This window comes from Neolamprologus multifasciatus, chromosome 7, assembly GCF_963576455.1.
Source record: "Neolamprologus multifasciatus chromosome 7, fNeoMul1.2, whole genome shotgun sequence".
Lineage (NCBI taxonomy): Eukaryota > Metazoa > Chordata > Actinopteri > Cichliformes > Cichlidae > Neolamprologus > Neolamprologus multifasciatus.
The window spans coordinates 45,785,103-46,031,677 of record NC_140445.1 but is presented as its reverse complement, the minus strand read 5'-3'; the positions used below and the strand labels follow the sequence as shown (position 1 = coordinate 46,031,677).

Below are 246,575 nucleotides of genomic sequence, written 5' to 3'. Positions count from 1 at the left end.
AAGTATTAGACAAACAATTAAAAGTTCATGTTTTTCAACTATTTACTATAGAAATGTGTGATTTGAAATAAACCTACTCTCTCTACATGAGGAGATGCTTAAAAATAACAAAAGCTTTGTGTTCAAAGATGATGTTCAGATTTTATGCTCATCAAGTCCAACTCATCTCAGTTAGCAAGAAGAGAATGCATCCCAAACAAGAGCTCAGCTCTCAGACAGTTTTAAATGTTCAAAGTCTTTTAATATATGATATACAGTTGGTAAGTACAGCAGGGCTGTTTTTGTAATCGCGACCTGACCCAACTGTGTTGATACAGTTTTGACTTTAATTTGAGTTCAACAAAAGCTTTGTTTTATTATTACAAAACCAGACAAGTTATAGCACTTGATGATTAGGTTCAGTCTGAAAATGAAAATACATAAAGAGTGGCCAACATTTCTTAAGTTGTTTTTGTCTTGGCTTTGGCCTGGTAAGTGTTACAGGGATTGGTAATGTGGATAGACAGGCTGTTTTAAAAACATTTCATTAGGCCATTTTCTTCACTTAAGATGAAAGAATATAAAAAAGCCTAATGAAATGTTTTTAAAACAGCCTGTCTATCCACATTACCAATCCCTGTAACACGTACCAGGCCAAAGCCAAGACAAAAACAACTGATTACTGTTCCAGGTAAGTCTGGAGTCAATAGATCCTTTTATAGCGATGTAAAAAATGCGGATCTGTTGAGCACCGTCAGTTAGAACAATAGTTTGTTGTGAACCAGGTAGCGTTTAATTAGGTGAAGGGTTTTGTGTAGATCGTTTTTCTTTTTTATTCCTTTTTTCACAAGAGTTTCACAAGAGGATGTGCTCCAAATGCTCAAACGGAGGACCAGACTGATAATAGTTGTGATCTTTGTTTACAGCTGACTTGTTTTTTCAACTTCTGAACCAAAATAGTTCGAAAATAAATTGAATAATAAATAAATAAGTAAACAAAAATAAAGACAAGCATTTTTTTGTGTTTAGAATAACGAAAAATAACGATTTCCGTATTCATTGGACACAAGTATTTGCCTTGTTAGAAGCCACACACACACACACACACACGTGTTCCTAGTTCCTTACATTCCTTACATTGAATTCATGTTCAGGAAATGGTTCAGATGAGTTCTGATACTATGGCTTTTGCACAATAGCAAACCCCTCGCTCACTAAATGTTTTACACACCTCAACAGGGACCAACACTACAGGTCTCCCTCTGCTTTCGCTTCAAAAACAATGAATGAGGCTTTTGGAGGTTTAACAATCGGAACGTGGCTCCACAGAGAAACGAAATACACGCAGAAATCAGTGTGTCAGCCTGCCCACCACTCAGCACCCTTCACACACACGTACACGCCAGGTACAAAAAGTTGCGCTGCTTTTCTTCATTTCTACAAAGTCCACCAAACAAAAAGAAAACACACACCCACACTTTCTCCGAACACACGGCTCCGCCGCGACGAGACAACACGAAGCGTTAAAGTGAACAAGTCTTACCAGCGGCAGCAGAGAACAACTGGAAGGCAGTCAGCTGCTCACTTCCTTGTTTCCGCTGACTGAAACGGCTACTACCTCTCTCTTTACTTCTGAACTGCCTGTGAAGTTGTAAACGACATTTTAAGTTCACGTGAGGTCAGTGCTGGCGCTTGGCTGCTGCTGCTTCCTTCCTCTTTTTCTCCTTTTTTATTCGGAAGGTATCGTTTGTCAAAGCTGTGACGTTACTCCCACCTAGCGGCCGAATTGTGCATCGCTGCAGACAAGGTGAGATGAATAAAAGGGTATAGTCTAAAAATTTTATATAATCTGCACAGCAATGATAGAAGAATTGTTTAATGGATTTTTAAAAGTATACAAAAATTAAAAATTGCGCTTAAAAACATAAATGAAAATTCAGATATTTTAAAAGCTTCTTTTTCTTCCAGCCGCTCCCTCTAGGAGTCGCCAAAGGTCGATCATTTGCCTGAATCTCACTCTATCTTTCCTGTTCTTTCACACGAACAGTCTGCACGTCCTCCTTAACTACATCCATAAATGTTTTCTGTAGATTTGTGGATCAGAGAAGATTCATGGATCTTCTGATCTTCTTGTGGTCTTTGTCTTTCCCTTCTGCCTGGTGCTCCATATTGTCCTTCCTCTGTACACGTCCAAGCTATCTACATCTCGGCTCTCTAACCGTGTGTCCTGAGCTGTCCCACTCATTCCTAATCACCTGGTCACCCTCAGTGAATATCTTAACATCTTCAACTTTTCCTCCAGCTCTAGTCTCCTGTATTTTTGTCAGTGCCACCATCTCCAAATCACACATCACAAGTCTCCCTACTATCTTGTAAACCTTTCCTTTTATTCTTGCTACTATCTTTCTGTCACAAATAACCTCTGACATCTCCACCCACTCCACCCACTCCACCCTGCCTACAGTCTCATCTTCACCTCTCTTGTCCACTGTCCATTGCTGTGGATGGTTGATCCCATGAATTTCATCCACCTTCACTCATTCTGTTCCTTGATGCTTTCCTCTTGCGTCTGTGTCCATCTCTGTCACACACATGTTGTTCTCAGTTTAGACCATTTTTGGGCTCCTACATTTCATCACAGTACCCATAAAAACAACTATAAAAATACCAGTAATAATAATGTAGTTTAGTTTTATTATTAACAGAAGGACTTGTCATTAAAAGCTTAAATCAGACTTTTGTTTCTGCAGTAGAAAAAAGATGAGGGTGTAGGTGGGAGGTAATTTCATGACAAAAAGCAGTGGTACAGATTTAAAACACATTTTAACCTGAATCACATCACCCAACAGCCTCCCTTTACCAGTCATCGTCCCTACATTTAGAGTCTCTACTATCACATGCGTTTCCTTCTCTCTTGATGCCTCCTGACACACTTTCCTCCTCGTCTCTTCCTTTGTTGGCAGGCCAGGCTCACATTTACACCTCCACTAATATTTAATTAAGAGTCCCTTACCAAGTTGCACCTCGACCAGACACTTTTGGTAGCCATCCGCGGGCTTCTGGCATTAATCTCGTGTGACTATTTAATGATTCTTCTCAGTTAGTTTCCCGGCACAGACCCAGCTTTTAACCATTAACCATTTTAACCATTTTAACCAACGTTTGGGATCATCGTCCTGTTGAAGCATCCAGCTGTGTCTAAGCTGTCGATTTGAGGTGAAGTTAAAGAATATGGAAGTATTCCTCCTTCTTCATTATTTCATGGATGGAAGGATGGATTGCATGCTTTGAGTTATATAACACACGCAGATTTTTAATTTCACTTTATTCCACAAGGCTGTCAGCTAAAATATGATGCAAGCTTCACATGTATTACTTCCCAATCCTGCAGTTCTCTTTGCTTCCCATGAAGTTGTTCCCAGCATGAGACCAGCACCGTTCACTGCCAGACAGCCTGGTGAGGCTGATGTGAATCTGGCAGCCTGTCAAGAAAATGTGGAGAGTCTCTCTGCCCCATCATGCAGCAGAATAAGGGAAGCCAGTCTGTGCAGTATAAGGAAGTAGTGTTCACTAAAACCAGTAACCACCACTCCCTCCTTCTCTCATCTTCTCTCTCACCACCTATCCAGTGTTCAAAAATCTCTTTTTTTACCCAATGGAAATTATGAATTGCGTGTAAAATAAATAACTAAATGCACTCTGAAGAACTCTGTCTCCACTGATTCGGTAAGCTCACTCTCACTGAAGGTTATTTTGTATGCTTTAAGTCACGTTTCACTTGCAAGGAGACAAAAACCAGGAGGGAACTTTTTATTTGAAAGACTTCTTTGCTAAAACGTCATTAAACTGTAAGCAGTAAAGTAACAGTGAGCATTTACAGAGGAGGTGGTTAAATGTGTGCACTGAGGCCAACTTAGCTTAATGTCGAACCAAATAATTAAAAAAAAACATCTTGGATACTTCTTCTCATGTCGTTTTCTTGCATGGGTAAAGACTGTGAACAGTCATTACTGACAGTTAAAGAGGTGAATGGGTTCATCAAGCCTCTCTGTGTGCTACCTTCTCTCCTTTTCCCCCAAAGATTCCCTGAAATGAGCGAACATTTTGTTATCGCTCTTCATTCCGTCGCATTTCCTTTAACTTTATCTTCATACATGACAACACTGATATTTCTTACTGTGTTTTAATAATGCAGCAGTGACAGAAAGAATCACCTTTGTTCTTTGTTTTTTTAAAAACATCAAAAACAGTTTAATAGTCAACAAATACAGTACAGTAGAACACAGTGGTTAAAATGTCAATTAGTGCATTTTAGTATAGTATTGTAATTATGTTTTAAGGTAGTAAAACACTGCTAATCCATGCAGATGAGTAAATATTAAAGGAAAAAGGGATTCAGTGGCTCTATTTGCTGAGAGAATTTTCAGTTCATTTGGAAGGAAGGGTCACAGCAAATCAATACAAAGATATTGCAGCAGGCACAAAGGGGTCACTGAACAGTTGGATGAATATGAAATTAATGATCATGTGAAATCGCCTTTGCAGTCACCTGATCTCAATTCAACTGAACATCTATAGGAGAATTTAGTTAAACATTAAATAACATTCTCCACCACCATCATGAAGACACCACTGAAGGAAAATGTGTTGGAACGACGATGCTTCATCCTCCAAAACAGTTCCAGAAACCTGGAGAATCTGTGCCTAAGTACAAAGTTGCTCTATCACCTCAATAAGACCCTTTATGTTAGTATTTTCTGTAGTTTTTCACCCTGCTGTGCCATGGTCCTGGATATTTATCCCAGTGGGTTTTTGTGTGTGTGTTTATTTTAACAGCGTAATTCTCCTGTAATTAAACTTAATTCCAATGTATTTTAGTTGAAATTACAATGTAATTGTATTACGGCGTGCGTATAAGTAGCCTAAGTTTGCCTGTGTAACCAAAATATAACCACTTAGTTATCTTACTTTTGAACTGTGACATGGTATGAAACCATGCTGGAAGATGCACAGATTCTCACCTTGATTGTTGAAGGGAGCTGATCTTTGAGGACATTAGCATGGTTAGCGTATTCCTATATACTTTGACTGAGACAAAAAAAAAACGGGGGGGGGGGGGGAGAAAAATAGTCAACTATCATCCATCTAAACATAAATGGTGCAATTTTCGTATCGGTCAGCATTTCCTCTTTAAGTCCGTAAATCATTAGTATCCATGTTTTTGTTTATTTTTATTTTTTTTTTTTTAAATAGGTGACACATTTCTTTTTCTCAGCAATTAGGAATGGGACTGCAGCAAACAGTTGCACCATAAAGCTACTTTTTTCTCTTTTCCTAGAAGTAGACTGTGCTATGACATAGCACAGTCTGTTAAGGAAAATTACAGAATGGTAAAAACGAGACCTATCTGTCCATTTTTTGCCCAGATGCACTCACTAGAGCTATCAGTGTGGGCACACAGACATGCGTACATGCATTTATATTTAGCAAGTAAGGCCTGACAGATATAAAGCAGCTATTCACTTCTACAGAGTGCCTGTAAAAATGTAGCCCTCCCACTTGATAGACTGCAAGAGACTGTGTCAACACACACACACACACACACACACACACACACACACACACACACACACACACACACACACACACACACACACACACACACACACACACACACACACAAAACCCCATGTTCTTAACAGATATCAGGAGGAGGTGGGCAGCCAGGACTGGTTGAAAGAAGGCCTTATGACATGAAGCCTTCACTTTCACATTAGACACCTTTGTTCCTTAGCTCTGGCCAAATAGAGGAAAAGATGTGTCTTTATATATGGGTCATTGACATCACATGCATATTTTTGTGTCAAAGCATATTTAATCTGATACACAGTTTAGACGTCTGATAGATAACCTTAGTGTAAAATTATTAATTTCATTAAGTGTTGTTTCTTCCTCACTTCCTGGTTGCATCACTTGACTTTTCCAGCTATTTTTACTTTAAATGTGCTTTTATTAAGGTACCCGCACTAAGTTTGAATTTTTAAATAAAATAAAGATTTTTTTTTTAGATAACTTAAGGTTGTCCTAGTTTTGCATTGGTTGTACTTCCTGACTTAGAAAGTGTACCAGTCTCCATAAGAGCTGAATTTAGCCATTTTTAACCTTATTTAAGGGAGTGATACAAATCTTATCATAACCCCATTAAAACCCTATGAGCTCATCTGTCTGATGAAATACGCTTTTCACTGTTATTATTTTTTAGAACTTATCTTAGCAATTAAAAAATCTAAGCAAAGGTTTTTATTTTGATTTTAGTGTCATTTGAAAACCATTTTTAATCATCTTTGTCAACAGAAAGTGGCCCCACCTGACATTTTTGATTTTAGGTTTCAAAGCATATAAGAATATATATTATGTGAATGCACTGAAAATGTATTGAAACTGCTAACATTTCACAGGATAAACCCCTACAAGTCATGCCTTGAAGTTATTTTAAACATAAATCATGCATTCAGACATAAATCTATGTATGTTTGGCAGAGTTGATGCCATCTACTGAGCAAGAAGTGACATTGCGGGAAATACTGCTCAGAAATCATAGTGTCTGAAGATAAGACCCATGGTACGCAGTTGGCTGATCCAGACAAAGAGACACAAATCCATTTGGGGTTGTTTGCAACATAAACGTGTATTAAGTTAAATGTATGGAGAAATCTTCTATGACAAACCTTTGGTTGATAAGGAAGCAGCTGAAAAAATGTTCAGACATTTCTAAACCATCCTGGCTTTGAATTTTGTGAGTGGAGTTTAAATGATGTCCTGGTGTTTGTGTGAGTTTTCTCACACACTTAAACTGATGTCAGATTAGATTTACTTTTGGTGAAAGAATCAGAAAAAACAAAATGCTGGCGTGCGTCCAGCTTGACAACATCAAACATCAAAGTAGAGCATCAATGATCAAAACACATTTTGGAGGCGGACTTCATCATTTACTGTACTTCTGTAAATTTGTAACCAGCAATCTTGCATAAACATAGAGTACAAGTAAACAATCTGAGGCGATGGATTGTCAAACATCCTAAAAGTCACATAGTTAAAATGTTTATAACATGAAATAAATCAAATAATGGTGTGGCGTTTAGCACTGTTGCCTCACAGTAGGTCCGTTTGAATCCACCATCTGGCTGGAGCCTCTCTGTGTGGGGTTTGCATGTTCTCCCTGTGTCTGCTGGGTTCTTTCGGTTCACCCTCACACAGTCCAGAGACACGCAGTTAGTGGGGTTAGGTTAATTGGTGATCCTAAATTGGCTGTAGGTTTGAATGTGAGTTTGAATGGTTGTTTGTATCTATGTGTTAGCCCTGTGACAGACTGGTGATCTGTCCAGGGTGTGCCCCATCTCTTGTCGTATCACAGCTGTGTTAGACTCCAGCTCGCAATGAGCCTTAATTACATACGTGGAAAAAAATTTTTTAATCACAATTAAATCAAATCACAATTGTTTACAAGCAGCCAATTAATGAACACAAAGAGCTCTTCTGCTTGATGATTTCCTGGCATGCCTACAGTATGTTATTGTTTCTCCAAGCTGTCGCCTGACCCCAGGATGTTGCTGAGAAATACCATATGACACCATGTAAGCTGTTGCGGAACAGATATGCCATCTGGTTGTGTCTGGATCCTAAAGAAGTGTCATTAGGCACCCATGCAGAGAGACCTGGAAAGCCTGTAAATGTTCATCTATTTCTTAACTGTTTACCAGTCTGTCTTTCTCTGTCTCTGTCTCTGTCTCTCTCTCTCTGTGTGTGTGTGTGTGTGTGTGTGTGTGTGTGTGTGTGTGTGTGTGTGTGTGTGTGTGTGTGTGTGTGTGTGTGTGTGTGTGTATTTAAAGCCAGCAGAGTATGGACACCAGTTTAACTCTGTAAACTGTAGAGTTGTTCCATGTCAGGACCTCTCATATACAGACCACTGACATTTATACAGTAATATATTCTACATAGGATATTTGCAGTTGCAAATTAGGTCCTTGTGCAAAACCAGATGTGTGCATTTATACTGCTGCTTAAATCACAGTGTTATTTTTACACTCATTTACAAGCATTTCTAATTTAGCAAGTTTTATTTTGAAAGTGTTTCCTGACTTTTATATGTAGGGGCCATTAGGTTATTTAGAGGTTAAAGCTCCAGCTACATTTGTAGCATATAGAACAACACCATAGTTTCAGGTATCTGTGCACCTTGGATGTACGTGAAGGTCCACCAGAAACATCTACACTAATTTGTACTAAACAAACCTGATCAACATGTAAAACTCGATCATTTCACATATGTAATAAATACAATGTACAATGAGCAACACAACTAAAAAAAAAAAACAGTGCACAAATGTGTAAAGCTAACAAAGGAAATGTTTATTTATTACTGCAATATTTATCTCATCTTTATTTATCACTAAATATTTATCTGAACTGACCAAAAAGAAAAAAAATTGCAAATTGCAATGAAACATCACTCTGCATCCCATCTTTGATCATGGTCGAACCAGAGGACCACAGCCAAATTGTTTTTTCTCTGACACAGATTGCTCTTCCACATGAGCAGCATGAGTGAGACTGATCAGTAACCACTGTGTTAAAGCAGCACCGCTCACTCTCTAAGTGAGTGGTGTGTGCTAAACAAAGTTTGTGTTCTCAGATTTAGAAAAGTCTTGTTTAGAATGACATTTGAGGGACTTTAGCAGTTTTGGAGTCCTGCTGTTGGAATTAGCTTCACATATTTATAATTGTGTGCAGTTTAATTTTTTGTGGAAAAAAAAAGCTGCAACCTTCAGCCTAATGAAGCTACAGTAAAAGTCCCGTGATCACAAACCCAGGAGGACTTGTAATTTTACCCAAAAGTTTAGTCCAAATTTCCCCATTAAATAGTGTGAATCTCATGCTTATAGAACACATGTCAGGAGATCATCTAAAGATGTTCTGGGAATACGCAAGACTCAGATGGAGGCTCCAGGTCAGAGTTTAACGCATTTATTTACAGTGAATTTTCAACAACAATATTCAAAGAACAACAGTAGTGACTGTCCCAGTCTCCCTTCAGACTCCTCACAGATTCCAAACAACAAGTAGCTGCTCCCTGCTCAGTATCCACCAGTCCTCCAAGCAAACCTGAGCGCTAGAAAAGCAGGTAAGAAAAACAGCATGAAGCGACTTCAATGAGGTCATCAGAGCCAGGTACATAATTTCCAACAGCTGTGCGGAGACGTGTGGGAAGTGTAAACCATGGCTGCATCCTATCAGTGCACCTCATACACACAGATACAGAAGCGAGCAAAACCAAACCAGAGAGACAGACAGAATGGCAGGTCGCACAAGGACTGAGGGAGGATGACGAAATCATTAAGTCTAAATTATAACATAGCCTTACTTTAAGGCAGCAACAAACTCAAATTCTTGCCTAGATCTTGGCACATTCATTTCTGATTTCTCAGCTGATACCCTTCGACACAATTAACCGTTAAACCTCCTAAATGGTGCAAACTTCATTAGCCTGTCTACTGTTGCCACTGCCTCACCAAGCCTCTTTGCAACCCAGCTCTATGCCAGCTCCTTGTTTTTCATGCTGTGTCTGATGCATTCATTGTTGGTGATCACTGATTTGTTCTGTGCGTTATGCTATTCTGCAAACCTATCAAAGAAGAATCTGTCGATATATATACCCACAACAGTCATCACCATATGTTTCAGTATAAGCATACTGCAAGAGTGTGTGAGTGGGTGCATAGGCAGTTTTGCCTATGTGTGAACAGAAAATCCACGAACTTAAACAAACGTCTCAACACTTTTACAAAGCTTGAAATTTGTCACCCCCAAGAAGAAGCCTCAGTCTGGTTGATCCCATCTGAAAATCTGTGTCAGCAATATTCCAGCTTGTTTCCAGCATGCGGCTGCTCATATTTGGATCATTTGAGCCTGAGAGAGAAAACACAAGCGTCTCTGTCTTGACCACCGTCATCCACTCTGAGAGGTCTTTCAGGTGTACTCTGTGCTGCGTAATGCTTCTAGCTGAAAGTCTTCCCTCACAGAGGCAGTAAATGAACTGAAACAAGCCACAAGCGAGGGTTTGACAAAGACGCACAGACAAATTACACATGAACAAACACAAAAACAACCATTTTAGGTGAACATGAATCTCTGGTTAAGTTAACTCATAAAACAAATTGACCAAATTCCTCATGCTTCTAAGAACAAAAGGGACATTCATGCCACATTTAGATATTGTATAAGCTGGCAAGCAACAGGATATCACAACAATTTAAAAAGTAATGTTACTGATTTTTGTGAGTGAGCAGATACAAGAACACGCATTCTCTTTACGACCCAAACTGTGAAAACACGCTGTGTGTTTCTGGAGACTCTTATGTGCTTTTATTATAGTTAGCTCGACACATAAAGCCCATACTGTACATTCAGAGCTTTAACAACTTAGTAAAATTTCAGACAAATTTTTTGCCACAGAAAAAACACAAAAGTGTCTCACTTTCTGCAGCTTCCACAAGGACAATGTTCTGACCTTAAAGCAAAGAATCAGAGCATTGACTAAAAATCTGTTAAAACCTCTAAAAGAAACAGTTTCAGGAAATATCCAAACACCAGACTGTAGGTGCAAACGCCATCTTCCATATTCTCACCATGTGATAATCTCAGACACATTAATCTCACAACAATCCCGTATGTTATTTGTTCTTTTTTGCTGTGTTCAGCCAACAAAACATGCAGTAAAGTCATGGCTTTATACTTATGAGATGTTAGAATTGGCAAAACGAGTTAAAAAAAAAAAGTGAATCAACACAAATGTGAGCATGGTGTTTAGCAGCACCGTTGCCTCACAGCAAGAAGGTCCTGAGTTCAACTCCACCAGCTGGCCGGAGCCTTTCTGTGTGGAGTTTGCATGTTCTCCCTGTGTTTGTGTGGGTTCCCTTCGGGTACTCTAGCTTCCTCCTACAATCCAAAGACCTGTAATTAAGGAAGTTAGGTTAATTGATCATTCTAAATGGCCCAAAGGTGCAAATGATTGTCTGTGTTAACCCTGCAACAGGTTGACGACCTATCCAGGGTGTAACCCCACCTATCACCCTATGGTAGCTGGGATAGGCTCCAGCCTCTCCCGTGACCCTGATAAGGAAGAGAATAGATGGATGGTTTTCAAGATTTGACTTCTCTCTCACACTGGTAACCTGTGACTGCAGCTGCTGCAGAGCTTGTCTTACATCTGCTTTTACAAGAACAACAGCAATGAAGACTTGGCACTTGGTCATTTATACAACCCAATATGTTTGGTACATTTTAGCTGTGGACAGTATACAAGAATAATGCAGCTTCTGAGTGTAAAAGCTTAAGGTAAAGACATACAATAATACAGTGAAAACTCCAGTAATCAGACACCCCCTAAGAGTAATCACTTGGCGACAGTGGCAAAGAAGAACTTCCTGTTAACAGGTATTTTCTTACTGATTACATCAAACCCTTAATATATTATTGTTGAAATTCTGCCAGATAATCCTTCTTGTTTCAGAGAAATGTGGCACACTAGTTGTTTCACAATATCATTAAAAAAAAAAACTAGACATAGCAGCTTTTGTCTTATGGTTTGAGCTAATGTTCCTTTGCCTGACATTTTTCTCTTGTGGAGCATCTGTAGAGGTTGGCTCACTAGCACTCTTGGCTGCTTTTACCATGAGAAAGGAAAAGTCATACACACAAATCACTACTTGTTTATCTTCTTATGAAAACTACCATTGTAGGCAAATTTGGAATTCCCAGAACTTCTGACTTAGGAAAGACTTCAGCAACTTTTGTTGAAGTATGTTTGCTCAACAGCTTTCCAGTAGAGCTAGTAGGCTGCCAGTATTAGAAAATGTTGTTGAGCTATATATCTTTAAATGTTGGGAAAATGTGGATAAAAAACATTGTGCATCACAAGGCAAACTTTCCCTGAATATAAAAAGCTGCAACATAAACCTATAAAATATATTGTGAGGCATCTCTATTTTTGCACTGCTCTTTTTGATATGTCACCATCTAGCAGCTAATTCATATGAATGATGGCGAGTAAACGTGATGCCTCTATTTCATCTGTGTGCTGAACAAACAGAGTCTGCAAATAAGCGCAAAATTAGAGCAAATCAGCTGTTAATAAATTCTCCTTTGAAGATGTATATGGTAAGTGTGTGTCAGTGAGTGCAGGGAACACACAGCCAGTATTTACGGCTCTGAATAGCGTTTGGTGGGAGACGAATGGGAGGCACGCCTTTCCTCAACCTCAGACCAACATTAGCATGTTTAACTTGAAACCAAATGGACGCAGACACCAGCGGCAGACACAGTATATGCTGTGTGCATTCATGCATACATGGAAACACACATTCACAGTTTATGATTTGTTTTTTTTTTCCTTTTATCAGAAACCTCGCAAACACCTGTTACTGTTACCAAATATACTATTTAACCTCTCTAGCATTATTACAGAGAATATTCATACATAATGTTGTTTTAACAACTGAAATATAAAAAACTTGGTTGTTTGTTGTTTGAAGTGGGTATTTGGTTAAGCTTTTCTTTTTTCTTTTTTTCATTCAGGACGTCTCTCATTGGAGATTTGTATTTTGTACGTTTTGGGATTTGTTAACCCTGTCATGTTTGGCCTTGGTATTCATTCAAGGGAGTTTTATGTTTCTCTTCGATGTTTCTGTACCCTTCTTCATGTCCAGGCTGTATTTGTCTTTTCTCTGTGTTCTGTCTTCAGTGTCTCCGGTTGTCTTTCTGATCTCTCTGTTTGTTCCTTTTGTCTTCTCAGTCTGTCATGTCTGTTCATTCCCTAGTACCAGTGTCAAGTTCACGTGTCTCAGCCTCAGTCTTGGTGTGCGTTACTTCCTGCTTTATTTTGTACGTCCCCTGTCTTGTATGCATATGTTCAATTTTGCTTCCCCGGCCTCGTTAGTCAGATTTAGTTCATCTGTGTTCCCTGGTGTGTTATCTGATGTGTCTATTTGAGCCCTCAGTCAGTCAGCCTGCCTACCTGCATATCCATCTGTCCATCCATCCATCTGTCTGTCTTCCACTCATCCACTGACATTTTTTCCCTTCTCATCTTCAGTTTTTTCACTAGTTTTCCTTTTGGCTGATTCAACACACGAATGGCCTGAGGATAAAAACTCCTCTTGAGCCTCTCTGTTTTTGTTCGGATGGTGCGGAACCTTCTGCCTGATTTCAGAAGCTGGAAGTTTGTTGCTGGGATGTGACGGGTCCTTAAAAACCTGAGTTGCTCTAGTCCAGCATCTCCTGATGTAAATGTCCTGTAGGGAAGGGAGAGCAGTCCTGCAGCAGCGTTCTGCCATACGCATCACTCTCTGAATAGCTTTTTTTATCTTTGACACAGCTGTTTCCATACCAGGATGCGATGTTCTGTGTGAGGATGTTCTCCACAGCGCCTGTATAGACCTCTACAGGCTGCCAGTCTTGAGACCCACTTGAAGCACTTTTGACTCAAAGTCACAGTTAACCATTCACTCAGATACAATACCAGAAGTTCTCACCTTAAACACAGCTGATTGTTCACCTTAACAATCAGCTGGACTGGCCACATAACACTCATGCTCTGTATAAGAAGGGCCAAAGTCGGCTCTATCTGCTGGGCCGACTGAGATCTTTTGGGTGTTCACAGTGATGGCTTCTGTTATCTTTTATGCAGTTGTCTGCTGGCAGAGGTAGGAAGTAATAAAGTACAAATACCTTGTTACTGTACTTGTAGAATTTTCAGATATCTGTACTTTACTTGAGTATTTGTATTTTTACGTATTAATGTTATTTTTTATTATTATTATAGCACAAGGTTCAGTTACCTATGCAAAAGGTAAAGATAAAAATAGATGGTACAATTCTCCTTGGAGTAGCTACTTATTACTTTCTTACTTTGGGCATAGATCAGAATCTGTACTTTTTCACTTTTACTTGAGTAAAGAAGTTGATTTTTTTACACAAGTACCTGAACGCTGAACTTCCTTTTGCCACCTCTGTCTGCTGGGGAGGTGTCAGCATGCAGATGGACAGGAAACGGCTTAATAGACTGTTAGAGGGCCAGCTCTGGCCTGTCCAGTCCCCTAGACCCCACAGAGGAGGTGGGTGAGAGGAGGACATCAGCCAAGTGAATGCCCGTTATGGACAACACCTCCCAACCCCAGCACTATCGTAAGTCCTTCATCCTGATAGCAGCCAGACGGTACCATTATCCACACAGGAAAAATGCCATTAATAAATGCATGTGCATAATTATCACTCCCACTACACTTTATGTACATAAAATCTAAAAAAAATCTTGGTGTATTTTAATGTATTTAATAATCCATCTGTACATTATTTTTTGCACATGATTTGTTTTCTTTATTTTTTTCTATTTTTATTTTTCTAATATATCTCTAACAAGTGAATTTCCCCAGTGTGGGATTAAATAAAGTTTGTCTATTCATATAGTGATTTATTCTATACATTTTGAGCACACACACACACACTCAGTGCTAATCTGACACTGAACAGACTGATGACTGATTTACTTCTTCAGCTTTGATATTCAAGGCTGTTTGCATGACCTCACCAACTGGCAGGAGGATCCCACATCTCTCTCTCTCCACTCCTTTCCCTCCCTCACTCTTTCCAACATCTAAATGTGTGGCAGAATTTGAATAGAGCTTCTTTCTGCACTCCTACACAGGCAGGAGCGAGAGGCCCCTGTAGTCGCTGGCACTGGGAGCGTTGCAGCATCAACGGTACGTTTTACAACTCACCACTGGATGCTCTAGCGAGGAATTTTGTAAAGAGGTTTCAGGGGATACTTTGACATATCCTCCTCTTCTTTGGGGGGACAGGTATTGATTCAGGTACTCTGATGCCTAACCGAAGGTAACTTTCTGATTTTTTCTTTCAGTAGTTTTCTCAACTAGTTTGTTGATAATAACTACTATGACAGTGATGTAGATGACTACCCACTACAGTGGGCACAGAAGGTAATGCTAACGTGATTTTGGACAGTATTTCATCTTGATGTGACAGAAGTTTGGAGACTTCTGTGCGGTTTTCAGTCAATTTCTTTTAAATCTGAGTGATTTTTTAATGCTTATTTGTCATTTTTAATTCCATTAAACTTTATTACATTGTTGAAGAATGTTTTAAAATCATATTTACATGTTTATACAGTAGTGAGTAATATTTTAATTGTTTGCATTATGGGACCCATCACACACTGTATCATGAAGTGTACTAGGCTGCCGATCAGTGTCAGAGTCAGTGTCAGCTCTCTTTGTGAGTCAGGAAAACCTAAATATTGTGCTCACTTGTTGTTTTCAGTCATCATTTAGCCCGGTGGTGTTTACAGTTGGTGGCTTGTGTCTACTAGGCAATTCAGGTTTTTTAAAGACTTTTTTTTTTTTTGGGGGGGGGGGGGGTTATCATGTAATAAACTAGGGGCTTAAAATAAATTGATTCAACTATACCTATCCAGGGTTCAACAGTGATATTGGCCCAAAATATCATTTAATAAAATACTAAAACGCACTGCAGCACTGCTCATCTAAGCCCTTATATAACATAATATATTGTTAAAAAAGGTTTGATTTTTTTTTTTTTTTTTGCTAGAGTTTTGGGTCTCTGCGGTCTCAAGCACAAAATATGTGAAGGATTGTGTATAATTTTTCTAAAATTCCTCTTTCATTCAAACTCTTTGTGGAGCTGTTGATAAGAAAACCACTCTGTGTTTGGTTATTGGTATTCCTTTCCCCTGGGATAACACTTATAGATTTATATAGGACATTAGTGTTGTAGAGCGACATCCTGTTACTATGGTTACACCAGGCTGCATGAGTGCATGTTGTGAATTGTAATTCCCAGATGTCGAGATGAAAAAACAATTGACAAAGAGTTCATTTAAAGCAAACACCTTTACACTCTGCATTATTAAACAGCAACTTACATTTGAGACTTTGGAGTTTCTTCCTGATGTCAGTCTGTCTGTATATGTGTCTACTTGTGCATATATATGTATGTGTGTGTGTGTGTGTATGTGTGTGTGTGTGTGTGTGTGTGTGTGTGTGTGTGTGTGTGAAAATATCACACATTTAACTATTTCTTATCTCTTAAACTGGTGACTACGTAAACATGTATTAATGCATCCAGAAACATCTGAGAATCTTTTTTTTAGCTCCCCGCACTTTTCACTGAGCAAGAGTCGGTGTGTGTGTTCTCAAACACAGGCCTTACAGTACGTATCCATAGGTGCACACACTCCCGTGCCTTTTCTTTACCAGGGGCATCAGACGTGTGCTCCAACACATCCCCTCAGTGATCTGTGAGTGTTGCTCAGTGTTTCTGTGTGTGCTGTCATATCAATGTCGACTCTGTTCTCCTGCCGTAGGGCTAGAGGAGAGTGGGTGGAGGGTGACGTTGTGGTGGTGGTTTTGCGGGGAGGGGGCTTCCCTTGTGTTTACCTTGGCAGGGTTGTGAATATTAAGGCCCCGCCTCTGTCCGTTGATGGAACAGACCAAGGCCTTATTGCCCTCCACCTCAGCTGGGAGCAGAACATACCACAGCGGTTGTACAGGGGAGCTGCAGCCACCCCACTGACTGAATGGGCACTCTGTGGTGGAGGGAGGAATGACTCGTTTGACCTGGGCTGGCAAAGTTTGCTCACAAATGTGCCACAGTTTAAATGATGCATTTAAAGGGCGCATTAAGATCTGCTGAGAGATTGGGTACTAAGCAACAGAGAGGCAAGGTTTAGGCTGGTTTGGCTAGAGAAATGGGCAAAGACTTTGCTGGCTTTCTCTGTGCCGATCCATTGTGAGAGTTTGTCGATTGTTGGCTGCTTTTGGCTAGTTTCGTGCAGTGCTGGAAAGACCACCCCGACTGTAACAAAGATGTGATATGCAATAAGATTCAGTGCTCATTTATCTAAAGAGTTATACTGTGTTTTTAAACTCTCATCAAGAACTCTCCTGTCATATATACATTGTGAGAATGGTGGATGCCAACGTTTCAGACAGTGAAGCCAGTTTATGCTCCCTGCTAATCCCTGGGCTTCAGACTGCTCTAAAAATTTTGAAGCAGTTTTTTCCCTTCACTTGGCTCCGTGTGATGTCAAAAAGAGCAGATATCCTTAATGTGGTCATCTAAGCCCCACAGTTCCTGTTGTGAGCACACAAGTCCCACCCACCCACTTCTTGAGTGAGGGGCAGCCAGTCAGAAGAAAGATGCCTTAAAGAGTTGAGGAGCTAAAAGGTCTTTTGTCAGGCAGAGGATAACTGAGGTCCTGTAAGGTTAAAAAAAAAAAAAGAAAGAAAGAAAGAAAAAAGAAAAAAGAAAAGCCAAGCTACTCTAGTAGAGTCCAAGAATTAAAAAAAAAAAAAAAGCTTGACGGATAATAGCTCCCTTTAATGACACTGCACTCTGGTGGAAAGTTTTAAAGACCGTCACCCTTTTCACCACACTTGGCATCACTGTGAATTATGCACCGCGATGACTGCAAGACAAGAAACTAAGCCAGGAGAAAACAGGCTTTCCAGTTGCTGTTTAATTGCTTCTTTTTCTGGAATATTCATACCTTGGCATCATTTTGATAATAGAAACAGACAAAAACAGTAACTGACTAACTAAAAAGAGTCATACGGACATTTAGATCCAACTTTTAACTGTAACTACTTATATGCAAGCATTAATAAGTATATGTTAATTAGAGGGGTTTTTGGGAATCAATCTGAGAAACTTGTAATGTGGTAATAAGTTATGAGATTACTTTGTTAATTCTGATTCTGATTAATTATAGAATTTTAATAATCTTAACAAAAACATTTCTGCTGAAAATAATCCGGTACAAGGACTGGAATGAAAATGGGTAAAAAAAAAAACCAGCTAATACCAGAGGGGAAAAAAGGACCTTCAGAAACCTGGAGAGCTACTTCTCAAGACCTCTTTTTAAAAAATTACAAGAAAGCCTCATAATGAGGGGTGACATATAGTATGTGAGAGCAACTAGAAGAAGTCTGGAAAGCTGGAAATCAGGAGTCACTCAGAAAGTCAATGACACCAAAAACAAGTGAAACGGCACTCAGAGAAAACATCCTCCACCAACGTCGAGAGATGCAGCCACATTTTTATGAAGTTTTTTTTCTTTGCCTTTACCTCTTGAACAAGTTTAATGAAAAGACTTATGGACTGAGCATGGCAAAGCCAAAAGTAAAGCAATCCTGGGTGGATTTGTCTGTCTGTGTGGTATTTTGTGTTTCCTCCAAAACTGAGCCAGCATTCACCCCCAGACAGATCTCAGACAGCGGGAGAAATGTTAACGCTACTGTAGGAAGGAATAACACCTGACACATAAACACACATGCAGACACACACTCAGCTGTATAATGTATCTGCAGACAGATACCTCTAATATGTCTGAAAATTTGAAAATTTGTCAGCTCACAGTAGCTCTCTTTTGGCCCATTCCAGAGGCTGTCACTCAGTAGTCAGTCAGCAAAGGCTTTGTGACTGTGAGCTTCAGGTTTATTGGTTGTAAAGGTCTCTCTGTGGCTCCTTGGAAGGAACTGGGAGCATTCGGCCGCCTGTCTTGGGGCTTGTGAAAGCAGCACAATGAGGGTTCAGTGGGGACTTGCAACGGTTCTGCCTGTTTGACCGTGCTTCACGTCAGAGCAGTGGAAAGTTGAGGAAAAATAAGCAATGAGGTAGTTGGTGCTTGACAGATGTGAGTTTGTGATACTGAAGCTCATGTTGTTTGGCTGAAATTGTATCGTGCCTGGCTTTTCTAACCTAAAAAATAAACAGAAACAATATATATATATATATATATATATATATATATATATATATATATATATGAGGAGCTGCATTTAGATACTTCAGGAGTAAATATTTTTGTGTTTGTGTGATGTATTGATATAGTTGGACCTCAAATTAAAGTTTACGGTATGTCATTTAGCATTTGCTAATCAGTGAAAGGCACAAAATAAGGCTGAGGCTATTTGTAATTACATTTGCAGTTATTTAGTCACGAAACTGAGTACTGTGTCAGTTTTATTTAGACCTGAATTAACTGAATTACATAACAAGTCAGTGTAACAAAAATGTTGCCGCAATTCACCCCGAGGAGAACATGAATATCTGTCAGTCTGTCTGTAAAAGAAGACTGTGGCCAGTGTGGTGTTACAGTTTGGTTTGGGAGTACAGCTTTGAAGCCTGAGAGTTTTGCTTTTTGCCTGTCCTCATGTTGATTTTTAGAGGCAGATATGTCTGCATATAAATAATAAAAATGGGTACTGAATTATGTGCTAGCTTGGAAGGCAGGAAACATCTGTAGACTGTGTAGACTTGTGTGTTTTGCTGCTAATTAGCCCTTACTTATGAGTGAAATAATAATATGATGTCATTTATCAAAATAACTGGTGCATGATACCCTATTCAGTAAGTATCAGTCCAACAATGTTTGATCCCCTTCAAAGAAAGTTTCGATAATGCTGCTTAACAACAGCTAACAGAGGCTAACAATTGCAACAGCGCTTACCAACAGAAAAGTACTGTATACACAATAACTTTAATTCAACAGGCAACAGTTTCAAACAAAGCTGAGAGGTCCAGTTTAGTGTGTTTTTAGCCAGTCCCTGAAGTGCCTTGTGTGTGGACCATAGATAAGCAAAAGTTAATACACTTTAAAAAGATTAATTATATAAAATTCACTCTTGTGGTCATAAAGTAGGATTTAGTGATAGAGATCAAAACAGTTTAACTATACATGGCTACAAACTGTATTCCTGCTGTAAAGTTGTTCATTTTAACACAGAGATCAATTGGGAGCCAGCCTTAAGTGACCATGTGAGGGACTGTTGGGCATGATTCAAAGTTACAGATGGCACACGCTAAACACATTTACAGGCAGACACGTGCACAGTGCAGACAATATAACAGTTTTGCTGAAAGAAAAGTCTTCATTCAACATTCATTTTTTCACAAATGAAGAACCTTTTGAGATGAATGATTCATACTTCCTACTCGCTGTCTGAAGTTATTTTAGCTCTAAACACATTTATGTGACCAGACACAGAGGGTCTTTCATTCCTCAGTGAGCATTTCTAAGTGATACTGCAGACTCATGATGGCCTATTTCCATTTTAGCTGATGCAATAAATAAAAGTGCTGGATATAATGAATAACATGGAGTATATGTGTACAGCTTGGGGGAAAAACGCAGCGGCATAGAGAGGCATAATTAAATCCTCAATTCACTCTAACACCTGTGTCACCACTTCACATGTATTTCTGGTCATAAGATTTTAAAAGTGTGTGTCATTTTATATCCCGTTTTACCCGACTTGTGAACAATAAATAATGCAAAAAATTGTAAAAAGGCTATGAGCATGTACACAAATGTGATTACAATGTTGGCTGTTCTTCAGGTAACAATGACCCCCTTGTTTCTGCTGTGTGTGTCCTTACCACTCATCTGGGCAACAATATCTTCTGAAGACCATGATAGTAAGTGGCCAAAATTTAATTGCTCCTCTTAATGCCTCTTGCAAACTTTTTTTTTCAATTTTGACCCCTTAAAGATACTTTTTGTAAATACCCTTTGAAGAACTTTCACCACCAGGGGGAAGCATTTTACCAGCAGTTATATTAAAAGTTATGACCGTTAATGTTGAATGGGAGGAAAGTCCATGACAATTTGCACTGTTTAGGGTTCAGTTGTATTTGACCAGAAATTTGAAATTTGAATTCAAAATAAAAAGTAAATAATATTTTTTGTTAAATACTGGTATGTCTTTGCCCACCCTAAGAAAGTAATTTATTTTGTACCAGATAGTCTACTAGTCAGCCTTCTTTGGGCAAGACGTTTGCTAATTTATAGTCATGTTGTACTTATGTACCAACTTTGTGATCTTTATAAACCTTGATATATTAATGTTCTGATGGTCATTTTTGATTTGAATATGAATGATTCTGTTTGCACATTCAATTTCAGAGAGTGTCGTGTACTGTTCGCCTTAGAGACCTTCCGTTTTTAAAATGAAATATTGATTTGCTTTTAGAACAAAAGGGAAACTGTCTTATACAACACACCACAAACATACAATTTTTCCCGAGAACATTACCCGAAACCCAAACCCTACAAGTCCCTTTTCTCCCCCCTCCACACCCCCCCGCCCTCCCTACCAACACATATCACCTTTGCAGCATAACCATAACATTCCAATGACACTACAGGTTAACATAATGAGCAAGGAGGAAGGTACAGAGACCTTCAGTTTTGTTTTAGATTTCTGATACCTTACTTATTTGTGATGACACGTCCCCCCCCTTTCCCCACTGGTCCTTAATAAGCAGTCAAGCCAGTATCATTATTACGCTTTCCGTGAGGTTTCAACCTTGTCAGTGCCACAAATTGTTTAATATTGATTCGTGGTCTGTACTGTCTTATGTTTTGAAATGTCTCTTGTTGCTTCATCTGTCTTACTATTTCACACTTTGCATGAATTTAACAGATGTTTATTGTGGTCCCAGATTTTTTGACCTGACTGCAATCTCTACACAGTATATTAAATTGCACCTCGAACAATTGTGCCTATCTTTATCCCAGATGTTGAAAGCACATTACATGTCAGCATCCCTGTGGAGATGCCTCTTCGTCCTCTCCTGGGGGGAAAGGTGGAGGTGCCATGTTACTTCCTGGATAAGAGCCTCAATGACACTGGAGCCCTGACCATCGCCACACTCTCCCACCGCATTAATGGACCCTACATCACCAAGGACAAAGTCGACACCATCTTAGTGGCATCGCAGGGCAAAGTTGAGGTCAAGCAAGATTATTTGGACAGAGCGATGTTGGTTAACTACCCGCTGTTTCCCACTGATGCCACCCTGGAAATGACAGAGCTTAGGTCCAAAGATTCTGGCATCTACCGCTGTGAGGTGACACATGGCATCGAGCACAACTACGATACTGTGGAAATGCAAGTTCAGGGTATGATGAAACCACTAACAGCTTGTCTTTAAAAGGGTGTAATGCAGTAACTAATCATGTTTGTGCATGTTTCACTCAAAGTGAAAGTTGCCAACAATATGCTTTTTTTTAATCTGAGAACTGCCCTCTGCTAACTTTATGTGTCTCATAGGTATTGTGTTCCACTACCGTGCCATCTCCACACGTTACACCTTGACATTTGAGAAGGCCAAGGCAGCCTGTATCCAAAACAGTGCCACCATTGCTACCCTAGCCCAACTGCAGGCTGCATATGATGATGGATTCCACCAGTGTGATGCTGGATGGCTTTCTGATCAGACGGTCAGGTAGTGTTTACCCTTTTAACCATCAAATGTTGAAAATACTTATCACAGTTGCAGAAGATTGAAGAATAGCCAAGCACTCAATGCAGAGAAAGTACAAGAGTACAAGAAGAGCAGGTCCATGATGAGATTCTGTCTCTGTACCTGTACCGGTCCAAATTATAAATCCTGATTCACTTTGATGTTAGAAAAGTCCAGTAAGAGGTTTAATGCTTTTATCCTTAACAGCTTCAGAAGAAGTCATGTTCAACCATTGCCTAAGATTTCAATGTGCAAATAAGGCAATGAAATCAAGAAAAGTATTTTGTATGTGGAGGTAAAATTCCATAGCAGTCATCATAAATGTTCAAATATTGGACTTTAACATTTTTATCCAAATCAGAGATGATAAAGCAGAACATGTTCTAAGATTTGCTGCTTTGAGGTGGAATTAGCCTCAGGCAGCTCTATAGTTCAACAACACAGGTTTTGGCATGAATGACTACGGTCAATTTAGAATCACCAGTTTACCTACCACAAATGTCTTTTAGTTTAAAACTGAAAGCAGGAAATGGGTGGATGGATAGTTAAATTTAAAAAGTGTCTACTTTGCTGGGCACAAAACCACTTAGAATATTTACCTGCAATACGTTTCTCAGTTATTTATTTTCTTTCCTCAAGGTACCCCATCCATCATCCACGAGAACCCTGCTACGGAGACAAGAGAGAACTTCCTGGTGTCAGGACCTATGGGGTGAGAGACGTCAACGAGACCTACGACGTGTATTGTTTTGCTGAAAAGATGCCAGGTAGGCTAAGCAAACAAGGGCAAGTTTTCAAAGCTCCCCATGATTCACAGAAAACCTCATAGCATAAATAACTGCATCCGTTCACATCACTGTGCTTTCCTCTCTTCTTCTATCCTCCTTGCTTCCAGGCAGAGTCTTCTACTCTATGTCTGTAGAGAAGTTTAGCTTCTACGAGGCAAAAGATCAGTGTGCTAAACTTGGTGCCAGACTTGCCACCACAGGAGAGCTTTACCTCGCCTGGAAGAATGGTATGGACGTGTGTAATGCTGGCTGGCTGGCAGACAGGAGTGTACGATACCCTATCAACATCGCCAGGCCTCAGTGCGGAGGGGGCCTCCTGGGAGTGAGAACCGTCTACCTGTTCCCCAACCAGACTGGGTACCCCTATCCAGACGATCGCCATGATGCCATTTGCTTCCAAGGCAAGTACTCTAGGAACTCTAGTACCCTAGGCTGGTATCATGTTCTTTTGATTGAAAGGTGTCTGTGGTCTGCTCCAAGCATATCAACCTGTACTGTGGCAAAACAACCCTACGTCTGATTCAAATCTCTAGAGCCCATAATTCCAAGAGGCCTGGTCATGGATGATTTTGGTTTTTTGGGGGGTTTTCTTTAGCTGTTGAGTTATTTTTGGTTTAGAAAACAGGTCACATTTGTATTATCACTGTCAGTAGATGCGAAAGTTAAAGGCACATCCCATTATTATATTTTGGGTACTTGGAGACCGACCTTTCCATCAAATGGTATGCTCTTGGGTTGAACTTGCAGAGGTGGCCAATCAAGCTACTTTTATATTGGTTTCCTTAGAGTTTATAGTGTTTAAATCTATTCACCTAACAGCAAAGAGACCCTAATACCTAGGTTTGAAACAGGTTTCACATCTCTTGCTTTAGGTTGTGATCACTAGCACTTAAAATGGCACTGCTCATTCTAATTTTGTCAAAGTTTTATGTTAAATACTTCTATAATATCTCCTTTATGTTTTAGACACAGTTCCAAATACAAAGCACTGTTTGCTTATTTAAATGCAAATTATGAGAACATCAGTATTTCCCTGCCCTTATTCTTTTACTTGACTATATTGCTCTTATACATTTAATAAATATGTGAGGTGTTTTTCTAACTGTATGTGTAAATGTCTAGATGTGCTGACTACTAAGGCCATAATAATTTGTCAGTAATGCAATTTTATTTCCTTAGCCGATGAAGACAAAGATGCTGTGCCTGGGCGGACCACTCCATTCCCATACATTGTTACTGTGGCGCCTCCTGCTCAGGTGCCGGGCATCATCCCTTCATCTGAAGAAGAAGAGTCCAAAACTGGGGAATAGTACTCTGCCCCACTACCTATACCTCCAAGTATGACAGATGTAGATGCTCCTATGGCTCCGACTGGTACGCACTTACACGTTATAATCAATAACAACATCCTCTGGAACATTTTTTCCCTGCATTTTAATAGGAAATTTCAGAGGACGACAATACAAGTACAAAAAAGTGAGGTTGCCACTGTAATCCTGTAATCTTGTCCCAGGTGTGGTGTTCCACTATCGACCCATTACCGGTCGGTATACTCTAACAGTTTTTGAAGGCTCAGCAGGCTTGCCAGAACATTGGGGCAGTCATGCCAGTCCTCAGCAGCTGCAGGCAGCCTTTGAGAAAGGTCTGCATCAATGTGACGCCGGCTGGTTAAGCGACCAAACTGTCCGGTGAGACATGTAGCATAGATATATATCAAAATATACATTATCTTTGTCATACAGTACAGTGAGTTTTAGTTTGAAATGTTTTACATTGGACTCCGGATTGCAGCCCTCATAGTGACATCAAAAGAAATTAAAAAAAAAATTTCATATCATAATTTTTATTGTACAGCAAACCATGTCCTTATTAAACTGCATGTACACTCTCTTTCTTGCTCAGGTATCCAATTGTGTCACCCAGAGAAAACTGTGCTGGTAACCTTCTAGACCTCAAAGGAGTCAGATCCTATGGCCTGAGACCAGCCACTGAACTCTATGATGTATACTGCTATGTTGAACGTTTGACAGGTGAGGAGCTTTAATCACTCTGAGGACATCAAACTTCCACTTCTGTGTCCTCTACAACACTCTAGACAAAACTGTAGCATCTTTCTAACAGACTGTTTAACCACTTCTGACTGTTTGTACTTTCTGTTAGGTGTGGTCTTCTTCACCACTGACTATGGCAGATTCTCCTATGAGGAGGCTGTGCATCACTGTGAGAAACTTAACGCCACCCTGGCCACTCCTGGGGAGCTCTATGCTGCCTGGAATCAAGGACTTGACCAGTGCAGTCCCGGCTGGTTGATGGACCGCAGTGTCCGCTTCCCTATCACAACCCCCAGGTCTCACTGTGGAGGCAACCAGGTGGGAGTCCACACCATCTACGCCTACCCCAACCAGACAGGCTTCCCAGTGAGGACTTGCAGTATGATGCCTACTGTTTTAGAGGTAGGAATGGGTTAAGTGTGGATTCATTTATGAGCAAAAAAAAGCATTAATTTCATTATTTTCACAAATAAACCATTGATTTATATATTTCAGTTGCATTTTTTCTCAGAATGATTGCTTCATGTTTATTGAGGGTGAAGAATCCTTTTTTATTGCATGGAAAGACAGAGTTCACTGAGGCTCATTTGAATAGAAAGATGCATTGTTAATCAGATGTTGAGTTGGCAATAAACCCTGAACATTGCCACTGTGAATCTTGGTGTGTGCTATTACACTGGGAAGTTATTTAAAAGTAAGAGATACAGTGGTTTGAATCAATTACTGTAGGATCAGTTGTTGATGGATACCTTAAAGATTGGAAAAGTAAAACATAATTGATAAAGAGGTAAACATGTGAAACAATATAGATGTGATCTTGTTGTATAGTCTGTAATGTTGATATTTGATGTTTTACACTTTTATTGTAATGATACTGAGACAATGTTTTATCTGCATGTTTTAGCCATCCCAGAAAACTTCATCTGCTCACTGCAATTTGTTTCTTTCAGCTGAAGTTCCCGTTGTTTATGTTAACAATGAAACCAGTGTAAATTTGACCACAGTGACTGAGGATGTTATCAACAAGACAAGAGCTATCACTGATAGCACTGGTAAGACACATGCATGCAAATAGCACTTTAAAATCCCTGCTCTTTTCTTGGCTTAGTATTACAGTTGTAATGTTTGGTATACAAAACAAAAACTCACAAAAATAAATGTAATATGGCCCTGCTTTCTACTGTGAATGCAGGTAAAATTTCTTAATGGAGATATTCTTCAATGTTCTGATTTTAAACCTTACTTTGTTTGCTTTTAGTTGCAACTACTGTAAACTACAATGAAACTGAAACCAGTACAAACATTACTGATATTGACTTTGTCAATGAGACCATCATCACACCTCAACAAGTTATTCCTACAGGTAAGACAGCCATAAACAACTTCAATCAATTAAATCAACTGACTTAATGTTTAATTCTACCTATTAATGTCTTGTGTCAAAATTTTGATGTAATAATTTAATACCAGGACTCATTTTTAAAGTCGTGAAGAGTTTGAGATACTTATTGGAGTTATTTAAATACAAACAATTAATATATTAGGTATTTTGTTTTGTTGAATGTCACATATATGTGTTACTAAATTGTCTAGTAATCACTTCTAAAGCCATTAGAGTATAAGCCTTATATAAAACATTTCTTATTAGAAAGTAATACAATAGTTTTTGTCAAACTAAACACAACAGGTAACTTTTCTCACTAAGCTACAACAAACTAATTCTTGGATTCTTGTCTGGATTCTTACGATTCCCTACAGTCAAAACCATTCCGGTACCAGTTGATTTTTCGGGCTCTGGTTCAGCTGAACATTCAGCCAATGGAGATTTCTCTGGAGAGTCTGGCACCTCCACCTCCAGCGGTGATGGATCTGGGTCAGATGTGGAAGTCAAGTTTAGTGGAGACAGTGATGTCTTCTCTGGAGACCAGTCTACCTCTGGAGAACAACAGGAGGCAGAAAGGGGAAGTGTTGACATCTTCACATCTGGAGAACCTGATAGTGCATCTGGAGATCTGGGTAGTACATCTGGAGAACCTGGTAGTCCATCTGGAGATCTTGGAAGTGCATCTGGAGATCTTGGTAGTGCATCTGGATATCTGGGTAGTGCGTCTGGAGATCTTGGAAGTGCATCTGGAGATCTTGGTAGTGCATCTGGATATCTGGGTAGTGCATCTGGATATCTTGGAAGTGCCTCTGGAGATCCTGGTAGTCCATCTGGAGATCTTGGAAGTGCATCTGGAGGTCTTGGTAGTGCATCTGGAGAAACTGGCACGGTATCTGGATCTGGGGAGGGGTTTGACAAAGAATACTCTGGTTTCATTACATCTGGATCAGGTTTTCCCAGTGGAAGTGGGGACACCAGTGGCAGCAGCGGAGACTCCATAATAATCATGTTAGATGGAAAGATGGTGGAAGTTTTACAAACCCAGCAAAAGGCCACCGAGCAGGAACTAGGCCGCGCAGGATTTGATATCTTGGAATCAAGTGCATCTGGGTCAGGAGGTATGTCTGCATCAGGTTCCCAAGAGTTTTCAGGTCGCATTGACTTGATGATCCTACCATCTCTGGAGAAAGAGTTGTCTGGATATCCCATTGGATCAGGGTTTCACAGTGGCTTTTCCAGTGGTTTTCCATCTGGTTTTTCTGGCAGTGGCTCTGCCTCTGGACACTCTTTGCAGCATCACGATGATGTTATCTACTTAACAGATGATGAAATGGTAGAAATGACTTTTCCAACACTGGTACAACATCCTGAGCAGGGCAGGGGTGTGGTGGAAATAAGTGGGCAAGGAAGTGGTTCAGGGAACAGCATTTTAGATCAAATCTTGCAGCCATCAGGAAGTGGCACCACTCTGAATTTGGAGGAACTGCAGATTTATTCAGCTTATGATCAATCAGGACATGAGGAAAAAGTCCAGGAGGGGAGCACACCCTACATCAGCCCAACCACAGTACCATCTGTGTCTTTAGTCACTCCTGCTGTTGTGGATGAGCCAGAAGTGAAGAAAGGTATGTTCTTTTTGTCTGTTGACATAGCCAACATTTTGGGAAAGAACCTTATTTATCAAGCAAAGTAACTGCATAATCACTCATGTTAAAATTAATGCCTATTGTTCCTCGCTATAAACTTAAGTAGACACCAGTGATCCAAACCCATGGAGCTTAGGATCTGAGTCACTAAACAACAGCACGCAAAACTAAAAGAGTTGAAGAAGCCAGATATCTTTAGTGAGACGTATATTTGTTTATTTGCTTTTAAGATTTTTGTCCAAATGTGTGTAGCTGTGCAGGACTGTCCCGATGACTGGGTGGAGTTTATGAGCAGCTGTTACCGGCACTTTACAGAGAGAGACACTTGGGCTGAAGCTGAGAAACACTGTCAGGAACTCAATGCCCACCTGGTCAGCATCAGCTCCCAGGAGGAGCAGCAGTTTCTCATCTGTAAGTAACTGTTGGAAAGATGAGTGACCAGCCTTCGACATTATACAGGGTGGGCCATTTATATGGATACACCGTAATAACATGGGAATGGTTGGTGATATTAAAGTTCTGTTTGTGGCACATTAGTATATGTGAGGGGGCAAACTCCTCAAGATGGGTGGTGACCATGGTGGCCATTTAGAAGTCGGCCATCTTGGATACAACTTTTGTTTTTTCAATAGGAAGAGGGCCATGTGACACATCAAACTTATTGGTAATGTCACAAGAAAAACAATGGTGTGCTTGGTTTCAACGTAACTTTATTCTTTCATGACTTATTTACAAGTTTCTCTTTGTTCACAGCCATTAACATGTCGAATAGGTTAACACGTGAGAAGCGGATCGAAATTGTATTGATTGTATTAACTGGGTCATTGCAGCAGATTTCAATGCAAGACACCCTACGAGACCCCCCATCTCCCATGCTACAGTTAGCAAACTGCTTGCTAAGTTTTGTGAAACTGGTTCAGTGTTGGATTTGCCAAAATGTGGACGCAAGAAAACTGTCACTAATGAAGAAACATCAGTGGCTGTCCTAGCTTCATTCAGCAAGAGCCCACAGCGTAGCACTCGCTGCATGTCACTGGAGAGTGGCATTAGTCAAACATCCCTTCGGCGGATATTAGCTACTCACAAATGGCACCCTTACAAACTCCAACTACTGCAGCATCTCAACGAGATGGATGCCTGTGCTGGCAATTCTCCTGCAGTGTTGCTATCGGTGTGTGAAGAGTGGGAGAAGAGAGTTGCATTGACAATCCAACACGATGGGCAGCACATTAAACACATTTTATAAGTGGTCAGAAACTTTTAAATAAGTCATGAAAGAATAAAGTTACGTTGAAACCAAGCACACCATTGTTTTTCTTGTGACATTACCAATAAGTTTGATGTGTCACATGGCCCTCTTCCTATTGAAAAAACAAAAGTTGTATCCAAGATGGCCGACTTCTAAATGGCCACCATGGTCACCACCCATCTTGAGGAGTTTGCCCCCTCACATATACTAATGTGCCACAAACAGGACTTTAATATCACCAACCATTCCCATGTTATTACGGTGTATCCATATAAATGGCCCACCCTGTACAGTACTGTAAAGAAGTACTTGCTCCGTTCCTTATTTCTTAATTTCTTTGCATATTTGTCACCCTTACATGTTTCCAATCATCAAAGAAATTTTAAAATTAGTTAAAGATAAGTTGAGTAAATGCAAAAGGAAGTTTTTTAATTGATGATTTAATTTATCAAGATTAAAAAAGTACTTCCCTACGTGAAAAAGAAATTGCCTCCTTATGAAATCATGAATCATCAACATGCAAGCATACCACAATCTAAAGAAGCTGAAGAAAAGGTGGGAAACAAAGTCACTGACATCTATCCTGAAAGGGCCACAAATCCATTTCTAAGCCTGAACGATTGTCATTATTGATTAATTCTGCTGTCTACCAGAAAATCCTGAAATCAAGTCAAGTTAATTTATTTGCATAGCACATTTAAGTATAGTAGACCAAAGTGCTGCAGAGCAAGTAAAAAGTAAAGAAACAGTCCAAATGATTTAATCTGTGCCCTGATGCTCAAGTGCATTTGTGATATAAATATCAAGTATCCAAATACGTTTTCACAGGACTGTATTTGCTGTGAGACAAAAGTGGTAAACCACTGCATCACGTCACATCAAAGGGCTATCGACATAAAAGATGGGAAGGTTAAGTCATATTTGTTTAAAAGGCTAAATTGACGTTGTCACTTCCCAACAGCTAACGGTGAGGAATATCAATGGATTGGACTCAGTGACAAAGATATGCAGAATGTGTTCCACTGGACAGACGGGAGTCCCCTGGTGAGTTTGGTTAGAGATTCAGTTGTGTACTCAGGAAGCCATAGCCTTGACAAACCTGATCTTTCTCAATCATATATATTTTTATGAATTTTATGGAGATTTTGTATAGCTGGAGAATTCTTACTTTTTACTTAATTTTAAAGTTTTGTATTGGCAAAATATTGTTCTGTAATCCTTTTAGACCTTTGAGAACTGGAGGCCCAACCAACCAGATAACTACTTTGACTCTGGGGAAGATTGTGTGGTTATGATCTGGCATGAGGGTGGACAGTGGAATGACGTGCCCTGCAACTACTACCTTCCCTTCACCTGCAAGACTGGACCCGGTCAGTTTACTTGATTAAACATCTCCATTACTAAAATGTTTAGCTTTCTGTTTTTAGAGGTAATGTCAGTGAGGTAGCTTTATTTCCAGAAATCATAACTGAAAAACATTGCAAGCACAAAACTCTTGATGCGCAGTAGGGATGGGAATTGATAAGTATTTAGTGAATCTGATTCCATTATTGATATAACTTTTTCTTAAAAATAATGCAGGAGTCCAAGGAGAAAGCAATTCCTCATACGTTTCTCCGTAAAATGACCCGAAACACACTGTCTCACAATTACCATTTAACAATATAAAGCTGAGGCTATAGTCCAACACACCAACACAAATCTCTATTCCAATGAGGACACACATACAATCTTTTTCTTAGCATTTAGATTCAAACACAAAACTGACACCACAAAGCGAATATGAAAAGCTGAAGTTGTGTTATCAGCATGATGCAGTTGTTTCTGTCCTGAATGCAGTCTCCACTTTACCATCTCGCTCTTGTCATTTTGTGCAATAAAAATAAAAGTATCCATGTTGAAGACTGCATCACTACCTCAGGCACACAAAATCAAATGAGCTGACTGCAAGTGCAAGTGGTCTCAATAAGTGGGATCTGTAGGCAGGCACGCAAGCGATTCCAAGGAATTAGACTACTGGGAACCAATTCTGTATACAAGAACTGTTCTCGATTGTTATCTGTAATCAGTCATGTTAGCCATGTTTTAGAGTGAACCAGGAGCCTCGATTACACTATGATAACACCAGACTTTATTTAAAATTGTTAGCTCATTGAAATATTGTTTTTGTTTTCATTGTTTATTTATCTCTGTCAGTCATGTGTGGCTCTCCCCCTGAGGTGGAACATGCCCAGCCGATGGGCAACATCACACCACGCAGCCCTGTCAACTCTATAGTCCGCTACCGGTGTGACGCAGGCTACAAACAGCGCCACCTGCCTGTCATACGCTGTATGAATGACGGACAATGGACAGAGCCGCAAGTGGAATGTACAGAAGGTGATTTATCATCCGTTTCTAACTTGAACCTAAAAGAGTTGGGCCTTACAGTCACAAAAAGAAAAACAAACCTGGCAGACTAACATAAAAAAAACAAAGGCCTAAACATCATAAAACAATGCATTATAATAAAATTAAAATTAGTTTTTTGTAAGACCCCTGATTGAAGACACTTGAACAAGGAACCTTTACAGTTCTTTGGATCTGGCTGAGTTTGTAGTTGTGTGTTAAATAGTTATGGCACAGTTTCAGGGAGCTGCTCTGGTTATGGCAGCAAAGTGATAATGGAAGTGATGCAGCTCTTAAGGATAGGCCAGAGGCACTTGTTTTTCTTGAAAAATATAATTACACAAAATAATTAAAAGACCACAAAAAAATGTTTGGAGTCTAAATAAAAAGCAAGCAATGGCAAGTTTAGTTAGAAAATTGCAATCCCAGACTATGGGTGCATCAGACTAACACACATGCCTGCTAGTTAGTTACTGTATCCAGTAATAAAATACTTAATTTTGACAACTTTCAATACTTAAATTGTACAGCTACACAGAAAAACATATTATTAGTTAGATATGTGTAATTATAATTCCCCAACAGCGCAATCATTGTGGGAAGACCAAGGTCAGTTAAAGTTTAAAAGTGTGAGTTGTTTAATTAGCTACAGTCACCAAAATCGCTTTTGTATCAGGGTGTTAGCAAGTTTATTTTTGGATTAATGTTTGCATTTGAACATGTGGATTTATGGGAAGTGACTGTTTTTTAAAGCCAGCTTCAAAATCTAATACGCATCTGTGCCAAGATATTAATTAATCTCTTGGATGAAGCATAGCCTGAAATCTGTATTTTAAATCTTTATGCAGTACTTTCTAAATGTAGACAATACACACCACCCTTGTAAGAATCATAGTTTGTAAGTTACAGGGCTGGTTGTCCATTTCAACCAAAAGAAATCACTAAACTGACCTTGAAAACCTTGTTGGATGTAAGACAAATTTTAACATATTGTTAACATGACCCCACTCTACACCCCTACCAACAAATTCATTCAAAACTTTTTGAGCTATCATGTTTACAGATGCATGGAATGAGATATGGAATCAAACTGAATTAAACCTCTAGCTCTGGGTGTTCCTAGTGTTTTAACTAGGAATGCAAAACCAAGGCAAACAGAGAATGTATATCTCAAGTGAGGCAGGAGTAATGTTTTGTGCACAAAAAGTGTACCTCCAGTAACACTGACACTCTACCATTACACCGATAAAGATTTTCTGAAATTCATTTCTTAACCACACCACTGACTGCACGATAATTCTTAAAGTCTTCTGGCAGCTCATATTTATATGATGAGCATGTGTACCTTTTCTTCTGCTCAGCTGGTGCCAGCCATAACAGGCTAAACAAAAGATCCCTCAGGAGAAGAAGTAAAGGAGTGAGCACCCCGTGGGAGCAGAGGAAACTGCCCTGAGCAGCACTGAAAGGACATACAACAGAGAGCCACAAAGGACCCCTCGTGTAAAGACGCATGGACACCAATGCAAATGCCTGACCAAAAAGATAACATGCCTTCCCCTACCATGGATATCCACCAACTGAAGCACATTTAGACTGATAGTGTAACTAACTGATGTTTTGGGTCTTTAACAGTCACTCGTCAACTTCTTAAGGCACTTTTCTTTGTATTTATAACATTTAATTTATAGCTATTATCCGGTATTTAAAAAAAATCTTAACACAAAATATTTTCTGCAATGTGCTGCCAGCACTGCAGACAAGGTCAGTCAGATGAAACTGTCCGTCAGTCAAGAGAGGCTGAAGAGTAACATGCAAAGTCCAAAACAGCCCAGTACATGTGGTTGACTCTCTGAAGTCAAATTCATTGCTAGTATAGGGTAAGTGTTTTCCAAGATCTGTGTTTCTTTCCTTTTTCTGTCTTTTTTTGTCTTTGGATCTAAAGACAGAATCTGAGTGATTCGGAGAACTGAAACAAACCTTTTTTTTTTCTTCCAATCTACATAGACCAGCACAGTGATGATTAAATCATCTGGCTGTGACAGCCGTTCAGAATGCAGTAAAGTCATTTCATCTGAATTGAGGAGGCTTTGAAAATTTGAATTTTCTTTCTTAAATATAAGTAAAGTCTTGGCAACACATTGGTACAAAAGAAATCAATTCTTTAATCCTGTAGACCTGTGGTTCTCAAACTGGAAAACACCTTCTTTAGAAGTCAACAAAGGTTCCACCCCCCAAAAAAGTCAGGATTATCACACCAGCTAACTCTTGTTTCATTTTTTCCAAACTAATATTTTTAAATACATTTTAAAATCAAAACAAACAAAAACAATAAACAATTAAAAAAAAAAAAATTCTTTCATTTTAGTTTAAATTCAGTTTGACTATAGTTTGTCATCCATCCAGTGCTGCCATAATTTGAAATCATCTTTCAAGCCTTAAATGATTTTGTCACAACCTCCTCAGTGCTAACACATCACCACAGCTTCAGATATACTGAAATGAATGTGCTGTTGTATTTGGTAACGAGAAAGTTCATGATTGAAGTGCAACAATCCTGGACTGAAACAGCAGGCACTCATGCACTTTGGAAGTTTTTGCTCATTTCTTTGCTTATCATTTGAATCCAGTGCGCCTTAAATTAAAAAAAAAAAAAAAAAAGTCACCTCAAAAACAGCGCAAGCTGCCATCTGCTGGTGGAAAAGATGCTCTTATTGTCTTTAAAGTTGGGTAGATTTCTTAAAGGCAGTCCTTAACTTCTGTTGTTGTTTATTTTGTTTTTTTTTTTTAAATATTTCTTACTGTAAATATTCTCAGCAGAATTCTCTGAACAGCAGGATCTGTCATAACTTACAACGCGCACGCAGTTTAATTGTTTTGGTTTATTCATCATCTACTTTTTTGTCAGGTTGTTAGTCAGGTAACTGGAAAGTTACACCAAACACATGGGCGTTTGACAGCCACCAGTACAGAGGAAGAAACAGGCTGTTTTTTTTCTTTGGTTTGTTTATTTTGTGGAGGTTTCTGGCTGTGTGTCAAGTAACAGGGTATTATCGACAGACATTCTTAAAAAGAATAAATTAGAAGCAGCAGAAATTATGAAAAATAATTACATGTAGGGTTCGTTTTGGGGTGGATGAAACGATTCTGAAATGTTGACCATGACCTGTTAAGGTCAAGATTTGCTTCACCTCTGAGACATTGCAGTTATTTTAGTGCATATGTGACCTTTTACAGATCAGCTCACAAACACTGAAACCTCTTAGTTACTCATGGACACGCATACAAAAGTAGATCATGGAACTCACAAAGCAAATGCTTACACATTTTTAGGTTTTTTTAAATAACATTCAATTATATGAATGAAATCATTGATGCTCCCTCTGTACTGCAGTACTGTACATAATATGTGCAAAGCTCAACCTGAAGAGTGAGTCTGTTTCAGTGTTTGTGAACTACTGGTTCTTCCAACAACTGAAATATCTTAAGAAATAAAGCAAAATGATCACATAAACGTAAATTCTGCTGTAACTGTTCAGATCCCAACTTCTGATGTGAACATACAGTATACCGTAATGTGCTGTACTGAATAAAACTTGGAATCATCTGTCTCCTGGAATTTGTGTCCTATGCTTAATGATTCAAGAGTCATCAACATTTTCTATGTTTGAAATTTTTTTATTTTTTATTTTTGGTCGTTTTTATGGAAGCATCCTTCCCTTAAGCGGTCGAATTTGAGGTGAAGTCTCTGGAGCCAGAGGCACAACCTGGCATACAGTTTGTTTTTACCTTCCTGTGGAAATACACTGTGAAAAAAAGCACACGATAAATAGCTCCTTCATCGGCCACTACAGCAGCTACCTTCATCACAGTAGTCACAGCAAACAGATCTGCTCTGTGTATTTCTACCAGGCAGTGTAGCTGTGTGTATATTTCAGGCATGTATACACATCCGTGTGGTGAGTCTGCCTTCGTGGTTACACGATACATATGTGTGCAGTGATCTGAGGTGTACGTTCCAGCCTGTGCAGGCATGAAATCTGTATGTGTCCACTCAGGTAAATAGGATGTTTAAAATCCAGTGGCAGCATAGTCACTAGAACGTCTGTTCCCACCCACATGCAGGAGGGCGTAGCGACATGTTTGACTCCACTCATCTAAAAGCACATAGTGCCCAGACAGAGTGGCGCATGTTAGCTTTACATAAGGTGCCTGTTTTGTACGGCTCAGGAACCCATTTCAACTCTCCCGTTTGAAGAGTAAAGTGAAACTGAATCGGCACCTAGTGAGCAGACTTCGTAGTGGTTGTTTGCAATCTACAACAAACAGGAAATTCAATGAACAAATCATAGAAGGTGTTTCAGAGTTGCAAATCACACAATATTAAAGGATATCCAAAATATTGAAACATAACTAAGAACCACTCATTGCCTTTCACACTTTCCTTATTTTCTGTCATATATATATCTACATCTATATGTATCTATCTATATATATATATATATAGATATGAAGTGGGGGAAATGATTACTTGGTCCCCTGCTGAATTTGTAAGTTTGCGTCATTGATTTGCTCATTTACAATAAAAAAAATTTAATCTGATTTTTATGGTAGTTACAATTTAATAAAGAAAGATAAAATACCTACTCAAAAATCCAGAAAAAAATGTGTTACATAAAAGTTAATACATTTATTCGCATGTCACTGAGTGAAATAAGTATTTGAACCAGACAGAGTTCAGTCTCCCACTGATTGGCTGTGTCTCACATCACAATCAATAAATCATCAAGTATAGATAAAGCACAACTGTCCACAGAAAAATGCTGAGTATGATCCAAAGAACACCATCCCCTCAGTCAAGCACAGAGGTGGAAACATTATCCTTTGCGGCTGTTTTTCTGCTAAGAGTACAGGACGACTTCATCACATTCAGGAGCCAAAGTTGGGACCACATACCGTAAAATCTTGGCCGAGAACCTCCTTCCTTCAGAGGTCTAAAGATGGATGCGTCTTCCAGCATGACAATGAACCAAAACATACTGCCAAGGCAACAAAGAAGTGGCTAAAGAAGGACAAGTTAAAGTCATGGAGTGGCATAGTCACCAGACACTCGGCCTCAATCTTACAGAAAATCTATGATACGTATGCAAACCTGGTGAACACCTATAAAAAACATCTTCCTACTTCCAGCGGTTGCCATCAAGGGTTTCTGCACCAAATACTAAGTTGAGTTTTCCGTTGGGGATCAAATACCTTTTTCTCTTAATGACATGCAAATAAATTTATAACTTTTATATATTTTGTGTGTTTTCTTGATTGTCTATCTCTCTCTCTTAAAATGAAACTACCATAAAAATGAGAGAATGTTCATTTCTTTAAAAGTGAGCAAACTTATTTCCCCTTCTGTATATTCCTTTAATGGTAAATGGCCTGTATTTGTATAGCGCTTTTACTAGTCCCCTCTAGGGACCCCAAAGCACTTTACACACTCAGTCATCCACCCATTCACACACTGGTGGAGGCAGCTACAGTTGTAGCCACAGCTGCCCTGGGGCAGACTGACAGAAGCGAGGCTGCCATGTCGCACCATCGGCCCTTCTGGCCAACACCAGTAGGCGGTAGGTGAAGTCACTGCCCAAGACCGAGACTGTCCGAGCTGGGGCTCGAACCGGCAACCTTCCAATTACAAGGCAAACTCCCAACTCTTGAGCCACGATCGCCCTTTGCAGCACTAGATACTCATAATAAATAAAGCCAAAGTTTCAAATGATGATATGAGTATGTGTAAAGGTAATCTGTGAGTCAAAGACCTATGAGCTGCTTCACACTGTCCTAAATGTTCAGCTTCTAACACTCTTTTTCTATTCTGTATCCCCCTGCGTGAATCAACACCGCATCACGATGGAGGGGTTTGTGCAAGATTTCATGAGTTATGGCCAACTTGCCCCTGATACGGTCTCCCATGTCTCCCTGGCGGTGGGGCCGAACAAAGAGTGATTCAGCAAATCCTGGTGAGTGGAACAAATCAAGGGTCCAGTGTACCCTGCCTGGACATGGTTACTGAGGTCCTACCATCAGGGGAAGTGGTATTCTACATACACCGTTGACAGTGGAGATGGGACACTCCTGACTTCGACCGAGAATATAGTTAGGAACAACACCTTTAGGAGATCCTCAGTACCATGCCTTCTTTACTGTAAGCATAGTCTGGGGAGGAAGTGGAAAAATCACCCATCACTGGTGTTGAAATCGCTGATGTAGTTAAACAATTGAAAATGTTAAGGTAGGTTTTTTAACAGCGGGATTTAAAGGAATTTGTTTAAGTAACACCACCCACTTAAAAAAAATGTTACTCAAATGAAAGTGTATTCACAGCAGTATTTTTATTAGTTTGTAGAAAGTAGTACAAATGCACAGACATAATGAAAACAAAAAAGGTATGTTTGTATGTAAATATTATTTAACAATGAACATAAACAGGGTAGTGTAATACTGAGAACCAGAACTTCCTCCTCCAACAGAGAACACAATTCTTAATCAGCCTTTAAAAATAAAAAGAAACACATTATATTTGTATAAAATGTTCAAATGTAAGACAGAAAACTGTGGACCAGCTGGAAAGATCTTAGAGGGGAAAAAAATCTACTCCCTTAACCATTAAGATGCTCCACAAAAGTCTGTGGTTGTGGTATAAAGCTATTACAACTGGTTATTTTTTAATCTTTTATTGTTTTGGATAAAGGGTCAGTGCAAACTTCTGAATTATATGGTTGAGAGCTATGATTGGACACCAGTGAAATAATTTGGATGGGAAGATGACTTTTCTGAGTCTGTACACCTTCCCTGAGCTTGAAATGAGTCATCAAATGAATCAGTGTTGGTGGTGGATCAATGTCAAAAACCTTCAACCAAATTTCAAAATAGCTGCAGAAAGTTCAAAGTTAAATTAGCAGAGATGGAAACTGACAGCACAAATCATTTAATTGCAGGAATAAACAATGGCCTTGTGCAATTTACTGCAAGATTTTGCTGTGATTGAGACATGTTGCACTTAGTGGCAAACAGTATATGAACATTTGCTTGTCTGGGTACTTTCATGTTGTTTGGTATCAGGCTGAGTTTATAGTCAAACTTACTCTCTGCAGGTCAAATAAATGGTGCCTCCAACTCTAATGATATATGTACACATCTTTTTTTGTGCTAGGTATTGCCAAAGTCCCAGTGCTGGGACTTTGGCAATACCTAGCACAATGGGTGAGCCTTGAGACAGTGGTGATAACCCCAACTAACACCTCTGAGATAAACTGGAAACCCAGCTGTGACCACAGACATATCACCCTCTGTTGTGTACTAAACAGGAACAACTGTCAAATGGATAGTGACAGGTGTGATGGAAAAAGAGTGAATGCTCTTGCAGCAACATAATAACACCCATGATTTCGGATTTACATGTTTAACAATGACATGTCGGCAAGACTGATGTCCACAGTTAGTTTAACAGTTGCTTCATGGTCAATTGTGTCACTGGTCTATTTGAGATGGAGAGAGATAAACCAAATTCCATCACTTTAAAATAGCTCAGAGAGGAATAAACTGGCTAACTGCTAATTTGCATCCAGGCTATATCTAATGCTAACCTCTCGAGCAGAGCTTTAACCTGCTTCACTATTAGTATGGTTTAATTTGTCCCGTGTTAAAACAGAGCATCTACCGATAACAGTAGACACCGAATTTCAGGTACTGAGGGGGGAACCCAAAACTACGCACACCTGGTTGTGATGGACCACAGTTAGCCCGGGCCTTTGTGATAGGATAACGGACACTTCCATCAGCCAACCAGCCTGCATCACAGTGGTCCAATCCCATCAGCTTCCATGCAGCATACAGCTGGCCCACTTTGGCAATCTGACTTCCATCACTGGAACAAGCCTGGATCGCTTCAGTGAAGTTGAGCTTGGTTGTGTTCTCTAAGAAGTAAACTGTCCCTATCCAGAAGAGAATAATCATTGAAGAAACTGTAATGACCTGGAATTTTTAGATGTAAAAAAATGAACTCAAACATGCTCATACTGACCCTTAACAGACGCAGCGAAGCAGAAAGCGTCATATCGGTGAAGGACACGGTCTCGTTGTCCATAGCTCCGTAGACCAGGAGCCAAGTTCTTGCCCCCACAACCATCACGTGGGATTGTGATTGGATACTGCACTGTGCCATCAGCCAACCAGCCAGCATTACACCAGTCTAGCCCCTCCTCCCATGCTGTAAAGAGCTGCTCAAATGTAGCCAAAGTAGCGTCCTGATCCTGGCACTCTTTTTGGGCCCTGAAGAAGTTATAATGGTAGCGTCCTTTCTGAGAGTAGTAAGGAAACACCACACCTGTATGTGAAGGAACAATGTATTACAACAGTTTGTCAATGAGTACATTTCTTTTTAATTCAACATAATCAGAAAACCCCAAAATACAACTCAAATAATTCTCATTTCAAATCTTAAGTATATTCTGAAATGTAGAGTTTCGAAAATCCTCTTTTCTTTCATTAGTGACTGGCAAAAAAATAAAGTCAGCATTTTTCATTTTTGTTTTGCAAATTAAAAAAAAAGATTGTTGGATGGAAATAGGTTACATTTTAATCCCATTTATAAAGTGCCATTTCACATGAAAACACCTCCAAGTAGGGTAGTAGTCCCCCACAGCAGTCATCAACAACGCAGAGTGGGCATATTCCACCCTGGCCTCAGATGTGGAAGTGCCATTTCTCCCCCCAGCCGCTTCACACACAGCTCAAGCTGGAGCCTATCATTTGATTATGCTAAAAAAAAATCATATCATCTATAAAGGGTAGAACTAAGATCCTGAGACAAGACACCCTGCGCAGCATGACTGTGCCTTGATTATGTGACAAAGGACAGGTCTTGTGGAGTCCAACATGCACACAGCTATACCACAAGTTTCACGGGAAATGTACGGTCACCAAAATACATTATTATATTCTTAAAATACATCTACAAACAAGAGCACCTTATAGCCTATGAAGCTGCTATGAAAAATAAATCCACTTATTCATTGTCCCTTTATGGTGAATCCTCTCTTAAGCTTTCACTTTGTTTAACAAGTTAATGTTTATCACAAACTTTGTCTGCATAAAAATAACAAAACTGCAAGTTCAGAAGTGAAACACCAGAGACTGTGCAGCAGCAATTTTCAGTCCAATCTGATACTAGATACTAGATGAAACTAGATACTGTTACTGTTAATCTATTTGATGATTTCAAATACTATTCCGATGCTGGGTGTCTCTGGTACTCAGGACTGTTGAAGGCCCTAAAATAATATGCATAATCTGCTATTCTATGGTAATGTGATTAATTAAATATTTGTTTTGCAATATGTACTGTTGGACATCAAACAGAACTTGATACTGGGCTCAGATTTTAAACCCATTTATTGAAAATTGCTCATTCAGCATATAAGACTTGGGCTTCATTTCACTTATTTTGTACATTTTATATGGTCCTATGGAAATGTTTTCAAATATAAAATTAATTCATAATTTAGGAAACAAGTAATAATTTACTTTTTTGCTATTATTAGTACCATATTAGTACCATTATTATTTGGAAGCCTAGAGCCTAATCCAGCTATACGGTAGGGTGAAACCATAGAGAGGTCTCCATTCTAACACAGATGATTGATTTGATTGATTTATGATTTTACTGAGTTCAGCTCCCTCTTGCTCTGGGAACCAAAAGTCCACAGCATTTTTTGTGGCCCCCACAAGGATTAATCCAACCTGACTCACGTTGAGGCCCAAACTCATTGATGCAAACAAAAATCTTACCCCGTAGCTCCAGATCCACTGTCACACTGTCATCCTCCAGGCCATCAATCACTTCACAGCGATATCTTCCTGTGTCGTTGACCTGTAGCTCATTGATTACTAGAGACATGTCCCCTGGCGCTGAGCGTCGCAGGCGCACGCGACCACGGAAGCTGCCGTAGCTGCGGTGGCGGCTTCCCATGGCAACCATAACCTCAGTCTCCTTGAAGAAGGCATCAGCAGAAACTTGTGGAGTCATGGTGTTGGCAGGCAACCAGGACCATTTGACACGGGTCTTGCGTGGTTTAGTCAGTTCAGGCTCATAGTGGTAGTGACACGGAAGGGTGACAGTGCTCCCCCTAGTGGCTGACACTGAAGACTGAGGGGATTCCACGTGGAGACGAATCCCATTAAAATAGACTAGAAAAGTCAGAAGAAAGACAACATGTTAAAAGGCCGAATCAAAGCAAACAGAGCTAGTCTCAATGGAAGGTTTTTATCAAAATTTACCACCATCACAGCAAAATAAACTTGTACCTTCCCCCGTTGTCCTCCTGTATGAAGTCTATGAAGGTCAATTGTGCATTCACCCAAATGGTTTATATGATTAGCCTGTATTTTACAGATAAAAACTATGATAATCAATGCACAGTCGGCATGCATGTTTACCATTTGCCAAATTATTTTGAGTTTCATAGTAACAATGCAAATCTGATTACACGATACTCAAGTCTGTAAAGTCTGTTTAGAGTTACAGAAACATGGATGTGTTTACCGAAATGTGGACAAAAAGAAGATAAAAGAATATTCCAAAAACACATATTACATGTAACACAAACACACATCGCTCACTTCTAACAGTATTTGTTTTGTTAGCCCTGGATGACGGCCTGTAAATTCATAAATTACAGCTGTTTTCCCACATCCTAATTAGTGCCGACCAGCTGTGTGTTGATGCATGTACCACAGAATGTGTTAATCATGTCCACACAAACACACGGACAACCTACTCTCTCCGTGTCCATTCCCGTTGCTGATGTCCTGGTAGTGAAAGCCGTTCGTGTAGCCGAGGATCCTGCCCTGACAGCCCGGCAGCAGCAGGAGATACACGCAGGTGACCAGAAGGAGGCGCGGTAGACTGAGCATGGCTGCAGCAAAGCTCATTCAGCTCCTTCAGCTTAAAAGCTGTCGAAAATACCCAACAGGACTATCACAATTAAGCTGAGCGCCACAGATTAAACGCTCTCAAACGATCTATTTGTGTCTGTGTTTGAGAAAGTTACACACTATCGGTTAAAACGCAAGTCAGAATAAATTAATAAGATTCATTAGGAAAGTTTGATTATTCGCGTAGAAAAAAAACTGTCTGCGAAACACTTTCAATGAATTTGTGTAAAAGTACTCTCATTGATCCTTTCACATTTCTTGGCGTCAAATAAAGCAAATACACAGACTGAAGAGACGGAAGAAACTTTCCCTAACAGCTCAGTCGTTAGACAAATGCCGACAAATCTCTGCTCGTATTAGCTTAAACTTTCCTGAGTAACAGAGAACTATAAGCCTTCTTTTATCTTCACGAAAACATTAAAGGTTTCAGCTCTGAAATGATTAGTACAAACCGGCTATGTATAAGTAAAGCCTTCTGTTTTACCACCTGAATAAAAAATAATGTTCATGGGACCAGTTATAAAATACAAAAATAATCCAAATCTCACTCACAGAAAAGCAGTTGTCCGCTGAGCGTGTCTTCGCTTCACTTACTCCTCATCCTCTGTTTCTGCTCACCGCGGACCGTCCTACCAGCCAACCAGTCAGGGGGAGCGCGCGCCAACGTCACGAGCTGAGGCATCCCCTTTGAAGTGAACGGCGCTCGAGCAAAGACCTCATCACCGATGAACCAATGAGATCGTCCTGCAATGGAGACACCGTCGCCGCAGCACGTTATAACTTTTTCTACTGACTCTGACGCGTCAACACAAGAGTGCCAAACTAATGCTAGTGCATGCAGCCTAGTTTGCCTTTGCAAGTGAGCCAAACTGCTAAATCCATTGCTTAAAAGCCTTTTAAAAGAGAATATGTCTGTGTGTAAGTATAGAGAAACTGTTTTCATATTAAATGGAAAATACATTTGGAAAGTTGGGTCAACACAAGTGAAGTCATCGATTTTAAAATAAAACACGAATAAACATGTAAAAGCAATCAGAAGACTTCCTGGTTTAAAGCACAGAGAACAAAAACGGGTTTTAAAAAGGTTGGGATGTGATCGTGATTTACTACTGCAAAGGCCTGATCTTCACCATGTTTTAACTTGGACACTGTGAAAACTATGAGCATCTGTTTTGCAGACTTCAGTGATCTAAAGGGAGTGTCCAGAGTTAAAAGACCAGGGCATCGACGAGGTATCAGCCTCGCATGTTGTAATAAATGTGATAATATCCAACATGTTTTGATTGTAATCCCTTCATTGCACCTCTTAACTTCCCAGATTTCCTTCGGGGGTTTCATTTTAGCTTCCACATAACTCCTTTCCTCCACTTTAAGTTTAATTTTGCCTATTTTCTGTGTCCTAAAAGTAACAACTAGGCCACATTAATATTGTTAAAAAGAAATTTAAAAAACAACTCTAGCTTTCTAAACTGCCTTGGATTAGAAGCAATATTGTAGCCTACTGTTATAATATTTCTTTTTCAACTTAATTACTTTTAAATCAAACTTCTTGCTTTATTTTCATTTTATTTTGTAGCATTTTATCTGTCTAACCTTAAGTAACCCTGAGTAGTGAAGCAGTTTTGCTTGAGACAAGTTATCCAGTAAGCAGTTCAAACATTTTGACCATCTCACACAATTTCAACAGTAAAAGGTTGCATATACATTCTTATCCAATCCAATCCAATTTTATTTATTAAGCACTTTAAAATACCCAGCACAGGAAGTGTACAGAATCTTATGTTTATGATGCCACATGGAATAAGATCCTAAACAGTAAATATGACTGCAGCACACACGCAGTGTACTGCATCTTGCATACAGATGGAGCCTGCTATTTGACAAAAAAATTATAGGGGTCAGTTCAGTCCAGTCAACCTCTTTAAGACCTCACAAAAATGTGCTCAAATCCAACCAGACAAACCCAAAATTTAAAATAAAACCAAAACCTGATCTGTTATTACACAAATGTAGCTGTGTAATAACAGATAACAACTATGTTATCTGTTATTTCGCAGAGTTTAAGTATAGCTTGAAGACATTGTAGCTTCATGTAAGCATTCATTCACATAATCACAGCTAAAGTTTAGAGCAAATTCAAAACAGAGAAAAATCCTCAAAGCCTAATTAAAATTTAACTGTGCAGGTAGATTATATTTGTAGTAGTCAGTGCAAGCTCTAAAGAAAAAAAATCCTCAAAATCTTGTGCCTTTAAAGAAGAGCAAAACAAATAAGTTATTTATATCTTATTAACACCTACAGACATGTAAAAGCTGCCTAGTCTCTGCAGTATTGTAAAATTAGTCATTGCCAGTTTGTGGATTCCTGTATAGTGAGGCTGACAGAAAATATTCCATGCCATGTTTGGCCCTGACCTCAAGTAAGACAGCAAATATTGCCATATGAACTCATATTTCAGTCACTAGCTGAAAACAAAAGGAGACATTGTGGAAAACAAGAGCAATTCCAGTTCTCCACTGAGGCCTGTAAAATGTGCCGCCTGAATATCTGAGTGAGGGCTGACGGTGCATATGGAAGCTGCCCTCTTGACACTGCTACACGGTGAACCTTAAAACTGCTCTGGCACGACAGCACCATCCTTCAAATGATCTCCAGTACACAGAGTCCCTTCAAAAAAATAATCTTCTGCACGCAATGCTTTCCTCTGTGGGCCGCCCTCTGCAGCCACTGATGTTTTTCTAGTGACTTCACTAACACCCAGCCGGCATAACAGAAACCCAAGCCCACCACTATTCCTGCAGATGGTGGTGGAGGGGCGGGGGGGGGGGGGGGGGGTAGTGGATTTAGGGATGTTGAGGAAAAAGTTGACTCAAATCCCTGGAAAACATTAAAAGAGTGGATTTTAATGAGTAAACAATATACATGCTAGTCATACAATTTGTTTGTTTACCACAGTCGCCACACTGAGAATGACACTGAGGGCCAGACATATGTAGTTTAAACACATGCTTTCATTTTAGTCAAAAAATGTATGTCTCAAAACTTTTTCACATGCAATTTGGTTCACATGAAATGCCCAGTACAAAAAATTTATCAGCTTTTTTGAAATATGGTTACTGTATGGAGAATTTAACCAAACCAAATCCATTCAGATTTAAAAGCAATATAATTAAATTCAGTTTTTTTATACAGCTCCAAATGACAACAACAGTTACCTCAAGCTGCTTTATATTGTAAGTTAAAGACCTGACAATAATACAGAGAAACCTCAACACAATCAATCAGATGACCCCCTGTGAGCAAGCACATGGCGATTGTGGGAAGGAAAAAAGCCCTTTTAACAGGAAGAAACCTCTGGTAGGCAGAACCAGCTCAGGGAGGGGCGGCCATCTGCATTAATGTTTTTTATGTTCTTGTACGTGTATTTATTTCTAAAGTTCACATAGTTTAACTGTTATGTACATACCAGCCACAAAAGTTGTGACTTCATCAGTCTGAGATTGATTGTTGATGCCTTTCTGAAGCCTCTACACATCAATATCATTACAAAGGTTCCCAGCTCTCTCAAAAATGCTTCCAGAATCAACCCCTTTTTTGCATTACTGCTTAAAGCTAACTAGTATACAAGTAACTGGTATACTTAACTGGTAAGATAAGAAAGTTACCATTAAGAAAGTGCACTTTTGTAAGTGGAGGAACATTAACTGGACAAATCTGAGTTTTGACTTGATAATGGATCCCCAGGTCTGTTTGATGGCCATATTAGGCCCATATATACACTAAAAGGAGATAATATACTTTTGGAGTCCAAATGTTGTATATGAATTATCAGTTCATTCCTGCAATAAATTTTTTGTAATTAAGGTAATACACACACACACACACACAAATCGGTGTTATGGTCTCAGTGATGGAGAAAACAGAAGAAAGGAGGAGGGTATTCTTTATTACCTCTAAATGGTACCATTTGCATACATGCATGCATGTAATCATTCTGTCTGTAAACATGATAGCTCAAAAAGTTTTGAATGAATTCTGATAAAACTTTATAGAGGTGTAGGGCAGAGTCATGTAAACAATCCATTAAAATTTGTTTTACATCCATCAATGTTTTTAAGGTCAAGCTAACGATTTATTGGTTGAAAATTGACATTGTCAACAAATAGAAAGTACAAAGTAAGCATTTAAAATATCATCACATTTGACCCTTGACCTCTAGTTCAGGATCAATAAATTGATCTGAAGGTCAACCTGATAATAATGATATATGGAGCTATTTAAAACTCTACTTCTTACTGCCATTGTTTGCATTGACAGCTTAAAATCATTTAGTACATAATAAATGACGATTCTATGCATCATGTTATTTTACAATGACATTATAGTTGATGTATGACATCAAATTATGGTAAGAAGTTATAACTGTTTCAGTAAATAATCATTTGACTCCATGTACAATGTTAAAAACAGAATAAACTTGTGATGAAAAGCTTTTTTGACTTGATATTTATTACTAGACATTTAAACAAATTAACTAAACAATGAAATAAGTGTTACACATTCACTACATCCACATAAATAAAAAATAACTGTAATCAGAATTATGTGAAGTATATTAAAATGGGTTAGAACCGGCAAAATAACAAAAGCGTGCACTTTGTGCTTGTTTTAACTGCACTACAAACTTTTTAAAAATGTATATTTAATTACAACGCTCCTCCCTTAAAAGGAAATTCTGCCCAGAGAGTGAGCTAGCAGATGTTTGCGCTCTCCAGGTGCTGGATGTTTTCTCAAGTCTTCAGAGTCTGACATTGATGTAACTGCTAATTTCTAAATTTTGATGTAATGTTGCGTCTTCTTTTTTTCATGTAGCAACATAACTGAGATCAACAAGATTAATATTGGATTGCATTTATATAGCGCTTTTCTAGGCACCTAAAGCGCTTTACAATTCCACTATTCATTCACTCACTGGTGCAGGCAAACCACAGTTGCAGCCACAGCTGCCCTGGGGCAGACTGACAGAAGCAAGGTTGCCATATCATGCCATCAGCCCCTCTGACCAACACCAGTAGGCGTCAGGGTGTCTTGCCCAAGGACACGACGACCAGGACAAAGAGAGCTGGGGGATCGAACCACCAACGTTCCGGTTACAGATGAGCTTCCCAACCCCCTGAACCACGGTCGCCCGTAAACAAGAGTTTTAAAAATCATGCTAAACCACAGATCTGTGTGACAGGGAAGTTTGACAAAAATGTTTTGTCACAAGTAACAGTCAGGAATTATGAAATATATTTTACATAATTTTACAAAACCCTCTTTAACTGCCCTTTTAGAACTTTCAGAATGTCTACTGTACATAAAAGAAATGGTTTAGGTGCAAAAAATACTAATGGAGGCATTAAAAGGTATTCCTGTATAAAACATAATGGCAACATTAATGACCTTAACCTTCAAGCTCAGTTGCTTTAGTGTTATTGATTCATTCTGTGAGAATCCCAGCATGTTAGCAAATCACTTAATTGCTCTGAGACATTTGCATTGAGATATTTCATTTCAAACCACAAAGGGCAGAGAATAACCAGAGTCACGCTTATTGTCTGGGAAAAGAAAAGTGAAAGGTTTGCCACCAGTGTTAGGATATATGGAGAACTGTGCCGGAGAACAACACACAGCAATCCATGAAGCTTTCAAGGAGCATACATTTTCACTTTGCAACTTTCTAAGAACTCACAGGCATTTCAATGTCAGTTTGAATTTATGTATCTTTGCCAGCTATTCAACTGCAATAATATCACAGTCATGGCTGATAATCATCTAATGGCAGAAATCCCAGATCCGGATCACCAGGAACATTTCATCAGTTGTGGTTTGCCCACATGCCAGTAAACCCTCATCCTGTTCCTCCTCCTCCTCCTCCCTTCTTTCCAGCCACAAACCAAACTACTGCTTGTTGTATTTGAGGCAGTTATGTTATTATTCATGTTACATTCACATTATTGCCCAATGTCATGAAATACTTTTTTTTTCAAAATTTTCACAGATTTTTCATATTTGTATGTTCCCCCCTATAATAGGGCTTTTTTGTACTTATTTCTTGCACTCTCCTTATTTTTCTACCATTGCCTTCACTATGTTCATTACCATCAGAAATATACTCTGGTTTCAACGTAAATATTTATCTTGGGCTCAAAAGCGGGGATCAGTTTCTTTATTGGGACTGCCGTTTTATAGTGTGCAACAACAAAAAGTGAATTTCTACCTCATCTGTGAGGCTCCACAGTGGGCTGCTTCGAGGAACAGCACACAAACATGAACTGAATGACAGCAAGCAAGCAGATGTTAAATAGGTATAAGTTTACCCTATAATTACCTATACCAAATTGTATCAACATCAGGAAGAAAGAACATGAGAAGCACGAGAAATACCAAGGGGGGAGAGAAGAGCTAGAGGAGATGTGGAAGGTGAAGGCAACAATGGTCCTCAAGGTAGGTGGGTGGCTAAAACAGCTTAGAGACCCTCAAGCTCCCAAGCCTCAGGTAGAGGGCACAAGCTTGAAGGACAAAGACCACCCACAATGACTGTCTAGCTGATATTGTAACTATGTATATATGACATTAAATAAGGTGACCTTAAAGGGATTGTGAAAGCTACTACAAAATGTGCAAACAATGCCATGGTATACTCTGTCAACGATGTTACAACATCTCACACAACAACTCATGTTGAGCAAGAGTCATTCATCTTTTATAGAGCGTGAACATACATACTTGCAATTGTTGGGATTCTTTCAGTCTGGACCAAAAAACACAGAATGAAACTGACTAACACTGGCACCCAAAAGTAGCTCCAGTGGTGTTTCCAGATAAGTGTTTTGAGATCCAGGCTCAGTATTTTCTCAGAATAAAATCGAAGCTCCTTCAGTTTTTAGCAGCAGTCCGAACAGTCATCAATAAGCTCCTACAATCCAGAAAACCTCTCCTCAGTGTCATGCTAGTTCATGCAGCCCCCACTCTCAGCCAGCGTGACAGACATTTCTCTATCTGTCTCTAAGCCATCATCTCAGTGTGTTTGAAGAAACCAAAACAGTGCTCTTCCTTAAAAAAAAAAAAAGATCAAAGGTTTTAGCCTGGGGCCCCAAATGCCATCAGCCCCTATGAAATGCTGGGAGACTGAGGCTTTTTCAGGGGTATAATTTCAGCAAGGCAGCAACATTCAGGCCCAGAGGTGAGCAAAGCTTGGACCCAGAGCTCCGGGAAACAACATGAAAGAGAAAAGGACGGCTGTGTGGGTTTAAGTTTGTGGTGTTCGATGGAAGAGCCAAGGAGATGATGGTGTCAGTATTAGCAGTCACTGTCATTAACAGTGACTGCTCACGGAAAGGGACCGTTAGTCACAAGAGACATGTGAGAGAGACGGTTTCAGTGTGACTGTAGTGATTAGAGACGAAGGCTTCAGTAAAAAGTCTGACAGGAGACTGAAGCGCAGGGCTTAAAGTGACAGTTTCCAACTTAATTAATAGATAGAGGATAAAATGAACTGCAATAACAAATAAACACTACAATTTCTTATGTTTTTATAACACACAAATGCAAATTCAGCACCAATTAAACATAAAATGCCAAAATAAGGGGAACATCCCTGTATAAAAGCCCTTCATCACATGCCAAATAAATACCTTCTAAGATTTATTTTAGAAGAAACAACAAAGCTTTCCCACTCTTTATAGATAACACTCCCAGAGAAGTTGTCTGTGTTGTTACAGACCTGATTTAAAATAGCAGTTGTTTTCCAGGAGTGGATCCTTCCTCTTCAAACCAAATGCGGTGCCTCCAGTTTCCTGCCAGCTTTGGCCAGATGCCACACTCAGCTTTTCATACCAGGAAACTAAACAGAGGGAAGTGGCAGCACAGATGCTGATGGGGAAGCTGCTAAGTGCTTGTATTTTCCAAGACAACTCAGGAAGATATAATTTATTTTCATTCCTAAAAAGTTGATTCTGTTCATCTGGACGTAGCGTTTCCTGATGAACAGAATCGACTTTTTGGGATTTCTTTATCTCCATGATTGACCATGCATAAGGACAATAGACTTTCTTGTGTTTTATGACCATGATAATGAGGTTGTATGATGTTTTCTAATACTAACGGGATAATCAAGACAACAACAAGAAATGCAGGTGATTTTAGAAAGACCATCTTAAAAAAAAATAGGATCACATTAATAAAGGATATCGTCACACATGAAATTATCGCTTCACTGTCACTTCAGCAATTAAGATTTTTTTGTTCAATGATGCTCAAATATATACATACACCTTCAGGAATATTTGGTTAAAGGCCCGTTACCAAGTTTCACATTGACCAGCTGATTTGGTACCCATCAACAACCGTCTGCCGTAATACTGTCTGGATATTTGACCTCTTCTCTTGACTTTTCTTGACCTTGAACTGTCATGGACCTGATTTTCAAGCAAAACCAAGAGTTTTCACTAGGGTTGAGGTCTGGGCTTATTCCACTTAGGGCCATTCCAGAATTTTATCATTAGCCTGCATTCCAAAACTAGATTTGATATGTGTTTGGGACCATTGAGTTGGAACACCCAACTGTGTGCAAATTTCAACTGTCTAGCTGTTGTTGAGGAATTTGGAGACAGTCCGTCTACACTATTCCATCCACTTTGTCCAGTGATGACCATCATGCTACCACCACTATGCTGGTACAGCTGGTGCAGTCTTCTTAAATGTGAAAGTTTCACCTTTTTACTCCTCCAAAGATACCTCTTGTCATTGTGGCCAATTACCTAAATATTTGTCTTGTCTGATACAAAAGTCTTCTCCTGAAGGCATTTGGCTTGTTCATGTGGGGAGCTGAAAAGCATAAAGGTGTTGATTTTGGAGGAGTCTTGGTCAGCACCGACTCAGTCAGTAGTGATTAAAAGTCACTTTAGTCTGGACAATGACAATGGCATTCGAGATGTTTTCTGTTCATGGCAAGCTCGAGCCTTGGTGGCTCCTGGGTTTTTCCTAACTAATCTTCTTAACTAATTTCAGCATGCTCCTAAGTACCATAAGTTATATCATTAGTTCTGCCATTTTCCTCAGTATCAATTTTCATTGTTAAAAATTAAATGTACATCGGGCACAAGCAATCAAAAATAACTTATTCATTAAAAATTGTCAGTATTACTGAAATATCTGTAGACTGTGCTGTTCTTCCATGATGAAGATCCACACTGACAAACAGGAGAAAATCACAAACCTAAAGTGGTTTTGGAGTGTATCGGGTGGATTGAAAACAGAGGGGAGATTAGCACTTTTTTCACAATTTTAAAATACTTTTAAATACAATTAGCACTCCTTTATCCTAGACTGGAAAAAATCAAGCACATGGAATTTTCCACCTCTGCCACAAATTCTGAGCATCCTACAATTAAATGTTGTTACTCTTGCTGAGTCATACAAATACCCAGGAATTTTTGTTCACAGTAGACTTTGATTCAGAGTTCATACGGTTCATGAAAAGGTTTGATAACAGGTTGGAAAAACCTCCTATTCATTCCTTCTCTCAAGATTCTCTTTGTTTGTTTGTTTTTGAATTACTCATAAAATTATGAAACAGTTCCAGAAAGATTAAAGAGGTGGGGACGGCCCTACTTTTAACTGATAAACCTTTGAAACTGAGCCCATCTTGGGAGAAAACAAAAAAGGCATGACACGGCTCTCCTATTAATAATCAACTTGCAATATAATATTTAATGTTCTCAAGAAAATAACAGAAAGCCTATTGGCATCCAGTTAAATGCAATTTATTTATAGTGTGGTTTTCAGCAGTGGTGGAAATATGCTGTGTCAAGAAAGCCCCTGTGATGTCTTCAAACCACATTAAGTTCTTCTTTCAATTAAGTTTTAAACTCATTAAAACTGGTTTCATATACCACGCACCTTTAAATGTCAACAACTTCAAACTGCCCTTGAATTGGAGATTTAGCCCCCACGTATAGGCTTAATCATCTCATGTTTTTATCATTCTTTTAACTGCATTTATTAACACATTGTTTACTCTGTTCCGCATTTTTTGTCTGTTGTTTGTGTTTTTGTGACTCATTTTTGTTCTCAGGTCTTTCCTGACAAAGACATTAATCTCGCTGATTAAAAAAATGGGATCAATTTAGGGATTTTGAAAGTACTCTAAAGGTTAATAAGTAAGAAATAACTTGTAAAAGCAAAGTATTCCCTCCAATAAAAATGTTTGTGTATTAAGAAGTAGATATATGTGGCAAAAAAACCCAACAACAATCCACTAAATAGCTATCTGTGCAGAGAAAGCACAATAGAGGTGAGGAAGAAATGTGTTGGGGTTTTTTCTAGAGGGGAAACAAAGGAGACAGGTTCTCAACTCACACCATAACTGCCAGCAAGATCAGAGGGAAAACAGCTGGCTTACTTGGGAGGGCTGGTCGTAACTGGATTTACTGCTTTTTTTACACAATTAGCCAGAATTTAATGGTTAAGCACAAAAACCATAGTATTCAGCTAAATTTTATTATATAGGAGCACTTCACAACAACAATCATCTGAAGGTTTTGCTGGAGTAATTTTCCACAACATTTACCTTTTGTTTTTTCAGTTCTAGCAAAAAAAAAGCCCAAACCGACAAGAATTTAACCGCCACTGTGTCACCATGTGAATGTAGTTTCATATGATTGCAATTATGTGGGTCAAACCTTAGAGGGATTTCCCTACTTGGGAGTGACCTTCACAGGCTGTAATGAGAAAAGAAGACATGCCCTCTTTGGGTGACGATACATTTAAAAAGGCAGAGTGGTAAAAAGAAAGACCCTTGGGGTGTTTAAATGCTAAACAGGCAAAAACGACCCTCCACGCTCCTCATCTTTTGATCTGCCACCTTTTAAAATGGAAAACAGGTCCAATTAATTCAGCATAATGTAACCTAAGTCTGCCACCCAAAGACAGATTTAAAGGTTGCTGCTGTAACATTCAAGTAACCCCCAGTCAATTCATTATGACAGTTTTTCAGTTTTCTTTATTTATTCGTTCATTTTAAAAGATACAAAGGCCAAACACAAGGTCCTCTTAGAAACACAAGACTGGAATAATTTTTTTTTTTAAAAAAAGCTTCAAACCAGCCAAAATTCAGAGATCAACAGTCAGTAACTCATAATACATAAAACACATCAATATCATCAGTTTCTTTTTGATCAATCAGAAAAAAAGCCAGAACAGGGGAACAAGATATGTATAACTTCAATGCTGATGACTATCTAGAAAAAATATGTCACCAATAAAGTGGAAACTTAAACTGAGCAACTATTAACCAATAAAACGCATGCAGACGTGGATAAGAGGGCTGCCTGGAATCATCTGCGCCGATAATAAATACTGTACAGTGTACTCTCCGCGACCTCTCAGTGGCACTGCTGTCCCCTCATGCATTTTTTAGGGATCCTGAATTAATATTTATTGTCATCAAAACTAACACAGTATAATATTGCACAAGCCCATAATTCATAATTCATGGGGTGGAAAGGTTTAGAATACTGTGACAGGGTGGCAGAAAGCTGATGATATGGAGGCTTGTGTCATGTCCAGTGGAAGCGTTAAAATCAGCTTTAATTCGGTATCTTATCAGCAGGGCTGCAGCTTTGAACTGGAGGCATAATGCTGGACCCAAAGTAAATGATCTGCTGCAAACATTAGCGTCTACCAATGCAGGCAGATCCCAGTACAAACGTACTGCGTATATGAATGTTAAACCCAAACCCCTTCCCCCCTACACACGCACACACACCACTTTCAAAACTCAGTTTAATCCAACAGACACTGAACTGCAAACTTGATTTCTCTGCTGCTTACCTCTACACATAACAGCAAAATCTATGTTTGTTCTTCAATGCACAGCACAGTTTTGTTTTTTTGGTTTTTTTTTAATACTTTCAAAACACAAACATAAAAGTGCCATAAAAAAGTGAAACTGTGTGAACACGACTAGAAGCAGGGCCGAGTGAGTGAGTGAAAGAGGAGAGTTCAGTAGCATTTGCTGTACATTTGGAGCAGATCTACCTTGACCTGAGACGACATCCGTTTAGTTTTAGGCTTGCATCTGGTAATACATATATTTACTGATTTAATACTGTTATTTCAGTAAAACATAAGTTGAGTAGGGGGTCCAGATCTGAGACTTTTATAACCAAACCACAAATGTGACTTTATAAAAGTAAAATATATCTGCTATAGCTAATAACACATGAAAGACTGCAATAACTAAAAAAAACAAAAAACAGTGATCTTAAATGTTTTGAAAAATTTTATCCCCTCTAATGACTGCAGCATGTGTTTGAACGATTTGCAAATAAAGAAAAAAAAGTGTTTTTTTCTTTCATATACTAATTACCGGCAGCACGGTGGCACGGTGGTTAGCACTGTTGCCGCACAGCAAGAAGGTCCTGAGTTCAATTCCAACATCAGGCTGGGGTCTTTCTGTGTGGAGTTTGCATGTTCTCCCCGTGTTTGTGTGGGTTCCCTCTGGGTACTCCGGCTTCCTCCCACCGTCCAAAGACATGCAGCTTGTGGGGATAGGTTAATTGGAAAAATCCAAATTGTCACTAGGTGTGAATGTGCGAATGAAAGTGAGTGTGAATGGTTGTCTGTCCCTGTGTGTTGACCCTGCGACAGACTTTGTTTAAAATATCTGATCCCAGGTGTCTCCTCAGGTATTTTAGATCACAAGCGAAGTGACTCTATAGGTTTGTAATGATGGAGACTTAAACACATTTGATTCCTCTTTCTGTTCTGTGTGTCAGCACCAGTGCACCATATACTAGATTTTTATAAATACAACAACAACCTGAGGATGTGCTGGCAAAAAAATATGTGTGGATTGCATCCAGGTCAAGAATTTACTCTTGTACAAAAAAGGAACACTATTCTGTTAGTGGCTGCTATACTAAAGCTTGGAACTAGATATTAAATAGATATTAAATATCTTGCCCTGAAAGGAAACAAAAGGTAACAAACTAAGAATTTTACTCTTTAAACCACTGGCGAGAAAGACTAGTACTACTCTAAGACTGACCTTGAAATTTTCAGTCTCACTTTTTTTTTGCCCAGCAAAATAAAATATTACAAGCTTTTATTTTATTAAAAAATAAAAGTAAATTTGGTCATTTTTTCAAATAAAAATACATTTAAAAAATCTGGTTATTTGCCAATATGTTAATCATATATTAATTATTAGATATTATGTTCAGAATAAGTTTTGTCCATAACCCTCAGTGTAACTTCAAAAGATAATATATATTCTGTGTTTCTTCGGGGGAGCTCAAGGTTAATTTAAAGGACATGTGCAAGCTGTTTTAATGGAGCGTATATACATCACCAGCTGTGGGTCTCGGAGGTTCCACAAAGAACTGATTTAAGATCAGAGTCCAGGTAGCACCAACTGGTACAGCAGCAGTCCTGTTACCCCTGACCTCAAACACGGGGATTAGGGACACAATTTTATTTATATTTTGCCAATAGATTGGATCATATCTGTCCATAGATCTGCTTCCTGAAAAGATCCCAGATTTGGTTCAGGTGGAAAAGATGAATGATCAGTTCAGGAAACAAAAACAGAGGGCACACGTGGACTTCTGGTAACACTGGTTAGGGGCAACAACTCCCACCTCCGGCCAGCCAGGGTTTAGGTCGTGGTGTGCTACTCTGGTGTTTGCTGCCCTCTAGGGCTGAGAGCAAGGCAGTGCAGGTGTGGCTCAGCAGGGAGAAAGAAAGGAGGGAATTAAGAGGGAAGGGAGGAAAGCAAAGAGAGGGGAAGGAGGTAGAGAAGAGGAGGTGGGGGGGGGGGGGGGGCAACGCTACTCGTCACAGCCCAGAAGCTCCATTCGCAGGGTGATGTGGTCATGCCACTCCCACGGCAGGATGCGGACGTATCGGGTGTAGAACGGCGGCTCAAAGATGTTCTTTTTGTGAACGTTGTTGTCGCTGTTGCCTGGGAAAATCTGAAGAGAAGACAGTGATAAATTAACACAACAGTTTCACATGTTGTTGCAACAGTAAATGTTAATTCTAATTAAAACGCCCTTAATTTACTGTGTAAAGTTATTAAGCTCCATTAAGATATTTTAGTTGCAAAAGTAAAAAGGAACATGGGATCTAAAACCATTGTCAACATAAAATACAAAATTCAAAATGAGATCATAAAGTCATAAATGTTTTATTGATTAAATCAGAGCCACGCCTCAGTGTGACCTAATCTGGCCGTATACTGCCTGCATCTGCAGATCAATTGATTTTTTGGCTGTAATGAAAAATGAATACACACAGAAGACTAATCAGTCCCAGTGACAGCATAACTGACTCCAGATGCAGACAAGTACATCAAATACAGATTTTGTTGTTATTCAGTTTTTTGCTTTATTTAATTATTTACTGATTACAACAAACACATGGTTAAAGTAAGAGCTGTTTGGGTACCATGACTGGAAGGTACACAAGATTAGGCAGATGGTTTTAATGTTGTGGCCAGTCTAGGTGTGTTAAGTTTTACTCAGTAATTAGAAGAACATTTAAATTAATTTTGTTCCCCTGTGCTGTTGGACCGACCTTGTCTGTCTTTGTGGTCTCGTCCTTAACTATGGTCCACAACTGTCCATCATCACTGTGGGCGACTTTGAAGGCTGTGACAAACTGGACAGAGCCAAAGTCTTTGGCTCCCTGTGTGATGATTCCTGTGATCCTCTTGGTAGACTGAAGGTCAACCTGAGGTCATAGACAAAAAAAAAAAAAAAGAACCTTTACATGAGTAGAATGCATTAAATAAAAGCCAGTGTGCAACTCTGGCCAGTCTTCTCCCACCTGTATCCACTCAGATCGGTTGTTGGTAGCAGCAGTCCAGGCGTTGGTCTTGCCCTGTTTGTCCAGCCGGGCGTAGTGAGGGTGCCAGGTGAAGGCCTCGATGCCCCAGGTGCGGAAGGTGCTGGAGGCTGTAATCTGGCGATCAGACACCAATCTGGACTTCATGCCCATTGGCTCTGAACAACCTGAAGCGTTTGAATACACTGTGGAGGTGAGACCAGGCAGAGAAGAAGAGACAAAGGAAAGAGAGAAAGAAAGAAAGCATGATAGACAGAAAGAAAGAAAGAAAGAAAGCAAGCATGATAGACAGAAAGAAAGAAAGAAAGAAAGAAAGAAAGAAAGAAAGAAAGAAAGAAAGAAAGAAAGAAAGAAAGAAAGAAAGAAAGAAAGCATGATAGACAGAGGACGGACAGGAAGCAGCCCAAGGCCAGCCAGTGATGCGAAGCGACAGACAAATGAGCAAGGACAAAATGTGGGTGTTTCTCAACCGTTTGTTGCGGCTGGTGGGAATCATTTATATTTCATAATGTACTGTCCTAACCCTTAGACCAACTACATTTCTTCTACAAGACAGTCTTGCTATTTAGCTGCCATTTTAGGCTAACAACATTGGGCTTTTGTCTAAATGAATGTTTTAATTTCATGGGGACATAAAATCATATACTTGGAGTGCCTGGCTCAGCTCACCAGAGCACTGCCATGTTTGTTCACACCAAGGATAAAGCAAGCTAAAAAAAAACACTACATACACTTGCCTTCATCTTCATTATGAATACTATTAGTTATGCCCACCAACCCGCAGTTTAAAATTACATGAGCTTCAACTCTGAGCATGCAACAAGATGAATGGCTTATTAGTTTTTTGGTTTTGCTTGGCCCAAAGATTTCTACTTTTCTTTGTTCTATAACGTCTCTGCTCTTACCCAATCACACCTGAGGCTGACAAACACCCACTGGATGAGGAGAACATTAGGTTTTACAGTGACTGGAGGTCCACAGTATTCTTACTTTATGTAATTTTACATGTGCAGAATAAAGATCTTAAAAAAAGAAAAATGCGTGGAGCTCAGTGTAATATTTAAAGGCTGTAACAGACTTATAATGAGTGATGGGTTAGTGGAACAGCTGAGCATGCATGTTAAATGAACAGGGGTCAAAGCTGCATGAAAAATATTTAGCACAAGCAGCTGAATATTAAAACAGCATCTTTACAATTGAGCTGATTCACTCAACAGCGTTAAAGCAAGTCAGTGAATGTTAAACAAACAGTGCTAGATTAGGTAATGAGCATTTTGTATTAAAGTGAATGTGAAAGTATTAGTATGTTGTAAAGTGATTAAACCAAAAACACACGCTGGTCGAGATCTCGTGTTACACAACTGTGGAATCATGCAGAAACTGAAGTTCAGTGGAAGAAGAACACACACTGATAAGAGACAACAAAGAGAAACAGATGTCTGACAGTGCAACGAGGCCAGCAAGACTGAAAGAACTACACTGGCTTATGATAAAAGGAAAAGAAAGATGAATATGCTTCTACTGAAATACAGAAGACTTCAAAGAACCACATATTACATCAGCCTCCTGGGGTGACAACATTGGGACGAGGAATATGATGAGTCTTTTACCAATTAGCATCCAATATGTTGTGGTATATATAATCATATGGTTTTAATAAATTCTTTAGGGAACATCTTAGACTCAGACAGCACACAGCTGCGTTCAGAGCTGGCAAACAGTATTACCCTGCGCATGACATCGTTTGATCATGATTAACCGCTCAATGCAAAACTGAAATAATTAGTGACAAAACATAGGAGATAAATGCCAGCAGAAAAAAGGCTGTTGGATTTCCCTTCCTGAAAACTTCCTCCCACATTAAGCCTGCATGTTAAAAAGCTTCTTTCAGTCACTAACAAACCTCAATAAACTGAGAACCTAACACGTGTGCGCGGCATGTGTACAGCGGACGTTTTCTTTGTGAATTTACCGTTGAGTTCACAGCCCACCAGCTCCATGCGCAGAGTGCAAGCCTTACGACACACAACGGGAATGATGCGGATGTACTGGGCAATGATCGGGGGGTCAAAAATGTTAGTCTTGGTGCCGTCATTGTCCATGTTCCCCAGAAAAACCTAGGAGAGAGGTGGGAGCAAGCAAACTGTGTCAACTGCACCATCAGGTGAGTGTTAGCAACCATTGTTAGCAGATTTGTGACCTATCTTGAATAAACTTCTGCTTTCAAGCTGATGCAGTCAAAAGTGTGCCATTATAGTAACCGTAGAGTATTACCAGATTTATCTGTGTGATGTGTGATATATTATTTATTTGTAAAGGAAAGTCTTTTACCACTGTGGAATCTGTCTTGTTTGGAACAGTTACTGCAATTCTAACATAAAGCAATGGAAAACAGACTTTTCAACTACAATACTGTGTGTTTTATTCTTCTGTTGCCTTACATAGTCTTTTCTCTGTCCATCTGTTCTGTACATGGTGTATGTCCTGCCGTCCAGGCTGGAGGCCACCTTGAAGGCCTTGATAAACTCAGCTGTGCCCATGCGACTGGCGCCCTGTGTCACAATTCCTGTGAAGCGCATCTTTCTTTGCATGTTAATCTGGAAATGTAGAAATGGATGATGGTAAGATGAGTCTCCCTTCCCTTTAAATCAAATAGTTTTCAAAATCTCAAAAACATAAGAGGTAAAATTAAGCAGTCCAAACAAAAAGCTCTGCATACTGCGAGAATATGTTAAAGGTTTATGATTGAAATGCATTTGTTCTAAATCTCGATGATTCCAGACCCTAATTTCTCACCAGCCTTTATTTATTATTGTCAGTCTACATGGTCAGTTTTCTAACTGCCTGCGTTACACTCATAATCTACTGTATAACTATTCTCACTTGTATCCATGGGTTCTTGTCATGTGCAGCAGCACTCCAGGCATTAACCAGTCCCTTGTTGTGGAGGCGGGCAAGCTCAGAGCCCCAGCGCTGCAGGCCCAGTAGGCTGTAGCGGACTGATGAGGCTGAGATCTGTGACTCGGCAATGCCTCCTCCCTCCATGCCGAGAAGAGAAATACAGCCTGAAGAAAGAGCCTGGGGTTAGGTTAAAGTTTATTTCCATTTCATTTCTGTTTCTGAGATATGGAGCTGAATAAACATTATGTCACAATGCAGTCTTCACGTTCTTCACGTGGTGTGAAGCCTATGAGATAGTTTCACATGTACTACGCCTCACTCCCCAGTATCATACCAGTCTTGGGGTCTGATATGTCAGCAGTGCTACTGCTGCCCTGCGTGGCTACCTGCTGATTCAAATCCTTCACAACCCCAGCATCCACCCGTACTAGTAATCAACCTAATTTAAATAGGTGACATGTCTGTGTTGGTAATGTAATTGGCAGCTAGAGGCCAAACTCTATAGAAGATTTTCTGCTGTTGCTTTTTAATTCTTCACTTATAACCAAAATTGTGTTTTCTTTGACAACAAAACTGAAATTAGTTTATTATTTATTTATTAAGTCCAAGTGAATGTCTGTATCAAATCAGTACCAACAACGCATTTCTCAAGTATCATATTCAGAAGAATTGGCTCAAGGGATGAAGAACTCCCCCCAAAATTCTGCATCTGACAGTCACCAATGGAGAGGAATGTAAAAAGTCAGTATCTGGTCTCACACACGTGATGTGTATGCATAACTTTTACTAACCTGAACCATAAAATCATTAGGGATGCAGAGCACTGAATCAGCCTAATTGAACAAAGTATTGATTTTGCATTTTGAACAGACCATCTTTATGTTGAGCATTGATCATCATAAAACCCCAGCAGCTTGGCCACCATCCCCTATCCTCTTTAGTGTCGTGCACCTCCTTTAATCACGGTGCTTCTGTTACATTAGCATTAATAAAACTAAGAAGATATGGAGTTTTTTTTTATTGCCTCAAAGCATTTTGTCATACCAAGTGCTTGTCTGACACTTACGAAGTTGGCAGTGTTTTCCTACATAAGGGGAAGGGCAGTGGCATTTGAAATCTCCATCCAGGTCTCTGCAGGTACCGCCATTCTCACATGGCTGTCCAGCGCAGTCATTTACATCTACAGGGAGATAAATCACAGTCAGTGTTGTTACAGGACAGGTCAACTATAGGTAAGTTTAAAAGCAGATTACGGTTAGAAGTGTGAGTGAGTTGCATATCATGCTTGAGAAACAGATTTCAATATTCAATCATCTGATTTACAGTAAGGTCACCTCATGCTGTGCCAGCAGAACTGGAGCTGTAGAGAGGTTAGTGAGACGAGCTTAGTCCTTAGTCAGAAAATGCAAACTTGATAGAGATATTTGACATCAAAGAGACTACTGCACATGAGATCATGTGTTTAAGGTGTAGATTATAAAACAAATCTCCCAGAAGTAAACGTGTCTTTATAGGAAATCTCTGACTCCATTTCTGGATGCTCAAAGTAGAATAGATGATCTTCTGGAGAATCATTTCAGTGCCTTGAATGTGTTCATTTTGCTGTGATTCTTTGCATCACCTCTTGATGGCACCCTTACAAACATTATGCGTCCCACTTAAAAACTGTAGCACATGAGTCAGAGAGGACAAATCAGCAGAATGAAAATGGGACTAAACTCCTTTTCATCTCACCCACCACAACTGTCAGTGTGACTAAACTGGCACTGAAGGCACTCTATATTGACCACATTCAGGACCAAGGCACGAATGATGCTGGTTGTACAGATGACTGCACACAAAAAGCAGAATTTCAGACCAAATCTCTAAAGCTTTAATCCTGAGTGCTTGTTATTACGCAGGGAAATGCACGCAAACAACTCAGCACGTTGATGTAATGTTTCTAACCAACAAACACGCACACACAGCAGCATCTTCCTGCCCACATGCTCTCTCTATAAATAGCACTGTGTCCAAACATTCATTTTCAAACGTCACAGGAGGAATATAGTCATTTTGAAATGTGCATCCGCAAACTCTGGATAATGAGGTCCACAGCTGTGACACTTCTAGCTCGGGGAGCTCATGCTACATCACATAAAACCTACTATTTTAGCAGCTGAATATTTTAAACATCAGGCTCTGCATGTTGCAAATAGGCTCTTTGATCTCTTTGTTGTTGTGAAAAAAAAAAAAATGTTAGCAGCTACCTCTGTCTATATCCAGGCATGCTGGTATTTCCTGTATCAGAGCACTTTTACATTTTACTAGAACAATTTATTACAGCATAATTGTTTTTATTATTATTGTTGTTTTATTTTTTTACATGCACTGGATCGTTACAACATTCGAAACTACAGAAACAGAAAAAAGGAATATAAAATAAAATGTGTAGGATGAATGTAGCACATGGTGTATGAATACTTGCACTTTGCTAATTCATGGGTAGAAACAGTCAAAAGTTAAAGGTCAATCTTCCATTTTTATTTACTTTAAAACTTATTTAAAATCAGACAGCTGTTTTCTGGGGCGAGAGGCTTTGTGGGGACAAACTGAGTTCTTGTCACAAATAAGTGAGATGATCTGTGAGGTTTCAAAGAAAACAAACCAGACAACATTAGTAAGACAAACTCTTGTCAAGTTCTGAGGAGCGTCAGCTGGTGGCCCTCCTCCTGTAAGAGGATTGAGGACCAGGAGGACCACACAGCCTTGTCAGATCCAGGCGCTAATCCATTTATCCATCTATCTGATAAAAGGGGGAGGAAAGAAGAGAGGGAAAAAACAGGCAAGGGAAATGTTGCAAAATGTATGACCTGCACGACTAAAAGAAAAACAATACTGACTGTTCTGTGTGTAGTAGCATCCCAGTATCAGCTCACTGTTTGAGCATATAGATTTTAGTGGGATGAGTGCGTGGTAGCTAAACAGGTCAGCTCTCCATGGCTGGAATCCAACAAACCCTATCACGTTTAAGGGAAACGGCACACTACCACAATATTTAGAGTGTCAATATCCGTCTCAGCATGAAGCGAAAACCAATAGAGATCTCACGTGGCTTGTTTGAAATCTGACCCTGATCGAAGCACAGCCAAGGTCTGCTGGCAGCGCATGTGGTGATCAGCAAAGCTGTCTGCATCCTGGATCTGTGCTGCAGCAGGGTGGGATGAGGTGCTAGCTTGCGTCTGACAGTCCAAACCTGCTTTGGAGTTGCTCTTTTAAAAGTGTGATGTTCTCCATACCTCACAGTGTGAGACTAGACCTTACAAGGTTCTCAAAGTGAGCTCTGAAACTAAATGATTGATGTGATTTTACAACAAAACAGAAACATTCTCCACAAAGACAAAGAGTAGCAACACACCAAGGACGTTACTTAAGAACCTTCTGAAACTTATTTATATGAAACTGCTAAACTCAGTATAAATGCTAGCAACTTTCAACCTTATGATTTTTATGAAATTTAGCACAACTATTAAACAGGACCAAAGTCATTTATTCAAACTAAAGCCAACATGAAGTGACAAGATTACATATTTTAATCACTTTTCATACTGTTGCCATGGTACAGTAACCAAGAGCTGCTCTTAACCCCAGCGGCATTATTAAATTAAAAAAAGGCTGAAATGTGTTATTTTCCTGTGTGCTGTGAACTGGACAGACTGTTATAGCACAGCCTATAATAGATCTGACACACGATAACACCAAAGCTTCTATAGTGCAACATTTTACTATCTATATTACTGCATCTCCACCCTTGTATGATGTATTCATTATTCATGACTTCATGTTCTTGTGGCTTAAAAGAAAAAAGAAAAGAGAAGGGGAAGTTTGACGGATTTCAAGGTTCCCTGCAAAACCCTTCTAAAGTTAGAAGTAATCTAAAGTTAAACACCACATTATATTTACATATTTACACAAATGTGGTTGGTGTACTTTCTTGGGGATCTCGGGCAAAGCCACTAGACTTACTACAATTTCAAATAAAAACACAGCAGGCTCCTCTAACCTATCATAACTTCATGGGTGAATGCCATAAGTCTAGTTTTTTTTAAAGCCTACTTGCTTAATAAAATTTTAAGTATTACTCAAATATGTATACTTATTTAGTGGACAGAGAATGTTTTACTTTTGACAAAGAAATTCCTTTTAGTTTAAAAATAACTTAATGTCAAGAACTAATATAAAAAAAAATACATAATTTTACTTCACTTCATCCATCCAAGCTGTAATGTCTTTATTTTCATGGAAGCAACCTCTATGGTTAATTGTGACTACCCACCCTTACTAGTCTGTTTGTTTTTACCTGTGAGGCTTCAGCCTCTTATCAAAACACCTGACAGCTGTGTCGTGATTCTTAAGATCATGTAGTGATTCCACATAAGCTGCTTTGAGTTCCTATTAGGTCAACAGGGCTTCTTAAATGCAGACTGTAGAGAACCAATAAATATATGCCAGGCACAACAGAGTTCACGACGGCACAAACACACATGAAACACACACCCTGTATTCCACAGGGGGCATGTGTCCCAGACTGTCCGCACCACCACATCCTGGGAGGAGTTGAAAACTCTCCCAAAACAAATGAGAGATCAGAACACTCATAGACACACCCTTTTCTGGCCTCCGCACTGATTTCCAAGAAGTCGGAATAACTGTTCGGAAATGTGGGATTTAATGAATGTAAGAAGAAAAAGACTCTATGTACTGTTTGCATTAATCTGCTTCGGTCTGAAGTGAAAAGCATTCAACATCCTTCTCTCTCTCTCTCTGCATCTCTATATTCCACCTACCCCCCTAACACACACACACACACACACACACACACACACAAAAATTCTGTACAACCCATAAAGGCTTTTAGGCCAATTTGACAGGACAATCAGAACTGCTGCAGTCAGACCTGAGTAGTGAGTGTGACATTGTAAGGAGGGCAGACTTAATTCACTGTTCCGCCTCCATGTTTGCTTTTTCACCCGGCAACAGAAGCAGCGCTGACGTTGCTAGCACTCAGCATGGACCGCCACTTTCTGTTGGCTAGACTGGCACGAGGGATAAACCATGTGTGTGTGTGTAAGTGTATGCTAAACAGTCTGTACATGAGATTATAAGCTGCGTGCGGTTGTTCATGTGGGATGTGCAGCCCACACGTGATTAAGCTGTTTTCCAGTAGATTTCTTGTTCCTTTGATGTGTTTCTCAAAAGAATTTTAGGCTGCGAATCTTGAAGTGGAGTTGAATGGTGCCATTTTGTACCCCCCATTCCCCGATCAGCCAATCTTCCACTTCCTTTCTGTTTCTATTTATAGTATTTTTTTCCATGCAGTAGTTTGTGTGAGAACATCATCTCCTACATCTGGCTTTCAGTTTGCTGACACCTGCTTGTCAGGCTTTGAGCTTGACTGCTTTCTGATTAGCACCATCACTCCAATCACAGACTCCCATGCATTACCAATCCTATACAGCCTCACATTTCTGAATATTTTATTTTTCTGAAGTTCTGGCCTCATATTTCTGTCTGAATGTGCAAGTGTAAAGTGAATGTGAGAATGTTGGCTAAATGTTTAACTACACTACATCCCTGGGTTCACCACAGTCACCGGTTTTCTTCTTCGAGACTCCTTCTGCTTCACACAAACCATAGGAGCTGGCTGCCATGATAGTTACTCCTTGCCCACACACAGAGACATATTTTAGAGCACTTAAACTGTCAAAGAAGTCATCGGAAGCTGTAAAATGAGGGGGGCCTTTATGACCCAGCAGTCCTCAGGGGGGCTCTCAAACAGACATGGTCAAATAAATTCCACTCCTCATTATCCCTGAGGCATCATCTAATTAGTGTAAATGCCTGCCCCGTGGAGGGCTCATACTCTGGCAGCGTAGATAACATTAACTGCCAAATGACTTGTGAATGTATAGATTTTGATGAGCTGTGATTTGTGGTTTTTGAGGGGAAAAGAAAACAGAAACAGATTCCTTGGGTATGGTTTCTTAAATGAAAAAAAGAATGTCTTGAACCTAAATACACTCTGGGGACTGTAAATTAAAATAGATGAGAACTTGGAAGCAACCTAATTGAATCAGAATCAGAATACTTTATTGATCCCTGGGGGAAATTATTTTTTTTGTTACAGTGCTCCATTATAAACAAACATTAACAAGACAGACAATACGCTAACTAAGAATAGTCTCAGCGGGAATGATGCACAGCTTCAATGATATCTGAGCAAATGTTTTAGTATAACAAGACCCATCCCATCAGGGTGGTTGAACTGATTAAAAGTTGGTGGATCTAATGCTAAAATGATATCACTGCTGTTTTTGTGGTTGGCCTTGATTCATAAAGGACTATTTGTGCTGAGTTAGAGATAATGCTGAACTCAGCGGTTCCTTGTCTATAAGTGTATCTGTGAATGTAGCCAAATTCCTCAGCCTCCACATGCAGCCAGAGTGAACAGAGAGCAGTTGGATCCAAGAAGGAAAAGAGATAAGTGATAAGTGCAGCAAACACTCCTGTTTTCACTGTTACCTTTCTTTGAATTTAAATCTGCACCTTGGCCACCTAGGACAGAAAAGCACACAGGTTCACACAAAAATACACTTTGAAGGTCTGACTTGCAAATGAGCTCTTTGAGCATGTGTGGTAACTGTCACTCTGCTGCCTTCTCCTGCAAACAGTAACCATCTGTCTCTGTGTGCAGGGGTGGAGGCAGCTGCAGGAGCGCAGCACGTTCCCATCCTTGTTTCGACTCTTTCAGGCTGACCCTGTTTAAAGCAACCTAGTCTGAGTGACGTCTGAAAAAGGATGACAACTGTCGGTCTGGTGACCAGCACTCACAGCGGCTGTCTCCATGTTAGGGTTGATTGATTGATTGATTGAATCTTTATTTTGAACATGTTAAAAAAGTACAACAACATAGAATTAAAAGAGACAAATAAACAAAGCAAAACAAAAAAGAAAACGAGCAACCACAACTACAAATATCTGTCATGTTCAAAAAGGAGCAGGAACTGTATCACATTACACTGATCAATGTGGACGTCATTACACGTGCCAGTTAATGGCATGGCAAAGTATGTACTGCTGGTAAAAAAAACAAACAAACAAACACACAATAGTAGCACAGTGGCAACACGGAGACTTAGGTCTGCTTATTACAATTTTCTCCACAAGTAAGCATCAGTAGAAGTCAAAAACTGTTCCAACACCCACTGTTTTTCATTTTCATTCATAGTTGGCCTTCATTAAGTTGAGTTATTACACTACAGCAGCTCTACAAGGCCCACAAAAAGCCTGCCAGTATTTTATATTTGCAACCTACAACAGTCAAGAGGGAGCACAAACTTACTGTTCTGGCAGTGAACTCCATCAAAGCCTGGCTGGCATTTGCAGACATACTCGCTGAAGACATCACCTCGGCGGGAGTGGCCCGTCACCTCACAGATGGCATCATTCTTACATGGATTCGGGTTGCAAGGTCCTTTGGGTATTGAAAAAAAGAACCAAGTTTAACAGAGTTTAAGCAGTGTTCTATGTAATTTTTTATGAAAGGGGTTTAACCTTGATTTAACAAAATTAAACTTGGGCTTCTGAAGTGGGGTATGCCAGAAAATGTTTAAGGAAAAACTAAGCAGTAAACTGTGAATCAGTCATCCTGCAGAGGCATAACATACCAGACTCAGTCTCATTGCAGGTTTCTCCAGAGAAGCCATCAGGACAGATGCAGATGAATGGAGACCCTGCCCCGGTCACACAGGTCCCACCATTAGTGCACACGTTCACCTCACAGAAATCACCTGCATACAGAGTGGAACGGTGGCAAGTTGAGTACTGCATTTAAAATAAACTACTCTGCACAAGAATTGATAAAAAAGTACGTTCTTCTAGTGGGGAAATTGAATTAGATTTTTTTTTAATGAAGCCAGCGGTGGTTTATTTGCTTTTATTTGCATTTATAAATGCTTGACAGTTTACTTTTCCCCCTCAGCAAACATCTGATATCTCCAGGAGAATATTTCAGGACAGAAAATATGCTCACATACAGTAGGCAGGTTTAGCATTGGCTTTATTCGTCTTTACAATGAAGAAGCTATCCCTTTTTCACAAAGGAGTAGCTCCACATGTTAACATATTTTTAATAACAGATGCCTTCCTGACACAACCCCAATTGGATTTTTTGGTCTCGTCTTCCTTACAACAGGGATCTTTCACTGTTAGGCATATGTCCAAACCACCACACTATTAGTATGTTTTTACTAATATTAAATTTTTGCTCATTTTTTAGCATTACAACTATAGTCTGAAGCCATTCAGTAAGAGTGTAACAACAATTAAAGAACTAAAATGATGCTGTTCAGGTTATCATATTTCCATTCTATTCCCATATTGTGTTTCTGAAGAGTAAACACCATGCTGCAGGCTGGAAGTGAGGGTTTTAAAAAGCTGAGTAAGCCATCACTACACTGTAAACACCACACAAACACTGGATGCTTCTACCAGAGTGTAACTGCTGCCGAGCCTGGACCTGACAATCTGGCTGCTCCCTGGGCATGAGGGAAATCATGTCAGTTAGTGCTCGGCGGAGGGGGAAAAAAAGAAACAGAGGGTTTGTTGTGGTGTTTTAAGAGCATCATGACTGAATCAGGTCTGATTCACTCGTAGAGTTTTAGTCCAACAAAAAAGGGACGCCTCCTATTCAAACTATGTGTTACTTCTATTTGAGAATTACACCAGTGAAAAAAGTACAGTGAATTAACAATGAGCAAATGGGTATTTTACTTCCTGCATGCTCTATCAAAGCGCTTTTTCCTCCTCCTAAAGCAAACTTAGCGAGAAAGCATCTCACACAGCTATCAGCCCTTTATAGGGTTTAAATAACAAACCACATGTAATGACAATTTTCTGCAAATTGATACATAGTATTTTGGAAATCAACTTTAAAAATTACACCTCTATATAGCTATTTTGACACTTCGAATAATACAGAGGAAGTCAATGATTTAGTGTCTTATAACACCCAAGAAGACAGAGATGCCTTTTTAAGCAAACACTTTATCATCATTTAGATAATTGTTAAGGAAACTGAGGTTGGACCCCTTGGGACAAACTTGTGGTTTAATCACCACAGAGTCTGCCATACAGGCTAAGAAAGGAGTTCTGACCCTGTGTTTTGGTGGAGGAAATAAATATTTTTCCCCGCCTTCTAATATAAAGTTAAAGAACTGCATTTTAGCTATGCTGAAGGTATAATTATCATAGGCCACAGGGCCATAGCTAAAAATGGTATTTTGGAGAGACTAAATTTAATGCACAAGGCCGCATGCTTCTAATGCAATCACACACATCCTTGGTTGTTCTTAAAAACAAAAACAAAAAACAAAACACAGAGTAACTTATTCAGTGCAAACTCTAGCCAATGTCGGAAGCACTACTCTTCAATGTGTACAAATGAATATTGTGTAGTCTGAGTATTGTGTGGTCACTTATGACAATATGGACCTCATTTGTTATTACCAGCAAACAGCACTGAGGGAATTGCAGGAATCAGATCCATTTTACAAACATCCTGTTTGACTGTTTATCCATGAAGTGCCCAGCCCACAAATATCCCGGGTTATCTGTGCTGTATCCAGTGTCATGGCCCTCGAGTGCTTTCACATCTCGTGGGATTCTTAGGAAACAGGCCTGCCTGGCACCACTAACAAATCCTTATCAAACAAAGTTGCTGCCTGTTTATCTTTGGGAAGGAACACATCCTCCCTTCCTCTGGAAACCTAACAGATAAAAATGAATAACAAAATATGTTTACAAAAAATCAAATAAAGTTTGCAACAATCTGCATTTTATCTGTCTGTTTGTGGTATGACTTGACTTATTCAGCTGAAAATCTGCCTGGGTGTATTGAGGAAATTAAATTAATGACGCATCAAGTTAAGGTGGTCCGCAAAGAGGCAGTGACCCAACCTGAAAATAATCCCTACAATGACACCGTTGTCACCGAGTGAAATGAGTGAAACTTTTGTTGTTCACACCTATTCATTTTAAGTATAATCAAATTGAAGAGTCACAAAGCAACCAGATATAGAACATATTGTTATATGCTGTGCAAATGCAACCACATGAACCCCAAACTCTGTTATGCTCTTCCAAGATACTTAAAGCTTAAAAATATGTTTAAGTTAAAAGTTTTCTGCACTACAAGAGTACAGATATAGATGCATAATATTTGCTACAGTTATTAATGCAGTGAAAAAACAAAAAAGTACACCACTTCTACAAGTACCCAACATGGTCTAAACCACAGTGACAGATCAGGAAGGTATGTGGAGTTATGTTTGGCTGGAAAACCCATTTCCACAGGGCATTGTTTCTCTCACTTTTTATGAGTCACTGTCTGTGCCTGTCCCATGATGCCCCAGCCCTAGATTGCGGTCCAAACAGGGAGCTGGCTTTGGTATGAGCGTCTGTGATAAGTGTTGTGTTTACTTGGGGGGGGGGGACAGATATTTCCCACATCACAGAAGGAGAAACCTTTACAGTTAACCAGCAATCTCAGTCAATCCTCTGTACCCTCTGATCACAATACAATTCAGATGGATAGACAGGAAAGAAAATGAGCACTTAACAAGGATGAGCAGGCTCCACAACAAGGGACTTTTTGGACTCACTGCATTTAATGTGCACCTTGAATGAGGAAGAAGACAGAGGAGTCATTTGAGGACATTAGGAATGTGGTGGACAAACTGAGGACACTTAATGAGTCCACATCAAAGAAAAAGAAATTGAGGTAACATAAAACTCTGGCCTCCGCACTGATGTCCGATCCATTTGTATTCTAAACGTAATCATTTGTGGGGACTGTACAGAGCATGCCATTTGCTGTGTGCACGAAATACACATAGCCAAGGGCAAAAAGTTTCTTTCATCCGAATTACCCCTGAGTTATCAAAGGAGACTTGGAGAAAAAAAAACAGTGGTGCACAAAACATAATACTCTTAGACAGGTTAAAAAGACATTAAGGAATTACTTTATTAAATGTATTCAAAACAGGAGCTATCTGCAGCCAGATGGAAGTAACTTGACTGTGGTCTGAGGGGTGATTAGTCTCATAAGCTGTATGTTAAGTGCAAAGAATGAGCGAGATCTGTCAGAGGTCAGGGGTTTGGAAGTCAATAATCTCAAAGGCAATGTCTCCATACTGTTGATATGCATGGTGAGAACAAAAAAACAGAACAGAAAAAAGAAGCGGACATGGAAAGTTGTTTTAGTGCAGGACAGAATGCAGCAAGGCACTGATACCAGTGTGTTACTGACGATATAACAACCTCATTTCTGGACCCAGGCATCTCCTGGACCGTGTGAGGCTCACAGCATTTCAACATGATGCTGTCAATGTTTCACTGTGGATATCATGCTAATACCAAACCATGCAGCAACATATTAACGACCTCATGTCGTGGATCTCAGACGTTCTCTGTGGGGTTTTTTGTTTTGTTTTTTGTGTTCTTGCCATATGCCATAAGCACTCGTCCACTGTGGACCCTCAACATGTAGTTCTATTGAGAACCCTCCAAATGTTACTAGTATTTAGTTTTCTGGCTTTGTTTACATGCAAAGTTATATAAGTGCTGTACTTTTTAAAAACAAAATACTTAACCTTTACATCAAAAACAGGCTCACCTTCAAATATCATCCAAATCTACAAAAAACAGATTTAAATACAATCATCTTTACACGTTAACTAACTGGTTCATTTACCGTTAACGTCTCATGCCACTAAACCTAGCAAGCCTTGGTTTACTTTACTTTACTATAACACCTAGGAGAACAGCTACGCTGATTGTTCTAATGGAGCTAAAAGAATTCAGACCATTTTTTAAACTTTCAATGGCGTCTCAGTGCTCATTTTCTATTGGGAATTGGAGGACCATTTGGACTCAGAAATGGCTAATGGTGTTGGTCTTAACAACTGGACTGAAAAGGTCCTGTGGTCTGAAAACAACAAACATGCTTTTCGCTGCTCTGACGTCCACACACTGGCATGCCAGGTCATACAGGCTGGCAGGCGAGTGTGGGAACTCAGTGTACCAGAAGGAGAAAAGCTTACATCATGTCCAAACACACACACACACACACACACACACACACACACACACACACACACACACACACACACACACACACACACACACACACACACACACACATATACATCCAGCCCTTGTTAAAACAGTTAAGGATGTGCTGAACTATAATAAAAATGCCTGTAGTACTGAGTGCTCAAGGAGCAAGCAGGGAAAACCTAAACACACAGGAAGTGGATGTGTTATGGCTGCCCAAAGAAGGTCCTGTGATAACCCAAGCCTTTTCAATATTAAGAATCAGCGGGACTCCAGCTGCAGGTGAGGTTTCTGTAATCTGCATTTGCTATTCTAGAGCACAGCCATCTGCTACTGCTCCCAAGAAAACAACAACGAAGGCCAGCCGCTAAAAATACACACTCAAACACACAGGCACACACGAGTCATGCACCATCAACAAAACAACACGCTCGTCTGTAGCTGACTACAGCTGAAATAGAGATAATAACTCCATAGTAACAACAGTCTTAACTGGATTACTCATTGGAGATGTAACCTTTGTGGCAATACCGTCAATAATTTGGCGTTCTTTTCTCCGACCATATGAATACAAAAAGTTTGTGTAAACAACTCCTGATCTTGGATGCAAATCCCATCAATTTTCTACTTGGCTCCAGTGCTGAATGCACAAAAGACAGCGTGTAAAATATTCAGCATGGCAGATTGGAAAGTGGGGCGACAGACACTAATAACGTGTCCCGAATTAGATGATATTCCATATTGTTATGAAACATTGATTAAGGAAGCTATTCAAAATTCATATGGAATTTTAAAAGAAAGAAAGAAAGAAAGAAAGAGCCTGTCCTGTCCCCAAGGGATTTGGTGGGAAAAGGAATAATAAAGTCGTCACATGCTGAAGCAGACAGCCGCCCAAGGGGAAGACCCAGAACGCGCAGATGGTTAGACGGAGCTTTGATATGAATGAAGATTTCCGTCACACATTCATATCAAGGAGATGAATAAACTCCAAAAGCAAAAAAAAAAAAAAAAGGATATAGAATATATAAAAACAGATGTTGTCCTGCAAAGCTCTGTGTTGGACCAATGCACAGCCATGCCAGTCCCCTAAGACAAAGGATGTGTATAAAACACGGATGTAGCTTGTGAAAAGTGAACCAAACTGAACTGTCTTAAATCTGTACTTTTTCATGGCCACCATGGGAGAAACTGATGAGTTTTCATAAATATTCCCAGTCCTATAGAAGTCTATGGGAAACACTTTCCTGGTGAGTTTATATTAAAAAGCAAAAAAAAAATGCACTGTTATGAAAAGCTGTTTCTTTTATATTACTATTATTATTTCAACACAACAATGCAGAAAAAGTGAGAACAGGCTGGAAAAAGATACTTGGGTAAAAGTAGTAATGATGTAATCAGAAAGTGTGTAAAGAAGTCCAGAATACAATAAAAGATATTCCATGGGCTATATGTTCTTTAATACAAAATAAGATGTTAATAAATATTAATAAATATTAATAGCAGAAAATTATTAATTATATATACAGTGGGGCAAAAAAGTATTTAGTCAGCCACCGATTGTGCAAGTTCCCCCACTTAAAATGATGACAGAGGTCAGTAATTTGCACCAGAGGTACACTTCAACTGTGAGAGACAGAATGTGAAAAAAAAAATCCATGAATTCACATGGTAGGATTTGTAAAGAATTTATTCGTAAATCAGGGTGGAAAATAAGTATTTGGTCACCTCAAACAAGGAAAATCCCTGGCTCTCACAGACCTGTAACGTCTTCTGTAAGAAGCTTTTCTGTCCCCCACTCGTTACCTGTATGAATGGCACCTGTTTGACCTCATCATCTGTATAAAAGACACCTGTCCACAGCCTCAACCAGTCAGACTCCAAACTCCGCCATGGCCAAGACCAAAGAGCTTTCGAAGGACACCAGGAAAAGAATTGTAGACCTGCACCAGACTGGGAAGAGTGAATCTACAATAGGCAAGCAGCTTGGTGTGAAAAAATCAACTGTGGGAGCAATCATCAGAAAATGGAAGACATACAAGACCACTGATAATCTCCCTCGATCTGGGGCTCCGCGCAAGATCTCATCCCGTGGGGTCAAAATGATCATGAGAACGGTGAGCAAAGATCCCAGAACCACACGGGGGGACCTGGTGAATGACCTGCAGAGAGCTGGGACCAAAGTAACAAAGGTCACCATCAGTAACACACTACAACGGCAGGGAATCAAATCCCGCAGTGCCAGACGTGTTCCGCTGCTGAAGCCAGTGCATGTCCAGGCCCGTCTGAAGTTTGCCAGAGAGCACATGGATGATACAGCAGAGGATTGGGAGAATGTCATGTGGTCAGATGAAACCAAAGTAGAACTTTTTGGTATAAACTCAACTCGTCGTGTTTGGAGGAAGAAGAATACTGAGTTGCATCCCAAGAACACCATACCTACTGCGAAGCATGGGGGTGGAAACATCATGCTATGGGGCTGTTTTTCTGCCAAGGGGACAGGACGACTGATCCGTGTTAAGGACAGAATGAATGGGGCCAAGTATCGTGAGATTTTGAGCCAAAACCTACTTCCATCAGTGAGAACTTTGAAGATGAAACGAGGCTGGGTCTTCCAACATGACAATGATCCAAAACACACCGCCCGGGCAACAAAGGAGTGGCTCCGTAAGAAGCATTTGAAAGTCCTGGAGTGGCCTAGCCAGTCTCCAGACCTCAACCCCATAGAAAATCTGTGGCGGGAGTTGAAAGTCCGTGTTGCTCGGCGACAGCCCCAAAACATCACTGCTCTTGAGAAGATCTGCATGGAGGAATGGGCCAAAATACCAGCTACTGTGTGTGCAAACCTGGTAAAGACCTATAGTAAACGTTTGACCTCTGTTATTGCCAACAAAGGTTATGTTACAAAGTATTGAGTTGTATTTTTGTTATTGACCAAATACTTATTTTCCACCCTGATTTACGAATAAATTCTTTACAAATCCTACCATGTGAATTCATGGATTTTTTTTTTTTTCACATTCTGTCTCTCACAGTTGAAGTGTACCTCTGGTGCAAATTACTGACCTCTGTCATCATTTTAAGTGGGGGAACTTGCACAATCAGTGGCTGACTAAATACTTTTTTGCCCCACTGTATGTATATATATATATATATATATATATATATATATATATATATATATATATAAAAACAATCCTAACTAAATTATTCAGGAAAGTCTCTTCGTGATTTTTTTTCTGCAACTTCGAAGAAGGAACATCATCACTTTAACAGGAAATTAAACTCCTTGTTGAGATCAGATATCTCACATTTAGTAAGACCAATATCTACCTGATCTATTAGCAATTATCTCAGACTCACAAGAAAATTTGTAAAAGGAAATTATTCATACACACCTGCCAACATGCACAAGTTATACACATACGCACACAGTGTCCTGGCTATATTTAGCCCTGGTTCCGTCAACTATCCTAAGTGGTCTTGTCATGAGAAAAAGATTGCCTCAGCTCTGACAGAACTCAATTTTCCACTTGTCTTCCATCAGCAGCTAATGAAGAAGACAACCAAAGCACAACCTGCTGAAATGAACCTAATCAGGTCAAATGCAGAGTGGGAAAAATCCACTCAGCTCTTATTATGGCCTCTAAACATTTTGCATGACACAGCAGCAACACATTCATTTCAGTTTTAGCAACAGATGTAGAAAAGTTCCTGAAACATTTGTGCAATACTGCACCTGGGATAAGTAAGAGTAGTTGTTTATTATCCATTAATTTCACTATCCTTCAAGTCTGAAAAAATATGGTTCTCTTAACTACCAAACAGAACATATCTTCAATTATGTCTTGCTTTTTCCACAGCATGTGTTTCCACACAATTGATGAGCGAAAGCACTAAATCTACAAAACAATAAAATAAAACTCACTAAGAAGCACTAAGCACAATGTGTAGTTTGGATGTTATATTATAAGCAAAGCATAATGCATAAAGTATCTATTATAAGATTCATGTTGGCTCGTCACCAAACACAAGCACCATAGACACAGCCAAGGCACACTCTGTTTCTTCTGGCTCAAAACAGCTATTTGAGGGGAGACTTACAAATAACGGCAGCACGGTGGCACGGTGGTTAGCACTGTTGCCGCACAGCAAGAAGGTCCTGAGTTCAATTCCACCATCAGGCCGGGGTCTTTCTGTGTGGAGTTTGCATGTTCTCCCTGTGTTTGCGTGGGTTCCCTCCGGGTACTCCGGCTTCCTCCCACCGTCCAAAGACATGCAGCTTGTGGGGATAGGTTAATTGGAAAAATCCAAATTGTCACTAGGTGTGAATGTGCGAGTGAATGGTTGTCTGTCCCTGTGTGTTGGCCCTGCGACAGACTGGCGACCTGTCCAGGTTGTACCCCGCCTCTCGCCCTATGATAGCTGGGATAGGCTCCAGCGCCCCCCGCGACCCTGAAAAGGATAAGCGGAAGCGAATGGATGGATGGATGGACTTACAAATAACAGCTAGTTCAGTCCACAATGAGTCTTTGCTACTTTGACAGGAAACAAAAGTGTAATTTCCTGATATTTCTAACTATCTTACAAAGAAAAGCATGGTTTATGCATGAGTAAACTGCAATTTAAAAAGTACAATCCTGGTGATTTACCTCTGGCTCTGAACGAAATCTCTGGTGGGTGTCAAAAGGCAGGAAAAACTCTTGACACAGAAGTATTAGGCAGATAGTGAAACCATGACAAGTACAACAGTCATGCTATACTGTGAAAAAAAGTAGCCACTTCTACGCTTCTATTTTTAAATCAATCTAACTCTGTTCTTTATTAGTTTCTTGTTATGTTTTCCAACATATTTTCAAATACATCTGTAAAGAAAAAGAAACTGCTTTGACCTCTGATACTGAGTTTCAATCCCTCAGGAGGAATAAGCCAGTGGCTCACTGACAGCTGAATAGACTATAAATCAAAATGTTTAATCTGGAAAGCAATGTACTATTACACAACAGTAATCCAAGTTATGAATTTCCCTTTTTTTCAATATGCAAATGGTGGAAAATGATCCTTTTTTTCCTTCCTTTTTTCACATTTGGAAAATACACCATCATACCAAGGAAAACACATGTGACTCCTTTTCCATTTGTGTGTGAGCAGAAATGGAGGCAGTGGAAGTCAGGCCATTTCAGCTTTTGTCCATCGGCCTAAATGTGTTTGATGCGTGGAAAAGCAAACAAAGATAAGCGCCAATGGCATAAGGTTAACACTGGATAAGTATAATAGCCGACGTAAGTGTGTGTATGCTTCTCTATTTTTAAAAAAAATTAAAAAAAGGGGGGGGGGAGGGGGTTGTCAATGCGCACATGAATGCCTCCAAGCGTTGACTCTGTAAACCATACAAAACCTGGAACACATTTAGATCTAACCAGCTACAGACGGTTAGTTGTTTTTATGTTTTTACAACTGCAATCCTCCCATTTCACAACCAGCCAGTGTCCCACTCACCACATTCCCACACGTCCTGTCCACTTATTCAAGGATCGCTTGAACTTGCACCTACAAATGCCCGCAGCTCCATTATTCTGGCGATGAAGTGAAGGCACCACTTGTGCCGGGGTGTGATTAGCGCGCGCACACGCACAAAAAAGGGGGGAGATAGGGGGGAAAAAAACTCTGAGGTGTCAACAACTAATTTATACTGTGTAAAATCAGAAGTGACGAGAGGGGAAGCAAGCAACCAACTCAACTGAAACAGTCACGGTACTGGACGCTGTGGGCTGCGGTCTGAGCAGTAAGGACTGTTGACAGTAAAGACTGATAGTAATAGAACAAATGTTAAAAGAGGGCGAGAGAGAAAGAGATAGGCAACTTACCGTTTACCCCAAACACCAGACAAGCTGTAAAAAGTTGCAGCCAAAGGAAAAACCGCGTCTGTTCCTTCATACTTCTTGTTTTTGTCAGCCGTTAAATAGCTGCAGTTTGTTAGTTTGAAGGACAACTGTATGGTTACAGTGCAACGACAGTCTGGACGTTGTTGCTACGGCGGCTCGAGCTTGTTGTTCGGTTCTTACTCCCAGAGAGCAGGCGTGGAGAATGAGCACGTGTACCTCGGCTCTCGGCCAATCGCAGCCTGGCATTTAATTGTAACCCCCGCCCCCGTTTAAAAAAAGTCACTAAGAAAAGTAAATTGATCTGCTATGGAAACAAAAGAAGCTGTTTACATTTTAGTAACATTTATGTATTACGAAGGTGAATAGGTCTGCCAGTCCTTGTAGTAAAATGCTTTTCTCTGAGTTTGAGGGACATCACAGCACCAGGAACCACGCATCTTTATTTTGACTTCAGATATCAAGCCAACAGCAGTAGTGAACTTCAAGAACCAACTTCTGATAGCATCACCTTTGGCCACCAAAAGGACGTCCTTAAAATCACACTCTTCCCTTGACAAACAGTTTGATTACATTTTCACACTATATGAGAGTTACAGCTAACAGGGACAAAAAGAGCAACGCGTACTGACAGAAAAGTTCAGGATATACTCAAGAACTCAACTCATTATTACTGCTGTTGGACAGAAGTAAGCTCACTGACCCTTTGACCCAAATTAGACTTTATCAAAACGTTTTACAGCCTTCTCCAGAGTAAATAAACATGGACACATATTGACAGCTAAGCTAAACAGCGGTGGCCAGAGTTGTTTACGCCACAGAGGCCACTGTAGCTACGATTATTCAATTCAATTCAATTCAATTCAATTCAATTTATACAGTGCCAAAAAGTCACACAAAGGTGCTGTGTATTTTAAGATAAAGATCCTACAAAATACAGAGAAAACGAGGTGACTTCCTATGATTAAGCACTTGGTGACACTGGGAAGGAAAACCTTCCATTTAACAGGAAAAAAAAACCCTCTGCCAGAAACCAGTTTGAGGGAGGAGCAACAATGGGTTGGGGGTGAGTGAGGTGAACTGGGAGGTGTAAGAAAACAGAATGTATTTTACTGTAATCTACAATCTGCTGAACTCTAGTGGTAAGATTTTACTAACTTTAACAATTCAATCAGCATGCATTAGCATCATTTGGTTGTTTTATGGCTAAAGTGAGATTTGCTGTATGTGAATTCATTATACATAAATAACAGCTTTATATGATTACAACAGGATGGATAACAGATGGGAAAAGGAGCTATAATCATGTAAGGCCTAGACCACAGCATTAAAAAATTTTTTTTAAGTTTTTGCTTTAATTGTAATGTATACATCATCTATATATGATATATGAATATGGTCTAAAGTGTCAGATTTACTATAGCATGTGAGAGAGTTCATTGATTCTTAATGTTCTGAATAATGTTTCTTGTATCCAAAAATGTTTGAAGCACACTGAAATATTTTATAAATATTTGTAATATTTAAATGAGGCCCATTTTTCTTCTAAAACAGAATTTACATGCATTTAATTTGCGTCATTATCGTCACCATCAGTACAGCTGTCACTCTTTGATGGAGCCCTGTTGATGAATTGCAAGTCTATTCACAAAAAGTTCTGGGAAAATTTCCATGATGTGCCATGCACGAAATTCTCTTCTGACATGCAGATTAAGGCCAGAGCTTTATTGTATCAAGCCATCTGTGGGTGTTTCTGGAACTGGGATCCAGCAGTGGGTCACAGTTGATTTTTGAGCTGTCAGAGGGAGTGGGCGTGAGACAAATAATTGTTTTTAATAGGTGTGAGACTAAGAGTGATGTCCAGGAGTGGAGATTCTATCAAGCTCCCAATCTTTCACATTTATCTTGTGTGGATAAATGTAACTTATTTGTGTCTCTTTGTACAGCTCCAAATCTGGGCGACTAATGCAACTACATTTGTTTATGCAACACTGCATCTATTTTAGAACTCCAGTGCCTGTAATTGATTTTTCTTTCCCTGCTAATACCACACTTTGAGTGGTGGTGCAAAGTTAACATTAGCAAGAAAAGGAAATCCCCAAATGGTCATTTTTCCCATTAAAATGCTATCTTTAAATTTTAGAGATTGGTGTTAAGCTTCTCTTGTAGTCTCACTCATTAGTTTGAAGAGCAGCAAGTGAAACATAATGTGATTATTGTCAGGGTCTCTATCATTTCTAATTGATTAGAGGGTGAACTGAGAGAAAAAATAATGATAAAGGAGATTACACTTCTCTTTAAGAGGTAAGTAAATGAGGTAAGTTTTAATATGAACTGCAAAAAATTACCACTTCTCTCTGAAAACACCAATGGCACTGTATCATGTACACATCAGGCTGACTGACATTTATCAGTGGTCACTGTGGTGTGTGTCTCAGCAATGACAAATTTCTCAGATGTTCCTCTTCCATGCGACAAAGCTTCTTCACATGACTGACCTTCAGTTAATATGAGCTGGGTTAATCATCACAAGATGACAGTTAAATGAAAATTTAATGAGACAGGACCCTGTTTGATCTTAATCCGCATTGCAGAGAGTAGCATAATCCTGTAAACTCAAATCTTGAGAACATGTGATACCCTTAAAGGGAAATGCTACTTGGCGAATTTGGCACAGGATTCATGAATGTATAGCTGGTATGTATCAGTGATGTTTCACTTCTGTCTCCCACACAGAAACAAGAAAAATTGGCCAAGATGTCTTTCACTTCTGTCTCCCATTTGGAAATGAGACTGAGGATTCATCATAAACAGCACCAGATATAAAGAAATGAAAATGATTGATAGGAGTGGAGATGAGCAGAGTTTCATTTTGACATTCTTAGTTTGTACAGCTGTGTATGCTCACAAGGCTCAATGATTTTTTGCCAAATGGGGCTTTCTGGTGTATGTTGGACTGTGGAAGATATGCACGTGACAATAATTGATGAATGTATATATTGCCAAAAGAATTCTATTAATATTAGTTGTTTAAGTTTACATCGTTGCATCATTGTCACATAAAGTATGCTGAAAATCACATTTCTTAGAATTTATTTGAAAGAGTTAAAGATTTGGGAGATGTGATGAAATGTATGCAAAAAGTATTGAGAGTGTGTATGTTACCAATCTGTAAAACTATACTTTTTGATGTCAAAGTTAAAGCCATGTCATCAACACGTTAAAATAAACAAATATTCACTTATTATACATGGATATATTATATATTAGTAGAAACAACATTTAAAGCATGGTTAAGCCGCTATGAGAATATACAGTCACTGATTTTGACCCACGACAGTTTCCAGTTAATCAATGGCGCCCTCTTGTGGCTAACACACTCAGTGCAAAGCTCAGACAAATCGCTAGAAAATGAATGACATTTAAACTAGAGGAATAACGTTTGTTGGATTTAGTTTTTCTGTTTGTATTATTATTATTATTATTATTATTATTTGTCAACGTAAGCTAGGTTTTCAGTTAAGTAGGAAGTAAGTGGCTATGTTTGCTGTACTGCCTTGCTGGTATAATCGGAAATTTCAATTTCTCAAAGCGAAGGAGGAGACTGTGACACCGAAATGGAGAGTTTCATGTATTATATTATGACTATACATGACAGGTCTAACAAGTAGAACGTAAAATAAGATGGACAAAAACGTTAAAATAAAACGTTAAAAAATGGAATATACATATTTTCATTCGCAATTGTAAATTTATCATTTCGTTGCATTTGGGATTGCAAAAAGTCGGAGCTTTTTCAGGTGGCATGAAGGCATCCTGAGCGAGCCGCTGGTCAGTCAGTTTCTCCGCTGTAAACAGGCGGTGTTAGAGCGTCAAACTTCGGGTGGGTCCGGGAAAAACCTAGTGAAACTTCAGAAAGTGTAATGGTAAGACCATACTTTTTAATTTTATGCTCAACCCATATTGCGTTCTTTACGTAAAGTGCCTGTTGTGTTTGGTCGACATCTGACAGAAAAAGTTTTACCTGAGTGACGTGACAAAGGCAACAAACTGAGGCACTTTTAAGCTAGCAGGCATTTTCTTCTAACCTCCCTATTTCTCGTTTTGTGTAATTCATATGCGTCACGTAACCGCACCGCAAACCACATATTGCAAATTACTCGTGTTTGTGTACTCTTTTGTTGGTTTGCCTTGGCCATTTAATTCAATGAGATGTTACTTGCGTGTTTTCCCAGCTCTGAATGAAATACTTTCTTCTGGCAGCAAGGTGAGTAAAAACCGTCAACATTAATAGATGGTGTCACTGCTGGATAACGATCATGTCTTCAGTGGATTTTTAGTAATTTATTTATTATTTTGAGATTTCATACTAGACTCTATTGAAAGATCAGATGCCAATATTTCAGTTTCATTTATGAAATTTAACTTTTGTAAATGTACTGTGTAAAAATAATCCATTTGCTGTAAGCTTTTTGCTCGTGTAAATTATATGTTTATGCACACACAGCGGATCAACTCACACATATACAATGACCACCACGGAGGGCGGTTACGTACACACCTTTGGCCCAGAGCTGCCTGCCATGTTTGATGGTGTGAAGCTGGCGGCGGTAGCTACCATCCTCTATATCATCGTCCGCTGTCTGAACCTCAAGAGTCCCACTGCACCACCAGAGATCATTTACCAGGACACCCTGCTCAGTCACTACCTGCTCAAGACCTGCCCAATGCTGACCAAAGAGTGAGCAATTTTAATATTATATTAAATGATTTGCGATGGCACTGGGATGACTGGAATGTGGACTTAATCATGAACTCCCGATTCTTACCTTAGATACAGGTACACCATAGACTCATCAGGCATAACATTATGACCACCTGCTTAATTTTGTGTTGGTCCCCCTTTTGCTGCCAAAATAGCCCTGACCCATTGAGGCATGGAGTCCACCAGAACTCTGAAAGTGTGCTGTGGTATCTGAACCAGCAACAGATCCTTTCAGTCCCGTAAGTTTTGAGGTGGGGCCTCCATGGATCCGATTTGTTTGATTTGTGGCATTATCCTGCTGAAAGAGGCCACAGCTGCCAGGGAATACTGTTTCCACAAAAGGGTGTACAGGTAAGCAACTCACACACAGCTGGCCATCCACGTGATGTAAAAGAAAATGGGATTCATCAGACCAGACCACCTTCTTCCATTGCTCCACGGTCCAGTTCTGCTGCTCACGTGCCCATAGTTGGTGCTTTTGGCAGTGGACAGGGGCCTGACCATACGGGCCAGCCTTCACTCCCCACCTGCATCACTGAGCCATGGCTGCCCATGACTCTGTCGCTTATTCACCACCGTTACTTTCTCTGAACACTTTTGATAGATACTGACCACAGCATTCCAGGAAAACCCCACGAGAGCTGCGGTTTTGGAGAAGCTCTTACCCAGTCATCTAGCCATCACAATAATCAAACTCGCCCAAATCCTTACCTTGGCACATTTTTCCTGCTTCTAGCGCATCAACTTTGAGGACAAAATGTTCACTTACTCCCGAAGATATTCTGCTCATTAACCGGTGCCATGATAATCAGTGTTATTCACTTCACCTGTCAGTGGTCATAATGTTATGCCTGATCAGTGTATTTATAGTGTGAGCACAGTGTATAATATACACAACATACAAAAATCTTGAAAATTTAACAACAAAAGTAAAAGAATCAGAAAACAGTCATCCTGAAACTGTTCCAACTCTGTTCTAAGACGTGGTTTGCATTAAAGTTGGTCAGTTCCAGATTTTGGCTTACATAGATTTGAATCCCACTCTCACAGGTCCTCGAGTCCTATGTTGAACTGACTGAACCACTGCTTGTGTGGACTTCTGAGGTCTTTATCCTGCTTTATGTGACTCATTGTAGGGGGGGGTCAGAAAAAAGCTGTTATTGGCCAGAGTCTCCCAAGAAGGACTAGATTTCCTAAACACTGTAAACAGAGCCTGGAGGAGCAGCAGTCTTTTCAGATACGTTGTAAGGGAGAGATCCATTCTCTCAGCCCAGCACCCACAGAGGCAGGCAGTGGCTGAACTAGGAAACATAAGAAAACCATGCAGTGTTGTTGCATTATAGAAGTTTAGGGGGATTTCAGCTGTTTGGAGATATAGCATCCATTCACAAATGTCCTTTCATTTCTCTTACTCTGACCATAACGTGAATAAACATGCCATTTGTTCTCTGGTGGAATGAGCCAGGAATTACAATTTATGCTGAGCTAATCCATTAGTGAAACTGTAATTTTCCACATACATGGTAGGAAAAAAAGCTTCCAGAGGGGAAAAAAAACTTTAGAATTCTTTTTTGGAGGAAATTTACCAACCTTTCTAAGCATTTTCAATACATTTGAGTCAATATCTATCTATTGATAGAGAGACAGGCAACAGTGGATGGATGGATGGATGGATATCCTCATTTATTTAGATAGGGGCCTCAAAATAAATGCCCCAATAGCAGCCATCAATTGCTGCTAAGTGGTTGATCCATAGTATTCAGATTATATCAGAGATAGTCCACAGCTTCATCTGCGTTGTAAAAACCTGGGATCTACATTACTTTCAGGGCTGCGTTGAACACTGAAAGAACTTAGCAAAACATTTATTTAAACAAAAACAGTGGTGCGTTGAACATCCTGTCCTGTTATGTAAGTGTTTCACCTAGAGTGTGCACTGGCCATGATAAAAATCTAGCTAGCGGTTGGGTAACAGTTCTGACTCACTCACCAAAGATGACAAAACATACCTCACACCCCTTCCAATAATGTTGCACAACTATTCAAAGAAACATGTCATTCATTAGAAGGAGTGTCCGTGGATGGGCTAAGCTAATGTAGCCCTAATTTACTTACCATCCTAGTGAGGTTTGGCGATTTCCTCCAAACCTTAAGTTTACTTTCAGTTTTTTTAGGTTGTTTTTGTTTTTCTGTAAAGATTCTGTTTGCACAGTGGGTGTGCTGTTTTTTAGTACATGCTATGAAGTAGATAAAGATAAGGAAAATTCTCAGCTGTTTGTTTTTGGACAGGAAGGAGCGGTATGTTGGCCAACCGCATACCTGATGTGAACTTAATTTCTTCTAAATGTTATTTGGCTTCATATTTTTGGCACTCTTCATATTTAAGCACTCTGGAGTCATGTAATTTGAACACCTAAAAAAAAAAAAAAAGAGCACTCTCAGAGTTCAGTCAGACTGATGATCTTCTGAAGCATCTTCCAGTTACATAATATGGGCCTTGTACTTCTTTTCAGATACATTCCTCCCTTGCTGTGGGGGAAGAGCGGTCACATCCAGACGGTGCTCTACGGGAAGATGGGACGTGTCAAAACTCCAACGCCCTGTGGGGTTCGCATGTTCCTCCCAATGCAGGATGGTGCTACAGCTACCTTTGACCTCTTTGAAGCTATTGGAGCCCACACCACTGGAGGTCAGAGGCAAAAACTACTTTGTTCCTGTTAAACCACCAAATCAGTTGGTTTTCGGGGTATTTAATTACACAACGGCTGATGTGCTGGTACTTAAAGAGCTCCCTGATTGTTGTTTAGTTGAGGTGCTTTTCTTTTCATTTCATTCCTCCTGAGTTTTATGTGCTTGTTTGGACCGAGAGAACATCAGTCTCATGTAACAAGCAGCCCCTGCTACACTTTGAGCGAGCAGCGACAACTTTAATGAACTCCCTCGAGGAACGATGCCAGCAATGTAGTTCAGCGGGGTTAAATCCGCACACACACTACAGTGCACATGACATCGACTTTTACACAAGCTCATGACTCCAATTTAAATGTAGTTGCACATCCAGACTCTTTTGTGTCTTTGTGTGGGGACCAGATGACATTACCATGGTAATCTGTCCTGGGATTGGTAACCACAGTGAGAAGAACTACATCCGGACCTTTGTGGATTATTCCCAGCGGCAGGGTTACCGCTGTGCCGTCCTCAACCACCTGGGAGCCCTGCCTAATGTTGAGCTCACCTCGCCACGCATGTTTACATACGGTAAAAAGTTATTGCCACATTGTCTGTTTTTATGATATTTTTTAACATCACTTGGATGAAAAAAAAAAGAACATTATAATGTGCAATCCTGCCAAAATCAAACTTTTGACAAATAAAACCAGATTCCCAAGAAGCATAATGTTATAAATATATATTAATCTGTCATATCAAGTATATATTACTGCTATACATTTGTAAAAGCAACTCTTTTACTTTCAGGTTGTACCTGGGAGTTTGGAGCTATGGTGGACTACATAAAACGCACTTTTCCCCAGACTCTGCTGGTGGTCGTGGGGTTCAGTCTGGGAGGAAACATCGTCTGTAAGTTCCTGGGGGAAAACCAGTCAAACCAGGACAGAGTGCTATGCTGTGTCAGCGTCTGCCAGGGTTACAGCGCCCTCAGGTTGGTAAACTGACTGAAGGATTAACACAATTAAGACTAATGGGTCATGTTGTTGTCGGCGTTGCTCTGCCGTCACGAGTGAAACTGAGGTGATCATGTTGAACTCTGATAAATACTGAAACTGGGTTTATTTACGCTGAAACACAGGAAAGAAAGGAGACTCAGAAGACTCTGTTATATCAGGATTATCAGAGCTTTGAAAAGAAAAAGAAAAAAGCATCCTAGGTACGGTTCCAGTCAGAGACTTTGTTAAAGAAGAAGACAGCACTCAGTGAAACCTAAATTGAATCTTAGGGAATTCTGCTGCGGCAAAGATGGTGATAGAAGTACAATGTACAAAGATGGTGATAGAAGTACAATGTACAAAGATGGTGATAGAGTTCATTTCCAAGGGGGTAAAAATGTTAATAATGCCTCTTTAAGGGGAATGTCCGTAAATTTCTTAAGCAGTTTTTATCAGCTTTGACTAGTGATCTTCTACATGCAGATTTTGTGTCACAGGGACCAAAAAAATGAGAGTTAATTTAGCTGTTCTTTAAATCAAGTGTCCAAATAAGTTCCTAAAGTTGTTTCCCAATGGTTCTTGTGAGATTTGCTTCAAGAAAGTATTACACGTTGTCATGTTGCCATTCACCCTGCTTCACTGAGTGAATGAGTTAAATGCAGAGAGGAATTTCCCCACGGGGATGAATAAAGTAATAAAGTATACATTATTCAGAGGGATTATTTCTGTGGTAAACAACATTCAGTGAGTGGTAATCATTTGGCAGCATTGAATTCACTTAAGTTTTTTTGGCGATTAGACCAATGAGCCGTCATAGCAGGCTGTCAGCGCTGATAGGCATTATGATGCCCTGATGGGATTGAAGATGGAGGATTGGATGGAGCTTTGAGTGACCAGGGGGAGGTGGGTTCCACCAATCAGAGTCAAGAGGCATCAGAGGAAAGAAGATGATTGGATTAGAGTAATGATGTCAGCAGTGAATTTGAAAGCGTGGAAGTGATGAAAGAAATAGACTAACAGCCAAACATCCATGAAAGCAGGCAGATGAGTGATTACAGAGCTTTCTTATTGAACTGAGGCATAAGCGTCATTACTGCGCTTGTATATGATCGTATTAAGCGGACCCATTACATTTGTTTTGGATTGCTTGTAGGTACTGATTGCAATATTACGTTGTATAACTTAACTTAAAGTTTTGTTTTAAGCAGCACCATACTAGTGTTGGGATTAAATAATTTGCAGTGTTGATATTTACAATAGTTAAAATATAATAGTGATATGATGGATCAGACTACTGCTGTAGTGACTTTAGTTTGTAATGTCGTTCCACAGTATGTTTGTATTCATGTTCATTTGCTTGTGTGTGTTTAGGGCTCAGGAAACTTTCCTTCAGTGGGACCAGTGCCGGAGGCTCTACAACTTTATGTTGGCGGAGAATATGAAGAAGATCATTCTGTCGCACAGGTGGAGCAACACAGCAGTTATTGATTAATGGTTACAGATACGTAATACTCTTAAATTTGATCAGAATGTCATTTAGTCATAAAGTACTGCAGCTTTATTCTGTTCTGTAGCTCAGACACAAGCTTGAATCTTTTCTTTGCTAATTGTTGGCAGACACAAAATGTTCTCGATTATCTCTGTCTGATAGAGTGTAGAAATTCTTAAATCTTAGCGTAATTCTGAAATTCCTAAATCTGTTATCTAAAATGTAGATCTGTGAGTCATTTGTGGAGAATCAGATGAAAAGCACTTCTCAGCCAAACAAAGTCACCCGCGTTGGTTTTGTCTAAATGTCATATTATTAAACAGGGACAGTTTGCTGGCCATGCAGTGCAGCAACATTGGCGATGGAGAGCTGAACAGACTGTATGCAGCCACATCTTTGATGCAGATTGATGACAGCATTATGAGGTGAAATATTCTGGGCTTTGAATATGATGGGTTGCTCTAAATTCTGTGGGCCATCTCTTTAACTATGTTATCGCATCATCTTTCACTTCAGAAAATTCCACGGTTATGACTCACTGAGAGAGTACTATGAGAAGGAGAGCTGTGTGCACTACATCCACAAAGTGAGTGACAAGTACCTATCCGTGTATGTAACAGAGCTCAACACATCTGTCCCTCTATTACTACTTCTGCAATGACTTCATGTTTGGACTACTGTTAAATACTGTTGGTGCTATATTTATTGTTCACCTGATCTAGCATACTTGGATAGCAATCATACATAATTAAGTCCAGGTGTGGTTGAATACTACTTCTCTTATCACTGTTATATTATTCTGTTATAAAAGTGTAATGGTAGACAATATAAAATGTGGGCGCAGCTTCCAGGTTTGAAAAGTGACATCAGCACAGAAGTGCCAGTGATGGTTACTTCTATCTTTTGTACTGTCTGCACTAATAATGTATAAGTAGGTATTCTAAAAAATTAATAAATAAACTGGACTACTCTTTTTTACAGATCACTGTCCCACTCCTCCTGCTAAACTCCTTGGATGACCCACTGGTTCATCCATCACTACTGGCTGTTGCACGCACTCTTGCAGGTTTGTGGTTTTTGTCTAAACTCCTTCTGCAGTGTGAGTCAGTGGTAGTTAAAGGTTGTCTTTGTAACAGGCTAGCTTAAAGCTGGCTGCCATGATAAGTAGCTACCAATTTGCCCACAGGCAAACAAGAAAGATGGCTCGTGGTATGTTTTAATTATAGATAGCTAGCAGTTTATTAGAATAGAAGAATTGAATAGTCACTTGATTCTATTCTATTCTAACAAGCTAACAAGGATTCCTCCTAATAACACCTGTAACTGTGTCTATGTTTGATATTTGGCATGTATGGTTTTATCTAGTGAACGTGGTGAAGTCTTGGCCAGTGGGCATGTTGAAGTAAAACTGGATAGGGCATTCACAGAGCAACCTTTGTTTTAATTTTGAAGAGTTCCTCAAGCTAATTTTTTTATCACTGTTGTTAACTATGTAATGTTTTCTTAGCTACCTAGCATATGTGGCTAGCTGGCTATTCAGATTTCCTCCTGCACAATGCTTGAAGAAGCCAGGTTTGTTTGTTTTTTGGGAGGGGCATTGTGATTGTGTTGTGTTGTACTGGAGGCAGGCTGTTGGCGTGTCTAACTTGATGTTAGCTAGTCATCAGTCAGTAGTTAAATTGTAACAGAGAAGAGGAAATATGCACTGTAATGAATATGAACATTACAACCTGCGGATTTACATGGAACATTTGAGTCTTCAACATAGAAAACATGTTGTTGAAAGAAACTGAGAAAGTCAAGGAAAGTCCTTTTTTTAAGTTGTTTTACACTAAGTTTAAAATATGCTTCCATACAAAACCTTTAATAACAAATATTAAAGATATTATTTCATGGCATGCAACATAGAGGTGATGTAGAGTCTGGTGAAAATGCTGTCCTCACAGTGGTGCTAACTCAGAGCAACATGAAGTGAGTTAACAGGACACTCGCAACACAGTCTTAAGTGTTGATAAAGTCTTGATGCAGTTATCTGCTCAACACACCCTCCCCAGACAGTCTTGTTGAATTTTTCAGGGCCATGTGATCCACCTGAGCTGTTGGGTTATATACAGGGACCTGTGTGTGTGTCTGGCCTCAACCTGCTGCCTTGTCTTGCCTCACATGGGAGATTCTTGTTTTGTAAAAGTCTTTGTCATGTAAAGTTTTTACGCTTCAAGTAGTCATGAATTCTATTTCTTTAAATTTTTGTCTACTTTTCTACTGGTTCTGTATCAAGATTGAAGTTATAATCTGTGCAGTCAGTTTCTTTTGAAAAACATGATCATCTTCATGGTTGGATATTTGGACTCGTCACAGCTTTGGCGTCATTTAGCTTCTTAAAAATTGGTCTTTGACGGGAACAGATTTTTGGTGAACTGAAACTTTATACTTCTCTCTTCCTAACTGTCTTCCCCTTTTAGAGAAAATGCCCAATGTGGTATTTTCCCTGACTCAACATGGGGGCCACATGGGCTTTTTCGAGGGAGCTGTTCTGTTCCCTCAGCCCCTCACCTGGATGGACAAGGTCATAGTGGAATACACCAACGCCATCTGCCGCTGGGAGAAGAAGCAGTCGGTCTGTCGGAGTAGCAGCGAGTAGGACATGAACTTTTTGTATGGAAGCACGCAATACCACTCTGCGAGTTGCACTTACATACAAGTCCAGAGACAAACGCACAAAGACAGCTTGCTGTACCTGCTCAGCTTCAGCACTTTTGGCCTTACAGCTACATGATTCTGGAACTTGTAGATGATTAGACAAGGCAGCCTGAGTGGAAGTGGTTAAACCAGATTAGAAATAAAAACCTACAGAGGTGATCGCACAGGTGAGTGTAATGTGATCCCAAGCAGAAGTGTTCCTTCTGCTTTTGTTCTTTTTTATCTCTCAGGTTAACAATAGTTTGCCCTCTGCTGGTTTTTGGCAGGTACTTCTTTCTTTATTCTCTAAAGCAGGGTGTGTAATTTGAATTCTGCCATAAGAAAGAAAAAAAAGGTGCACTTTTTTTTTTCAAGTTTTCAAATAATATTTTAATGATGTTTTGGTTCTGTCCTGTTCTGAAGTCCTTTAATTGAAATAGTGCATTTTCACTAAGAGGATGTTGCTGTTTATTAAAGAAAAACATCTGATAAGAATGTGATTTAATCTCTCAAATCAGGTCATGTTTTACAGATATTTTTTGGTAGGTTTTCATACTCAATTTTCTCCAGTGGACTATCAGTCTGCATTTAGGGTAGACAAAAACAGACCCAACTGAACATTTCTGGTTTGTTGAAACATGTACTTGTAGACCCAACCATTCGATGAATCAATCAATTTACTGTAAAGCCTCCTGGTGTAGAACTCTGGTTACCCAAAAATTATAAATAACTAATAATTCCCAGCGTAGAAATAATTTAACTAGAAGTGACAGGTGTGGTGGCTGTTTACGGTATGCTTCGAAGGTGATAACATTTTGAATGTGTCTCTTCTTGGTCACGATTATGTTCCATATACCAGGCGTGGCTTCAGTTTAAACACTGTAGTGACTTAATATTAAACTTTAGCATCGAATACCTTTTGAGGGAGGATGTTGTTGTTGTTCATAGCTGTTCATTGCTGCCTACTGGATGGTGGTGTTTGCAAAATAAAATTAAAAACAGTTAAGAGTGTCGCTCTATTGAAGATGATTAGTGTCACTGACAAAAAAGGAGAGGGGGGTGGATTTTTTTTTTTTTTCTGATTTGTGAGAAAGAAACAAAAAACACTCCTGTACTGTCATGGTACTGTAAATTTCCACCAGAATTATGTGATTTCAAAGGTTTCAAACACCAGCTAAGCTGGTGAGGGCACAAATGCAATGTTTTTGCTGTTTTGGTTTGCTTGTTTTTAATATTCTGAGCTCTTATTATCATGTTAAGGACTTTTGAAGTTGGTCAGTTTCCTGTGAGCTACATTCTCAGTGGACTCCACCCAGTCTATGTAGCCTCCAAATTATGCAACTTATATCTGCTCTGCAGAAGTCAAATGTCATGCAACAGCACCACAAACATGTCCTGACTTTTTCACTGTTTGCTCGCACTTTATTGTCTTCAATGCACTATGTAGAGTCATTGACAATTAAAAGTAAATGAACACATTTTTATTGGTGTGATATTATAAATTAAGACGTTTCAATTGTCTTTTCTCACAGTCATTTTCTGATGGGGTATTGTGCATAGTGTAAAAAATTACTCTTCATTAACTTGTTCCTGGATGAATGAGTTTTTTCAAGTTACTTGACAAGATTTTTCTTTTTAGTCTCATTTCACATAACAGGGGCTTGTCTGCATTCTTGAATATATGATTATGATGTATAAAATGAAGGAAAATGTGGGTGTTTTCATGGTGCGCAGCCTGTTTACAAGTGATTTTCACATATTGTTTCCTTTTGTGTATTTCTACATCAACAAAGTCACATCACTTTGCATTTATTAACAGTTTATTGTACATGTATTGACATTGTTATTGGTGCACCGGATAGCACAATGGGTCAAACTTTATTATACCTTACTGAAGAAGTCTTAAAAAAAAGAAAGAAAGAAAAGCAGGAAAAAGAGGCACTTGTTGGAATACCAGCCTTGTGCAAGAAGATGATCGGGGGTAAGAGGTTGGGTCCTGAGAAAGCTGGGGCCTGCCAGTAATAAACCATCTGTGTGGGTGAATTTAAGTCCAGAGAAAGCACAATTTGACAAAACAGAGACATAACATGTGGTGTTTAGAGCTGGTCGGGATTGGCAGTGTTTTTGCACAATGGAAAAACACTGCCAAAAAGTAAATAAATACAAACACTAAAATGTTCACTGTAATGAGTTAGAAGTAAGTTTTACTTATCATAGGACTGACTTTCAAAGAAAGACAAGCAAATACATGAAGTGTATGCACTCTGTAGTTATTTGGAGCATGTATGGCACTTTTGATGGTCATCAACTAGAAAATTGAAACTATACGGTGTCACCTGGATGGCTTGTCTAGTTTTTGTCTTGAATGTGCTTTACCAGGACCTCTGCAGTACAATATCATTTTACCTTCTAACACAGTCACGACTTTCATTCATAACTTTAGTCCCTACAGCCACACAGCTAGATTGGGCGTTGATTCTTCACAGTCTATAGGGTTTATAATACGTAAAGGCTCTCGACCTCATTGGCAAAAGGACTTGATGTCTAGTCAAACAGCTTGGCTGCTGTGGCCTTGCCGTCATACTTGGGACCTTTTCCGTCAAACTCGGCAGGGAGAATTTCGGCATCGAACTCCTTGTAGTAATTTTCCAACTCGTCTCCGTGCACGAACACCTAAAACGAACATCCGCAACTGTTAGAGATGCTTAAAAGTGTGTGCTATCCTTCAGCAGCCAAATGTCAAATTCATAAATTAATTTAATATCCTTGTATCTAATATCCAGACTCCAACGTATTGCTTAAGCGCACCATAAAACCAATTTTTAGAGTGGCATTATGGTTATTAGATTCAGCTCTGTTAATCAGAGTGAAACCCACATCAAAATCCTTTCAGAAGCAAATTGAAGGATCCAGACCAACACATTATTGAATTAATACAGTGGTACTTGACTGTCGAGTATGTATGAAAGTCTTGTTTTATTAGAAAAAATGCAAAACTGTTTTTGCTACTTTTTGCCAAGCAGGTTCATGTCAAGTCAGATGCTGTCACGTTGCATATTACAGCTCTCCTGCACTCAAACCAAAATATAAAGGATATCTTGAGCTTGGCATGATGATAGGTTTATATATCAGAGACTTAAGGGGCAACAGTGGTCACAGTTTGCATTGCAAACCCCCTTAATGTCTGCCATTAATGCTCTCTACAAGGACTAAAACCAATCTATGTTGTCATTGAATCTGATTTATTTGACTCACTCTCTCCAGCAGCTTGCTCTTCATGAGAGGTTTGACCACATTATAGGTGGTAGTGAAGTACCAGGGCTGGTGGATAAAGTGCACAGCTTTGAAACGGGCAGGGAATGAGTCCTGGTGGAACACAAAGAGCAAGATGAAGGGCAAGGAATCTATAAATCCCATCATAAATGAATGACAAGTCAAAGTGTTGAAACTTTGTTTGACTACTCTATTATACAATGGTTTTTGAGCTTCTCCTCTAAAGTAATTCAACCAAAATAATGAATTCCCCCCCCCCCCCCCCACCCCACCTGTAACATGTCCACCATCTTTTTGAGCTCAGTGGGTTTGATTCCTGATGCCTGCTGCATGGTGAAGCCCTTGAAGTTTTCAATGATACAGAATCCATTGATTTGAGTTTCCTCGTTCTCTAGAAGCTTCTCAAGTATCACACAGTAGGCGCGCAGGATCTGAATAAGCACAGACAAACATGTTTTATATTTATAGTATCTTCTAGTAAGCTCCTGTCAGAGATGGGACAAAAATACATAAGCTTCCTGTGTAATAAAAGAAATGAGTCACCATACCTCATCAAAGGTGATCTCCTCGTAGTCCCAGTTCTCGATGTTGAAAAGCAGGACTACACGGCCGTATTTGTCTCTGCTATGCAGGATGCCAGGGTAGCCAGCCTCGATGGTGCTGCGCACGGCCTCAGGGGTCAGGTTCTCAAACAGCTCGGGGTAATCCTTCCTAAAACGCACATAACCTGAGTAGAAGCACAGGAAGCCTATTAGATTACATTTTATCTTTGAAAAATGCTTTTTTTAACTACAGGTGGTAGATTTTTATTTATTTTATTTATTTTTTTTAACCTGGATCCTTATGATAAAATCATATGTTTGTGAGGCTACATGACTTTTCAGAATTGATACCATAATGACGCTTAGATGCACAGAGGAAGAAATGATGTGCATGTATTTAGATCTGCCACTTTCAGCCGCTGATTTTGAACATTTTACCCTTCATAAGGTCGAAAGCCCTGGGCACGTCGTACTTCCTGGCACGAATGAAGCGGGTCAGCATGTTGTCTGGTTTCTCCCCGAAGGTGTCCTGCACCCCCTTGGCCAGGTCATCACCACCTTCTGCCTTCTCCTTAATAATTGCTCGCAACTCCTTCACTGCTGACACCCGCTTCTCATCGGTCTCATTCAGCTCATCCTTGGCCTGCAGAGAGGAGCCAGTCCAGGCAGTTAGTTCACAGATTATATTTGAGTGGTCCTGGTTGTATAAGGGTTTATTTTCATAAATATGGTCGATGTTTCATTTCACTTATGCCCTTAAAGTTGGTCGTACTGATCAAACCATTGTGTTATACCAGATACAGGGTGATAATTTAGATAGGATAGGGTAGTGGTCTAACCACAATTAAGAATGACAAGCCAGCTTTAACCTCCTAAGACCCGAACTCTTCCATGGCATGCATTTTTAATCTTTGGTATTTGGGCTGATTGGAACCCGATGAACGTAAAAACAAAGAATCACCAGATTTTTTTTTTTTTTTTACTTGATTTTTTTTCCAAGAAAGATGAGAGCCACATATGAGGATATTTGTTTTAAATTTTGATAAAACAGAGGCAGTATAATGTCCTCGTAAGTGGACATCAGGCCCTTGTAGAGCAACATTTAGTATTTTGGTCTAAATAACCCAAAATGTGATGTCCACATATGTGGATGCCAGGTCCTAGGAAGTTAAAGTCACTGCTTCCAATTTGTAACTTAAGACAAACAATTGGAGGGCTACAATCCCAAGTTTTACATTTCTGGTGCCACCTATTGTTGTGAAAGGGTATTGCACATCCTAATGAAGCCTTAATGTTTTTTCCCAATTTGGAACACCAATACAATAGATGTACCTTCAAAAAACTGGACATTGTTAATAAGTAAACCATTGAAAGTTGTATATTCTCAAACTTAAATTTTATTTATGAAAACAAACTTCAATTTAGAGTCATTTATCTAGCGTAAAATGGGGTAAAGACGCTACAATAATAAAGGGATAATGCCAACAATCAGATGACTCCCTATGAGCTAGCATTAGGCAACAGTGGGAAGGAAAAACTCCCTTTTAACAAAAGGAAACCTGGAGGTTTTACTGGGGTTGTACTGGCATTGCATTGCAATTCCTTTGTTTGTTAAAGAGTTTTTTGTCCTGATGTGACTCTGATGAATCTTGATCTTATTCCAAAGGTTTCTTTGATCACCTTCTGCATTGTGTAGTCTGGCACGTTGGTGCAGGGTCCAAAAACTGGTCCATGGTCCTTGACGGTCAGACGCTCCAGCTTGGCCCTGAGCGCCTGCTCCTCCTCTGACACCATACGGTAAGTTCCACTCTGAGGACAGAAGATATTATTACAGCTTGTCATGGTTGCTTATAAATGTTTATTTATAGTGAGAAAATCTATTGGTCCTGTAATCTCAAATTCCTCAAAAAACATTTAAAGACACTTAATCAGGGAAACAAATGGACTAGTAAATTTACAATCAAACGACCTCCCAAAGTCCAACTTTATATATAGTTGGGACTGGATCAAGTGACCCTGAATCCTCCCTTAGTTTCTTAGTTATGCAGCAATAGGTGCACATGATGCACAAAGTGTTTCTTTTTTATTCACTTCTTTAAACTCACTACGTGTTCATGTTTATACACAACTTTGCATTTAATCTTACTTCTTAGCCTGCACCTATCCACTCGAACTCCGCGCTCCTCCAGTCAGATGCTTTTATTAGTTCCACGCACCCAGTTCAAATCTAAAGGTGACAGGGCTTTCTCCAATGGCCTTGACTTGACTAATCATTAGCTATTATTAATCTCTGGCTCTCTTCCACAGTGTGTCTTTTGTCCTGTTTTCCTGCCCTCACCCACCACCCTCACTGAGCATGGTTCTGCTGAAGGTTTCTTCCTGTTAAAGGGAGTTTTTCTTTCACATTTTTGCCAAGTGCTTGCTCATAAGGGTGGCCTGGTTGTTTTCTCTGTATTATTGTAGGGTCCTTGCCTTACAATATTGAGGTAAATGTTGTTGTGATTTGGAACTAATTGAACTGAACTTAAGGGCAGTGGGTGGTGCAGTGGTTAATGCTGTTGCCTCACAGCAGTAAGGTCCTGAGTTTGACTCCACCATCTTGCCGAAGTCTTTCTGTGTAGAGTTTGCATGCTCTCCCTGTGTTTGGGTGGGTTGTCTCGGGCCTCCTCCCACAGTCCAAAGACATATGGTGGGACTTTAGGGTAATTGATGATTCTAAATTGGTCATGGGTCTGAGTGTGAATGAGTGGCTGTTTCTCGGTGTTAGCCCTGTGACAGACTGGCGATGTGTCCAGGGTGTACCCTGCCTTTCATCCTATGATTGCTGCGATAGGCTCCACCACTCTACACCCCCAACACCACCACCCCACCCCACTGCAAAATAAGGATAAGTGGAACTGATCTCAATTCAAAGCTACTCTAGTTATGGTCAAGAAATGAATATGGAACTGAGCATGCTATATCCACTTTAGTAAAGATTAAATGCTTTAAACCAACAGACAGAATTGTGCTTTTGAACACAAACCCAAGTAGGCCCTGTTCAGAGCAAACATTTTATCATAGTAAGAAGGCACAGGTATGATTACCATCATTAAAAATGGATGCATTCCACTTAGGTGTGCCATTTCCAGGATCTTGACATTATGGATGTTCACTGGCTTAGTGGCACAGGTGAATGAAGCACATTCATTTTTAATGGCAGCAGTGTCACCTGTCAAAATTGCTGTAATGGGGGAGACTAACTAAAGATGTTGCAGTTTGTTATAATGGCTGATGGAAAACAGTTTCCCTGTGAGCACAAAGATGTTTATGTTTCACGTGTCTGCAGGAAAACTTTTAAGTTGCGCAGCACTTTGGATAAAAGCCAAGTACCTCGTCATGTCAATTTAACTCTCTCACAAGACTGGGTTTTGCTGTGTGAGCTTTAAAACACGTCTAATCCACGTGAGACAGGATGCCTGTCCACCAGTGTTGCAGGTCCGCAATCAATAGACTTCAGTGTTTTGGTTAATCTCCCTCACATGAGTCCTGCAAAGCTTGTAAATACATGGTGAGGACCACTATTCGACCTGAAGCAGGGATCAGAGATTAGCAGCTAAAGAAACTGTGGCTATCGCTGGTGTCTGTAACAATGGGCCTTTGGGAAGTTTTGAGCTGCAGCTGAATCCATCTGAGATGGAGAATAGATGTTTGTCCTTATGAATGCTGTCCTGTTTGTCTGTTTAAGAGTGTAAAAGTGGAGATACTCACGACTACAGCCATGTCTTCTCTTTAAAAATGTCCTTGTCCTGTCTGGAAGAAAAGAAGAGGTAACTTGTGATTCTTATCAATCCCACTTAAATCTTAAAAACTGGCACACTGTAGTCCATCTAAATCCCTTTTATCCCATCCTCTCTGCTCTCACACGGTACCTTTTTGGCTATATTTAGCTTTTGCCAATCCTGGGTGACTTATCAGGAGAGTTAAGCTTGACAGCCTTTTAGTTTCATAATCATTAGGCTCACAGTGGGTGTCGATGGGCAAAATGTGAGATATAGAGCAAGAAAATCTTTAATTGGTACAATGGTGCATACATATAGGCATACATACAGTATAATACAGCATGCAACCACTTGATGAAAGAGATTTGAACAAATGTTGAATAGCTAACCTAGTTGCGGTCGGTTAATTACTTGAAAGAAAATTAAAGTGCAGTCTAATAGTCTATTAAGCATTTATAAAATAGATTCATAAAGACCAGCAACATCCATATGTCTTTGTAATACCATGCTACACAGCCCAAAGCTGTGGTATCACGAGTGCTTGCATTTTTATGACTCTCGGTCTCAGTGGAAACGCCTCAAACCTAACCACTGTCAGCCCCATGATGCACCCACTGCACAAGATTTGAGCTGGAATGATCTGCTTTTAGATACCTCGAGATAAAAGAGAAACAAGGCAGCAAAACATCCATAATTTCATCCTACTACATAAGATGAAGTCTGTAAAGCTGAGCCAAATCCACTGCCTGGTAACAACAGGAGTTAAGGAACTGAATACAACTGGAAGCATCATCTGAGCAAAGAAGGCCGATTCCTACCTGAGGCAGACGTGAAGTAGCTGGTGGGGAGTCACAGGGGTCTGTGCTGAGAAGTGTCGATGGGACCTATGATTTGTAGTGTTGGGATTAGTCACGTCACAGCAGATTACACCCAACAGGCTCCTATTTCTTTTCAATCAGTGTAAAAGAGGCAGTGAGTGTGGAAAGGGGGGGGGGGGGGGGAGGGTAGCCGTGATGGGGTTGCTTTTTTAACCAATGGTGGACGGGCTCCGGTGATGAAGGGCAGGGCCAGGATGATGTAAAGTTAAGTGTACCCTTCAGTTCAGAAGTGATTTAAGGAGAAGAGGGATTTGATTGCATTCCGAGGAGACTTGAACGGAGTGAACAGTGACCATTGTGAGTGCTGAGTCCCCAGGATGAACACACTGTGTTCAAATGCTCTGTTTCACATGTTTGGAGGTATAATTGAGAAGACGTGGTTAGTCTGGTTCTGTCATATCGCTAACTAAAGAACCAGCAATATTATCTTAAAGGGAATGCATAAGGGATTAATCAGTTTATCAATTAAGCTTTTACAGCTTTATTAGGACATTTGTTTCTTTACGTGGCAAACTTAAATTGCATAATTTATCACATTTCATGCAAGTTGTTGGGGTTGAGCAGAAACCCAGAGAGCTGAAAAATTAAGCCACCGCAACAGTGCAACTAAATTACAATTTCTCTGTTGGCCAGTCGCTGAACTGAACACCTCTGTGTTTGTGCTGTTGGTGGCTTCTTGAAGAAATGTTAAAATAAATTATCTGACAAATCACAAGACATGCCCCTTAAACCTAATAACAAGCATTTGCAATAACTGGAAATGAATCTTTTACAGCGCTGTCGAGGACTTTTGGCCCACTCATCTTGGGAGAATTGTTGTAATTCAGCTACACTGGTTTCTGAGCCTGAGCTGCCTTTTTAAGGTCATGACACAGCATCTCAATCAGATTCTGGTCAGGACTTTGACTAGGCCACTCCAGAATTTTCATTTTGTTTTTCTGGATTAATGGTAATGAAAATTTGCATATTAATGATCAAAAAACTGATCTCACAGCCCGTTGTTTGCCAGGGAGCTAGTTTCAGTCGTCATGCAAATATTATGTTCATAAGGTTGGGGAAGGCTGCAGTCAGCTGAGACTGAAGAAGTCACTTGGATGAGTAACGAAACATTTCTCCCACTGAAAACTCTACGTCCAAATGAACAGAATGAACTTCATGGGATTTCTTTGGAAATCCCAAACCCCCCGTAAACCCATGACACCTTAGAATATGGGGTTCCATGGTGCTAATGACATTTAACTTGTCTTTATTTAAAAATCAAGGGGTTGCTTTCAATTGAACTCTGTGCTATCATCATACCAAACCCTAAAGAACTCTTAAAGGCCTTCAGACAAAACATTTTATTGTCCATGAATTAGTAAAATGTTTTTTAACCACTATAAGAAAGATCATCTACAAGAGGTTTATCTTTCAAACTGCAGGCAGTTTGATTTCCTATCCCAGCAATTTTATCCCTAAGTGCAGATCGTCTGATGGAAAACAGTCTCCATGAACCCCAAAATTATCTCGGGGTACCTGCAGGTAACTATTACAACTTTTGGTCTCAAAGTACATGTGTTCATGATCAGAAACTGCAAAGTTTGAGGTGCATTATAGGTGTGCCAAGAAAAAACCGTTCTTGTACCAAAACACACTTTTCTACTAAACGTACAGTACATGCAAAGAATACACATCTAGGAAAATAATGTGCTGTAAAAATAGTAATGCATCAGTGGAAATGTGTCTCTAGTTGTTTCAGTGGCTCAGCGACTCGAAATAGTGTTTAAAGGTCATGGGAGGCCATCTGTGCACACTCTGAAGCTGTCTTGGAACAGGATAATAAACTCAAGTGCACTCGAAACATTATCCAAGGAAGTGAATTTTATATAGAAGAGTGGTTACTAATCTGAGGAAGTTGATGCAGAAATTGCTGGCCAATTTTGCATAACTCTGTGATTGTATTTTCTTGCGATGTTTAGTGTATCGCCTTCATCTGTAGGTAACATTTCAAAAAGGTTCATATGGTTGATCATCCTCTGAATGTTGCTTTTACTTTACACGTGAAATACTCAGGAAATCTTATTGCTATGACGGAAGACGACCAAGAGCAAAAAATAAAAGCAAAAACCGTCAGACACGTTTTCTCTATTGGGTATGTCACACGTATGGAATAAAGGAAGCAGCTAAGATAATAAGGTTCAAAATATACACCATTTTCATGCATATCTGCACACACAAGCCCACAGATCTGCCTGTAGACATATGTGCAGCCACAGAAGATCTTAAACTTTCCACACTGCTCTGTGATCTGATTAGTTCTCATGCACACTTGTGTGCATGAGAACTAATCATGCAACTGTTTCATGCAACTGTTTCAACTAATCATGAACTGTTTCATGCAACTTTGCATGAAACAGTCACTTTCTTCATTTTGCTAGACCAATATCAAAAGTTATCTTTATGCAGCACAGTGAAGCATGATCAAAAAAAAAAAAATTATTGGCGCCAAAAATATTTGATTTCATTTCTCTGTTCAAACATGAATAATCTTGTGTTTTAGCTAAACAGAATGACCCCGACCGTGTTAACGTCACTGATGATGCTATGACAAAGGTGCAGGCAGCCAACCAACCAGTAATCTGCTAATTCAGGCCTGATCTGCTAAATAAAGCGATTTGTGGAGCAAAATTAGATGGATTGTGCAAACAATGCTGTGCTCTGTTCTTCCCTTGTTGCCTGAGCTTTAGGGCCAAGTCCAGCCTTTAGGGGTGTGTGTGTGTGTGTGTAAAGACGCTTGAGAATTAAAGCATAAGATGTAAAAACATATGTACAGCTCCACCTGCAGCTTACTGCACTCGCCTACATAAAGTAAGTTGTGCACATTAGTTAAATCGCTGTCTGGAAACAAGTATGTTTCCTTTTGTTTGGCTTATCCTCTAAAAACAGCTTTTGACAAGTTAAATGAGGATACTGGGCCAGGTTATGGAAGGGGTTTTGTAACCTATTTGGCCAGGGTGCCATTACATCATTTCACATGCTGAGCCTGTATTTGTGACACTTAATAGTCGGTCTGAATGATCCCCAAATTATTTCCCAACACTTAAAGCGAGATTTCATTATGTAATGCTACTGGTGCTAACAGAAACCCACAACCTGAACTGATATGACACAGTGTGCTTAGGAAACCAACCTGAAAGAAGAATGTAGGTCTTTCATCATCAGGGAATGACTTTAGTGAGGCTGGAGGTGTCTGCATTGTGAACTTCTAAAATTATCCTCACAAGCACTAATATCAAACAATGGGACTTTTTGTTTTTAAACATGATGCAGTTTTATTAGGACATTTCAGAGCAGCTTACAATGTGAGATGATCAAAATACTAACCGAACCCTGCTAAAATCAGTCCACATGACCAATATCAGCTCATAGTAATATTTGTGATTTCCAAGTGTTTCTATCAAGGCAGTAACTAACATTTCAAAAGCAGTCATTCATCTTGTGTTTTCAAGAACAGCTACATTTATGTCATCTTTTCCAATTAATAGATGAATTTTTCAAATAAGAGCAGACACTTGTTAGAGAACTGCAAACCTCAAACGCAAGGGCACCAACTCTTACTTTATAAATACAATCAAGTCTGGAACGACTCATTTGATCAACCATTTCTACAGACAACCAAAAATCTTTTGTTAGAAGCTCTGAACATGTTTAACATGTTAAACGCAATAAGTTAGAAAGTGTTTTTGTTCCACATTTTAAAGTTATTTCTCTCCAAACTGATTCAGGACACCTTCAATTTAACATTTCTAACATTCATTCAGATCGGACTTCCATTAACTCTCTGAACCTGCTCTGATGACTACGAACATCATCACGCAAAAGGAGGTATTTCCCACTGTCCCACCATTACTTTTCTCCTATTGGCCATCAGCAATGATGTCATCCGGCCAGTACTCGTCCTGCATGTAGTGCTTTGATGAGGAGAAACTTGGCTCGAGTGGAGCGTCGTCATCCCTCAGCTTGTTCTGCACCTCCTGCTCCCACTCCCCCTCCACCAGCTTGTAGAGGTCGAGCGCAGCATGAGCATCCTCCACTGAACAATGACCTCGCTTCCCAACCTGAGAGAGTGATAGGATCCACAGGGTTACAACTACAGTTACACGAGCATTTTACTAAATCTAGTCTCAGATACCAGAAAATAACTTCAGTGAAATGAAAAATTGGAAAATTGTTCCTGAAAGGAACAATTTTCCAAAACAGCCACTCATCACTTGTTTTAGAGCGTCCTCTCATCTCAAACTCCCACCTGTATGCTCCTGTTCAGCAGCTTATTTGCCAGCGTTCTGAGGGAGGGACAGCATTTACTGGGGAAACCGGCCAACCGACTGAGGAGACGCGTTGTACTCGTGTCCCTGACCATGTGACAGGGATGAAGGATGTCCAGTGCCTCAAAGTCATTATAAATGGAGTGGCCCACGACCACTTTGCCTTCAAGTATACTGAGGATCTAAGGGAGAGAGTGAGAATCCATGCAAGGGAACAAGAAGGAAGATACAATTTACTTAACATTTAAAAAAAATTTTTTTTTAGACTGTAACAGATTCAAATACGTTTACTGAAGTAATTCCAGAATTCAGGGATTCGATTTCTGCTGTCATGCATTTCATTTGTAATCTGATTTGCAGATCCAGTCTCTCTCAGCTCTAGCTTGAAGTCTTCATACTGATGTCCTGTGACAGACTAAGGGCTCTAAACTCATCATCATAAAGTCAAGTGACAATGTTTTAAGTGCTCGTGCGCTGCAGCAGTGCTGTTGTGGAAGGAAAGCTCGACTACACAGTCTGCATTTAACTTTGTTTTCTGTGAAATGCTTTTATATTTTTTTAAATCTGTTTCCGTCCTCCTGTTTTGCAGTTCTCACTACGTTCTTCTTCATTAGTATTGAGCTTAGTCTTGGCAGACGACATAAGCGGTACTGTCCCGATTAGCTTCCAGTAGTGCATTGCATTTCCACATTTCTTTTTCAACATGTTAAAATAGACAAATAAAGAGCAAGACCAAGTATGCTTACACTTTCAGCCTGCTACTACACAAAAAAAAGAAGAAAACAGTAAAAAAAAGCATCACTTTTAAATCATCGAGATTTAAACTTGGCCAAGATTTTTAGTTAATGCACCTATTGTGTTCATTTGAGCATCACCCTATCGCACTGCCGGTGGGGTGACGATAACACCAAGGTTATCGGCTGAAGGATAAAAATTTAAAGTAAGGATTCCACTATCTTCAAATAAAAACTCAAGTCGGGCACGTGATAGAACAAAAGTCTGATATACAGTGTGTCGTCCCCCCCCCCATGATGACAGAGTGTCCTAAAATGGTTAAACTGAAGTTTTTCTCCTCAATCCACCAGATTATCCCAGGAGAACAGAGTCTCTATTTCAGAGCCCAGGTTAAATCTTTCATCACTGTTGTCTACAAACACTCAGACGTACCTCTTCTCTGGCTTGAACGAAGGGTGTGGCGTTGAGGAGATGATGCCTTCGGATGCCGCTCCAGCGAGTCCTGAAGTCTGTGACAGGCTGACAGGGTTTCACGTATTTATCATACAGCACGTTCCCATGATAGTCCAGGATGCTGCAGCGGGCCAGCTCACTGCAACGTCCTCCAGACCCTGTCCCCACCATCTCACAGTCCAATGCCACCACTGTAGTCGGGCAGGAGCTGAAACATGGCGAACTTCGACCACTGGCTGGAGGACTGGCTTCAGAGGAGAAGCCACTGTCCATCTCCCAGCGTTCTCCAAGGGCCGCGATCACAGAGTGGTGGTTAGCTGTTCCAGACACTGATGTATGTTTGGATAGATCAGTGCTTTCAGAGTTCAAAGCGCTTTGATTTTCCTGTTCTGGAGCGCTCATTTTAGACCTTTTGATCAATACGTTTGTATCAAGTGATTCATGGTGGGCGTCCGTTCTTTTCATCTTCATGTTGGCGATTATCCTCTTTTCCTGATGCCTCTTCCTGGCTCTTGCATTCTCCATGGCACAGAGCACCATGGCTTTTTTACACAGATACCGATAATTGCTGAGAAGACCTCGTGAGGAGGCTTTTCTCCTGTTTGATGACTCTGCCATCATTGATTCGTGGAACAGTTTTCACAGTCATGTCTGAGGAAATAACACAAAAGTCAGGATAGTGATCACCATTATTTAATGTGGCTCATCATGAACTGCAGATTATTGAAATGACGTGAAAATGACTTTAAAAATTGTTAATGAACTATTCCTGTACAATACACAGTGCATGGGGACTGACAAGTCATTAGCCGGTTAGCATATCCTGGATAACCCAAGGAAAACACCAGGCACAAATTAACACCATGTTTCACATGCAGTTTAGTTCCATCCTTTGCACAGCTTCCCTCTTTATCTGCTTTTTACACAGCATCAATAGAACCAGCAATATGAAGCAGGTCTGGTGGAATACCAAGCACCATCTTAGGAGGAAATGATTGGCTAAGGCAGGACCACACCCAGTGTAATTCCTAATACTAATACAATAACCAGAACTTCAAATTTCATCTGGAATGACCTGAAACTACAGACTTTGAGCATGAGTAGGAGAGTGGATATCTTGGAGAAGATGAAGCTGCAAGGCAGGAGGAAAAGAGAAAGACCACAGAGTAGATTAATTATGTAGTGAAAGAGGACATGCAGAGAAAGGTCTGAGGTGATAAAAGAGGATCCTAGGAATTGTGTGAAATGAAGGGAGATGTGGTGATCCCTAAATGGACCAGATCAAATACGGGATGAATGAATTAATAAATGCTAATGTAAGGCAATTTGCGTACTTGCTTCACTTTTCAGACCCATAGGCTGTATCGATGTTCTGCAAACATGAGGAATTCTTCATGTTTTTAGGATTGGAAGTCGCATTTTTGGTACATCTGAAAGTGAATTTTAGCTAATGCGAAAGTAAATCACTTTGGTATAGCCCCGGTTTTTACTCCATGCGCTATGAAGACAATAAGGCAAAAAAGTTTGAGACTAACGTATTTGATACCACCTGAACATCGTAATTCTCCAGCCACAATAATCTGGACACGTGGGCATACATACGGGTGCCTTTAAGGGCCATATACTTGACACTAACACATTACAAACACCCCATAAGTGCAGAGTTTGACTCTTCTTAGTGGCATAAATATGATGGCGGTGTCAAGTTAAAGTTTAAAAACTTTTTCCCCGCCAGTCTTCATGTTGATAAATAATAAATCCAGCATACAATTCAGGCTGTATATACAAAGCACCCATCATCCAAACATCATCCGCCTGGAAGATCCGGATATGGCGAGGCCTTGATAGATTGTAAAAGCTTACAGTTGTTTACAAAAAACGCGCTTGGCACTTATGAAATCAAACACTAGCCGGTAACATTTCAGAAAAAAACTGAAGCTCATGTACGACGAGTTTGCATGTGACTAAATTCAGCTGGAAATTCCACGTATTTAAACACAGTTTGTCTCTCGGTTTGAAAAACCCAGCGAGCCGCAGAACGTTGCGTTAAAAATAAGACACAAGATAGATTACAAGCATAAACGACGTATTTCTGAACGCTGACAAACACGAGAAATGAATTGAGAAAAAGAGTAAAAATATCTTACGTTACCTTCTGAAACAGCACGTGTAGGATCTGAACATGCCCGGACAAATCTCCTCTACTCTCTAATCCCATTGGCTCAATCTCTTCTTCTTTAGTTTTCTCAGACAAACTCACATGCGGAGTCGCCGCCTATTGGTTGGGTGCGTACCCATGCTTTGTCTAATATTAAACTTTGTTTGATGATGTAAAACATGTAAGCGTGACAAATATGAAAATAAATACACAAGAAAAATTTGAGAATCCATCAGCGTCTTCATTTCCTCCAGAGACTCTGGGTTTTTGCTATTTGCAGCAACATCAGCAATCAGTTTTTAATGGGACTGTATGACTTTGGGAAAGGTGTACTGTACTCCGATCTCCTACGGGAGATGATAAAGTGAAAGTAATTCGGACCGCTGCCAAAAACACATGAAAAAAAAAAGAATGCAGATTTTAGCATTAGCTACCTGTAATATAGCCTAAGGGTTTGGAAATGTCCCATTAACAAAACACCTCCCTTTCTTTGCACTCAGTGGAGAGGTACTAAATCTCATGTGAATCCCACATTAATTGTACAACTATAAATGTCCCCCTTTACAAAATGTGGTGGCATTTTCCTTTGTGATGAGTTTGTCATCCATCTCAATTTTAGCTTCCATCTAATCAAGGTTAACATCTAGATTTCCAACATGTGAACTGTACCCCTACAGATCAGTAAATATCAGAAAAATGATGTAGATGCACTGATTATTTGGCTTATATTTATAGTGTTGTGAGATCAGGATAACTTTCTCCAGCCCAAGGCAGGCTGTTTAGTGATATTTAAGGTAAATATAACCAAATTAGGTTTTACATCTTCAAAAACAAAACAAAACTGCAATAAAAACAAAAAAAAGAAGCTTGCTTAAGTCTCAGTTTCACTACAGACTCACATTCAGCCACCAAATATTCATTTCCAATTAAAATGACCAACTATGTCTAAGTGTGTGTCAAACAAGCATTTGACTTGATATAGAAAAGACTTCAGAGTTCATTTTGGTTTTGTGGGCCTTTTTATTTCACAATCCTTCCAAATGTACAAAATCAAAGGCATGTTACAAACAAAAAAAAAAAAAAAAAAAAAAAAAAAAAAAAAGGAGAAAAAAAAAAGAAAAGAAAAGAAAATTTCACCATTACCGTGATCCCCTTTGATGACAACAACAAGAAACTAAAGCGACAGATGACAGACTGTATCAAACCAAAGTGCATCAGCCTGAGGTGTAGTAGACAGACCAGGGGAAATAGAAATCTCATGTTTTTAAAAAAAGTCATCCCATCTTCCCTAAAAATTGGTTTGTTTTGAAATATTGGGCAGACCCTGGCCAAAACCTCTCCACCTTCCACAGCATTCCCAGTGCAATGAGGACCTAAAGGAAGGGCCACGTCTTTGACTTCAGACCATTCGGTAGTTCACTAAGAGAGAGGAATATAATTTAGTTCTTTTTCTTCCCCAATCCTCCTGTTGTGGTGGTGGAGGTAGGGAGGGGTGCTGCTGAGTTCCTGTTTGGAGCTTTTATAGCTCTGACTTCTTCTTCTTCTTTTTCTTGGACTCCTCCTGCATCACCAGCGGGTTTGAGGCCTCCCTCTTCAGGTAGGAGATGAAGTCACTCACCTCGCGACCTCCCTGCAGCGAAAGCAGAGGGTTCATCAGCAAAGCACAGACATCACTTTGCTGCTGTGAATAGCACTTTAGCAGACACTCACCTCATATTTCTTTGGGCTCAACTTGTGTCCAGCTGGAGAAAAGTAGATTGTAGGGAATCTAGAACAGAGGTTGAGGACAAAGATTATGATTTCATGTATCAAACTGCACAGGTAATCACACATGCATGTTAACCTGAGTTCCTTCACCTTTCCCAAAGTCAAGCTTCTCACATAGCTCACAGCTAATCCTAATCAGTCTGTAATTAAGCTTCAGGATGTCTGCAGTTTAATGTGCAATGTTCTGCTCCCCCCCCCCCCTTTTATCAGTGATGAAGATATGTAGCCCATGGCAGACTCTGCTTAACACTCATTACTCGAGGGAATACAGGAACCGTCTCCAGGTTATGTTGAAGGGAACATACTGTATGCTCTGTTACCATGGCAGACAGATATGGTCTTTAAATTCACTCTGTCACATACAGGACTCAGCGTGAAGCTTATGGCTGATTGTACACCTTCACATGGTACGAGAATGTCCTGACTGTTCCGCTTAAAGAAAATCTGCAATATTGCAAAATTTTGTCCCACGTTCCTCATCCCTTTTAATTTTTCAAAAAACATGTAATCTAGCTGCTTTGACTGCTTCTAAAGGGGGGGGGGGGGGGGGGGGGGGGGGGGGGGGGGGGGGGGGGGATGGGCATAAACCTTTATTTTAATTAAATTAAAAACAGTCCAAGCCTTATCATCACATTAAATGACTCAGCACTCACCCGCTGACTTCATATGGAGATGGCACATCATTGGCTGTGGCGTCCATCTTGGCAATGACGACGTTGGGATCATCGGCCAGCTTTAGAAACAAACAGGGCAAATTGTTAAGTCTTTGCAAGACAGTTCACTATACCTTAACATCCACACGTTAGACTAGTCTACAGGCTGAGTGATGCAGGCCAGAAAAAAGCCAGCTAATCCAGGAGGTCACATGACTTAAAGTTCTGGATAAGTTACTTAAGAACATGTTATTGTTTTAATGCGAAAGATCTGAACTAGCAGCAGTTCAGGATCGCTCCCTCACCTTCTCTCCCAGCTCTGTGTATTTGGGCTCCAGGTTTTTGCAGTGCCCGCACCACGGAGCGTAGAATTCAATCAGCACATCTTTGCTGTCATCGTTAACGATGGAGTCGAAGTTTTCAGCCACCACAACCTGAAGAGACATTGCAGGTATTAGAGCTGGTTCTGTACTGCAGCTATTTTTCCACCTGAAGTACCCAGAACTTCCTCCACTCAAAGGCTATTGTCTGTTTCTACTAATGTGCTGATGCATGCTCAGTAATCCAGATGACGTAAGATGATGAAATCATTGCTTTCAAATGAGCTGAATGATCTTTCTGGTTTTTGAAAACATTTTTACCTCTGATTCACTACTTTTGTACCTCACCAGAATTGAGTCTCACTGATCCATTTAATTGTTGTTTGTTTTTTTTAAGCCATCTTGCCAATTTGTTCTGCTGTTCCCAATCGAGAGTGCTGGGTTCCACTGTTAGGAATAATCTGACCGATAGCTCCTGCAGTGGACAAACGGCCTTAGGGTTTATCTCTAGTCCTAGGCAACAGTAAAACTTTATCTCCATTAAAGCTGTCAAAACATGAGGCGAGGGTGCGAAAGGAAGGGGGTGGGGGGTGTTGTAGACTGATTATATGAGTTGTGATTATGCGTTGTCACTGAATTAAGCAGAGTATCCAGGATAATTGCACATCCTCACGCTGCATTTATTCACAGCATAGAGCTCCACCCATCCACAGTTGAAATCTTTCAAATAAGATGCAGCTACTAAAAAAGAAAGTTGACTTAAAGGCAGTTCACTTCAGAGACTGGACAAACTAGGCAACTGCACTAAACCTCAGCATGACAATTATTTCTTAAATGAGTCAAAGCTACTCCAGCCGAGGCAGCTGTACATTTAAAAGCATAAAGCATGTCCATGATACACAAAGACAATGTTTAGTACAAATCTTACAAGTGTCAGAAAAAATTGATCTCACCTTAACAGGTCCATCGTTGTTCTCTGGGATGGGTTCTGATTTGAGATAGCGCTTCAGCTTGCCATCAAAGTAGTCCTGCAAGAAACGCTCCAGAGCTTTTCCATCACGACTGTTGAAAGACATTCAACGAGTCAGTAAAGTCACAATTCTCCTTGAGCTGGAAGTCATTAACTAGGCACCGTTCTTTTAGCAAGCGCCTCATCTACCGATTAGTTACTTAGGCAACCGAGGTGGGAATCAGACACTACATGATACAAGATCACCACATTTATACATTTTGTGATAAGGCGAGTTGTGCAATAAATACTGTCATATCACCTTTTCTTAAATATAAATTAAAAGTTTAAACTTTGTCAATATCAGTTTTATCCAATAAGGTCAATTTCTTACTTCAGATATGCTGCAAATGAGACAGAGCTTAAACGCAGTCCCCAAATGCTACCATCTGTAACTGAATGGGGATCGAATTGGCAATTACATGCAGTCTTGTTCATTATATTCCCAGATTACTCCATTTATTTCACAACATATCAATATTTGGTGTCCAGTTTTTATACAGTGTTGCCACACCATCACAAAACTACACTGTTTAGAGTTATACTCAGTGCAGCAAAGGTTCTATTAAATCCAACTAGCAACTTGTGACGTGATGTGTGTGTGCACTGGTGGGGAATTGTGGTGAAAAGTTGTCCTGGACTTACGAGAACTCCTCAGTCATGGTGTATTTGTCTCCTTTGGCGGTGCGGATGGCCACCACAGGCAGTTCGCCACTAGGATTCAGGCCAAACTCAGACAACTCGTGGCTGAACATGTTCTTGTTAGCTACAGCAAAGTTCAGCTTCTTGCCCTGATCCAGGAAGCCCTTTGCCACCTTCATCACCCTGAAAGATGCCAAGATGGTTTTAATCATGCAGCCAAAAACAAAGATAACACTGTGGAGGATTAAGGTATTTAAAAAAAAAAAAAAAAAAAAGATCTGGTCTCATTTTCATTTCTTAGCATGTGGCTAACTGCCAAAGGGGAGGTGCATGGTCTTGTACTAAACAGAAAACAAAACTTAAGATATTCAAGATCGATCTGAGAATCAGCCATCTCTGCACAGTGCAGATTTAAAGTCGGCAGGGAAACTGCAGCTTCAAAAACAGAAAAACGCCACAAACATTAAATGAGCTTTCCCCCCCCCCAAACACCTACCTGTTCCTCCAATAGTTGGAGCCTTTAGGGTTTTTCTCATAGTCAACATCATAATAAGCCACCAGAAGGTCCTTCCCTTTCAGCTGGTCCTTGTTGTTGTCATTCATGTGGGGACAGAATCCAAAGCTGAGAAAAACAAAGAACACACACAAAATAAATAAAAATCAAAGTAGAGCTTTGAGTTTAGCCTCCAAATCTGTGATGCTAAAGCAAAATGAAATAGCAAATAAATAGGAGTATCCTGCATTATGTGCACATGGGCTTGGGTTGAAAAACAAACAAAAGCACTACATGTGTAGACTGGTTATAGCAGGAGCACTTGTAAACCACGCGGAGGAGATAATCAAACAACTGCTCTCTGTAGGTGCGTCAAATGTCAGAGTTATTACCCAAAATAAAACCCATATCAAGTCCCTATTATCTGTTACGCTGTTGCAGTGGTGGAGGTGCATATCTGAACACCAGCTTGCGCTAAACCACTTTCAGGTGCATTCTCTTTTCTTCTCTCTGAATGTCAGTTGAAGTGGATACCCTTAAATCTTTCTCAAGTTTCTGCAGCTACACCCACCTGCAGTTCAAACTCTCTGCAAGGAGAGCCAATCACAAAAAAGCTTGCTCAAAAGGGAGACCAACTGGATCTGCTTGGAGCTCTAGATCCCCAGATAGGATAATTAAGGCCCATTTTGAAATGTGAATCATGCAAAGCTACTCTAGTACCAAAATCCAATAGTATATATAAAACTAGAATGAGCATGATTTCCCTTTAAATATTCAAACATATTTAAAAAACAAAGTAAGCTTCATGTTAATGAGCTTCACAATTATACAATTAAAACCATGTTGGGGGGGGGGGGGGGGGGGGGGGGGCAACAAAACAAATCTGCCTGGATCAACTGCATGTACTTTATAAAGTGGGTTGAGGTCAAACTCACACTCTGAATATAAACAAGATCTCAAACAGCAGAGTTTCCATCTTAGCTGATCCCCTTCAAGACTCATTAAACAACCGGTCACAAAATCATTATTTCCTTTAACTGAAGATTCAATTATCTACTGGTGTTATTACACTTTGAGGCCAATTTACTATGAAGTAATATTTAGTCAGTGCCAAACTCTTTGCTACTGCCAGAACTGAACTGTGTCCCGAGAGGACAACTGCCTACCAAACAAGATCCTGTTGGCACTAAACTTGTAAATATGTACCTTTGAATGAAAACTAAACAGATCAACTATTTATAGACTGATTATTTTGATGCCTCTACAAAGTGTCTCTTCTAAACAGCAGGACTCACATGTTGTCCTGGATGAACCTCTTGATTTTGTTGCTGGTGTATTTATCCTCACTGAATTTGACCGAGCTGTCTTCAAACTTGTTGCTGAGTTGGGGTGGACGGAACAAAACGACTCCCCTGTAAGCCGAGAAAGAAATATTTCACTAACAGCAGATACAAAGGTGAGACCAAATGTGCAATAGTGTTATTTTTAAATGGTTTGGTGAGAGACTTCTAAAGAGATCTACTCACTCTCCCTCAATGTCATGGGTTTTGAGGAGAGCCTCAGAGTTTGTGTGGGCGAAGCGGTAGTTGTCCCTCAAGGCACTCGCTGCCCTCAGGAACTCAGCCTGTTCTTGGCTCTTGTCATCAGCAAAGAATCCTGGGAAGGAATGGTCAGTCAGACCAGGATTCAATATCAGCAGCAAAAAGCGGCAATAGTGTCTGAACAAAAAGTGAGTAACATAAAATACCCTAAACTTTAAATTATGAAGAACTTTAAAAAGGCCTTTAGACAGGTTTCTTTAACTAGATGCTTACCGACAACACTTGCATCTTGATCTGCAAGAAACTTTTCTAGGTCTGCGTTATCCTTGAGCACCACAGAAGCTGGACCAGCCTGCTTCTTCAGGAAGCCGACAATCCCATCTGCAAAGAGAAGTAGTGAGGTAAGAAGGATGCAAAAAGACAGCGAAGAGCCACAGGACCATTCGCCTGCTCATTTCTGCCATTTGTACACTGATTTAAGATGCAAACAAACTGAATGAGTGGGTGATGTGGCAAAGAGATCAATTCACATCTCTTGTGGTAGCAAACTTGCTGGTTTTATCTTGAAAGTTCAGCTTAACAGAGTACGAACGTTATGCTCTTTTGTATACGAGGTTCCATTTGTATGAATTTTATGTTGAAAATTCAGTCACTGTTAGCCATCTCTTGTTCCTTTACCTTTAAGGCTGGTGTTGTAGAAAACTCTGTATCCTTTAGTTACCTCTCCACATAGCCCTCATCCCACTAAGGATATCATTTTCACATATAAAGAATTCCTCCAAAAGGCAGATTGAACGCCAAGTTAAACACCTAACTCTCAGATCTTCCAGTGCTAAAAGACATGAGGGCAATACCTGCAGTTCTGGGACCATCATAGGGACCAGATTCATCGCCATCCCTGAAGATCTTGAGGGTTGGGTAGCCACTGACACCATATTTGCTGCATATGTTGCTGTTGGCAGTGCAGTCAACCTAAGTAGAAAAGCAAATTATTCTCACTTTTCGATGAGACACACAGAGCACTGCAGTTCAGTGTGGCTTCTCTGCACTCTGAAGTGGACAAAGTTAAGTGATCTGTGTTGTGCAGTACCTTGGCCAGTGAGACGATGCCTTTCAAACGTGTGGCTGCTTCCTCATACTCAGGTGCCAAACGTTTACAATGGCCACACCTAAAGTCAGATAATATGGATTAGTCAAACAAGCAAAAAACAAAAACAAAAAACTTTAGGACCTAGCCAGATGAAGACCCCAAGGTAGACCTAGTGGAATCTGATGATACAACCTAACTATGTTTGAATAAATGGAAACAGGTGTAAGTACAAGCAAAAACATGAAAAATGTACTGAAGATTTAATTAGCCACATATTGTTATAGCTGTGCTTCATGTTTTCTCAGATACCTATAGAAAAGTTGTCCTTAATATAAGACAGACCATTATTATAATATTGCTTGCGTTTTCTGTAGGTCGAAAACCCGAAGGTTTAGATTATATTGAGAAAATAAAACCAAGACTAAATATTAAATCTTCATAAATATTTGTGAATATTTGCCTTTTTCAAACCATTACAGAGTTTAGGTACCAGACAGCACAAAATGTACTCGTTAGTGCTTTATTATAAGGAATACTGTACATTTTTATTTTATTCAAGTTTAGCACAAGGGTACACGTCACATTTCCTCTGGGCCAATCACAGGTGGACACCAAAACTTTCCTGGCCAATCAGAAGGTTACAACAATGAATGGACACACCCCCAACTTCCTCATAGCCTCATTCGCACATAATCTTTTTCTTTCTTTCTTTTTTTTTTTTAAAAAAAAAAACGGAAACTAAGCGGAGTTAAAATACGACTAGTTAGTCACTGTTTAAGGTAGCATTTTCAGTGTGCCACTAAACTGCAGCACCTCTTAAACTACGAGTTAACATAAAACGCCAAACACATAGCGAATTAGCCTGTGCCTTTCGACTAATAGCTAACATGCTAATGCCTGGTCCTACGCCACGAAGCGAGCGAATTTGACAGGTCTGCCTCAATTAAAGTTAGCAACAAACAGCGATGCAATTTGCACAATTAATTGCACGTTTCGGACAAAACGAAAACCCCCACTGACATCCACGATACTGAGAGTTCTGCAAGTGGGTACCACTTAACTGTTAACCGCAAAGTGAGTAAGCTAGGATTCGCGTTTTTCACTTATGCAAATTTCTCTGATACTTCGGAGAAAACATGTGACAAGACTCACCAAGGGGCAAAGAACTCCACGAGAATGAGCTCATGGTCTCCGATCCTGCTTTCGAAATCGTCATCCGTGTACTCAAGCACATCACTGGCTCGAGAGAACCCGGCAAGAGCGGCCAAAAAGATGAGTCTCAACATCGCACACGGCGCTTACTGAGTCCTTTAGTTACACAGAACGGGTTTAGGATGCAGATGGGGTCCGTAGAAGCGCCCCTCTTCAGCTGTGCTGCAAGATGAAAGCCAAGGATGCGAGCTCCTCAGACAGGGCCAAGTGCAGACTGGTCGATAGAGAAAGAGAAAGGAATGGAGGCGGTGTAGCCCTTCACACAGGCTACGAAAACTCTCATAACCACAGTGTGGCAGCCTCCCATTGGTTCATTTACACAGTCACTCTGCCTCGATTATCCAATCAGAAGGAGGCAAATAAGACCTCATCGTCTCCAATCAGGAATGGGTAAATCATGGCTTTTTAATGTCAACACAGCGACCTGTTCAGGATGTACCCTGCCTCTTTCTCTATGACAGGTTTAGGAAAGGCTTCAGTCTCCCGTGCCCCCGAACTAGTTAAAGCAAGGGTGTTAAACACAAGGCCTGGGGACAGAATCGACCCGGCGAAGACCCTAACCCAGGGGTTGGCAACCCTAGGCACGCGTGCCACAGTTGGCACGCGAAGGGTTAACTGATGGCACGACCATAGCTGGACTGGCCATCCGGCATACTGAAAGTGTTGAGGAACTGTGTGTTGAGGAACCACAGCAACTCATCCACAGAGCACCAGGGCAAGGAAAGTCACAGAGTGGGTTTGACAAGTGCGGATTCACATAGTGTGTAAAGGTCAGCAATAGCTTTGCTGACCCAATAACTGCAGAGCTCCAGTGCTATCACCACTCACTATTTGTGTTGATGGCATTAACATCAGAACAAAACGTGTGCGCCAAGTGCTTCATGGGTGGTTCAGGGCTTCCATGGCCGAGAAACACCTGTAGGTGTAATGTGGAGGTGGCTCAGTACTTTTGTCCATAGGGTGTAGTTTTAGAGTAATGACTACACTCGGAAGATGCAAAATATGGGTCAAAGATCTTGTGCGCTCACAGTCCATTACCCCAGGGTGTGGTGAGGTCATTGATCCACTTGTGCACCAGATGCAAAAAGGGGCATCCGAGAGTATCCACTGGTTTTTGAAATCATAGTTCAGTCATGTAGCAGATTTATTCAGGCCACCAAACTTTTCATTACAGTCTTGAAAGGGCCCCATTCTGACTCAAAGCACTCTACACTACAAGCCACTTGTAAGCACTCATTGGTACAGAACTTCCCGAGGTACAGAACCTACTGTATGCCAGGTCCAAAGCCCGTTTAGTATCAATTAACTTAATGTGCATGACTGTGGACTCTGAGAGCAGGCCAGAGTACGTAGAGGAAAGCCACACAGGCACACAGGGAACATGCAAACTCAATCCCAGCTATCCAGGAGATTCAAACTAATGTGAGAGACAACATGGAAGAACACAGTTAGACTGCGATGAGCATTTTTGTTAGTTCAGAAAAATGAAAGCACAAGAAGGGAGCTGTTGTCCTCACACATATCTGCGCATTTAAAAGGGCATTTTACTTACAAAAAATTATTTTGTTTAGTCAGTGCATTTCCTGCAATTAACACAAAGATGTGACAATATTTTAATTAGTTCAAAGAACCCACATTGATTAAGTGAGAAACTAAATCCTGCCTAATTATATTGTACCTTCAACCTCATGTCCAAGTCATCTTGAATTCCACCCGAAGTACACGATAAAAGAAACCGCATTCCTGTGAAGAATTAAAAGTCCCTAAATTTAATGTACAATACTACGGCTCTAAATTAAAAGATTTTATTTCATTCAGTTGCACCTCTGGCCTTTGGCAACTATTTTCAATTCAAACATGCTTTTACTTGGACAACTATATAATACATACAACTTTTAAAAGAAGTAACGAATTTTATGAAAAGTTAAGGGTGTCCTAGATTTTTCATTGGTTGTACCACCTGACATGGAAGTGTGTATGTATAACTCACACCAGATGAGTAAAAGTTGCTTTGAAAACTATTGGATGTGGTATGAAAAAGAAAGATTTGACTTTCTCAGTGTACAAATTCACTTGCAGAGTACACACATAAGTTGCATAGTAAAGAAAAATGTAAATAATAACTTTATTATTTACAGACATAATATAGGTAGAGCCTTGGCTCAGATGTCAGAGGAAAGGTCAAACAGACTCATCGCCATGCTGATGTGCAGTTCTGCTTTTTTTGTCTTTATGCCACATATCTGTTGTGGAAAAAGCCATAACTCCTGGGATTTAGTGTGTTGAAGTGTGACTTTGCAAATATAATTAAAATTGGGCAATTTTCATTCTGGAAGTCAAACGCTGTCCCCGTTACAGCAACAGTAGATGTGACTGCTCAGACAATGATGATAAATCATCAGTTTCCATTAAATGATTAAAAGCTGACGTGTCACTTTGTTTTGGTAATGTGTTGACCTTTAAGTTTGTTTAGATATTTTCACAACTTCAGTGCAACATAAGCTACAACAAGACCTCCATTCTGACTAAATTTGGGGACCTGTAGAAAAATCCTGTGTCTATGTCATTATTTATTTTCAAAAGTGATTATGTTAAATCACTGTACAAATGAAGTCAGTGACAGTGTTATCATGTAAAAAATAGACTTTATGTTGTATGTGTACAGAACAGATTAAAGTTTCTACTCTTTTGAGACATAGAAAGTGTGTCTGTTGGGGCTTTAACATTAGGTATAAAAATTTATTTTGTGATGATAAAGCTTAAAGTTAGAGCTGAATAACGTGATCCCTAACTCTCTCTTAGTTAAGCTGCAATAGAGTGTTTCTTCTTCACTTACCTTTTTCACTCTCTATGTGTTTATACAGCACTATACATTTAATCATTGGTTATTTTTAATCTCCGCTCTCTTCCACAGAGTGTCTTTTGTCCTGTCTCCCTTCAATCACCCCCAACCAGTCAGGACAGATGACCTCACCTCCCTGAGCCTGGTTAGGCCTGAGTTTTCTTCCTGTTTAAAGGGAGTTTTTCCTTCCCATTGTCACCAAGTGCTTGCTGACAGGGGATTGTCTGATAGTTTGTGTTGAAATGAATTGAAAGCAATAATAAAAACTATAACACCTTCCAGTCCTGGTCACATGCACACCCACCACGTTATATGGATAATTTCATGCTGAATGCTATATATTTGAACAGTGCCATTATCCAGCAACATCTATTTCATTATAAGGCGTTTTTATTATTGAATACACACAGACAAAAAGAAACCTCAGATTACACAACGTAATGTGATAATACAATAATAATAATAATATACACAGTGAAGTATTTTTGTGTGTATTAGTGCAGAAATCCTGTTTGAGATGTAAACCGAAACGTTTTCCTAATTTGTAAGTCTGCCGCTATATAAACTCTCCACCAGAGGTCTGTGAAGGTTCTCAGTCACCAGAGGGCGCTCTTTTACTGCAAAGGGACATTGGTATAACAATTAACCCTTTATTGTTTCCCCGTGTTTTTTCTCAATACATTACCTATTTACTTTCTATATTTCTATGTTTTCTATATTACTTTCTATACTTTGTATATTGCGGGTGCCCAGTATGAAATCTCAAAATGCTTAAATCTTAAGAAATTCAAATAACTGCAGTGCCTTTTAGCAATGTTTCTTTTGGACTTTTTTTTCAGTCAAAATGCAGCCTTAGGGGAAAGAGACTAGCTGATGTAATGAAAGTTTATATATTAAAAACTCTGTCAAGGCTCAAATTATATAAAAATAATTCACGTATCTTTAAATAGGATATAATGTGGCACTGTAAATGAAGACGCTCTAAATTGTTTAGATTTGTTTATTATTCTACCAGAAACTTTGTGGCAGCTGTCATAAATGATGTTTAAATGCTTAAAATGAGACTTTTTACTATTTCATGAAAAATAGTAAGCTCATTTTGAATTTGATGCCAGCAACTGTCAGGTCAAAAATCCCGGAGCCAAGGTATTAACATTTCTCTGACTGGTCACTTGTAGATTCAGCTTTTTAGATCTTTTTTTTTAAATTTTTTTTAAAGAACTTCTGGAGAAAAGCAGGATGGTTGAAAAACCTGCTCACACTGGATTTCCTCATACATTCATCATTAAAAACCTTTGACTAAGTTCCTTCCTGCCTTAGACCCTTCCCAGCCGTGTTGCCCTCCCACATATATACTGTCACAGGTTTGTCACAGCTTGCTTTCATGAGATGCTGCATTGACAGAACATGTCATGCAGGGCTCAGTTTCAAGCCTCAAGCTTGAAGTAGGCTTACAACAGGAGTAGGGATTTGCATATCACAGTTCCCAGTTTATACTGTAAGGTAAAGACCCCACAGTATTCACCAGAAAACCAAACAATCGGACATCCTACTGACAAGAACTTTGTGATGATGGAGTGAAAAACTGCCTTTTAACAGGAAATCTATAGCAATGAAATATTTTCCCAAATAATATTATTAAGTCATTACAATACACAGTGTATTGTAATGTACTGCTACATTTAATGATTTAAAACACCAACAACAAAAATGTGAACATAGGCATATTCCTCTTTTTTCTTGTAAACTTTGCTTCTTAAACAGACCTCAGGAAGACTGTTATTGCTGTGGCTCAGACTGGGGAGCTGCTTTTCTTTCATCTGTTTACTGTAAATTGATGGCTGTGATGGAAATCACAGAGTTAAGACAGGAGAAATACAGGGATCAAATGAGGTTACAGCATCCTGAGAAGAGTGAAGGCTTTTTGTGAGCAGGTAGAGGTCTACGGTAATATATCTAATCAATATGTGATCACACTTAACTCAGTCTCAGTATTAAACATTTTATTTTGAAATCCTGCATTTACTTTTGCAATTCCTGGCTCTTATCTGTGCTGTACATATTTGTTGTCTTCTACCCACAAAGCCTCTTCCTCCCCCCATCAGAGCTCCTCTTCCCTCTGTGAAGTTGTTGCCATGACAATCTGCTTGCTCCTCAGTCATATCTGGAGCAGGGAGAGGGAACGTCTGCAGCATTATGCCAGTGACATGCTCTGACTACTGTGAGAGACGCAGTTCAAGGGAGAAGGAGGAGGGAGGAAGTGTATTCAGTACATCAGAACCTTCCTTCAAATCCAGGAGGGGAGAGAAATCAAGTCTTCCCGTTTCAAAACACCCACACTTGACATCTCAGCCGGGTCTCCACAGAACACTGAACGCCTTGTTGTCCCGTCAGCTCCCCGGACCAAAACACAGGAAAAATTGTTGCTTATTTCACTGCTGGAAACAATAAAATGCTATTTATTCACAAGGGGACAAAGAACTTGTTAGAGACTTCCTTCATTGCAGAGAAAACACTGACATCTTCACAAGCTTCTTTCAAAAATAATTCCCTACAGCAGCGCTATTGACTGCCCCATAGTTGTTAGTTTGGGTGTTAATTCGCTAACATACCAGCCTTATCTGTTATCTCAGCGGTCCCCAACCCCCGGGCCTCGGAACGGTACCGGGCCGTGAGAGTTGAGGCTCAGGTGTGAAATGTATGGTTTTCAGGGTTTTTATTGGTTTTCAGTGTTATTTTGTTATCGTTTTTATCGTTAACTCTGTTTTCCTGGGTCTTTTCACGTGTGTTATGAATAAATCTTTTTTCGGTACCGGTACTAGTTTTATTTTGCTGTATTTATCCGCGACACATCAAAGGCCGGTCCGTGAAAATATTGTCGGGCATAAACCGGTCTGTGGCGCAAAAAAGGTTGGGGACCACTGTGTTATCTGATATAAACAAAGACTGCCTCTGGTCTAAGTAAAGGTTTGGCTATAGGAGAGGCCTGGGTGTCGAGATCATAGCCTTTATAAAATATGGATGTAGCCACTGTGATGTCAGCCTTTGGTTTTAGACTGTATTTCAAAGCTTCAGTGGAATGCTGCCACTGGAGTGTTAAATTATCAACATACTAGAAACCTTGGTTATCCATCCAAAAAACTGAATGCAATGCAGAAACACATTTTAGCTGATTAGTGCTAAGTACAGCCTAATAAAATTAGAGAATAGAAATTGACTCTCCAACGTTGAAGCATAAACATGTGGTGCATCACACAGAAGGGCTAATATTTGTGAGATTAAATCAAAGCAGGCCTAAAACTCTATCCAGAGGAAAAGAATTACCCTATGTAGAGATGTTATGAATGGGGAAAGTGTAAACATGCTTTTTAATGCTGTAAGGTTGGTTGACTTTACACTGAAGTCTACAGAGACTGACTTGCTTTTGGAGCGAGCCTCAAGTGGCCACTGGAGTAAATACAGTTTTTGGTATCAGGCTCCACTTGGTCTGGATCCCTTTTTTTTTTTTCTTGGAAGAAAAGTGATGTCCTCAGAAAAGCACAGTAATAAATATAGTGTGATAATACAATGTTAAATAATATAATAACATACACATGGTATACAGCACTTTTGTGCTCATTAGAGTTTCCAGACAAAACATTTTCAAGATTTAGTACAAAAAAAAAAAAAAAAAAAAAAAGGGTTGGCCCAATGCGTCCCATTCACCATTTTCCTTTACTATGCCGAGGTGAATTAAAAACAAAGGATATGTTATGTGTAGTTCTTTATTTCCACCACTGAGTAGAACAAAACATATTTAGGGTTATTAAATGCCATCAAAATCAAAATGCCAAATTGTTAACGGGCAGCCATATTTTCTAACACACATTTATCGAGCGGGTCTTACAACAGTTCATATTAATGTAACTTGAATTTTACTTAATGCGATTTTCTGATTTCAAGTAGGCCACCATGGGCTACCTATGACTGGTCTTTTGTCCCCATTATACCATCTCTTTGAAATCAAAGTTCGTGCAGGTGAGCTAAAATATTTAATCACTCAACATATTGTTGTTTTCCAGGTCTGGGCTCCATGTGAGAATAGGAACCCCGTGTACTGACCTCTTAAACATAATACAGTTTTGTTACGCTTCCAACTAAACATTGTCACATGACACTATGCAACCACACTGATAGAAATCATGCCACTAAGCTTGGTTACCATGGTTACTCAAAGCTCTGGCTTCATATTGGTAGAAAACACCAAAGAAATTGCATTTAGCTCACATAGGACCCAAAAAAATAAAATAAAATAAAATAAAATAAGAGACAGACAGTGGAGCAAATACTGTTAAATAGATGATTTCTTTAATAAAAGACATTAGAGCGTGACATTCAGTTATAAACTCAAATGATATTGCTTCAGTAGCATACAGTACAGAACTTAACTGGACCAGTGTGAATTATAATCTGACACCAGCATGTCACCAAACAACCGACTCATCTGGAGAACACAAGAGTCTTCTGTCTTCAGCTTGTTGGTCTACATTCAAACCACTTCAGAACAGTTAAAGTAAACTATGTACACACAATCCACCCTCCACGGTGAGCACAGATGGATGAACTACACAAGCACTAGCTAATAGGCATGAACAGTGAAACTACAGAGATGAGAGGAAAGGGGATGTGTGTACAGGACATGCGACAGGAAGGGAGTAAGCTAGGTTTGGGCAGGCTGAGGAGTGCTTTAATAGGAGAGCCAGAGATGTTGGGCATGCAGAAAAGGGCATCTTATAACAGCTCCATAATTTGTGCATCCTTATTCGTATCCACTGCTATCTTAGAGCAGGATTTAGATTTAAGCTTAAATCAAACTTTGAATTTACTGCAATAGGCTTCACTCACTTAGGCCCAAAGCAGTTCTGGAACCCTGAAGCTACATCTAATATAAGGAGATTATATTCTAGAGAGGTATGCTGTGGGGTGGGATGGTGTAATTAGTAGTAATAAATGAGGCAATGACATAGATATTTGTAATATCTATGGGCACAGAGAGCGAGAGGAATTTGTGCATGTGTGTGCCCAGAGGTCTGTGTGGGGAGGTGAGGGATCAGTGTCTACTTGGACAGCTTGATGGGTGGGGGCACCTTGATGTCCTGTCCTCTCTCCAGCCTCTTCTCACACTCAATTAGGTAGTTGACGCCATCAACCACTGTCTGCACCAGCTGGACCTGAGAGGATGGACATGCCACATTTTAGTAACAAAAGTGAACAGGAAAGTGCACAGAACATAAAAAGTAGACACTATTTTTGCAATAAGGAAGAGTAATTTTATCAAGGTCAAAGCCAAGTCACATTTGTGTTTGGTAAGCCACACAAGACAGAAATTATTAACATGACCCGAAAACTTTTATATCTTAAAACAAATAAAATAGTGAAAACAGGGTACTTCTAGCAGCTTTTTCTTTGAATGCTGTCAGTGGCTGAAGATACAAAACAGTCTGCAGCTATAAACAAACCCTTCACAACCAAAGTGCAAACCACCAAATAGGGATGAGCAGATATAAATACAAGTTAAGACGCAGAATGTGTGCCTCCTCTAGTGCTATGTAAGTACAGCCCACCTCAAAAAACAGGCACTTCTCAAATGTTCACATGGGCTGATCTATAACACACAACCCAGAAATATCGATATATTTTCACAGCAGGACGATGCAACAGCGGTTAGAACGGTCACCTCGCATCAAGAAGGACCTAGGTTTGAATCCTGTGTCTGTGTTGCTTCTCTCTAAGTATTCAGGCTTCTTCCCATAGTCCACAGACATTAGGTTAGTGTGTGGTTCCAAAGTGGCCGTGAGCATGAATTTGTTTGTCTCTGTGTTCTCACCCTATGCAGCTGAGATAGCTTCAGCCTGTCCTGATAGATAGTTTATATTCTGTTGTGTTACACAGCAGTGTCCTCACAGTGGTGTCATGTCTGTGTCAAATTACAACCTGCTGAGGGCCTAAAACTAACAAGAAACTTTCAAGTACCCGCAGAACTGTTTTTTTTTTTTTTATTAAAATGAGGATTACTAAATATTTATTTTATTTAGTATTTCTAAATTCTGTATTTTATATCATATTAATTCAACAACAACAATACTTAGTAGACACATCTATGGTATCAGTTTCAAAATCGTACGTCGCCTTGGTCTCATGTTATCTCATTCATAAGATTTTCTGAAAACCTCACCTTTGACCTTGAGGTCAAGGTCACCGAGATTTAAACTTGTCCAAGGCTCAGTCGAAGCACCCGTGGTATGAACTTCAAACTCCTATGTGGCCTTGTTTTTGTGTTATCACACTAATGAACTTGCGTCTAATTCTCCATCAGCCTTTTATCACTGAGGGGTAAAAAGCATCGAGTTAATTTTACTTCCTCAAACTTCTGCGCAGGTTTGTGATTTTAATGTTTATTTTATTTGCATTATAAGGTGTTTTAAAAGGATATATAAGGACATATCAGACTGAAATCTGTATTTGTTAACACAGGCTTAAAGAGGAACACCTCCTTGTAGTCCTCCTGCATCCTCATTCAGATTTTCTCTTTTCTTAACTCACTGACTCCACCCTTAGAGGTCAGCTCCCAAGCCTTTCAATAATCAGACAATATTTTAAAGAAAGAAAATTAGATGAGTGATTCCTAATCTGTACCAAACTGAAGGCTAATTTGTACACTGCACTTCACCCAGAAACAACAAAGAGCCCCCGCCTCCTCTGATGTCATCAGAATAAAACACACAACCATGCACTCACCACATTAGAGAGCTCCTCTATTGTACTGTACCCATGTGACGCTGAGGCCAAGGACATAACGGAGACGGATTACATGTACAGGCCAAACAAGAAGCTCCTCTTATGCTTTTGCAGTTGTGAAAAATAGCTCCAGCTATACTTTGTCTGAAAAACCAATTAAACTGTACTCCAAATAATCCAACTCACAAAATATTTGTTTAGCAACAGTTTACATTGTGCTCATATTTTCTAGGTAACTTGGTTAAGATGGTTAGCTTTTTTTTTAGCCTCACTGAGAAAGCATTGTCTTTGCTTATTCCGGGATAATTTATTGAGGTATTTGTGGTTAATGAACAACACCTGGAAAAACGGCTTGACAGGTAATATCTGCGGTGTACTTAAAGGTTAGGGACGTAGCCACACACTTCATTTACCCTACCTCAGACTGTCCCAGGCGGTCTAGGTTGGAGATGTCAAACACACCACCCACAGCTGCAGTATCCACACCGCCTGTCCCTCGCTTCTGCAGACGCAGGTTGTCCAGGATCTTACTGAAGCGAGGATCCTGGGATGAAGCAGGAGTTATTTCACGCCATTTCAAATCACCAACCACAATATTTTTAAGGGTGAATTAATCTAAAGATTCCTTTTGTAGACTTGAGAAAAGAATTGATGATGTTCAAAGCAGACGATGGATATCCAAAGTTATCAAAGGTGTTTTAAAGTGTCAAGAAGAGTGAAGTATCATCAACAAATTCACAGAGAGCAACACAGCGCAGAACAAGCCTTGCAGAGGTAGGAAGTGAAAGATTTCAAAGACTCTGGAAAGAAGAACAAGAACAAGAGAGATGTGTCTAAAAACCCCAGAACAACTCCCAAGACATGAATGAATGACTTAGCCAAGTCAGGAACTGTAGTCTCAAAGAAGACAATCGCTAGAACCATGCACAGGAATGGACTTCAAGGTTGCAGACCAATAAAAACTTAATTCTGGAGAAGAGAACACCATCCCCACAGTGAAACACACAGATAGGAGTATTATGCTGTGGGAATCTTGTCAAGGTGGAAGGAAACATGAAGAAAGAAGATTTTGCAAGAAAACTCCAAGTAGTAATTGCTTGAGGATCGTTGCGTTGTCTTCCAACTTGACAACGACCCAGAACATGTCGCTCCTGCTGAAGAACTACCTCCAGAAGACCAAAGTGAAGGGTATTGACTGGCTTGCTCAAAGCCCTGACTTTATTCCCATTAAAAATCTGTAATGAACTGAAGACCAAGATTGGTGGAAGAAGACCATCAAATCTGGAGGAGCTTGAGAGATTCATCAAAGAACAGTTGTTTGGGATTGCTCAGGAGACATGTGAGACTTGTTGAAAACTACAACAAAAAGTGTAGGCTGTTATTGAGCAAAAAAAGGTACACATCAGACAACAAGTTAATAATTTGATAGTTTTTGTTTTTTGTGAACAAAATTAATAATGTAACATAATGAAGATGTGCTAAAATGTCCTGAGTCTGTTTAACGGCACTCGGGAAATCCTTATTAGCTTAATTTTAAAAAGCCATACACAGTGCAAATCTTGTGCTTTAAATGTGACCCCAAAATCCAATAAAACACATGTATGGAAACACATGTACGGAGTTTCTTTACAAATATTAAACTCACCTTGCTCAGCAGGGGCAGCTTGACGTGGACACCGGCCCTCAGTCCTGTGCCCAGGTTTGAGGGGCAGGTAAGGACGTAACCAAGCCTCTCGTTCCACATAAATTCCCAGCCTCTCTCCTGGATCAGACGCTCCACCTAACAGAGGAACATTGAGTCAAACAAGACAGTGAGTGTGTTTCACTCCCAGACTGCAATAACTGCCACATCTTTGAATTTTCATATTTTGTGGCTGACAAGAAAAGAATAGGGAGTTGCTCAACTTCTATAACTGTTCAATGAACTCTGGTGGGAGTGGAATGACAGATAACCCAGTGCTAATGTAGAGCCAAGGAGTGCTGTTCAGGGCCCTCACACATTTAGTACATAAAAGCCCCAGATGTTTTATTGCTTGTCTTTAGTGCTTTCTCAAAAGGGGAATTTGGCCTGTTTTTGGATAAACAGTTTATCCCAAAAAGTTGATTGTATTCATCTGGACATGGTGTTTTCAGTGGGGGAAACGTTTTGTTTCAGCTCGCTGTCTGACTTCTTCAGTCTCAGCTGACTGCAGGTTTCTCCAACCTTATAAAAAGTACCTCTGCAGACTGACTGAAACTAGCACCACTGGCAAACAACATGCTGTGAGATCAGTTTCTTGATGATTAATATGGAAATTGTCATGATCAACAACCACTGATCAATGGCCATGAGTACCATTCACAGAGTTGAGGAATGGCTGCAATCACAGCATTGTAAGATGGTGAAATAAGTACCCTTAGGCCCCCCTGCTTCATTCAGAGATGGTCTTTCCCTTTTCACGTAAATCTCCCCACTCAGTGTTCCTCCCTGTTCAGGATGTGTAAACCCTCATTATGGGAACATATACTTCCTGGACAGGGTGACATGTACATCCTCTTTCCTTACCTGGGTGAATGAGTATCCATCAGGACATAAACAGTTTATGTTTGCCCAACCATTTTTGGGCATCTTTCTACACATGAAGTCAAAGTCTAGTGTAAGCAGTTTTTTCCCCATTCTGTAAGCATTCTCTACAGTGATGCTTTTAGACTGTATTAATTATCTTGCCAGGTTTATTAAATCCATAAAGCCATCCAATTGCAGCAGACCCACAGTTTACCATTATCAAATTTAATATCCAATACTTTTATTAAATCACACACAGCCAACATCGTGCAGTGTGTCAGATTTGCTGGCAGTAATTTCTTATGGTCCAGGATCACATTTGCACAGAGATCACAACGGAGAAAAACACCATGCCTGCTCAACCCCCAAATTCTCTATTTAGTTCTTTTCTCCTTAAGCTGTTTCAAATTATCCCCTTGCATACACAAACACAGTCTTACCTCCTTCAGGCCTCTGCAGAACCTCTCAAAGACTCTCTTCATGTTTCCTCCCTTCTCCATAGAGATGACTCTTGTGTGATCCTCCTCATTGACCCAAATCAGGAATGTCTTCTCAATGTTGTGCCTGCGCATAGATTAAGGACATAGATTATGATTATACAGTCTTCATGTTTGTGGTTGATGGTTGCCCAGTTTCTGTATTTGCACTAGCATATAAAACAGAAGTGGACAGACTATCGACAGTAAAAAACAAAAAACCCAGATGGTTATGGGCTGGTTGTAAAGAAGACCTTTGGTCCTATAGACGTTTATAGGAAAACAGCCTTCAGTCTTGACCTCTTTAAACACTTTCCTGACGTTTATGAGCTCATCCACTCTTATTAATCAGACTAAATAAAATATTGAGTCTATTTTGTAAAGCTTGGACATGCTATGTTTCAAATTGGAGAATTATCTGACCATTATTATGATTATCTAATTATCTGAACCCCCACCCTTAAGTCCTTTACTACCGCTTTGTCAAGGTTTCAATGAAATGCTAAAGAAAGCAGACATGTTATTAAACAGATAAAAGAAAGTAAAGTCTACCTGATAAAGAGTCAAGCCTGTCAGTGATACAAACAAATGTTTATTCACATTAATATTTATACTTCTGAAGATATAAGCACGACTGCACAGATGCATGTTCCTATTCCAGACTGAAGACTGTCAAAAGCTATTACAAAGTGCACACTGATTGTACTCCGGAGAATATATATTCTATATACTAATGTTCAGTACCAACTATACATGACCTACTGTACACGTCACTTCAAGAAAAGACTCCCTCATAGAAAGTCTTGATGCATTCTCAATCATCCAGGAAAATAAATCTCCAAAAGTTGATTCTGTTCATCTGGACGTAGCGTTTTCTGGGAGAAACGTTTCGTCACTCATCCAAATGACTTCTTCAGTCACTTGGATGTGTGACGAAATGTTTCTCCCAGAAAATGCTACGTCCAGATGAGCAGAATCAACTTTTGGAGACCCTCATAGAAAGGCACACACAGTATGAGTCATTAGAAGTGCCAACTTTTCATCCATAATGTTATAAAATTTTAAGTCAACGCATAAGACTACTGTGAAGTAGTCTTTTCTCTGTGCTTATTTCCTTAATGGTGGCAGACATTTAAAAAGGGTGGGGAGAGAGATAGAGAGAAGGAGAATACAGTGATGCAATAAAAAGGAAGAAAAAGAACACGGAACAGAAGCAAAAAGGATTAAAAAATAAGCTACACGATTCACAGCAGAGCTGAACATAAGGTTAGTGAAAAAAAAAAGAAAAGATCAGAGAGCCAGAAAAACAGAAAGCTGAGCTCCTGAAAGAAGAGATGATGAAGGAATGACGTGAAGGTGAATTATTAAGGAGAGCTGAGGACAGGTTGGCTGATATGGCTGGCAGAGGGAGAGAGGAGGGAGGCTGGTGATTGATTTTGGCTGGCTGACACGTTGCACTGGGTTATTCCTGAGTACATGCTGAAACTCAGTGCTGAGCATTTTCCGCATTGCTAATACACCTCCACCAAGGATCAGTGACGGAGAAACGCCAAAAACAAAGACAAAAAAAGGCCCTTCTTTATTTAGAAAACTGTTAAATATGAAAACTAATCATTAAGGACTAAAATAGTGGCCTCACTTGAGAGAAACATGTTACATAACTGTTTGTATGACACACTTCCAGTTTGTAGCAGTAAAGAAAAACGTTAATTAAATATCATAGTGGGTCACCTCCAAATACTGTGTCACTGTCATCCCTCAGAAAAGAAGAAAATGTTATTCTTAAATATAAATACAAGATTAGTCTTGTGTAAATCCAGTACACAGCAATGATCTCGCTGCGGCAAAGACGCCGTCCGGCCCACTAGACCCCTCTGGAAAATGTGAAATAGGGCAATCTTTTTTGAAACAACTGTATTTCAATACATTTTGCAGCTTTTCTGCCTGATACAGCCCAATCATACTACACCAAAGTAATTAAAGATTAGACAAAAAAAAAAAAATCTAATGGCAGAAAAATTCTGTTCTGTGTATCTCCTATACAAATTTCTGTTTTTTACAGTGGATGCACAGAGTGAAAAAAAGGGTATTCTCTGTGAATTAACAAAAACTTTCTGTTTTGTAATTAGACGGCATTCTGGGCAATGAGATAACAAAACTTTCACTATTATTTAACACATTTACTTTTTATTTCAGTTTAAGCCCATAGAGTCCCGCTGGCAGATGTCTTTCATTTACTACAGCAGCATTTCTTTATCATGTAGAAAAAGTGAGATATACCGTTGTTGCACTTCTTTTTTGGTATATTATGATAGCTCAGAGATTAAATGTGTAGTTAAACTTCTTTATTCTGACAGAAAGGGGAGTTTCACTGTTCTGGTCCACCTCAGGTCAAAGTGGGACATGTTATTCAGCCCATAATATAAAACAGGTTTGACCTCTCTGACCTACATGAACCTTTACCAAGGTATTTAGGATCTCTTTATTTCTGGAATTAACAGATGAAGAAGTTTTGTTTACCAGCCAGAAACATTTCTTATCCACTTACCAAATACCACGGGCATCTGGCCAGTCACGAGCCATCCCTGCACACGTGAGGAGGGGGGACACCGGCTTGTCAAACAAGAAGTGGTCCTGTTGGAAATGCAGAAGAAAAAGGATGATTTATACTCAGATAAGTCCAGAGTGTTTGTTGGTTAAGAAAACAAAATGGGATCAAGAAATTAGAACTAATTACAAATATAAACAACATCAGAACATTAGAAATAATATCTTCAATCAACCCAATAACCTTAACCCAACATTCAATCTAGTGTTCTTGCTGCTATTTCCATCACTAAAATGCATGCTGGGAGGCATTAACAATGAGGTAGACCTGAGAATTCAATACTCTGATCTTTTCTCATTGTGAGGAGAAACATACTGTGTCAACCACAACACACCCACTCCTGATTATATGTGATAACATTCTCTTTATTTTTTCTTCTTGTAGGTCACATACTGGAATTATAATCACATCAACAGCAGGCTAAACATAACAAAGAAACATAAAGCTGATGGTCCAGAGTTTTCTGATTAAGTGTGCTAAAAAATTCCAGCTTATAAATATGTGATCAACTGAAGGATCGTTTCTTTCAGGCTAACTATATGAAGTACAAAAATGAGAGAATGCATCCTCTGCCAAGGCCGAGTATCAGTTTTGCAATTTTAGTCTGGATCTGCACCAAAATGAAATGGGTTATTCTTTTGCTTCGTCTTTCTGCCAAGTTTGATGCAATTCTATTGGTAAGTACACTTGCTAAAAGACAAGCAAACAGACAATGGCACTGAAAATATATCTTTCCTTATAGAACACCTGTCAAATGTAGTAAATAAAATATAATGCTTTAGTATAACTTTGGTTTCCAATGTGAAATTGTATACATTAAGTTACAGGATGTATTTTCTAAGACAAATATACAAATAATTAAATGAGAGGAGAGGTAGCTAAAACTTGACTTTTTCCAAATGCAAATTCCAAATGAGTCAACAGCACGACATCGTCACTCACATCAATGAGCTGTTGCTGCTCCTTTTCTGTCATTTGGGTGAGACTGTAGTACTTCCCCGTTAGGTCACCCTTCAGGCCAGACAGGGCATCCACCACCACTCTCTCCACCTCCCTGCGCTCTGCCCTGGTGCAGGCGGGTGGCAGGCTCAGGCCGCGGATGCTGCGGCCTGTCCTCACCCTGGACGACAACACATATCGCTCATCGAACTGACCTGACTGGATCTGAAACAAAGATGGGGGAGGTTTAAGGCTACCTGTGCAGGTAAATCAGATCATATGATGTATTTAAAAAACAGTGAAAGAAATAAGAGGTGAGGAGGAAGAATTGTGTACTTCTCTAGACTGGTTATTGTAATATATAAAGAGAGCTAGAAATCTAACTAGGCGCTTTGCCTTCACAATTTAAACGTACATATTTAGAGTAAAATGAGTAGTTCTTAATTTTTTGATGCTTTTTGGAAATTTTGCTTTCAAATACCCAGCCTACAGAGTAAAATACTACTTCAGGCACTGTCAGTGTTAGTAATACCTTGCTAGAATCCAGATCAGTGGGGTGCTTCATGACGCGGGGGTCATAGCCATTGTGCCTTTCCTTGATCACAGGGTCCAAAAGGTCTGCAAATACCTAAACCAGAAAAAGGCATAAAGAATACTCAGACATTGCATGTATAAGGTTTACTAATGAGTTCATTTTAAAAGTCTATTTTTTCCTCCTTTAAATATTTATTATTGCTTACTTAAAATAAGCAATATTGAAAAGGAATAATTAAAAGGATTTTTCTTATGCCTGGTCTGGAGTGATTGATAAGCCAAGTAGAGCGAACAATGAGGGTAATTTATTAGTGAAATTGAGTCACATGAATTACTGAGTCAATAAAGTTAAAGTAATATAATCATTGTTATTTTGTTGTCATTTGTTGATAAAGCAGGCAATACATTTTCCAAAATGCATGTTGCGGTTGATTAGCTTGTTCAAATCAGTTTATGTTCACTATCATTAATTACCATAGAACAAGCTCTAAACGGTTTTTAGAGAATGGCGTGAAAAAAGAAAATATCCAGTGAACAGCAGTTCTTTGAGTGAAAGTACTTTGTTGATGTTGGTAATGATTAGAGGTGGGAATCGCCATACATCCCACGATACGATATTATTGCAATTTTTTTAAATATTTTGCGACATTCAGATTCTGTACATAAAGGTAAACTTTATCAATATTCATTTTATCTAATATCAAAGTCTCGCACTCAGTCTTTCTCTCATTTCAGTTTTATTGTTGACAAACTGAACGGTTTGTATTACAGTCTAGTCCAACTTAACTGAACGCAACCATCTGGTACAATTATAGCTATTCTGAACTATGCAGTTTATGAAAACTATGCAGCCCCTTCAGCAACTGAAGAATTTGAAAGTAAATTAACACAAAATATAATTTTCCATTAAATAAAAAAGTTTTAAACTTAATTAAAATAAAACATGTCTTAAATTAAAATAAGTAAACTGTCATGTTTATTGCTGCCATAAAAAAGTTAAACACATTTGGACAGTGAAGGAATGTCAGGATTCTTGCTCAGAAAAAGGATCAACATGCTCTGAAGTCAGAGCAAAAATTTGTAACAAAATATCGATTTCTGTTGTCCCTATATCGATACATTATTAGCAAACAAAATATCACGATACTACATAGTATCGATTTTTTCCCCCACCCCTAGTAATGATGAGGATAATGGCCAGACGGCCTTGACCTGGTAGTAAGGCAACAGTAACTCAAATAACCACTCTTTACAAGCAGAAGAGCATCTCTCAACACGTCCAAACTTTGGTAAAGGGCATGTATTTGTATAGCGCTTTACTTAGTCTCCCTACTAGGGTTGCAAAATTCCCGGAATTTTCAAAGATGGAAACTTTCCATGGGAATAAACGGGAATTAACGGGAATTTATGGGAATAAACTGGGAATTTTCAAAATTGAAGGTTGGCTCTTCTTAGGGAACTTAAATATAGTTGAGCAAAGTATATTTTAGCATAATATTGACAAAAACAAACAAATGCAATTCAAATACACTTGAATATCCATGCCATTCCTTAATCACATGTACAGAGCACATGCTTGCTGCATGGCTATTGAGACCACCTACTGACACTGTGCATGCCTCCATCACATGTACACACGGACCACACTTTTGAGCCTGAAGGACAAAGAGTATTGAAGGCACACATTTGAGCCTGTGGACTTAACAAGGGAGGTAAGTTTTGATGATATTATGGGAAAATATATTCATAAAATGTTTAAATTGTGAATATCACATAAAATGTATTAATCTGGTAGATAGCAATCTGATAAAATGCTAAATAAAATGCTAGCATCTGTTAGATGCTAAATAAGCCATAGCTAGTATAACATAAAGAAGATGCTAGCTTCCTCATTTGACTGTTTTGTTTTGAAGATCATTCCAGTTGTTTAGCTAGCCTTACTATTTATATCTGTTTATTATCATATTGCAATTGTATTATTACGATCTCTTGCATTGCATTAGCATTTTTACAAGCTCTTGTTTTATTTTACAGAAAAATGCCACGTGCGCTATCTGATGTGTGGAGACATTTTACATCAGCTAATGTACAAGGGAAATCTGTATATATGTGTAAGTATTGTGATAAGACGTACGTGAAGAATGCCACAAAAATGCAGCAGCACATTGCAAAGTGCAAAAAAATTCCTCAAGGCCCAACACATGCAGCAGCCAGGAGTTCCACTCAAGGGGAAAATGAATCTGTTTCAGCTGTATCAGAGTCAGATACCCACTCATCAGCTCCTGGTCCCTCTGGCATCAGAGGATTCTTTGATTTTATGGATGACACTAGCCAGAAAAACGCAGATGAGTGTTTCGCTCGTGCAATCTATGCAACTGGCTCACCCCTGATGCTGACATCCAATGTGTACTGGAAGAGATTTTTGAATGTTCTCCGACCAGCATACATTCCCCCAACCAGACATGCATTGTCTACTCATCTACTGGATGAAGAGTTCAGTCAAGTTCAAGCAAAGGTGAAACAGACCATTGACCAAGCTGACTGTATTTCAGTCATCTCTGATGGATGGTCCAATATCAGGGGACAAGGAATTATTAACTACATAATCACCACTCCTCAGCCTGTGTTCTACAAGAGTGTAGACACAAAGGAAAACAGACACACAGGCCAATACATTGCAGATGAGCTAGAAGTGATCATCAATGACCTTGGACCAGATAAGGTTTTTGCACTGGTCACTGACAATGCAGCATGAAGGTTGCCTGGGCACATGTGGAGGAGACCTACCCTCATATAACTACTATTGGCTGTGCTGCCCATACACTAAATCTTCTCCTAAAAGACATAACGGCACTAAAAACAATGGACACTCTGAATAAGAGAGCGAAGCAAGTTCTGAAATATGTTAAAGACAAACAAGTAACTTCCGCTACATTTCTGTCAAAGCAAAAGGAAAAGAACAAGAGTACTACACTGAAGCTTCCCAGCATAACGCGATGGGGTGGTGTTGTTATCATGTTTGACAGCCTTCTGAAGGGAAAGGAGTCTCTGCAAGAGATGGCCATATCCCAGTCTGTAGGCATCGACAGTGACATCAAGAAGGTCATCTTGGATGATGTGTTCTGGGAAAGAGTATCTAGCAGTCAGAAAATCCTCAAACCTATTGCAGCAGCAATAGCGAAGATAGAGGGGGATGGTGCCATCTTGTCAGATGTCCAGTGCCTTTTTGCAGAACTCAAAGAAGAAATCCAGACAATTCTGCCCACTTCCCTACTACTGAAAGCAGAGGAAATGGCTGTGGTCAAGTCATTGGAACAGCGGAGGGAGTTCTGCATGAAGCCAGTGCATGCAGCAGCATACATGCTGGACCCCAAATATGAAAAGGGCATACTTTCTGGGGAAGAGATCAATGGTGCCTATGCGGTCATTACAGCCATGTCTGACCACCTGGGTCTCGATAAAAGCAAAGTTCTAGGCAGTTTGGCAAAGTATCGAACAAAGCAAGGCCTTTGGAAAGGGGATGGAATATGGCAGTCATGCCAGCACATATCTGCAGCCACCTGGTGGAAGGGACTATGTGAATCTGAGGCCCTTGCACCTGTAGCCTCCATCCTCCTCCAAATCCCACCATCATCAGCCGCCTCCGAGCGCAACTGGTCACTGTTTGGGAACACCCACACAAAGGTTCACAACAGGCTCACAAATGTGAGAGTGGAAAAGCTGGTCGGCATTCGGGCAAACCTACGGCTCTTTGAGCCTGACACAGAGCCATCCTCAACAAGGCTGGAAAGTGACACTGAAGAGGAAGACTCAGAGTTGGATGCTGAGGAAGTGGACATGTTGTTGGATGATGATGAGGTCCAGGAAGAGTCTATTGACTGAGCAAAAATGAGAAAAGAGGATTTCTTGAAGGAAGATTTGCATGTTTAATGGGACGTTTTGGAGGATAAGTGGCATTTTTTATTTAACCTTTTGAATGGGACTTTGTGGAGATTTTTGGACAGGGGGCATTTTTGAATGAGCGGGGTTAGGGGATGGTAATATTGAACTCAACATTTCTGTTTTTATTCATCCATGAAACAAGTTATTGAAACGTGTTCTATTCTACTGTACTTACAAATAAATCTGTTGAAATATCTGTTGAAAACATTTTGCATGGAGGTTTTCTTATGATTTCTGTTTATATTTATGCTTGGAAATAATATATTCCCAGTTAGTTCTCCTAAATTCCCATAATTCCCATTATTTCCATGGAAAGTTTCCAATATGGAATATTTCCAAAATTCCCAAGCTTAACTTACCACGGAAATTTACCGGAAACTTTTCAGAAATTCACCGGAAATTTTCCGCCCCTTTGCAACCCTAGTCCCTATGGACTAAGTAAGGCGCTTTACAAGTTCAGTCATCCACCCATTCACACACTGGTAATAGCAAGCTACGTTGGGGCGCTACCGGGCCCTCTGACCACCACCAGTTGGCAATGGGTGAAGTGTCTTGCCCAAGGACACAACGACTGAGACTGTCGGAGCCGGGGCTTGAACCGGCAACCTTCCGATTACAAGGCGAACTGCCAACTCTTGAGCCACGATCACACCTTTGAAGCAGATGGGTTGATCTTGTGCCACAGCAGCACAAGATCAACCCAGGCGCTACTTCTTTCAGATAAGAAAAGGAAATTGAGGCTTTGATTCACACAGGCTCACCAAACTGGAGATATTTTCTTTGACACACTTTGGGCCCCTGAGTACCAACTGATGATCATTTAAACACCACAGGCTACTTGAGTATTAATGGTGACCATGTTCATCTCTTTATGATCCATCCTAAAAAGAATATTTCAACTTTACAACTTTTACAAAACTCTGCAGCTCGTGTGCTGACGAAGACGAGAGGGCGGGCCCACATTACACCGGTTTTAGAATCGCTGCACTGGCTCCCCGTGTGTTTCAGGATCGATTTTAAAGTTCTTTTATTGGTTTTTAAATGTCTTAATGGTCTTGGGCCTTCTTATCTCTCAGATCTGCTTTTACCATATGAACCCTCGCGGACCTTGAGGTCCTCTGGTACTGGCCTTTTGATTGTCCCTAAAGTCAGGACACATACTCACGGAGAGGCAGCTTTTCAGTGGTATGGTCCTCGTCTGTGGAACAGCCTGCCGGAGGAGCTCAGGGCCGCAGAGAACGTACATGTTTTTAAGAACAGGCTCAAGACCCACCTTTTTAACTTGGCTTTTACTTAACGTTTATTTATTTTACGCTTATTTATTCTATCCTGTTATTCTATTGTTAATTTAGGTTTTACCTAATATTTATTGATTTTATTCTTATTCATTTTTTAATCTTCTTACTCTATTTATATTTATATTTATATTGTATCCCGTTCTTATTTATTTTATCTTTTTACCCAGTATATACTCTTATTAGGTCATATCTCCAGTGTTTCCTCAGAGGGCGCTCTCTGCACCGGGGCTGTGATCGACCGTGGCTGCTGGGGCTCTGGGGGTCCTCTCAGCCTGGCTGGGGGGCTTCTTTGCCTCCCTCCTGCTGTGTGCCCAGCCTGGAGGCTGCGGTCTGTGACCGGCTTCCGGTGCAGACGGCTCCCCATGATAGTGTTTCCTCACTTGGCTCATGCGTACCCAGTCCAATTTTACTTTTTAAGTGTGCGCGCGTGTGTGTGTGTGTGGGGGGGGGCTGCTTTTAACCATGTAAAGCACTTTGTGCTACTTTTTTTTTTTTGTATGAAAAGTGCTTTATAAATAAAGATTGATTGATTGATTGATCTTATGATGGATCATTTCAGCTGGATAACATTCTACATCACAAACCGCAGATCATTTCGAACCTGAACTCAAATGGCCTCCACAGTTACCAGATCCCAATCCTATCAGTCTCTTAAGTCCGAAGTCATAAACCGTTTCCGGGTCCAAACTGTCTAAATTCTTTTACGGTTAATAAAATGATTAGTGTGCTCCCAGGTGTTACAAGAAAGTTTAACATCCAACCATCCATGAAAAATAGAATTTCTGAAGTTCAACCGAGTTAGAAGGTAGCAAGATGTTAGATCACTGGTTTCCATCTAAACATTATACACCATGTTCTGAATGAGGAATTTTGGAAAAACTAAAACAAACAGCTCTGCTATCACTTCACATTAAATGAAGATAGAAAACTGGCAAATAGTTAGCTGATGGGCTGTAGTTCCATTGTAAGGTTTTAAACTGCAGCAGATGAATAGTACTACAGTGAGGTCAATAAGTATTTGTTCACAAATAAATTGTTCAAAAATCATATAATGTGATTTCCAGATTGTTCTTTTTAGATTCTGTCTCTCACAGTCTCTCTGTCTCTATGCTGAAAATTGTAGACCAAGACTAAGTAAGAGAACTTGCAAAATGACAGGGTGATCAAATACTTATTGACCTCACTGTACTAAAACCCCACAGAGCCCAACAGTGATCTCTGTGACAGAACAAGATACAAAGCCCTGCAACACGTTAACGATACAACAGTATCAGTAGGAGTTTGGACCTGGAAGCAGGGTTTACACGTCATCACTTAATAACCAGATAGAGCACTTGTGCGGTGTGATGAAATGGGAGTTGCACAATATGGATGCGTAGCAACAAATCTACGCGATCGTGGCTCAAGAGTTGGGTGTTCGTCTTGTAATCGAAAGGTTGCTGGTTCGAGCCCCGGCTCGGACAGTCTCGGTCGTTGTGTCCTTGGGCAAGACACTTCATCTACCAGAGGGGCCGATGGCGCAATATGGCCTCGCTTCTGTCAGTCTGCCCCAGGGCAGCTGTGGCTACAACTGTAGCTTGCCTCCACCAGTGTATGAATGAATAGTGGAATTGTAAAGTGCTTTGAGGGGTCCCGAAAAGCGCTATATAAATGCAATCCATTATTATTATTATTATTATTATTATTATTATCTACCGCAACTCTGTGATCCCATCATATCAATATGGACCAAGCTTTGAGAAATGTTTTCAGCACCTTGTTTAATCTGTGTCACAAAGAACTAAGACAATTCTGAAGGCAAAAAGGGATCCAACACAGTACTAGGAAGGTGTGCATATTTTTGCAGTGCAATCTTCTAGCCAACATTTTATGACTGAAAAAAGTGGAAGGGTCTGAAATATCATAAAAAGACTGTCTCTGAACATTGAGTAACTACTTTACCAGAAGTCACTGACATTCTGTTGTGTTACAGTAACACCATACCCTGAAGTGTTCAAAAGAAACTCCCACACATGTCAAAAGCTGGGAGTATATGATACATTGCAAATACTAAGGTATGTATTCATATTGTTTAAGGAAAATGCTTACACAATCACAAGTAACAGAAATGTCTAATGGTTGACCTGCAACCTTCAGCATTACAGATTAAACACTCATTATTCTCCTGATCCATAGTTAATATCACATTCAAAGACACACACACTGCTGTCAGCAGTTCCAAGATATTTCTGTAGCTTCTAAATGAAGTAGGCAATTAAAATGAAAATGTACTGAAGTATCCTCATTTTAGATATTGAGACATCCCAAAAGACATGTCCCAGCTAAAAACCCTGCCTCAGTGACACTGTAATACTCTGTATGCATGTGTGAATGTCACAAAACATACTTGATAATGAGGGTGGGAACACTAACAGGGTAGTGAAGACCCGAGGACATACGTCCCGATGACAGCTGCATATGCAAGTACATAATAATGAGTCTTCTTCCGCATAAGGAAGGATTCTCTGTTACCTTGTGATTCTTTCTAAAACCTATTAGACCCAAAACCCTGTTTTTGTATGCAGAAGGAAGCCTGTATGTCGAAAAGTTACTATGACGTCTGACCTCATAAGACTCCTCGTCTCCTGCCACCATGCCAACGGTCTTGATGAAGGGGTGCCCAGGGTTGTCCACGCCTGTCTGGATGGCCTCGTCCAGTGTGAAACCATTGGGAGTGGCCCTATCACACAGCTTAGCATAGATTGCAGGTGTGAGGTTACTGGCCATGCAGTTGTTGTGTTTGCGCAGGTCTGGGAACTCCGCACTGCACAAACACAAATGAAAGATTAAATGTGAATGTGCTGCTATTGGAGAGAGAGAAAAATGACAGGAGTGTAGGCGATGGTTTACTTTTTGCCCTTGGAGCAGGGGCACAATGAGTGACTCACTCAAGGAACTGTTTTTCATTGCACGTACGCAAGTGACTGGTGTGTCAACCTGTGACTTTCTGCTAATACAACACCCTGCCGGCTAACAAAACACCACTAATGTAAGACACAGAAGGACACGAGCATTGTACTATAAAAGAATGGCACAGCAGCACCATTAATGTGCATTCTTTGGTTAATGTTCAACTATTCATGAGATGGTAAAAGTGCCATTTATTTCATGATGATATAGGATGCAGAATTAGATTAGACACTACAAGCTTTGCAAATGAGCATTTAGGCTTTCACAGACGCTAATGGGAAAAAAGAAAATGCTGTGAAAGACCAGCAAAAATTAATACTTGTTGCCAAGAAGTCTGAAAGATTAGCACTGCCGTAGAAGCACGTATGTGTTTTTGTTACACTTTGTCTCAAAGCATAGGGCTAAGACATCAAAAATAAAAAATGTTCACAAAGTCATCTTTATCATAGAGTCTATGATAAAGATGACTTTGTGAACATTTGTTCACATTTGTGAACAACAGTCTAAAGGATTGATTGTCTATGACATAGACAATCAATCCTTTAGACTTTCCAGCAAATTCAACTTTATGTTCCAGAATTTATGTATGTATATATATATATATATTTTTTTTTATGGCATAGCGCAAAAATAAAACAGGGAAATGTTTTCTAAATTTATTGTTAAACCATTTTTTACATCATTTTTATTAGACAAAAACCAGGTTCCGTAATAGTAGTCTGTGTCTGTGGAGTAGATGTGTAACTGTATGTTCAGAACCATTTACTAGAAAAATTATTTGTCAATCAAATGTCCTTGGATTAAAAAACAAAGACAAGCATGTTTTCTTTATTGCAATAATCTGACAGATATTTATTCCTTTGTAAGGGATGATCTGGCTAGAGCCCTATTGTATGTGGAAGCAATGCCAACGTCTGTCTACAGTTTTTGCCAACACACCACGACCACCTACTGCACAATTACTGCAAGGTTTCAACCATAATCACTAGCTACTTCTAATTTGAAAACTTTCGTACCATCACTTAAAAAGGATTATGATTTTTACTTTTAAAAAATGGGTCGAAATATTAGTAGATGATATAGTCCAGATGATTTTCCACATTCTATTTAAATATAATTAAATATTCCCATTTCATGCGGGCTACCCCACTGAACCAATCTTGTTAACGCCCCTGCTGCAGGAGCTCTTTAGGTGTGACCACTTGTATAACAGTGGGCAGGGTTTTATATCAGAATACCAGTCATCATTTACTAACCTATATATGGTGTATGTGGTGCATTTTTAATGCATGCAGGCGTGCACTGGGACACGTACGCACACCGCCTCGGCCTCTCCGAGTCTTTTGATCCCGCCAGTATCCATGTATAACAATGGGTGCATGCATGTAACCTATATTTATGGCGCTAAACCATCTGCTCTGCAGGCTGGTGCAAGGAGCACAATTATAGCTGAAGGAAGCAGAGATTTGAGACATAAGGTTGCGTACGTGCGATGGTTATGAGCGATATTAAATCTAATTTTACTTCACATAAAAAGCATCACCGAACCAAGTATTTTTGCAAGGACGTTAGGATTGTGCGTTATCCCTATATGCTGCCTCTTGCACGATTAATTTTAATTATGTTGATGAAAACAATGATATTAATATTTCACCAAAAATAAAATAAAACATGCATTCGCACTGGTTTACTAATAACTAATAATCTGTGCATTACATCACAAAATATGTGATAAAGTTATGCTAAATGCTTCTAAAAATAACGGCTACATTTGTGTGTAGTTGTTGTAGTATTGAGAAGAAAAAAAAAAACGTTACCTCGCGGGGTACCTCCTGCGAACAGGCACTCCGGCGCTAACATGTTCCCGGTGGAGGAGAAATCCAGCCGTTACCGAGCCTCCCACCAAAGTCAGGATCCCGATGTGTCGTTTGGAGGAAAGGATTCTCGAGAAACTGCTTGCCATTTTGTATCCTCCTTGTGTTTGGGTTTTTTTGTTTTTTTTTTAAAGAGAAAAGTCTTTTTTTCACGGCCACGGGGAAGGAAGGTCAGGTGAACGGGAGTGTCGGTAATGAAGTGCCCCTGATGGAATGGAAAGGAGTGCGATTGAGAAGCAGCGACATCAAGATGGAGGAATACACGACGAGAGCGGAAATTCAGCTGCATCTTCAAAATAAAAGCACAAGATTAAAACGCCTAATGTTCTTCCTGCAAATGAGGACACATAACCTTCACCCCCAAACGTGACTTTATCATTTTTTCACAGTATATTCAATTTACTCTAGCCTAATTTACTCTAATTTTTATCAAGTGTATAGTAATTATACTTTTTTTTTCAAGGAGCAACGATGATGATTTCAGTTTACTGCTTTTTATATTTTACCCTGGCAGTGTATACCTTAATAATGAACCACAGGCAATATCAAAGTCCATCTGAATGCCTCTGGTTGTACACTGTTACTAGTCACTCTTGTGAAAGAGTTCAATTGGAAACAAACAGTGCCTATGAAATATATTACTCCCAACTAGATTTGTTTTAGTGTTTTACAAAAGTCAAATACAGTATATCGCACTACACTCAGTCAAATGCATTCAAATTATTTTGTGAAAACCTTTCAAATATAACTGAAATCAGGATCATGGGTGTCATAAGAAATGTGATTACAACCGACTGTGTGCTGTGCAGACAGCAGCTATTTAACGACCAATTATTTTATTTAACGACCAAATCCAACACAGTGATGAAGGAAGCATCAGCAGGTAAAATTATAGCGAACCTCAAGTCACAGTGCACGCCAAATCAGAATTTGGACGGTATTTTTGCCTCGTCTTGTGCAGTTTAATTGCAGCTATGGGCCTGCCAGATAATGCAGATGTAAAACTAAAACACCGTGCATACATTTATTCCCATGTCATTTTCACTTGCATACCCGAATGTCGCGAGAGAGAGAGAGAGAAAAACACAAGCTCTCCATAAGGGCGGAATCTGTTCTGTGCAGGAAGTCACACACGCTTATATGGGCTAACTTGACAGTGTTGGAGCGGTGCGTGGCGTGAATACTGAAGGACATCGGTGAATAGGGCTGCAGCACTGAAACGCCTCACTGTTAGGGGTGTCGTGCCAAACTAGGTATCCCCGACAGAATTTGTTTCCCCTGCGTCGGAAGCACACGCTGGACTGTCCAAATCACGGACAAATAGTATCCCACATTGTTGATTTTTAGTTTACAAACACTTCTTATAATGACTAACTACTCCTGACATTTTTGAGATGTTAGCTCTTTATACAACGAAGTTATAGTGGGATACAAATAATATCAGGCTGACCCTGCCACAATATGTTCCCCCTGTGTAAATCACGGACAAACAGTATCCCACATTGCTGATTTTTTGTTCACAAACACTTCTTATTATGACGCATTACTCCTGAAACTTTGGAGGATTTAGCTCTTTATATAGTAAAGTTACAGGAGAATAAAAATAGTTATCAGCCAAAATGTTAATGGTTTATTAAAATAATCCCACCTGACACCCGTGAGCAATAAATATATAATTTTCTGTTGTAACCCTCAAACTGAATGGTAATGTAACGATACAAATTTTTCACAAAATGAAAACATCAGTACTTCTTGCGTGCTCCCAGCACAGGGGAAACAAATTCTGTCGGGGATACCTACTTTGGCACAACACCCGGAATGCCATCAAGCCCCGCCCCGCCTACCTGTGCCAAGAAGGGAAACAAAACCCAAGAACAACAATACACCTACCCACCACCTCCTAACACTCACATCACCCCAAGTACTACTCCACAACCCCCAAACACATACACACACAAACACACGATGCGCTCCCTCCGCTCTTCATTTAACCCGGAGGAGAACAAGCAGCCAGAACGCCTTTGTCTGGAATGACTTACAGGGAAAATGTTCAGTTTTTCTTCACGTGGAATCTGAGATGAATTCGTCTGGTGGAAGTATGAATGGGGAAAAAATGGCAACACTGACCTTAAAATCCCAGACCTCAGCTCAGTTTCCATTTCTTCACTGCTAAGCGATCTGACATAGTCACATATCTGTGTGCATACACACTATGAGCAACTTCCCACAGACATTTTATTACCAAGATCAGTCTACAGCCAACATTCTTTAGAAAAAGTGGTTAAAATAAAACTGTAACTGATGCTTAAAAAGTGCTATTGACTGTTTTTTCCCCTTTTCCCCCATTGTCTCCTGGGTCACTTCTGAAACCAGATATGACTAAAAATGCATTGCGATCACTGATTTTCTGCAAAATGGCCCCATTTGGAGGTAGGTGCTGTTGATTTTTAGATGGCTACTCTTTCCAAACTAATCATCCAGTTTAGATGAAACGTGGATCATTCCATAAGAATGTTGCCACTAATTTCCACTACTGTATGAGTTTGTGTGCAATTTGCCATGCCTCAGCATTTTTTCGATGTTTCCTTCCCTTAACATTGGCTTGTTGACAGCCACCCTTCAACTGAGGTCATTTCTTATGAGGCTTCAACAAAAGATAAATCAACTGAAGAGCCAGATGCATCTCTCAGGTCCTGTGCCATGTTTTTGTTGGATTTCCCCCCTATTCCTATAAGGACATGACTTTCAGATACAGTTCATCTGCTGTAGATTGTTTCGTTAAGGCCGATCACATGTTCTTTTGTGCTCCACTTGTCCAGTTACCTCGAGTTTTTTAAGGGCACAGTGCACACTATGGTGAGATATGCCAGGTTTTTAGCTAATAGCTCTTTGGATTTCATTGTGTTAGCACACAAATATTTTTTCTGCCTGTCAAACTGAGTAATTTGTGCTAATTTTCATATATTCAAGTAAATAAATGGGAACAAAATGTTTTGTGACCTGGTTGTTAGTGACAAAATGTCAAATGACAATCTAAATTTGGCTGTGTGGTATGTGTAGACACAATACTGATTTATCCCTTGAATTAGGTGCGTTTTTATGCTTGGATGTTAAGTGGCTTAATAAAGGAGAAGAATAAGAACAACAACAGCAACAATTCTTCTGAAAATAGTCAAGTACAAAGACTGGACTGATAATGAATAAATAAAGCAGCCAATACTAAAAAAAACAACAAAACTGAAAGGCCTTTAGAAAGCCTGGAAAACTATGGCTTAACTGCAACTGCAAGAAAGTTAGCTCCTTGGAAGCAAACTATATACATTTTGCCCCCAAAACAAAACTGTCAACTAGTGGTATTTTTGTATATAAATTTAAAAAAAAAAGTGAGTCTTTGAATATTTGGAAATGGAAATCAGATCTATGCCACACACTATTCATGCTACAGTCAGAAAGAGGCAGGCCTGTTTTACATTCACTCTGAGCTACTTACTCAAGATAATTCAGTAATCTCTGGATTATAGACGAAATAGTGGTCATACTGTACTGGGACCAAAGTTCACATAGCTTCCTTACGGGATCATTGATTAGTTTACAGCACCATGATGTATTTAGAACAACTCCATTAGAGAGGAACAAAGCTGGCAGTACTTCTGTGTTGAATTGAACTACCTCCAGGATTAAAAAGGGGGAAAAAAAATCTAATCTAACAAACAACAAAACAAAAAACTACAGTGGTAGATTGATTGCATATAAGCCTATTCACCTGACATGGAGTTTATTGCTAAGACTGAAACAGAATGAAAGTAACTGAGACTTTTTACATCAACACATAAGCCCACAAAACTTCACATAATTATTCGGATTTAAAAAAAGAAAGACAAAATCTAATCCTAATCTAAGATAAAAAAAAAAAAAAAAAAAAAGACTACTTAAGACAAAAGGTGCCTCAAGCAGTCCTTCCCTCCGAAACTGACTTTCTTCCATGGAAAGTCGACGAGGCCTATCCCCATAAAAAAGCATGTGGCAGCAGCTGTGTGTGGGAGAGAGGGAGAAATGAGTCTTCTGCAAGTAGTGGTTAACATGAATGCACCAAGACACAGTGCAAAAATGTTCATGCTGTGGAGAAATCTGGCTAGAGTACAGAGCTCAAAACAATCCACCATTTCTGGCACAAGCAGAAAGCTGCAGTTGAGTCATGGCCCCGAAAGCTACATCAAAGAACGTATGTGGCTGCTATGTGAAGGAATACCAACCTTTGCTCAGCTCTGCACAGCTGAGGGACACAACTACTGACTTAACGTTGTGTGAATGTAAGGAAGAGGACTCCCTCACTACATTTATTTATATTATATTATCTGTATAGCACTTTAGAGCACACCTTTCACTTTATTAAAAGCACCTTATCAAGCACTTTATTTAGCATTGCACTGTAAGCATGGATTTGCACAGTAAAACATTTGCACACAAGAAGTTTAATTATTTATTGACTATTTATTGGGAATTTTAAAATCAGTTGGTAGCCTTGTTTCAGACCCTGCACAGCTGCTCCTCATCAAGGAATGTGGTGGTTGTCTGTGAGGAGAAAAGAATGATGATTGAGATTAAGGTTTACCAGTAAGGAAAACTAATGCAAATGTGTGTGTGAAATCTAGGAATAAAAGTGGTGCAAATAAGTGTTTGTAAGATAATGATTACTCACCTTTCTTGCCTGTGTCCTCTTCAAGGTGTTTGGGCAAATGTTTCCCTGGGGGTCCAGACACCATTTAAGGGTTCCGGGAGAGACCATTGGTAAAGAGAGAGTGGTGAATCAAATGAGCTTTCAAAGAAAAGCATCTGGACTTCTTTAAATTGCTTGAAGACGTTTCACTTCTCATCCGAGAAGCTTCTTCAGTTCTCAGAATCTTATTGTTCTTGGGTTTGTTTTTTTTTTTTTTAAATAATATTGGGTTTGGTGTAAGTGTGAAATGTTTATTAATATAAAAATGTGAAATGTATTTATTTATTTATTCTAATTGAGATATTGTATACTGTGGTGGAAGGCTGGGATTTGAGAATTTACCTGAGAGTGGAAGAATGGGTTAGTCTGTGACAGCTGAACATATTTAAGGCTTCCGGTTGTCATTGGAGGGTTGATATTGTGCTGTGGAGAAGCTCGACGAGTAAATTGTTGTAAGGAAAGCTGTATAGCAAATAAATACTTTTTGTTCCACTACACTTGCCTTGGTCCATCTCACTGTTTTCCAGCCGCTAAGGGCCGCCCTGTTACAGTGAGCAAAACACATTGATATACACATGATGCTTCACTTTCAGCATTAAAGAAAAGCCTGGTTACACGAGACATACTGTCTTGACGTAATAGGAGAAGTAAATTGTTACTTATTAACAATAAACCGCTAAGTCAGACGTGTGACAGAGCAAGGGCCATAAAACTGAAACAGTCAAAGGGAATTCTGACCTCATTCGTTATAGTAATACTCAGCATTTTACTAGTGATAAAGGGTCCAGCTTTCAAAACCACAGCCAAGATAAGAAATAGATTTTTTTTTTCTTTTGTAACACTCAACGTGCCAACACGGGAAATGTTTCAGGAGCAAATAAATAGTAAACAGTCTGGTACACAGACCACATTTGTCCTTTCACACACGTTCATACAGCTCTTTGTTCCATGCCTTAACAGCTTACACATGCACACAAATACCAATCTGTTAGATGCATCAGGGGCAGTATTTTGCACACAATTACTTTAACATGCACTAGGACCCTGAGCCACAGCTGATCAAGCTAGCGGAGTGTACTTTGTGGTAGCTATCTGAACTGCTACAAACACAGGACAACTAAGAAGTGTGCCATTTATGGGGCTTTGCAGGAGCTAACGAAGCATTTCAATTAACAGAGGATTAAAAAAATAAATAACATTCACAATGATAATGATTACAAAATGAGGTCAATTATATAGATTTATTAGAACATTTTTCCTTACTTTTTGTACCCCCTACTGAATGCACTCAGTTTTATGGATTTAGAGCAGTGACCTTTGAAACTTAAGAGATAACACCAGGTTTGCTTTTATTTGCTGGCAGCTGATAAAATCATTTATTGTGGTGATAGTCAAAGACAATGAAGCCTGCAGCGTAAAGTTCGGTAAGGTTTTAGTTTGTCTTACTGAATAGGTTGACTATGTCCTGCAAATACTCAAATGATAAGAAGGCACAAGACACAAAATACATATGTAGCTTCCAAATCATTAAGAAATTTATATTTATTTACAAGACTTTAGCAACTTATTTACAAACTGTTAAAATTGTTCCTTTTATTTAAAACAAAAAAGTATACAACTAATAAATACACAAGAACATATTTACAACAGCAAATTAAAAGCTCTGAATTGATTATAAAATAATTAATTACACATGTTGAACAATGATATGCAATGCAAACCTGTTTTCTAGGTTTTAGCTTCAGAAACACCCAAGTGGGTATTTTAAAATGACTAAAGGAACAGAAAAGGCAAGTTTTAAAGTCTTGGCAAAATGGCATAACTTTCAGCTCAGTTTGAAACCAAAGTCTTAACCTATCCCACGGGCTGGAAGAGAAAATGTCCAGATCAAAAGTGTCAAGAGAGTTGATTGAATGGAACATTGTTTCATGTAAAAAAAACATTTTCAAGTGGTGCTTTAAAGACATGTTTCAGATCTGTCATCAAAAGGCTCAGCTTCAGAGTTAAGCATAGAATGGACAAACTTTCTGCTTTGTTGGCCACTTTCCTTTGTAACTCAGTGAATTAGTCTCTTCCTGCTGTAGGTCTTTCCTGTGTTTGAGCGCTTCTTTGGTTGGCTGAAGGGAGACAGGTCCACTCCATCAATTTCTGTCTTCTCTGATGCAGCTTCTTCTGAAAACATTATGGACAGAATACGGTTTGCCAGGAAATTCGAAGGATGGGAAATGCAAAGTTTATTTCATCTATACAGGAGGATGTGTAGTTTTGGTTATTAAGCAGGTTAAATGATATTAAAGCTCTATTAAGTGTACTGGGGAAAATTTTGGAACCTAACTTCAGAGAATTAGCTTGAAGGATGTCAAACTTGGCATTGTAAAGCGCTTTGGGTGCCTTGAAAAGTGCTATATAAATCCAATCCATTATTATCATTATTACTTGTGGCCTCGAGCCCATAATCATACCACAAAAGGATCCCATGCCATCCGTGGATGGCTTTGCAAACAATGAAAACGGCAGTGATGTCTTTAATTTGCCAGTTGTTTCAATAAAAACGATTGTAAATCCCTTTGTGGTGACACCGTGTTTACTACTCAGGACTGATAATGCTTGGAAAGTTTAAAACATTTCTAGACCTAGAGAACTTATCTGAACCAAAAGATCTAAAATACAGGTGAATATTTTGTGGCTTTCAATATGATCTGTAAATTCTAATGTATGTGTAATGAAAACAGACGCTATACATGTGAAAAAAAAAACATACATGGTTTAAAACTGCACTTATTTATATTGACTTATCTAAGGCTGTGTAAAATCTTTGGTAAATGAATTTCTATCGATTTTTATATTTTTGAAAAATATTTTAGGAAAAGAGATGTTTTAGGAGTTATGACACAATGCTTTTCTGGTCAATCCCACTTTAAATCAAATTAGGTTGCCTGTGGCTCATGAACTAAAATCCTTGAAAAGAATGAGCTGATAAAATCCTTCTGAAAAGACAACAGATATTGAATATGTGAGAGTAATGAAAATAGATGGTGCCTTGAACAATAAATACAAAAAAGTTTTATAACAATGTACAACTTACCTCTAAAATTTGGTGTTCTCTTACTGGCAGAACCTGTTTTGCCCTTGAACAACAATGGGGACTGGGTAAGGGCCAAAATACCACTGGCAGACACTGGCTTTCGCACCTTTGAGCTGGGAGGAGTCACTGCTGCAGAAAGTGGCAAAATCAGACACTCTGTGATGGATTTCATTCATATGACTTCATGCAATCATTTAAAAAACAAAACAGTGTGCTCACAAAATTCTCTGTAATAAATAAGCAATGAAAAGAGTAAATATTCTAATTGAAATACTGAAGCTCACGCTCATAAATCAAATGAAAGACATTTTAAATCGCTGAAATTTGTTTATCCAATAAAACCACTAAATTACTCACTAAATAAATCATTAAATTAAGCTATAAATCAGTTGCAACTCTCCATGCATAATCTCAAAAACTTAGAACACAAAACTTATATATTTAAAACATACAATACAAAACTGTATAAACCATGGCTTACTTGATATGCCATCTTCATTTTGAGATGCCCAGCCGGTTTTGTTTTCAGCCCTGTGAGAGTCAGTGCACTCAGACAGCTTTTCCACCCAGTACAACTCTTCCATTGGAGAAAGAGGAGACACATCTGATCCAACAGGAGGGGATTGTTTGGAAGTCAGAGCTAATGATTTAGCTTTGTTGTCCAAAGGCTCATCAGTATCCTCAATGTCCCGCAACCTACTAACTCCAAGTTCAGCCTCCTCCAGGAGCTCCTCAAGCTGAGGCTCTCCCTTTAGGCCACGATCTTTGCCTCCTAACACACTAATCTGAGCTCTTTTCCTGCGAGGCCAGCTGTTGAGGTTTTCTGAGGTCACTTTACCAGCACTTTGAGGTGAAGGAGTCAGGGGGACAGTCTCTGCAGTTACTGGTGACAAGGCAGGATGGTGCGTAGGTGTGTAAGACTGGCAGATGTAAGTCTGGACACTTCCACCTTTCCCGGGTGTGCCCTTGGCTGGGGTTACATGAGCACAGACAGATGGTGACATGCATCCGGGATCTCGGTATTTAGAAAATAAGGCCAAGGGGCTTTCAAACTGAGGTTTCACACCTACTACAGGGCTTTGCGCTCCTGATTGAGGACTTCCATCTGAGACAAACTCTCCCGCATTCATGGAATCTGCGCGTTTAATTTTTAGCTTGGGAAGTCCTGATTTTTGCATTTCCAGTTCTACTTGGTAGGTAAGAGGATTTGGCGTACCTGTGCCCTTTTGGCGGCCATGTCTTGCTGAGCCTCTAGAGGTTGAAAATCGAGGTGAATCATTTCCGTATCCTAAACGAGCAGCAGCCTCCCTCTGCTGGCGATCAGGTGTCTGACGGAAGCCGTAACTCCGGCTTGGTGTATTATAGGATGGGACACGTGGTTTAGCAGAGACAGTGTTTGACACAAAGTCTGCACTTGACAGTGAAGGCTTCCGTGTAAAGCTAATGTTCATCTTGAGACCTCCGCTAAACTCTGTTTTTACAATGGCTGCATCAACTATGTCAATGCTATCATCATCATCTGTGGTTCCAGAGGTACCATGAGAAGATTCAAATTGCTGAGAATCGGTATGAGAACTAGCGTCACTTGCAGTGGACTGCGAGGCCTTAGTCTGCGCCTCTTCCTTTGGGTCTGACTGCAAACTCTCATTAGACTGGGACCTTAACACACGTGTAGTTGTTTTACCCCCTTGACCAGACTTTCTTTTTGTTAAGAACTTTGGTGGAGACTTTCCTGAGGCATCTGAGCTATCTGAAAGAGTGGCATCTAAAAGTGGTGAAACTTCAGGATTATATGGGGAAGCAGTGTTTGAACTTTTACCAGGAGTTCGCCCAGAACGAGTAACCATTTGGTGAGATGGACTAGGCGTTTTATTTTGACTTGTAGTGTCCGGGTGAGTGGAAAAGTGGTGTTCTGGTGGGGGTGTGGTTTTAGCTTGAGGTTCAACCAGAACAGCATCACCTTTTCCTGGTGTTTTAAAACTGGAGTGAGGTTTTACAGAAGACCCTCGATTTTGTTCTGGAGTCAAACAGCTACTATGCACATTTTCTGATACTCTTACTAGGTGTACCTGACACGTCTTTTCTGGGGTCTTGAAAATGTCTCTTTTAGTGTTTGTGCTTTTGACAGGACTGCTGAACTTACTGGATGACACCAGTCTCAGAGAACTGTGAGATGTAATACTCGGCGACTGTGGCACTTTAAAATTAGCACTCTTCTCCACTATCCTACATTTCTGTGGAGAGGGAGACCACGTGACACTCTTCCTGGGAGTCCTGGAAATTGGGCTGTGGATCAGATGTAAATTAGTAGAGGTGCATCCTTCGATCAAAGCCTTGACTGGAGTCCTGAGAATACCCTTCAGAGGGCTCCTTATGGGGTTTTGCTTTGTAGGTGTCTCTGGAACAAAAGGCTTTTTGGCTGGAGATCTGAAAGGAGTGCCCCTCAGAGACATACCAAGTCCACTAGTGCTAGCTACCTCAGGACTCTCTGCAAGTGACAAAACATGCGTCCTGGTTGAAGGTGGGGTCTTGGGGGATTTAGGGGTCTGAGGAGTCCTAGGTGTTTTTGGAGTCGTGTTTGCAATACTTGCCCTCCCTCGTTTGTTGGGTGATTTTGTGGTTTTGTCTGGAGTCTAAAAAGATAAAAAAAAATACGTTTTAGAATTTGCTCTCAGATCACATGAACACACTTGAAAAAAGCTGATCTTTAGTAATCATCTCAAATTGCAGCACATTAGGATGACACACTGATTATTAAATTGAGAAGTTACCTCAAAGACGCTTGAGTCTGTGGATAACCGTGACCTGCTGGGCCTGGTTGCACCTGACTGGTTAGAATGACTGGGAGACTCAGCAGCTCCAAAAAGAAGACGCATGGGAGACCGAACTGTTTTTACATTAACCCCACATATTTTGCCATCACTCAGACTAAGCTGGGATGCAGAGAGAGCCTGGTCCAGGTTGCGGGAACGAGGCTGAGAACTTGAATAGAAAGTGCTTGAGTGTCTTCGAGCGAACTTCTTTATTCTTGGGCTCCTTCTTAGATCTAACACAGAACCAAAGGACAAAGATGTATTGAGTTCATGGTATATATGGAAAGTGTGAGTTGTGTAAAATTACAATCTTATGAAAATATCCAAAGCAGCAAAACAATACAAAACAGACTGTCTAATTGATACACACAAAATTATTGTGCATCTTTGAAGTTATTTCTGTTAAATGAAATATTCAAATATATATGTAAATATTTTTTACTCAGAATTCCTGCTGTCTTTAATCAGAAAAAGAACCAGGTATAAAGAAAAAGCACAAGGTGAAATTGTATATATAAAACTGACTTAATTTACATACATATACAATTATAAATCATGCATTTGTGTAAATGTTATTTAAGTAGAAAAACAAAACAACAACAACTTGGTATTAGCAAAATACCTTCTGAAGGTTTCACTGGTGATTCTTCCACAATGCACTCCTCAGTTAGGACAGGTTTTCTTCACAAAAACATAAATAACCCGAGTTACTACGTACTTCAGGTCTGAGTAAATTTAAAATAAAGGTATGGCAAATAAAAATATTAATTGCATTAACAGAAACATACCTTCCAATTTTCTGCCTGTGTAGTAGACGACTAGACACTTGCTTGTGGAGGGGAGTCTCACACACTTTTTTGGTAAGAAGCCTGTGCCTCTCTGAACACAAAAAAATATTTGTAAAACATTAAAGTAGTTTAAAAATAGGAATAACTGGGACAGAAAGTAATGGACAATTATTACATTACGTATTTAAATTAATCTATAACAGTGCATTCTTCTACCTTCAGGTTCATGGGATCGCTTGCGTTTCACTCCTTCCACAGCAGACACAGAGCGGCTCCTTTGTAGCTTGGCTTTCTTTGAAGGGGAAACAATCTCTTGGTTGAAGAGGTTTCTTCTAACCTTGGTCACCTCTGAGAATTAGCACAATCTAGGTGTTTAACACTCATCTCTTTTTTTAAAAATGTCAAGAGGTATTAGAGTGTGCATGAAACAATACATGTAACCAGGCTAATTTACACCAAGGAGCCCTGCTCTCAAAAACTGATCTAGATTTAACACTGTCTGTGGAGCCGGATTTAAGAAATAAGTGCATAAAGTTAAAGTTTTTAGAACATGTTTAGCACCATATTGTGTCTGTACTCAATGTGATGCCACTGGGTTGGTTGGTTAACATGTGATCTGGAAATAGTTTTGAGAGTGGAATAGGCAAGTTATACGTGATCAAGAAAAATGTAACAAAGGACATACCTTGTGTTTCTTGTTTTGCGGGATGTGGTTCCTCAACCGGTTTATCCAAAGTTACACGACCCTTTGATTTCGACTAAAAAAAAAGAAGAAGCAGAAATCAGGTGGATGAGATAAAGAAAATTATGAGCAAATTACACCACCATTGTTTCATTGTTTATAGTGGGTGGCTATCTTCACCAAAAATACAGTTTAACAAATCAGACAGTCCAAATAACATCTACAACATTTCTCTCAATGGCCATAAGGCTGGGTGATAAAATGATAAAGATAGTTTTCCTCAACTGAAATACAAGACGTGGTCAATATAAAGTGGAGAGACAATCCAGTGACTTAAACAGCAGTGCGCCAAACCATTCATGTGGCTAGAATGCAATTAATCATGTCGGGTTGGTGGACAAAGCATAGGTGGAAACAGCAGCACATGTGCTTGGGGTACTGCAGCTAAAAACAGCTGTACATTAGGAGTGTGAGCAAGATAAAAGAATAAGTGACAACAAAAAACCCTAATGAAAACTCGACCATGAGCGAACATGACACTCAAAAGGACATAGCCTCATGCTCAAAAGATGAGGACTTTGTTCAAAAAAAGGCTCAGATTAATTCAGCAGTTTTTTTTTAAATTTTGGGTATTTAAAATCCAACAAAGAAGCAGAGTAGCACACACTGCTAACTGCATGAAAAGCATGTTTCCACAAAGGCATGGATTGAATCAAAAAATTATTGGGATTTTTTTCTATTTCAGACAGGCCAACTCTGCAATTAGAGAGGTTCAGACAGTTGGTTCAGAAAGTTGATCAAGGTTTTATATTAAGTAGAGACAGCAGAAGTGTTTATCTCACAGCTCTTGTAGCCTTTTTGGGGATCTCTATTTGCCGAAGACTCTGTGATGATTCTGTCATGCTACGATGGCGAGTCAGCATCCCACTCCTAACAAACAAACAAAAACAAAACTCCCATTACATTCTGTGCATACTTCTGGGCACTATAAAAATACTTGATTATGATTCCAGTCCAGTGAAATGAAAACAAAATATTTCACTCAAATGCCACTTCTTATTGTAGCATCTAAGATTATTTGTAATTTAAAGTCCTTCCAGATTGTCTATAATAGAAGAGTTAAACGTCCTCCTCACCTCTTTTTGTTGCTTGAGCGGTTCCGCAGGTCCTGTAGTCCATCTTTGTCATCTGAAACCAGGCACTGTGCAGACAGGGGAAGTGAAGAGGCTGAAGGAGAAATGCTGTCCTTGACTACCGAGTCATCGCTGAAGAAGTCTGGAGGCAAGGCTGCCAGCAAAACTTCAGGGAGCTGTGTGCCCAGACTGTGGTAGATTTCTGCAAGCACTCTGGGGATTGTGGTCAGGAACCTGCCACAATCCAAAAACACTATTGTTAGATTCTTACAACTGCAAGTGAGAAACTGGCTCATTTGAAATGATACAAAAAAACAAAAACAAACAAACCCCAAAACAAAACATGTTTTGTGTGATGCAGTAAGCCGACCTTGGCTTAGCTGTTTTTGCGTAAAAGTATAATCATTAAATATGCCTACAAAATTACGGAAATTCAATTAATCTGAGGCACTTTTATTTATGACTTGACTTGAACAAAAGTTATTAATGCTGCTTTGTCTTTCAGCAGGAAAAATAGTTGTATTGCTTATTCTTATTTTCTTTTGAAAATACAATAAAAAATTATTTCTGAAGCCTTACCCTGGCATGACCTCATCTTGAAGGAACCTGGTTAGGAAAACTGGGTCTCTGGTCAGGGAGATTATTCGAAGCATTTCAGCCACCTGAAGCACAGGGATTGTATTTTACACGAATTAAAGTTAAATTTCACTCAATTTGAAGTGACTGACAAAAAGTGTATCAAAATACAGAACATTTCAATATAACTGGAAATACTGTTTTATATTCAGATTAATGCCACAATTAATAGCACATACTGTGTTAGTCCAACAGCTCGAACAATAGTCACCATTAAATAAAGAGCTTTTTTTTAAATCATCATGATGGTAGAAGGTATTGCTCTGCTTGAAAGAAAATCATATACATTGTAGTCACAGCCTTTTCCATGTTTGTATTAATTACAAAGGAGACCTCACTGCATAAAAGTCTAAGCCATGATCATCTTACCTCATCTGCCATCTGATCAACATCCAGTGAGTCTGACTGCTCTGTGGAGAAAAGTCTGCACAGCTCCAGCCTTAGCACCACTTGCAGCTGGCACCTAGAATAAACAGCCCGTGTTACTGACAGCTAAATATTAATGACTTGAACAGAAACTTTATTATCCAGACAGATGGAGACACAGGTTGTCCCCAAGGTAAAACTTGGAAACCACTCACTCCCTGACTTTACTATCAACATCAGCAGCCATTCCATAGAGTTGTCTGATTGACTTGCTGGTCTTGAGGAGATGCTGTTGAACAAGGAAGGAGGTCTTTGCCTAAAAAGAAAACATAGAACTTAATCACAGTTCAGATCCCCCACTGGCCTAGTTTATGCAGTATATTTCCATGATATTTCAAATATTCTTCCATCTTCTATCAGCATTTTGCATTCTTCGACCTAAAGTGAACATCTTGCATATTGTAATGAAGTTTTCATTAGGTGATTTAACCGAAATATAGCATTTATTTTACTGATATCAAAATGTAAGTTTTTCTGTATCTATTATTCATTTAGAAGCATCATCTGTCTCACCTCCCAATCTGATTCTGCTGCAAGGAAGGCCTTTACAGAAGAAACAAGCTGCTGAACACCCATAAAGACAGACTCCTCTCTCTCTGCCATAAACTTCTCATAACTGGACTTCAGATGGGACAGCAGTTCTGACTCACTTTTAAAACCTAGGAGAAGGGAGAAGATACATTACTTGACTATTCGAAGTAAGAAAATCATCATAAAGTGTTTCATAATAAGACTAAAAAGAAAAATGAAAAATCGGTCCAAATTAAAAGCCAAAAATCAGTTCTTAAGTCATTACTGAGGGAGTTAAAAAATTTAGGAACTCCAATCTCAAAAGCACAATCTCCTCTGGTAAAGATATAAGAACTTTTCATTTGTGCATATTTAATCTATTGGTGCACTAAGAGCAAAGTGGATTCAGTGTCTCCCTCAAGGACATGTAAAGATACTTTTTATAAGATGACTTATTTTCCTGAAATGAAGCAAATACTACAAGCAGTATTGGGCCTTGGATGAGGAAAACCAGTGATCACACATAATCAAGAAACACTCACTAAAAAGTTCTGTCTCAGAGAGCTCCAATATACAGTGACCTACAGTTTAAAGAACTACTGAGATCTAATAGTCTCAATAAAAAATATTATCGCATCACCCGGAAAATGATGCTAGCTTAGGTTTTATCTTAAAAATAAAAGAGAAACAGTATTTTCATAACAGGCTGCACAAAGCTTTGTAACACAAGTAAGTAGGTAGTAAAGTAAGTAGTTCAACTGACATTTTGGGAAATGTATACATTTGCTTTCTTGCAGAGACAATTTCATACAACAAAGTCAATAAAAGTGAACATTGGAGTCGAAGAATATAGTAAGGTTTAACAGAAAAGGTGCACATACTGATCACATTTGCTACTCCAGGTTTGTTCCTGTCACTTGACCGTCTCTTCCCTGTTCTGTCTGCTTCCCTACGCTCAGTTCCAAGCTGCTCAGACTCAGCCTGGTTCTTTTGGGCTTTTACATTCAAGCGTGCCACATTTAGCATCTGCAAGGAACGACTCATGGTCTTCATCTTCTGTTTCACTGGTGTGCGGTGGGCGCCACCTATAGATATCGACAAGAAATTATTTAGGAAAGAAAATACCTGAAGTTCATGACTATGTATGAGAAAAACATTAAAATGATATTAGTGTTTTGGATAATCTTAAAATTTGAGTTTTATGATTATCTACAGTTTGTGATCTTCACAAAAAAAGAAAAAAAATTAAGATATTCGCTTACATTTCTTTCCCCTCTTTTCTGAGTCCTGGGATGATTGGTATATTTCAGCCAGACCACTAAGGAGTTCCTGCTGCAGTGCAGGTAAGTTCTCGTCTTCTCTCTCCTCCGGTATTGCATGTAGAAACCTGTTCAACAGTGTGAGGAGGACATTATAACCAAAGGCTTATAGGCTTTTTATTATTCTGTGTAGAAATATTATACAAAAGCTACACTATTTAATAACTTGATACATAGATAAGCTCTTCAAAAGCGCTATTGTTAGTAACAGAAAATATGGGATTTTTGAGTTCTTGTACCTCATGGACTCCATTAAATGAGAGCTCACTCCGGAATAGTCCGACTGAGAGAACCAAGTCTCCAACATGTTTGTTGCTGGTGGACTGTGGCTGAATTCCTGCTGAGCCCACTCAGGAATGGGATTCTCCTTTAACTGGTCTTAGAAATAAACAATCACAACAATGTCAACAACCTAAAAATGCAGATACTGAAAATAACATTTCCAATATTTGACAGATAAGATAAACAAGATTAAAATTGGATTGATATAGAACTTGATATTTATCTTTTCTTAAAAATATTATTAGTTTAAAAGATTCTTTTTAAGATAAGATTGTCAATTGTACACCCATTAACCCATAATGGTGAAATTAATAGATTGTGGATTTACTTTCTTTTTGCATTTATTAATACATTTACAGACAGTTTCAAAAATATGTATTTAAAAGATATTTTACAGTTAAAACATCATGTAATACTCTCTTGAAAAAAACACTAAATAAATGAGTGGACGTGATATCAAACAGTCTTGATCCTATTCCTACCATTAACACTATCACCATCCTGCTTCATGATGTCATACACTACTCCCAGAACACTGTTCACGATGTCTGGAAGGTCAGCAGAGGTTTCAGACAAGGCAGGGGTAATGACTTCAGTGGTCAGTTGGTGGTTAGACTGTGCAATTACAGGCTGGAGAATGGAGAGCAGAGCTGTAGAGTATGATAGTGGAGAGAGTACAGCCGAGCACAGAAGCCCATTGTCATTCACCTCAGCAAGCTGGGGTAACAAGAAGACAGAGAGAGAAAACCAAAAAGAAGAAGAAAATAAGCAGATCAATAAATGCATACAGTACAGTGTAGAGTATAAGACAGTACAAGATGAAGTTTCAGCTTTTTACAATTGCACATGGACAACATTTTCAATAACATCAATTCTAAGCTTTCTGATCAGCTTCTGATCAGGTTTATCATGTGGCAACCTCAATGAAAAACATATGTCTTTTGGAAATCAGACACATTCTACCTGCATAGTGAAATGCAGTGGGCAACAGTAGATCTTAAGGGAACTTATTGGCAGCTTAATATTGCCTGGTTATTTATTGTGACCAAGTACATACTTTTTGTGTGTTCACAAGCAGGTCAGCATGCAAAGTCTTGCTACAGCCACAAATACAATCTCATTCTGTGGAAACCACAGATTTTGCAATGCAAAAATGACAGTCCAAACCTATCCATCTAAACCAACCTTTACTCAAAAGCTCTGAAAGGGTGAATCTGGATTATAGTGTTGGTGTTTTCGTCTGCACAACTTTACAAAATCAGAATCAGCATGGCAAAAAAAAAAAAAAAAACCCTGAGAAAAAAAATGTACAAATTGTGTAAAACACAACTATTGTGTTTCGAGTCTCACCACGTGCAGAGCATGAGTAGATAGATCCATTAAGAGATGCTGGAAAGCAGCAGCTCCCTGGTCACCACTAGTGGAACCATGAATCACCCACGACTCTGTGGAGGTCTGCATCAGTGATGAAGCATCCCAGCCTTTCAGAACTTCTTTTAAGGACATTTTGACAGATTCTGGGAGAAGCTTCTGTCTTCGAGTCACTGGCTCCATCATGACACCACAGCTCTGTGTCACTTCACCTGGTTTAGTGAAAATTATCACAAGTGAATTTTGTAGGCTATTCTCAGCTTTGAAATTAAGCATGTTAAAGATAAAGTCCTTTTAGCTCACATCAGTTGCCACATTATTTGCTGCATGTTAAGACGCCTTTAAAATAATTAATTGCTTGTTTTGCCGTAAGAATTGCAACTACTTTTCCATCATCTGGATGTACAGTGGGGCAAAAAAGTATTTAGTCAGCCACCGATTGTGCAAGTTCCCCCACTTAAAATGATGACAGAGGTCAGTAATTTGCACCAGAGGTACACTTCAACTGTGAGAGACAGAATGTGAAAAAAAAATCCATGAATTCACATGGTAGGATTTGTAAAGAATTTATTCGTAAATCAGGGTGGAAAATAAGTATTTGGTCAATAACAAAAATACAACTCAATACTTTGTAACATAACCTTTGTTGGCAATAACAGAGGTCAAACGTTTACTATAGGTCTTTACCAGGTTTGCACACACAGTAGCTGGTATTTTGGCCCATTCCTCCATGCAGATCTTCTCAAGAGCAGTGATGTTTTGGGGCTGTCGCCGAGCAACACGGACTTTCAACTCCCGCCACAGATTTTCTATGGGGTTGAGGTCTGGAGACTGGCTAGGCCACTCCAGGACTTTCAAATGCTTCTTACGGAGCCACTCCTTTGTTGCCCGGGCGGTGTGTTTTGGATCATTGTCATGTTGGAAGACCCAGCCTCGTTTCATCTTCAAAGTTCTCACTGATGGAAGGAGGTTTTGGCTCAAAATCTCACGATACTTGGCCCCATTCATTCTGTCCTTAACACGGATCAGTCGTCCTGTCCCCTTGGCAGAAAAACAGCCCCATAGCATGATGTTTCCACCCCCATGCTTCACAGTAGGTATGGTGTTCTTGGGATGCAACTCAGTATTCTTCTTCCTCCAAACACGACGAGTTGAGTTTATACCAAAAAGTTCTACTTTGGTTTCATCTGACCACATGACATTCTCCCAATCCTCTGCTGTATCATCCATGTGCTCTCTGGCAAACTTCAGACGGGCCTGGACATGCACTGGCTTCAGCAGCGGAACACGTCTGGCACTGCGGGATTTGATTCCCTGCCGTTGTAGTGTGTTACTGATGGTGACCTTTGTTACTTTGGTCCCAGCTCTCTGCAGGTCATTCACCAGGTCCCCCCGTGTGGTTCTGGGATCTTTGCTCACCGTTCTCATGATCATTTTGACCCCACGGGATGAGATCTTGCGTGGAGCCCCAGATCGAGGGAGATTATCAGTGGTCTTGTATGTCTTCCATTTTCTGATGATTGCTCCCACAGTTGATTTTTTCACACCAAGCTGCTTGCCTATTGTAGATTCACTCTTCCCAGTCTGGTGCAGGTCTACAATTCTTTTCCTGGTGTCCTTCGAAAGCTCTTTGGTCTTGGCCATGGTGGAGTTTGGAGTCTGACTGGTTGAGGCTGTGGACAGGTGTCTTTTATACAGATGATGAGGTCAAACAGGTGCCATTCATACAGGTAACGAGTGGGGGACAGAAAAGCTTCTTACAGAAGACGTTACAGGTCTGTGAGAGCCAGGGATTTTCCTTGTTTGAGGTGACCAAATACTTGATTTTTTTTTTCACATTCTGTCTCTCACAGTTGAAGTGTACCTCTGGTGCAAATTACTGACCTCTGTCATCATTTTAAGTGGGGGAACTTGCACAATCGGTGGCTGACTAAATACTTTTTTGCCCCATTGTAGATATGCTTATACCCAATGTTTAATTCAAGCACAAAAACATTGTGCTTCTGCACAGAGGGATATTTGGTAATAATCATGAATGCTTTTAGTTTGTTGAAGAGATCTCCTCTGGCTACTAACCTTGCTGCCACTGCAGGACACCTCCTATAACAGGAAAAGCCAGGCGGTAGTGTTGTTCAGAAGACAACAGGTATCCAATGCTGGACTTGAATACAAAAGACTCCCTCATGAATCCTGAGTTGGGCTGTTGAGCACTACAAAGGTTCAGCAGTGCAACCACAGGGATTATTCTGCCATCCATCTGAGCTAGGACCTCAGACAGCTTGTCACAGCCAAAATAGTCCTCACACTTCATAACCTGCAATAACACACATAGTTACAGACAGGTGTCAAAGCAGATGTTCAATTAATGAATAATTAAGCCCGATAAACAATTTAATACTAACACTGCATCCTCAGCATAAGCTTTTTTCATTCCCATCCATGTCATGTGCTCATATGCATTAGTCAATGAAGTTGTGGTCACAGCACTTAAGCATCAGACTAACTTTACAGAATAGGAGTGAGTAGAAACAGAATAACTAATCTCAAAACCACTAACATCACAACAAACAAAGCTGTTTCTGTGGAGTTTGGATCACAATCAGTCTAAAGGTGCAGTGATGGCATTTTCCATGATGGAAAAAAATGTCTATGTGCGATAAGTTCACTAAGAAAAGATATATATAAAAAGAGAAAAGACAGAAGAGGAAGATGAGACATTATTTTAAAATAGAAGAACTGCTAACCAAATAATATTTGATCAGCTGAAAATGTAAATCTCATGGGCTATGTTATAACTCAAATAGTTGTTTTGTTACAGTTTTTCTCCATTGGTTTGGCTCATTTCTTGAAACAGAAATTACATTCTCAAAATAACATGGACAAACTTCCAAACCTCTTGGCAAATGTTCACAACAGAATGGCATTTCTCATTCATTTTATCAAATGGCAAATGCCTTAGTACATGTCTCAATTGTCTCAGTGCATCTTTGAAAATGATTAAGTACAAGTAGCCTACAGTTATACAGTTAGCCCACATTTAGCACATTTTCCAAATGAATAGATCTTGTAGATCTAAACTGATTAGTTGATTCTCAGTCTAATGATCATTCTCTCCAAAACATGTCAGCAAGATTTCATTGTATAAGTACTCGCATGCACAACCGTCTGTTCAATTGTCAAAATTGGTCAAGAACATAATACCGTGAATACCATATATGAATTTCTTTGAATATTTGATAAACTGATGACAGTCATTGACAGTCAGGTGAAACTAGGTGTCACACACAGGTGTGTTCCATGATTGTGTGCTGCCAAACACAGATATATAGAGCTTGACCAGAGCCAGTCAGATCTCTGAACATGGATAGACAAGGCCAAGCAAACGGACAAGGGGAAGTTCTTCCTCGAGGAAGAGGAGGAAGAAGAAGAAGAAGAAGAAGAAGAAGAAGAAGAAGAAGAGGACTGAGAATGCGTGGTGGAGGAATAGGGGGAAGAGGAGGCCGAGGAGCACGAAGACACTGTGCTGTCCCGAATGAAATTCGGGCCACAATTATAGACCATGTCATAAACCATGGCCTCACAATGGCAGAGGCAGGTCGTCGAGTGCAGCCTAATATGCCTCGCTCTACAGTCTCCTCCATTATCCAAACCTTTCGCAGGGAAAACAGGTATGTACTCTATGTAATCTATGATGGAATTATATGTTGTATAGGACAGGGCACTGTGCGTGAGGCAAAAAATGTATAACTTACTGTAGAGATTTTGTGTGCACCTGCCTACAGTGGTAGGTCTATACTAGCAGGTGGAGAGGACTAGTGTAATGTTTTGATACTAAATATGACAAGAAATATATTGAACAAATTACTGTAAACTAGTGAATTACATAATTTATACAGTTTAGAGAAGTATTCCAGTCACTGTGTAGCGGGAGAATTAGTACAGCGACCACTGAATAAGTCCTTGTTTTTTGATTTTGTGTTCATACAATTTACTACTGTAATGTACATTTTCTTTTTACATATGTATGAAACTTTCTTTGCGTGTGAAAAAAAATGGTTATCATTTCCTTGGTAGTGTGAGTGCAATCTGTGATGTCAAACCTTGGAGGCTACTCTTTTCTGTTGTATATTGTTGGTCCTCTGCCATAGTGACAAAACATCTAAACATTTTGTATGACAGTACTCACACAATGCCAAAGGGACGATGCATTTTGGGGGCACTGACTATTCAGATTAGAAAAAAAATGTAGTTTTGACACATGAGTGAACTGTTTTAGGGGAGATATGAGCTTTTGCAGGTGGACCATGTTGTTGTGATCAACCATCCAGGTTTATTTTGACAAAAGCACCAAGAATGATGAGAATGTCCAATCTGTGTCGAGAAATGAGCCAAAGCTATTGAGAAGGATCTTTGCCATTTTGGAGACACTGACTGTTTAAATGAGAAAGGGATTTAGATTGAAGCCTGAGTGAACAGTTTTGGAAGAGATATGAGCTTTTGCAGGTGAGCTATAGTGTTGTGCTAAACTGTAAGAGTGTTTTGCCAAATGATCTAAGAGTTTTGAGAATGTAATTTCTGTTTAAAGAAATGAGCCAAACCAATGGAGAAAAACTGTAAATCAGACATTGGAGGTGTGCAAAAGTATGTAAGTGAGTGAATTGGTGTTGTGAATATCCTTGTGTGGGTATAATTTTTTTATGAAAATTCTAGAGACTTTAGTACATGCTGAACCAGTCAGTTTGCAGTACTGTGCTACACTTTACAGTAATGTACTATATTAGACTGGTGAAGAGCAGACACTACTAGGTTAGATCCATGGCATTAATCATCAGTTTAAATTTAGGTTGATGATAGTTAAGATAATTGAACATTTATGCTAGCTTTATGTATGTTGATTAATTGATTATATAGTATTCTGTAGTTCAAAATACTTCTTAAAATTGCATTTTCTACTACATAAATTGTTTGCAAGAGATCTTTTTGTAGAATTATTATCAACTAGATTGTTTTCTGGTCTCAAACGTACTAGTAACATATAATCATATAGTCTGCACTATGAGCCCTGAAATTTATTGTTAGTATGTCTAACTTGTAGATAATAACATTTACATTATTGTTATTAAACTTGAAGTATAACTGTGACATCTGTATACTCAAAACATTGTCACTTTGCTGGTAGCAGTGTATTAACTGTGGCAACTATTGTCAGATGCGGATACTGGACAGTGGTTTGTCTCTTTTGAACACTACTGTACTCACCTGGACGTGTGATCTACAGTCAATCCAGTGGAGGACAACTTGTCTCTGAACCAGCATATCCTGAAGTCCTTTGGCTATAACGTGGTCTGTCACATCTGTAGGAAGGCTATTGTCTCTCAAAGACAGGTAGTCCACGAGCTGCGCCCTTGAAAGTGGACACTGCGAGACAATAAACACCACATTCCTCTCGTTAGTTAAAATGTCATCTTCATGAGACACACTGGGTCTTCCTCCACGACTCGACTTCCTGGGCCTTAAGGACAGTTTAGTAGGAGAGGTGATGTCTGGTCTGTCCCACTGGAAGTCCAATAGGGTTTCTTTGAGTGCATTTTGAACCGAAACCGAGTGATTTGATCTTTGTTTTTGTTGAGATGGGCACGCTTTCTCCTTCACATCAAATTTGGCTTCAAACTCTTGCTCAAAGTCCTCAAATATTTTGTGCCGAAGCTCCTTGAAATCAGATACTCTTGATATGAGACTGGCGTTGCGGCCAGTCTTGGAGTCAAAGAACTTGTAACCCCATCGCACTTTCTCAAATCCATATTTGTAGCCGAAATGTAAGAGAATGTTTAATATTCCTCGTTTCACGAAATGACCCCTGACATCCATTTGATCGCCCGAATCGTGATCTCCATAATCAACATCGATAACAAAAGCCAAATTATGTAAAGCCATACCGTGAACTGCAGACGCAGAGTGCCCACAGATCCCCAAATTCAGCGATAGGCAGTATTAATCAAATGTAATAAATGCAGACGTCAACGACCTTAACTAAAGGAAGTTGACGGTAACTAACATTATGTTTCTGTGCTAACCTCATTCCGCTAGCTAACTATGATAACGCTTGCTGAAACGACTCACATTAATGTTAAGTAAAAATCAGCTTCAGTATGCCATACAAGTTTATCGCTCGGATAAGGCATAAAAGCAACACACTTATCGTAATTACATGTTTTTAAAAGTGCTTAAAGTATCAATATAGTGTAACCAGCAAACCCAAACTCCATATTCGCCATTTTCTCGTAGCCCCTTAACCGTTCGCGCTCCTTGAATGAAACCCCTCCCCTTAATTTTGATTGGTTAAGCCTACGACAACACAATTGTCATTGGTCCAAAGTGAAGCTTAAAACGCGTCAAAAGTCTCATTTAACTATTCATTGGTCAATATTTTCCATCACTCACATCTGAACTGTACTTCATGAAGTGCGACGCAAGAAAAGGCAGGAATAAATGATTGACAGGCGACGCTTGTATTTAACTTTTAAACCTGCTCCTGCTAACGCGTCATAAATCTCCAAGGATGCATCAGGGAACTTCAATACTTGAACTGGCTCTCTATAAACACAGGCACAGTGCAAACGTTAACAGCTCTGTCTTTTTAGCAAAACTGTAGTATACAGAAACAAAGTTCAACCGAAGCATACCAACAATGTAGCTTGCCATCACCAGTGTGTGAATGGGTGCGTGAATGGGTGGATGACTGAATGTGTAAAGCGCTTTGGGGTCCTAGGGACTAGTAAAGCGCTATACAAATACAGGCCATTTACCATGTGCTTTCATACACATACATCTACTACTACTAATAATAATAATCACATGAATAATCACATAAAACTCATCCACATATGACTGTTACAACCCATCATATCTACAACAAGAACAAATCAAGAAAAGTTAATCAAAATAAGCCATTATCATTATCATTATGATCGTATTTGCATTATGATCATTACGATCATACAATCAAACTTAATTCATATATTGCCAAAAAGGACTCCAGGACTCTTCATATTGACATTTACAGTTAGCCTAATAGATTGAATGCTCTTAATATGAATAACTAAAACAAAAATAATGCAATCCTTTCCTACATGTTGGCCGTAATAGAAGGTTTTAAAAAAGTTTTTGAGAAGAATTACCAAGAATAGAATTTTAAATTTCTTCATTACAAATAAATTATTTAAAACTGTCAGTTCATTATTCAAATGCTAAATTCCATTGTATTCTGGATTATAATTACAATGTAACAGGACTATGGCAGGAAATCAGAATGTCATGGTAACCAGTGTTGCTTATATTGTAAACTGAATCAGCCACTACTACAAAGTAATCAGTAGATGTAAAGATACCAAATGTAATACACAGCAGAGTAATTAGGTAAGATGCACTTTTTCTGTGATTTTACACATTTATTTCTTATAATTTAAGAGATGTGGTAAAATTGCACTTCTTTTTCCTTTTTAAGGAAAAAGAGAGCAAGAGTTAGCCTGGTAATGCTATCTATCTATCTATCTATCTATCTATCTATCTATCTATCTATGCGTCTTTGTTTTTCAGACAACAGATTTAAGGGAAAAGGACACTGGGTGAAGTGATTTGTGGGTCACCTTCCGCGTTGCATCAGTAATCAGCTCTTTTCAGCAGCAGGGGGAGATGAAGAGCTTAGAAATTAAGCTTTGAAATAGAGGGAGGATAATGCCTTGGACCCTGCTTTCTTTGTACCTTTTCTGTGACTGCCTCCTTCCTAAGTCATGAGACAAGATGAATGCAGCTGCTTTAATAAAATGCAAGTCCAGAAGCGACATGTGGTGCCCTGCTTCTATTCCTTTACATTTTGGATGTAAATATTATATATAAATATTCTGGTATGTACATTTTATAAAGCTACCTAGGTGTGTAAGTTAATGAAAACTCCAACTGTAACATTAAAATCTTGAATACATTTATAAATCCTCAAATGCCAGTAAAATGTATATCATTCTGAACATGGCATTTTGACACAATGACTTCTGTTTTTTTAGGTGCAAAACTGTGTGTCTTGAGCCTCCATTTCTCTATATTTTGCGTGTACTGAAAGTGGCAAATAGCTGGGGAGATTTCTTGAATGTGAGTAAATATTTTGTATTACCATCTTTATTCTTCAAAACTTATTTAAGTTGTAAATTAGATGCTTTCCAGATGCTACTTGTCACGGTTCTGGATCAGTTGGACCCAGCTCTTTCTGTTTCTTAGGTTTTGGTGTTTTTTTCTGAATTATGATTTATGTTCTGATTATTTAGTGAGACTGTTTTGATTATTGATATTATTGCAGATTTAGTTTAGTGTTAAGTCTGCGTCTTTGTGATCTGGTTTATGTTTCCTGTTTTATTTTGATAGTCCCAATCTGTTGTCAGTGTGTTCAGTTTTACTGCTCCCCTGTCTCGTTAGTCTAATTTCTCCCAGCTGTGTCTCCCTCCTGTTTTCCATTCCCTGATTACGTCCCTGTGTATATTAGCCCTGTGTTTGTCCTTGCTCATTGTCACGTTGTACTCGTAGATTCTGCCTGTGTGTTTCCGGTTCCAATAGTCATTGTTCTATTCATGTTTTGTTCATTGCCAGCAATGAAGCTGTGGTTTTCTGTTGAAATTTGGCTTCACGAGTCCTGCATTTGGATCCTCACCTCCACCTGCTCTCACACAGAGCCCTGACACTACTGCATGATCGATCAAAATCTGTACTTTTCTATTTTCAAAATTCAATCAGTGTTGACAAGATCACTAACACCCCAGCTGCCTGAAACACACTTCCAAATCAAGACAGGCGGCTGTAGACCTGCTGCCATTGATTTTCATTACAGTTTTGTGCAATTTAGCATACCTTACCCCTTTCTCTACATTTCCATTCTTTAAGAATGGTTTTCTGACAATGATGTGACCCGACAGTGATTTCTGATGAGGCTTCAGTGAATGGTAGATGGGCCACCTAAGATCCAGATGCATCTCTCAGGTCCCAAGGTCCGTGCTGTGCTCAAAAATAAAGTGTTAAAATTTCAAGCTACAGCACCAGCTCAGACTCTACAAGCTTCAGTTAAAACGTTAAATGTTAAAATTCATGACAGCACAATTATAAAAAGACTGAACAAGTACAGTACGTCTTGTGTGGAAGGGTTTCCAGGAGAAAACCCTCTTATTTCTGAAAAGAACATGACAGCACAGTTTACGAAGTTGCATCCGAACAAACCACAAAACTTTTGGAACAATGTCCTTTGCACAGACCAGACCACAGTGGAGCTTTCTGGCCATTAAGCACAGCACTATATATGGGGAAAACCAAACACAGCATATCAGCATATCACCTCATACAGAATGTCAAGTCAGTGGTGGAGGGGTGATGATTTTAGCTTATTTTGTAGCCACAGGACTTGGACACCTTGTGGTCAGTGAGTCAACCGTTAATTCCTCTGTATGCTAAAACATTTTAGAGTTCAAGGCCATCTGTCCAAAAAATGGGTCATGCAGATTGTCGAAACTGGGACGTTCAACAGCACTAATATCCCAGGCACATAGCTGGACTGGCCATCGGGCATACCGGGCATTTGCCCGGTGGGCCGCTGGCGATTTTTTGTTTTTATGGGCCGATCGGTCGATTTTTTTTATTTTTTATTTTTTTGGAAGGGTATAAATAATGAAAGGTGTTGGATTGGCCAATTGGTCATGATCGACTCTGGGCTGGACCAATTACAGCCGAGGAGGTCGGATGCACCCTCCCCCTTGTTTAGCAATCTTATAGGCCATCCATCGGCTCTTTGTTACTTCGGAAACATGGCTTAAACAATTTCCACGACGTAATCCGATAACAGCCGATCTCTTTACCCGTCGGCTTCCCGTGGCTGTCATGCAACAGGTGTTGTGCCAAAAAGTGATTGCCTGCCAAAAACTGATTTCCAATGTTTGCGTGTATTTTTTTATGTGTAATATCTATGTTGGTAAATAGACTTCGGTGAACAGCGTTTACAAAGGGGCTATATATGGAATTAAAATTTTTTATCTGTTTTTTCAAGTATCTTTACAACTCTGTGTTATTGTACTTACATTATAACCAATCCGGTCCTTTATCCGGTCCCACTTTAAATATTTTTACAGAACTATTGTAATATTTGAGCCATTTCTGCTGTACAACTACTTCTTACAAAAGACATTTTTAATGTTAATTAGACTTTTTTTTAACGGCATAAATAACGGTTATATAAAAGTCACTGCCAAAGACTGATTGCGGCTTCTACCTTGTTACACTAATGTTGCTTGTAGCTCAATATGACTTTATGTCATCCACGAGGGATGCATTTGACATATGTTTCACATATTATAGCCCAACAAGTTACTTATAGCAATTTAAATACGAGCAATCAGTTTTTGGCAAATACCGGAAATCAGTTTTTGGCAGCCAATCACTTTTTGACACAACACCGGCTATTGCAGTTAATAATACAACAGTTTCTTGCCATTTTTTGTGTTTCTTTTTATCGCTGTGTAACTGAGTTCAATTGAAAGCCTGCATGCGCTAGTACCGCTTGCCACAAGTTCCCAGAATCCTTTGCGGTTTTACCCCTGAATGACGTCACATCTTTGGTGGGCCGGTCTCTAGTCAAAATGCCCTGGCCGATTTTTTGTCCCAGTCCAGCCCTGCCCAGGCACACCAGCAATCTATAACAGAATGGCTGAAAAAGAACAGAATCAAGATCAAAGTCTGAATTTCAACCTGACTGAAATCCTCTGCTGGAATTGTACATAAATAAAATTGCCACAAACCTAAATATAATAATGTGGCCTTCAGACGGTTTCCCCAGATCTATGACTATACGCCTAATTAAGACATATCTCAAATAAATAAAAGGACATATTTCATAATATAAAGGCTTTCACATGTTTAGATAATTATGTGCAAACCAAAAGGAATAATAAAAAACAGATAACATAGCTGGTTGTAATGCAATACCTAGAGTGACTTTTCACCTAAAAGTGAGCAATTTTTCAAAAGGTTTATTTTGCTGGGTAACATAAAATCAGTGGATTAGTTGTTTCCATTATTCAGCGCTCTAATGATTCGTAACTCACGTCACTTTATGGTTTAAAACCTTATTTTTGTTTTAACACTTGGGTGAAGAATCATATCTGTCCTTCATTTACTTTGAAAACCCCTAAAGTACCGACTGACTCACTCTCAAGTACAGCGAGAGGCTAGAATCAGATGTAGTAATCAGTTTTTATACCACTTGATTTACTAATTACTTGAATAATTTTACCTTAAAACTTAAAAAATGATCACATGAAGTACAGTTGTCCATGTTAAAAGATTTAATTTTCAGTCCTCTGTCCTTCAGAATATTGTGCATACACTTCAGATTTTACAATAATAAAATGTTTAAAACCAGAACTCTAAACAAACTTATGAAAAATAGGTACAAGGTGCATATTTTACTTAAGGAGCAGAATATTTAGATTAAAACACCGAATCTACTTTTAGCTTACAATACAGCACATTTCTTTCTTATTTTGAAATAGTCCAGGCATGCATGTACTTTTTTTTTGTACGCATGTATTTATACAAGCTCCTTTGCATTTGAATAAATGTAAGTGTCAGCAAAGCAGCAGAAGAATGAAGACAGCAGCTCCAGACAGTGGTGTATTTTAAACAGTAATGTCGCCTTTCAAGGAGCTTGGTATTCCACCAACATTAACAGGAAAATGACACTGAACAAAATTATATCTTTTCAGCTTCCTCTCAGTTTTTTTTTTATTCCTTACAGGCTATCTAGTTCGTTAACTGACAAAACAGAGCATCTATACAGTTTGTTCCATGTTCTACATATTCATTTATCAGATGATTGCCCTTTTATGCTATTTTAGCTGCTATCAAGTTGTTTACAAAGACATCATGCACTTCACAGGGTCACACTACCCCAGTTTGGACTTTTTAACAGTGGTTTCATGTTGTTTTTCATGCTTAACAGACTGCTTTCAGTGCTAGGTTTGCTCTTTAGTCCAGATCTTTAAAAGGTGGAAGAGTTCACCCTTGATGGATTTGAGTGCAGTGCCCAGACCAAGAATGGCAACCCTTCGTTGTTCAAGCGCCCTTTAAAACTTTTCATTTTGAGGCAAAAAGTGGACTGCTGGTCCCTGGACATTTGACAGACACTTCACAACTGTAAAAATCAGTCATCCGGGCCAAACTGTTATAATCCGCCTTCCTTTAAAGCACTGAGCAATCTGTCTTGCAGTCAGACAGTGAAGCTTACTAAAATAAGATTTCACATGCAAGGTTTTGTTTCAGTGATGCTCTTGAACACTACCTCAGCTCCTCTGCAAAATAAAAACTGGGTTGCTGAAGAAAGAGGGCAGGAAGAGGAGGCATGGACTGAATCAATCTGTCACTCCGGCATTAGATGACAAATGTGATTTTCTTCTCTCTCTCCATCTCTCTCTCTATTTTTCAAACCAGACAATATCTCCGTGACTCAGCTGTTTCCAGAGCTGCGTCGTCAAACAGTGTGCTGTGTGTGTGGTTAACTACAACAGCTCCACAAGCACTTGAAAAACAATGACTAATGAGTGTGTTTGGGTAAAGAGCTCTGGAGACCTTTCATGTGCTACCGGCTGGTCTTTATCCATGTCCACTTTGGCTGGATAACTGGAACTGGCTGTTTGTTGTTTTTTGTAAAGAAAAGCGCAGTTGTGCTTTGCTTTACGTCAGAAGCAGCAACAGGGTCAGGGATGTTACGGCTTGTAAGTTCAAGATGCTTTTTTGGCCTGCTGTAGCAAGTGCTCTTTCTCTGAGTCTTGAACTAAAAGATGAGAGTGTAGGTGTTATTGTAAAATATACAAAATCTGTATTGCAGTATTTGTTACTTTTCCAACAATCTACCAATACCAAGTGTGAGAAACAAAGATCGTTTAATTGTACAGCAACAATTAAAAGCATGTTAATAGGACATATTTTTGCACTTGCTGACATGTTACTTCACTAGGATAAACATGGGAGATTAAATTTATTTTGTGAGCCAAATCCAAGTACAGAAATCCAATAGAAAAGACAGTTGGTGGCTACTAGGCAGCATGAATACTACTGGCAGGGTAAGGAAAGTGTTTTTGTGTTTTCACTCATAACAAGAAAATTAGTGAGTAAATCCTACACTATCATGTAACTGCCGCCCACTTACTGTCTCATCTCTAGTCCGTGTCACTCCATGACACAACTGGCTGCAGTGGCTCTCTGTGCGTTGCTGTTAGAAACCTAACATTACCCAACATTACTGAAACTGCGTCACCTTTAAAGCCATTGGTCATGTGTTGACAAGTGTGTTTACAAGCGAGTCAGGCAAAAGTTTATCTTAACAATAACACTGGTAATGGAAAACCAGTTAAATCTATGTAGGCTATGAGTTTGCTGTAGTCCTAATCGTATCAAAAGTCATAACTGTTAACTTCTGAAGTTCTTTTTTTTTCTATGATAATCCTTCCCAAACAGGAATATACAAAGAAAGGAAAACAGAAAATGGTTCAAAATATTTGAAAATATTTATTTATAGGTACATACGACAAACATATATGTATAAAGTAAAACAAACAAAAAACAAGTATAAAGGTTATATTTTTCGTTGAAAGTCGAGGTGACTTTAGAAGTCAGAAAGAACAATAAAATAATATTACATCTACAGCTCCACTTGGTTATGAACAAAATAAGGGAATAAATAAAGGCATGTATGCAGAAAGTATGTTTTTGCACATGAACCGAAGCTGGAAAACAAGAGCTCAAACTCTTGACAAAGCTTTGTCAATGGTACTCTACTACTCCAGTGACAGCCAGGTCACTTTCGATGCTGGGCATTTTGCTTAGTCAAAGTATTTACAGCCTTGTAAGTCATAATACTAAAACCTTTTAAGAGTTCTTTCTATGGTGACTCAAGTAGAAAAATATGGATTCAAACAAAAAAAATACCTATACAGCTTTAAAATGGGAAAATACCATCTATCTTTTATCCTTCAAGTTTTTATCAGACTACAGTAGAAAAGGAATACGTATGAAGAGTGACGCGCTCAACACTGCTACTTTTACACTCGTCATATCTGTGGAACAGTGTAACCAGCCTGTGGTAGACTCATTACAGATATGCTGTAAGTACATCTTTAAGCTCTATACTTTGTGTTGGCATGTTAGTATTTTTTAAAAGGCAGGCTTTTGAATGAAGAGCAGCAGCTTACACACAGGCAGCCTGGCAAACAGGCCACTTTGGTTCAGTTCAGTTGACCTCAGTTCAAAGCGGGGTCAAGGCAAAGCGAAAAACGTGGGAGCTGGGAGAAGGTCACATCTCTGCCCTCACTGGGTGGAGTCGGAGTCGCTGGAGTCCAGGCTGGCCTGTGTGGGTGTAGGGGTGCAGCTGTGATGGGCAGCAGGTGGGCAGTGGAGGGTCTGTGTGCTCCGCCGCAGGTTTTCCAGTGACTGCAAGAAGGAGCGTCGTGCCCTTTCCTCCTCCAGGGGCGAGGAGCCTTCTTCTTCTACCTCTTGGATCTCAGCGAAGGTGACGGGCTGTGTTTTGAAGCGAGCCTCGCGAGGTCGACGGGAGCGGCTCTTGCCCTTTGCTGGGCCCTTTGGGACGGGCAACTGCTGGGGAAACTCCTCCATAGCTGATGCCATAAGGTGAGCTGGCAGGACATGGAAGCCAGAGGCCTCCATAACCATTTGACGTACCATTTGAGCAGCCATGGTAGAACAGGAGTCCAGTGAAACTGAAGGCTCTATAAGTGAAAGCTTGAATACTTCTCTGCGGACAGTTTGTCTCTGTGCTGTTTCCAGTTTAAACGAAGAGACTCTTTCTCAGGAGCAACAAAGCAGTAGTCAGTCCAAGGTTCAACAAAACAAACACTCCAGAAAGCTCCAAGTCCAAGTATACTGTAGTATTCTTGAAGATACAGCTGCTTTGAAACTACTCTGGTCAGCTTCTGCTCTTCAGCACTCAGTGTGTTTCAACTCTGCTGTTGCCTGTTGATTCCACTCTTCCTCGTTTTGTGTGTGTGTGAGACTCTGAGTCTGCTGAGGTTAATGCCACAGACAGCTCCAGCATTCTCTTTTATAGCTCCTCACTACCCACTCAGCCTCTCTCTCTCCTTCCCTCCCTACTCTCTATATGCCAGGTTCCTCCTACTCCTCTCCTTTCCTCCAGTCATGTTTCCAGTTTCTGTAGCAGTCAGTCCCTCAAAATAAACATGTGAGAAGTGAATCTCTGTGTAGGGGGCTTTTAAGGTTTTGTAACTGGGGTTCATAGACACAGAGAAGATGAGAAAGATACTTGATACAGACAAAGAGTCATTTGAAAGAAACCAAACCAAAGGTTGAGAGTAGGATACTCAGAAGCCATAAGATTTGCCACAGTGGCTCAGGCTGTTGTTTTTGTTTTTAGCTGGAAATCTATTTCAGTCTCCTGTATTTAAGGGAATGCCACAAGATACCAGAGTTAGATTATACCTGGCCAAAGAAGCTTCTATTTATTTACCAGATTTACACATTCATTCAGTAAATATCTATCTCAGTATTCATTTATTGTCATTCATGGTGTTAAAACATAAAAGAATGAAATTTGTTTCCTAGGTCAGCATTAAATAAATAATAAAAAGACACACGGTAATAATCTAAACTCAGAGATGCACTGAAGCCGAGGCCTTGTTTACAACAGGTAAAAACAGAAGATGCAACTGAATAATAAAAAAAAAGAAACCCCACAGAAAATTATTAGAAAAATCAAAAAGAGATAAAACAAATAATAAATTCAGTAAATAAGATTGCAGGAAAAACTGAACAACTAAAATTAGAATATCTTTAAAGACAAGATGGACCTAAAAACTAAAATTGTGATTAAATAAAAATGAGGCTTTATTTTTCTGCACATTATTCCCATTTAATAAAAACAACGGACACCTGAAATGTAACAGACTCATTTTATTGTGTTTGATAAATGCCCCTATACACCATCATAACATATTATGTAATAGTTTGTGCTTAACAAAGGGGTCCAGCTGCCCTTCATCTGACCCATCTGAGCAGAAACACATCTGGCAGCGATGCTTGCAGGGTTCATGTGTAAACATGACTGTAGGAGAGGCAAATAGTGTGACTTATAACAGTCCCTGTGTTGGCACAACAATCTCATTTCTTACCCAGTGGCATCTGCAAATGCATAAAACAGTCTGAGGGAACTCAAATTCAGTTCGAGAGGACTTGCAACAAATGGCCAAAGCATGGAGCAGGTAAACCTGAAATAAGCAGCTTTTGGTGTTATGAGCCACAAGGAGGAGCAACTTTGGATTTTACTTTATGGCACAAAATAAAACAACAATTTGCTCCAGATTAATTTCATCTAAAAACTTTCAAAGATTACTGGAATCACTGTTGGTATTAGACAGCACTCCCATGAGACATTTGGCATCTTGGCATTTTGGGCAACCTCAAAGATCTTGGCATGTTGTGGCACTGTGTGTGTCTGTGAATTTTTCTGCATGCAGTGAAGGCTAATAATAAATTATGTTTATTTGCATTTTAATGCAATAACATACAGAAAAAAAATGCAGTGCAGTATTACATGATTCAAAATCGACCAAGAATTTCACTTTAAAATATTTAAAGCCCCTAATTTTTGTTGTGAATGTACAATTATTTTAATTTTTATAATATTAATATATAGTAAAAATATTCAATAAATAAATAATTTGCAACAACACAAATCAAACTTATTGATATTGTTCAAAATATTGTTCCAAAATGATGTTTTAGTTGCAAATGCAGATGTGTCTGCCTCAAAAGTCTAAACAGACTATTATGTGGTATACTGTATGTGAATGTGCAAACACCTGTTTTCTCTGTTTTGAGTATATCTAAGGCACACCAGTATCAAACCACTTTTGTCAAATGACATTAGAGGACAGTTAAGAGGTAAATGTTTGTGATATGGGGTAGTTAATGCATAAACATATGCTGCACAGTTGATTTTTCATTTGCTTTAGCGTACGTGTTTTATGACACGTTTGCAGGGAATGACAAGTGTACTCAGCATGAACCAAGTAGGCCAAAAGCTGGTTTGTATGTCCTTGGGGATTATATGTTTTTTCTAAAAGACCCAGACAGTGCTGCACGTGCTGTACACAAGGACAGAGTTTGGCAAAAACAATGGTATGAAAACCTTTTTCTCCTGGACTTGTTTTTGAACCTGTTAATTAAAGAGTTTAAACTGAATAGAAGAGATAAGAGTAAAGCCAATGTTTTGGCTAGAATATTATCTGATTTTCTCCATTTATCCCTTTATAGCTTGAAAATGAAAGCATTTAGAAACACTTCTTTAAAATATTATTTCAGACTTTTTGGATAAGTTTGTGTTTGTAGAAACATTTCAGAATTACTATCGTTCAGTCACGATGCATCAGTGCATTTCATTTACATGAGATGGAAAGTCTGTTTCTTGTGAATTTCTGGATGTATTTGCTAATGAGGCAATATGAAAAAATGGGGGCTAGGGGTCTATACAATAATAATAATAATAATAATTTATCCGTAAAAGGGAGGACCTACAGAAAAGGTTTAACAACAACACTGTCATATGACTTTGCAATGATTTATATAGAAAGAATTATTGCTCAATATTGAAGCCATTCAATAATTTTAAGTTATATTTAACTCACCTATTTGTTTTTACAGTGCAATTATTTACAGGTCTTCTAGTCTGTAGCTTTCTAGCCCTTTTTCCAACATCACAGTTGACTAGAAAGTAAAGAATGTTTTTTTGTTGCTAAACAGACCTTAACAAGTAGTAGATTGCATATTAATGAAAATCTGTAAGATCGGCAGTGCCTTTTCTGAAGTGCTTGTTAACAACAAATAGTAACCTCTATAACCTCTATAGTAACTGGTATTTGGTTACTATTAAATAGTATTAAATCTGTGATGCAATGTGTGTATAAATATCAGAGTCCTGTTAGGAAACATGGTTTAACTTCCATCACACGATACATTAGTAGTGTGAAGGGAATGTGTGAGTCTACATGTGTGTTATGAATATGTGTTGGTTAAAATTACAAAGCTAAATGTAAGGCACACAAATATAAAGGATTAAGTCACTAATAGTATGATTATTATACACATAAGTGTATGGCACACTATGGCAATCTAATATATCGAATGTATAACTATCGGATATACAACTACAGACGTAACCTGAAACAAAAAATATATTTGCGTTATTAAGCACAAACAGCTGCCAGAAACACCCAGGCATGAACAATGTTTACATTTTTGATTCAACCCAGACAAGAAGCAGTTGCACGGACAAATAAAGGCCACTAACTTATACTTTGGAGGCGACATTGTTATTAACCAGGCTGGTAGGATATTAAATTTTGGACTGTCTTTGGTTCTTGTAGAAAAAAATTACAAACTACACACTAATTGTTGTGAAAATTTGATATTTGCATTCCCTAGTGAATTAACCTACTACAGTGAGCTGGTGTTCTCATCATACAATTGTCTTATGTGCCAAATAGCTAGTTTGTACAATGTTATTGTTAGGAGGCTAGCGTTAGCATCAAGCTAGATAATTCATTTGCTTATGCACAACTTCACAGCATTGGTGGCGTTGCACCTCTTAACCTTATTTATTTTAGTTTGCATTTTTTCAGTGGTGTATAGGCAATTTAAAATAGTCTGTCAGATATTTTAGGACATACTGCCCTACATCCCTTTGCACGAGTTCTGTCTGCAGGGTCACAAGAGACAGACTGACAAAAGGTGTGTTTATATGTGTACACTGGTAACAAGAATTGCAAATGTGTTCAAATGTCAGGGATAGATCAGTTCACATTAGCCTATTCCACATAAATTTTCCATCCTGCTACTTTAATTTATTTTATGTATTTGCTCAACGTTTTATCCTTATTATTTTGTAAATTGTTATGTTTGTTGCTGTTATTGCTTGTGTACATTGTCCTTGAGTGTTTTGAAAGGCCCTTTCTTAAATAAAATGTATTATTATTATTATTAAGAGAGAAAATAGAAGTGCACAAAAGCAAAGGAAACACATTAAAGCTCAGAAAAGAGAACATTATAATAAAAAAATATATATATAATTAAAAGTTTATTTATTTTTGCCTTGTTGTAACAAACTGCACTCACCAGCTGTTTAACCCTTGACCTGTTATGAATGTCTCATTTTCCACTTGCAGTGTGGCAATGTAAATATTACTGTTGTGTCCATCAGTGAGCTCTGCAGTGCAGTGCTTCTTTTGGTTGATGGGTTTAGTAAAGTAAAAAGGAAATACTATCTGCATGAAACACATAGATACAAGATCTGTAGATTTTAAAGAGATTAAAAGAGATTTTACTTTTTTTTTCTTTGTTTTTTTGGTGCTTGCCATTTAGTTTCATAATATTCAGGCCCGCAGAGCTTTTTCAAATTCTTTATTCTATATTTAGCAATGAGTCAAACAAAATTCTGTCAAGGATACAAACTGGCATTTTTTATAGATTTAAAAAAAAAAAATCATGTAATTGTTAGTAATTGCTGTGTATGTGATAATGTTAGCATTAAGTTTCACATTCAGACTGGCCCACCTGTTAAGGAGAAGATAATATACATACAGATGTAGATACATATGATCGTTATGGTTTATCAATGGTTACAGCCTCTTATAATAAAAAGGATGTATGTTGCATCACAAGACAGCTAATCAATTTGTTTTACTAACTCATCTAACCAAGACATTTTGTAGAGGGTATAGCAAATGTGGCAGTTTGTCTTAAAACAACAATGGTAAACTCCACATTTTGCCTTTTTTCTGAAAATAGATTTTTGTCTTTATTCTCAAAATGATCAAGAATATGTTTTGTCTTGTTGCCCTAATACTTGTAGAAATCTCTATGTCTAACACTAAATACATTTTTAAAAATTCTATTGGCCAAAAGACAAATGCAACAATATGATTTTAAGGTAAGCTATTGATTAAATATGTTAAATATTTCACTAATAAAAACGAGCCATTGCAATCTAGCATACTTTAACAGAATTTAAAGAGAGAGAGAGAGAGCGTGAAACCCATTACCCAGAAATACAAGTTCAAAAGGTGAGGTACACTTCCACAGGCCACATTCCTGAACATGCAAATCCTCCTGTACCCACCACAAAATGTCAGTGAGCTGGAGAAAGGAGGGAAGCAAAAGTCAAGCTGCAAAACTCAAATACTTGACTTCTTCTCTTGTTCTTCACAAAGTACAATAAGCATGCACATTTAAAATATCTTTATTATTAAGAAGAGATTATGCTTTAACTACTACATGAAACAAAACACTAACGTAACAGCACATAGCGTGCCTGCCTGTATACAGTATATATAAACAAGTTACTATTCCAGTTGCTCCAAGGTACATTGCTAACATTTGGAAAGAGCTAGGGTAACTATTTCCCTGTTTAAGATAAGCAAGGTTAACCATCCCAGCAAAGGCTACTGTTCGCTTTTAATATTTACACATTTAAAACAAGTGCAATATGTGGTATATGTGGTAGAAGACTCCCCCTGTAACCCCCAGTGTAGTCTTATAAAGAGACGTGGGTTTAGTACTGTTTACCAAAACTGCTAGTAAAAATCAAGCCACTCTTTTTCTAGCACTTGGACTGGTCCCCTTTCCCTCCCTCTCTGGAGACCAACTCCGTAAGACTTCATAGGGACAACACGGTTATTTATAAACTGAGACTTGAGACTGGGAAGAATTTGCATGCAGGAACACTGTGTCTGTTTATGCTGCAGTCACGTGCACCCACAGACACATTAAGCTGTAAGTCTTGCAGGTAAAAGATAGTTTTTGTTGTATTCTTCTGTTTGCACTTGAGATGCATTCCAGGTTACATTTGCAAAGTTTAAATCAAACCACTTTAAGCTTTCGCTAAAAAGAGTGAGTCTTTTTTAATAGTGGAAGTTAAACATCTGAATATCAATTGCCCTACTGGTTCACTCATGCACTTTCTGACAGCGAGCTAGTGGTACAAATCAAAACAGCTTCATCAAGGACACATAAAGGTCAAATACAACGAAGACCCCTGGCTTCATTCTTGGTACGTCCACCTTGGGGCCTTTTCAAGAATTTTCCTCCTATAGCTGTTCAGAGGTTATGTCCTGCTTTCCATCCTTCTGATTCCCGAGTTAAGGTGCGCCTACTTGATTTGTGTCCAGTGTACTCTGGATCTGTTGATAATAAGCTACTGTCAGTGGATTCATGTGTATGATCACTTGTAATGGATGGACTGTATACACCACTGTGAAGTCTGTGCAGTGTTAGCACGTTGGTGATGCATTACAATCAGTTATAAGATGCCACTGACGATGCATCTGTTAACATGAGACATTAGCGCCTGCTTCTAAAACTCACACAGGAAAGACGTGACTTCACGGGCCAGGGGGCGGATACTGAAAACAGCGGGAGAGACAAATTAGTACAAGATGAGGTCATGTTTTCCACCATTCCAAATCTGGCACAAGCCACTGAAATGAAAACATGAAGAACTGACATGTGAAATGTTTTGCTGTTTTTAAAAAAAATGATGGAAAGCCCCAGTTTTTCTGGGGTTGTCCTTTGTGTTTATCATGTTAGAGAAAGAACAAAGGTCAAGAGCAAGGTTAATTCATCTCCTCACACAGTGCAACATTTTATATTAAGCCAACAATACAGTCCACGAGGATGGTCTGTGGAAAGCTTTTTAACCCAAATAAACCAGCGTGGTGATTCAGTGGTTGGAACTATTGCCTCACAGTAAGTGGGTCCTGCGTTCAAATCTTTTGTTGAGTGTACATCTTCTCCCTCTGCTTGGGTTTCTCAAGTTATATTACTTCTTACTATGTCGGCCCAGTAGACTTTTGAAAAAGAGATACTTAATGTTAAAAGTTTCACCTCTTGCAATTCACTGCAGTGACCCTCTTAAGGGAATTTGTAGTGTAAGGTAAAGGCCCTGCAACAACCCAGGAGTCCCCTGTGAGAAAGGACTCGGTGAGTGTCCAGTGTCTGGGAAACCAATAATAACCTGGTCTCCCGTGCTGAGTTGTCACTGGCATTCACAGAAGCTCTTGGAGTATTCTCTTTTAAATTGACTCTATATATCTCCATGGCATTGTGTTTAACTCAAGGTTTAGGGTTTATACTGATCAAACACATGTAATATGTAATAGACATAACAGGTTGGTCACTGCTGGTACTTACCCTATTCTTTTTCCATGTAACTGATTCTCTTATTAAAGTTAGCAGCACGCTCAAACAAAAACACTAATGTTTTGGTTCTTTATGAGACTACAAATGTAGTTACTGACTGTAGTTATAAGGAATGAAAAGTGTAAGCTAGTTAAGCCAGGCAATTAGTTGCCTTATGTTATAAAAACATAACATCTCTCACTTTCTTCAACTCATATTCCAACACAACACAACTGCACAACTGGACAGTCATTTTTGTCTGTAAAATTTCCCATCTCAAGCTTGTATATGTCGGTGTTGTTGCTGTCCTATTTAACCCCGTGCTGCAACAGTAACCTATGGGGGTGTATAGTTACTCTTTACCCCTCAATTTTATAGAGATGGATTTGAATACAGATACCAAACTCTGTAATAAAACAATCATTGCAGAATTGAGTAATTTCTGCCCCTTCTTACAGAGAACACATTAAAGGGCATCAAAAGTCATGGTGGGGTGGGGAATTCATGCTAAATTGTAGTATTGACTGTAACTGGTGTTCATAATGTACAGCCCTCAGTGAAGCTTTACTTGGGCACAGTGGCGTTACCTAAGATTCATTATGGAAGCTGCTTAGTAACTTAATTATAACATTATGTAACACTGCATCTGTACTTAGTTTACATGGATATATATTCCCCAGTGGATTTCCTGTCAGAGGCTTATAAGTCACACAGCCCATTCAAAGCCTTGCAATTAGAGAAGATTTAACAACTGCCTGTTGATGTGAGGCTGGTGGCTGCACCAGCAGCAGTAAACATCATGAACATGAACATCTTTGGAGTATGGCCTAATTGAGTGTGATCCACACAGTGGCTCCAGTGGCTACATGGAGAGATAAAAGGATTTAACAGGAACAGTGGTTCTGATGCAACTCCTGTAAATCCAAATGTTTCCAGCTCTGCACAACAGGTGTCAGGATCTGGAACAAGCAAACAGTGGCTAACAGGAATGCCAGGCAGCTTTGTCCTTAGCTATTGTGTTACATTCCAGTTTCCTTTCCAAGCAACCTGGAAAATGCCAATTGTTACAAGGCAGATTTAGAGTGTTGCTGTTACAGGAAGATATAGGGATATGATAAGTTTTAATTAGAATTTTGTTAATTAGGTACATTATCCATCCATCTGTCAGTTTTCCACCACTAATCTGGGTCTGGGTCACTGGGGGCAGGCGTGTTATGTCTTCCCTTCCTCACTTCCTACAGATCTTCTCAGCTTGGGGGAGATGTAGAGGTACTCCTAAATCAGCTAACATAAATAGGTCCTGAGTCTGCCTCAGAATTTTCAGATTAACAGCACCTTGAGCATCTCACCTGGGAGGTTATCAGGGGTTATAAGACCTAGACAGACTCCCAGATGATCCCAGATGAATCTTTTCAATCCAGAGGAGAAATGGCTGTACTTTGAGATCCCCTTGATTGACTGAACACCTCATTCTATCTGTGACAGTGTTTGGAAGAAGTTTATTATTTGACACTTGTGTCTGTTCACAGTGTGTGGCCATAGGTAGAGTCAGGAGCATAGACAGAGCAGCCTATCATGAATCAACACCTTTTTGTGAGTAAGCGATCTAAGTGTAAAGACTCATATGAAACAAAAACCAAGATGCCTCAACCAAGATATGGATCCTGGAGAAGCACACTGAATTCAGACAAGGGTGAGTGGGTTGTTGGCTCTTATTTAGGAGGCCTTTGTCTTAGCACTTGACCAGGTTTAGACCAAAAGAGCTACCCAAGTCAACCCATTACTTCACAGGGAACCACATGAGTCTTGCTTATATGTAATTAAGTTTCATTTATCATTATTTAATTGGATATAAAAAGAAAAATTTCTGAGTACGATATAAAAAATACACAAAATAATGTTAATGTTTTTTTCTTTTTTAATGGATGATGCTTCAGGTGTACAGCCTGATGAACTTTCAGACTGTCGCCACAGAGGTTTATAATGATTATTTATCTGTCAACTCTTTGATACTAATGAGAAATGACTTTGATTGGTTATCATGTCCATGTGATGTGATTACATGACTGCCAACATGATTTACCACTGATGGCCCGTGTATTATTGTCTGATGATGAGGGGGTGGGATTGAAACGTTGCACCAAGATGTAGGTAAAGTTGGGCTTCTGCAGTGTGTAAGCTGTTGATTTTTTTTTTAAAGTGGGAAGATATGTTTTTTCCAGTCCAGCTAATGCCCCATATTTATTTATTTATTTATTTTTGGTGTAGATTTGCATGTATCATACAGACATGTTTTTATCATACTCTCAATCTTTACTTATATTGTAAAGTAATGTAGGTGATGATATCGCCAACTGTGTGTTTAACATTGGGATTATGTATTTAACTTTTCCCAAAAGACTTTTTAAAATCAAATTTTAATTAATATTAAACTTTCTCCTGTAATTAAGCTAATGAACATTGCGATTTTCCAGGTGTGTGTGTGTGGGTTGTTTTTTTTTTTTTTAGCATTACAGAACTTTCCCAGGCTATTGTCATCCTTGTTTCAAAGATTTGCACATATTTGTTTGTATAAAATTCAGAATTTAGTGCATATTTCAAGAGCTGAACATTTGAATTTGATGCCTTTTAGTATTTTTTGCTCCATCCATCCACTTTCTTAAATGCTTTTACATTTAAGGATCTCACATGGACTGGAGTTTATCCCAGGTATCATAAAGTCAAAGGTAGACAGGTCACCAACCTGTTACAGAGCCAAGAGAGACAGACAGTCATTGATGCACACATTTACACCTTCAGCCAGTTTAGAATAGTCAGTTGACATGAATGTATGTCAGGATTGCGGGAGGAAGTTGGGGTACCTGGAGGGATTTCAAACAGGCCCAGGAAGAACATGGAAACACCATACAAAGTTTTCAGTGTTTAATCATCTAAAAATCAGTGCATTATGATTTATTTAGGTTTTAATAAAACATTGAAAAATGCTGTTATACAATATTAGCAACAATGTTCATATAAAAAAAATTCTTCTACTTAATTTCTTGATTCTGATTATTACAGATGTAACTCTTCAGAGCAATTAGAAGGCAGCCAGGAATTGGGAAGCAGGTGCAGGATTTGCTACAGGAAATGTGATCTGGAACATTACCAAACAGTGTTCAGCCCAAACCTTCTAACAATGTGATGTTTCTGTCACATACAAAATGTTCTGTGCCTCTTTAGTCCCAACTTTAAGCAGGCACTGAAATTTGGGCACAGCATGCTACATTTCCTAGGACCCATTATACAACATTCACTCTGTTACAAGTGAGGGTCACCCTCATTAACTCTCTCAAAATCTTCAGTCTTCCAGAGAGACATTACAGACAGTTTAGACCATCAAGGAAGTTGTCATGGTTACAGTAGGTGCTGTACTGATGCAAAGGTACATGGAAAATTGAGTTAAGCGAGCGCTGCAGGGAGTTTACAGTGTCAGTGACTATATCCCACAGGGCTGTTCAAAACCTGAAATCTAATCTTTTTCTTTTTTTTAATGTAGTAAATGCTAAATGTGCTTGAATACGGCCCAATCTGAAACAGAAAATCAAATATTGCATCCTTGTGAACTCTTCTGGTGGTTGACAGATTTGATTTTTTTAGTGTCCATCTTCCCTACCATTCACATCCCTCATCCACTTAGCTGCACCAAATACTTATTAGTGAAGGTGAGCACCTGTTTGTGAGTAAAAAAAGAGAGACATGTTTACCATGAGTCTTTGCAGCAATTTAGCAATGCCAAGTAGTGTTTAAAGTGTATTAAGTTGTTAAAATAACTTTCATACATGCAGCATATGTGAAGGTAAATATTAAAATCTTAAAGATGTTTTTTTAAAAAAAGGTAAATCAGAATCTACCTTTGAACTAAATTGTTCTTGTAGAGATGCCATTGTGTTAGTCATATAAAATTTGTGAAGGGAACAATAAATGCATAAATTAAAGATTTTTATCAAATAAATCAGGACTAAACAAAACAGCAGCATCTTAATAAACTGGAACTGGTATGATAAAATTATATCACTTAGGATTTAATAATCCTAAGTGATATAACACACTCAATTGCCACTTTGTTAGTTACACCTTGCCAATACTGTGTTTTTACTTTTCAGAGCTACTTTAATTCTTTATGACACAGATCAACAAGGAGCTGGAATCATTTATATTGACTTGTATGCATTTGCTCTTTTGCATGCCTTGCTTGCAAAGAGTGGTTATTTGAGTTAATGTTACCTTCCTATTAACTCAGTTTAGCCATTCTCCTCTGACCTCTGGCATTAGCAAAGTATTTTCACCCATAGACTGCCACTCACTGGATATTTTCCCTTCTTAAGACCATTCTCTGTAAACCCAAGAGTTGACTGTGTGGGAATCGCAACATATCAGCAGAAATATTCACCAATAACAACAGGATGTTAAGTCTCTTAAAATCATCTTTCTTACCCATTCTGATACTAAGGTTGTTTTGATCTTGACTACATGCCTAAATGCGTTGAGTAACTTCCCTGTGATTAGCTGATTAGATATTTACATTAATCAAAACTTATCTCACTAACTTGTACTTTAAAACATGAAGCTTTGTCAAGACTGAACCAGCTCTGCTGAGTAGTAGATACCTTACTTTGTATGTAGCCAGCTGATTACATAATGATTGGTTTATCATCAATCATAGATCTTGAATCCATTTTATTTTATCTATCTTTCTTGGATTTTTTCTTTGCTGCTATCTTGGCTGTTAGAGTCTTCACAGACCTTACTGGATCTGCAGGACAGTTTGTTTTTACCAGCTTTTTTTCATCAGAGGAAGCACTTCAGACCTGCTATGCGATTCTTTAGTATCTGAATAGGCTTTCTATTTCCTCGCAGCTAGAATAGTTAAATCATACTTGTATATGTATTTACCAAGGGATCAGTTTGCTATGTTGAACTTTTAGATTTGAGCAATCCATACCACACAAACAGCTATTAATACACTATACAGAGAGTGGCTGGTATGATCGGTCTTGCACCAACAAGTTGAGGTTACATGGCCAGTGACCTAATATCTAAATTTACACACACGTATTATATTTCACTAGGAATCACCCAGAGACTCGGTTACAACTGTTCAAATAGATCCTTAGTTGTAGGTTTATTTTTAAGCTTGATCAATTAAAGAATGTGGACTATCAACCTGAACGACTCTGACTGCAGAGGCACTCCTCTCTGTGGATGTATACACAGTCAAATAACCTTTAAGAAGAAAGCCAGTTTAACTGAAGCTCTTTGCGCTTTCCATCTATTGAGTTTGACCTAAATGGACAAAAAACAAAGCAACACACCAAAAACTGCCCTGAAGCATTGTCTGTACACCGTAGCACATGATTGTATTACAGCCACACTATAAACTGATTAAGAATTTTCCATTAAATACATTTATCACACTTTTTTTTTTTTTTTAGATATAATGAAAACACTGGTTACATAATTTCTCAGCCCTGGAGCACCATCTTTCTTGTTCACTGTATTTTGCAAACACCATGCTCAGATTCCAGAATATTTACATGACAAACTTTTCATTACAGCTCAGGACTTTGAGTCTGCCTAAATAAAATTATGATCGTCCATGTGTGACAGTTGTCCACGTGTGTTTCTCTTACTGTTCGTGGAGGTTTGGTTGCTGTTTTGATTCTGTTGATATTCTGTGTTTCTAAGGTTTTTATTTTTCTAGTCTGCATTTGTCTTTCTAATGTTCACTTCTTGTGCTTCTTCGGAAATCGCTTCTCCTTATGTGTTACCAGAACTTTAACCCCCTTTTCTTTTCACCGCGGCCTTGTATCTTCTCTGTCTGCAGTCTGTCTTCTGTGTTTCTACCTGTGGCCTGTTTTTGTCAGTGTTTCATTGTATAAATACAACTTTATATATCAACAAGGCTTTTCTTAATTTCTCTTAATTTTTTCCACCTTGGTCTTCATTTTTATGTGTGCATGTATGTATATGGGGGAGATATTTGGCTTTAAAGGGATAAAGGATAATTCTCCTTCACCTCCACTGCTTGCATACCTGCATGTCTGGTGGGCCACACTAAGATGTGTGGAGAGGAAATAAGGATGTACAAACTCTTTCCCTTTGTGAGAATCTGCTTTGTCATCTCCTTTTTTCTTACGATTCTTGGGCTACACTTGTGGATTCATTGAGTCGGCCAAAAAAGGCTCACTATTATCTATTATCAGTTTATGTTCAACCTGCTTCTGTGTCCTGTGTTTGGGCCTTCTCATTCAACAACATGACAACAATCCTTCCATAAAAAGTTACTAGTAAAATGTTAATATACAGAATGTATCCCTAATTTATTATTATAGTAGTTTTATGTCCAAACAAAAAAATCAGGAAGATGGCTTAAGTATACAGAAAGCTCAGTAAGAGCTGTAACCATACAGGGTAAAACTTTTAGCTTTAGGACATGGATGGCAGCATACCATTTCCCTGTGTGCTGCCTGGTGCATCCTTGGCTATGTGAATCTGCTTTGTGTAATGCATTTGAGATACCTGTATCATTTGCATTTTTTTTTTTTTGGATGCTTTCATCGAATACAAAGACACAAAAGCAATTCCTCATCAAGGTAGCATTCATGTATCTGAAAAAATGAACAGAAATGTTACAGATGCTGTGTCTAAAAAATATATATTTTAGGTAGAATAGACACGCTCCATCATAGTGGTTTTATGACTGTGAAAAGTATATGCATTCTTGGCCTTTGACAAGTGCAACGGATGGTAGATGGTACAAGGGTAGAAGTGAACCTAATCCGAACCAGGTTTCCAGAGATGTGAATACTGAGAGACCGTAAAATTAACCAGGACAGAACCTGATAGACAGAAAACAAAACAAACAACAAAAAAGGGCCTGTAAGTTTTTTTTATTTACCAAAGAAGAAGTGTAGTTTGCAGGTTTTAGAACTTATGTTCATTCAAAAGCAGGAGCAGGTGCTGATATGAGAACCATCAACGAATAGCACACATGCATATACATTTTAACAAACTTTGGGTCCACCTGTAAACTCCTGACCTGATTAACTCTGAGATGGGAAACACAAGTTTTGGTTCCCAAACTTTAACCGATCAGTTATTTCAATAAACTCCAAATGAAAAAAAGACTGATCACTGCTCAGTGTCTTATATGTCTAAAGTTTCCTACAGATATATGACTGCTACACTAATGCAGGGTAAATGATTCATTGTGGAGGAACTGCTGACAACCTGACAGCTGCCTTAATGTCAAGTTAAATCAAATACACGTATGTAACTCACCAAAGCAATATTCAGACCAAAGATGGATGTTGTTGGAACTTGTTCTCATTCACAGGGCTGGTGTGGCTGTTATTATTGTAAAAGGGGCCATTTGGCTCTTCAGATATAATACTAATATCAGATAATCTTGACTGCTCACAACACTGATATTAATAATCACTTACACAGTCTGGAAATTCAAGCAGAGTCGTTCACACCTCAGATCTCGCACTCTGTTTGAAATGTAGAATCAGAGTTTCTTCAGCTTCAAGTACCCGACTGAGGAAGATTTACAGTCACTTGGCTGTGAATCGCATTTTGGTACCCGCCCTCTGGCCCTCTGGCTCCGGGTAGATAGTTCTGAAGGTCAAGTTGATGCGTGGGCCCCTGTCATGGTACTCTTTAGCCACTTGATGCTGGTGGGAACAGAGAGACTCATAAGCAACATATTTAAAAGTTATTCTTTCTTAAAAATGTAGTGTAAGTATTGCTCTATTAAGTTTCTATTAATGGGCAACATCTACAAATTTTCCAGTAGAATCAAAAGAAAGAAATGTATGAATAGCCATGAGCTAAGCCAGCTATATTTTGTTCTATGTAGAAAAAAAGAGTGTAAAGTGATAATAGACAAATCTGAGAAAAACAAACAAACAACAACACATGTATACAGTCCGGAGAAACACCATCAGACATGGAAAAGTCCGATTTATTCACCTGTGCAAAGCCAGCACTACTACCTTTTGCACAAGAAAATAATGGCCTTCATACATTTTGTGCAGCTTGTGGACTCAACGACACACACAAGTGCAGAAACACCACTACACCTCCATCAAAATCTGAGAAGGAGGTGCAAGGTTTGCTTATGCACAGTGTGAAAAGAAAAAAAAAGAGCTACGTAAACACAGAATGATTCCTGTATCCATTTTCAAACACGTGAAGTACTTTAGCAGGACTGATGGGTTTAGTTAAATATTTAGCCACCACTTCTAAACCTTGCTCCGTGAACCAGATGGTTTTGTTAGGCCAACCATGACTGCAATAAAGGAGATAAAATTAATGTCTGAAGTGATCTTTTTCTTGAAAGAGAGTAATGAAGCCCCTGTTAAGTTACTCAGGGGGGTGTTGTCATAAAACACCTGTGACCTTATCCTCTCCTTCTTTCAGCTCAAACCTCTTTCATCTCCTTGCCCCAACTTTTATCTCTCACTCTCTCACATCACTTAGTTTTTAGTAAGTGAACATTGTGTAGTGGAAAGTTGAGGATAGCTCCATTTGGGGCCCGTCCTGATTTATATCAGTGGTATTGTTTTGATCATTGAATTCCTCTAGCGGTGGACAACACTTGTTTAAACTTGTTTAAACCGTTTTATGTATGTATAGTCAGGTGGAAATTTTTTTTCCCCCCCACACAACTCTGTATAGTCCAGTGAAAAAATGAAAGTGTCCTTATTGCTTTCATAAGAATTCAGAGCCAAGTGTGAGCGTCTCTCCAAGTGTCTATGTTTTGCTATGCATCCTTGAACAAAGTTTAAAAAGATATACCTAAACAGCATGGCCCATTTTACCTGCTCTGCAAACAGATTTGGCCATAATGAAATTCAAGCAGCTGTAATAACTCATTCTCATACCTGAGTGTGACCCAGTTATTTTCAACAGAACCCAGCAACTCTCTCTGTTGCATACACAAGAGCCTTGCACTCATGTAAATCTGGTTGCTCTGACTTTGATCGTAAAGAAAAGAAAAGAAAAGAAAGAACACTCTCATTAGGTTGAAGCCTTACTCTTCTCTCCAGGCCTCTCCATTCATCCTTGTTACTGGTTGGCCAGGCAAGAGGAACCTGACTGCCTTCACCACACATCTATATGCTCATATGGTGAGTCAGAAGCACTAACACTCCTCTATCGCACAACAGCGAGGAGACTATTCAGTGTGAATGTCCGGTGTTTCATTAGAAGTGTTTTTTCAAGGTTGCTGTTTTAATAATAACTTAGTTTGTGCAAGAAAGATATTTTACAAAAGCATCACAGTACAAAACTATCTATGTAAAACAGGCTGAAAAGATCCTTAAAAACAAACTATCAGTGTTCTTTTATTATCTGAATATGTATGTTGTTCATTTTGACATGCTTAACCATTTAAATCAGCTGTTTTGGATCAAGGACATATCTAAAACCAGCAGGAAACTGGCCCTTGAGACATGGAGTTGGACACCCCTGGTGTAGTGCGAATGACCCGGCACCTGAAAGGGAGACATTTTTGAATAAAAAGTATTTTTAATTTCTGCCTGAATCTATCCTGTAGCTGGACTTTCTTTGAATAAAGCTTTGGTCATACTCTGCTGTGGACACAGACAGCTGAAGACCCAGCAGCTTAGTAGCGATTACTATTATACTCACACTCACTTTTTGATGACAAAGTTTACATCACTCAGCCCTAAGCAAACCTTAGCGGGCTTGGAGAGCGTAATCAAGGCTTAACTTTATTGCCTGCCTGGTGAAGCCTACCTGCCAGTCATCCTGTGTGGCTCCTTCCATCAGCAGAAGTGTGCCATGACTCAGAGGAATCCGAATCCGCTCCACGTAAGTGTAGTCACCCTTCTCCTCCTACAGGACAAAAACACACAGCGCAGTCCAAAGGTTAATCTTCAGTGTATATGCAAACACCTAATGCTGATGCTTTGCTTCACACAGTTTGCAAAGCATCTCTTTTTTGGCATCGAATGTGAAATGTGTCCATTAATCTGCTTCACTCTTCCTCCCAAGTTGTACTGTTTCCTGAGGCAGATCAAATGTGTCCATCTAACTTTAATGCACAAGGAGATTACTTCTGATTGGATCACTTCCCAACTCGTCTTGCCTTTCTTCACAAGTTAAGTTAGTTGTGAGATGATCTCATCTTACCAGAATACTTTCATCTTGTTTTTATTATAGTTAAGAATGAACCCTGGTGAGCTAACTCACCGGTGGAGGCTGCTTGCGGAGACTGAAGACTCTGGTGTCGCCCAGACTAAGAGAAGCAATAGTTGGCTTTTGACCCAATGAGGCTTCGTCGTCGCTGTGCCAGCCAATGCTGTCATGGCCATCCCGATACAAGTTACACAACAGGGAGTTGAAGCTGCATCCAGTCGCATGCTCCACTGCCTTGCAAAGGTTTACCAGCAATGGATGCCACTTTGAGGAAAAAGCAAGAACAATACGCAGAGTTCAGCAAATGAATGTATGACAAAAGGATAGAAAAATAGAATGATGAATGAGGAAAATGAAAGACTCAATGTTAAAATAATATAACAAAAGCAAATATTTCACTCTGTTTAGATCAATCTTTATTCTCCCTACAATTAGACTACAAATCAAAGACTTTGCCAGAGATTGTGTGAAAAAAAATCTGTCACATTTTTGTTACAGTTGTCAAACCTGCATGTTTGCAGCCATTGTGGAGCGAGCATAGGTATATGGGAGCTCTCCATACCAGCAGGTCAGCCTGGGTTCCTCGTATGCTTCACCTGGACCAGAATACACGCACACATCCAAACAGATCAGGAAATTGCCCAGATTAAACAAGAGACAAAAGGTTTTTTTTGGTATTGCACAGTGGGGGACACATTTCTGTGAATATTTAAAATCTGCTGATATTTGATACAGAGTCTTAGTGCACACACACACAAAAAATAACGTGGTTATTTGAAAGCTTAAATAAAAGAGCTGTGCTAGTATTTCCGGGTTAATAACAGAAATTTTATCTGATGCACACTGTACCGGGCCCCTACGGCCCCTCCTGCATGTGGTTGGTCCACAGGAAATGTGGCTCTTTTGAGCTGAGCCTGACCAGCACTGCAGGCTAATTCCCAACCATCAGATGCTCATCGACAAGGCCCACCCTTGGGTCTGGCTCCGTTAACCCTAATCTGAGTGTGGTACACTGGCCCACTGGTTTTTCCTACATAAAGGTCTTGTGAATCGCACTTCGTCTGTCCCTTCATCTAGAACCAATTTGCCTTGGGAAACCCTACCAGGGACAAAATGCCCTAACAATATGGGACCTAGGATCACCAGAGTACACAAACCCCTCCACCACAATGATGTGGTGATTTGTGGAGGCAATCAGGTGGCAGTCAAAAGCGGGGGACTTGGCGGTCTGATTCAAACTTGCTGAAACGGGCTTTGGGTATATGGAACGCCAACTCCCATGAACACGAAGGAGTCTAAGCTACCGCTTCAGGTGGAGAGATACTGGCTAGATATGGTAAGGCTTGCCTGAACACACAATTACAACCAGTCTCCTGGAGAGGGGATGGATTCTGTTTCACTCTGGAGTTGCACCTTAGTGAGAGGCAGGGGTGGATACACTTGTAGAAACAACCTTCCATAGCGTGGCTTTGCTCAGCTCTAGGGATAGAGTGGGGTGCTCGGCCCTTCAAGAGTGTCTGGGAGTAGAGCTGCTGATCCTCCACATCTAAAGGAGCCATTTGAGATAGGCATCTGACCAGGATGCCTTATGGGTACCTTATAGGTGAGGGAGAAGGCAGACCCAGGAGACACTGGAGAGATTACACCTCTTGGCTGGCTTGGGAACATCTTGGTACTCTCCCTAAAGAGCTGTAGGGTGTGGACAGAAAGAGGGAGGTCTGGGTGTTTCTATTTAGACTGATGTCCACAACAACCCAGACCCAGATAAACTGCAGAAATGGATGGATTGGTCTTTTAAGTATAAAACACTCAACCACTCAAACCCCAATCCAGACCTCTGCCTGTGGACAGTTTCATAGAGTAAACCATCAAATCAATCTCTATATTGCGTCAGTAATTTGATGAAGGCAATTCAGTCAGGGCAGAAAACTGACAAATTTGTTCTTACTGGATTTTCTTTCAGTGTCTAACAAACATGTACAATAATCGTCTGCTTTGTCACTGGTTTTCTAACAGGGGTCACGTAAACATCTAAATCCAATTTCTCTGTCTTCCTCTGTGGGTCTGAGTGTACCTCCCTTTCTCGGGAAACCAACAGTTCTCTTCCAAGAAACAATTTTTTGCCTTCGGTGTATTTTGGCCAGCCGTCTGGTATTAGAATACGGTGAAACCAAAACAAACTGCTTGAGCAGCCATTGCTTTTTATGGTGCTGAATTATTACATACAGTGGGGCAAAAAAGTATTTAGTCAGCCACCGATTGTGCAAGTTCCCCCACTTAAAATGATGACAGAGGTCAGTAATTTGCACCAGAGGTACACTTCAACTGTGAGAGACAGAATGTGAAAAAAAAAAAAATCCATGAATTCACATGGTAGGATTTGTAAAGAATTTATTCGTAAATCAGGGTGGAAAATAAGTATTTGGTCAATAACAAAAATACAACTCAATACTTTGTAACATAACCTTTGTTGGCAATAACAGAGGTCAAACATTTACTATAGGTCTTTACCAGGTTTGCACACACAGTAGCTGGTATTTTGGCCCATTCCTCCATGCAAATCTTCTCAAGAGCAGTGATGTTTTGGGGCTGTCGCCGAGCAACACGGACTTTCAACTCCCGCCACAGATTTTCTATGGGGTTGAGGTCTGGAGACTGGCTAGGCCACTCCAGGACTTTCAAATGCTTCTTACGGAGCCACTCCTTTGTTGCCCGGGCGGTGTGTTTTGGATCATTGTCATGTTGGAAGACCCAGCCTCGTTTCATCTTCAAAGTTCTCACTGATGGAAGGAGGTTTTGGCTCAAAATCTCACGATACTTGGCCCCATTCATTCTGTCCTTAACACGGATCAGTCGTCCTGTCCCCTTGGCAGAAAAACAGCCCCATAGCATGATGTTTCCACCCCCATGCTTCACAGTAGGTATGGTGTTCTTGGGATGCAACTCAGTATTCTTCTTCCTCCAAACACGACGAGTTGAGTTTATACCAAAAAGTTCTACTTTGGTTTCATCTGACCACATGACATTCTCCCAATCCTCTGCTGTATCATCCATGTGCTCTCTGGCAAACTTCAGACGGGCCTGGATATGCACTGGCTTCAGCAGCGGAACACGTCTGGCACTGCGGGATTTGATTCCCTGCCGTTGTAGTGTGTTACTGATGGTGACCTTTGTTACTTTGGTCCCAGCTCTCTGCAGGTCATTCACCAGGTCCCCCCGTGTGGTTCTGGGATCTTTGCTCACCGTTCTCATGATCATTTTGACCCCACGGGATGAGATCTTGCGTGGAGCCCCAGATCGAGGGAGATTATCAGTGGTCTTGTATGTCTTCCATTTTCTGATGATTGCTCCCACAGTTGATTTTTTCACACCAAGCTGCTTGCCTATTGTAGATTCACTCTTCCCAGTCTGGTGCAGGTCTACAATTCTTTTCCTGGTGTCCTTCGAAAGCTCTTTGGTCTTGGCCATGGCGGAGTTTGGAGTCTGACTGGTTGAGGCTGTGGACAGGTGTCTTTTATACAGATGATGAGGTCAAACAGGTGCCATTCATACAGGTAACGAGTGGGGGACAGAAAAGCTTCTTACAGAAGACATTACAGGTCTGTGAGAGCCAGGGATTTTCCTTGTTTGAGGTGACCAAATACTTATTTTCCACCCTGATTTACGAATAAATTCTTTACAAATCCTACCATGTGAATTCATGGATTGTTTTTTCACATTCTGTCTCTCACAGTTGAAGTGTACGTCTGGTGCAAATTACTGACCTCTGTCATCATTTTAAGTGGGGGAACTTGCACAATCGGTGGTTGACTAAATACTTTTTTGCCCCACTGTACATACCATTTATCAACTCTCAAATGCCAGAAAGATAAGCAAAAGCCAAACCCATTCAAAGTATCTATTTCAAAGTTGTGAGACCAAATGATTGGAAAAACTGAGTCAGTGCATTTAAAGGTTGTTTTAAAGCAGGGCAGGATAAATGAAGGAGTGGTGATACATTAAAGAGCCAGCCACCACTATTTTTCCACTCTTCCTTAACCCAAACATTGATGATTTCACACCATGTGTCTGTGGTTAGTGTTTGGAAATCATGACCACTTGTCTTCATCATTCTGTTTGTTTGCTGTGTAGCTACTGCAGAATTGCACAAAAGATGGACACGAGCCAGCTGAGAGAAAAGGACGATTGTGAGGCAAAGTCTGGCTTCATCTCAGCACATTCCCCTGTATATCGTCTGTCGCCGTATATGGAATACAATGCGAGTGTTCTCAGTGTCAGCTTTTTTTCAAAATAAAGTTCATACACAAATTACCACATGAGCAAGGCACCTAGTTGGATTTGGAAAACTTTGCATTAAAAAGTTATAACTTTAAAAAAAGAGAGTATATTAAACAATTACCCAAATCTATTGCCAACAAAAAGTATTCTGTTATTATTTAGAGATCTTTAAGTACTTTTAAAATACATGTACCGAAAACTGCTTTAAAAGGTCACCACTGCACAGACATGAAACGGGAACAAACCTGAATCCAACAGCAAACTTCCTGCAGTGGGGAATCCTTCTTCACGCTCCTCTCTACAAACCACATACTCACATTTCACCTAGTTTACATTGTTAAGAACCCAGTGCTCACCTTGTCTGTAGTTGGTCTTTTGGGACCATGGAAGCTCTGCAAGCAGCTTACTGAACATCCAGTCGGCCTCTTCTGGGGAGAGAAATCCAGGCAGCAGCCGCAGCCTCGACAGATGAAAGACAAATAGACACAGACTAAATCCCCATAAACATAAAGTAAGAGTATAAAGTATGTACTTTACCCTGGTTTTCTAAGAGTTTAAAGTCTGGGCATTCCAATTATTTCTGTAAGGCATAAAATTCCTCCTTAACAATATAAACGTGTAACCTTTTTCTTTCTTTTTTTTTTAACAGAAAGAGAAATACACAGGGAACTCTTGTGCAAAATAGTAACATTTTTCAACATCCAGATCAAATAGTAAAATCAAATGACTGACAGTTACTTTTGGTTTATTATCCACTACAACCATTCTGTTAAGCTCACAAAATGACCTGCTAAAATTCAAACTGAATCTCGGTAGCAAAATACAGACTACAATAACATTGTCTCTCTGTAAATCACATTTTTCTAATAACAATAAAATCAAAATTGACATGCTAAAAATCTATGTAAAAATAGCCTGATTGTACCTTCCAGTATATAATAAAGCACAAGTTATGAAATATTCTTAATTATTAAAAACAAAGCTCATTTTATGTGTTTTACTGGGGACCATAAAGTAAAAAGCATGACTTTTATTAAGAAAAAGCATATTTATTATGCGACCACTGCCACCTAGTGGATATAAAACTCAGTCACTGATTTGTGCAATGTTCAATAAACACACATTCAGCTATTTTCCATTTAATTGTTTTTTAAACTTTACACACCTGGACACCCCTGATGGTCCATGGCTGATCTCAAAATCACCTGCCTGTCTGACCAGAACAAAATTAATCACATTAAAAGTATGTAGTAGAGGACTCACTAAGCCACCTTAAAAATTGTGTGATTAAAAACGTTATCTGTCATAAAAACAAAGCTGTGATAGTAAAGATAGAAATTAGTAACTTACTCTATCACCTTCTCTGGTGGCACATCTCTAATTGGCTGCAATAAAGAAAAAAAAGAAAAAGTAGTATCCTCACATTCATTTTTATTGGCAGCAAAGACTCATTTTGACTTCTTCACGTGGACAGTCTACCTGGGAGGGCTGGAGAAACTCAAAGGTTTTAGTTGTTTTCTGAGGCCCAAAACCCCAAGAACCAGAGGCCACGTTGGCATTTTTGGATTCATTGCAATTTGGGCCTGCACCTATTTAAAAAACAGAATAAGAATCTTGTTTCCTACGTAAATGTCAGCCCAATTTGTCACACTTATTTAAACACATAACTGTATTTGATAAGAGAGGAAGAAAATTCCTTATATTTTTTATCTATCTCTATGAATGACCTGAGCTGGCAAAAGCATGCAAATCCTGCATTTCACAGTACACACTACACTTTGATTTACCTGTTGGACCTGAGTGTTTTGGCAGTTGTTTCGCCCAGCAGCCCTGAACTCTGGCACGCTGACGCTTATCTGACATCACATCAAGTCTATGATGTGAGAAAGAAGAGAAACAGATTCATTCACAACGATAGGATTTCTTTATTTGAACACAGAAACTGGCTCTGTACACACCATATCGTAAAAAGGAATTCACACAAACTGACATTAGGGAAGAATCGAGAACAGTTCCTAACTAAGAACCAGTTCTAGATTATCTTAGCTACCTGACTCAAATCTCAAGCTTATCAAGTTTTTTAATCAATGCTGGCATGTTTTTTTGACAGCTGTACATTGCAAAACGGGAAGGTCAAACATTTGGCAGTGAAACTTTTTCACGCATGTGAGCCCTATTCTATTCAGCAGTTTCAACACTGTGAGATAATGAGACAAAAACAAATCATGAAGAGTCAATATCAGAACTGATAAAGATCTTTTACACCCAGAAGTATTTGGACAATATTCTCCCACCTGTACAACACCACACTGGAGTTCAGTTCATCTATCAAGATTTCCTTCTTTAATTCAACAAAAATACACCATTAAAAATTTAGGAGTTATAGCTTTTTAAATGTTTTTCGTATATATAGCCCAATATATAGCCCAATTAATTTATCCAATTAATTGGATAAATTAATACAATTGTAAACATAAGGACTGTTTTTAATACTGCTTTATAGTTAATGACTGTCTTATGTCTAGAACCCACAGCCTTTGAGAGCCACCTTCAGTTGATGCTTGGTTGTGGGTCTCCCAGTCTTCACCTTTGTCATCAGTAACTTAAAGTGTCCTCTAAGTGTCAGGTGACTGACTAACTCAGCTTTTGAAGAATATTTAATTTCTTTGCCATGAAAAACTCTTGGGTTGCTTTTGCGGGTTATTTTGGCTCTATATCTGTGAAGGTTCTCAGTCATCCAGGTCATCGTAGTCAAAGGAGCTTGCAAAGAAAAGCGTCTGGACTTCTTTAAGTTGCTTGAAGACGTTTCACCTCTCATCCCAGAAGCATCTTCAGTTCTGAAGAGCTGGCTCATCATCCATTTGCAAGTCCTGACCAGTTTTGCCGCATTTGGCTGAACATGAGCAGAGAGTATAGTCCTGTACACTTCACAATTCATCTTGCTATATGTACCAGCAGTCACATTAACAATAAACACTAGTGACCTGGTTACAGTGGCAACCATACGTGCCCACACAATAACATTATCTCCACAATGTTTTACAGATAATGTGTTATGCTTATAATCGTGAGTCATTTCTCTTCTTCTGCACACTCTTCTGTTCCCGTCATTCTGGTTAAGATGGCTTTCATGTGTTCACAGAATTTTTTTTAGCTTAAGTGTGAAAGCTGTTTTAGATGTTTTCGGACAAAGCCTGATCTTCTTTTTACGTGTAACCAGTGATTTACACCTTGTTGTAAATTTACATTCATGAAGGTGACTCTTGACTGTAGACTCTAAGTACACCGTTGACTGAGATCCATAGACCTACCTCTGTGAGAATTCTCTACACTTGCGTCACTATCTCTTTCACACCACATATTGAGAATAAAGAAATCATATGCAAGCAAGGAAACAACTCCAGAAATGTTATCTTCTTAGTCCATCATGAGATACCAAGAGAACAGACTTCACCTGGCCCTGAAACTGCTTATCATCCATTTGTCCAATTACCTTTTAACCTCTGAGCAACTTTGTATAAAAAATGGCTGTTATTTATGTATAGTTACCACAATCCAAAAAAATCTAAATTTCAATCACGTCTTCATAATTTTATTTAAAATCCACTCTGCCACTATCCAAATACTACTCTAAGTGAATAAGTCGAACGGAGAATGGCACTCCTACTAATGTCTTATCAATGTCTACCCCTGCATGCAGTTGTTTTCCTTTATGTGTGTGTGTGTGTGTGGAGTGCTGCTCAGATCTGCAGTCCTTTGTGATGCGTAATCAGATGTTTTGAGTTATATATTTTGTTCGAGTGGTAGTTGTACTACGTTCTTTTCCCTCTGTGCCTAATGAAAAGCACGATTTGTTGGATTTATCGTAGAATCTTAAAGTTTCTCTGAGAATAAAATATGCAGCCATCAAATTGAACAAAGCAGCTTTTAATAAATTGTTCGATAATTAAAACCCTCCTGTCATACTGGCACCTTTTTGTGCCACTTTCTGGTACGAAATAATTTCTGTCCCTTTTAGTTAAAGGATAATTTCGATAGTAAACTGGCTATTCTTAACTGAAACACTTGATTAGCCTGGTGCTCAGTATACGTAACATAAAGTTACTTTAAATAACACTTTTTAAATGTCATACTTCGTAAGAAAATACCAGGACTAACTAATGTTGGGGGAAAAAACTTGAATGACTTACCCAAGTGGTCGCTAAAGCATATCTACAGAACTAATAGAGAAGAGTTTTTTATTTAAGCTGTAGCGCTGTCAGCCATGGCAAGAGTGTAACAGGGAAAATAAATCCTACCTGGAACCGAGATGTGAAACTATAGTTCCGTCTCTAGCTCTCCTCTCTCTCCCTCTCTTTTTTAAAAAAATATATTTTAGCACAATTTAATGTGAACCATGTCACGAATAAAACTAATACCTTTTTGTAGAACACCACATAAAAAGTGAGCGTATATTAGCACATGGGCACAAAGGACGTTTCTAGACCGTGAGAATTAACTATTTAAATAAATCATTTTAATTAGTGACCATCATTCATTAGAATATCCAAATGGTGCAGGTGAAGGCAAGACAGTTGTCAACTAATAAGCTTCCCTTTTCAAGCTTAATAAGATTGGGCTTCAAAATGTTTTTAAGAGAAGGCTTGATTAGGGGACTCTGAACAATGCTTTAGGCATTAGACCTTCCAGGATATTCTGAGCTGGTCCACTTTTCATTCTCCTTACAGGGATTCCCGTTGCATGCCTCCAAGAGATCGTGTTCCTGAACTTAAGTTACTGGCACATGATTTTTTCCAGGGTCCATTCTTTCCTCTAATCATATTAAGAATTTGCTCATAGGGAGCACATATTTGGTAATATGATATGATTATTTAACAATTGCTAATAACTTGTTATTTGGTGCTATATAATTAAACTGAATTTCCCCAAGTCTGGCAATTAAATTTGATACATCAAGAAATAAAGACTTTTATATTGTGATTTCTTATCACATTGTGATTTCTTATCACAGATTTTTAACAACTTTAAAAGTTGTTAAAAATCTGCAAGACCAAACACCAGGCAAGACACTGTGCTATCTGCTAAAGCTTTTATTAACAAACAGTAGAAAAGACAAGTTGCAATTGGCAGGATAAATGTAAACAGTGCATTTTGATGTAAATATTCCAGTTTGGATCTCTAAGAAATAAATGGCGCTAGAAAAGCCACTTAGTTGAGGTACAGCTCAGGTCTTATGGGGGACTGATTTGGGAAATAAAGAGAAACAGTTACCCCATTTTCACAGCCAACATTTGGTGTCATGTGAACCAGTCTTCATGTAAAAATGTTCCACTTTGTCATTTCAACTCTAACTGGATGTAAATTTGCCACACAATGAATGAGCTAACCAACATAATCAGATAAAAACAAAAAAACAAACACAACAAAAAAAAAAAACAAAAACAACCAAAAACTGTGAGTAGTAAGAAAAAGAACAATTCAGTAGTTCCTTTGGACGTAGCACCAGTTAACATCCTTTCATAATAAATGGAACCTTTAAGCACCCGTTCACAAAATCAGACCATTTCCATCATTAATGCCAGAAGAAAGGCACTTAACCATCAGATGCTTTGGCTTACCACAAATATTACACTGATGCAATTAAAAACCCACCACAAAGTGTCATTTTAAACATTCAATCAGAAAAAAAAGAAAGAAAATGAGGCAACATAAGATGAGCTCAGTGATGCAAATAAACTGGCACAACAGAAAGCAGGCACTGCCATCATTTAACAGCTCAATGATTTGTAAATAGAACCAAGTTAAAAATTTGTTGTTTTTTTAAAGTCAGAGTTTGGCTTCTGTGTTCATACAAATATAAAATAAATAGATCATAAATACCGTTCAGCCACAACATTTAAACCACCAAGTAAGGTGAATAAATTTGATTATTTTTCCACAATATAAATTTTAAACATTTATGCAGACCGAGCATACCCCTAAGGCCCCTAAAGCAAGACTGTGCGTCCTGCCATAATACATAAACCTGCTCAGGAAAAGTTCAAGGAATACAGCAGAGTCCAGGATATAGACTCAGCCTTCAAATTCCCCAGATCCTTATCTGAATGAGCATTCATGGTTTATGCCAGAAAGACTGACACAGATGCACCAGTCCTCAACCCACAGCACCAAATAATCTGCTGCAAACAATTCAGTGGTTCTATGTCCATGCAGACAGTCTGGAGCAGTTTTAACAGCACAAGATATACCTAATCAATGTTCAGCAAGTCGTTTTAATGTTGTGGCTGATTGGTGTAGCATATGCATGCATATATATATATATATATAAAAAGATGCCCACCACCATTTTCCACTGCTTACAACAGCAGGGTTAACAAATCCCTCTGTTTTTAGCTGTATCATTTCCACCATCAGTGTCAGTGACTAATATCAATGTCCTTTTCCAAAAGCAGCATTTTATCCTCATTTCACTTCCAAGCTTCTTTGGTCATGTCTGCCCAGATAAATATCAGGATAGAAGGTTGCAGTTTTAGTCAGAGCCACACGTGCCCTGATGTGCAAATTTACTGTAGGCACAAAAGGTGAAATCTTAGGCAACCCTGGCGGATAAATCATACACATTCCGCTCTTCCTTAAATGCTGCAGTGGGTCACAAAAATGTGGCTGCTGGCAGCGTCATCAGCCACTGTCCTATTCAGTTTTCAAACTCTGTCCGTTCTTCTGCTCTCGCAGTTTCCTCCTCTGCAGGTATCCCGTACGCTGCAGGCGGTTCATTCTGGCTCCCAGGAAGATAACAATGCTGCTTGGAACCAGCCTGGTGGTCACCCAGCCCTGCATTCACAATTAAAATGAATTTAAACTGCAACTTTAAAATGTGTTCAGCATTCAAGCTTTTAAATAAGAATTATTCATTTGGGCCCCAACATTTTGCACATCTATCAACATTACTAATTTTGTTGAGGTTGCCATCTCTTACCATGACAGCATGAGGGAAGTAGCCATTGGTCTGGCTTTGCAGACCCACAGTGGCGAGCTCAGCTGCTACATAGCGCTCTGGGGTGGGCTTGTCCAAGGTGGGTTTCCTGATACGAGTCATCTTAGTGACCACAAAGAAGGGGAGCACGCTCTGCAAGAGCAAGAAAAAAGAAAAAAAAGAAGCAAGCTTAGAAAATATGCAAAGCACTCCCTGCAGACTGTTTAAAATCACAAAAGCTAAACTAACTTCGGGTAAGCCATATTTAATATGTAACATGCTCTTTAACCCAAAAGACAAAATCTTTGCTGTAAAGTGATGATTTGGAATGCAAGGAAAAAACAAAAGGCAGACCCTGAACTTTGTGTTATACTTAAACTCCTATACCTGGTCCAACCACAAGGTGGCACATGAGTGAAGACTACAGAGTTCTAAAAACAGAACAAACCAGCTTTATGTGGAACATCAGGTTTAAAAAAAAAAAAAAAAAAAAAATGCTTCTCATTAAAAGCAGAACACTTCTGTGTGTTCATTTCATTCCTTTTTCAATGAGGACTCTTTGAAAGAAAAAAAAAGTTTAACTTTGTTATTAAAAACTTAAGTGCATTAGTCTTTCCAAAACTTGCAAGATTCTGTTTCAAGAATAGGGCTGACTGACTTTGGTCAAACAGCCACTCCAGTCTTTACTTTGTGTCCAAAAGAGTGAAGTTTAGAAAAGCTTTTAATGACCTTTACATGATTTTGTACAACATTTTTAAAAGTTAATGTGCACACACGCTGACAAATAATGAAAGCTCCTAGTTAGTCTCTCATAGATCATAGACTCATATTCAGGCTTCAATGATTGTCATGTTTCTCAGACTCAACTTACCTGGATGATGATACCCTGACGTCTGTACTCCTCCTGAAGGCCACGAGAGAAGAAATCCACAAACGCCTGCACGAATGAAAGATCGTCAAAATTACTAAGACAGTCCAAAGTATTAATAAAAAAAATAAAATAAAATAAAATAAAAAAAGGTTTTGTGGTCATCTTCTCATTTCCTAGAAAAGAAGTCTTGCCTCTTTAGAAGTGCCAAACACACTGTACATACCTTGGTTGCAGAGTAGATAGTGAGCAGAGGCACTGGGTACATGCCACTGGCAGAGGAGATGTTTAGGATAACACCTTTGGACCTGGGGAAAACACAGGAAGGTAGATGTTGAACTTATTTTGTATGTGAAATGAAGATGGCTCTTTTTGGGCTACAAGTTCCAGGAACAATCGTCACTTAAAATTACACATTACAGGGTTGATTTTTACTTGCATATTTGCCACATCAAAAACAAACAAGCAAACAAAGCCTAAGTCAAATCTGGAATTTCAGTATCATTACAATCCTACATTACAAAGCTTTCCTGAAACATTGATCACAGATCAATGGCTACACTTTAAGACCTTATTTTTAACCATCAAATCCACAGAATAAGATTTTTACCCGTGGAAGCCCTGTGTCTATGCATGCTTATTGCACCGACAATTACAAAGTGATACTGCGCGCGCGCGCGCGCGCACACACACACACACACACACACACACACAAACTAAAACAGTGTGGTAGTGGCTGTTTGCGTTGCCATGGCAGCCGGTTGCTGCAGTGATGTAGTGGAGACGCTCCAGCCTCACACGGCACCAAATGTGCCTGCACTACCATTGGCTGGCAGGAATCACATGGGAACACAGCAGCCAATCGGGTGGGAAGAGCACTTTGTGTGAATTGAAAGCTTGTCAGCATTGCGAACAAAGGAGGAGAGGGAAAGAGATGCAGTCATGGAAAATGCTAGGTGAAGATTTCTTGCCCCCCCCCCCCCCCCCCAAAAGAGCCATCTTTTGTTACAGTCATCTCCTAAATACTGTTCTTAAAGAAAAGGGTGGAGGGGTGTTGTTAAATATAAAGATTCCCTGAGTAGCTCTGTGCCACCATCCATCATTTACTACAGGAATATTTTGACTGCAGTAATGTCGCAAAACATGGAAGCCCCATCATATAACTCACCTCTCACACATTCTTGGTAGCACAAGACGGGTCATCTAAAAATAATAACACAAGTTCAGTGAAAAATCAAAGACAATGATAACTTAGAAGGGGGGGGGGGGGGGGCAAAACAGAGGATAGACTTTTATTTAAAAAGAAATACTAAAAGTAGGGAGAGAGAAATAGAGAGAGAGATGTGTGGGTGGTGAGCACAGACAGCGTTGGTGTAGTTCACCGTTGCTTTGGGAACAACTGAGACACTGCAGGTACCATGGTAGGAACAGCAGAAGGGGAAAATGAAAATGAAGAGAACAATGACAACAAGGGGAAATAAAACCTGAGCCATACAAAAACTAATCCAAGCCAAAACAAACAAACAAACCCCAAAACACCAAGTACATGCATAAGTGTATGTAGTTTGCAATCACTGGGCTTAATCCATTCGGGAAATCTTTTCAGACAGAAACACACTTACCTGGCATACTGAGGTCATGTTGACGTTGATCATATTTGTGATGAACTAAAAAAAAAAAAAAAAAAAAGAAAAGAAAAGAAAGCACCATTTGTGTTGATTGCCTGCTCTTAGCTGTAGAAACAAATACATAGTATATGTCTTAGACGAGCAGGAAAGACTAAAAATATTGGGACTTTACACTTGCAATCACAGAAAACATGAACATGTTCCCATCTTTAAGTAAAGATTACTCACATTTTCCAGATCAGGAATGTGGAGGTAGTACTCCGGGTAGGGGTAAGACACACCAACATTGTTAACTGTTAATGACAAAAGGGGAGCAATCATCAATTATTCTGCTATTTTAATTCAATTACATATAGCTGGAGAACTGGAACCGTCTCAATTATTCACCACTAGGTGGCAGCAAAAGCAAAAAAGGTAGAAACGGGCATTCAAAACAGCCACACCTTGTAACCAGTAGAGCACAACTGGTATCATAAAAAGAACAAAGGGTTCCTTAAATGTAAAGCTGAAAATGACAGTGTGAATTCTGGAGCCTAAGCAATAAAGAAAACAAAAAAAACAAACAAACAAAGCAACCGCTGAACCAAGAGTGCATCTATAAATATGTAACATGCCTTGAGATGTCAGTTTAAAAACACTTTTGTTTTGTGAAACACGTGAAGATTAATCTCAGGACAAACAAAAGAAGGTGGAAACGAGTCCTTGACTAAATTATTATGAAACTATGCTGAAGAGGACCCAACACCGCTAAACATGACTGAAAAGCAAGTACAAGTCGCCAGCTTTGCTCTTAATGTTAAACTAAAAAAGTGCCTAAACCTGCTCTTCAGAAGAATCGAGTTCAGACTAACTTCATTTTTATTTTAATCGCACATGCAGAACGCAAGTATGAAACAAAGAATCTGCCTTCACCAAAATCTTCAATATCAAGTTCAAATTCTATAATAAGCACGGCTTGATAAACATTGCACCCACGTGCTAAGGAAGCAATTTATGATGACTGAATGTATATGATAAGGGAATGTCCATTTTTTTGTCGACATCTAAAGAGAAGCCGTGTAAAGTCGTGTACAGTAAAGTGAAGATCAAGGAAGCCTCTTAATGTATTCCTCATCAAAAGGTAAAGAAGAAGAAAAGCTGCAGTCAGCCCTTACCAAGAACTCCAATCTCCAGACCAGCCAGACCTTCCTCAATCTTTGGGTAGATGTCAGTCTTGCCAAAGTCAACAGCAATAGTCCTGGTCTCCACTTTAAACTGCTCCTCTGTGAAGCAGACACAAGTTTCAGTTATTCATAGTTAGTGATATTTAGGAATGGAAGGATAACCCCCCAGAACCCAAATTTTTTTTAAAAAAAATATCCAAGTTGTATTGAACAAATTGTGTGACAAGTTTTAAAAAAAAGGCAAGGAGGATGCATGACTTAGGTTTTGTTTAAAAACATTCATGCAAGTGGGTGATGCCTTCACGTCAAATATTCATATTATGTCTCACAAATGATCCAGGACTTTGTTTAAAAGGTCATTACACGGCTCAACAACAGTGCAGCCCTGTGTCTCAAAACCTTCAAATGAACGTAGATAGCAGCATGAAACCACTCTGTGACAGATCAACTGCAGAGGGCACTGTGCACCAACAAACCAGCCTGCTGGTCTCCCCCTCCGTCATGCACCCTCCCCTCCATTCCTTCGTCATGTTTGACGTGCCTGCTGCAATTAGAATTTTGTCCAAAGACTCGTTTAGCTGACAGGCGGCCAAGGGAGTTACAAGAGGAAAATTCCTCCGATGTGCCTTGGCCAAAACCAGTAGTGTGTCAGTGTGTGTGCAGTCAGACTTGAGACGAGATTTACAGGGGGTAGAAAAAAAAAAAAAAAAAAAAGCAGAGGGCCTCTCTGAAAAATGTTTATCGACTTCAGATTATCATTAGCCATCATAGCTACTGTCAGTGAGATTGCTAAACGCGGCTGGTGATGTGGTGATGAAGCACAAATATTAAATCACTGATTGCTGAACAGGATAAGTAATTTGACGTGGTTGATGAGTGCCATCGAGAGTCAAATGAAATGACTGCAGTGAGGAGAGGAAGAAGAAAAAAAAAAACCCATGACGATAGGTGGGACAGGGTGGGTTGTCTTGGTTACATGTTAAGGAGGGACATTTTTGTCAGATTAATCGTGAGGGAGGAGTGCCAGAGTTTGGCATGCTGCACCCTGCTCGTGACTACCCATCAGCCCCCTCTGTGGACTTGAAGCACGACAGGGGAAATTGCGCTGTGGGAGACGTCAGAGACATGGAAAGAGAGTTGCAGAGAGGACACCATTAAACAGCAAAGGGGGTGGGGGTCTCTGTTTAGATCTGGCAACTGGACAAAATAGGAGAGGACAAAAGTTTTTATCCACCCACACCCAAATATCATACGGACACTCATGTGCCATTCATCATGGACTCAAATATGGGGAAACCTCATCTGTGTGAAACATATTGCAACAGGAATACGTTTGAGAGTTTCCTCAATCAGGCCAGATATTTGACCCGTCAGCCTTAATCCACACAAGGAAATAAAACACACCCTGCTCTGTTGGCTTACAAGTTGGTCAGTGTTGTAGCAGAGTAAACCTTGAGTTAGCAGGGTGCACAAAGCGTGAAATAGCGGGATTTGGAGAACAAATCTAAATAGTGAAACTGCTCTCAACAATGCTACAGTAAAATTTTTTTGAATATGCACTAGTACCTTCCCCAACAAACTGAAACATTTCAGTGGCTGTAGCTCAGGTGGCAGAGCGGATCAGCCACTAACCAGAAGGTCAGTGGTTCAATCCCAGGCTGCTCCAGTCTGCATGCCAAATATCCTTGGGCAAGATACTAACCCCATGTTGCTCTCCGATGCATCCATCAGAGTGTGAATGTGTATGAATGTTAGATACTTAGCACTTAAGATTAGAAGTGCTTGTGTGAATGGGTGTGATTGGGTGAATGAATTAGCTGTATAAAGCGCTTTGAGTGCTCGGACAGAGTAGAAAAGCGCTATATAAGAACCAGTCCATCCAGATCTTTTTGTTTTAAAATAAGTAAACTTTCTGGCTAAAGTCCAACTCCTCATTTTCAATATCTAACCACTTGAGGAAAGGAAATCCTGTAGCTGACGGCCCGTTAGGCAGCACTGCGCTGTTGGCTCTTACACGCATCCTCATCATCCCACTCGCTGTGCTCTCAACCCTGAACAGGTTGAGGAGACAAATACACATGCACACACACTTTTATGCACACTTACCAATTGACCTGGCCACATCATCCAGCTTCTCCTGAGAACGACTGATCAACATCATGGCAAATCCTCGACGAGCCAACTAGAGCACAAAAACCAGTTAGTGACACAAGTTCAACCATACTTTCAACACACAGAGGACAATGTCACAGTAGGTAACAAGCCATTAGCTGTAAATGTTTGTTCTGTAGCATTGCAGATGAATGCAACAGATTTTGTTAGTCTATTATATTCTTCCATTCAAGATCATCTTCTCAAACCTGTCATCATTGCTTCCACAGCAGCTTTTTAACGTCACTCTCCGGAAAATCTGTTTGTAAAACCACTTTCACTGCACACGGTGATTTCTTGGCACACTTCAAACATGTGCAGAGTACACAACCTTGCTTTAAATAAATTTAAGGTGGAGGATTGTTGTTGGTGATCAGAACTTCAACCATGAGCAAAATGTTTTCAGCTGAAGAACCCACAGAGTTTCCAAGAGTTCAGATAACAAATCAGGTTGGAACAGCCTTTAAACAGCAGTAATTTGGACTGCTGTGACTACAACTGTGTACCACACAAAGCTTAGAAGGCAAATCTGTGTTTTACAATATAATAATTTTTCAAAGAAGGAAACCCAACATACAAAAATAATGCAAAACGTATCCAGTACAAAGACTCAAACTTTCATATATGAACACATTTGTTCTGTCAACTGTGTTGTGAAAATCCTTCCAACTAAAAAGGCTTTAGACCAGCGATTGTGACAATTCAGATCTTTGTCATGTTGACCACTTATGTTGTTTGTTGCTTCTATAGCACAGGTCGAGCCCTTTGAATGAATCCGGTGTGCATCTCATCATTTTGAACCGATACACAAATAAAGTAGCATTTGTGCTTGTGCACAATTACCAATATACCTAAACATTTAAAATGCTGCCCATCACTGCATGACAAACAACAAGACACACTGTAGCCCTAACAGTATGAGTCAAAGGCTCTACATGACCATGATACAGCCGGATCTCCCACTCTGTTATGTGCGAAGACACGTGGCAGGGTAGCCCCTATTCAACGTGTGGCTGTTACCTTGTACAAGCACCAATAAGAAGTGTGTGTGTGTGAGTGAGAGGACTTTTACATGTTGATAGGCCTCTAAGAGCTCTCCCCTATGAGTGTACATGGTGTATGTGTATATACACATGTGCATGAGTCATAGATTTTCAGTGAAAGAAATGAAATAAATAAGGGTTCGGGAGCCTCACCTCCTCCGCATAGGATTTCCCGATTCCATCTGTGGCTCCTGTCACAACTGTAGAGAAACAGAAAAGCCAGGAGTCAGTACAGATTCTCTTGAGACAGTGACACAGAGCAAGGCCGGGGTCAATTCGAATTGTATTCAAATAATGAGGAAGACTTCAGGACTGGAATAACTAGTTTCCCAATCTAGGTAAACTAAATGGAATGAGCCACATTACATCATCAGAAGCAGCAGGTGACTGCAAAACGTCAGTCTGTCACCATCTTATCGGACATCATCTCTGCATGTCAATCTCTGAACAACATTGTACATAAGTTTGATCTATGTGGCACACACGCCCTACAATACTATTCACCTGCCGTTTAGGGAGGCCTTGCTTTAAGTTCTATGATGACAGCTTTTCCGATAAGTCAAGTCCATTTTGACTTAAATGCTCACCGATTTTCAAATTAAGAGTATATGCACAAGGGGTGCTTATATTGCAAATTGGAGGTGAAAGCAGCAAAAATAAAATGGTTTGGCAACAGCAGAGAGGATCAACAACAACAACAAAAAAAATACAAGACAAAAAAAAAAAATTATTAATGAAGAAATGCAAAAAACATAAGGAGACCACAATGCAGAGATTGAGGCTGATGTTCAGAGTGAGTTTTCCCTCACCTTGCCAAGCAAACAGTTATTTTTAAACCTTCACTGCCCATCAACCCCAGCCTCTGCTTGACTGATAGAGGATTGTGGGGAGAAGGGAAAAAAAAGAAGAAAAAAAAAAAAAAAGGGCTGTGAGGGTGTGAGGGGTACTTACAAATATACAAGCACATAGTTGTGAATCATTAATATAATAGCAAGGCGTGATGAAAGATTAATGGAGGCAGAGGACATTCTCTGGCAAAGAGCTGGAAAAAAAAGACAAGATGAGAGAGGGGATGCAGAGGAGGGAGCGATGACGAACATGGAGCAGGAGAAAGAGGAGGGGGAAGTGGGGTAGGGAGAGTGGCAGTGGTGGGGAGGGAGAGGAGGGATCCTAGGGGTGGCTAAAAATAGAACAGGAGCGAAGCAAGAGAGCGACTGAGTGAAGGAGAAAGACACGGAATAGGGATTGCGGTGGAGGAGAGGGAGATGGGGAGGGTGGAGGGGATAAAGGGGAGTGAAAGGAGAGAGAGTGTAGCACAAAGTCAGAAGTGAAAAAGAGAGCAGGATCCCTGGTTATTTTTAAATGTCCCCCTATGTTACGAATGAAATGCTCCCTAGCAGAAAAGCTTCAATGGGCATGGGATGTACCAAATCAGGCTCTTGATGCAGATGCAGGTGGCAGCTTAAAAAGGCAACAAGACAGCCACTGCAAGGTAAAAATGTCTATAAAAATATCTTTCGTGGTACATTCTGAAACAGATGGGGTTTATTTCCTATGAGCTACAGGCCTTATTCTTTTAAATAAAGCCATAAACGCACAATATAACAGTAAGTGAAAACATCATCCTTCCATGAGACGTGCTTAGCGAGAACTGGATCAGCAGCCTCTTTCCTGATGACCTTCATGTGAGTTTTGATCTTAGCTCTCAACTGTTCAAGTATAATGAACTCAAACAAAGATGAGGAGTGTGAAACTATTTTAGATGACAGAAATGAGCACAGCTGGAGTTACAAGGTTGCTGGAGGTAATGGAGAGAAAGCTTTTTCTGAAACACCTTGCATCAACATTTGAGGAAAAGCCCTGACTAAAAAGGGGGAAAAAAGACAACAAACTGATAAGCTATGAAACCAAGAATGGTTTCAGCTGTCATTCTGTCAAAGTACTAGATCAAACAGTTGAGTTTCAGTGTACCGCCCACATTCCCATCTCATGTACACTGGGGAAAATTTACCCCACAGATGGGCAGCTGGGATGCGAATATCATTTGCTTGCATGACTAACCTGCAGATGCAGATTACACTTGTATGCAGGAATGCATCAAAAATGCAGCAGAAATGCGTACGCATCAGCACTGCTTGAACTTTAACCTGAAAGAAGATCCTGTGCAAGAATACATTTACATCTTATAATAATACATAATACATCTTTTGCAACATGACATTACTCATCTGATCTATCGCTTAGATACATGCGTTCATGTTATGAATATCAAGCATTTTAAGAATACAAAAATCTTTAACATTTTTTTTCCTGCCCATAAAACCCATTTGGCCTATCTGCCCTTTGATGAGCAATGATTCTGGAGTGACAATTAGAGAGTGGAAAGCTAAAGTTTATAATGGTGATGTGATTTGTTTGCTGTACAGGAAAGTGGGAAGAAAAAAAGAGAAGAAGAAAAAAAACTGTGTTATACTAAAGTCAACAATGAAAGAGAAAAATACTCAGAACTCTTTAAAGTCACCATACTGTGAATTGTGATTTTCCACAGTGCATCAGACAACCAAGTCCACCCTGCACACTTTCCCCAGGCTTTATGCCCCCTCACTGCACTCTCCAAGTCCTCGTGCTGCACTTATGAATGACTATACTCCTCCCACCCATTATATAATAGGACCATTTTCTCAATAAGCATTTCCTAGGGACTGAGTGACAGTCAAATGTGTGTATGTGTGCATCTTCACCCGTGTGAAGAATGGGGAAGCTAGTACAGTGGGATGACGACACTGTTCTTCTGGTTTTAAGAGATTTTGTGTTTGAGCCATCATAAGTGGAGCTAAGCTGCATAACCTGAAACTTACAAGTATGGAATTATGTACGGAGAACACAATGTTCAAAAGACACAGTTCAGTCAGAGACACCCATGTGCCAGTGGCCCCCCAGCAGGAGAGAATCGCTCTTACGTGAACAAAAGTGACACACAGATGCAATTTCGCAAGGAAGGATCTACGCAAGCAAGCACGTGAGTGACCGTAACACTGACGCCACACGCTGGCACCATTGTGTGTGCACCACTGCTTCTCATTCAGCTCTGAACCCAGTCCCCCCAGTGTGTCTCCCCCCCCACCCCACCCCATTTCAACACCTCAGAAAAAAACTGGTCTATCATGTAGGCTTTGAGGCGCCCTGACGGGGGCGCGTTTGCACTGCAGCTCTGCTGTGCTTAGTGCTGCACAACATGTCCTGAGGTATTGACATCCCCCAGCCTTTTCTGTCTCCCTCCCTCCCTCCCTCTTCAGCAGTGGAGCAGCCCTGCCACTGCCTGCTCACTATTTCGAGGGTCTAAAAAAAGCAGCAGGAGGAGTAAAAATAGCAGCGCCTGCACTGCCTTGTCTGGGAGCTGCCTGCTTGCCTGCCGCAACACCGGAATACCAACAAGATCCCCCACAACCATTGTCACAACAGCCAGGCTGCTGCTGCATCCCGAGCTCTCCAACTGAAGCCCCAACACCAACTAAAGCACTGCAGGCTAGGGGAAAAATAAATAAAACAAAGAGGATATGGTGAGCGGCAGACAAAGAGCACAATGTCTTCATCTCATGATATTTAAAGGATCTTCGGTTTAGACTAACCTGCACTGCATGAGCTGTTATATGACAGGGTAAGCAGCTGTTAAAGGACAAAGACACAACATCCAATCTTTATTAATATACCGATCATTCACTGGTACAATGAAGTAAAATAATCTAGTTTTTAGGGGTGTTTACCCGCATGATGTGTGGTCTTATTTCATCTCAGAAAAATGAACTTACAGGAGGGCAAAACTACAATAATTCCATAAACTCCCCAGAACCCTCCCCGCCACCAACACCAAACCCCCAATTAAGATTCTCAGTGAGGAGAGACTGCGGTCCTTGTATGCCCCACTCCTGTTATGTAATCTGTCGCACCCTAAACTTGCCTATCAACGAGCAGCCCCTCCTATGTCTCAAAAAAAAGGGGACGGAGGGAGGGATGCAGCAGAAGAGCCAAAGACAAACCCGCCCCTTCCTCCAAAGTCTACATCCCTTAACTAAAATACCCCCCCCCCCCCATTCTCCATCCCCCCCACCCACACCGCTTTTAAATAGCAGGGGAGGCAAGTCACATGGTTAATATAAAATAAGCTTGATCAGGGAGAAGAGATGAGGGGAGGGTGGGTGTGAGACAGAGAGAAGAGAATGTGTACTTCAGAGCTGCCAAAGATAGAAGCAGCATCTATATTTGGGTACAGAGCAAAAAATAGTCCTGTCCCCCTCTCCTACCTTCAGTCACATGCCTTGTTTAAAATTTCTTTTCACACAAGTACTTGGTTTGAGACTAGGCGATTTCTGAGCAGGAAAAACTTTGCTCTTTGACTGTGTGCTGCTAAGGCAAGAATGGAATGTGCAGTAAGGAGATTTTTTTCACCTTTCAGACAAAGCCTAAAGCATGTGTTTAATGGTATTAGTCCATTGGTACAAGGACAATGAAATAGCATGCTGTACATAACTAAAGTGAATTACACGCGTGGTTCTATTACTTACTAAAAAAAGAAAAATGATAACTTTCAACCACTTGTATGCTTGATTACATCTTTAAAACAAGTGTAAATGTAGCAGTTAGTTGATGTACCCATCTTGATACAGTACATTATTGTGCATAGGTACAACCCAGAAAGAATGACACCCAAAATGTTAGCAGTTCATTTCAACAGACACTCAGAACTGAACAAACTGCCTCGCTGGCATGTTGGCTTGCAACCAAATTACTGATGTATCCTGACACAAGGCAGTAAAACCAGCAACAAGAAATATGTTGCTGGTCCAGTACGGTGCGTTCAGATAACATATCCGAGTAGATAATAGTTGCTGAACTTCACAATCTCTACATCTTGGTTACGTGTGCATGTCTTAAAATGTCAGTAATCTGGAAGGTGCTGGAGCTTCAGCTAGAAACACTGCAGCCAAATAAATGTAATTCATTCATATTTTAACATTTGGAGGGATTTCTGCTAGTTTTTTAAAGCTTAAGGGCTTTAAGTGGCAGTTTAAATGTTTAAAGCAGAAATGTTTAGTGGAGCAACAGACAAATTTGTAGTAAAGTTGTCTAAGTTCTAGAGACGCCAAACAATCACGCAAGAATACAACTGTCAGAATTTACTCGCAAATGGATCCAAAATACAGATAATATACAAAGAAAGGATCACATGTTTAACTGCTCTTCTATGAGCCTCAGTTATTGAAACCCCAATACATTAATTTTCAAGTGATGCAGAATTGTGAAACAAAAATAAAACCGAAGCCAACATACTCAAAGGAATATGGAGGAATCTACTGTAGCTATAAACAGACCCACTTGCTGTATGGGGAGCTGGGTGAAATGAAGTGAGGTGGGGGGTTGAGATGCAGAGGATTTTTCTCTGCCCCCCCCCCCCCTTTTTTTTTTTTTTTTTTAAACCCAACATCCCTGGCTCAGGCACGTGTCACAGAGCGTGTTCATCACATGAACAGCAGTGTTCTCCTTCTCTCCGCCCACACTCACACAAAGCAGTAAGGGAAGGCACATTCACAAGGATATAGTGGAGACCCTGCCTCAGTTGAAACGCGCACACACACAAAGCTGGCTTTCATTCATACATGTGGATTTTTTTTTAACATGAATGAAGCCTTATGTCTATTCACAAAAAATGCACTGAAGATTACTCTCCCATAATAATCAGCACTGCCCTAAAACTCTGGTTTGCCTGCTGGGTCTGTTGATAAACTCGCAATCCCTGGTTTATTCTCTGAGCTGAACTGAGCAAAATTCTTGCATAAGTGCTGACCCAAGCCTTTGTCACTCATGTGCTAAGCTGATGAATGGCTGCATCCTTCTTATATAATGGGACCGTTTTCCTCAATAAACTCTGCTGTCAAGGGAATTGGGGGAACAGGGCTGGAGGGGTGGATTCCAGGGCACATGTAACATCACTATGCCCCCCACCTTTGCTTTAACAAAAAAAGGAAAGGGGGGGGGGGATGTCTTTGGTTCAGTTTATTTCCCTGTATCTACACACATGCAACAGGACCAACACCGGCTCCCTTACATAATACAGGATGCCGGGGGCTAAGACTGGAGGAGGGAGCACAGAGCAGAAAAAACAGAAAACCGAGGGCTGCTGCATGTTAGACTGGGAAGCTTCCCTACTGGAACTAAAAGCAATGCTAAATGCTAAACAATTTGATAACATTATACCACCAAATATTAAATCCTTTAAACTGTTATCAAATGCCTGAAAGGCAGATTTGTGCAATATCCACCCCCAATGAATCCATAAATAATCTTAAAAAGCTGCTAAATAAAAATAAATAAATAAAAGGGTAATTAAATGTAAATTTCCGATGTCTTTTAGAGAGCTGCCATTCATTTGCTGAATATCTTTAACAGAACTGAGCTGTGGAGATGGTTCAGAATGGCAGGGTGAGTATGTGAAAACAAGCAATAGAGAGGCTGGGGAAGCCGCCTTGACTCATACTGCAGCGCTGCTGTTCAGCCACTAGGAGTCCCATCCACTAAGAGGAAGACCACTGGCAGAGGAACTCCTGAGAAATCCTTGCTCTGCTCTGCATATGAGAGCTGCAGAGTTTTAGTCCAACACAGACAGCGTGTACAGTGATTACGAGGAAACAAAACCTTACAAACTTATATCTGAACAGAAAGCGAAGCAAGCAAGCAAGTTCTTCAGAAACTACCTTCAAACGTTCAAACTCGTTTCAGCAGGAAATACTAGTCGCCTCCTCTGAGATTTTTCTAGAAAGCAAGCCCGTTCTAGAAATATGCATCTAAAATAAAGTACAATGACACCCCCCCCCCCACACACACACACACACCAAATACAACTACACATACGTTTAAGCTATACGTTTAAATTGCATTTCTGATCAAAGACTTCAGTTCAGTTTCAAATGTGTTCTTAGACAAAGAAACTGTATATGACAGACGGAATATTCACTGTCATTAGTAAATAGAAACTAAATTTTCTAAAATGATAAAAGTTATAAATTCAGAAGACATATTATTCTTGTAGGAAACTAAAACTGAACAGCACTACAGATTAAATTCATGCTGCCCAACTGCAAAGGGTATAAATAAATAAATAAATAAATAAATATTTCCCACACTATCCAATAGCTGGAAGAAGGAGGACTTGTTGCAACAAGGATCTCTGAAAGGTGGGGACCGGACGATGTATCATGCATGCGTTAAAGAAATCAGACCACTGCCTAAACTGGCCAAACCTGCACATCTGGTGTAACCGGCAGAGGCGCACGCCTCATCCCGATCACACATGCCCCCACCTCTCCAAACGCGCACACCTGTTTTCGTCCTGCCATCTCCGACCGTTGTGATTGGAAACGTACGCCAGACTTGTCAAACTGGTGGCACCAATTGGTTTCAGGGAGTGGCATGTTCACATCTTACGTAAAGCGTAAGAGAAGAACAAATGTGACGGAGTGGAAAAGTTCCGTAAGAAACCTTTCTAGAAAAAAAAATATCCATGTAATCTTCTAGTTTAGGGCATCCTTTAAGTTCCTAACTCAGGAGCTTTACAAATAACGAAGATCACATTTATTTGAAACGCACACAAAATGGGCTGTGCTAGAATAAAACTGTATAATGAAACATTCGAGGTAAATAAAAATGCAGGAAAAATATTAATGCGAAGTTAAGTGCTGCACTTGATAACATACTGTGGGTGGGTGGGATGACGTGAAGGTGGCATTCCTATATGGCCAAAGGATGACGAAGCGATGAACAAGCGCATGACTCATCGGTGTGCACCGACATTCCTCCGCATATTCCATCAGAATCACTTAAAAACGTGCATTAGTCGTTCTTAAAGGCATCCTACCGCCCTACCTTTGCGTCATACATTTCAGCCCCTCTAATGGCGCAAAGGGCCTCAATTAAACATACATTTTACAAAACTGACGGTTTCGTCAAGAAGTGCGCCACAATGTACAGATAAACATCTGTGTGACTGAAAGAAAAAGGAAAACAACAAGCATTTATATTATCCGCCTGGCTTTTGGAGAGGAAGGGGGTAGAATATCGACCTATCCCGACGCGAAAGAGAGCGCCTGCCAAACTGCGCAGCAAGACGCTCCAGACGCAGCAGTCTTCTCCAAACAGCGACTAGAGAAGTGGGTCAAGCCATGGCAGGGCGATTCCTATGAGACAAGTCTCTATCAAACCATAACGCTCTTAGGTATGGCTCCGAAGTCACTTCCGTTTTGACAAAAACGTTTTTTTTTAGTGTAAATTATATAGTCAAATCCAATAATGACACATTAATCTTATGAGAAAGATTTGCAAGGCAAACCGAAGGACAGGACAAGAAGACCTTATTAGTGAGAAACCGGCGACATGAGAAATACAAAAAATGCCGCCAGTATAAATATGCTGTGGAAGGGGAACACATTTTTCAGGCACGTTTCAAGAATTACGGGTAAACCACTGAAAATGACATGCAAGATGATCTAGATGTAGGTCACGTTTTAATTAAGCATATGGGTTTGTCCTACATCATGCGGATGGGTTAATGTGGTTCAGTAGTGCTCCGGCTAAGAGCTCACCCACATAAAACAGCTCTGTGAAAAGTGCGCATAGCCTGCGCAATTTGGCTCCTGGCTCACCAATGTGGGGCATCCCCGCACCGTTCCAAATGTGCTTTGAAAACGCTGACTGGAGCCCCTGGCAGGAGACTGTGTGCTGTGTTTGACGTGAGAACAAATGAAAACAATTGGAGGTAATAAGGACCATTATCTTCTCAGTCAATCAGCTGCTTACCTGCGCCTGTTACGCAACACCAACTTCCCCTTGAATGAATCCACACACAAAAAAAGAAAAAAACGCAGAACGCAGTTTTTTGTGTGCCAAAGTCAAGTTTGCGCTCAATAACCTCATTCAGGTGCTCGAGCCGAGTCCACCTGCCTACTTCTGAGCTGCCCTCTTCGTGACCGTGAATGTGTTGTAGGTGGCTTGGAAATTGATATGACCCTACTCACCTGCCCATTTGCCTAGCTTCGGAGACAGCAGCTGTCCATTTCCCAAAACCCAGATCCTAAAGCCTGTGAGCAGCCTGTAGAGCAACCACAGCGTCAGGGAGGCCACAGTGAATGCACCGACCCAGAAGAGAGGCGTTTCGGCCCAGCTGATCATTTCCTCAATGTTCATCCAGTTCACGGCAGCGGCTCTCGGTGACTCTGCGTGTGTGTGAGTGTGTATGTGGAGACCTCAATTTTAGGCAATGTGCTCTAATTTCCAAGCCACAACGTGAGAGAGTCCCTTTATAAGGAGGTTGTAGCATCACACACACTCCCCCAACACTTGTCTAGCCTGATTTAAAGTGCACCACCCACCTCCTACTCTGCACCGCCCTTCCCCGTTCCTCACTGGCTGCAGTAGGTGCCCGTCGACCGATCCAGCCCCTCTATAGGCTCCTTTGCGCGTCAGTCAAAAGCAGAGCTTCCCCCATTCATTCGATTTTCTGTATGAAATGGGGTGGGTCAAAGGGAGACCGGGATGAGGAGTGATTGGACAAACATTACGGCAGCTCCCATTCTGAGTCAGGTATTGGCTCTCACCAGAACAGGTTTGACGGTTTCAGTCAGGATTATGAAACCCTCCAAACCCACGCCTGCGAAAAAAAACTGCCCACACCACTTTATGAATGAAAGGATGCTCTCATTGGTGAAAAATGTGCGCGTCCTCCCGCCCAATGGAGAGCATTTGGACATGGTTTATTGGCTGAAGTGATTGCCAATCAGTGAGGTCAGCCTGTTCCTAGCTAGATCTGAGTTAGTCATCTATTTTAGGTATTCTGTTTGCATCACACTGCTGATAACTACTAAATATGCAGAGATAAGTGCGGCGAGGGGTTTTTTGGCGCCCCGATTAAATTCTTTGTTCCAGATAACTCCGTCACAGACATTTCTGTCGCAACATGCAAAAATGTGCTCCCCAAAAGGGAAGACTACAATGCCCAACCACACTCTTGTTAGCCACACTCTCGCGAGATTGCCCGATCGTAGTAAGTTCCCCACCATCCAAAACATTGAGCAAGGATGAGATGTGTGTGCGCGCGTTACATAAACATTGAGACAGTCGTGTGAATGTTCCGTCGCTTTATTTTATTGTTTTGTCTACATTTTCATACACACAAATGAGCCAATCATGCTTACAGAGTCCAGATGTTTCACAAGAACAGACTGCCATGATTTTAAGCTCGGCAGTATGTGCTCTGTTTCCCCAACTCCGACCCCGAAAGGCTATTTGCAGCAGCTTTTGGAGTCTCCAGCACACCCATCTGCCGCCATGCTTCCTCTCTCTCTCACACACACGCAAATTAAACGTAAAATTGTGACAAATAAAAGGTCTGCGAGACAAAACGAGGGCTGTCATGTACTCAGCAGAGGGGCAAAAGTATAAGAATAAGATTGTTTGCTTGTAGACATAATGCAGCTGCTCGTATTCTTTGACAGAAGAGATGAGATCGAAGTCAACGTGACACTGACGAGAAGGAGCAGCAAGTTGTGTAACAGCTTCAAACAGGGTAAAATTAAGAGTATTAGTGACTGGCTGTCTCTCAATCACCCTTACATACAGCAGACATAAAATACATTTACAAATGTCGAGTTAAATTGTCATCTTTTACAAAGTAATCTTTAAAAAACACATGTTTAAAATATTTTTTAATACCGATTTACATCCTGCAACCTCAACACAGCCAATATCACATAGCTGAATTAAATAATAATACATAATTATCAACACACAGGCTCTGACATAAGGCAAACAAATATATGCAGGCAATTTCTTAACATTAAAACAATAGACCTAATGTTTAATTGTGCATTAGATTGTGCACAATTTATGTAAGAAAGATAGTGGCATCACATTGTCTTTAAATGGATTTCAAAAATATATATAATTTTATTTATTTTTACTAATGACACACACACACACATACACATGCACACGGTCTATCAGATGTTTTGAGAGTCCACAGTCACGTCACGGCCACGTCCTCGCAGTCCAATAGCTAAAAAGAGGAAAAAAGTTAGGATTTAGACGTGCACAATTTCCCCGTGAAAATGTTCACACGTGTCTGTATCTGTAAGACTTTAAACACGCAGAGAAACTGCACCACACACACACTTTTGCATATCAGTTTCCCCACCGACTCTTCACGTGCACGATGTTGGATTATTTTGGCACGTTTAATATTAAATATACCAAAAGGTACACGCATGTTTTTATTTGTATGTTTCTACCAGCTTGTCACGTAATCACAAATATAACCACAGCTTCGGCTTGTTCCTAGTTCAAGGGTTTTATTTTGTGTACATGAAAATTGTACCCACCCCACCCGGTACCGATAACCCTTAGCACCTCTCACCTAAGTCGCACAACACAAAGCACTGCCCATGTTTAAGTTTCTGCCCCGCTCCTCTCACCACACTGGCACACAGTCTTTCGCACACATGATCAGAGCCTATGCTAACCACATTTTACCCCCACACACCCTAAAGCCACAGTGCACTTTGGCTTCACAGCACCACAAATCCGTTTTTACTCTCACTATATTTTCTTCCCTTTCCTTCAGCATTAGTTTGTCCAGATGTAATCTGCAATAGTCCTAAATTGATTATGAAACATGAATTATAAGGGTAGTAACAATTGCTAGAAATTAGGAGGTATATATATATATATTTATTTAAAAAATCCATAACGACACAAAGTTCAGAGTAACGAGTGACGTTGACAAAGTATTAAAAGAGACATCGACGGTCGCTGCTGAAGCTGGGAGCCTTTCATTTCATATTTTAACATGAATATAAGTAACATTTAAAATATGAAATATTTCTTCTAGCAGTATTTCACTTTATATTTAAATAGCACTGACCAGAATTTAGAAGAGACTCAAACAATGTGTCGAGGTTTCCTTTAATTCGGAGCCCTTTGTGCGTTGCTGTCCACCTCCGTGGTGCTGAAATGCGCACAGCCCAAGACGCACAGAGAGGGTCCTTCAACGGGAACAAAGCTTCATAAAAGTAAACAACTGACCTCTGCTCTAAACAGGTCGATCCACGTCTTGTTGTTGACGTTGTTGTCATCAGACATACATTTACCAGGATCATGCGACCAGACAAGTCCTGGGATGCCATTTACGCACAGCTGTCCACCCCACAGCGACTACTCCCTGTCCCATTTGTGCCTCTTTACCTGACAATATAACGTCTGTAAAGCAGCACGTTTATTTCAGCCCGAAACACAACTTTTATCACAAGCCTCCCAGCAACACAGCACAGCAAAATGCGGCGTAATTCTCCCTTCACATGCCCCCAATGTTTTCCGTGAAAGTGGCAACACTCAGGACTTATAGAAGACGCAAACTGTCTCTAAAATCTGATCACTCCATTCACAAATATCTGCCCCGAGAGTCATATTCAAAGCCTTAAAAATATATGACAAGAGACACAAATTCAGTGCAACTTCTCTACAATATTATTACCAACTATTATAATTAAGTTTTACATGTTTTGATTTCTTACATACCTGCGGTCCGACGGCGGTAACAAGGTCACAGGATCTTTGAGAATGACCGATAGCATAGTGGCAAATACATATACAGGCACACACACACACACACACACACACACACACACACACACACACACACACACACACACACACACACACATTTCATAAAACATAACAAAGCAGTCTAACAATCTTAAGCAACTCGTATTTTCATATATTTTATAAATGACTGACGACTGAAACATCACAGCAAATATGACTCATCTGGGTCGTTTTTTTGCATTTACAATTTAAGCAATTTTAGCATAATATACACACTAAACTATAAAACCATACTTCACAGTATATTTTAACAGTCTTGAGAGTAGAGACGTTTGCTTTTGCTTGTGCCCCAACATTTTAAAAAAGGTAAAATCAGCTGTTTCTAATGAAATTATAGTATTGTTTCCCTCTGTTAGCTAATAAACCGTTTCTAAGGACAGGCTTATGGATAGATTATTTTAAAATGCATGTAGTTTGACAGTACATATATTTACTCCTGTTTTTATAAGATAACATATACAACACATAATCACCTGCCACGTGTGTGTCCAGCTGAAGAGCCACCGATGAGCATGTTCAGCCTCCTGTCCACGTGTGTATCTCATTGTTCTGCAAGAAAAGACATCATATTACAAACTATTACATTTAATGTCACTGTACATAACGTGGAGTCTTTTTTTTCTAAGTGAAACATGCTCAAGCACACACATTAAACAATGGCACACACCCGCGCGCGCGCACACACACACACACACAATCGCATGGGCAAGCAAACATATTTATAAGAAGGAATCCAAACATTCCACATTTAATATTCATTCCTGTCTGTACCATCGAATCAAAGTCTTACTATTACAGCCAAAAGAAAAGAAAAAAATGTCCATTTTGAAACTGAACACAGAAACACACACAACTCTGAATCTTGCATGTCCACAACATGGAGACACACAGACGTACAGTGTCTGTACTCCCACTCTCACATATGCACACACACACACACACTCACAGCATCACACTCTGCACCTCCTGAAACATATAGCTTTTAAACTACAAAAAGCATCCCTGAACATATATACTGCTAATTTACCACACACACACACACACACACACACACACACACTCCTTCATTACAAACACAATAAAATGAACTGAACAGCAGCTAATTTCTACCCAAAGCTCTGTAAAAAGTGTTTGTCATAAAATAGTTTTCTCTCAGATATCAAAAAAGAGGAAAAATAAGCTACACATTCACACATGTCACACACTCTTTCTCACACATTTTTACCAGATTTTACTTATGCACACCCCAAAACTACAGTCACTTTGACACTACAGCACCACAAACCACCTTAAAATAAGCTTCACATTTATGCATCACACGTCTCAGTTTTGTTCAGCAATGTTCAGAAATGCCTCGTAGTGCAACACACAGCTAAAATGAGTGTTTTCTAAATGGTAAAGTTGTACCCAAGGATTATTAAATATAACGTTGTAAGTTTGAATATTTGTCTATCTAAGGTTTTTCTGCTGTGGTTACACACACACGCACACAGACTTGAGCCGTTAGGCGTGCGTGTGTCTATGTCTGGGGATCTTTCTGCATGTTTACAGTTTCAATTTTGCCTTTAAAAAAATCCAAACCACAAAGCATTGCTCATGTTTAACTTTCAGCCAGTCTCTCCTCACCACACAGCTACACGCTCATTCTGACATATTTTCAGAGGCTAAGCTGATCACATTTTACCCACTTACACCCTAAAACCACCGTCCACCTTGACACTATGGCACCACAAACTAGTTTTTACCATAACCTTAAAATAAGCTTCACATTTATGTGTCATACATGTCACAGTTTTGTTCATAGATGAACGCCTCATAGTCCCACACACAGGTAAAGTTAGTGTTTAATTAATATAATATTATATATTTATTACTGTTATATGTTTAAATATTTGTCTCTCTCAGCTTTGTCTATTTCACACACACACACACACACACACACACACACACACACACACACACACACACACACACACACACACACACACACACACACACACCACTTAATTTCCACATACACCATTTCCATCTGTTAGAAGTGTGTGTGCATGTGTGTGTATGTCTAGGTATCTTCCTGCAATTCTACATTAACATTTTTATTAGAAGTGTTACTTTTTCATGTCCAGCTCTGTGGGAACGAGTGGGTTAATGTGTATTATGTTGCACACACTTGGAATATATCTACGTAGGTGCTTAGAAAGACATTTAGACAAACACAATTTCCTACACACACACGGACAACTATTGACACTCACGTTTTTGAAGGCATTGACATTCATGTGCATGAAGTCATTCTTACACACACTGTGCACAATTTTACATTTAGTAGCTATATACGAAAGTGATCAGAAACATAATTTCTGTACACAAACACACACACACACACACGCACAGAATCTAGTAAATTAGAAAGCAATACCACCATGTGAGCGTAATTTAAAGGAGTTAAAATAAAATGTATTTTTTTTTAAGTTTGGCATTAGCAGTTTTACATCTGCATTAAAAGCAGTTTCAAATTTACATTCAAATTACACAACTTTTTACATTTAATCTGCTGCTTGACATTTTAGACATTTACAACATCAGTACGATACCTCAAAATGCCATTTTGCCACTTCACCAGCTCTTACTGTATCTGCTGTGAGGAATTTTCAAAATGACGCACAGGACAACAAGCCGCCTGGCACCAAATGTGCGCCAAGGCACAATAACCTCTGAGTTAGGTGCTGACCCTGCAGTAGAATTTCTAAATAGTTCATATGTGAGGTCTCCAGTAAGTACATATATATGTTAATTTAGGCTCCCAGATTGTCTAATATTTGCCTTTAAAAGAATACTGGGTAGGATCTGGTTAATATCAAGTATGATGAAGATTTAGACATATTTTTTTATTCAGCCAGTTTCTAAAGGTGTCTCTCTGCAAACCTTGCTACTAACCTTCAAAATTAAAATTAATTAATAATCCTTGGTATTATGATACAACAGTCCTACATTAAATCAGTAAATAAAATCAGTACAACAAAAAGTGACTGAAGGTTTAAAATGGTTTAAAATGAAAGATTGGTTTTAGAGAGGTTTAGATTCAGCTTTATCCTGTATTGTGTTGCATTATACTGAAATATGTTTCCATTATTGTGTCCACCCTATGGACATCAATAAACAGAACCATCCATCAGTATAACACAGTATCACTTTTTTCCATTTAACAATTTTTATTACAAATATCAAAGTTTTTACAGTCCTCATAAGATATTTTTGGGAAATGAATTCAAACTGCATCAGAGTGTGTTAGTGTTTCCTCACTGTACCTTATAAACTGGTGGTTGACTGTGTAAGCAATCATTAACCTTAAATCCAGACACATAAGCATCGGTACAGACTCAAAAAAAAAAAAACCCTTCGGATCATTTCTTGTCAAGACATTTTTACAAATTTTGTAGAAAATACTTAATCCTGTAGGGCAGAGATTTACCCAGCGCATGTTTTCAATGTTAAAGGGGATTTAGTGCTGTTTTTCCAAGAAAGCTGAACTTCTCTGTTTTTTTTTAAGTGGTCTTCCCATTGTTTTTCATGTCCTAAGTCTTCAATATAGATTTTAAAATTCTGGAGACATACAAGGTTTTTATTTTTTTGTGGTTGAAAGATAAAGAACTCAGATTTGGTATTCTGGAATTCTTCCCTAATTCAGGATCCAAAGTTCATTTATGGGGTCCCTAAAGAATTGGTTTGATAATCAGAGAATTAGTATGAGATTTAACCCAGTTTTACTCTATCAATAGCTGATAGAATGTCTTAAAATAACAAAGTTTTACTAACAAGAAATAAAACAAACAAACAAACAAACTCCATAATCAGCGATGTCACCTTAGGTCACATTAGGCCGGGGTAGTGTTTTTTCGCCTTATGTTCCAGAAGCTACTTAAGAGCTGGAATACAATTTATCTACCTGCATTGTTTAATCATGACTCACATTCACTCTTTCTGCAGCTTTAAAGAGTCTCAAATATGCTGACGCAGTCTAAAAGGTGGTTTAAAACTGGTTCTTGGAGGTGTACTTAAGCGGAAGCATAATTTCCCTGCATTTACTGACATAAACTGGTTGGTTCATTGCTATAGATGTTTGTTTTTTTAATTGAGATTATTCCTGCTGTGCTTGTTGGAACTTGACTGGGCTTTTTTCCTTTCCTTGCTCCACCTTTTTTGCTTGTTTTTGCAATTTGTTTTCCACCTGTACCTGTGCAAACTTGCCAAATGTATTTAGGATTTACCTTGATTTTCTAATTTTTGAAACTGAGATAATTGTTTTCTGAGTTTGTGGTGGAAAGAAATGACTTTGAGAAAATGAAATGATTTTGAGAAATGTGGTTTTCTTCAAAAATGATAACTTCACATTCAATAAGAAAAGATTTCATTCATACTTGAGCAATCACAGGTCACACCCTGTTTACTTTGCCCCAGGATTAGGCCACTCTGACTGGTTCTGAGTGCAGAGGGTGTGGATGTGCAGGGGGTGTGGATGTGTCTCACTTAAACCTGTTTGACTTTCTGGATTTTCAGGCAGTGCTGATGGAAACAAAAGTGTTGCTTGATCTGAGTGCTGCCCGTCCAGCTGCTGTTCCCACCCTGCTGGATCCAAGAGCTTTTGCTTTCTAACCTTTTCTTCTTTTCTCTCATTGGTCATGTTAGTTTCCATTTTCTTTCTTTTGACCTAAAAATACACACAAAGATTAAAGATAAATCTCGTGCACACACTGTTGGGGACATCCACACAAAATTATGTGCAGCAAATGACCAGGCTACAGCTAAGATGCCATAAACATATATCAAGCAGTGGAAAATAAACATGCAAAAAAAAAAAAGTATAGCTTTCATATTTAATCAGTGCTCGATGTTGGGACTGTAATTAATGGTAAAACAGTCAGCCCGGGTAACAGGGCTGGGACTCTTTGTTGGTGTGGGACACAAATAGTGGGTGTCCTGCTTTTTTCAAGCCCTCCAGCCTACAGGACAGACCGCTCACAGTTCGCCTTCTAAGCAGGACTGATTTTGCATCTGCTGCTATGCTAGTGACACACACACACATTAAGTATTGAGTAAATGTGACAGTAACTTTATATACAGTGGGGCAAAAAAGTATTTAGTCAGCCACCGATTGTGCAAGTTCCCCCACTTAAAATGATGACAGAGGTCAGTAATTTGCACCAGAGGTACACTTCAACTGTGAGAGACAGAATGTGAAAAAAAAATCCATGAATTCACATGGTAGGATTTGTAAAGAATTTATTCGTAAATCAGGGTGGAAAATAAGTATTTGGTCAATAACAAAAATACAACTCAATACTTTGTAACATAACCTTTGTTGGCAATAACAGAGGTCAAACGTTTACTATAGGTCTTTACCAGGTTTGCACACACAGTAGCTGGTATTTTGGCCCATTCCTCCATGCAGATCTCAAGAGCAGTGATGTTTTGGGGCTGTCGCCGAGCAACACGGACTTTCAACTCCCGCCACAGATTTTCTATGGGGTTGAGGTCTGGAGACTGGCTAGGCCACTCCAGGACTTTCAAATGCTTCTTACGGAGCCACTCCTTTGTTGCCCGGGCGGTGTGTTTTGGATCATTGTCATGTTGGAAGACCCAGCCTCGTTTCATCTTCAAAGTTCTCACTGATGGAAGGAGGTTTTGGCTCAAAATCTCACGATACTTGGCCCCATTCATTCTGTCCTTAACACGGATCAGTCGTCCTGTCCCCTTGGCAGAAAAACAGCCCCATAGCATGATGTTTCCACCCCCATGCTTCACAGTAGGTATGGTGTTCTTGGGATGCAACTCAGTATTCTTCTTCCTCCAAACACGACGAGTTGAGTTTATACCAAAAAGTTCTACTTTGGTTTCATCTGACCACATGACATTCTCCCAATCCTCTGCTGTATCATCCATGTGCTCTCTGGCAAACTTCAGACGGGCCTGGACATGCACTGGCTTCAGCAGCGGAACACGTCTGGCACTGCGGGATTTGATTCCCTGCCGTTGTAGTGTGTTACTGATGGTGACCTTTGTTACTTTGGTCCCAGCTCTCTGCAGGTCATTCACCAGGTCCCCCCGTGTGGTTCTGGGATCTTTGCTCACCGTTCTCATGATCATTTTGACCCCACGGGATGAGATCTTGCGTGGAGCCCCAGATCGAGGGAGATTATCAGTGGTCTTGTATGTCTTCCATTTTCTGATGATTGCTCCCACAGTTGATTTTTTCACACCAAGCTGCTTGCCTATTGTAGATTCACTCTTCCCAGTCTGGTGCAGGTCTACAATTCTTTTCCTGGTGTCCTTCGAAAGCTCTTTGGTCTTGGCCATGGCGGAGTTTGGAGTCTGACTGGTTGAGGCTGTGGACAGGTGTCTTTTATACAGATGATGAGGTCAAACAGGTGCCATTCATACAGGTAACGAGTGGGGGACAGAAAAGCTTCTTACAGAAGACGTTACAGGTCTGTGAGAGCCAGGGATTTTCCTTGTTTGAGGTGACCAAATACTTATTTTCCACCCTGATTTACAAATAAATTCTTTACAAATCCTACCATGTGAATTCATGGATTTTTTTTTCACATTCTGTCTCTCACAGTTGAAGTGTACCTCTGGTGCAAATTACTGACCTCTGTCATCATTTTAAGTGGGGGAACTTGCACAATCGGTGGCTGACTAAATACTTTTTTGCCCCACTGTAGTATGTGAGTTACACAAAATAGTCATGTAGTAGCAGATGAATACAATTGCAGGGAGCAGACACACACCAACTGACATGCACAGTCAGTCTATGTGATGATTTTTATTAGTTTCAGCAAGGAAATACAGATGCACACACACAACAATGATGAATTATAATAAGCGCTGTGTAATTCACAGACCATAGCCAGTGATCACTACAAATATTTAAAGCACATCACGTGGATATCGCTTTTGTTTTTTACTCCAAGCTGATGATTGCACACCTCTCACCTGCTGACATTGCTTCTGTTTGTATGTGTACACGCCGTAGTTGAACCCCATCACACGAAAGTCAGTGTGGTTTTGTGCATCTGAAGATTTCATAGTATCAACTATAACTATAACTATATAACTATATCAACCATATACAGATCTTTTGTGTTTTTTTTCTTGTTTTTGATATATGTATACATATATATAAATTTTATTCATGTTTTTTCTGAAACCTGGAACAGCAAAAAAATAATAATAAAATATAATCCTAGCTTGTATCTGTGGATTAAGACTGATAATGTTTTTTTGTTTGTTTTTTTACGTTTACTACAATTAATATTTTCTTTAAAATGAGCGTTTCCATTTAATTTTTAAGGTCTCAGTGTGAACCTTAAAGGATGTGTGTGAGTGTGTGCGCGTCTGTGTGTATAGATCCTCATAGTTTTATTGTCTCTTTTATGACAGACACACACTCACTGCATGTGCATGTTACTTGATGTTCTGTGTATTGTAATGTAAAACCAATATAAATATAACTGTAGTACTTTTCAAAAAGATGACCACAAATTTTCCTCTTTCATAACATCTGTTATCTAAAATGCCATCATTTCTCATTTCTGAGTGTTTGATGTCAACCTTTTTTGGAACATCCTTGCCTTAAAAGCAGAGATGCAGGAGTACTGCTCTGCTTCTCAGAAGCTCTGAGCTTTCAGCTGTACAGTCAGCCATTTTCTGTCAGACTAGAGGAGGCTACACTGCTTATGACAGGCTTTTATAGCCAATTTTGCTTGGGAAAAAATCCCCCTCTTACATCTAGATATGGAAACAAGATACATGGAGATATGGAAAACAACCACAATAATGACACAAGAGGAGGTTTTTATCCTCTGAGCTCTCATATGCCTGACTACCAAGCCATAGAGTGTTTGCAGCAAAATGGCTGCCGAGCATCGGGTCTCAATAGAGGTCAAATAAAAAAGCAAGGACTCTAATTTTGTCTCTATGACATTAGAGTTTCTGCTCTTCTGGTGTTTTTAATTTAATAGTCGTTGTTAATCTTACAGTATCACATGTGATATGACTGAATTCAGAAAACCAGAAATTGTTTTCAGTAGGCTGATTAAAAAGGATAAAATCAAACAAGGGACTCACAGAACATTTAAAACAACCTTTTAGCTGAATGAGGTGTGAAATTATGGTGTTTCTTTCTCCATCCACACTGAGACAAGCTTCCTGTAGAAAATCAGGTATTACAATTTGACTTGAAGTTTGAAGGCGCAACACTGACGTACATCTGTTCCTTTGTTTCTAATCCTTTAAATCATACAAATCTCCACAAACAAGTAAGAGCATATAAGATCTTAAAGGAAATAACACTCCTCCCTGTTTGATCTCAGCACATTAAGCACTGAATCTTTGTATTCATGACAGAAAAGTTTCTGCACTCCTGATGATTGTTAACAGTCCCACAGTCAGGCACCAGTATTAAATTAACTTGCTTGAAAGAGCCAACACAGGGTACAGCTGAAGTAACGCTTACCTCTTTTGTAAAACCAAATAAATATTGTGTGGTCTTTAACCTCATGGTAGTGTGGAAATGGAAAGTTGATTACAATTTCTTGCAAGGTCCTTTCTAGACCTTTAATCTACCACCAAAAAACTTTATAAACTACAAACAGCACTCAGATAGAACTTATTTCATATTTTTCCATCATACACACTGAAGATATATCAATGTGCAGTTTTCTGGGGACCAGCATCTTGTAGACTGAGCAGGGGATTGAACCATCAACCTTCCAGATAGCGGATGAATAAGTCTGCATGCTAAGCTATAGCCAACCAATGACTAGCTGCATGAAATTACTTTAAAGTTGATATCTACGTTCTTTTTTTCTGTGTGTGTGTGTGTGTGTGTGTGTGTGTGTGAGTATGAGAGAGAGAGAGAAAAACCCCAAAACAAAATAAAATAATAAAAGATTCACATACATACTCATCCATTAAAACAGTTATGTATTTAGCTACATGTGTAGAATGCATAAGCCTCGACAGAGAATCACAGTTAGGAAAATATACACAACGAAGAAAAACGTATTAAGCTGTGTTGCATATGGTTTCATAGTTAAGTAAGAAACTGAAAACATTTTAAAAAATTGACAAAATTGACAAAGAAAAATACTGAAATATGTACCAAAGCAGGTAAAAAGATGCTATTGTATAAAAAAAGATTTAAAAATTGTCCTCAACACGGCTTTGAATGGTGTAACTCAAATCATCATGTCAGCCTTCAATTAATCCATAAAGGAGACATGATGAAACTCGGTATTCCGATGTAGGTAAGTAAGCATATGAAGTTTTAGATTAAAACAGCATGAAATTTGCACAGTGAAGTGTAACAATCTTAAATCACAGCTGTATAAAATGATCTAAACAGGTTATTCATGTACGCAAATGACTAATTATGCTGAAACAGTACAGGAGGCTCTACAGTGACCATCTCGTGTTTTCCGGAGCCTATTACAAACATTCTTAATTAATGTAAACGCAAAAGGTTAAGACATCACAGGACATACTTTACCAAAGATCCCAAATAACTTTGACAATTGTGTGCCAACCTTGGTAATTTAAAGAAGATAGAGTTATCGAGCATGAAGACAATTATATATCCACAAAAGAACAACAACAACAAAAAATAAAAATAATATTAAGAGAATCTGTACGTGTATAAACCCCTCAGGTTATACTTTATGTGTCACTGCTATTGTATTCCAGTACATTCAATAAGATGTATCAAGATCTTGTGTCCTATCAAGATGATTAGGACACAAGAGATTTTGCTTTTCCTAAGTTTGGATAGCTGCTGTTGTTTTGATTATTTTTTTCTGACTTATACCCAAGTCAGCAATTAATGAGAGTTAGAGTCACTTAACTACATTAGAGACGAAATATAAAGTTGTTTAAAAATCCCGTATTCGTTATTACGTCCAACAGTTTTCCTACAATCAGATGAGCTTAAAGTTATGTCAAACAGTCAGTATGTTGTGAATTCACATATAAAATAGCAAAATGCCCCTTTTAGTAAAGGTAGTGTGAGTATTTGTGACTTTTCATAGCATCTAAAATATATATAAAAAGGAGGAAATTATGAAAATATGAAAATATTATTGCCTAAAAATGGCATTCATCAGCTCTATGGAGCTGTGAGACAGATGAAAGACCTTTTGACTCAACAAACTAAAGTATGTCATGACAATGTGATGTACGTGCAGTAGCAAAACATTTGATCAGCACTGAATGTTGAGCAAAGGTTGACCTGTCATTAACACCACAGAACACATCTGTCCATATCTGCACAATAACAGGTCCAACATTCAAAAACTTCGCTGTTCAAAACCAATTAAAAACATTTGCTCAACAGTTTTGGTGCCACCTCTAAAAACAAGAACCAAGATAAAGAGAGAGCAAAGAGCAGCTGCAGACCAAGAACATTCATTGTTATTCAATCTGAAATCATGTGATAGTGATAGATGGAAAGCCGAGGCCCTCCCTGTAAGCAGAATACATGTAAAAATACATGTTGTCTTTGGCTGCTTACATTTTACTCCAGCTACAGCTAAACATAATCACATTTGTTTTATTTTATGTATAAATTAGATCTTAAACTACTGGAGGTCGCACACGTGATGATGCGTGCATTGTTTTATTTGTGTGTGATGAGTGTCCAAAAAGAGAAGAGCTCTGTTTACAAGTTTGCTGAGTGACTTAATGTTACTTATAGATAAAAGCAAAGAAAACAATTTCCAAGTAAGCAAACAAAACCATTGACACCCATTCAGGTACAGAAGGATCCATTAAAACTCTTTAGTTTACAAATTTAGCTCCAGCCTTATTGGAAAGAAAATAACAGGACAAGCGAAGCAGCTGAAGAGTTCCCCACAATTACACTTTTCACATAAGTGAAAAGGACGTGGAAGTGAAGGAAAATTGGAGCTTCTGAGAACAGAATTATCTCTAAGATTCTTTGTATTCATTTGTATATAATAAATTAACTGAATTTTTTCTCCGTTTTTATCTGAACATTATCATATGTGAGACGAACCTTTAAGCAGGTTTGCTTTCAAAGTTTGTTTAAACTTTTGTTTTCTTCTCTTTTCCAAACTGTAAATTTAAAGTTAAAAAGATGCCATAAACAATCAACAGTAAACAAGCTGTACGTCTGGACTGCTGGATTAAATGCAGTACTGTTTAGTGCTGTGGAAAAACTAGTATAGTGAATATGCTGGGAAAAGACAGTGGATTTAATCAGTTCATTTTCCACATTCCAGTTTTGCCTAAATGTAATTATTTTTCTTTTATTTATACATTTGAGTGCCCAACAGGTGAGGAGCTTTGTTTACGAGTTCATTGAATGTCATCTGTTGGGAAAAGCAAAGTCAAAAATCTGCACATAACAATTCAGAAGTCTCTAAGTACACAAGACTCCATTAAAACTCTTTAGTTTGCAAATTTAGCTTCAGTCTCTTGAAAATGAAAATAATAAGACAAGATGAGCACTTGAAGATAGTCACACAATTATACTTTATGCAAAGGTGAAGTACACATACAAGGAAGAAAAAATACTTTGAAGATTGTTTGTATTTATGTTTACTCCTTTGTTTTAATAAGTTATGTTAAAATCTAAAATAATAAAGCACAGGCTTTGCAATCTGTCAGTTTGGTTACACGCTGCAAATTTAAATTATAATGTTGAATTACTGATGCATACCACTAAGTAAGACACATATGAGTTTAGCACTGCTCTGATTCTCTGGAAAGACTGTAGTAGAGTGGCATACTGGGAAAAGACAGTGGATTTGATGGGATGGGTTTCCAAAAGTGATCACTAAATAATTTGAATCTAATTGGTTTTGTTTTATTGCATTTTTTAAAAATCTAGAATTAATGAAAGTAGTAAACAAGAGGACTATTTCAATTCTATGCTTTTTTAAAAAAAATAAGTATCCTGACAATGTCATGTACACTATACGGTCCAAGTATTTAGCCACATGTCTTAATCTTTTAATTCAATTGTTTCCAGTATAATTTATCACATTATATGTGACTGGATTTGTTGAAACACACAGTCAAAGCTTAGTTTCTGTTTGTTTTTTTTTTACTCTTTTTTCATGCGTGTCATAAATTGAGATGACAGTTGTATTATACTGCTTTTAACATGCTTTTTTTAGTGGTTTTCTTTAATTGTAATCAGTGTATCTGTGTAACACAGCTTTTAGTCACGGAAACACAAACCCTGAATCCTTCTTATTTTAATCTCCTGTCCAGTTTTCCCCCTGTTTATGCACTGTTTAGTATCACAACTTAGAGCACATCTTTCTGGATCATTTACCTCAAAGTATGGAGGGAGTATGGCTGGAGGAATCTAACCAGGTTAGTCATAAAATTAAACCTGCACATTAATATTCTAAAACCTTGTGATCTGTGATGATTAGCTGATCCTGTTTATTTTTCTAGAGCTACACTGTACTTGAATTTTCATGTCAGGGAGACAGTACAAAAAAGACTAAATGCATCAAAACATCATCATCAAAACAGGAAAAACTGCATTTACACAAGAAAAATAAATGAGCTAAAATAATGTATATACGTCGTCATTTATGCACCCTGCCTATCACTGCTGCTGTGTTCAGACTACAACCAATAACTACACCGAATGACTACATGAAACTAAAACCAATGGTTCTAAAAACAGGTTGGTTACTCAGTTTTGTTTTTTTGGTTTTCTTTCTCCTGTCCAAGTTAAACTGAATTAAGGAAAAGTAGAAGCTAAATTAGACAGAAAAATAAATATATGTCTTAGTTTGACAGACAGAATATTTAAGTTATTTGAAAAATAACTTTCTTTTTGACACTCAAAAAAGTTCATAACTCACCATAATCAGGTGGGCTTGAGGCAACCAGTGTCAAACCCTCAGTACATAAGAACTCACATTTATGCCCTGAGTAAATTACCTTGTTTACTAAAAGTAAAGTAGTGCTAAAAACATCCAAAGGAAGGAAACGTATGAAAAACAAGAAAAGAAAAGAAAAACAACAAGAACAAGAACAAACAAAGAGCAGCTGCAGGGCAGGGACATTTCCACATATGACGTTTGAGATTTTATGAGTGATAAATGGAAAATGGAAAGGCGGCATTTCGTGTGCGTGTGTGTGGCTGGAGGGTCATTTTAAACCACATGTAGCCAAAGTAAATGCACTTTTTAAAATGTACCCTTGTATTTTTTGAATCAGGTCAGGTTTACATTTTTTGTACTCTTTTGTTTAAATAAATTCATTGTGCAAGTATCTTCAAATTCTCTTGTTCCTGTATCATTATTATAATGTGTAAATTAGCTTTTGTGTCCCAGCAACTCAGTGTTCACACCTGTGAGAAGGTCTACAGGTATAAAGCTTTGGTAACTACACATTTGGTGACCCTAAAATTACTATTTACATTACGACATGCCACGTGAGTGGACGTTTAGTGTAAATGGACATCTGCTCTGGCCTGTGGAGAGAGCATAGTGGAGCAAATGTGCTGGGGAAGACTGGGAATTTGATCGATTATCATTTGTACTCGTTTATTTAAAAAAATACATTGTCCAGCATATACATTTTCTCTTGTTTTGATCTGTGACATGAACTTTTTATTAGAATCTCAAAACATTTTTCGGCTTTGCAAGTATAACTTTGTTCCATTGTCGTTTTCCTTCTTGTCTGCCTTCACCTTAATCCTGTCCAAACTTCAAATTTAAAGTATAAAGTTAAATTTCTAACACATCCCATAAACAATATAGCAGCCAGTGTGGACTGTTGGATTAGGGTCAGCACTGTTGTTAACCAACTAAAAGAAATTATATGTTTTACTAATAGATTTTTATCTTAAACTAGAGGAAATAGTAAACATGGCCACCAAGATGTTTGCGCTATTTTAAATGCACCATTTTGACTTTTTATCAATTAAAGTGTCCTGACAATGTGACGAATACCCAAGAAGCACATCTTTGTACACTTTGTACAGTTTAACACAATATGAACTCGTGAGTAAAATCAAAGGAAATATGTGCCCACAACATCCACAAGTAGCTTCCTCTTAAAAGAACAATAAGAAAAACAAACAAAAAACAGGCAGCTCCAGATCAGAGGCATCCCCACATAGTATGTGGACACAGTTTAAGATTGTACAGGCTTGTTACAGAGAGAAAGCAAAAAGTTATTTAGTTTTGTCTGAGTCATCTCAGGCTGAGAAAAGATCATCTGTATACTTACAGAATGATTTCTGCATTTTCTTTCATAGTGTAGAAGTACGTGCAGTTCTTTTTATGTTCTTGTCTCATTACTATGATCTGTAAGCTGAACTTTTGTAGGAATCTGTAAAGATTTTAATGAGTTTTTTTGGTGACACTGTTGACTTCTTCTTTGCTTGTGTGCACCTTAGACCCATCCAATAATCAAATTCCAAATATATGTTAAATTGCTATTGCAGACCATCAACAGTATAGGTATGAGAGCAGACTGTGGAAAAAACAATAGATTTGATCCATTAATTTCCTTACAACTTAGACTAAATAAAATTATACTGATTTAAGTTGTGCATTTTAGCTAAAATGAATAAAAGGAGTAATGATGATCTTGAAGATCAAATTCCCAGCCTTTTTCCTGAAGTAAGACCTTAAATCTTCCCGATATTGTCTGACTCACATCCTAATGGCAAATTAAGATAGCAGATTAAGAATACTGTACATGTCTGGACAATTCAAGTCACACTGTTCGTACTATGATCCTCATATGTTATAAAGATCCGATAAGCTAAAAAGAGTTGGGGTTTTTTTAAAATATATTTTAATTTATATTACTTACACCATTATTTCCTATGCTGACTCACTGCTTGTTTGCTCTAGGCTTAGTGAAACTGTGATGCAGTTTGTCAGCTCGAGCTTTTTTTAATGATTTTCAATCAAAGTTATGTTGTTTTTATACACAAATAAATTTCTATTAATGAGGTAATTGTAACATTCTGTGCAAAAAATCATTTAATCAAAAAAGCTTGGTGTAAAATGTGACAATATTTTTGTATTTCTTTCTCTTTCAAGCTGTAATGAGTGTATGCATACCTGGCGTTGAGAAGAACTACATCGTGTAGATTTAAGTTTTACTTTTCCCTGTGGACAACACAACCATGTTTTAATGTTTACTGCTGGTTTTGAACTGAGAATCCTTGTTGACCTCTGTGGTTATAAAACTCTTTCAAAAGTGACTGCATAAACTTCAAATAGCATGCTGTTTCAGAGCAAAAAAAAAAAACAGTTTGTTTTTCAGATTTTCCTGTAAAAACGGCTGTCTTTAATGGGCAAATCTGTCAAATGTACGCAGGAACCTGGAGTTAGGTTCACATATAATTTGCTGCTATAACTACTCTTATTTGGTCTCCTGTTGACCACTTTTCTGTCTACCATTTAGATACGCGCAGTAATTGAATAATACAATTTTCCCCTCAGTGGCTGAGTCTAAATTTAGTGAGAACCTTCATGAACTGCAAAAGTATTTACTTTGTTTCTGAACAAAACTCACATCATGCTCATCTAAACCTTCATTTCTGTTACTAGTTACTACTTGTACTTACTAAATAAATTTATTAACAAAGTTAATAAATTGATTTATGTATGTGTGTGCGTGTGAGTGTGTGTGTGTGTGTGTGTGTGTGTGCCTGTATATATATTTGCCACTATGCTATCGGTCATTCTCAAAGTTTATTAAAAATGTAAGTAATTTCAATAAAACTATTGTAAAACTGATTAAGGAAGATTAAGACTCCTAGATATAACTGAGAAAAATATATTTTTGGTTTTAACTGCGACTTTATACAAGTGACCTTGAAGATGTTACATTTCATAGTGAGTCTATGAATTGTCCTTCTAGGTGTATGTCTCGATATTCACCCCACAGTGTGTGCACAGTTACCCTTTTCTCTAAATCCTCTAAATTCCTTCAGTCTAACGGTGAGTCTTCTTTTAGATTGAAATTATAGTCTTCTACATTAAAGACAAACCAATCTGTATTAACTGTAAATGTTTAGAATAAAGACATTTATATATACTGAAATCATCGTATTGCAGTAAGGTCTTGTGTTATTATCTGAGTGAAAAGTGATCAAGGTAGGTCAAGTCCTCCTTAAAACAATACTTTTCTCAAAATTATTTTTCCCATATATTTACTTGCTATATATTGCTGCTTCTAGTAACATTAACCTGTACCTCCATATGTTAACACGTTCCTTAAGAGGCTCAAAACAGGAACATTTTGAGAGTTAGCGATCAGTGAGCCTTGTGGTGCCTCATTCTTTAGCTCCATAGGATTTCAATGCACATAATTTTTAGGCTTTGATTGAACTTTAGTCGAGGCCTCATTTAAAGTTAGACTGTGAATTATTTCAAATTGAATCTTTCAGAGAATAATATTTTTTTATGTCGTTCAGACATATTATTTATAAAAATTTTACAAGAATTGATCCTAAATTTGTTTGGCTAAGGCCTGTGGCCTTTGTTTCCTGATATTACACTAATGGCTTAAAATCTTTCACATTGTTCCAGCTGAACTTATACCTCCAGAACAAATAATACTGGTTACATCTGTGCGGTGGCAGGTAAGTGAATTTCCAATAAATCTTGAATGTATATTAACTGTCTCTGTTCTCTGCTCTTGGGCCTACTACTGAAAAAGTAATGTGTCCCACAAAGCAACATTTACAGTAATGGAGGACATAACCTGCTACAAGAGCAGAAATTATTCTGCCCAAACAAAACTTAAAATCTTAAAATTTAAGATTTGCTGCTAATAAATTCACCTTAAAGTTCTATATTTTCTTCTAGGTTTACCATGACTAATTATACATTTTGATACGTGGTGCACACGTGGTAAAACCCATGAAAAGGCAAAGTTCAAAATGTCTTAAATGTTAAAAAATTGCAGCAATTTCTAGTTCTGTTTTTTTCTCTCTTCCCAAATATTTTTTAGAACCATTATAACTATAAGAAAAAGTCATATGTTGTTTTTATGCATTAGTCCTTTAAGTTTTGAGATAAAATGTACCCAGAAGAAAACTCAGTCAGGAGCCTCTAATTTTTGTTGCAAGTGTCAGTGAGGGAGTTTTAATGAAATATTCTGTGTGTTGCTGTAGCTACTGATAGTGTTTTTTGAGGCAAATATAATTTTGTAGTCTCTGAAGGAAAAGGCCTCATGTGGACTCAGTATATAAGTAAACTCACATTCAAAATGTTAAATACATCAGACAACACATGAATTACAATACAATGGATCTGAAACAGTTGATGAAAGGAATGTATAGTTTCTGGATGAGTTGTTAAAGATTAAACAATAAAACAGCAGCTACATATTTTGTCATGTTTGTCTGCATCTGTGCTTTCTTGTTTGGAAGAAGAGAAGTTATAGTTATGAGAAAATACAAGCATACATTTTAAAAAGTGTATTTATTTGGCTTTATGTGGTTTAAAATGATCCACTCCCCACCTTCAGCCACACACACACACACACACACACACACACACACACACACACACACTGCTTAATCTTTTTTCTTATCCTTACCTCAAACACTTTTATTTAACTTTTAATTTCATAAAAATTAAATCTTTGAATTTTTCAAAGCTGTAAGCTATAAGGGATCACCACTTTCACAAAATGGTTGCATTATTGTAAAACTCTCTGATTAGTGTTTCTCTTCACACTCACATGCTGCTTCTCTAAGTTGCATCAGACCTAAATTGCTTTTTCCGCAAATTCCAAAATAATGTTATTTGGTAGTTAGAAAAGGGTTTATTTTTTTATTTTTTTATTTTTATATGATAATCAATAAAAAAATAATTGCATCGCCCCTTGTTACAAAACTAAATAAATACTGACTGAAATAATATGACAGTGTGATTTAATTAAAATAAGATATTTAATTATTTATGATTAAAAGCAAATGATAATATTTTGTTTGTGAGTCAGTAACTGTACAAAAGCATCAGTATACGAATGAGAATTTACTTGTGAAATTCTGTATTCCTGACATATGCAAACACTTGCGAGAGAGTAGTGTGTGTGTGTGTGTGTGTGTGTGTGTGTGTGTGTGTGTGTGTGTGTGTGTGTGTGTGTGTGTGTGTGTGTGTGTGTGTGCGTGCGTGCGTGTGTGTGTTTACCGTCATCCATTAACTGTGAAGACAAAGTGAGGAACAGTTTGTTATCACGTCTGATTCAACTTGTTCGTGAACATCTCCTGTTTTGGAAAAAAGAAGAAAGAGAAAAGAAATATTTATTTAAATAAAGTTGAGGTATGAGACTAAGCTATAGTTTGACTTTATAGTTTGAACTGACTAAATTAAAAAGTAAAGTAAAGTTACTCTATTAAAAGTTGTTTTGTCTCATTGACAGTTCAGTCCTCAAAGTAACAGTTGCAAAACAGGAAAACTATTAATAGCTCTTGTCTGTACATATGCCTGTGTGCATGTGCATGTGTGCATGTATGCCCATTGATGGGACAGCATCAGTGAAATATTTCAAGGAATAATTTAACCCGCTGACGTAAGTGTTTGCATGGGTTAGAGGAAGAAAGGCTCGGATGTGAAATTTTGTCTATTTATATTTGTGCATTTGCGTGCGTCTGTGTGAGAATTAAATGGATTGTATGCTGTGATGCTTTATTCATCTCTGTCTATGAAGCCACAGAGACAGCGAACCCTCAGAGTGCTGTTGACGTCCGGACATGCACTGGTGTGTGTGTGTGTGTTTTTGTCTGAGTGTGTGTGTTCCTCCCTCCTTCCTACGTTGCTGAATCACTTTTCATGACCACCTATTTGGACAAGCAATTTTTTTGACTCACTTGACAAAAAAAGCATATCTGTGTTGGTTAGGTGAGGCTAGACAACAGATAAAAGCCTCAGATTCAAAGTCAAATACATTGTCAGTAAAAGTGTCGCTCAGTGCTCCCATAAACAGACAGAAGGGTGGAATAGGGTGGTGGAAAGGCGGCTACAGGACATGCAGGCAAGGTGATCTAAACTGTGCCTTTTTGTCCTTTACTATCACATGGATAAATGTCTACACAGAGCCACGCGTCTTTTTAAAAATATGCCAACTTTATACCAAACAACCTTAAATTTAATAGACATTACTGTCAAATTAATAGTTTCATCATGGTTCTCAAAGGTAACAAAGGCTCAAATTGCCCTTCTTTTATCAAAATAATCAGCTGTAAAAAAAACAACAAGAGTATTTTCCACATTTTTTTAGATGAGCCTAATCCAAAAAAAGGAGTTGTTTTTCTTTTGCTTGTTAGCTGTAAGAAAGCAAATGCTGACCAAGAGACTGTGTCAAGGATTTGAGCAAGAGAGCTGCTTCATATGAAGAGCATGTTATTTATGTACTCTAACTGAGACATACATTAACATAGACTAATCAAACACATATCTTGGGTACCTCTTATGCTTACTGAAACAAGTACCTGGCATAACTTTACATGATCATGTGAGGTGTTTGCATACGCAGGTATCGTACATGTGTGAGAAGGGGCTTGAAGGTTATAGCCTAAACTAAAGACACAATATTACAGCCAAGGTCTTGATGCACACTCAATCATCCAGGTAAGGAAATCACAGAAAATTGATTCTGCTCATCTGGATGCAGCAGTTTCAGTGGCAAAACCATTTCGTCACTCATCCAAGAGGCTTCTTCAGTCGCAGCTGACTGCAGGTTTCTCCAGCCTTATAAAAAGTATATTGGCATAATGACCAAAACTAACACCATTGCCTAATAATGGGCTGTGAGTTCTGTTTCATGATCGTCAATATACAAAATGTCATGAAGGGAGGTAATTAGGGAATGGGTGTGCAGCATTGTAAGATGGTAAAACGTGAAAAGAGACCATTCCTGAAAGAGTTCAGTTGAAGTTCACCGTCTTACAATGCTGGAACTACAGCCATTCCCCAACTCTCTGTGAATGGCACTCATGGCCATTGATCAGTGGTCATGATGTTTTGGATGTCATGACAGTTTCAGTTTCGCTGAGCTCACGGCCCATTGTTAGTCAGTCTGCTAGTTTCAGTCATTTTGCAAATATACTGTTGGTCAGGTTGGGAAAACCTGCAGTCAGCTGAGGCTGAAGAGCTCACTTGGCAAAACGTTTCTGCAACCGAAAATGCTGCGTCCGGGTGAAGAGAATCAACTTTCTGGAATTACATATAAAACAGTCCCACTATTAGTCCCTTAATAGTTCCACCTGTGAGTCAGATGACAGGAGATTTACACACCTCAGCTGAAGAAGATAGTATCGATACCCTCACATAGCCCGGGAAAATAACCTGAGAACTCTTACAATGTCATATAACTCTATTAAACAATACTTGAAAAGTGAATCAGCATGAAGCGCATTTACAGTAATTAGAAATCGTGTTAAAGAGATAAAAACATGACAGCGTGTTTGGACTTCTCATTTCAACTCATATTAAACCATATAACAAATGAAATCTTACTACTTCAGACTCAATACATAATGAAAAAGCTTATGACAAGGGGAGGAAAAGTCTCAGTAGAGTCGCAAAATAATGATAATGTAATATTTGTAAGTGTAAAAGCTTGTCTTGTCTTTCAAGGCTCAAGTGGCATAACCATGTAAAAGTGTGGATGACATCAGTAGGGAGGCTGAAACAGCTGGATGGTTGCCATAGCATCCAAAGTACTGCATACGATTGACAAATTTAGAAAACCAAACACTTTGTGGATTTACTCATAATGCTTTGATGGAACAGTAATTTTAGACAGCTCAACCAAAAGTTCAACCACAGAACTCAAAACATAACACAACTGATTACCTCTATTTTTGTAAGTCAACAAAGGTAAAAGGCGGCAAATATTTTTATAAATGTTATATTTTTACATCCATGAGTAATTTCAACTATTTTAGCATTCTAACATGAAGGGAATAAAAATGTTTTTTAAAAACAACAACTTCAGCACCAAAGCCACAAACATATCAAAGCAAAGAGAACACCTCTAATACTGCAGCATGTGTAACTTTTGACATTTACAGATTACAGAATTTCATCATCATCCTCACTTAAGACAAAATAGCAACCTGTGGCACAAAAAGGTGAGGCCAACAGAAAAGCACCAAAATCTGCAGTTGTCTTCACTTGAAGCTGCCTTCCAATTCAAGTCAGTCCTCACAGACTCCCATGGGAAAAAAAGTCTGTTTATAGCATAGTAGCACAGATGACTTTAGTCTCTGTGAAGTTTCCTCTTTTATAACAACTGCATAGCAGGGTTTTTTTTTCTTGCACTTCCATTTGGTTTCAATTAGGACTCAAATTTATGGGTGTACCTCCTTTAATTGATAAGTTGCTAACACACAGCTGTAGGTCCATGGGTCATTGAACTGGACCTCTGTGATGTTTGTGATGGGACCCTTTAGAGGATTTTTAATGGAAACTTTCTTTAAAAAAAAATAGTAGTAGTAGTAAAGCCTGTACAAGAAGTTTAAGCTTCACTTTTATTGAATGAAACACTTGCATTTTGCTACATTGTTACTTCGCACTAATTGGCAGACTTGTGTGCCTCTGCATTAAACTCATATTTTCAATGAATGCATTGCTATTGAACCTTGCTGATCTCACTCCAACCAGTGTTTGGACATGTAAGAAGAAAGAGAAAATATTTTAACAACAAGATATTAATTGCCTGACAGACAGAAGTGATCACAAGGCCAGTTAAGTGACACATCAGCTAAATATGAATGTTTTTTATTGTGACTTTTTTGTTGTTGAGGAGACTCGATATAAAAAACAGTTAACTTATAGCTAATATCTGATAGTTGTAACTATGTATATTCTATAAATGATTCAGCTTTGTATATGGTAATGGTAGTTCACATTGATTATTGAGGTTTCTTAGAAACTAATCTGCACAGTTTAGATGGAAGTTATAACATGACACGTTCACATTAAAGGTGATAATTAAAGATATGAATTATTGGTATTTTGGTCTCCTTAATAAGGATGGTTTACCTGAAAACAGCCAAGTTGAATTGTTAGGGCAAGTCTCCAAACTTGTTTGCAAGACACTGCATATAATTTCATGCAGCTTTCATTCATGCTACTGTTCCTAATAGTTCATGCTGTATACCCTCTTGGTCCCAAGCATGACCATATGTAATTAAAGCAGTCACAGCGCTCAATAATCAGGCTATCAAAGGCCTGGCCAAGGTAGAATTTAGATTTCATCACTGCACATACACTCACTAGCCACTTTGTTAGGTAAATATGTTCACCTGTACATTAAGTCGATTATCTAATCAGCCAAATACATGGCATCAAAATGGGGAACAAAGGTAATTTAAGTGACTTTAAAAATGAAATGGCATGGTTGCTGGTGCCAGATGGACTCTCAATCTCAATATTTCAGACTGACAAACAGAAAATGCCTTGTTGATGTCAGAGATCGGAGGAGAGTGGCCAGAGTGTTTCAAACTGACAGTAACTAAATTGATCACTCGTGATGATCAACGTATGCAGAGGAGCATCTCTGAGCATGCAATA

General features: G+C 39.3%; 12 protein-coding genes across 21 annotated transcripts; 2 read left to right on the top strand and 10 right to left on the bottom strand.

The window, feature by feature from the left end:
- Positions 1 to 14,005: 14,005 nt before the first annotated feature.
- Positions 14,006 to 36,254, top strand: acanb (aggrecan b). Its single transcript, XM_085164903.1, is given in 21 exon segments — positions 14,006 to 14,795; positions 20,472 to 20,550; positions 21,653 to 22,036; positions 22,188 to 22,362; positions 23,020 to 23,147; positions 23,276 to 23,569; positions 24,348 to 24,542; positions 24,682 to 24,728; positions 24,730 to 24,769; positions 24,772 to 24,856; positions 25,071 to 25,198; positions 25,329 to 25,583; positions 25,586 to 25,621; positions 26,170 to 26,271; positions 26,478 to 26,582; positions 26,978 to 28,228; positions 28,502 to 28,660; positions 30,460 to 30,542; positions 30,724 to 30,868; positions 31,695 to 31,877; positions 33,248 to 36,254. Coding segments are annotated over 20 exon segments (3,960 nt in total). The 5' UTR covers positions 14,006 to 14,795; positions 20,472 to 20,477; the 3' UTR covers positions 33,340 to 36,254.
- A 1,324-nt stretch (positions 36,255 to 37,578) lies between these two features.
- Positions 37,579 to 44,559, bottom strand: hapln3 (hyaluronan and proteoglycan link protein 3). The gene is made up of 5 exons (XM_085164913.1): positions 43,422 to 44,559; positions 42,713 to 42,887; positions 41,724 to 42,122; positions 39,958 to 40,260; positions 37,579 to 39,868 (listed from the first exon to the last, which is right to left on the bottom strand). Exons 2-5 carry the CDS (start codon positions 42,864 to 42,866, stop codon positions 39,591 to 39,593), a joined length of 1,134 nt encoding a protein of 377 aa, XP_085021039.1. The 5' UTR covers positions 42,867 to 42,887; positions 43,422 to 44,559; the 3' UTR covers positions 37,579 to 39,590.
- Positions 44,560 to 53,893: 9,334 nt separating this feature from the next.
- Positions 53,894 to 78,877, bottom strand: mfge8b (milk fat globule EGF and factor V/VIII domain containing b). Of its 4 annotated transcripts, none has more exons than XM_085164905.1 (11): positions 78,683 to 78,877; positions 68,372 to 68,494; positions 68,047 to 68,178; positions 67,227 to 67,259; positions 61,732 to 61,845; positions 60,648 to 60,829; positions 60,206 to 60,361; positions 59,737 to 59,881; positions 57,747 to 57,949; positions 57,495 to 57,650; positions 53,894 to 56,890 (listed from the first exon to the last, which is right to left on the bottom strand). In XM_085164905.1, exons 1-11 carry the CDS (start codon positions 78,750 to 78,752, stop codon positions 56,747 to 56,749), a joined length of 1,458 nt encoding a protein of 485 aa, XP_085021031.1. In that variant the 5' UTR covers positions 78,753 to 78,877; the 3' UTR covers positions 53,894 to 56,746. The 4 variants fall into 4 exon arrangements, with proteins under 4 accessions (XP_085021031.1, XP_085021032.1, XP_085021033.1 ...); XM_085164906.1 differs by having other exon boundaries at positions 57,747 to 57,931; positions 78,683 to 78,876; XM_085164907.1 differs by lacking the exon at positions 67,227 to 67,259 and having other exon boundaries at positions 78,683 to 78,876.
- Positions 78,878 to 82,494: 3,617 nt separating this feature from the next.
- abhd2b (abhydrolase domain containing 2, acylglycerol lipase b) lies at positions 82,495 to 92,773 on the top strand. Of its 2 annotated transcripts, XM_085164909.1 has the most exons (11): positions 82,495 to 82,623; positions 82,933 to 82,964; positions 83,205 to 83,438; positions 85,976 to 86,151; positions 86,553 to 86,720; positions 86,940 to 87,123; positions 88,499 to 88,591; positions 88,940 to 89,041; positions 89,133 to 89,202; positions 89,598 to 89,682; positions 91,079 to 92,773. In XM_085164909.1, exons 2-11 carry the CDS (start codon positions 82,939 to 82,941, stop codon positions 91,255 to 91,257), a joined length of 1,317 nt encoding a protein of 438 aa, XP_085021035.1. In that variant the 5' UTR covers positions 82,495 to 82,623; positions 82,933 to 82,938; the 3' UTR covers positions 91,258 to 92,773. The 2 variants fall into 2 exon arrangements, with proteins under 2 accessions (XP_085021035.1, XP_085021036.1); XM_085164910.1 differs by lacking the exons at positions 82,495 to 82,623; positions 82,933 to 82,964; positions 83,205 to 83,438 and adding an exon at positions 83,453 to 83,813.
- rlbp1b (retinaldehyde binding protein 1b) lies at positions 91,839 to 99,798 on the bottom strand. The gene is made up of 8 exons (XM_085164916.1): positions 99,690 to 99,798; positions 98,861 to 98,902; positions 96,791 to 96,919; positions 95,549 to 95,753; positions 95,117 to 95,295; positions 94,841 to 94,999; positions 94,551 to 94,661; positions 91,839 to 93,968 (listed from the first exon to the last, which is right to left on the bottom strand). The coding sequence occupies exons 2-8, from the start codon at positions 98,870 to 98,872 to the stop codon at positions 93,840 to 93,842; spliced, it is 924 nt and encodes a 307-aa protein (XP_085021042.1). The 5' UTR covers positions 98,873 to 98,902; positions 99,690 to 99,798; the 3' UTR covers positions 91,839 to 93,839.
- A 3,236-nt stretch (positions 99,799 to 103,034) lies between these two features.
- Positions 103,035 to 107,513, bottom strand: isg20 (interferon stimulated exonuclease gene). Of its 2 annotated transcripts, none has more exons than XM_085164914.1 (4): positions 107,394 to 107,513; positions 105,221 to 105,892; positions 104,035 to 104,235; positions 103,035 to 103,846 (listed from the first exon to the last, which is right to left on the bottom strand). In XM_085164914.1, the coding sequence occupies exons 2-4, from the start codon at positions 105,860 to 105,862 to the stop codon at positions 103,646 to 103,648; spliced, it is 1,044 nt and encodes a 347-aa protein (XP_085021040.1). In that variant the 5' UTR covers positions 105,863 to 105,892; positions 107,394 to 107,513; the 3' UTR covers positions 103,035 to 103,645. The 2 variants fall into 2 exon arrangements, with proteins under 2 accessions (XP_085021040.1, XP_085021041.1); XM_085164915.1 differs by lacking the exon at positions 107,394 to 107,513 and adding an exon at positions 106,576 to 107,367.
- Positions 107,514 to 108,660: 1,147 nt separating this feature from the next.
- pdia3 (protein disulfide isomerase family A, member 3) lies at positions 108,661 to 116,399 on the bottom strand. The gene is made up of 13 exons (XM_085164904.1): positions 116,067 to 116,399; positions 114,915 to 114,993; positions 114,679 to 114,796; positions 114,098 to 114,205; positions 113,810 to 113,939; positions 113,579 to 113,695; positions 112,287 to 112,412; positions 111,794 to 111,973; positions 111,093 to 111,201; positions 110,125 to 110,253; positions 109,820 to 109,899; positions 109,110 to 109,167; positions 108,661 to 109,029 (listed from the first exon to the last, which is right to left on the bottom strand). The coding sequence occupies exons 1-13, from the start codon at positions 116,198 to 116,200 to the stop codon at positions 108,919 to 108,921; spliced, it is 1,479 nt and encodes a 492-aa protein (XP_085021030.1). The 5' UTR covers positions 116,201 to 116,399; the 3' UTR covers positions 108,661 to 108,918.
- Positions 116,400 to 123,293: 6,894 nt separating this feature from the next.
- Positions 123,294 to 143,192, bottom strand: LOC146515108 (creatine kinase U-type, mitochondrial-like). Its single transcript, XM_085164912.1, has 9 exons — positions 142,854 to 143,192; positions 140,692 to 140,890; positions 132,846 to 132,941; positions 132,317 to 132,538; positions 131,315 to 131,400; positions 128,731 to 128,854; positions 127,391 to 127,525; positions 126,164 to 126,289; positions 123,294 to 124,178 (listed from the first exon to the last, which is right to left on the bottom strand). The coding sequence occupies exons 1-9, from the start codon at positions 142,997 to 142,999 to the stop codon at positions 124,065 to 124,067; spliced, it is 1,248 nt and encodes a 415-aa protein (XP_085021038.1). The 5' UTR covers positions 143,000 to 143,192; the 3' UTR covers positions 123,294 to 124,064.
- A 6,036-nt stretch (positions 143,193 to 149,228) lies between these two features.
- Positions 149,229 to 166,993, bottom strand: ticrr (TopBP1-interacting, checkpoint, and replication regulator). Of its 4 annotated transcripts, XM_085164901.1 has the most exons (22): positions 166,609 to 166,992; positions 165,932 to 166,090; positions 162,749 to 162,986; positions 160,652 to 160,884; positions 159,784 to 160,018; positions 159,259 to 159,397; positions 158,963 to 159,087; positions 158,582 to 158,785; positions 157,704 to 157,849; positions 157,346 to 157,446; positions 157,134 to 157,227; positions 156,708 to 156,790; positions 156,132 to 156,362; positions 155,838 to 155,925; positions 154,999 to 155,071; positions 154,530 to 154,661; positions 154,314 to 154,404; positions 154,148 to 154,206; positions 153,484 to 153,758; positions 151,194 to 153,345; positions 150,713 to 150,841; positions 149,229 to 149,799 (listed from the first exon to the last, which is right to left on the bottom strand). In XM_085164901.1, the coding sequence occupies exons 2-22, from the start codon at positions 165,986 to 165,988 to the stop codon at positions 149,684 to 149,686; spliced, it is 5,001 nt and encodes a 1,666-aa protein (XP_085021027.1). In that variant the 5' UTR covers positions 165,989 to 166,090; positions 166,609 to 166,992; the 3' UTR covers positions 149,229 to 149,683. The 4 variants fall into 4 exon arrangements, with proteins under 4 accessions (XP_085021027.1, XP_085021024.1, XP_085021026.1 ...); XM_085164898.1 differs by having other exon boundaries at positions 165,932 to 166,993; XM_085164900.1 differs by having other exon boundaries at positions 149,229 to 149,796; positions 165,932 to 166,993.
- Positions 166,994 to 174,245: 7,252 nt separating this feature from the next.
- c7h11orf96 (chromosome 7 C11orf96 homolog) lies at positions 174,246 to 175,846 on the bottom strand. The gene has a single exon (XM_085165691.1). It carries the CDS (start codon positions 175,448 to 175,450, stop codon positions 175,064 to 175,066), a length of 387 nt encoding a protein of 128 aa, XP_085021817.1. The 5' UTR covers positions 175,451 to 175,846; the 3' UTR covers positions 174,246 to 175,063.
- A 14,031-nt stretch (positions 175,847 to 189,877) lies between these two features.
- On the bottom strand, positions 189,878 to 201,754 carry alkbh3 (alkB homolog 3, alpha-ketoglutarate dependent dioxygenase). Of its 2 annotated transcripts, none has more exons than XM_085165689.1 (10): positions 201,637 to 201,750; positions 199,234 to 199,319; positions 198,926 to 199,035; positions 198,797 to 198,831; positions 198,612 to 198,659; positions 197,803 to 197,906; positions 193,676 to 193,764; positions 193,223 to 193,432; positions 192,767 to 192,865; positions 189,878 to 190,677 (listed from the first exon to the last, which is right to left on the bottom strand). In XM_085165689.1, exons 2-10 carry the CDS (start codon positions 199,307 to 199,309, stop codon positions 190,558 to 190,560), a joined length of 891 nt encoding a protein of 296 aa, XP_085021815.1. In that variant the 5' UTR covers positions 199,310 to 199,319; positions 201,637 to 201,750; the 3' UTR covers positions 189,878 to 190,557. The 2 variants fall into 2 exon arrangements, with proteins under 2 accessions (XP_085021815.1, XP_085021816.1); XM_085165690.1 differs by lacking the exon at positions 189,878 to 190,677 and adding an exon at positions 190,711 to 192,501 and having other exon boundaries at positions 201,637 to 201,754.
- A 767-nt stretch (positions 201,755 to 202,521) lies between these two features.
- hsd17b12a (hydroxysteroid (17-beta) dehydrogenase 12a) lies at positions 202,522 to 220,657 on the bottom strand. The gene is made up of 11 exons (XM_085165688.1): positions 220,338 to 220,657; positions 211,426 to 211,472; positions 210,185 to 210,260; positions 208,070 to 208,177; positions 207,144 to 207,208; positions 206,910 to 206,954; positions 206,456 to 206,490; positions 205,514 to 205,595; positions 205,291 to 205,356; positions 204,423 to 204,572; positions 202,522 to 204,277 (listed from the first exon to the last, which is right to left on the bottom strand). Exons 1-11 carry the CDS (start codon positions 220,504 to 220,506, stop codon positions 204,137 to 204,139), a joined length of 984 nt encoding a protein of 327 aa, XP_085021814.1. The 5' UTR covers positions 220,507 to 220,657; the 3' UTR covers positions 202,522 to 204,136.
- Between the last annotated feature and the right edge of the window lie 25,918 nt (positions 220,658 to 246,575).

What these genes read in the sequence shown, in the direction of transcription:
- isg20 (XM_085164914.1), bottom strand. Translation starts at nt 105,862, where the DNA reads ATGATGGCAGAGTCATCAAACAGGAGAAAAGCCTCCTCACGAGGTCTT. An exon ending in TCGTTCAAGCCAGAGAAGAG is followed by an intron (nt 104,236 to 105,220) that starts GTACGTCTGAGT and finishes TCTCTCCCTTAG; the next exon opens with ATCCTCAGTATACTTGAAGG. An exon ending in TGCTGAACAGGAGCATACAG is followed by an intron (nt 103,847 to 104,034) that starts GTGGGAGTTTGA and finishes TCACTCTCTCAG; the next exon opens with GTTGGGAAGCGAGGTCATTG.
- alkbh3 (XM_085165689.1), bottom strand. Translation starts at nt 199,309, where the DNA reads ATGTCAGATAAGCGTCAGCGTGCCAGAGTTCAGGGCTGCTGGGCGAAA. An exon ending in AGTTTCTCCAGCCCTCCCAG is followed by an intron (nt 198,832 to 198,925) that starts GTAGACTGTCCA and finishes TCTTTATTGCAG; the next exon opens with CCAATTAGAGATGTGCCACC. An exon ending in TCCGCAAGCAGCCTCCACCG is followed by an intron (nt 192,866 to 193,222) that starts GTGAGTTAGCTC and finishes TTTGTCCTGTAG; the next exon opens with GAGGAGAAGGGTGACTACAC.
- hapln3 (XM_085164913.1), bottom strand. Translation starts at nt 42,866, where the DNA reads ATGAGCTTTGCTGCAGCCATGCTCAGTCTACCGCGCCTCCTTCTGGTC. An exon ending in CGGGAATGGACACGGAGAGA is followed by an intron (nt 42,123 to 42,712) that starts GTAGGTTGTCCG and finishes TGACTTTTCTAG; the next exon opens with TCTATTTTAATGGGATTCGT. An exon ending in CTTCGCTGCGTCTGTTAAGG is followed by an intron (nt 39,869 to 39,957) that starts GTCAGTATGAGC and finishes TCTTCTGGATAG; the next exon opens with GGACAGTTTACTTCTTAGAG.
- LOC146515108 (XM_085164912.1), bottom strand. Translation starts at nt 142,999, where the DNA reads ATGGCAAGCAGTTTCTCGAGAATCCTTTCCTCCAAACGACACATCGGG. An exon ending in TCTGCAGAGGCCTGAAGGAG is followed by an intron (nt 127,526 to 128,730) that starts GTAAGACTGTGT and finishes TTCCTCTGTTAG; the next exon opens with GTGGAGCGTCTGATCCAGGA. An exon ending in ACCGCCTGGGACAGTCTGAG is followed by an intron (nt 124,179 to 126,163) that starts GTAGGGTAAATG and finishes CCATCCTCTCAG; the next exon opens with GTCCAGCTGGTGCAGACAGT.
- rlbp1b (XM_085164916.1), bottom strand. An exon ending in CAGACTACACAATGCAGAAG is followed by an intron (nt 95,754 to 96,790) that starts GTGATCAAAGAA and finishes TCCTCTCTGCAG; the next exon opens with GCCAAGGATGAGCTGAATGA. An exon ending in AGAGCAAGCTGCTGGAGAGA is followed by an intron (nt 93,969 to 94,550) that starts GTGAGTCAAATA and finishes TGTTCGTTTTAG; the next exon opens with GTGTTCGTGCACGGAGACGA.
- mfge8b (XM_085164905.1), bottom strand. Translation starts at nt 78,752, where the DNA reads ATGAAGGAACAGACGCGGTTTTTCCTTTGGCTGCAACTTTTTACAGCT. An exon ending in CTGCAATGAGACTGAGTCTG is followed by an intron (nt 68,179 to 68,371) that starts GTATGTTATGCC and finishes CAATACCCAAAG; the next exon opens with GACCTTGCAACCCGAATCCA. An exon ending in AGACCACAAAGACAGACAAG is followed by an intron (nt 56,891 to 57,494) that starts GTCGGTCCAACA and finishes TCTTCTCTTCAG; the next exon opens with ATTTTCCCAGGCAACAGCGA.
- c7h11orf96 (XM_085165691.1), bottom strand. Translation starts at nt 175,450, where the DNA reads ATGGCTGCTCAAATGGTACGTCAAATGGTTATGGAGGCCTCTGGCTTC.
- abhd2b (XM_085164909.1), top strand. Translation starts at nt 82,939, where the DNA reads ATGAAATACTTTCTTCTGGCAGCAAG. An exon ending in GCCACGCATGTTTACATACG is followed by an intron (nt 86,721 to 86,939) that starts GTAAAAAGTTAT and finishes TTTTACTTTCAG; the next exon opens with GTTGTACCTGGGAGTTTGGA. An exon ending in GTGTGCACTACATCCACAAA is followed by an intron (nt 89,203 to 89,597) that starts GTGAGTGACAAG and finishes TCTTTTTTACAG; the next exon opens with ATCACTGTCCCACTCCTCCT.
- ticrr (XM_085164898.1), bottom strand. Translation starts at nt 166,606, where the DNA reads ATGGCTTTACATAATTTGGCTTTTGTTATCGATGTTGATTATGGAGAT. An exon ending in TGGAGTAGCAAATGTGATCA is followed by an intron (nt 157,850 to 158,581) that starts GTATGTGCACCT and finishes CCCTTCTCCTAG; the next exon opens with GTTTTAAAAGTGAGTCAGAA. An exon ending in CACAGGCAGAAAATTGGAAG is followed by an intron (nt 154,207 to 154,313) that starts GTATGTTTCTGT and finishes GTTTTTGTGAAG; the next exon opens with AAAACCTGTCCTAACTGAGG.
- hsd17b12a (XM_085165688.1), bottom strand. Translation starts at nt 220,506, where the DNA reads ATGAACATTGAGGAAATGATCAGCTGGGCCGAAACGCCTCTCTTCTGG. An exon ending in TGATGTGGCCAGGTCAATTG is followed by an intron (nt 208,178 to 210,184) that starts GTAAGTGTGCAT and finishes TCTGCTTCACAG; the next exon opens with AGGAGCAGTTTAAAGTGGAG. An exon ending in CTATCTACTCTGCAACCAAG is followed by an intron (nt 205,357 to 205,513) that starts GTATGTACAGTG and finishes TCATTCGTGCAG; the next exon opens with GCGTTTGTGGATTTCTTCTC.
- pdia3 (XM_085164904.1), bottom strand. Translation starts at nt 116,200, where the DNA reads ATGTTGAGACTCATCTTTTTGGCCGCTCTTGCCGGGTTCTCTCGAGCC. An exon ending in TCAAGATGCAAGTGTTGTCG is followed by an intron (nt 113,940 to 114,097) that starts GTAAGCATCTAG and finishes ATTCCTTCCCAG; the next exon opens with GATTCTTTGCTGATGACAAG. An exon ending in AGGTTCATCCAGGACAACAT is followed by an intron (nt 112,413 to 113,578) that starts GTGAGTCCTGCT and finishes TGTTTTTCTCAG; the next exon opens with CTTTGGATTCTGTCCCCACA.